The 288,358-nt window shown below is 37.2% G+C and overlaps 4 protein-coding genes and 1 long non-coding RNA gene across 13 annotated transcripts; 1 reads left to right on the top strand and 4 right to left on the bottom strand.

Annotated features, from left to right (window-relative positions):
- The first annotated feature begins 73,265 nt into the window (after positions 1-73,265).
- Positions 73,266-77,810, top strand: lrrc4.2 (leucine rich repeat containing 4.2). Its single transcript, XM_055028421.1, has 2 exons — positions 73,266-74,555; positions 74,697-77,810. The coding sequence occupies exon 2, from the start codon at positions 74,818-74,820 to the stop codon at positions 76,816-76,818; it is 2,001 nt and encodes a 666-aa protein (XP_054884396.1). The 5' UTR covers positions 73,266-74,555; positions 74,697-74,817; the 3' UTR covers positions 76,819-77,810.
- Positions 77,811-111,383: 33,573 nt separating this feature from the next.
- Positions 111,384-133,623, bottom strand: LOC129359042 (hepatocyte growth factor). The gene is made up of 18 exons (XM_055028409.1): positions 133,496-133,623; positions 132,211-132,370; positions 131,856-131,968; positions 131,168-131,282; positions 128,919-129,067; positions 126,430-126,550; positions 125,551-125,669; positions 122,213-122,378; positions 121,975-122,108; positions 120,140-120,233; positions 118,631-118,761; positions 117,858-117,887; positions 117,484-117,598; positions 116,798-116,872; positions 116,552-116,701; positions 116,348-116,454; positions 115,471-115,613; positions 111,384-114,968 (listed from the first exon to the last, which is right to left on the bottom strand). Exons 1-18 carry the CDS (start codon positions 133,542-133,544, stop codon positions 114,789-114,791), a joined length of 2,151 nt encoding a protein of 716 aa, XP_054884384.1. The 5' UTR covers positions 133,545-133,623; the 3' UTR covers positions 111,384-114,788.
- Positions 133,624-142,553: 8,930 nt separating this feature from the next.
- Positions 142,554-209,868, bottom strand: LOC129359059 (voltage-dependent calcium channel subunit alpha-2/delta-1). Of its 2 annotated transcripts, XM_055028441.1 has the most exons (42): positions 209,802-209,868; positions 209,308-209,634; positions 200,943-201,024; positions 200,609-200,725; positions 189,146-189,205; positions 188,198-188,233; positions 187,199-187,328; positions 180,616-180,747; positions 179,344-179,413; positions 178,462-178,512; positions 178,143-178,242; positions 173,295-173,453; positions 170,997-171,101; positions 166,928-167,006; positions 166,560-166,609; positions 166,371-166,460; positions 166,203-166,277; positions 166,028-166,108; positions 165,257-165,331; positions 164,084-164,143; positions 162,042-162,098; positions 161,811-161,882; positions 159,933-159,994; positions 159,698-159,774; positions 158,887-158,907; positions 155,415-155,475; positions 155,229-155,320; positions 154,112-154,193; positions 153,492-153,554; positions 152,806-152,909; positions 152,231-152,320; positions 152,077-152,144; positions 151,928-151,966; positions 151,751-151,822; positions 150,664-150,816; positions 150,516-150,568; positions 150,090-150,145; positions 148,327-148,456; positions 147,399-147,511; positions 146,803-146,885; positions 146,507-146,586; positions 142,554-144,550 (listed from the first exon to the last, which is right to left on the bottom strand). In XM_055028441.1, exons 2-42 carry the CDS (start codon positions 209,394-209,396, stop codon positions 144,514-144,516), a joined length of 3,306 nt encoding a protein of 1,101 aa, XP_054884416.1. In that variant the 5' UTR covers positions 209,397-209,634; positions 209,802-209,868; the 3' UTR covers positions 142,554-144,513. The 2 variants fall into 2 exon arrangements, with proteins under 2 accessions (XP_054884416.1, XP_054884408.1); XM_055028433.1 differs by lacking the exons at positions 142,554-144,550; positions 146,507-146,586; positions 146,803-146,885; ... (22 more) ...; positions 166,203-166,277; positions 166,371-166,460 and having other exon boundaries at positions 166,557-166,609; positions 166,928-167,001.
- Positions 209,869-212,066: 2,198 nt separating this feature from the next.
- pclob (piccolo presynaptic cytomatrix protein b) lies at positions 212,067-272,944 on the bottom strand. Of its 8 annotated transcripts, none has more exons than XM_055028335.1 (37): positions 272,825-272,944; positions 269,497-270,565; positions 268,501-269,340; positions 266,225-267,040; positions 265,187-266,038; positions 264,125-265,060; positions 262,989-263,978; positions 261,995-262,819; positions 260,950-261,774; positions 259,706-260,797; positions 257,441-259,321; positions 248,374-248,814; positions 248,103-248,255; positions 240,248-247,028; positions 238,011-239,572; positions 237,653-237,918; positions 236,474-237,296; positions 234,909-235,950; positions 231,637-231,663; positions 230,397-230,485; positions 230,211-230,286; positions 230,001-230,126; positions 228,086-228,194; positions 227,797-227,867; positions 227,472-227,707; positions 226,139-226,186; positions 225,914-226,044; positions 223,799-223,825; positions 223,261-223,354; positions 222,497-222,568; positions 221,108-221,414; positions 220,758-220,952; positions 217,777-217,918; positions 217,607-217,665; positions 216,804-216,941; positions 216,054-216,199; positions 212,067-215,777 (listed from the first exon to the last, which is right to left on the bottom strand). In XM_055028335.1, the coding sequence occupies exons 2-37, from the start codon at positions 270,325-270,327 to the stop codon at positions 215,634-215,636; spliced, it is 23,193 nt and encodes a 7,730-aa protein (XP_054884310.1). In that variant the 5' UTR covers positions 270,328-270,565; positions 272,825-272,944; the 3' UTR covers positions 212,067-215,633. The 8 variants fall into 8 exon arrangements, with proteins under 8 accessions (XP_054884310.1, XP_054884326.1, XP_054884318.1 ...); XM_055028351.1 differs by having other exon boundaries at positions 227,472-227,704; XM_055028343.1 differs by having other exon boundaries at positions 227,797-227,864.
- Positions 272,945-275,449: 2,505 nt separating this feature from the next.
- On the bottom strand, positions 275,450-277,236 carry LOC129364412 (uncharacterized). Its single transcript, XR_008606435.1, has 4 exons — positions 277,157-277,236; positions 276,529-276,578; positions 276,270-276,427; positions 275,450-275,802 (listed from the first exon to the last, which is right to left on the bottom strand). It is a non-coding gene; the product is annotated as an uncharacterized LOC129364412 (long non-coding RNA).
- Between the last annotated feature and the right edge of the window lie 11,122 nt (positions 277,237-288,358).

The raw sequence follows: 288,358 nt of genomic DNA, 5'->3' as shown, positions 1-288,358 counted from the left end.
ATTGAAAAGTAAAAGCAATCAAACTTCTGCAGTTTTTCTAACTTACTTTTTTAACTGAATTGGATCATCTGCTGTCATTCTTTTTTACTAACATCTTTGTACTTTTTCAGCTACCTTGTCTATCGCTTAAGTCCTCATCCACTTTACCTTGTTATTTTTAGGTGGCTCCATGGGTGAAGAATGTCTGCGGCTTTGAGGTTCTGAATCACCCACTTGGGAAATGAAGAGGAGATGATAGAGAAAGAGAGATGAGAGCATGAGCTAGCCCATAAAGGAAAACTGGGCAAATAGCCAGACATTTAAAGCCCTCCTTTACAGGGAAATGACTTAATCAGATAAACAGGTGTGCTGAAGTAGAAGTCCAATAAGCAGCCTATCAGAACTAAAGGATTCGTAGATGGAGGCCATTTGTTGCGAGCACTTTTTGACCTTCAGGAGCAATCTGGGACTCTGTTAAACATGACACACTTAGGTCCATTTGCACTAATTAGACTAATGGGAAACCTGGAAACTTTTCTGCCAATAGCACTCTTACTTATATTGTTGGACCATCTGCCCAATCAAGAGGGAAATTTAAACATTGTGGATTGAGGATGGGACGTGTGTTGCTGTTTGTTTGTCTGTGAGGAATGGGAAAAGTTATTTTCTCTCCTGGGCAGAGCAGTTTCCTAAACACATTTGGAGTGTTTTTCTCAAGTGGCTCAGCCGCAATCTCTGAGAGCATGTATGTTTGTGTGTGTGTGTTTGGTACAGCTACGTTTTGTTGATGATGCTGTCAGTGCTGCTGGCATCTTGGATGCGTCCCAGAGCCTCTCCAGGCAAAAGAGGGTGACGATATATCTCCTCTTGCATCAGACACACATACGCAAACTCATGCTTCTTCCATCTTCCTCCATCCTCTGCTCTCCCTTGTGTGGCCTTGGTGGGTTATCTGTGCTGGGAGGAACAAAGAGTGTGTAACTAAGCACATCCTGTCAGACAGTCATGGTATCTTCCCCTGGTCCAGACCTAACCTTCCCTTCATGCTCCGTTTGCCTGTTATCCTCAGGGAGTGGCTGCTATGAATAAGAGCCCAGCAGTCAGGAAAGAGGCAGCATTGCATTAAAATTCTTCACATAAAGAAATCCTCATCATGTCTCCCGCTGTGTTAATGACAAGATTATTTGTTCATCTACGGTAGGATAATATTAAATTTTAAGATATTAATATTTATTCAGAGGATTGGCTTCTGAATGTTGAGCATCTTGTGAGATTTATGCATTTGGAAGGTAAAATGAATTGCCAATTTCTTGTACTCATCAAAGGCAAGGGTCAGTACAAATAAAAGTATGAGCACTTCTCTGGAGTAATAATGTACTACAACAGTGTCCTGCTGACAATGTTGTGCATGGAGAGAGGCACTAGCCTTTTGTATAACTAAGCTAAGCTAAATAGTATTTTCTGCATGACAAACAAACTAAGCCTGTTTGGTGCAAACAAAAGATAAAACCATTAGAACCTTTTAGAGAAAATATGACTTATATAATCTTATCTTTGTTTTCAATTGCTTTCATGAAGTTGTAGTCAATGAGAATTTGACAACCATATTGGGAAGGCACCCCATGTTTTCTACTGAAAATAATGTGAGAATATCCCTCTGTTCATGTTCTAGTTGATCTAGTTTTCTTTTAAAAAGCAAAATGTTTAAACTGTTTTTTTTTATATAGGGTGACATTACTCTCAAAAATGTGATTTATGCTTATATGATTATTGTAATCATGACATGATGATGGGTGTTAAGATGATAACCTGGAAAAAGTGTTCTGATCAATAAGATGAATGGATGTCACAATTCAAACCCAAACAGCATTTTATCTTAATCCAATTCCTCTGGAATCCTTTTCAATAAACTAAAGTGCAATTTCTATAAAACAGAGAATCCACCCGTCAATCCTCATCTGTAAACAAACACAATGCCCACATTTCCTGAAAGGCAAGCAAGGCAACCTTGTAACAAACAAAATTATTCTGTCAACTCCTGTTTATATGTCTTCCCTAAACTGCATTTTCATGCATCAAAACAGGCTTGATGGTATGCATTCAAATCCCACATGCTGAAAGTGCCTCAAGACCTGTTACATCAGCCCTGATGAGCCACAGGAAACATTTGTCTGTCGGTTGGTTAAATCCACATGTAAAATTACCGCCTACATTATTTCTCAGTGACTGACTGTAAAGCACTCTGCAGTGTAAAACATGAAATGTTTACTAGATTACCTTCAAATATACCTTTCAAGGTTACGACCTCTTATTTAATAAAAAAATATAAAAGACTTTACGTATAGCTAATTATTCTGCTGTCACTTCATTGTAATGAAGAATAGATTCACAGTCAGTGCCAAAAAAATTAATTTGAACTCCTGAGAAAAAAACCCCAGTATTACAGTTGTTTCAGATGAATCAAGAGCATACGGGTATTTCCAGCGTGTGAAAACAAAACACTGGTAAAGAAATGTAAATATCAGTTCGATTTTTAGCATTTTTTTATTTAACAATTGCAGCCTGAAGTTATTTCTTTTTTTGGCATATTCTGTTAAACAAAAAAAAGCACTTAACATTAGAGTTTGTCCACATTATATTATTAATGGTCTAGTTGAAGAACATATCACATCTAGCAAAAGCAGTTGAAGCATCCAAAGATATCTAAGGAAAGATCATGTCAGTCAAGAAAATGAACCTGCCATATATTAGAAATGACAGTGATGCTATCCATTTCTCTTTCATATTTTCTGTTGAGTAATGGCAGATACATTATGCAGTCTTACCATCAATCTATGCCAGCGATATTAATTAGCTGTCGTTTTGAAATAACAAGTTGTACAACAAGGAAAAGCTGGATAAGCAAAGTTACAAATTCACCTTTGACTAAATAAAGACACACTACAGATTGAAAGAAATGATTGTCCTTTTTTAATTTGGTTTTTAATTACCTGTCATATTGCCTTGACATGGGTTGATCAATAAAAAAAAAAAAGTATTTTAGTACCAGTAAATAAGAAGTGTTAATATTTTAGTTGGATTTAAATCAGTTTCATGCTGTCAAATATGCAATTAAAGTGCCATGCTCTGTTCTTGTAGTTACTCATATTGGACATGGTCAAACAATCAGGATTAATGCACACCTTGATGCATGAAGTGGTCAGGTCTGCTGGGTGGCCTGAGAAATATCAAGAACTGCGATGGACTGTCATCATGGTCTCACTCAGATTAATGACCCAGAAAATTCAAGCTGCTAAAATGAATTGCCAAAACATTAATGCACAGCACCACTCTAGTATTTCTCTCACAGAAACACCTCCCAGTTAATTCCCTCAGCACAGTAAACCTTAACACATATGAATCACTATCGTTTCATCTGATTTCTTTTAAGGCCCTTTGAAATTACAATTTCAACTTCTAACTTTAGAAATAGATGCAATGGTAAGTCCAAAGAAATAAAGCATAGATGGTATTAATTTAGCATTTGCACATCTATTTGTTGTCAATGAAGCCTCTCTGCAGTTTTCTTCTTAGTTTTGATCCCGCACTTATCCTTTATCGACTTTATCCACTGTCCGTACTATCTAATAATTAAAAAATTTCCAGCAGCTGCTAGACTTTATTACCATTGTTTGATGGCTCTTTCCTAATGATTGTCTTACAATTGATGCAACACCATAGGATCCTAACACTAACCCAGTCGAAGGATTAAGGCTGTTGTTTTCTGTTTTTTTTTTTGTTATTATTTTAATTTTACACAGTTGATATGATTTCCAATATTACTGGGCAATATATTTTACTCGAACCAAACTCAAGTAAAAGTTCCTGTTTTGTAAACAACTTAAAGCACACAGTCCAAACAAATTGTACTTAATTACAATAACATGAGTAAATGTAACTAGTTACTGTCCACCCCTGTATACAGTTTGCTTTTCTGGAACGTCTGCAGCCTAACAAACCTTAACCATGACACAAAGTGAAAGTCAATATATCCATGAATGAAGTGATCCTCAAGGCCTGCAGAAATAATGGTGTGTGTAACATTATTCCGAGCATCCTAAATGGAACCTGCCTTAAGGGGAAGATATCTAGCATTAGAGAGCTGTACTCATCTATGCACAGCAGGGAATAAAGGCAAAATCAGATGCAATGTGAGCACTTAAATGTCTCAGGAGGTTTGCTACCAAATTTAGAACATTACAAAGCTTGTTTTATTAAAATTCAACTACACACTATAAGCTCCCTGTTACGGTTCTGATCTAAATGCATACTTGTACATCCATATTTGCATGTGAATTAAGAGATAGTTATTCTTCCATCCCTGCTGAGCCAATACTTTCTAGATTAGCATTCTGTGTGAAAAGTCAAACAAATGAACATGTATCTCCTAGGATAGAACAATGTGTAACTGTGTCAAAAAAAGCAAAGGAAGTTGACGAGAATGCCTTTATTTCACCTCTCTACTCATAACATTGTTATTTACACTTGAAACAAAAACAGTAAATTCAATATTATAAAAATGAACATGTTTAATTTTACTGTTAAAAAAACTCAAATATAATTCATTGTGTATTACATATTCTCTTGACATATTTTTAGCATTTTTCTTTATATGTTGTGAACATGCTATTTTTGACCAATGACTTATTTTTGCTGAGTCAGATGTGGATGAAGGACCTAAATTATGCCATCATCATCATCATCATCATCATCATCATCATCATCATCATCATCATCATCATCATCATCATCATGGTTTTCAGGCCCACATGCAGAAGGAGAACAGAAGTTTAAAAAGGTTTATTTTGCACTTACTTGAGTAATGAATGGTTGCTGATCCAACAACCACTCACCTGAATGGTTGCAGGTGCTGAGCAGGAACACTGGGGAGAAGGCGAGAAGTGAGCAGAGTAATTAAAGTGAATAAGTAGTGAAAATGGTGGAAGGAGCTTGCTGATTGATGAGTGAGTGGAAGCAGACTTTGTGGTATAAGCCAGAGGGTCGATGGAGACGCGGAGCTTTATTGACGAAGGAGCGCACAGATGGATTGCAGCTGAAAACAAGGAGATCATGATGGAGATCCCAACTGGTGGAACAGAATGACGGCTGGATGCCCAAAAGGTTAGCTTGATGGTGAGAAAAAGGAGTGAGGATGTTTTCACTACTAAAGCAGGTTCAGGGTCTTTATTGCTGAAGTGAATCTTCAATGTGGAAATTCAGGGAGAGCTTAGGAAGAGAACCCAAGAGACATCCCAGAGGTTATTTTAAAAAGGAACACAAGGAGATGATTAGATAAAGCCTTGGAGAAACAGGCAGAACACTAGGAGACTCAGAGGGTTTGGGTTACCATGAAGGTTAACACTCAGGTGGAGAGGGTCTGGCAGCTGGTTCCTCTTACCCTCCTGTTAACGACAAGATGAGTAACGTGTGGAGGAGGTCCCTGGCTGGGCTCCGCCCTCCAGTGCAGAACCTGCAGCTCCAGATCTCCACTGTTAAACACTGCCTTAAATTCATTAATTACTTTTCTTATGTACCTTGTTCTTCAATACTTGTTAGTAATTTTGGTTTATTGTTAATTTGTTGTTTTTTTTTAATGCTTGTTATTGACATGTCTTGCACACTTATATATCTTTATTGCACTGGCATTTGTAATTGCACACTTTAGTCACCAGAGGGCAATGCTTGAAGTTAACTGAAACTTTCCAAAGTATGGGCAAATATCCAACTTGGGACTTCCTGTTTGTAATGATTGGACGTTAGCTCTGATTTTTATGATGAGGTGATGTTTTTGGAAAGACATCATCTCACATGTTGGCAATTTTCTGTGTAGGGTTAAATTTTGAGATCGTCAATGTACTCCAGCGTCCAGGGTTTCTGTTGCGTGTAAGCAATGCAATAAAATAATTACTGCAATGCTTACTCACATTTTGTGTAAGTTAGCTCTTTGTATTTGTGTAATCGAAGGTCAATGTTGCATTTCTTTAATTTCACCTCTTCTGTTCCTTTTGTGCTTTTATGGTTTTATAGATTTATTTTCCTTTCCTGTAAATTTGCCACATTTCATCTTTGGTTGCCAGAGTTTAGCATAAGCCCACATTCTTGTTGATAGGACATTTTTGTTCATTCTGTCTTTGATAAAAATAAAGTAATGCACATAAGAACCCAAGTTATTGTGTCTTGTGAAGCTAAACATTTCCTAGACTACTTTACGTTTTCCCTATTCTTCCTCTTTTCCCTCTTTTTGGACTTTTACCTTCCCTACCTTCTAGGGGCTAAAACATATTGATTAGTTTGCTGGACACAGGCTCCTCTTCCGCCATTCCTTTTTTTTCTTTCTCTGTGGTTCGCTTGCCTCCCCTTTATCTGATGTCTCCTGCCATGTGTCAAATGACACCAGAGCACACTTCTTTGAAAACAACATAGCAAAGCCCACAGAGAAAGAAATAAAGGGTGCAGGAGAGGAGAAGGAAGCATATCAACCCCCCATAGAGCAGCAGTGAGGCATAGGCTCCCCCTCCGAGGCAAGCTGTGGGGGTGCCTGTCACTGCACCCTATCTGGTGCCAAGACTATCACTCCCCTCTCTCACTCTATAAGCTGCAAAACTATCTATGCCCTGCATGCCTTAGTGTGACAGGGGAAGGTTCCCACTAAGCATTTCCACTGGCAAAAATCAAACGCAATGAAGATAGAAGTATTAAATCAATCAAGAAAAACTCAGCTTCATTACATTAAAAAATAAATTATCATGTGTAAATGAAATAATTGCACTATGTAGTTTTGCGAAAGCAATTATGACAACGTAAAAATTGCATCACATTATCTTTATTTGCTTTGGGAGGCTGGCAAACTACAGTCATTAAGGCCAACAGTCCTTCCCACATGAAAACTTTGTGTTGATATGTAGAGCACCTGTCAGAAATCAATTACAAACGGAAACTGAGACCAGCAGCCACGTGGAATAATTAGGACACAAAGTACAGTATTCAGGTCTTTATCATTAAATGTTCACATCAAAAAATTTTGTCAGTTTTTGTCTGTCTCTGGAATAAAAGTGTGCTAATTACAGGTAAAAACTAAACATGAACCTTTATAAACAAATAAACAGGTGATGTAATGGAGGAAATAATGTGGTTCAGACAACGTAATCCTTGGTACGTGGGTTTACTCTTTTTGGCTGCGATAAGCTCAGTGAGATGCTCCTTGTCAGCATCTGTTTGTTTCTAACATTGCTGAAGAACGTTACCTCCGATTTTCACTTTTAGCAGTGTGATGTTTTGTCAAGTTAAGAGAGCAATTGAATAATTAGGTTTTACAAAAAAATATATTTTTTAAGTAATTGCTGCTGCAGAATAAATCTTTATTTGACAATGAATTGAAGTCTAAAAATTTAAATAGATTGTCCTCATGACTTACCATTATCATCATAAGAGTAAAATTATCTACAAGTCACTCTGTAGCCCAATGTGTCTACTTTGATCAGCTGGAGTCAGGCTCCTCTGAGCTATTGTGACAGCACTTTTTAATGTTTTTGATCAGGTTTGTTTTGAAACTTGATGCAAGCATCAGTTTTCGTCTTTAGTATTACATGATCAGAGTTCATTTTGAGACAGTTACATGAGGAAATTCATGACCGTCTCATACTTCAGAAAACCATCCCAGTTAGTTTTTTAGTTTTTACAAGATGTATCTCTTTTCAGTTGTTTGTTTGTTACTTTACAGTTGTTAGACCATTGATCTTTGCTTCAAATAGACACTACCGCAAGTGCTTTGGACTATTTCAGGAATTTGCTTGAAAATAAGAACTAAGTATCTGTGGCTACTTGTGCTGTGAGGAATTTACTTCTGAAGTTTGAAGTTTATATCTTGGAATAACTAAGCTCGGCATAGCCACATTGGAGTTGCAGGTGGACAAACAGTTGTCATGTTTCAGCCAGCTTGATAGCAGGGCTCACCAACATACTGCATCATACAAGTGGAGAAAACTCTTTGTCCATCTGGGACTTTCTCTGGCATGTCATTAAAATCACTTTAAATCAATGAAATGGCAAGGTGGACAGTTTCAAACATTTTGAAACCTTTGGCTGCATTAATGTTACTAACCAAATTGGATGGACTTAGCCCTATTCGCAACAAAGGACTGGGTTTCATTTTATGTCTCATTAGTCTCTGAACCATGATGGACTTGTGACGTGTCGAAGGTGCACCCCTCCTCTCTTGACAAAGCTGATTTCGCAATGCATCAAGTACTGCTATTGTCATCAATCATAGTCATCACCTGGATTTGTCCATTCGCCCCATTAACTTCTGGGGTGGGTTCCAGCTTCCCTTGGAGCCAGCACAAGGTAGGCAGTCATAACTGAACACAAAAAACAGAAAGTCTTGGCTTGAATGTCAATATAATAAGCTAAATCAAAGGTCCCAATTCAATAGCTATTCACACCAAATGTTGAGAAATCAGTCAGTGGTATAATTCATTCTGAATAAAATAATTTAACAGATCAGATTGAGATTATCAATATTGTAGATATGGAACAACATACATACTGTATACATTAAAGTACTAAAAGGCTTTACAAAACAATAAACATTGATCTGACTTTAAATTAATGCCAGCAGTGTTTAGAATCTAAATCTGGCAAGGCACTGTCTTGTCATTATATTTTTAAACCATGCAGCAATGCTATAATTCAGTTTTTCATTGTCTCATTCATATACATAATCAGAACACGCCAACTGCCAATTGTATTTTGTCTCTGTGTTGATTCCTTTAGTCATACAGCCATTAAATTGGAATGGAGACAAATACATATTTCAAACCTTTTGAACCTGTAAAATCCTGTATTTTTACCAAGTGATCACCATTGCTATTGTTATTGCTTCCACATTTTCCATGAACCAATATTCATAGAGCACCTCATTTTGAATCCTGCTGTTGATTTGTAATTGTTGTGACTCGATTTTACTTTCTGTTCTGTTGTACCATTCTTCTCCAGTGACAATGTAAACCACAGCAGTAATTTTTAAACATAGTTTAATTAATTTCACTTAAATGGCACAAGAAAATAAACGCTGCTTTCAAGCAACAGTTTAATAGCTGTTTTAGTATTCACATACATACGCACTGCTTCTGTTGTTGCATTTAATGTGGTGGTGATAAATAGAAAGGGATTTGTGCTATTTCCACAGAGGGTCATAATTCCTTCCTCTTTTGCCTCTTTCTAAATATTAAGTGTTGTCACTTCAGTAATACATGGCAGCCGTGAATTAGAAAACTGATTATTGTTAATAGTCCAAGTTTTTGATTAACATAATTTAGATTCATGTGGTGTCTATCATGTTCTGGTATTACAAAGTATAGATGAGCAGGTAATTGTGTTTCTGTCAAACCAACAAGCAATACTCACTACCCCACTGCATACTCACATACTAACCCTTGACCTCAACTCTGACCCCCTTTCTTACATGCACAAACATACACACATATTCCTCCTGACCCATCTAATCCCTAATTACTATGACTAATTAGGCCCTGACAGCAGGGGTCAATCAACTAATTACACAATCACAGGATGAAAGGAAGAGAGAACAGAGAGACGACCAAACCAAAGTGCTCACAACTATGTTTGAGGCCTGTCTATGTGTAAGTGCAGGGTATTGTGTGCACCAGGTACACACTCATCCATAAAGGTAATAACTAAAGTTCAAATGTAAAAAAAGAAAAATGCAGGAAAACATGACAAAATCCTCCTTCAATTCTGCATAAGCAGGATAAACATTGCTTTGCACATAAGTTATGGACAGTTACAGATATAGTTTTTGAAAGGAGCTTCCTTTTATACCATGGCTTTTCTTCAAACTTAGCGCTTGCAGGCGTAACTTTCAGCCTCCACTCCCATCGATCTCCACCTTCATACCCGTGTGGAAAACGACTTGAATCGATACCCTGGATACTTGTTTTTATGTGCCTGATGTTTTGAGATAATGCTATGTTCCCTTTTAAGCTGTGTGTGTAAAAGTCCATGCATGTATGAGCTGCTAAATCAATATTTTTTAAAGTACCTTCTGCTTTACAGCCACATCAGACGGCTCAGTTTCTTAATCAGCATCACGCATCTGGCCTGGAAACAAAGTCTCTAGAGAAAAGTCTGTTTGAAGCATCATCACAACATTGATGCAGACTATCTCCCTATTACTGATAAAGTGCACGCGAGGCAACTTCACAGATATTTTAAATATTTGTAATGAATTAATAATAATCTTCAGTTCTGTGTTTTGCTGCTATCAGTTTGTTGGGAGTTTTGTCAGATACTAAGCTTGTCATGAGGATGGGAGAAAGATGCTGAGAGAAAAGTAGCTAATTAAAATCTGCCATTTAAGGTCTAAATCTTTCCTCCTAAAGGAAGCTGCCAAATTTCTTCCGAACAAGTAAATAATACGATTTCCAGTACTTCTTATTTACTGGTTAACTAAATACACAGTATTTTCTGGGTCACATATTTTTAATACATTAACAATTACAACTGTTATTAATTTATAAGTTTTATTTGTCAGTCGGTTGCAACCATTAACAAGTAGATTTTATAATTGAATCCAGAGTACCGTTATTCTCTAATTATGGGGCTTTATACCCAGGAAAACATGTTAGAAAACATGCAAAAGTCAATGGTAACCCCTTTGTAGTAATTTAGATTTTGTTGCAACATTTTTATTTAACCTAGTTTCCTGTCTCATATACACAACCCTGAATTAAGTGGGGGAAAGGTTCTTTCAGTGTGTTATTGAAAGAGTTTAACAGCTTAACAATTACAGGGGTGTAGTTGAATCCTTGGTAACCTAAAAGTGCTGACAAAGAGATAACAAGCATTTTTAATAATGAGATGATTGATTCAAATTTCAGCATGAACCCAGGAGGTTTGCATTTATCTTTATGCACTTCAGCTGCTGTTTTTTTGGGGGGATATTCTGTTTCTTTTCAAAGACAAAAACATCCAAGGAAGATATATTAGTGTATTTGAGTCAGCGTGAATTGCTCTCCCAAGGTACAGCCGAAAAGGTGCCAAAACAGAGCAACATTCAAAGTACAGTATCAGAACTGTACAAGGGCATTCCTGGAGAAAAGATGGATGTGTTCTTATTTTGATCAATAGGTAAACCATTTGAAATTACAAATGTGACCCAAGTATATTTGCTTAGAAATCTATGAGCTCTTTACTCTTAGAATTCACATTTAATGTAACTTTGTTTGCATATTAGAACACACTATGCATGAACTCAACAAAATAGATCAAAATTATTTATTGTATTCACCAAACCCTAGAAGCTTGTTAGTAATGATTAATTTAAAGCATATGCATAAACTTAATATTCAAGGCATTTGCAAGACTGACATCAAGTCATAAAGTGGACACTTACTTTAATGTGATTATTATTCTACGCTTCCACCACCGCTTCTTTCCGCTCTAAGAAAGCGCATCAGAAAAGATTAATAGAAGGCATTAATTTAACAAAACATTTGCAGCACATTTTCCTGTTCATCCTCCAACCCCTTGCTGTATATTTCTCTCATCTCTCTCTCATCATCTTTCTCAATGCTTCTTGTACTCTCATAAACATCGGACAGGTCAAATTGCAGACATGCTTCAAAGACCAGACCGTTTATCTAGCTCTGAATACTTTAAACTTCCCACAGGTGCAGTGAAGCACAATAAGTCTTTCTCATCCAAGCACACAATTTCTCCTGGAGCAGAGGACAAAATCCATGTGTGCTAGTGAATTTGAGGTTATGATTTTGAAGCTGAGGTATTATTTGCAGATGAGATAAGGAGTAATTCTGCAGGAGCCTTCAACCTTACTCTGCAGACAGCCCTAATCCGAAACACAGCTTTTACTCCTCTGTCAAGCTGGTGTGCAGATGACTCATTTTACGTTTCTTCATTTCTTTCCTTTATGCAACTTTATTTTACTTATCTCCTATTTCATTTCAGTTCTTTAAATGCATCTGCCATTTTCGAGATTCAATATGTTGTTTATTTTGTTTTCTCAGATGCCATTAGGGTTTTTGCATTACCTGCTCACACTAAGCTCCCTAATGCATTTATAAATCACACCACTAGATGGAAAGTAGGTTTTCACTCTGATTTTTATGTTGGTGTGAAGTATGTTTGCTGATGTTATCTGTGACAGTGTGTAACTCATTTTGATTTTCATACTGGATGACTTCAGTGCATTCTCAAATGGTATACAAATATAGATCACACATAAAGCATTGCTATTTTTTTCTTTATTGTAATGTTTTATTTACATACTGTGAAAAATTGACAATTGACACAGAGGTTGTACATAGAATGTATAAAATGACAGCCTTTGTTTCTCACTTTCTAGCATTAAATCAACTAACATTTTGGTTTACACATGACAGGCATAATGATCATTGCTACATTTGAAGGAAAAAGGATAAAGCTTCTAAAACTGAGAACATTGTCCCAACTGTAAAAAAAAAAACAGGAAGCTCCTTTTCATAAAATGTACTTATTATTTTGGCTTTTAAAAATTAGAAGTAATTAAAAAATTGTTAACTGAACCTCAAAGGTCTAGACTAAGTTACAGCAAAGGGGAAAAAAGTATTTTTAACACGTAAATATTTGATTTCAAATGTGTTTGTATCTGAAGCCAACACTTCCCTTTGCAACTATATTAGTTTTTTTCTGGTTTCAAAAATTATCCTACAACTGCACAGTATTTTGGACTTTGATCCACTTGGGTTCACTCGGTAACATTAGTCTCTGAGGTCAGTCAAAGTAGCAGCACTATATCTGAAAGACTGTCTGCCTGATAAAATGATGTGATGAAACACTGTGATATATCTTCAGTTGATGAATTCATAGCTAAATTATGACTCGCCGTAACCAGTATGTTCCCAACAGACTGAATGACTGACAGGGAGGACATGTAGTCTCTTATCACTTGCACACACTGACAGTGAGGGATGCTTATGAGCCATTTCACAGGGGACATGTGTCAATGTTCTGCTGAAAGTGACATAATACGTACTTATTTTTTGTTTCTCTAAATTTACTTGAAGACATGTTCTGTTCCATGAAAAAAATGGATAAAAAGTAAAGAATAAAATAACCTGAAAACATAATATTCACACTTATATATCTGGTGTTTTAAACAAAACATCTGTAAAAATAAATAAGAACAAAAGTTTACAAAATGAAGAATGAACAATAAGAACTAATGCATCGAAGCTACTACAACATTCTGTCATCATGGTTGGTCCAATACTACAAGTATTTTTTTTACAAGTAAATAAAAGAAAAATAGCCAAAGAAGATATGACTCAGAAACAAAATGTTTAAAATAGACAGAGCACCTGAATATACAACTTGAAACCAGACTCTTGGAGCAACCTGAAAAAGTCAGTGTAAACTTTGCAAGCATCCAAAAGCCAGACACACAAGGATGCTCCTTAATAATTGGCAATTCAGAAATCTATTTTAAAACAAAGCCTGCCTAAACACTGTTTCCAAAAGCCAACAACCTGTTAAAGATATGTACAAGTCAAGGATCCAAAGTAACTGAAGAAGTTAAGTTCAGAAACTACGCTGAGGCCAAGCCTTTGGGCCAATGAAATACAAAGCATAATTGTTCAACTTGATCTTATGCAGGATCATAACTTCTGATTTTCACATCTTTTTTGTTGTTAAAAGATGAGTTTATTATTTATGACTAAGTTGTGGGAGTAAGCCACAAGGTGAAATTGAGAGTGAGCTGTCAAATTTCTTTCAGACTATAAAATGAATTGAGCACAGTTCTTTTATCTGCAAGTAGAGTTTGCCAGTTTATGAGAATCCCAGTGAAAAGATAATGTCAGTCACTGTTTTAATATAAGAAAGAGTGCTTACCGTTGAAGCTCCAAGGGTAGTGCTCCCTTTCAAAATGTGTGCCCCAGTGATGTGATTCCATCAATAATGGCTGGACCTGTAGTAGATTTATACCTGTGATTGGGATACACCTTAATATTCATTTGTAATAACAAAACATTGACCCTATGTTTCACAAAAATCTTGGTGATCTGGAAAATGTGCACTTGCATTTATGTTTTAGCAACATCACACTGAATATTTGACAGGTTTTACATTCATTAAGAAATACTCTGCTTGATTTACTTAGTAATTTAGTGTTTATTTATTGCTGATTTTCTATCAGAGAAAGATGTGGGATCTATCAGAAATCCCAAACAGAAAATAAACTGGGACCTTCTCTGGGAACACACAAGAGACTCATCTATTATAAATTATATAACATATTTCTAGAGAGGAAAAATTGTTCATCTGTTCTATCAGTTGGTTGTGTAGCAAAAACTAACAATGAGCAAACAGGCAGAAATGAGGACGAATTTTCAAAGGACCGAACTGGTCATATAAATGACGACAAATGATTATACATGTTCACAAGCTTTGGGAAATTAAATTAGCTCAAGATACCTGGATTACAACCCTGTCATTAACACCAAACAAACCCTTGCATAATGTATTTCATTTTGTTTAAGAAAAAATCATTTTGACCTATTACAACCTGGCTCAAAGGCCGAAACAGAAAGGGAGACACACCATATATAACTGTTTCTAATGTAAAAATGTGTTCAAAGCAAACTACAGTTAAAATCTAAATATCGAATATGAAGAGTGAAAGTCGATGTGATCCGTGGTGCCTGGAGTGCATGGGTGGAGGATGCATATTGAAATAATCCAGAAAACAAAGGAGGAAAGCAGACATAAGTTAGTATTGAGTCAGGGTTTAAGTAACTAAAGGCTTTAGCAGATGGTCAGGTTTCCCAAAATAGTAATCATTGATGCACAATGAATTAATATCCAAACCAACCACAAGAGTCCTGCAGGGGTTGTAACAGAAAGAAGTCAGCTTCAAAGTGGGTCTCCACATTAATTAATTTCTTAATTTAAACAGTGATGATTCACCAAAAAAAAAACTGTGTACTATGGCTCTCAAAAGTGAACTGCTAAAATTCCAGTATTTGTGTTTTGAAACATTAAGTTCAGCTGCACTCACCCGGCATGGTCTGCCCTACCACAGACACACTTTATATCAGTGTCAGTGCCATGCTAATGTTTCATTCGTCTTGAAGAGAGCAGCATGAATGAAAGTGGTTTAGCTCACTGCCAACAGGAGTACATGCTATTAGACAACTGCTGCTAACTTGAGCAGGCAAGTTCAATCGAGTGACGCTTCTGTGTGCTGTACTGTGTAATGTGAGGTCAGCATGCAAAGCTTGCAAGTTTGAAGGCAAGTGGGGAGTAGTAGAGCAGAGCAGACAGACTTGCTAAAAGGGATTTTCTTGTAGTGGTTAGGAAAACATAAACAGATGAGTTTCTGCTGCAATATTAAACAGACACAGAGTTATGTCATAACATCTTTATCCTCTTAACACACAATTGTGGCTGTGGTGCAGACACAGACATTAGAAAGTGCTTTCTTTTTATAGAACTTTTTGATGAAGAGGAAAAACAGGAGTGGGTAAGTCAGTAACTCGAAGATAAAGAAGCTGATAGTGATCATAGCTAAAATAATTGTTTACAGGGAGATTATTATGTATTCTCCAGTCAAACGATGAAACCCTGCATATATCAAAAAATAATTTTGCACTTGACATTGTCCTCTGTCTCTTTAAGAAACTCCTACCATTTCTGACAACAATGTTTATCCATAATGGGGTTTATAATTGTACTTTGTGAAGTTGGACTGACATGATATAGTAAAACTGTAAACAAATATATATTTTTTAATTTGTTTATAAAAGTAAGTCACTGGAGCTTGAAGAAGGGCCTTTTTGCAAGTGATCATTTCAAAGTATTCCTATCTGGGAGAGGATTTCTTCTTTTTTTGTTGGCAGTTCATCACGCATTTTACCAACATGTGCAGTGTATTGTAAGACATCCCTTTTCATTGGGCATGTGGTTTTCATCAAGACAACACAAGCTGTTATCATAATATAATACAAAGCTAAAAAAAAGTCTATTTTGCAACCACCCCATACTAAAATGCCAAGTTAATTATTTTGCTGTCTTGTTTTCTTGTAACATCTATGTTTAACATTGTTATCTCTTCTTTTACTTGAGCAGCTGTGGGATGAAACAGGGAGGTGGGAGTAAGTAAATCCCTTATCTGTTCACACTATGCTCTAATAACAGCAAAATAATTAATTTAGATATTCCTTGACAATGTGTTCAGAAGCAAATCTGCCTGATAATCTTAATAGCTCAACTCAGGTACTGTCAAATAAGCACACATTTTTGCAGCTTTCAATATTATACTCTAAAATATACCTGCACTGCTGCCACTTCTAGAGCTCAGATTGCCATTATCCAACTGTCTAATACTTCCAAAGTTTATCTCTAGCCACAGGCTTACACCATGCTGGGTTTGTGTTACCTTGGAAATGTTGAGTCTAAAAATTTAAATTTTTCACACCACTGCAAGCTCAAAGTTTTTAACAAAACATGGTTACTGTCAGGATTGTTCAAAGGCCAGTTTTCTATTTTAGACCCATACAAATGTAAATTCTAAAAGGTTTCAAGAAAAATAAGTTATAATGAGCAGATAAGTAGTTTAAAAGCATTTTGTTAAATGATGCTTTTTAGCAAGAAAAGCATCTTTTTTGGCTTAAGCTTGAAGCAGTTGCAGCCTTCTCTTCTTAAAAACAGGAAGTGAGCGAGAACCATACATAGCGAATGATGTGATTTTGATCTACAGTGTCAAATGGAGATCTTTATGAGATAGTAACTTGTCCTTAGTCCACCCATGAATAAGTCAATCTAACTTAATACGATTATTGTGTAAAATATTCAAAAAGAACAAACTGGAAGTGCAAGAAGCATCAAGAACAAGAAACACATCAGACTGGACAGGAAGAAAGGTGTAATGAGAGGTTAGGTTATCTTTATCTTTGCTTTTTAAAAATAGAAAAAGCATGGTGAAGCTCCAAAATTATTATGGAGATAGCTGCTTTGCCTATTGATCTGACAAACTAGACAAGAAAAGCATTAATGTATGAAGATGACAAAGGTAACTGAAGAAATTTCATAGAGAACTATGCAAATCTAACCTTCATCGAAGACTGGCAAGAAGAAAAATGTCACTGAAAAAAAGCCAAAAGAATTCCCCTTGGAAATTTCCCTTAAGTCATGTTGGGGACAGAGGAAACTTGTTAAAGAACGTGCTTTGATTAGACGAGAGCAACATCAAATATTTGGCCTACATCCAAAGTAGAGTGTGTGGCTGAAAACTGCTGCACATCACACAGAATACACCACCTAACTTTTCTTTAGCAGTTACAGGGAAGATGGTCAGAGCTGATGGAAAGATGGATGAAGTGAAATGCAAGGCAATCCTGATAAAAACCTGTCAGAAGCTGCAAAAGACTTGAGACTAGGATTGAGGTTCACCTGCAAGTACGACAATTTCCAGAGCTTCAAATGAACTGCTTAGATCAGAGCACTTTCCTGAAACCTGAGTGACCCAAAGATGCCAGTCATTGCTGAAGTTTTTCTAAGTTATCTAAGAGTGAGGTTTGCTAATATGTCTCACCTCCTCTGCCATCTAACCGAGTGGTGACAAGACAAGTATAGGCTACTGTGCAATGGCTTATTTACATACAAGTAACTAGAAACTGATCACTTTAAAAATTTCTTAATTGTCATTACCATTGTAATGGGACTTATGGGTATATTAACAACTTTGATACAACATATTTGGTAAAAAAATATATATTTCTTAGAATCAGCATTTTTTTTTTTTGCCTTCTGAATAAATTTACTGAGATAGAAGGTTGAATTTTTTTACTATATCATAAAAACAGCAATGTGAGGTGACTTTATCTTTAAGGCTTTGTCCACATCTGCCACTTGTTGAGTCAACAAATTTGTCCATGACTCTATCTGCTGCTATTAGGGAATCTAAAAAGTTTAGAAATGTCACGGTTACCAGGAATCACTATTTGCTATTAATCTTCAAGTTCATGCTGTGTTCTTTGATCTTGGCATATCTTAAGGTTTTTAGTATTAACATGCCACCATTAACAGTGCTTATTTGCTAGTGTGCCGATGGTGAAGTAGCTTTGAGTGATTGCTGTGTCGAGCAACAGTACAGGCTCACTTACCATAACAAATTAAGCCAGATTAGGCTAGAGACAGAAGTCTTCATCTGAAAACCAAGAAGATAAAAAAAGTCCTACAACTCAATCAGTATGTGGTCACACGGTTTAGCAAGAAATGAGTCAGGGTGACAGATGCAATACATCTAATTCCCACATAGGTGGAGTTTTCAGACTTAAATTTAGGAAGAAAATTTGTTACTACATTGTACATAAAACAAGCAAAATGCTGCAGAGGAAGCATCACAGACTGCCAAATATACCCACTGTTTGTCTCTCACATCTCTTGCTGCATTTTATTCTTCCCACTCAGGCTCTTCTTTGCAGACACAAATTCACACAAGCGCAAAAAACCTTGGCTGTCATTAACGCCCACAGTAGCAAGGTCAAGCCGGTGAATCAAACAGCCATCCCAATAGACACGAGTTCCCGAGAGACACGAAAGCCCTGGACAACCGGCGTGCTGCCGAGTCAATTGTGCTCCGGCGAGTGCTTTGTTGTTTCAGAGATGTAGACTCAGCAGCACAGGAGGATCAAAGCCTAAAGACAAAAATAGATCAGATTAATGAAATCAAGCTGTTTCTTCAGGTCAGACACAAGGATGTTTATCAGCATGAGTAACTCCCTTTTTTTTGCTGTTGCAAAAAGTCCTGATTTTGTTATCTAAAGCCGCTTCTCCACTAGAGTGGCATTAACTAGTTCAGCCCAAGTCCACCCTAACCAGAGTCATCTCCATTAGCAGATCCTGCACAACTCTTCCCCATTTTTCAAACTGTCTTCAGGGGCAGTGGAAGTCGTGCCAAACTGCATGCAAATCAGCTGACCAGGGACATCCTGATACTAGATTTTTCCTGACTGAGTACTTCAGTTTAGGTACTCGCCAATACCTTTCACAATACCACTACCCACTGCAACTTACTGCCTTTCTTGATTGGTCCATGATTCACATCAGTGCAAACTCCAAGCAAAATTTCAGCCGCTACTGTGGATCATTGAACATGCTGTCTGCATCAGAGAGCTGCACAGTGAAGAGGAGCACAGCGCCAGGAGCGCATGCATCAAATTTTGTAGCAGAATAACTGTAATTTTTCAGCCCAACAAGTCTCTCAATAGAAGGGGCAAACAATGCAGAAGCGTTCTGTCGGAGCTATAATTTTCTGCTGAATGGTGTGAAAATTCAAAACTATATTGGTGAGATGTGCACTTATTTCTTTGCTTTGAATTTTTCTTTAAATGTGTGGTTATGGATTTAAATCTTTTGTCTGAATTACCTCCACAGAATTGCACATTCAGGGGGAATGAGGGAATAAATGCAGCTCTAAGAAGGAGCTTTGAGAGCAAGCGTTTATGCACCATGATTGCAGATATACATGAAAGAATCAAAGCAACGTTCCAGGTATGTTTTTGATGAGAATATACCATTATAAAATCACATGAAGCTCAAAAGAAATCAAATTTAAATTTTACTTAGACAATGTGACATTGGACCTTAATGCTTGTTGGACAGTTTCAACTAAAGGCCATGTTGATTGTGAAAGAGATACTTAACACATGTGATGTGTAACAATGGAATCCATACTTTTTTCACTTTATATACTATAGAGAGATTGAATGCTTAGAACCGAACTGCAAATACCGTAGTGCCTTTTGAATCAGATATCCTGTCATCTCTTGAATAAGATGCTGTAGGTACAACATAGCAATAGAAGCTCTGCGCACAGCTTGGCAGTCAGAGGAAATGAAGTGGAACCATAGATCAGAGTAAGGATGGGACTCGCTGAAGGACAGATTTGTCAGGCGTCCCCTGACCCACATGCAGATAGATTGAGGCACTCTCATTAAGAATAATTGTCCTTGAAATGTATGGCCATCTGAACTCTGAGAAATACCTTTAGCTCTCAGGGTTGGTAATTGAAGCTCACCACAGTAAATCAACTGCAGCAGTTGTTGTGTCAACAGCCAGAGAGAAGATAAAGTGTCTCATCATCAGGTGAAATCTGGATTTACAGAACAGAAAAGTCACAGTCCAAATGAGTCAAGCCAAATGAATAATGTCTTTATTTTTGTTTCTATATTGCAACTGCATGTTCTTAAAACATTTTCACATTCATGATATCTTGCATACAGGGAAGGTAGGAAGGTCAAATGTCTCAAAAAAAGCATTGCAATTTTCTAAAACTTAAAAGCACATGTGTTTCCATTATTTGCTAAAACCAATTTACAGTCAAACCTTCTCTGTTCTCTTGTAGGCACATCAACACTGAGGACATGCTGAAATTTCCATGACATGACAATGGCATGTTTAACCATTTACCATGAAGGCCTGAGAGATGATACTTTGACTGCAACTTCTGTCGTCATTTCAGGCTCTTATTACCCTCTGTGCAGTTAACGTGAAGCTTCAGTTAATTAGCATCTGTGGTAATTAGCAGAGTCGTTAAGAGCATTATAATCAAGTTTTCGCCTTCATTCATTTGACTCCCTGGGGCTGTCAGGGTTTGTCTTTTTCACTTCCTTTTTCACAGCAGGCAGTATACATTATACATGCTGTGTCACAGAGCTTATTTTTTGCGAAATGGTGATGCTGAGTTAGTCTGAAATTAACTCGGTAGTTTCGCAGCAAAGCCATATGCATTGTTTGGCAAAGAAGATTGCTATCTGCGAAGCACTCTTCTGGTTTCCCATTAAATCCCTACATTTCAATGATCTTTCCGGCCTCATGTATGCACTAAGTTATCCGTTTACACAATTTGTGATGCCACATTGGAAAAGCACAAAAAACAGTAAATGGACAGGCATCAAAAGAACCAATTATATAAGGATGAATGTGATAATTATTGGTCTTTAATTGTCTCTAAATATATAATAACTACATATTATATGGTTTTTAAATGCATAAACAGAGAGCCATTTAGGTGTGCTTGTCATAATTTCCATTCTCTGCTTTTTTATTTATGAATTCCTCTAATTCATAAAATTTTAAATCTGTCAACAGAAAATAACACAAGGAGAAAATGTGTTTAACTTCTTTAAATAATTGAAAAATATATCTATTATCTTATACATATAAAATCATCTATTGGTTTATTAAGTTTGTCTTGTTTTCCTGTTATTTAAATAAATTACAGAAAACCTCAGCTATGACAACATATTTAGACTACCCTCCATTGATGGCCATGATGCTGTAAATGCTTTTTGCAAGACTTTGCAATGCTAAAAATAATAAAACACAACAATCTACACAATGTTTGTAATTAGATTGTGTAGGTCTGCTTTTGTTATATCATGGAAGTCTGCTTTTCTCTCAGTAAGGATCAATAATAGCTTCCAAGTGTCATCTGTCTGTAAAGGTCAAAGTGTAGTATGTTCTCTATCAACTGCTGGACTGCATATGATTCATTGCAAATGTCGTTGTGGATGGCAGACATCATGTTGACAGAAGAAAGTTCCAGAAACATCCATTTCAGAGAAATCAGATATTAATCTGCAAATTATTGCTCCCTGTGTTCAGTATTTTATTTATTTAATCGATGACTCTCTCTTATTTGTTTACCTTTCCAGTGTACTGCAAAAATTGAGTTTATCTATTCAAAGAAGAGGTAAATGTTTGTTGTTTTTAACCCATGCTTTTTCATTCTGTGTTCAAATATTTTAGAAAACCACTTCAGCTTTGGTTTGAACATTAAAAATATTTCCGCGGTCCCTGAAAATATCCATTTGGTGCCAATATTCAGAAAAAAGTCGCCTAACCCTCCCCATGCAACAGCAGCAGTTGATAACTCTTATTCAAGCAATTAGTTTTCAGGCAGTGGGTGTCAGTGAGAAGTTGCTAAGCACATTTTAGGACACTGGCAAAACTTTATGCGTCTGTGTGTTTCGGCTGCGTGACGCCCAGTGTGTTGGCATCAATTCATCACCAAGAAAGAATCAAAACACAAACGCCTACTGCTGATTCCATGCTGCGAATTGCAGAGTTTAGGCAGACTGTTGTCACACCTGTTGCTCGCGGCGTGTATGGTTCCAACTGTGTTTTAGCGCATGGATACATGCTTGGTTTGCTTCATTTGTATTTATGTGTGGGTGTCTGCTATGTGGTTTCTGAAGTGTAGTTTTAACATAACATGAAGCAGTCAAATTATGCCCTCAGAAACTGCTAGCTTGATGAAAGATTAAGAAGACTCATCTTGTAGAGACAATGCAAATACACAATCAATTTGTTCTGGCACATGTTGTGATTCTTAATGAACCGGAGTAAGTTTAGCTGTAACTTGTAATCATAAGTCATGTACAACAATTGAAAATAAGGATCTTGACCAAAACTAACTTTTTTAAAATCTGAGATTTTTGCTTAGAAGCTCTGCATTTCCTCTTTACATGGAGTGTGTATTTTATGGACCATTAAACTAAGAAAATCATTTTGAATATCTAAAATGTCTTTCAACAAATATATGATTTCTTCTACAGCAGTGTTATACAAATGCCACACCTCATTATGCGTAAATCAAATCCAGCCATCGTCTTCAACATATTTAAAATCACTTATGTAAGAGGTCCAGGATGGAAATCCTGTTTGTTTGGTTTTTTTTTTATCTCAATCCTTCTGCAATGCAGATTACAGCAACACCCACATTCTACCATGTGATAAAAGAGACACAAAATAATTTAACTCTATGCTTGAAGCAGAGACTTACCTCTGACCAAGAGTGAGTAATGCTTAATCAATAGAAAGCCTGGGCCTCAAACGTAAAGACAAGTTCCAGCTCATGCCGAAAGTGTTGGCCTCAAGATAGCAACAGAACCAAATCATATGAGATGAGATTCTGAATCTTTCAAAGAGACACCTGGTCACTTCTCCATGACTGCAACTTTTGATCCTGGCCAATGAGCTCCACAAACAAGAATGGAGACAAGAGACAGCCTTGGCTGGGTCCATAATGCATCAGGAACATGACTGACTTGCCACAAATATAAAAACAACACTTATTTTGGTTAGTATTTACTTAGAAAGCCATTACAAGTATCGCTGGTTCGCCATGCCACAGCAGAAGATTTACCCCAAAAACATGGGGTAAATGAGGAAATATTTGATCAAAGTATTACAAATAAATTTGAAACAAATCACTTAACATAACGTTTTATAATCTATTTTCATTTTAGCAGTCAATTATGGTTTTATCATTGCTGAGCTGTTGCCTAGATACAGAAGACGTGTTATTTAACTGACCTTCAAACTAAAAAAAAAGGAAATGAGTGTTCGGAGCCAAAATCAATAGAAATTTGCCATTATTATTCAATGACTTAAAGTGCAAAGCAATTAAGACAACTAATCATCAAAACACGGTCTAAATCCCAAACTGCACACAGCTGCTGCATTTTGAGCCATGTGGTGGATGGGCATCAGAAATGAAAAAGCATTTCTCCTGAATCGTCTGTGCATGCCGCTCTGCAACCTGATGCAACCAGATCCAACTGTCACCCTTCGCTGAACCTGAAAGCCGCAGCCATTTGTTTACATAAGGGACCTGCCAGTTAAGGCATGTTAATGTGGCTACTGAATTACTGAAACCACAATAGCATAATATTTTTTACAAGTCTTTGTACACATAGACAAATACACAACTTCCCCATATAAGCACCCACAGTGTGATACCTGTGGTGTCAACACGGTCTAGACAAAAAGTCACTTCACCATCGGCCAAGGTGATAATGATGATGCTCCATCAATGCCAGAGCGCAATTGCCAAAGCAATAAGAATACATATAAAAACATATGCAGACAATAAAAATGATCTCTCTCCTGTTCAAAATATGGGATTGTGTAATGACTATAATTCACCACAGAATATCACTCCTATTTATCTTCCATTAGTCATTTGTTCATACATGTTTTTTTTTTTTTTTCCAAAATCATATGATACCAGTATCCAGCAATAAAAACCTGGGCTGCTTTGAGACATTTTTTTTCATGTTGGAAGTTGATTAAGCAAAGTACAAATAAAAAAAACATTATCATGCAAAACTGAGATACATGTACGTGGAATACAGAAACATAAAAAATATTGACAATCAAAATTATATAAATGGAGAAAGACAGCAGCAAAAGGAATACAGATTGGAAATATGTGTCATTCTTCCCATTCTGGAACCTTTCCAGAAATTAGAGGAATTCATGTTGTTTCCTTTGCTAAGGGTGCAGCAGCTGAAAGGTGTGAACTTGTTTTCCAACTAGACTCTTTTCTTATTGTTTTCAGCTGACACTGGGGTGATGTTTCTTTGGAGCCACCAGATCAGGTATGTTGCCACTTAGCTGAACAAAATATGTTACACAGTGCAGCTGTATTCCATCACCATTTTAAGCACTTTTATTTTACTAGGACTTTTGTACTGCAATATGTGTAAAATATTCTTCTTGTAAGAGTTGTTTTGTTGTTTTGTAGCTACTCTTCCTGGGGTCAATATCATTATAACACAATTATTATAAAAACAATTACACACTGAATGTGACATTAGCAACACAGCAACATAGGAAATTGATTCATAATATCTTTGTTATATTTTTCAATTCAATTATTTTATGTGCAATAAACCGAAAATAAGCTATAAATTACTTGTGACGTGTTATCATTACTGTTAGTCTTTAGAAAAACAGAGTTTAAAATGTTTGGGAAAACATGTTTGACATTGCTCTCTCTTTAAACAGAATAGCTAGAATAATAAAAAAAAAACCTTCCTCAACTCTTTCATTCATTAAATGGAATGAATTATTGCTGTCAAAACATGCATTACCACCCACTTCACAAAAGATCTTACACACATACACACACATACCAAAATATATCCTTGCCAGCAGAGTCTGTTTGGAGGAAATAAATCAAATTGATGTCAAGTCTTTCAAAGGAGTATATTGTTAATGTAGAGATTTGTCCGTATACCAAGGACAGGAACAAAAAGAAGCTTTAATAAGACAGATGTTTGCTGTCCATTCACATCACCACTGTAGAGTTACAGGGTTCTGACTTGACCCAGACATCTTTTCAGACTTGCTGTACTTTAGTTGTTCAAATTCTGGGAATCTTTTTGTTATCAAGTTATATATGTATATGTATAAACTAACAAAGCACAAGAAATTTTATCAGAAAATAAACAAGGGCAAAGAGTTGTGCACACATTCAGCCACAGTACCTCACATGTTTCGCCCACAGCCCTTCTGGGCTCGTCACCATGGTAACAACACCAGGGATGGTGTCCTTGGTAGAAATGGAGAGATGGAGAGAGAAAGAGGTAGGGGAGACTAGATGTACAGACACCTGTTGAATGCTTAAATTGTTGCCTTAACAATGTTTAATTCAATTTAATGGGTGATAAAAGTTGTTTTGCTGCTTGTTGTCTAGGCACCTTTCTTTAATCCTTGTGCCTCGCAGCTTTATGGCAATGTACACGGGATGGGAGATATTTATTCAATCTTAAGAGATACCTCGACATTTTCACGGTAATTATGTTTTCCTAAAACTGGTAGCTTCATCAGAGAAGATGAATAAGAAGTGTCTATACATGCAAAGCGACTTTAAAATACACAAATTTTACTTAATTAATTGCTTTTTAGTGACATCACACACATCATTAATTATAAATATTACACCTTTCAAGCACAGTTGATTAAGTATTAAAATTGCATTGACTTTTGTGGTAGTAAACTGGCAGTTTGAGATAAAATATCAATTTTATCTCAAATTTCATGCAATGATACAAAATTCACAGTAACGCTAATTCAATAGCGGAATCAGAGAAAATACCAGAAGCGTCATGCCATACCACACTGATGCAGTAATTAATGCACTGTAGCTTAAACCAAGCACTAAATGGATATACTGACAGTATATGAATATACTTTTCAATCGTCCTTTCCATTAAATGTTGTCTTTTATTGGTTCTATGTAACATTCAAATTTCTAAGCATTTAAGTAGATGGTCTCATGAGAAATAAACCATATTATCAAATGGATAAGATAGCTATTACTATGTTTGCATTACATCTGTGAGGCTGTTTCCCATTATGAGTAGTAATTTTGTGCAAAAATTTATTCTAATGCATATCACTTAAAGAAAAATCCACACCCTGTTTAATGTAATTGAAAAACAGATCTTTCTGGGTAAAATGTAAAGCATCAAATTAAATACTTTCCTGTGACACTAACCCCAATGCTTAATGTTGAAACTTACCACTTTCTGAGAAAGTCAGTTTTTTAAAACTTGCTCTCCATTCAGCCTCCAGGCCTGTGTCGATTTCATGATCTAGACATTATATGAAGCACAACACACTTAGTGAGCATTTAAGGCTTGTCCTGGTCTAGAGGCTGGGATCGCAGCATGCGGTGTAAAAGGCCTTCCATAGTGAGAAAGGACAACGCTGACATTGTTGCTCATCATGATCTGTTACAGCTTGATGACTGTGTCAGTCTGTCTACACTGTGGCAGATGTCTTCTTAACAAGTGCTCTATATTCTGACACAGTGGTGTGTGAGCATATGTGTTGTCTGTTTCTGTGACTCTGAAAAATAGACAAGAGAGACAGAATGAGAGACACAGAAAGGAGAAAAATCTGGATTTGTTCCCAGGCATACCCCATGCCTGTCTTGATAACAGATCAGGCAGATTAGATGGAAAGGTCCTGAAGGTGTACAGTTCTTTTAGTAGGGGAACAATAGTTAACTTAGAAATGTACACATGACCACACACACACAGGTATAGCCCTCAACGTTGTGAACACATCAAGAATTGCTTACAATATTTTTAAATCAAAGATTACAATTGACGAAAGCATTTTTTTTTCACACAAAATTGACCAGCCTACATTTTTTTCTTTTCATGCCTGTCTATTTATGAGTTGGTCAAAAATTATCTAAGCTGTGAATAAGATACCAACTTTGTAGGGCTTCAGTGTAATGGACAAGCAAAAAAGCAACAGGAAAGATTACTGCATATTTCTGCAGAAGAGGACCACAGGAGCTCAGTTTTTTCCCACACGTTATCTGTCTCATATTACACTGTCACAATACATTGATAGATTTAACACACACACACACACACACCCGCACACACACATAGTGAAGTTTTAAGAGACTGTCTAATAATACTTTTTGATCTGAATTTAGCCAGCAGAACTTTCTGCACATTAAGAGCTGCTGCTGCTGAGCATAAGAAATGCAATTTATTTATTTTTTTTAGGAATTTGGCTGTTATATCTATTAATTATTTAATATCCCTTAAAGCTTATCAAGTCCTATTTTCTAAATTAAAAGTTGTCATCAGATTGTTGACTAAGGTCATGTAAAACTTAGATTTTGAACCAGTGAACAGTGAACACTTTGGTGAAGTTGCACTGTGATTTAAATATAGATGTACTCTAAAAAATTATTCATGACATTGAATAAAGTAAATGAAGATATCAAATGTGAATAAAATGTGAGAAGTTCACAATTTGTTATCTTACATTTATGTTATCAGTAATTATTGATGTAATAACAATTCACCCTCTTTCCTTCTTTCACCAACAACCGTTTTTCTTAATTGAACATCTCTGCCCACACTGTCTTATCATCACCTTTTCTTAAATTATGCAGAGGAATACATACATCCTATGCCACCAAGCATTTTTAAACATCTGTTTCAATTTCTGGCCTTGGTATTCTGTTCCCCTTTGACTCTGATAAAGATGAATTAAGTCTATTTTGAGTTTCTACAACAAAAGTCAAGCACTGGTCAGCAATCTCCAGCCTTTTGCACTACATTTTACATCTTGTCATTATGTTATTATGTTGGATCAAATGTTTGCATCAAATGATGCACATTTGATGCAAATATTCTTGCATCAAATGTGCATCAAATACTTGCACATTTGATGGATTTTCACATCAACAGGGTAAAGGTGCTGTTCTTAAAATCCTCTTTCCTGCAGACCTCCAGATGGTGTCTGGGCTAGCGGACAGCTTTGCCTGCAACTAGTAAAGAAATGTATTAATAATTGCCGTTTAAAGACATAATTAATCTTTTCCTTTGTTCTTCTCTTCTACTCCACCCTCCTCCTATCTGCTCGATATGTTGGTTTATTTCCCCCCATATGAAACAGATACTAAATTACCTTCATGCGACTGAAAGCTAATAGTAATAATTTTTGCCTTGCTGAGTGACAGAGTCTCCAGCATTGCAAAGAAATTTTTAAAAAGTAAAAAAAAAAGTAATATATGTATATTTTTTGTCTATTTAAAATGAAGACAGATTAATTGCGTCTCAATATTTATTAAAATTTTCACATACATAAATATACATTTTTGGAACATTTTGCTTTTCATTCTTGCTGTGGTCCAAATTGTTTATATTCAACCTTCCACTAAATGTTATATGTTTGGATTTCAGTTTTGAATTTTATGGGCCAAACATTTCCTTAAAAATTGAAGATCTACAACAGGATCTTCAATTCATTCACAGCTGCTCACCTCTAACAGTGTCTTCACAAACACTTACTGGTCTCTAAATATTCCCACTTGAACTTGTTCTTGTTCAAACTGCCACTAGCAGAGACACACAACATGGCTCTCACAGAAACTGCTGAGTTTGTTCGCCAGTAGAGCAGAGGAGTCGGAGATGAGAGACATTCACAGCTGCGGTCTGTGGATTGGAGGGCAAACCGAAGGTAAATGCACCTGCAGACTTCAGGCAGGTGCATCTGTCGTGTGTTCGTTAGGTGGTAGTACCATTTCTTTATACAAAATTGAAGCCGGCTGTCTGACCCAAAGCAGATGGACAGTTTAAAACAGCATATTTTCCTCTTTGCCTTTCACAAGCTGTGACAAACCAGCCTGGATTGGCACAGCCATGACTTTTGTTTGGTGGCAAGTTTTGGGTTATTTCACACTACTGAAAGTGTAATGGGGGGAAAATCTTAGATATCAGACTCATATTTTACTTTACCAACAGGCCAATTTTGCCCATATTCTTGACCATAATTTGATAGCCAGAGCTTCTATTTAAAGTAGTAAGTCCTCAACTCTCCAGGACAATTGTCCTCTCTTTGTCAGCCTTTGTGAGCTTCTCTATACAGAACATAATACCAATGTACAACAGAAATGGAAGAAGCAGTATGAAGAAAGTTTTTTTCTTACAGATACTTACATTTTAATGAACTTATTAACAATAAAAAATATTCAAAACACTATGCTATAAGTTTAAAAACAATACTCCCCCAAATCAAGTTTCAAAAATGTATTTCATTGATCTTTTAAAGCCTTTCTTCCCATCCTCGTTTTTCTGTTTGTTGTTGGCTGCCTCTTCAGATTGGTAGGAGAAACCAAAAACTTTATTAATAATTTGTAAGTGTGGAATTAAGTCAGTAAGAAGTAAAACGAAAAAGCATCCATGTACCAGGAAAAGAGGTCATCACTTTTCTCAGCTTGCATTTCTTTTGGTTTAAGCGAATTCAACATTTACAAGCCTTTGACTGTATCTTCATTGCAGACAGACAGATCTATCTATCTTCTGAAATTATCGTAAATTACAGTGATTATAATAACTGCTACCTCATTCTGACAAATAATTTCCTGAATGAAATCTATATCAATTTGTACAAGTGTCCTCTGACATAACCAATTTCTCGAGCAGGTCAGAAGACAATTTTTCACTAAATGGAAAACCAAAGGACCTTTTAATAGCTCTTTCACTCTACGCTCATTTATTATTGGTAGCAACCCTTATTCGGTAGCTGTTGGTTCATTGTAGAGTGTACAGAAAATTGTACATGAACATTTTAGCATATCTGTGAAACTTTACACAGCAGCTTGTTTTTTTTTTTGTTTGTTTTAGTTGTTAAAAGGCAATTTTAGATTCATAAGATAGAAATTCTTTACTGAGACACTAATAAAAAAGTACAGTCAAAACAAATTTAGGAATATGAACAGCATTCTGACTGAAAAAGAAAAAAAAACATATTTAGTGGTTGTTTGCTAGTCATTTTTTTTCAGGTCTCACTCCCATTTCTTCTTTGTGCATTGTGAAACATTAGTTAGAGCATTCTTAATATCCAGCAGTATAAAATGTGACTTCTCGCCATTTTTCAACTGGTATTAAAATTTTGATCAAGACTGAATTAACACGTTTTGAACTATGCTGAAAGATCACTTAAACATCCCTGTGGAGCTTTGAAGTGAGGTAAATCAAGTCAGATTACCTTTGTTAAACACTTCAGAGAGCCGTCTGAAGACATCGCCATAGGCAGCTTGCCAAATGGATAAACAGCAACAGCGCTCTGCTTTCCAAATGCAATGGAGATGTGTTGAGAAGCGGCTTTGGCATTTCCCCCACACGGTGGAGTTTCAAATTGCCTGACATTAGGATCTGTGATCCATTGTCCTGCCAGGTGTGAACTAATATATTTAACACATTTTGTATTATTTCACTTGATAAAAGAAGAGAACAATAGTGGGTATTGCAAAACTCCGTTCAGGTCAAGGTGTTGCATTTAAAATTAATACACATATATAATACATGTAATTTTGTCAGCACAAACATGAGTTGAGCTGCCTCTAATAGCTCAGAAATATGAAACCCTGCAGTTCAAAGAGCTGTCAACATAGAATAGACTTAGGGCCAAAGAAAGAGAGAGTATAACGCAGGGAGGAAGAGAATAAGCTCAAGCATCTGACAAAGAAATTGACAAGGGTTTTAAAATCTAAATAAGCAGAAAGGTTTAGGGAAAGGAGCTTAGAGAGGACGGATTGGAATAATTTAAACTGAAAAAGAGATGAGCAAATAGTAATTATGAAAAAATGTTCATGCACATGTACAGTATGCATGTACAGTGTTTTGGTGCTTTTTTACGGATGACGCTTCGTTCACCGAATCCATTGGTTTCACAGAAGCTTCTCCATTTCCCTAAGCATAGAGTTAGTAATGGTTTGAACTGATTGTAGTGGTAATTACCCACGTTGAGGAGTGTACAGTGTCCTGGCAGCAATTTGTTCCCTTTGGCTATCCTGCTTAGTGCTCAGAAAAGAATAAAGCAGCTAAGGGTTACAGTGCGCTTAGGCCTGAATAGATAAAGCTCCATTTAGAAACAGATGCTTTAGGGAAATTAAGAAACAGAGGGAGAGTTTGGCAGCTGAGATTGCATCATTGTCAGCCCCACAGCGTGATGCACGGCTTATCTTCTCAGAGCTAGGGCCAGCTCTTCTTAAGGTAATTGAAAACGTATTAAAAATTGTCCTTTCTGTTCCCACCTGGTTGGAATCAAGCCCAGCTCCAGCTTTTCTGGAAGGTAATGAGGTGTCTCCAGAATCTGGAGGTGGACTATTGGTCAAACTGTTTCCTTTTAAATGTCAGGAGAATCATCAATCAATTGTTTTTTTAAATTGTAAACTAATCCAGGATAATAGGGGAAACCAATTCCAATTTATCTTCACCTAAATATAAGACAGTTGGATGTCTCTCTGCATGATTGCATTGGAGAGAAAGCATCTAGCATTGCTTTGCATTAAAGCTCTTAGGATTTCCACTGCAAAACACAGTACACATCCCATCTCCTCAACCCAGAAATTACGGGGCCAGTAATTACAGAACTCTAATTAAAGGAGGGTTTTCAGAGAATGGGAGAGGCATGCTCCCTTGACATTTCCCCAGCAAGAAAAATGGTATTCCATATTTAGCTGGGCTTTGGAGAAATGTGCCAGAATAATGGATATGATGGTTTGAAGAGACTGAAGCCCTTGTGTTAGTATCTAACAAATATCACGTTTTATTTTGTGTGACTACTATAATGAATAAAGAAAAATATCTGCCAAATCAAAGAGCACAAAAATGTTAATTATTTACCTAAATACAGATAAATTATCATTCGCTGAAAAAAAAACATTAAAATTAAAATTGCACATGACAGCATGGCCTAAATAATAATCCTCTGACAAGTCAGTCAACATAGTCAGGAAAAAGGACAAAAATATTCACATTAGCAGGACAGACAATTTCCAGTGCCTCTTTGAAATATTTGGTACCTTTGGCTTTTTTTTAAAAAAAATTGTCAAACTGAAGCAAAACACACTATTATATTTCATTTAGATTTTATGAGATAGATTTTATATGTTTTTAATCTGTGGAAGTGTGGTGTGTATTTGCACTGAGCCAGCCTCATTCAGTTCTTTGTGGAAGCACCTTTCATAACAGGTAAAGCTTTAAGTCATCTAGGATGTGTCTCTGCTAGTGTTTAACACCTAGACAATTATTTATTTTTCTTTCTTTCTTTATGTATTTATTTACTTTTTGTTTTGTAATAGTTCAACCTGTGTTTTGTATTATTTTCTGGTAGTTGTAACAAAGTTCAATCCAGTCTGGATAGAGAACATACATGGTTTGTTTCTGAAATCTTGCTGTGGATTCGCTGTTGCATTTCAGGTCTTTGATTAGGCCATTCTAACACGAGTATGCTTTGATCACTAGCATTCCATTGTAATTCTTGCTGTGTGTTTAATGTTTTTTTCTTGCTGGAAGGGGGGCTTCTTTTGCAGTTCCTAACAAGTTGTGCTTTGTTGCGTTTAGCTAAATCCCTCTTCCCATCAACTTTCATTCTACTCTTGTTGAAGAATTAAAGTCAAAACAAATTGACTTACTTATCTCTAACTAGAAATGTCCTGTAACCAGCAGAGTTCTGATTCCATGGGATCATTTTTGCGTATCAGCATAAAGCGGCTTGAGGAAGAAGTATTTTACAGAGGACCAAAGGAATCCTATACCCTACATGTCAGCCATATTCATCCCGAAATGATAAAACATTTAATCCCCATCTGATCACCGTTCGTGACGTAGATTTCTGTGGAGGATTAGCATTCCAACATATTCAGGATTCTCTAAAACGAACATACAATTTCTGACACTTTCCTAGTTCCAGGGATCACAGAATGTCTCCAGCTGTGAACAGATTCACTGTTGTCCCTGATGATGCCCCTAAGCTTAAATTATTATCTTTCTGAACACAGGGGAACCACTGAAGTTAACTGTTTCCTGACTTCTAGTGCCAAATGTGTGGAAAGTTGAAGATTTTCAGCGTCTGAAACTATCCTTTTCTTTCTACATTTTTTTTGTTTGATAAAAGGTCATATTTCTCCAACTTAATATGTGATTACATTGGAGAATATAAATAATTCTATAAATGAATCCATCTCAGTAAAAAGTTGTTCATGGTGAAGCTACAACTCAAGAGAACGTATCAAGTCCAAATACTGAGAAAGCAAAAGGTTACCAGTTAGCCAAAACTGCTGATCTAGATTCAAGATTTTAGCTTTACAAGATTTTCAAGTTTGCATTCATCTAGTTTGCCTGTGTGTTATTAAAACATGCTGCAACAGCAATTAGACCTCAGTCCTCATGCAGAGAAAGTGAGAACTGCAAAGCTTGCAAATAGTCTGGTTGATTGTCTTATTTTGTTTGCATTATACACAACCATCAGCCTGATAAAAAATTATTAAATTATGTTATAAAAATGCATCAACAGCTTGAATAAAAAATATGCTTTTGTAAAATACTGTGAGATTGTGTGTAAGAGCCTTAATTCCACATTGACATTTAAGTCATGCAGGGATTTAGGCAAGAGTGCAAAATGTTCACTGGCAATGTTATTTATTCAGTTTCCACCTCTCCTTCAGTGTGTCCATACACTTCAAAGCATTTTATGCCATTTTATATTTCAGAAGCAATATTGTAGGCAATTAAGTTGCCTACAAGATCTATTAAGAGATTTAGATAATCTTAACCCATTTATAAATCTTAGATTTTTAACAAAACACAACTGAACCTCTGCAAACAGCTTACAGACTTAACAGAGTAGCATCACTTTTTCCAGTTTGCTGTCAAACCCCATTTTGGCTGTAGTTTTAGTTAAAGGAAGAAGCTGGTATTGCAGCAGTAAGTTGTTATTCCCACGAATGCAAGATTGCCTTCTTCATGTCCGTCTGTCCTTCACTCCAGTCCATAACTCTCCCACACAACACTCAGTGCTCCAGATGGTAAAAAGACGAGCCGTTTTGTCACGTGCTGATGCTGTTGGGGTGCTGCATGTGAGAAAACAAGTGCACAAAAATTTGCTACGCATCTCTTTCAGAGATTACACAGCCAGCCAGCAGCCTCATGATAAGTTAAGCAAATCAGTGAGCTAGCCAATACCTAATTACATATCAAAGTGTAAACATTTTACTTATTTAGTCATGATTCCACAAGGGGGGAATAAAACTGATAAAAAGTATTTGTGGTTGCTCATCTCCAATTCATAAAATTCTGAATAGTGATTACCACTTTGTTTTTCCTCTCTTTAAAACTATTTTGAAATCTTGTTTAAATGTCGCACAGAAGGCAACAACTAAAACTGGGACATTGTTGATCTGAAAAAGAAAGTACTTTTGATTTAAGCATTTAGTAAGGGTCTAAATGTAAGTAACATTAGGTCACAATCACTAAAACACTGTCTTTCTTAAAGGAGTTCAGCAGGGGGTAACTGCTAACCAACTTTTCATCACAACATGTCAGATATGTGGCCAGATTTTACATTAGAAACGCCAGAAAGAAAGATAGCAAGGTGCAATGTTTGCAAAGCCAAGGTACAGAGATGGAAGCTCTGTCACTGTTACAATATTATAAACCTAATCAAACATTTCAAACTGTATCACATAAAAGAGCATGAGGACTACTTAGCCATGCGGGAGAAAGAAAGAAGCCAGTAGGAATCATTTCTGGAGTCATTACGTTGCATTTGGACTCATTCCAAAAGCAAGATAAACTTCCAAAGGACAATGTGAAACTAAAGAGGTTACTGAAAATTACTGAACTTCATTGTACTCGATGATTAACCGTTATTAGTTACAGGAGATGAGAAATGTTGCTGGTTGATTTGATAGTTGCGTCTTATATTTTACTTTCCATGAAATATTTTTCAGACTCTGCACTACCCGACATAAACATATCTCTATCAAGCAGTCTGGACAGTTCACTTTTGATGTAGCTTTTTTTCCTATCTTGCCTTATATGACGGCAAATTAAAAAACTTATGCTATACGGGTCTAAAAAGCAAGTAATGAAGCAGATCATGAACTTCTGCCATATCTTCAGTGTTTGGCTTAATTTTGATTCATCTGTATGTGTGATTGATTTAGGGTGTGGGATAAATAATATAGAATGCATCAGGATGACCAATTGTGTTACCATCTTGTTTTCTGCTCTTCTATTTAGATTCAGAAAGCAGTTGACCATCTCTGAATTAAATTTTAATGTTTCACAAATGCAAGTGGTCAAATAATTCTTGGCCAAATTTATCATCAAGAAAATTTCACTTTCAGTTTGAAGCATACATCCCAAGATAAGTACATTTTCACTAGCACACAGTGTTATAATAATAGCATATAGTAGCAGTTACATATATGCTGGAGTTATGAACATGTAAGTTTAGATATTGTGGTAAAGGTTTGGCATTCATGCTTATTTTAAATATGTCCAAAACATATTCCATGGCTGCTTGGTTTATATGTTAATTGATTCATTTATGCTACAGTGTTAAATGTATTGTACAATAATGTAAGAGCATTACTTATTAAAGTGGTATATCTTCCCATGGCTTTTAAACATAGATAAAATATCCTGTAGTGTGACACGGGCTTATCCTATGTGGTTTTTCACTGTCGAACTTCTATTTTTACTTGCCATACTTTAATCAAAACAAACAGTATTGCACATAGTGAAATACTGAAAACATTGTCTACTTTATTCTCAACAATACAAGATCTCCATGTACTTAGCTGCAATTGAAGCATAAGTGAAGACACATTTTCCAATAGAAGTAAACTTTTCCAGCATTTGCAAGATAGTGACATGTTTGTTAATGTAATAGATGACTGTTCTATGCATATTCTACATAAATTGTGTGTCACTAAGTGTGTTCATGCGCCCGATCAGAACTGCATCTTGATCTGACACCACTGATTAATTTTCCCCTTCCTGGCAGCCAGCTGTAATCAACAGGAGCAAACTGGCAGATGAGAAAACACAGCAAGTGTCCTGGATAGTGACAATGTTCCTTAATCAGCCTTCATAGCTTTTGTTCAAATTCAGACTAAAAACTGGGGAAAAGGAAATGTTTTCAGTTCACTGCTGGATTTTATGTTTTACTTTTTTTTCTCATTACAAGTGGTTATTAACTAACTAGTAACTAACCATCAACAGACTTTTTTCCATTTTGATTAGCAGAAGTATCTACACCCTTGGACTTTCTCATAATATATCATGTTATGACCACAAATCGCAATTGAATTGCATGTGTTTGAAGTCGTAGATCACAAAGTATTGGGTTTTTAAAATATTGCATTGCTTCAAGTTTTATGAGAAAGAAAACTGAAAATTGTTGGGATCATTTGTATATAAGGCAACTGGGTGAAGACATTGGGTCACCTTTCCTGGAATTAAGTCTCTACATCTGTGGAGAATGTCCCGTTTTTCAGTCAACCTTGATGTCTTCATTCTGTCAACTCTGATTAGCTTTCCTTTCCCTCGATTAGTAGTTTATTTAACAGAAACAATTTTCAAAAATCATTTGAAAAGATTTTTTGCACCAGATTCAGCTTAAGCTATGTTCAATGTGTAGTCGCTAAGCAGTAGAGTTACTACTGGAAATAAACCATAACATCAGTGATGCAATGTCCCAGTTTGACCACAGGGATGATGTGTTTCTGTAACTGTGTGTTTACAGTGATGTCCAGTACTAATATTCCACCACAAATAGCATGCAGGCAAAAAGTTCAGGTTGGTCTCATTTGACCAAAGCACTTCCTTTCACAGGTTTCCCTGGTCAGCAGTGTGGGGTTGTTGGGTTTGTTTGGTGTTTTCTCTGTCTTTGGACCTGGGCAGGGCTATGCAGTTTGCTCTGACACACCTGGTTCTGATCAGCCATCCACAGGAGGAGAAAAGGAGCTGGCTGCGTATCACAGGTGTCCCTGTGTTGTCCTGGCTAATGCTAACCTTTCTCCCTATGCTTGCTCCCAAGGTTACTTCCCAAGTTACCAGCTAGATTAACCCATCTGTGATGTGTCCAGGACTTTATATTCAACCCTCCTTCTGTAATAACCCTCTGAACTATTGTCTTCATGATCAGCAACCTGAATGCTCTTTGATCACTTCATTTTCTTTAACCAATCCACATGAAACATTTTAAATACTTTTGTAAGGCACTGTTGTTTTTATTTGCCATAGAAATTGTCTTTAGACAATTACATTTTACAACTGCATTTTTACAAATCAAGCTTTTGAATAAATCCTTTTTCACAACCATCCTTTGTCCTGTTTAACTGTTCTTCCATTTCTCTTGTCTAAAAGTCTCCACCTCCTTTCCATCAGCAGATAATGTAAACATTAAACTTAAAAATTTTACCCGACTTTAAATGAATGTGTTTCTGTATTCTGATTTAGGCCACCTGAGGTTGGATTTTATACATGTTGATAAACATGATTTCAGACTCAATGAGTAATTTCTAGGACATTCTTAAGTCCTTAATGTGTTTTTGTGTGGTCAAGATAAAAATAAAATGGACAGAGAGAGAAATCTGTGATTGGAAACAATATCATCTGTCAGGCTAAGAGTGTTACCCGTGGTCAGAGAAGGGAGGAGGGGGAGTAGAAATAACCCTGCCTTGTAAGGGAAAATGTGCTTTTCTGTAACAATGGCATTCTTGATACACAATCTATCTCACCAGGCCCCGTGGGGATTGTGTTTGTCTCTTCCTCAAAATGACTGTGGACAAAATCAATCATGACTTACTGTTGGAGTTGCATTTACAGTGTCTTCCACATGCATGTCCTGAGTCTACCTCAGCCAAGAGGAAGGACAAACACACTGTGCCAAAAAACAAAAGCTGTGGATGATATTTGGCAAGTCATCCATCAGTCTGGTGAACACTTCAGAAGCTATTGTTTTTCTGAGCCCCCCTTTTAAGTATTTTTTGCCTTGGAGCGTAATCAGATAGACAAGAAAAAAGCCCAGTATGTCACTCGTAATTTTCTCCATCTTTCAGATCTGTTTTTCTGAGACACTAATTTATCCTTGTTCCTTGTTTTTCACTGGGTTGAAACCGCTTTCTTCTTAACATCCTAATGAAGACAAAATAATGCATGAGGTTTTTTTTTCTCTATATCACATTACGTAATATTAAAAGACAAGAGGCAGAAGATTTTTTTTCCCCCTTTGTATCTCTCCTACTTCATGGATGTCCTTGCACTTGAAAAGAAAATTTACCTGAACCAGATACAGTTTTCTTAGAAACAAAATGAGACTTTTAGAATCCAATCAGACAGAGATGTAAGGTTTGGGACAAAACATAAATAAGTTATCTTAAATTCTATTCACTTTCTGCAAACTATTTGATGTCTACACAGAATATATGTTTGATAGAATAAAGCTCTGTATACATTAAGCAACATATTTTTTTTTCTTTGAACATTGAAAAAACCAGATTGTCTTTACTCAACCTTGAAATGTCTTTCACTCTGCTCTCATCTTCATGTTCGTCTTTCTTTCTGTATTTTCTCTTTATCTCATGAATTTTGCAGACGCAGATCTGACGCTGTACAGCACAAGAAGCTGTATGTTGAATGGGTTTTGTGTCATTCCAGAAATTAAATCAAATGCTACTGCTGTAAATTATTATAACCTTTTTTCTTTTTTTGTTGTTGGTAGAACTGTTTGGCTGTTGGAGTAACATAAGAAGAACTGGAAACATCAATCACATAGATGGATAAAGGTCTAGTAAATTTCTCTGAGAGATAATTGGGCAGTTAGACAAATAAAGTAAGATGCAAAAACAGAAAGTATGATAAAAGCAGAAAGCAGTGATTAAGACTGTAAAATATATTAAGAGAAACTAAGGGAAAAAAATTTGGGAAGAAGTGAAAAATATTGTGAAAGGAGAAGCAAAGGTAGGGCAACATGAAGGCCACTTGGAAAGTTGTGAAAGAAGGAAGCAGAATCAGTGGTAAAGACTAAAATTAAATCACGAGGAGGGCAAGAAAGAAAGGACCAAAGGCAGGTTGCAAAAAGTGAAAGTGTAAGAGTGAAAAGAAAGCAAATGTGGAGATTGTGCAGCCTGAAAGTAATGAGAGGTGACAGTGTGAATTACTTCACTGCTAATTAATCCACGCTTGACCACATGCACTAACGAGAAAACAGTCACACACTCCTGACCACACTTTATGTTCTACAGGTAGACAGATACATAAATGAACAGCAAATAAAATCCTTCATACAAGCTTGCGATGTTGTTTTGAAGGCTAACAAACGCATGGTGACATAAGTATACGTGGACATGGACAATACGTCTTTAAACCATTTGTCCAATGTTCCATAAACTTCTCACTCAGAGCAGAACTCTGAAACATTTTCAGGTTAAAGGTTCAAAATGTATCTTTTTATTGCTGTTATCAAAAATGTTACACAATGACAACACCAGAACCCCGAAATTATCTTTGTCCATAACCAACTCAACAAAAAGTGAAACTTAGAGTCCCATTAAATGTTTCTCTCAGGGACATTATAAAACTTGACTCCATCCATCCATCCATCCATCCATCCATCCATCCATCCATCCATCCATCCATCCATCCATCCATCCATCCATCCATCCATCCATCCATCCATCCATCCATCCATCCATCCATCCATCCATCCATCCATCCATCCATCCATCCATCCATCCATCCATCCATCCATCCATCCATCCATTTCTTTCTTTCTTTGACTAAAGGATGTGGTCACCTCTGTGTTGGTCCAGAACCAAAGACCCATCAGACAGTGATGTAATTTCTTTACTTATATTATAACACATGCAGAGGCAGAGTTTTCAAAATATTATGTTTCATGTGTGGTGTTGTGAGATATGATTATTGGATTCTCTTTTGCTAAAACCAACAACAGAAATAAAACTGCCAAAGTAAGATAAAGAGGAACAGTAAGAAAAAGGAGAGAAAATGATGATGAGGACCTTTGATCCAGTGCAGGGTATGTGAGGAAGCTTTTTTTCCAGCTTTCTGCTTGGTCTCCAACAATCTGATGAATGTCTTACCTCTATCACAGTGCACTTAATCAAAGATCAACAAGTCCAGGCTTTGAGTGAAGAGAGCAGCCTGTACTGACATGTGCATACCCTTCTCAGAACTGGGCTCAGCTTTCTTCTTGTTCTTGACTGAATGAAGTGCAGAAGTATTGCTTTGGGTAAACACATGTAATGCACATGAGTTGGTTTCAGAGCGCAGCAAAGCTAGTTTCACTTTTGGTCCCTGTTTTCAAAAAATAGGTCCCTTCCCATTTCACCCAGTCCAAGCATCCAGCATAGTTAGGAGAATGAATCTTCTGCAAACATAATGTTTGCATATGTTGACTGGAGATTAAATAACATTTTACTGAACTACAAGAAAAGCAGTACCAGGGCATGGGCAGAATAAGAATAAACCACTTATGAGCAATAAAATCGAGGGAGCTTATATACTAAAAGAGTAGAGCAATGTAAGGACTAACTTAGCAGGGGGAACTCAGAAAAGGTGAAAAATTAACACAAATGAAACTAAGATTATTTGTGTTGGTAGATGAGAGACCCACAGCACCATTTTCTGACTTTGATTAAGTTAGTATGAATACAAACCAGCCTCAATACAAACCAACCACAGGAAATATACATCGTTTTGGACTTCACGAGTCATTGATGCTTGGAATTATTATAAAAACTGAGCCCTTCAGTGTTGCTAACTTCTGCTACTGCATGTATTGATTGTTTTGAAATTGTACCTGATTATGGTACAAGGTTTTCTGCTTAGTGATGCTGCTGCCAGCATGCCTGTAAAGGCAATGCATTTCGTCTCATCCAGCTTGCAGAGCAAATTTGCTGACCCCGTTTCAAAATTAGAAATATCACATGATGAAACCTGCATTTAATGAGCTGCTCTTGACATTCAAAATGGTATTGCAGTTTTAATAAGATCTCAAATGTAACAAGCAGGACTTGTGCTTCATTCATTCTAAGTGTGTTATCTGTCCCACTGCTTTCATTTCTGTCCAGTGGGGCAATGGTCATCACCAGTGTAGATTTATTCACAAATTATAATCGACTTCCAAAAAAACACAATGTTAAAGCAAACTGCATGAAATTAGATAAACAAAAGAACAAAGAAAGAAACACAAAGGAATGATCTCATATGGAAAGAACTTATGAACAATGATGATCATAGAGGACAGAATTGAATATATTAAGACCTTTAAAACAAAAATAAAGAACATGTTGCACAATAGTTGGCAAACAACCTGAGATTATTTTATTAAGGTTATTATGGATCTCAACCTAAATTAAAGATACAGTTTGCAGCACTTTTTGGCACAAAGATTTTTCTAAATGTCACCTAAAGAGATTTTTACCAAGGCATAAATGGAAGGCTCTTTTAAATGATCTGTTTTTGTCTCCCCTTTATCCTGCCATGCTTGCACTTATTTTAATAGGAACCATTTAAAGTCACTTTACCTTGTCTTCTGTCATCAGAAAACAGATGTGATGCCCACTGTGCCACCCACACACATCACCACCTCCCAACATAAATTGCATTTGACTGTGAGTGACATTCAAGCCTGCTGCTCTGGAGGGAAACTCATTATAGAATGCTAAACACTGCTGTCCAAAGGACCACACAGTGTTAATGAGTGTTGGCGGATGATAGGACATGTGTGTCTTGTCTGCTTACTATAGCACTAACATACAACTCTGACCTCAACTTTCAGGATGTGTCCCAAACACAGTTTGCTCCTTTATTGAAAAACTCTCAGTTGGTGTATTACAACCCCAGTAAGCAGGAGTTAATGTGTTATTTCCTTCCTTTTTATTGTCTTTTTTAATGTCACTCTTGTCACAAAACCAACAAAATGCTGAAAAGACAATCGACTCTATCCTCCGTGACTTTTTATTTTATTTTACCATGGTAAGGAAACCATTAAGGTACTTCAAACATATGCAGACTTGATCTACAAAGGGAGACAAGAAGAACATTTGAATATCAGGTATTTAGCTTTAAATCTTACACGAAAACATGTTCACTAAACATGTTCTGGGCTCCAAGAAATCTTTATTTCTGTCCCAGAAGTTGCAGGAAAGCCTCCTGTAGAGCTTCAAAGAGGACTTCAATAGGTAATGAATGGACAGTCTCAAACATTCTGCATGATTCTGAAGAAGAGGCAAAAACACATAAGATTTCAAGATATTCTACAAATAAAAATATGCTCACTGCACCTTTCTTTTATATGAACCTCTTAATTTAAAACAGAATTCATTTCAGAGGTCGGTTAATTTGCAAACAGTGTCAAAATGTATGCATTTTCATCTCAATAAAATAAATAGTTGGTTTGAAAAGGTCTCATCAAAGGACATTTTCTGGAGAACATCAGTGTAATATGGCATCGTGAGGAACAAGTGCATCTCAGGTAGGGGAGCAGTTACAACGCGGCAATGGTAAGCTGTAAGACAGCAACAGAAACTTGGCATTGGATATTCTTCAATATATCAGCCCTCCAATTTATTTTTCTGAAAATGGCAAGAGTATGGCAAAGCCTGCAGGGAATTGGCCACCCACCAGCTATTTTCTAAACACAAAAGCAACAAAGAGCCCACTGTTCCTCTACAAAAGCCACAGAGTTCCACAGCTCAAGTATTATCTATTAGTCGAGTTCTCCAAAAATCTGGTTTAATGGAAGAGAAACAAGGAAAACCACTGGTGATAAAGCAACAAAAGGCCTCTTTAGAGTCAGAAAACATGTAAAAAAAAAAATGCATCCAAAATGCAATGTGTGATAGGACTGTTTTTGCAAATCACCCTGAATATGCCATCAGCACAGTGATAAATGGCTTGGAAATGTTTTCTTCTGTATGAAAAGTGGAAGCTCATAAAAATTTATAGGAACGTGGATGGAGTTAAACACAGTGCAGTCCTTGAAAGGAATCTTCAAGAGTTAGTGAAAGATGCAAGCAGAGGTTAAAAAAAATCTAAACTTATTGCAAAAAGTGAAATAGTATGATTTTGATTGAAGCAGATTTAATTGATTAAATTTGACCCAGTGAAAGTCCAGACTCAAACCCAACTGAGAATTTGACTTCTTACTTGCCATAAAATCTGACATAGCTTGAGGTGTTTTGGGAAAAAAAAAGAAAGAAATCAGCAAAAATTTCAGGCTCTATATATACATTACTGGTAGAAAGCAATGCTACCCTCTCTAACCTTCTGTTCCTTCAGACTTGTCTGCCCAGGATTTTCTTTTTTAGCCCAACCTTTCTAACATCTTTCAATCTATGATGTGCGTCAACTGAATTTAAAGTGCCACCTGAGAAAACCCTTATCATGTCACTGACACACACGACCTGTCAGCAAAGATAACGTCTCTGCATGTCACCCTGCTCATTTACTCACTCTGCTGTAAGGGTGATGCTGCTCTGACAGACAGCTCACATAAAATGAGAAAACGTATGAATGAATTCAGATACAGGAGAATGTACTTTGATGTTTATTCTTAGGAAATAAAATAAAATAAATCTACACCAAAGACTGTCCTCTCCGTGAGTTTTAAAGCGGGTCTTTCTTATTGATCACTCACTCTGGAAGACTGTTACTCAGCTTTAGAACTTGAGACTCTGCACTTTTATAAATAAATTGTGATAAATTACTCTGTCTATTGTTTACAACAGTCACTTGTTTCCCCTCTTGTCCGCACATACACAAGCCCTTATTTCAGCGTTCTCAGACTTATACCCCCCAGCCTATTTTTAGAGTGACTGCCAGCTTACGATGACAGTCCTTCTGGCCATCCCTCTCCAGTCCTGTCTCTCAACTACTGTTGAGGGACAGGATTCTAGCTTCACCTCCTTGTCTGTTCCTTTACAGTGACAAGCAGTCAACCCCTCCCATTTGCAGCACGGTGATGCATACATTGTATGAAATATAGCAAATGCTTGGAAAGAGACACTTACTCTGCTTTGAATTCAAGAAATTTTTTTACAGGCCAATAGCTGATACTGATGGCTATTCCCAAGTGTAATGACTGATGTACTGAAAGCAGAATGTGACTCCAATGTAGGATGAAGGATTTATGGATGCGTGCATACATGAAGACAGCTCATATTTACTCGTGCTTTTGTCTCTCCCTGTAAGTCTTGGTCAGTTTTTATGAACATGGCAGCTTTACATGACCTCCTAAATCTTTGCAATGCTCACACATTATCCCAAGGTTAAAAGGAAAAAGCCTGGAATGATGATGGGAAATGACCACCCACAAGAGTAAGGGGGGAGAAAAAACCCTGTCATCAAATGACTTTCTGAGGAGCAACCAAATATTTTTACACATTCATTCTGCGTGTTTCGACCAAGGCCGGGCAAACCTTGTATACGGGTTGGCAGTCCATTACAGAGCAACAGAGAATTTCAGAGGACAAAATAACCATGCACACATACATTCACACTGGGGGCTTCAGTTCATTAGAGAGAACAATTAATTAGGAAGAGCAACCAATCTGAGACATCATTTAATCATTTTGGACTATGGGAGGAGCACTCAAAGAGAGCCCACCTATTCATGCGGATTTGAACCCTGAAACTTTTTTTTTATCAACGAGCCTCTGTTTTAAAGAGGATTAAAAAGTGTTGCCATTTAATGTGAACGCCATCCAAACCAATCAGGAGGTAGTAACTGGGTCTTTATATAGGTTGTAATTTTATTTTTATATGCCCCTTTTTGTTTTACTGTGCAATATTTTCACTCCTCAATTGACTTTATGCAGAGCTGTAAACTATCACCAAATGCATTCACAATGGTAAAGCAAAACTCATGAGTTCTAAATTGCAGCACTCATTTCAGGGTAGACCTTGAGAAGAAGTTAAAACAAAAGTAGCTTTGCTTGTGAAGGACAAACAACTTAGGGCACATAAGCAGAACAAGAAAAGGACAACACCAACAGCTGTTTCTAGATCTCAAGCAGTGGATGATGAATTAATTATTTAGCTGGCAAGCAGTCAAGCACCTTAGTGTTATTGTAACATCTATACAGGTATATGAGCCTCATTTATATCAATAAGTAATGCAGAAACACTGGTGATACATTAGACAGTTTACTGTAAGAGTAATCAATCATGATTTAATTAACATCTACTATAGTGTGTTGCCTTTTACTTTGCTGCTGGTTATATAAAGCATTATGCAAAAAATTTTAGCAAGTATTTGTAATTTTTTTTGCTTCCCTTACGCCGTACAGTCCTGTAAAACAATTTGGAGAGAGCTTTTGGGTCTCTTAAAGTCTTTGAAAGCTTTTTCTTTGTGCAGTTTATTGTATATAGACCTTACATCTGACCGTTTTAGAGTGACAATATTACTATGCTTGTTTGTTTGGTCATCCATTAACTATGTCAGCACTTTGGCTTTTCTCTTATTTCTTTCACATCTCTATGGTCTTCCACCTTGCCAGCTATTTTCTAATCCAAAGTCCACTCCCTTTTCAGATACATTATGCAAAAACAGTATATTTTTTTGTGTGTGGTATAAATCCATAGTGCTCCCTGTACAAGTGACAACTTGGGAGGTAATGGCATTTCTCTAAATGTTTACACACATATGACATACACACATAGAGACTAGGTGATGTTAGAGCACCTACCCTTGTCCCACTGTGGAAAACAGTGCCCCTTTAAAATATTTATATTTTTTTAACAATGTAGTATATCTTTTCTGAATTTAAAAGTGTTCAAAGCCCCGCATTTTTGTAATGTTTTAAATTCCAAACACACAAATGGCATGCCTCGGCTCAAGTCCCCCTCAGAGTAAACATGCTCATGAGCGCCTCTTCTCTGCTCTCCATTGTCAGACAGAACCTTGCCCGGGTGATGATCATCCAGGTAACAAGCAAGACAAATGCATTTGCCTCCTAACCTCAGATGCAAAAGTCAAAACATTAGTGGTCTGAATTTGATCCAAACAGAGCAGCTGTTCAATTCCATACTCTTCCCCTTTACGTTTTCTATGGCCGTCTCCAGCTCCCAGGAGAATTCTCAAAATGTAGCTTTTAGATTAAATGAAAAATAAATCAATTTAAATGCAGGTTAAACTTGGTTCTCATATTGAAAATGTAATCACAATCTGAGCTTCTAATGTAAAAGCTAAAGTAACTATGTATTTAATAACAGACAATATTGTTGAAGTTTGCCCTGGGCATGTGAGTTTCCTTTTAACATCTGTGGGGATGCTGAGCCTCTTCATCACATGGCTTTGATCAAGAGAGTTATTCACTGTGTATTGTGGACTGCTGGTTTCTGAAAATTGACTGGTCTTGCTTTCGACTGAAACACAAAGACACAGCAATCATCCAACTGTGGGTTGTTTGTGAACTCTTCCTTATTCTTCTGGGAACCATTTGAACACAATGAAACCTTTTTACCCTTTATTGACTCTTATTTTCAGCTTGGCAGATGATGACAGCACACTGCGAATTGCCTTCAATTGTTATGCTACAGATACCTCAGGGACGATGCTTTTTGCCTAACATAAAATATTAGGCCATTTAAAGGTGTTGATATACACCATAAGTCCTCCCAGTCCCCAAAGAAACATCATATGAACAGAGAACATGTCCTTATCCTTCAAGAAATAGTAACAATTAGTTAATCTTTTAGCACAAATTACCCAACAGATCTATTGGTATTGACCGATGTTAAACATTCTCCAACAAATCATTGTTGATTCAATAAATAATGTTTATACTTGTCTGTGTTTTGCAAAGGGAGCAGGCAAGCCATGTAGTTTTTTTGACAGTAATAGTGATGCAGTGTAGGATTTTGGATTGTTTAGCTTAAGAAGAGAAGATATTGGTACATAACAATTATAGGCCTTAACACCAACCTGCATATGGAAGTAGATAATCAGACCAAATTTTCAAAGTAGTGCATTACCTCAAAAAATAAAGCTGCAAAAACTGGCTGCATACAGTACATGCACATATCCTAAAACAATTTCTTTCTTGATGCACTTTTGATTAAATTTTGGGAAACTGGGAACCAACAAAACCTCAGTGTTGAAGTTTAATCAAAACATGTTTCAATAACGTATTAGTTTCACACTAAAGCAACCAAGATATTTATTTTTTTTTATTTTTATGTTTTATTTTTTTCATATTTTCTCACAGACCACAGGGAGTTTATGTCCCATCTGGTTCAGGAATGTTTTGGCATCCAACAAAATGAGATGGAAAAACTTGGTTGTCTGGGTTTCCACACTGGACCTGTTACCCGCATGACATGGTTTTGAAGAAACTGATGAATGAATTTTCCTCCCTCAGATGATTGCATTTTGTACAGTGAAATTGTGTTCAGGATATGTCACATTAAAGTTGGAAAAAAAAAGTCTGAAAAGTATTCATGATGGTCTGATGTTTTAAAAATCCCAATATAAAATTGAATTAGAAACGTGATGTGAGCACAAATCATTACACTCTTAGCCTTCTAAAACTCAACTTAGGATTAAGCAAGTCTAAAATATATACAGTATTTCATAGGCCTTCATTGTTGTTTAAACATTTTTGAACCTCTAAGACATGTTATACATCATAATAAGGTGGAACTCAATTTCTTGTTTCTCCTAGGTAGCCATAAAATGGATGTAGTTATCTAAATCAACTCAAAGGCAACAACATAAACAGTCATGGCATGAAAAACTTTGTTGTGCTATACTCACTCACAGTTCAGTAGACTACCCCATTTAGATCATTAAAAATGAAAAGCTCCCCTTTTTCGCTGTTGTTCTGGATGAAATATTCAGAAAAGAAAGATGTTTCTGTGGTCTTTACCTCAGTCAGGATTTGTACATATTACAGCAGTAAATCTCTGTTCAGGCTGCTTGATATGGATTAAAAAGTAGTACAAGTTTTATATTACAATTTTGAATTTGATGTATGTTGTAATTAGAAATCAATTCTATTTGTATCCTGTCACATTAGACCATGATATCTCAAAGAAAAGAAAATTTGCTTTTACATTTTTCTCTCCTCCTCCAGGCGAGGTAATCTACATTAAGCAAAATGAAAAAAATTGCTAGCATTTCTAAATGACACACAGTGTGCAGCTCATTACTTGCACGCACATGAATGATGATGAGCCTCATATGAAGTGGAATATTTTTTTCTTAAATACGTGAAAAGAAATGAGTTGAATTATTATGACTATGTAAGTATTGTAAGGATTTTAATCTATGTGAATTTAACCAAGTATTTAAATGCAATGCAATTATTGCTTCTCTAGAAAAAATGAACTACCATCACACTGATTCATATTCTTGCAAAAATGTTGCAGAGACCGGTATCACCACTGTTCATTGTGATCACTAAATCATGCAGTTATTTTTTTTTCCATTCCCACATAAATTCAGTAGGATTAACCTAAAAAACAACAGAAGAAATAATAAAATAAACTATGAAATTGAAGTTTTGATCATTTTCTCAATATAAATTACAGCAAATATTCAGCACTCTCATCTTTGGGCTGTTTTTGAAAGAAAATCCTGTGTGCAGAATGCATGACACAAAAGGATATTAGCACTATCTGCTTGTATGCTGAAAAAAATATTGAGTTGAAAGCCGTTTTTCTAAGGTTTCATTTAAAAATGCAGAATAAATGCATCTGGCAAGAACCATCATTTGTTATATGTTGCCATTTATTTGATGGAAACACATTTGCTTTAAAATACGCTCAATTTGACCACTGTGCTTACACTTGTGTCTCACTATGACACTTTGCCCCTGACTGAGGGTGTATAGTTTGAATGAAATGAGCTTAACACAGCTGCCCCTGTCATGCATCAGTCCTCTGGCTCAATCTTTCTTACTTGATCCATCTGCTCAAGGCTTGTGCACGGTGGTTAGATGTGTGTGTGGCTGCAAGAATATGTGCATGTATGAAAACATACAGACTTAATCCTCACCTTGAAACATAACACCAGGTTTTCACTGTTAGACCAAGCAACAATAACAAGAAGGAAGGTTGATGCTGCACGGGTGCTTTTGAAACAAAATAAAAAATAAAAAAAACAGGCTACCTTCAGTTTATAAAAGTGGCAGTTTAACCATCAATGAATCAAATCTCCACCAAAATAAATGAATATAAAAATAAAATATGCAAAATATATTTAAAATAGAAACTAATAAAATAGAAACTAAATCACTATATTGTTTCAAGAAAAAGCTTGTCAGAGTGGTTTATGCCTTCTTGAGCTAATTATTTAGGCTTAGGCTATTAGAGGACATAATGACCCCTGTTTTTACTGATGTCTTCATGCTCTCTTGTCATACAACTGAAACCAGAAATCTACATCCACCAAATAAAAATACATTTTCTTTGCTTGCTGCCTGCGGTTAAATTATACCAAACTTTCTGTTTTAGATCAGTTGAAATTACCATAACTGATAGTTTATAGTAAATTATCAGTTACCATAATTTACCATAAAATTATGGTAACTATATTCTATTTCAGATAGTAAGAAAACATTTTTATGTCAAGCCTAGCAGTTTCAAAGTGTGCTAGACAATATTTCCACACTAATGTACCACATCCACTTGCCTTAACTGTTGTAATGAGGTGGACTGGATCCGTGTTTTTATATTGCTTACACCAAATTCTGACTCTATTTGAACACTGTAGCTGAAATTGAGAGGAAGCGGGCATTGCATTGTGGGAGTTTAAGCAACATTACTGATGAGCCATTGTTGTGACATTTGAATAGACCAGCGACAATTCTTTATCAATGCCGCATATGTGCAATATACATCCCCTAGTAAGTGATCAAATTGAGTTTGGTATAGCGCTATATGTGTAGAACGGCACCATTGGAGTATTATTTTCCTATGGATCTTCCAATTCCACTTAACACATTCAAAGCAGATGTGCAGCTGTGTGAAAGGGTTGTTAGAAAAATATTGAATTCCATGTGTTGGATCATTTGTAGGTGACTTTGTGAAACTTCTTTATGCTCTGAAAATAGATCGCAGTCGCTCCTTACCCATTTGTAATGACATTCATACTGTGGCAGAATCAGGTTTTGTTCTGCTTGATTTACATTCCCTATTTTTTGCAGCTCCGCCTTTTTCCCCTGTGTGCTCTATCAGACAATGTCTTGACGTCACAACATTTCAGAGAAACAAATCCACACCTAACTGAACCTTTGCTATTTCACATGTTGATGCACCCACCGACTTAAACATTTCTTATTCTTGTGGACACTTGGAAGCATTTTCACTCGCTCCAACTGCTCCCTGTGGCCTGTGATTGAACGGACACAGTGTCTCATTTGATTAATGTGAAACCACTATCTGACATCTTTAGTGGATCTGGAAGCTTCAGGGTAGGTGGTTTAGGGAGACAATATATGAGCAGAAGTAAATAGAAGAAGAACAGGAGGAGGAGGAGATGAGAAATGCCAGTGACCAGAAGTGACCTAAAAGTCTTGAAGATTTCTCAATGAAGCTGAGAGGTTTACTGAAGGGGGGGAAGACTGTGAATCATAAGGCTAACCCAATGTATCCCTCCCCCAAGGTATTCGATGGTCAGCTGTGATACATGCATACACATTAACACAAACTCGGCTGCCTCACCAAGCTTTATTGTCTGATCAGTTATTTCTGCACCGGCTGTGAGGTCTCAGAAATGAAACATGACTTCAAGCTGTTACAAAAATCAACTCATATATTTAAATCTCTCAGCGTTAATAATGCCTTGCTGCAGAATATCTTTGTTCATGCATTTGTGTTGTGCAATGAGCAGTGTGTGCTTGTGTCAGCATCTGTGAGACAGGGTGTTTTTAGGAAACACTTGGCCCAATAATCTGCAATTATAAAGACTTGTCTGTAGAACTTCACCATACTGCCCAGACACCAGTCTTTTTGCAGATTTGAACTGGTTGTTCTCATGTCAATTAAAGCTGTCACTATTATTTAGATCTTTGTTATTCCGGTAAAAACCAGCCCCTTGTTCTAGCTTTGCTTCGTACAGAGGGTCTGGATTCTCAGCTACTGAGAGACGATTGCTTCCTGAAGTTACTGGTAGCATAGCTTCTGTTGAAGTTTAAAATTTTACTCAATCACCAATGTTTGATCATAACATCTGTAGTGGGATAAGAATGAAACAGAATTGTGTAGGAAAGCAATGAATGGGCAGGTAGCCACAGTTTGCATAACAAGACTATCAACTTCACTGATTACTATTAGAACTCAGCGATTTCATGACCAGCGAATTGACGTAGCGAATCTTTTGAGATTTAAATGACTTAAATGACTTTACCCCAGATCGCATACAGAGTTACCATACTGTCAAACATTGGGCAAGTTAGCAATTATGAAATTTTCACTAACACTACAATATTTCCCCATTTTCTCAAAGGTTTCTGTCATTTATCCTTCATACACAATAAAACATTAATTATAGGCCCAAATGGTTTGTCTTTCAGCTCTTGGTTCTGGGAACTTTTGTCTGGTGTTATTTCCTAAAGCCTTTGCATGCACACTGTTCATTTGTATCAGTCCCCAAAGTTTCGCTGATATTCACATGAAGGGATTGTAAGAGCCACAGCAAACTTTTGTGGAAAGGCCTCATGGGTTTTCAGGGAAAATCCAGGGACATGAATAGGTCAGGAACTTGGAGCCAGAACAAGGACAAAGAAAAGGACTGAACTTCTACTAGGACAAGGGGGTCAGTAATTTGGCAGGGAGGCAGAAACTTACAGGAGCTTAAGTACTGCAGAAACCAGATAAAGCTGGGAGACCATCAGTCAAGGTGCAGGTGGGTTCAATAAAGCTGAAGAGCAGAGGGAGAGCTTGGTAGACAGTGGAAGCATAAAAACATCATGAAGTATTGATGAAAAAAATGCTTATCATCAAAGTATTTTAATGTATTCAGTCCTCTCTCTGCGTACTCTGGCTTCCTTCCTCAGTTAAAAGTATGACTGTTAGTTTAATTGGTCTCTCTAAATTCTCCTTTGCTGTGTGAGCGTGCATGGTTGTTTGTCCTGTTTGTCTCTGGTGATCTGTCCAGGGTCCTCTTGGCAGAAATGTCTCGCTGGAGATGGGCGTAGCACCCCTCCAGAGCCCATTTGGGGACAAGGGTAAAAGACAATGAATGGATGTATTCAGTCCCCATCTCTCTGATATTCCTAAGTAAAAGAATGAAATGATTTACATTCAGAAGTCAGTAAATGGCACTCTGTGTTTAATTTAATTTCTTTAAAAATGCAGCTGAGTGAGAACCTCTGAGGTGAAAATAAACAATAACCAAGGTGATCATTGATCAAAGGAGGAGCAAAAATAAGTGAGATGAATAATAAAAAAGATCTTTTGAAGTGAGATCCAGGCTGAACATAAACTAAATGAAGAAAAAGACAGAACACAAACATGGAAGAAACACTAAAACCCAAACAACCAAATAATTATGACAGTTCCAGGTTCACCACCATCCATTAAGTCAAAAATCATGCTTCATATTGACCTTGCAAATATCTAATAATTGAGGCTGATGATCTATTTTTGAAAACCACTAAAGATTACTAACGGCAAAGTACTACTACTGGGACTTAGAAAGAGTACTCACCGAGAATCAGGGTTTGAGCTAAGTGACCAAAGTGTATCTAAACTTCTCATTTAAAATGGCATATTTCTTGGATGCTTTAAGACAGTTGCTTGCTGTAAATTGCGTTTGGTGTAAAAACAAACCTCACTCATATATGACAAAAATAACTTAAAAGCATCTCTCCAAAACTGGAGACTTTAAGTCACAGTAGATCTTACACATCTCATATCACAGCTCAAAAGCATCTATTGTTTCACCCTCAACCCTCCTCCATCTCACCAAAACCTCCTACATCTTTTTATTTCCTCTGCTACAACACAAAGCTTTTACTAACAAGCTTTCTGTCTAAACTGGCAATTGGTTATAAATTGGCATTTAAATATTGTTCATCTTGTTCCAGCTTTTGGTGTTATTGATCTTTAACAAGGCCTTGTTTTGTTTTGTTTTTTTAGAAAGACAATAAAAGCCAAGAACCTTTCCTCCAAGCCAAAAACAAAAAAGAAAAACAACAACTATTATTTAATTTTACAGCAGACATTTTGTTGTTACTCACAAAGTCTTAGCGCTCAAGGTGAGATTAGCTGTCATGGTACAGGGAGCAGGTAAATAACTCCAAGACATCATGTCACACACATTGGGGGAAAGAGAAGAAAAGGGAGATTTCTTTAATTCTGTCACTATGGGGTCGATGGTCCATCCACCCGTGTAATGAGGTCTTTTAGCCAAATGAGCAGCCCTTCAAGTGTAAGTGCATGTGTGAGTAGAAACGAGGATTCACAGAGGAAGGCGCTCGAACAAGTGCATTTAAATGAATGCTAATTTTACCAAGCCACTGCTTGTCATGTCATTTCCTTACTCAGTGTGGAGCCTGCACAGGTACTCCTCACAGCCTCTCTCAGAAATCCGACAGCCCTACCATGTGAAGAGTAACTAAACATCTGGTGTTTCTTTCTTGAATAGAAAGAGCCATCGTTAGTCACAGAGCTTCATTGACATGTTGGAAGAATGCTTACATTTAAAGCAATCACCTGTAATTCTGGTAGTATCCAGTAAGGGAAATTATATTTGGTATAATTTTAAATATGGCATCATTCTGATGCTGATATGTTTAAATTATGAAGGCAGCAGACATGTTTTTTAAATAAGAGCCAATTGCTGGAGCTGACAAAACACATCGTGTCACTTTAGAAACTTTTGAAAATGGCAACTAGATTCTCATTCTGCAAAGTAAGAAATCATCCTTAAAATTAAAATTGATGCACTGTAAAACTGAAAAACAACATGTGCACAATTATCTGGGTTAACAAAACAATAGAGCTACTAGGAAGGAAACTAAAAAGGGCATATGTTTTAAGAGAGTGGATTAACAAATTTGTTTGATGAATTACTTCAACTGTTGGGAAATGTCTCCTCTGTAACATTTCTGTTGATTTTGTCACCATCACTCATATGTGCAGCTCAAATGGCAAATCTGTGACAAGTTGGCTTATCTATACATAATGCTACATTTCCTATAATATCAGATGCATAGAAAGGTGATGCACATTAATGAAATGCACATTAATGCACATTAATGAAATGCAGCACATTAATGAAATGCAGACACACGAGGGTTCAATCGGATTAGGTGGGATCCCTAAAAAACTAACCTTCTCTAAAATTATTAATATGCACTGTTTAAATAAATTTATTTATACTTTGACAAAAATCACAATTAATTGGATGATAAGGACTAAAATGGAGACACTGTTTTGCCATAAACTTAAATTCTACCACATTTTTATCTAAAACCTTGAAACTCCTTGACTTGACTTGTGTACATTCAGTTTGCTGCAGCTTTGCTAATGACAGAGAGACACATTCCTGTTTCCGGAAAGCTGTTTATCTGCAGTCATTGGTGACCATGCTAACTCGGCTGCACATTGATGGCAGGCTCTACTCTGGGGAAGGACCTGTAGGTAAAAGATTCCTCATGGCTCTGATTGGTTGTTTCTGCTTGTGATCTGTGTTTTCTACAGGTGGCAGCAGGACCACAGAGAGGAAACGGATGGACTTGTTTTTTTCACATATTGCATATTTTTAATAAAAGTTGTTTAATGCAGGTTTAAGGAAACATGTTCCATCCAATTTTAATTTTATTATATTTTATTATTATTATTATTATTATTATTATTATTATTATTATTATTATTATTATTATTATTATTATTTTATTTTTTTTTTACAAAATATGCTCGCCAGTCATGAGTTCAGCATTAAGTCTTTGCAGTCAAACCCTTTTCTTATTGTGGTACAAATTGTGAAGGAATAAAATCTGTTTCTTCCTTCACAAACTATAAGTCAATACTACCTTCACTTTCCCACAGCCAGTAAGATAATAAAATGCAAGGGAACAAGATTGTGTATTTTGGAAAATGGCAGCCCCGCTTTTATAAATTGAGTTCAGTTCCATTTAGTTTATTTTTATAGTCCCAATTCATGGCACTACAAAAGCGAGTCAATTCAGTCCAAATTTCAATTTCATACATTTCAGTTGATCCTAGTTATTAGGCATTGCACTCAGTTTCTGTTGATTGTTCAAAATGGTTAAAAAAAAAAGATTTCCATGGAAACCCAGCAGATTGTATTGTCATTGACGTGCAGCGTTCACTCCTCTTGGGCTCTCACTTTGCAATAACATTAAAATAATCAGTTTTTTGTTTGTTTCTTTTTAAACAAAAATAGAATCATTTCATTGTGAACATTTCGATGGTTGGTATTTGATTTTATTCAGAAAGGTATCGCTGACTACTCTGCAATGTTGACTGGCATTTATAAGACAAGGACCTGTCACCACAGAACAGCACAACAATTTTATCTGTTAGTTTTGCGTCTGAGATCACGTAAAGTGTGTAGGGCCTAGTATGTCCGTTGAGAAGTGGATGCTTCCTGCCTTTTAATAATGCTTGCCTCTGTTTCTTTTTGTTCTTCGGCTGGTCAGTGCAGCTGTGTGTGTTACAGAGTATCCTGTTTAGGTAAGCATTTTGTTTTGAGGCAGCCGCAGGGATGCTCACACCTACACTATGTCCTAATGAGGATTTTACTAAACCCACAGAGTCTACTGTATAACCATACCAGCCCCCATGGAAAGCCTGACACTGCAACTACGATTATATGTGTGTGAGTGTGTTTTTTTGTGTATCTTGCAACCGAGAGTTATTGACACTTAAGAGGAAAAGAACTGAATGCAGAAAACCAAAAGGGGATGGAGTGCAAGATAGGAGGGGATTAAAAAGGAGGGAGAGGAAAAAATGGGTTCCGTAGAAGAGTAGATGCTACACAGAGCAGGGTTTATTAATATCCATTTGGGGGTAGGGAGGGAGAGTGCAGGGTCCGCTAATGCTTCTCTTGGCATTGACACAGCTTTCCCTTCTGTCTAAAAAGACTGGAAAGTGATTTCAGCAATACTGAAGCAGCTCAGAGTTTTAAATTTTCACCAAAATATCACTTGCAAGCAATCTGTGACAACCTAAATGAAAGAGGTATGCACCAGGAGATGGACATTGCAGTGTCACATCTAAATAGAAAGGGGCGCTACGGAAGATTCATGGAGCTTGAAATTTAGCATTACGTTTCTTTCTCTTGACTGAAGGGTTCAATTATATGTATTGCTGAGCAGTAATAGCACAGAGAATGCCAGTGGCACGGCAAAGTTAAAGACTATAATTTGTATGCAGTATAAGGAGCATCTGGTCATCCAATTACAATCTAATGGCTGCTCTTCACCCAGTGTTAACATGTTCTTGTCTGTCTTAGAAGTACGACCCTAAAAACCACAAGTGTCTATGCTTTTAATCTTTGTGTCTGCCCATTGCACTTATAAGAAATGGCCTCAGCTTTTCTTTTTTCTTGGATCTTTTTATAACCAACATGCCATTGCAATGTTTGCCTTATAACAAATCCTTAAGAGAATTAACCCTCCTCAGTACATAAGTGGACAATTTTATTTGCTATTACAAAACTACCTAAGTAAAGACATCACGCTGGGGATGACTAAAAGAAGTAAAAAGATGTAAATGAGAATGATGGAGATGGAGCAGATTACTTGCAAACTAATGACTTTTCCTGAAGATCAAAAAGGGGAAAAGAAAAAGCGGGAACAGATAATTCCCTATCAAAGATACTTAACATTCCATAGCTAGTCTCCCATTCCGTGGCTAATTCACAGGGGGGGTAATTAAATGAGAACCGATGGAAAAACTCTTAAATATAGGCACACTGGCACACATGCACAGGCCTGCATTGTGGGAGGCCTGCCACACGTGGCTTTGATAGTATGAGTCTTTTATCCCTTGGCAGCCTATTGCCCGGGTAAAGCACATTTACAGTGTCAATAAAAGCCATTTCTAATCATTTGCTGGCCATCTGAAAATGCACTGCCTAAGGTGCTGTGACTAATAAATTTATCTTGTCTTTCCTACGGCATCGCTGGTCTTTTTGAACTAACACAGATGTATACAGTATGTACACATGACAGCATGAACAAGAAGATATAACAGCAGTGCTGTACAATAGGGTTACAGGACTGCTCATTGTTTTGTGATGATAATTTGTCTCATGTCTTTTACAGAGACATGGACGGAGGTCTTTATTGCCGATTTAATCCATCCTAGGATGATGGGGGTGTACTGTAGGTGGGAAAGAAAAGATAACACTGGTAGGAAAAAAAAAACAATCCTGTAACATATTGATGTTTTTTCGTCTCCAAAAACACCTACACCATAAATCTCCTGCTCATAAAACTGCAGACCCAAATAAAAATGCATGCGGTAGCTTATACTTCCCAAAATGCATGTGATGACACACACACACTATAGCTTCAACTCTAATGATCTAAACACTTATTCTTTGTGTATGTGTTTGCTTGACAGAAATTCAATTAAGATCAACCTGTTCTAATCCCATCTGATGTGGTGATGTCACTCCTGTAGGGCTGGTAGAAGCTGTTTGAGTGTGTGCGCGTGCACAAGAGTGCGGTCAAGCAGGATTTTCTTTTGAACTTTGTTCCACTCACCACTACAGGCTAGGACGGGAAACAGTGGGACAGTGCCAGTCCTGCATTCATGCGGGGCTCCACTGTGCCTCAGTCTAAAAGCCAAACAGAAGCTCCACAGGGGTGCTAATGGGCCTCGGTGACAGGTGTGTGTGGGTGTGAATGTGTTCCTGAAAGGAAGAGAGTGGAAGAGGAGAACACACACACACACACTGTGATCGTGTATGTGTGTGTGTGCTAACAGTAGAAAAATTCAGAGCTCTTAGGAACAATAATGACATGGAACATTTACCTAAGCTGGTTATTTCAACAACAACAAAAAAATTCCACACAACTTATGATGAGACACTGATTTATAAATTCTGTATCAGACAATTATCTGATATGCAATGTATTCTTCTCAATCATACCAGCGGTGTTTTCACAGATTCAGTGAACTTATGACTGGGTGAGAAGGATCCATTATTTATTTTCACCCAAAACTGTTTTAACCTGTGAGGTTATCAATTGTTTAAGAGATTGTTTTCCAATAAAACGATCCAAGAGAAACGTTGGTCATGACTTGATAGTAAGGGGCCTTTAATGATGCAGGTTCATCACTTGTCAGTTTAGCAGCATAACAATAAAACCTGAAAAAATATATAATTATCAGAAAATCTCTGTGAAAATAGTGCCCTGTGTTTACACAGTCACCAGCTCCTCAGGGAGAGTTAGCCCCAAATGTTGCCAAATGACAGTTTTGGCTAATTTACTTCCCCAGGCAGCATGTGTTTGTGGACCCCATGGATTTTCTTTAGACTAAACTTGTACAAAGTGGGTCTGGATGCCCAGTGAGCTACTAGAATGGGACTCTCTAACTAAATAAACCCAAATCAAAAACACTAATGGAGACCCCAATGTAAATTTGAAAGATTACATCAATATGGTGGATATTATTTTATTCTTCTTCTTCTGTTTATCTAGGTAATTCATTTTTGTTAGTTCATATTAAGTTTAATTTGGTTTTATTTCTTAGCTGTCATTCGAACATAGCTATCCTCATGGACACGGTGGATAGCATGGAGGTGTTTTCAGGGTGACAATTAGGGGAATGTAAACTAATTGCAGAAGGAGCCTTTAAAAATTGTTCAGAAATGGTTGGAGAGGCACAAAAAGTTTAATCGCTGACTTTATGAGTGATTGAAGATAAAAGTTATGGACTACCAAATTGCAGGAAATTTAAATGCAATAAATGTAGACATACCTTCATAACTGTAATAGCTTTTATCTTGTCAATGTTGTACACTCCCAGAATTATTTCAGAAACTTACATTCATTTTAACATAACCTTCAGCATTAAATATAATTTTTTGGGAGACTTTTTCCTCAAAAGCTTTTTTTGAAGCACCACAGAGAGAACAAAAACTGACTAATTGATCAGTAGATGGGAGTTCTCACTAAAAGATCTGACCAGTCTTCATTCACTTATCGTAGAGATTGAAACTAAAAATATACAGGACCGCTTCAATACATTGAGGGTAATACACAGCAAATCTAGATGCTTGATATATACCGCACGTTTTCACCATGTTGCAACTACTTTACTATCAGCTTCTGAGATTTTTTTTTTCTCTCTGAGCTTTTCAAGTTGCAGAGAGTAGCACCTGTCACACTACATTTTACAATAGCATTCAAAGCCACACGATCAAACATTTCTCCTTTTTGTGAAAAAGGAAACAGTTCTTTTTCTGAATTGACTTGAGCTGAGCTGAATGAACTGTAACAGTCTAGTTATTAAAATCAATAGCAATAACTACAATTCCTCCGTTTCGGATTGGCTTTTGACTCAATCAATGAATATCAAATTATCCAGTCCCCAGAGCACACAATCCCCATCTCAAGGTTTTAGGTTAAGGCCTTGGATATAGATCAGAGTGGTACAAACAGAAGACATACCAAATATAGAAACACTCTTTAGAAGAACAAAAGCTTTTCTGCAGAGCTTATTGGTTAAACACTGGCATGTGTTCAGTAGGTCAGATTATTAATGAACAAAGTAAAAAAAAATTTTTTAGAAAACTATTTACAAGAGGTTTATCTTAAATTCCTAAGTGACTATAATTACAAGCTTTTTATTTTCTACATTACGTGTTTATAACCAGGGTTGGGGTTGGGGTTTTTTCCTTCACTGGTTTCATTGGCAGGCCATCTGTGTTGTTATTCATAAGGATGAACATCATGTAGAAACTGAGCCAACTGCCTCCAGGAACAAATGCATGCATAGATATATTTTTAAATGGGTATTTCACTTAAAAACAGGCAACATGTCATGATGCCATATTGCCTGTAGTACAAAAAATAAGAAATGAGTCACAAAGATTGTCAAACCCATTGCCACTAATGACAAATATAGGGAGAAGGTATTCAAATAAATATGAGATCCGTGTGTGTGAAGTGCATGTGAACGTAATTTGAACATACATTTGCATTTCGCACTAATTGTTGGTGTGGTTATAGATAAATGACCAACTGGTACTTTCTTTCTTTTAGTTTGAACTCGTGACTTCAATTGAGAAAGTGCTGCTTTACCATACCCCTGAACACTTTCTTCTGGTAAAACCCAGAGGGACCTGGAGGAAACCACAGACTGAATGTGGTAAATGAAATGTATTAATGGAAGGCAAAAAGCTCCAGGTTAGGGGGTTTTACTGGGTTTCCCCACACACCTACATACTTGTACAGCTGAGGTTCTTGTCATGACAAACCCTATGATCTGTGTTGAAAACGTTCTGTTCTTGCTGCCATTGTTGAAATACAGCAGTGACAGAGTGGTTTAGTGTGACAATGGTTGACTGAAGGCTGGCCACAGGCAAATATGTCACAGATTGTTTAGTCTTCACATCACAGTCCTGTACCTGGTTTAGCATGGCATGTATGACTCAACAAAAGATGCAGGTTGTTTATGACAAGAGTCAGACTTGAAAGAGGGCCTGGTGTAAATGGATAAAAAAGAAACAGGCTGATATTGCTGGGAATCTTTTGACTTTCTGACACATAGTGACTTGCAGAATAATACATTATTGAAAAAATGTTTTTACAACTGAAAAAAAAAAATCTAAAATTATGGCATGCATATAATTGCCCCCCTTTAATTTGGTACTCCTAAATAAAATCCAGTGTGCCATTTAGAGGTCACTTTAGTTAATCATCGATAACAAACTGATCTCAGTATAATTACTGAAGAATCAGTAGCTTTGTTGGAGAACATTAGGGAATACATTACATCATGTAGACCCATACCTTTATCATATAGTCATAGCTATGACTGATACAACCAATCAAATCCTAGAATTTTCACAAGCTTAATTGAGACATTTTGACAATTTATGACAGTTCTCTCCCTCCACTCTAATTAAGTATTTGAAAATGACAATGGGCAGATATGTTTTGCCTTTTTAATGGTAGTGAAAGGTATTTCTCAAGTACATTGACTCAGGGGAGGTGCTTACATATACACTTTAAAGATCATGTGTCATTTTGTTTTCACTCCACAGCTATGCATTGAAAGCAGACCGTCAGTGTCAAGTCTAATTAGAATACAACTTTTCAAATAAGACCTAATCATGCGCACACACAGAGTAAAAGAGAGCTCCTTGAGGAGCGTCTTTTCATAAAATTTTTATAAAATGTGCAAAATGAGAAATGGAGGATTTCTGCTTTTGCCAGACAAACGCTCTGAGTGAAGTGGAGACCACAGCTTTCAGCAAGTTTGGTTACTCTGCACAGACAGTTGAGACAGGGATTTTATCTCGGTGTTTTTATTGCTATCACATTAATAAGAAGATGGTCACTTCCCACTCAATCTGATGTCAGAGAGAAATACTGTCTCCTGCTACACAAATTTGAATCTTCTTAGAAAAGATGCACACATGCACACAAACACTTGCAAGCACGTACACGCACATACACACTGCATCACTTCATGAGACATCAAACATTGACAAAGTCCCTTTTTAGTGCTGCCTGTTGGCACTGTAACTCCAGGCAAAGGAAGTCACACGCTGGCAGAATATTAATAACAGCAAGCCAATCACAGAGCTGCATGGGGGAATGCTATTTGCATATGAGAGGAGAGGGACTCCATCCAGCACACTGCCTTCATACATCACAACTGTAGTGCTTAAGAGCACGTTTGTCCAAAAAATAAGGCGATGGAACTCTGACTTATGATTAGTGGATTGATTTATACAGATGTTTTTTTGTTTTCATTAAACACTTTTATAAAAGGTTTGAAAACAAAAGCAAAACTCTAACCTACTACTAACAAGTAAGTCAGAGTCATGTTGAGTTCAATGTCTCAGCCAAAGGTATGCAAGTAACCTTTTACTCAAAACTGCACCAGGTGATTTATTTATTTATTTTCGAGGAATATTATATGCAATAAGAAATTGAAGGACAAATTCTAGTAGAAATATTGGCACTATACTAATAGAAGTTTAATAGTTAAATTTCATGTGTTAGTTATTGTTTCTCTGGAGAACTTGATTGCATTTAGGAGGTGATTCAGCTATTGGATTCAGGTGTGCTGGATCAGGGAGACAAGCAAGAGTTGCAGGACACCGGCACTCGAGGACCAGGAGTGCCCACCCCTGCTGTAGACTGAGGTTCCAGCTATCAAATGATATGACTTCTGCCAAGATTACTGTCTTTGCACTTAAAACAATCAGTGTAGACATTTTTATTTTATGTTCACTAAAATGTGAATGGGATCCAGAAAAAAAAAGGATTTGTTATAAATAAATGCAATATGTTGAATATTAATTTCATGGAGGGTGGAAGGTGCAGGTACAATTTAACATTACAGAGGCATGCTGCCATGAATTACTAAGATTACCATCACAACCCTCAGCGTTCATAACAACCAAACATTGCCTCAAACTGAGGGTAAAGACTCATCCAGCAGCCTGCATTGTTGACAGAATTTATTAAAAGCTGTTAACGTGTTGTGCAGGGTTTTAACAGGAGTGTGATCAGAGCAAATGCTATTCTTCACAGTGACTGGTTCACTGATCTAAAAGAAAAGCTCATCATTTCATTCATCACTCTCTCTTTCTTTCTGTCTCTCCATTTTTTCACCTCATGTGCAGATTCCCTCTGAGTGGGAGACAAGGGATTAGGATATTACCCAATTTACTGGTTGTTTGTTTTCGACATCTATCAAACACCTAGTGTGTTCTCAGCACAGTGAAATCAATAAAATCCATCGAGTTGCAGTATTTCTGTTAAGAGCTGTTGGTCTGACAAGATGTGACTTTGTAAGATGGATTGCTAAAATAAAATGGTCAGCTGTGTGCAGAAGATTGGCCAAGAAAATTGGGAAAACAGTAGAAAAAGGCTTTGACTGAAAGATGCACCTTTTTTGAGGGGGACATAATTCAATCCAGTGGTCAGCAAGACTTCCAAAAATGTTTTCAATTAAATAAATAAAACCACAAATATGTACTTACATTTTTTTTTTGCTATATTTATTTTCTTCAGCTTTGTCCTATGTTAACTGTATTCACAATTAGTTGTAGCAATATAATTTATTTGAGACATTTATTTCAGATGTACAAACAATACAGTAAAATGTGATGTGCTGTTTAGTTTTCATACATTTTAATAAAACATTGTCACATAAATGTTGCAATGTTGCTTGCACTGCAATGCATCCTGGGTAGATGGAGTTTGCAAGGTGCTAACGACACTCACTTACTCCAGCTAGAACACAGGTTATTCCATAGAAGGAGGATAGAAGCAGCTTGGTCTCTTTTCTTTGTGGAATTCCCGCAGCAACTGGTGACTCAGAACAAAACTAAATCTGCCGTATATTATCCACCAAAGTGTCGCAAACTGAAAAAAGTTAACTGGATGTGTCCACTGCGAATAGTCAACTAAAGACTATTTGCAATAAATAAATTGCAAACCTTTGTTATTAATAAAAATAGCAAAGATTTTAATTGAAAATGAAAATCTAAACTCTCCAGTGATTAAACGTGTAAAACAAACAATAAAAAATAAACAGTAAATAAAACAAAATTACCATTCAGCCACTGGTGTGATGTGTGACAGCAGGAACAGCTGTCACAATGATGAACGAACATTGGAAAGACAATAATGGCAGTGTGGCTGGTGAATGACAGCTCCTGTAGAAAAAATTTACTTCTGTTGCAACAGAAAGTACAGTTTTTGCTGGATATTCTGCTGAACAGTGTCTGTGTGTGTGGGCCATCTCAGGTTCCAAGAAAGTGTATTTCCCAGGTACTCAGAGTAATCCACGAAATAAACATTTCCATGGATTATTCAGAAGTTATAAATCATTTTCAGATTAGAACAGAGGTTTAGAATTGCCTTTATTTCTTATCATCTTCAATGTAGACCCTTTAAAGCCACAAAATAAAATCTGCATCTTTTCCTAGAAAACTCTGGTGCTGAGTCTTAAGTTTGAAGATGTGATACTTCCCAAATATTCAATATCGACATATTTATAGGTTCTCAGCCATCCAGCACATGGAAAAAAAAAATAATAAAACAAGTTTAAAGCAACATAAGTTATAATTAAATAACACATAAATTATATTGAGAATCACTGCAATAAATCAATATTTATGAGGAACTTTATTAAGTTGAGTTGCTTATTAAAACTTGTTTTTAGTCAGAGCCTTACATTTGGTTAAAGGTGTAGCAGAGATTAGATCTGTGACTCTGAACCAAACTATAATATCTAAGCAACATTTGAATCTTAGTTTGACTTTTATGGGTCTCAAAAGGTTGTTTACTGAGAAAAAAACACTTTTGTTATTCATTGCAACGTACGAGTCATTTTTGGTCCTGCAGCTTTGAACTCAATAATAAACATTTTAAACCACATTGTATGTTACATTTAACTTTAACTTTGTTGACCCCCTCTCCCCCAAGATGGTTATTAAAAAATGCCCCTGTTTTTGGTCCCCCCAATGATGAGATGGGATTTAAGCCCTTGGATAAGATATCTAACCATTGTCTTATCTGTTACTGTTTTCCACCACAGCCAATAATTTTGTCGCAATAAAATTTCAGCCTGTGCATTTTATGCTCATATAATTCTAAGAGAGGTCAAATTTTTTGTACTGCACTTCGTTTTTATACTAGCAGCTTGATGAAATGCTAATGTAAGATTTAAGCTGTCACTGTACAGTAGAGGTTCCCATCAGGATGATCATAATCTACAGGTCAATTGCAAAAGTGTGATGAATTCAAATTCCCCTCATTTGAAAAGCAACACATGCCTCTGTCTGTCATACATCGTTTAATACCTAGTAGTTGAGAATCTATTCTGTTATTTTTATAGTATACAGAATTTCAGTTTCAATTTAATTTTTAAGAACTACCAAGAGCTTTTTTAGAGAGGTGCATAGTAGATAGTAGTATATGTAGTTCCCAATATGAAAACCGTGGGCATCCCTGCTGTACAGTTTTTAGCTGTTCCCTACTCACAGATCCAAAAGTCTAATAAAAATAACTCCACAGAACTGCAGGTGTCACTGAAGCAATAATACTTGTTCATATATTTTTGAGTTTCCAGGCTAAATTGGCTGCAGAGATGGCAATCAGATTCACTGCTCCTTTAAAAAATAAAGAGATTACCTTTCATCTTGTTTAGTCTTGTATTGCTTTTTTGGAGTATCCAAAAATATCAATCAACTGAAACAGACAATACAGCATTAGCTGCAGTACATAAATGTATTTAGTGAGATGTTTGTAAAAGTTCTTTCATTTTAATAATCAAGAGAAGTTTTTCATTGTAGCTTGTGGCTGTTTAACAAATCCTCTTGAAAGCTTATACAGTCAACTAACTAATGATGTCTGGTTTTATTCTGCAGAGACCTCATATTTTGCTCTTATGTAACAGTTTAAGTAAATCGAAAACAGAGTTAGTTTGAGTTCCTCCTCCTGCCTCTGACAGTTTTTAAATAGAAATACATGCTCATCCTGACTTCTTTAGGATGCATCCACTCATAGATCACTAAGTTTAGCCCACAGTGTGGGAATCGGTACATCCTGTTGTGAGTCAACCCTCTTCACATTGTTGGTCGATGTTGCTGACTGGGGCAGGACAGCTAATAAATAACCTCCTGCTGTCCTAAAATGGCGGAGTGGTGATTGGGGAGGGATAGTAGCTGTGAGTGAGGGTTAATGAATACAGGCCACATTGATCTGCTTCCACCGGTCTGCTCTCTCACACCATCCACTCTTCTGTTCTCAGGCCAAATGCTGCTCCAGCATTTTGCAGACCCCAATATACTAAGCACAGGCTGAGTTGCGAGAGATCCACAGAGACACAAGGCAGTAGCTGAGGAAATGTAATGACTAGTGTTATCAACCAATTGGATCCATCAGTTTTAACTTCTTAATGACTTGAAAGTGCAAAGGTCACATACCGTCACATACCGTCACATAATTACCAATTTTGTCAGATTTTAAATCTCAGAAAATGAGATTGTGCCTGAGACGGATTATGAGAAGTAATTCAACAAAATATATTCAACTTTCCTCCACATTGTCACAGTGATGACAAAGTTACCGTGAAAAAATAACTTGATTTCAGATTAATTCAGTTACTTGAAAAAGTAACTGTTACTTTGCTGATTACTTGATTTCAAAAGTAACCAAGTTACATAACAAGTTACTTTCAACAACACCTCTATCTGCCTCAACACAACATTATAAATCCACGTCTTTGGCTCTACCAGCTTCTTCTACATTTGGAGAACGAAGCTGCTGCTGACTCTTTTCAGCAAAATATCTTAAATTATTTCAGGTTAGATGGGGAACATCAAACCACATTTAGGATACAACATTGTTTTAGAAACTCTTCCTGATTTAAAGGTCTCTACAACTTTGTCCCTGGTCTGCTACCTGGCTAAATTCCTTAGTGTTGATGTGGTTTGTTCACTAATGTTCTCCAACTTACCTATGAGGTCTTCACAGAACAGATGTATTCAGTTATTCACGCTGCACACTGGCCAGCTCAGCTTACTACTCAGGTGGTATCCATAGGTAGCTGGTTAGATTTTATTTTGAGTGAAAGCATTAGTAACACTCTGTAATCATAGAAAAAGTCTATATTCCACTTTGTCTTGGCCTACCACTTAACAATTGCCCCCCAAAAAATCATTGAAGTTTGTGGTTATAACTTGATGCCATTTGGAATTATTCAACGAATAATAATTCTTTTGGAAAACAAAATTTACTTGTATGCAAAGTGGAAGTTGAACTACTACTTACAGCAGTACTGAGACTACATAGTGTTAATTTGACATTTGGTGGCAGCTAAAGGAGATGTAAGAAACACCATTAGTCTTGGCCTACTATGCTCTTCACTTTTATGACATATGTGTTTACGCCTGTGATTGCTCTGTCAGCACAGATTGCCAGTCTCCAGCCTTCAACAGTTGTGAAAGGAGCTATGGCTACTGGCCATGTTTCAGGACAGTTAGCATAAAAAAAGAGCAGCCCCAGAGAGAAACATGTAAGTCTCAAGTGAAACTCATTAATTGACGGTCTCACAACTGCTGACTGGTGCTGCCATCAAGACATCTAATGTCAAAACATAAAACCCTCAGAGGAGCTAAAGATTTTGCCCAAACACACACACACACACACACACACACACACACACACACACACACGCACACACACACACACACACACACACACCCACACACACACACACCCAACACCCCCCCCCCCACACACACACACACACACACACATGCGCATGCAAGAAGACATCGCTGCAGACACAAATGTTTTTCTTTTAGGGTTGTGTTGATTTCGCTTTTTAAAACTTAGAATGGCCCATTTCACCCTCTCTCAGTTTTGTAAGGTAGGATGTCAATGAGATTTGCAACATGTGACCTTAAGTCTACAAATATTTACCAGCGATATTTAACCATCTGCCACAACTGCCAACATCTCAGTGATGTATTGACTCCAACTTTCCAGATAGTGTGCTATGTGTTTAACCTCAGTGAAATACTGAGCATTCTGTTTGTCCTGAATGTTAAGTTTTACCCCTTCTAACTTATGAACAATGTTGCACTAACAATGTAGACTGCATCAGCAAGAAATACTAAATATAAAATAAAAGATGGAAAACTAAAACACAGCTTCAGAGATACTTGACTTTGACAGAACATATCAGGGAATGGTACTCTAAAACTATGGCATAGATAATTCTGCTTTCTACTGGAGGAAGGGAAGATTCTAAATAAAAATATACTGACCAAAATAAATTATTTCATTTTCACTCAACAATAATAAAATTAGTTATAATTATGTAAATTTTCAAAAATAAAAGTTTCCTTTCTTTATGCACCTCTACTTTAGCCCTTGATCTTCAGAAGACATATATCCCAATTTTTTAATGTCATACAAAGTATAAAAATAAACCACTGATCATGAATGTGCATCTTGTATCGTCTTTTCTTCTCAAAAAACAAACTTTTGGCAATAATGACCTTTGTTTGACAGTACTACAATAGGAAAGGGACAGAGAGAAGGGAGAAAAGACAACAGGACTCAAGGCCAGGACAGCCACATGGAGGTCTGTGGCCCCTGTACCTGGGGCGACAACTCAAGCTCTGCGCCACACGGCGCTCTGGTAACATAGGCTTTTAGAATGCATCTGTAGCTCCCAAGTACTTTATAGGATGAAAGGTTTCAAACAGATCACATAACAGAACACACACTAACTTATAAATAGTGCTCTTGTTCTTATTTGAGTGTTTTTGTTATTTAATATAGTTTGCTCTTTGAGACTGTTATGATGGTAGCGACAGAAACCAAAGTCTAATTCCTTGTTTGAACTTGGCAAATAAAGCCAAGTGATGCCTTGTGGTATTTTCATTTTGTGCATAAGGCTTTGCCATTTTCAAATATAGAACCTCTTAATTTTATCATGGCTTGTAAAGAGCAGTGACTGCACTCTTACCACAAACTAAGGTGGTAAGAGCAATATACATATGTAATTTATGTTACAAAAAAAATTCTGTTTTCCAAAATGCACTTTGTTATATCTTGTTTAGACTTATGTGTTGCATTGGTTTTAGAAATGCCAACATGTGTGGCTAGAAATTGAATTAATGCATCCTGCTGACTGACTTATCACCATCAGGATAAAATTTATATACAAACATAATGTAAATATTACAATGAGGGTCAGGTATGCCTAAATTTACATAAATTTACATATTTTAAAAACATGTAAATTTACATAAATTTACATATTTTAAAAACATGTTAACATTTATATTGGAATCTATTTACAAATTGTTTTTTACCTGATAGTCTTGAACAAACATGACTAACATAGATAATTAGTACGGTTTGAGAAACAATTCAAAGCAGTTAAGATTAACAGGGAAAGTGGAGTTGCTGCTCTTTTGAAATAAGCAGAACCCAGCTTAGGTAATTTGAGCTTTTGGTTGGGATGCCAGGAAACTGTCTCTGGGAAAGTGTTTTGAAAATGTCAGAATGGGAGGAGGCTTCTGGGCAAATCTTTTGGCAGGCTTAGCCATGCTTTTCTGTTTCTCAGTAAAATTTGGCGAGTGTTTCTAAGGAGAGGAAGTTACGGGGAAATCATTTTAGACACCTCAGACCCTGACAGCCAGTTTAAAATGGACAATAGTCATTTTATTATGTATCAATATTTGTCTGCACAAGATGATTTCTGATTTTTAAAGTGGGGTGGTGTGAAGTACAAGTGATAAAGTCTGTATCCTATTAGCTATTGAGGAGGGACAGCATGTTCTGACTTTTTAAAAGAAGCAGAACATTATGATCCAGAGTTGCACTAAATTAGACAGGAAGATCACATTGTTTTACATCCTAAAAAACTTATTCTGAATGTACAGTAAATGCTACATCACGGATTAACTCTAGAAGCCTACTACATTCATGGATTGTGGAGCTTCCAAAGACCCATGTGCCAGGCATATTAATATCAGATAGATATGGTAATAATAGGGAAATTACAGTTAGGCAATTCTGCATTCCCAGAAATAAAACCAAACATAGAGAAGCAGCATTCAACCTTATTGCTGAGATCCTTTATACAAATACACTGGATGATGAACGAGTCCATTAGAAACTTAATAAAACATTTTCTGTACAGGCATAAGTCAGAAAAAACACACAGAAGAGCACAACTATAATTCATCTCATTCATAATCCTCAAAATTATACTTTAAACATAGCGTTTTTTCTTGTTTTATTCCAGCTATATAATTTGCAAAAAGAAGAAAAAAAAGTGATATCCAACCATAAAACAGTGTCATAAAACTCCTCTTAATTTACAGCTCCATAAAAATACATTCTTGGACGACAATAAATCCCTGCCCTGATGCACTTTTTATAGTTCTTAAAAAAAGAAATCATTCTCACAAGCTGGGAGGGTTTTTTCTGACTCTATGGACTCTATGGGAAATCATTGATGTTGATGTTAAGGTTTTCTGTCTCACATGGAGAATCATGTGGGTCAAAAGAATTAGAAAATATATGTTTTATAAACGGCAGACACACAAAAAATGTGTCAGAATTTCGGGTGTCCAGAAAGAGAGGCAATGGCTAAAAGTTAGTTGAATCATGTGAGATGCTGGGAAGAGATCTTACAGTTCCAGGATGAAAAACAGATGCCAGGAAGGCTTGGAGATCCAGGCGGTGGGTGAAAGATGTTGGTGTCTGGAAATGGACCTTGTCAGAAGGGAATCCTTTAATTGCCATTGAAACCTCAGTGCGAAGTCCAGCAGGGACTGAGCAGAGGACACTGGGAAATAGGCAGGCAGACAGAGGTGAAAAGTGATGGAGCAGCCAAAGCATCCATGAACTGAGAAACCAAAGGAGGAGGATTGCGTTGGAAAGGTGAGTCTTTGACAAAATAAGGTCACCTGTGACAGCTTCAACTTGGAAGGCTGAAGCTGTCAAACTTCTCCCGACTATTTCTCCCGAATAGTTGGGAGAAACAAGCAAAGTAAACTTGAGAATCTAAATTACTTTCACTTGAATACACAAAATAAATCGTTACGATAGGTTTAACAATACCCAGAAAGGTCAGAGAAAGAGAAGTCCTTCAACTGCTCATGATATCACCAGCCTCCAGATGACCTGAGAGTAACCTGGTGTGTGGTAAACAGGAGAGTCGTGCCCTCCAGCAGAGACCCTCTTCTCATGATTTTGTTTCAAACAGGAACACAAAAGCCCAACACTCACCCAGATCCTGAAAATTGGAGCACATAAACAGACTAAGACAATAAGCAAAAAAAAGGAAAACTATGGCTGGCATGAAGACAGCAAAAGAAATAATTACATATTCAATATGCTAAGTGACCTTTGCATGCTCATGCATCTGTAATATTATTACCACAGCAGTTACAACCATGACCATCAATTATTTGACCAACCCTGTCTACCCACCTTAGCTAATCGTTTTATTTCCCTCCTGCTCCACTCTCTCTCTCAACAGACTCCAACTCATTTTCCATCTCTTTCTGTTTTTCAGTATGTAACCTATATCTAAAAAGTGGGACAATCAGTACAGTTAACTTGTTCCTCTCAAATTTTACCTCTAATCAAGTATTTTACCTCAAAGTTTGTCAATAACAATCATCCTCGTCTTTTCTTTTGACCCTGTCAACTTATCCTTTATTGCACAAAACAAACAAAATTAAGCTCCATTTATTCCCTTTGTTGTTTGAACTATGCTTTAGCTCCAAACAACAAAAGGTCAAAGAAGAATAGACTTGCTTATTTATGATGGAGCATCTCCAACCTCTCCTCTTAAATATTGTTGGAAAAATTTTTTTCAGTATCACGCTGTTCCATTTTGGCAGATATATTTCAGGCTGCGACACAAATGTTTTCTTGTAGCAAGAAGGTCCTGGGCCCCTGCATGGAATATGCATGTTCTCTCTGTACATGCCTGGTTTCTCTCTAGGCACTCCAAATTGCTCTCAGTAAAAAAGCATGTCTGTTAGGTTACCTGTTCACTCTGAATTGCCCTCAGGTACGAAGCATTCAAAACGTACTCACAGCGCTTCATTTTTTTCACATTTTGATATGGTACACTCTTCTTTAAAATAGTTCCAAATTAATCTCAAAATTCTACAGACAAATATGACATAATCATGTTAAAAAAGCTTGAAGTGTTTTGCAAATTTGTTAAAAGTTGAAAACCAAGAAGTTCACATTTCATTTTTTCCCTTAGTGCCATTTTACTGTGACAGAAATTCAGTATCTTTTCTCATCCCTTCTCTCTTATACTTTTTCTCTTTCACTATTTTTTGTTTTCTCCTTTTTCTCTTTTTGCGAATCCACCAAGGACGTGGATGTGTCGTCTTCTGCCCAAGCCCCCGCCCTCTCAAACCCACTTTCATTTGCTAAATCTCTTCTCTTCCGTCTTATTCTCATCTTTCCAAAAGATAACACTGTGCAAGCCATTTCATCTTTCTCCTCCCCACGGAGAAGACTGCCCAGCGGAGAAGCAGAGTCAGCATTTTCAGCATCTTCTGATGTCACACACCCTTTGACCCCCTCACTCTCATAATACATTCTAGACAGCTGAGGAATTAAGAAACAGCTGGGGGTTTTTTTGTGTGTGTTGTTTGTTTCTGTTTTCATTTTGACTCTTCTGCATCAGGCGAATTCACAGCAGACCGACTTTCAGAGCAAGCATCGCCACTGTTGAAAACTGGTTAACTGGTGAACTCAAGTTTGAGAAAAAAAAACAAACAAAAAAAAAAAACACAGGAAATGTAAAACATCCCTGGACCTGGCGTCCAAAGTCTGACTTTTTATATGTATTGGAATTGGGAGCAACAATTTAAATAATTGACTGAAGAGAGGGAGCTTCCAGACAGACCGCAAGTTAAGAGTGGCGAGGAATGATGAGCAGGGAAGAGTTTGAGTGACGAAAGAAGGCAAGGGGGCAGAACATGTGAGAAATTGCGGGGTAGAAGAGGGGTAGAGAAAGAGAGGTGGAGACACTTACAGTGAAGAGAGGGAGAAGGAGTGACGGGGAGGCTGAATGTGTTAATACACAGGAACACTGCATCAAACCAATGCACTGCTCTTAGGCTGGCTGAGCAGCTGAGAGGAGTGCGTCAGCAGTACATTCACGTTCCCACTGAAGGACAAAGGGAGGGGGCAGAGCGAGCATCTTAGCTGCCTGCAACACCGACACACATTGGAGGGGGCTGGGGGGGGGGGGTGTGTGCAGAGAAAAGAGAGAGATTGGAGAATAAACAAGAAAAAGAGATGAGGATAAGAATGCTGCTCCTGCTGTTTCTGTGACGGTGGGCTGGCTATGAGAGTGCACGCGTGGCTTTCCATCTCTCCCTCGCAAACTCTCCTTTGCCCACTCTTATCTTTCTTTTGCTCTTAATCTATCAGGGATTCTTTCTCTCCTTTTTTTTTCTTCTTTTAAGCTCCACATGCACTCGCTCTGTGTGCCACTCCGACTACTGCAGCAGTCCACCAGCCAGCGTCAAGTCTGACAGCCGCACACATGGCTAACAGCCACAACTTACTACCTCAGCCCCGGAGAACGAAATAACCACAACAAAAAAACGCCAGCAGAAGGACGCTTCAGGAGGCAGCCCATGGGGCAAAACAAAAAGCGAAGAAGAGAATTCCCAACATTTTCTCTTGTTTATGGATACAGACACGGAACCCACTTCCACTGTTGTCCTCCCAGCGTCATCTTTTCGCTTCTCTCTTGTTGCAGGAGAGGACAAGAGTGCTCTCTCTCTCTCTTTCCCTCTCTCTTCCGTCAGCCTTTTGCAAAGCTCCGACAGTGCAGCGTATCCCCCCTCCACCCCCCTCGAGCCCCTCAGCCCTCCACAACACCGCCACCATCTCTCCCACCACCCTCTACCCCCTTCTCTTCCCCCCCCCAGGAGGAATAGACGGATTACTGCTAACTGTGCACTCGGCAGCATGCAGCTGCTCTGACCGGGGCCAGCCCAACGTTGAGAGGAAGCAAGAGGAAAGCAGAGGATGAGCGAAAAGGGTGATGACTGTGCCGGGAGTTCTTTAGTCTTTTTTTGTCTCCCACTCTCTGTCACAACAGGGCTAATCAGCGACCGACAAGCCCTTGGCAAAGTCACAGTAAGGGAGGTCTCTCACCCAAACAGGCAACCAACCAACGAGCCAACACATGTACCAGGAGATGACAGAGAGGGGGATTTTTGTCTTTAATTTCAGTTAGTCCCATCTTTTCTGCTCCTCTGTGGCAATCAGCTACGTAATGGATCATTGTGATTTATCCACGGTGGAGCAGCATTTTGGAATCTGCAGCCCGGCAGGAGGGGAGTCAGTGGAGGAAGAAAGGATCTAAGCACCTGCTAAGATTTCATGGCCTTACCTTTTGCTCTCAGTGTTTTCTTAGCTGGTTTTTGTTTTTAAATTTGAGAAGACATTTTATATCCTTGGCTAAAAAAAAAAAAGAAAGAGTTGCATGACTTTTTTCAAGAGACGGGGGACAAGAGAGAATTTATCTTCTGTCGTTTGATGGAAAGGATTTCTCAGTTAATATGACTCATGGCTGTTGCTTTTAACTTTTGGGAAAATGGAGCACCTTTAAACTAATGAGGTAAGATAGTAATGTTGTTGCTCAACCTTTTTCTTTCATTGCTAATCTGCTTTTCCTCAGCTGCTTTTCTTAGAATAACCTTTCTCATTCTTTCTCTGCCTGTTTCCCCCTTCATTCCTTCACACAAAAATGTTGATGCAGCATCTTCCTGCACTGTCGATGGAACTTGGGAGCCTTGAGCTGCTCCAGCCAGGCTAGGGTGGTCTGTCCTTCGGTGTGTCCCGTCTCCCCCCACCATGCAGAATAATGAGCCCTCCACACCATGAGTCCGTTGGCGCAGGTTAATGTGCAGTCTACCTGGAACACAGCCCTGCTAGCCGTGGTTTTCCTCATGGTGCCTGCTCTTAGTATGTGCCAGTCCACAGGGCCGGAGTTGGGCTCAACAATTCCACAGAACTGTCCAGGTGTTTGCTCCTGCACTAACCAGCTCAGCAAGGTGGTGTGCACCCGCAGAGGCCTGATCAGGGTACCTCCGAACATCCCAGCCAACACCAGGTACCTGAACCTAATGGAGAACAGCATAGAGACCATACAAGCAGATACCTTCAGACATTTGCATCATCTGGAGGTGTTGCAATTGGGCAGAAATGCAATCAGGCAGATTGAAGTTGGGGCTTTCAATGGTTTGACTAGCCTCAATACCCTGGAGTTGTTTGACAACAGACTAACAGTCATACCAAGTGGAGCTTTTGAGTATCTTTCAAAATTGAGAGAGCTGTGGCTCAGAAACAATCCAATTGAGAGCATTCCCTCTTATGCCTTTAACCGAGTTCCTTCACTCATGAGACTAGACCTGGGAGAGTTGAGGAAGTTGGAGTACATCTCTGAAGGGGCTTTTGAGGGCCTTCATAACCTCAAGTACCTGAATTTAGGGATGTGCAGTTTGAGGGAGTTTCCAAATTTGTCACCTCTCTTGGGACTGGAAGAGTTGGAGATTTCTGAAAACGTTTTCCCAGAGCTAAAGCCCGGGGCCTTTCGTGGGCTGAAGAATTTGCGTAAACTTTGGATTATGAACTCTGCTATCACCATCATTGAGAGGAATGCATTTGATGACATCACTGCTTTGGTGGAGTTGAATCTAGCCCATAATAATTTATCATCCCTGCCCCATAACCTGTTCACCCCTCTACAGTACCTGGTGGAACTACATCTACACCATAACCCTTGGCGCTGTGATTGTGATGTCGTTTGGCTTTCTGGGTGGCTCAGAGAAAATATACCCACAAATTCCACCTGTTGTGGACGCTGTCACACTCCAGTCCAGATGCGAGGAAGATACTTAGTGGAAGTTGATCAAACAACGTTTCAGTGTTCAGCACCAGTCATACTCGATGCTCCAAGAGATCTGAACATTTCTGCTGCAAGGGTGGCGGAAATGAAGTGTCGTACAGCAGCAATGAGCTCGGTCCGATGGCTTCTCCCCAATGGGACTGTGTTAACCCACAGCTCAGCTCATCCAAGGATATCTGTTCTCAATGATGGGACGCTCAACTTTTCCAATGTTCTCCCTTCAGACACGGGAGTCTACACTTGCATGGTGAGCAACATGGCAGGCAATTCCAATGCTTCTGCCTATCTCAATGTCAGCAATGCTGAACTTAACACTTCTAACCTATCCTACTTTACAACTGTCACAGTGGAAGTGTTAGAGCCCACAGTGGAGGAGACCCCTAAGCCCAAGCCAACTTTACCCGCTTCACCCTCTGTTTTTCAACCTGTGTTCATCTCCACACCAACTGTGCTGTTCCAAAATACTCAAACTCCAAGGCAGGTATCAATTCCTACAGCCAGAGTCCCTAGTGGGCCACCTGCCAGCCTGGATGAGATGATGAAAACCACAAAAATCATCATCGGCTGTTTTGTAGCTGTTACATTGCTGGCAGCCGCCATGTTGATAGCTTTCTATAAACTGCGTAAGAGGCATCAGCAGAGAAGTACTGTGGCTGCAGCCAGGACAATAGAAATCATACAAATGGAGGAAGAGGTTCCACCTGTTCCACCACCTACATCCGGATCTAGTGGCTCTGACGAAACAGGTTTGGTACTGCCAACATTAGTGGAACACAACAGCAACACATTTAAACCTGGATATGTGTCTTCTTCCTCTTCATCCCGTCAAGGGAACTATGGGGCTCACTGGACCCAGAACAACTCTCTCCATCGCTCAGTCAGACAGCACCACAGCCACATCAGCATCATTGCTGATCCCTATGTCATAATGACCTCTCACGGCAAGGAGAAAGTTCAAGAGACCCAAATCTGAATTACGCTCCCTGTGGATCTATTTATGACTCGGTCCAAACCTCTGTTCTCAAATCTGCTCACCAGTCCATGCAATATAATGCACAAAGAGCAAAATGTTAACTTTCTTTTGTACAGAAGTGCAAAACAGACTTTTTTTTCTTGTACATGCCTATACATAAATATATAAATATGAAATATATATATATGACTGAAACTCCAGCCAGACATTGGTTAAAAAAAGCAGAATATATCAAGAAAGAAAGTAATTTGAAACTATTTTCTAATATCTGATGACTTCTATTTAAAAAAAAAATAATAATAATTTGCTTTTCTGACTGAAAGTAGAGAGTGGTACTGTCTAATGTAAGTAAAGAGGCATTTAGTTTTTTTCACCCCATTTAGGGAAAAGTAAAACTCTTCGTAAAGGCACCAGTTTATAATTGCAATTTAACATGCAAACTCCTGTTTTTACTGTGCCAAATATGCAATAAAACGGAATTCCTTAACTAAGGAACAGAAAAAACATTATTAAAGTAATGATAGACATAAACATTTGTCCTATAGCAGCAAAATAGCCGGGATAAATTGTGCTGTTTGGTAGCTATCAGCCAAATGCTTTTGGACTGCAGTGAATTTCTGCAGCTAAGAATTAACTCTGTGTTTGCTGGCGCAACGTTGTATTACTTTAGACAGTGCCAGTGCTTTTTTTGTTGTTTTGTAGCGCATCTGAACATGTTTATTTGATGTGTACATGATTTTCCACTGGTTCAACTGGCAAAGGTGACATGCAGTCTAATAACAACTGTTGCTAAAATTTTATTTTCTGTCATTGGTTGCATTTTGTATTCTCCCTTTAGGTTTTTGACATGCTTTTTAATGGCTTGTGTAGTGTTTAGGGCTAGTTTAGTAATGCATTACAGCAGTTGCCTGACTCGTCTCTGCAAGGGCTCATTCCAATGCTAATTTTTCAAAAAAATAGACATGTTGTGCATTAAAATGGAGCTTTGCTGATGATTCTACTTTTGGAATTACAAAACACCAAGTATTGAAGTCAAACAAATGAATGTCCGACACTGGAGCTTTTCCTTGGACTAAACTAATAAATTATTTTATTTTACTTCAGTTTTACCTTTTATTTTTAGCAACACTATTTTTATGGAGCAACAAAGGAGGCAATGGAGGTAATAAAAAACATCATTTGGTTTGTATTTCTCCAATCTGAAAGACTTTCATCTGATGTTTTTTTTCCTTCTGTCAGTGTCTTTATATTTGTGTAAGTTGTTTAGTCTTAAAGGCTGAAGGCAGTAATGTAAATGGTATCTTACCCCACACCCTTATCGTACAGTCCTATGCATTTACTTCGTGTCTGCATGAATGGGTCTTTAAGTAATTGGTGTACAATGCTGCATTATACCCCACAGTGGGGCTCTATGCAGGTCAGATAAGCTGTTGGTCTTTGATGCCTCTGCTTAGTTCTTAACATTGATTTCTTAGTTACTGTGAAGGGGGAAATACATGTCTGACAGTTATAACACAGACTGTGCATTTCTTTTCTTACATTCTCAAATTATGTTTTGAATCTGATATTGAGAAAAGAAAAAAAAAGCTTATGTTGTGTTAACATGAAAAAATGAAAATAATGCAAATTACAGCGCGAGTCAACTTAAGCAATTTGCAGTGACACCGAACAACAAGAGAGCAATTTGTTTTAAAGTCTAGCTTTTTTTTTTCATCTGATGCTGTTTGTGTCAGTGAATTTCTAAGCAATGATCTTGATGTCATGCAGCTACAAAGCCAGCTACCATAACTGTGGCTTCTTTCTGTGATCATTTAAATGCCTCTTCAGTGATGTTAAATTGTTACCATTTCTACAGTCACTCAGCAGTTTTCCATATATTGTAATGATTTGACACATGCTATTCAAAAGTGTAAGTTAATGGTCATTTGAAAGTTTTATATTTCAGTGCAATTTTTCTAATGCTGAACAAACTTGATACAAAGAGGAAATTAAAATATGACACCTGTGAAAATAATAAAGCATTGTGAATTGAAAGCACCACCAATATTTCATTTAAATTGTCAGCACATGACCTATCGTACATCATGCAGAATTGTTGGCACCCCTGACAAATATTTGTGAAAAGAATTTTTAAAACGTCTTTTTTCGGTAATGATATCAAGTTTAATAATAATAAAGAAGCAATATTAAATTTGAATACATTTATGTAATGACAAAAGCATCTTAAAAATAATTGTTTTAGACAAATTGAGTCATTTTTACCCCTTTCATGGAAAAAAGATGATTTCTGGCTTGATTTGACCAAATGTTATGGATAATTTTCCTGCCAAATGATTATAATCTGGTCAATTTTCAGTTTTCTGGTAGAATCTGCTTCATTTATATTTAACATTTAAATCTTAAAATTGTTTGAAGAGAAACAAGTCCACAGGATCACAGATCATCTGCTTAACCCTGGTCATAATGTGCTTTTTACACATTCGTATTTTGTTTCATATTTGGAGTGTAACAAGATACCATAACAGGAGACTTTGTGAAATTAAAGAAAACATAATATTTTTCCTGAAAGTGAAGTCGTTTTTGTGAAGCGCTGCCCAAGTATGTGATGTCAAACTGGAGTGTTAGCTCTTATTGTTAGCTCTGAATATGAAGGTTGGCGCCTTTCGCCTCACCACTTGTTATAGCTAAGTTTGAGATTTTTATTTTGAAATAATAAAATTGCGTTGACAGAGTCTGCTAATAAATTGCCAATCACGCTTGGAGTGTTGGGGAATTCCTAAATCTAATTAAATTATTTTTCCAGAAGCATTTTGGGAACCAGAGAATAAAAAATTAGACTAACAGCCAAGATGTGTATGATTTGTATGTACCACAGGGACACTGCAACTGCTTTACCATTATCCCAGTAACAATGAACAAATCTTTGTGGGTCAGCTCACACTTACTTTTTAAACATGTCAAATAAAGATGCAAAAACAGCATGTGGCAAACTTGTTTAGGTTTAGTTAATGGCATCATGGATGGTAAGTCGTTACATTTGCATCCTCAAATGCAAAACCCAAAATGCAAAACATACTTTGCGCTTTCTGATGATCAGAAAGCGCAATGGATGTTTTGCATATTTATGAAGGCGGACACACTAGATTAGTTGTACCTGCGATTCTCCTCATTTCGCAATCCTGTTCGCATGTTGTTTGTAGATCAGGTTTGTGCATAATACCAAGTTTGTTCATGTGTTTATTACACCCGCAAATCTTCAAAAAATCAGACTCCTAGACTAATCAAATGTAAACTTGACAATTCTATGCATAACTGACTCCTTCAAACAAATTGGTAATTACAAAACCCTCATTTTGTTTGTGAGAACACAAAAGGAAAAATAATTGTTATTTTTGCTAGTAAACTCACTTTAAAATGACACAGGCTTAAAAACTGACATGCATTTGCCAAATATGGACTTGTGGACACATCTGGACAATCTGTGATTTGATTTATGAACCTTTCCCATCTTCATAAATAGAAAAAAATAATTTTTAGATTTTCCCCTAAATATTGTTAAAAAAAATGATATAACGTCTGAAAAAGTCTTAAGAAAAAATGTGTTGGTATGCAAATTCAATCTGATGGTTGTGAAACTGATTTAGTTACCTCAAGATGTCATACTGTGCCACAGTTCCCTGAAAAAGTAATTTTGTTTTCACAGTTTTGGGTGGACAGAGAAAACTGACCTTTGTGTCATGTGTCATTTATACCTTATGGAAACAGAAGTTTAAGCTGCTACTTAAGAGTTCCTATCTCATTAACTTAAAAAACTGAAGCATAAACTTAGAAAGATGTTTACATTTTATATATTTTCAAGGCATTGCTACAGGTAACAATACCTATTGAAATTATATCTGACACTCAATTTTGGGTTTTTATAATTTCTAAGGTATATTCATTAAAACTACAAATAAATAAATAAAGTCATGAAATATCACACTGTCTGTGATGAATCCAATGAAAAGAATTTCACTTCTGATTAAAATATAACATTGAAATATTATTCTATGTTTTAGCTAGACAGATATAGATGAGCCATCGAACCCCACAATGCCAACGCTACCGCTTCATGAATGTACTTAAGTTAAAGATTGAAATGTTTAAAATTTTTCTGTTATTACTACCAATTTTTTTAAGACTTTATTTAGTTACATGGACTGGAAACAAATGTGAATGTGCCCTTCTTTATACAACTTTTTTTTTTTTTTTTTTTTTATATAATACTGCTGGTCCAGCAGAACAAACATGCCCAGTAATTTTCAGTTTTTTCCCAGCATCATTTGCAAAAACAGATGTGTTTTGCACATATTTTCAAAACAAATAATCTATTGGCCAGCGATTTTCAAGCTTTGCTTCGGTCTAAATAGAAGAAAAAAATGAGCTAGTGTTTTCATCTGGAGCAGGTAAACCACTACAAGCAGTCAGACTCAAGTGTTTTCTGATTTTCATTAATATCTCTTTGAACTCAGTCACTAGCCATGCAGCTCTTTGCTTTAGCCAAATTGGATGTTCTTGGATGTCTCAATGTGTGTGGGTTGACAAAAACAGCAGACTCATTTCTTTTTCCAGCACAACGTGGCTCTGGCTCTGTTAGGAATCCCGCAAGAAGCTTCTAGCTGTTTGTGAGGCCTTCTATGTGTTTTATTACCAGATACATGAAAACATTGATAACTATTTATTTTCTTCAAATATTGTTTTCTCCTCTTCCTCTGTTTAGCAGCTAAAAGAGAGTAAAGTCTGGAATTACCATAATACAGTCCATTGGCTGATCTGACTGTGCTGCACCACTGTCAGGCATGATATGTTGAAAAAGACATGTTTACTATGAAGACAAGCATGTAGGAAGCCCTCCCTTCACAACAGTAGGGTGCATATGATTTTTTTTTTCTCCCGAGTGGCTGCTGACAGCTGAGTTGTTTGAATTTTACTGGATCTTGGATTGTTACAAAGGAACCATCCGTACTGCCATCTTCCTCCCTCATTCACTCCGTTTCCCCTTCCTCCCTCATGCACTCCCTTATGTTAATATTATTGCCTCAACACCTCAAAGAAATAACACCCAGTTTGTTATCTGCTCTGCAAAATATATTTTTATTAAGTTTTGCAGTATGCACACAAATTCCCACTAATTTGTTTTCATGTTTTACTCCTCCTTTTTGTGATACCTGGCTAGTGGGTGTTACTGATAAGATTTGAGCAACTTGTCTTGAAAGATGAATCTTCCAAGAACCAATAGTGCATGCTATTTGTATTAAAAAAAATGGTAAAAAAGAATTACTTTGTGAGTGGCAGTCACACTTGCAGAGAAGCAAAAACAAAAAAGTGTTGAGATAAAGTTCTATTTCTGGCTTATTATGAGATAGAGCAATGCCCAGAGCTTGTGGATCTGTATCTGCTAATGAAGTTTCTGCAGAAAGAGGTACTTTTCTATGCCTAGAAGGTTACTGAAAGAAATGACCCATGGCATTCCTTATAGTGAACAGTGGCCAAGACTGCATTCTCATTACCCCAATAAAGCTTGATTGATCATCTTACACTGGGCATCACTATGCTATAACTATTGTGAGTCTGAGCTCTCTGCATAGTTTAATATCTTAAATGGCAGTTTGGATTTTCTAAATGGAGGTTCTGTAACAAAAAAAAAAGCCTGCTAGGAAAAGATGTCAAACTGAAGTTTACAGGAAAGTAAAGAAACTCTAAGAATGGTGTAAGGTGTAAATGTTTCTTCAGACACAATACTGAATTAGTTGATGTTAAATACTTTCACAACAAAGTGTATGTGTTTCAGCACTGTTATCAACACTTTCAGTCTGAATTGTTTCAAATTCAGTGCACTTTAAAATCAACTAAAACATGAGCCGAGTCTGATTACCTAATACTAATAAAACAATCACACAGTTTTGCTTTTTAAAGATCAAATGATCCCTGTAATGGAGGCTGCAACAACAAAACAAGCAAGAGAAAGTAACAAAGCAGTTTCAGCATAAAATAAATTTGAGTTCCAACTTTATAACAATATACTTGTGTTTTGTTTTTGTTAAATTATTTTTGTCATTCCTGTTAATTACAACAGAAAATATCAAAATACAATTATTCCGTCTTGAACAGACTTTAATATATACTGTTTTAGAGTAAAATATCTAGATTCATCTGCCTTAAAACAAATTCACGAATTGTGAATTTGTTTTCCATACAAATCCACAATATGACGCAAATCATGCTCCACTCTATTTTACTGATAATATAAAACATGCCACTCAACTACCTTGCAGAGCACAGACACCACTATGTTGTACTGAACAATATATGCCAGTGTCATTGTAATTTAGGCCACACTGCTTTCTTTCAAACACTGCAGCTCTAAGAGCAGACAGCCACCATAGGATGTTCCTGCAGGTTTACATCTATGTCAGTCTGTGCCTGTCTTTTCTGGAGCTTGTCTGTATTTATTGTATTTGCTCTGCAGGACTGTACCCACTGGTTTCTATTGTTTTCAACTCACCAACTCAGGACTACAGAAGCAAAAGGAAATCCCATTTATGAATAAAATTTGATTTTATTAATCACATTTTATATCATAATTGATACAGCGAGACACAATAAAGCAGACAGAAAGTAGAATTTGTTCACCTTAAACTCCAGACACCGAAAACGTAGAATTATGTAAATGTAGGTTTATATTTTTATTCATTTTTTAAAAAATGTATATTAATGTCTGTAATAGAGTTATCCTTCTTATTTTAAGGCAAAATGTATGGAGTGTTGTGAATAAATATTTGCCCCATAGACATGTTTTTTTTTTTTTAATATATTTCTGATTTCAATACCAGACAAGGATACCATGAGTATGTTTTGATAAAGATACCAGATAAATTTACAAATCAGAGAAAAAAAAACTGCACTGATCTGGTTCAATGAAACAAAGCAGTTGCCCTCTACTCTTATAGACTGTTTTTTCTACAATTAGCATCAGTGACTGCAACTGAGATTTTGCAATAACAAGGGATGAGTTGTTTTTATCACTACAATTGTGGGCCACTCTTCTTTGCAGAATTAGTTTAATTTCGCTAATCTGGATGGCATTTTGAGAATGAGCAGCCAGTTTCAGGACATATAATAGCATCTCAAATCTAGACTTTAAGCACGGCACTTCAAACCATGAATTTATAATTTTGCAAGCCCTTATGCCGGTCATGATGGTGTGCTTTGAAACATTGCAACAGTGTTTTTGCTTTTCTGATGCTGGAATCGTTTTCCACTTGCTGTAATACATTGCATGCCTTCCAAAAAATATTTAGTTGGTCTCTCTAAATTGCCCTCCTGCATGAGTGTGTGTGTGTGGTTGCTTATCCTGAATGTTCAGTGTTGCCCTGTGATGGACTAGTGACCTGTTGCCCAATGACAACTGGAGATAGATACCATCCAGCAAGATAAGTGATTATGTATGTATGTATGTATGTATGTATGGATGGATGGATGGATGGATGGATGGATGGATGGATGGATGGATGGATGGATGGATGGATGGATGGATGGATGGATGGATGGATGGATGGATGGATGGATGGATGGATGGATGGATGGATGGATAAGGCATGTCTCTTCTCTTTTTTTTGGTAAGCAGTGGTTTTAACCTTATATAAAACAGTGAAGTGTGACAAAAAAGTAAAAATTTAAACATTCTGCACAGGTGAATTTTTCCACATCACTGCACTTTCTTCACAAGAGTTTTGTTCTATAAAGTTCAAAGACACTATTATCATTTTTTTATTCTTAATTAATAATTTGAACCAAAATGCTTTCAACCTGCATTTACATTATTTTCTTACACCATTTAATTGTTTTATTTGTTTATTTTTGATTTAAGTGAGTTTGTATTGCTATCTGTGCTATGCATAATATTCTGTTGGATGATATGGCTTAAATTTATTCACATTGATATTGCAATGACACTGACATCTTCATTTCAACAAAATCTTAAATTCACACAAAAATCTATCAGCTAAGAATGAGTACAATAAATAATCCCATTGTTCAACTGTTACATATTGAGGAAGCAGATGTAATAATGTCCATTTGTGTGAACAAAAGAGATATAAAAATGTAACATCACTATGTAAATCGTGTCAAGAAAAAAGCCACTTAAACACATCTATTTTAGCTTATTAGTTTATCAACTGACTCATTCTTCAGCTATGCAACAGTTATGGCAATGGTGTGGATTTTTTATTTTTTTTCCCTAATTCACTTCCGTCTCTTTTCTCTTTTATTCCATTGGTTTTGCCAATTACATTCAAGGCCTCAAAGTTGCTATGGTTCCCCTGAATTCCAGTATCTAGATGGTGATTGGCTGTTATTATGGTTGCCATGAAGTGTGAATAGAGAGCTTACTGTGACCCTGACAGAAAGCACTGTATTCATATTTACTTTAAGGCCTCAGTGGTACTGTTCACTGACTGGTATGTGCTTGAATTCATGCTGCGGTAGCGAAAAGATGGTAATTGGAAAATGGAAAAAGTACAACGTTTATATTGTTTATAAGTCACATAACGATGATTTCTTTCAAGAATTTGCTATAGGAAACAAAATGATTATTAAGACCATAAATTTAGGTAAAACTTTATTCACATTCATAATAAATTCACTTTAACTGTCACTGTACTTTGGTGCCTTATTGTACCGCAAAAATAATAATAATGCATTGCTGGTGTTAATTTTCTTCAATATGTACAAACAAATCACGAGTCACTAAGTCAGTGTAATGTATGTACCTGAATGTTTTTCTCACCTCTGCAGCAATTTGGTATCATATCCACCTATTTTTCTTTTCCTAACAAATATTTCCGGTACCATTATGTACAAGCGTGGACCTAAGAGGAGAAGCGAGCAGCACAGAATCTGTGCCACAAAGTACGGAAACAGTTCTGAGGGCTAAAGGTGATTTAACATGGCAAATTGTACCTCATAATATTGCCAGTGAGTGCCTATCCCTGGTTATATTGAATAAAAATAGACCTGAGAGCCTTGATTGTCATCATGTCTTCTAAACTGAGGAAATGATTTCAAATTATCGAGAAGAGATAACAGAGAAAAGATGACTCCATCCTAAACTGTGGAGACAGGAAGCTTAAAAGCAAATGCAAAATAATACAAACAAAATATATTACCTTAAGTAACCTTGCGTGTTGGCAAATGAAATAGAATAAGCTATTGTTAGCTGGTGGTGTGCTAGTTGTTATTGATGCCTCACAGCAAAAAGATTCCCTGTTTGTATTTTGGCAATGGCCTTATGTTAGTGTAGTTTTTCTATTCTCCCTTTGCCTGCGTAGGTTTTTTCAGGTCCTCCAGGTTTTTCCTACAGTTCAAAACATAATGTCTAAGGTTAACTGGTATTCTTAAAATAGGTGTGAGTGTACTTGGGTTTTTTCCAGTGGGTGTATTTTAGTACCAAAAAGCAATGTTTTTTTTTTCCTCTCATGCTGCAAATTTGTCTTTTAAATACAGAGAAAATGGCACATATCTGCAGCAACTTCAAATGTGCAGTCCTGCTATTGTTGGCTGCTGATAAGAATTGTGTATCCACATAAGATGACTTGCCTATTGTTTTTACTCAGACTTTAAACTCTTTTGTAATTTACATAAGTAAACCAATCCTGTCTATATATAGTGGCAATTATCAGACAATGAAAACCCCAAATTAAGTTAACTTTATTGAGGTTCCCCTGAATATGGAGAAATTGGTATGGAATATTCATAGAAAACTCAGTGGAAAAAAAAAAAGTGTCTGGAAACTGACGGCTGAAATATCCACAGTCATCAGACAATTGTCAATTAAAATACATTCAAGAAATTGAGTCAATGCACCATGAGTCACTATGCATGGATGAATCCGACATATTGACTTTAAATGTTTCGTTCCTCGAGACATCACCTATAAACCGTAACTATAAACATAACAAGAAAAACAGGGTTTAAAATGCAGTACCTGGCCAAAAATAAGTCGACGGTCGATTTGCCACAGCTGCGGCTGACAGAGATGAGGTCAGGACTTGTGAACAAAACAACCAGTTCCTCCACAGAAGCAGCAGAGGAACTGGAACACGAGAAAATGGAAGACAGCGGCAGGAGCAGGTAAGACAAAGATAGATAGAAATTATGTATTAAAAAAACCTCAAATACTCAGGTTGCTGAGAATATGTGGGAATAAAAAGCTTATTAATGGTTGTAATAATGGAAATTGGGGTCAAACTTATGAAATAGAAGCATTTATCTCCATCCAAAGAGGATTCTTTACATCCCACTTGAAAATTTCAACTATCAATTTGGAACCCACCTGTTGATAAGCATTGACTGGGGAACAAATGTGTTTTGATTTCAGCTAATTCTGTTGTGTTTAAATTATAAAAGCCATTAGCAACAGCAAATGTTCGCTAGACTAATGTTTACATGCATGTATTAGCTTAGAAATAGCCAAGTCGGAAACAGGAGTGTTTAATGATGTGTCAGTGGTATTAATAAGGATGAGAAGATGCAGCTGTTTCAACTTCTGCGTGTGCTGCACATTCTCCACCTTATCACTTCCAAACACTCTGGCTCAGCTCTGACAACTCAAATGAGCTAATTTCTTTAGTCTTCCACTCTCACTTATTTTCATTTTGGCTCACTCTGTCTGCTTCTTTCACTCCTCTACCCACACACAACAACCACCAGCACTCTCTATTCATGTTGTCCCTTTCTTTCCATTACTCTTTTTCAAAATATGTCTCTACAATTTTACTTTTGTCTAAGAACTGCATGTACTCCTAGCTGCATGTGTGGAACCTAACTTGTGTGACTTCTAGCCTATTTCCTATTTCTTTTGCAGGTTTGCTCTAACGTTAGATAAATAAAGGACGTTTTGTGTGACTTGGTTTAATCTCACTATTTCCTCTCTCTCTCTTTGAATATCTTCCCATGCCTCTCTGCAAGTGAGGAAGGATTATTCTGTGACAAGACGACATGGTGCAGTAAAGGGGGATTTTGGGACACGGGGCTCTCTGTCATCTCAGGACTCACTCATGCCTCTGCTCTCCATTATTGTCCCGCTGCCGCATCCATCCAGCATGGAGCAGGGAAAGAAGGAGAATCATCTGGGTGAAATGATGTATGACTGTATACGGGTTTATGTGGGTGAGGTTGGATGGGCACAAGCTTTAATTGACAGAACAGTCTTGCAGGTCTTGATTTTTTTTTTTTTTTGCTCACAGCTTAGACAGCAAACCTTAAAATATTTATTTTAAACATTTTCATAGCATAATTCATGAATATTACATTTTGTCAGATTTAAATAGTCCTGGGTATGGCTGGTGCGGAGTGCTCCAACTGCTGAAGGAGATAAAAAGTCTCTGAATGGTATGTGCTGAGTAAATCAAATTAACTACACATATTACTACTGGCTTCATATATAACATACTTAGCTTTACTGATGGTATGGTGTACATAATCATAGATCAGGCTGTCTGGTGCCCAGCCATCTCTCTGAAAATTGTGAGAAACACACTGTAATAGAAATGGTAAGTGCACCGAATGTAATTTGCATTTTAAATGAAGATGCAAGCAATCCATAATAACAGTGTGTGTGATGTAGATCATAGAAGACTCACGTCGACTTGAGGAGGTCTTCAGATATACCTCTGAATACCTCTGAAGACCTTCAGAGGCCACTATGAAGTTTCTTCATAGTGGCCCTTAATAAGTTTTATTTTTTTATTAATCAAATGGCCCCTAGTCAACACAGCCATCCAGTAGAATATTTTAGAGCATATCATGATTTTTTTCTGCTGACAAGCTTTCTGGAGAAGGTGATTTCATTTCCAACAGGACCACATTGCTAAAGATACCGAAAGTTTTTAGAATAACTGTGGTTTTGCTGTCCTTAATTGGCCAGCAAAGTTGACTGACCTGAACCCCATAAAAGAACTACAGGGCACTGAAAAGAACTTCTGACATGGAAGCTGCTATCAAAGCAACATGGGTTTTCATTACACCTCAGCAGTGCCACAGGCTGATCGCTTTCAATCTATGTCACATTAAATCAGTAATTCATGTAAAAAGAAGCCCAACCAAGCATCAAGAGCTTAGAAATCGACATATCTGAAGAAACCTCACACTCTAAATGTGTTATTGATCTTATGTAACATTATAATCTTCTGAGAGACTGAATTTTGTGTTTTTCTTATCTGAAAGCTATACAATCACATAAAAAAAATGCTTAAAATCTTTCCCACTGTGAGTAATAAATTGTTATGATACTTCTGCTCCATCTCCTGAATTGTATTGCAAGAAATATTGTTTTCAGAATATTCAATTTTTTAGATAAACTTGTATCGTGCCTAGAAAGCTTTCTGGTTATGCCAGGAGGTCTCCACCCCGCTGCCATGTGCCTAGACAACCATCTAGAGGATAATTTCAGAAAGCAAATAACTTCATTCAATGCAGTTCTAAGGTGCAAAGTAGAGCAACAGTGACTCCAAAAACTATTTGACTAATAAAAAGACCTTTTCCAGAGCAGTCCACTGTTTCACTGTTATAACTTCTCACTTGGGGGACCTTTCCACAAAAATCAGTTCCAGTGCTCAACTGATGTTAGAGCTTCATAGGCACTAGTTCATTGTGTTTTCACTGCGCTTTTTCTGGCCTTAAAATCAAAACAAAAAACACTAGATATGACTATCCTCCTTGATGTAATTGAGCCGACAAATACACTTATCGAGTATAAAAAATAATTTCAACTGAGCAGTAAATATCCAGCATATTCTGCTGGAAACGTGGATGGGACCTTTGATATGAAAATGTTGCAGTGGTGTAAACTGCAAGTTAACAGCATGTGATCCACGAAAAAATGTTGTGAAATCATACTAATGAAAGCTAGCTCAGTGTCCTCAAACTAAAAATGGATACAGCTGACAGCAGGGATCTTGCAGCACCCAGACAATATTGCGCTGTGATTATCTGATCTGCACTAGGTTATCAGTGTATTAAAATAAAACTTAAGACAGTAAAATGATACTAAGTGAACAGATAAAGGAACAAGGAAAATCATTACAGCAGTATTGGATCCACATTCCCAAAAGGTTGAAACAATTTCCTAGCGATTGAACTACAAACAAAATTGAATGACTGCAAAGTTCCTTCCTTTTCCACATAGGCATGGAGATTTAGTGAATTTTTAAACATGAGTATCAAAATACATAAAAAGATCTGATGTTGGACTAACCAAGGTAGTACCTGTTCTGATCTCCAGAATCCAAACTAATCATGAAGAAACAGCATTCAGTTTAATCTGGATTAAACTTCCAGAAAACTGCAAAAATGCTGAAACACAACGCTGTCATGTGGTGGAGCCACATGGTGGACCCAAAATGCAGATGGGAGCAGGGAGCATGCATCGTGCTGAATGTGTTTAATGACAAAACTGAGAACTTACAAAAATGACAAGGAAGGCAGGGAGCCAGAGCAGAATAAAGTTATAAATCCAGGACAATACCAGCAAGGAAACTCTAGGAATGATAGAAGGGACCATCAAGGAGTGAATGAAAGAGGTGTGATTAAATGCTGGTAGAGTGAATGCTGCAACAATAGACCTGGACTGATTGGCTAACTAACTGCAGAGAAAGCAGAAGGCAGCCAGAGGAGAGAGAGAAAAAAAGTGGCACAGGGGGCGAGAGAAAGTACAATGGAGACTAAGAAAAATAACTAGACAAAGAAGCATAAATAAACTCAAGAAAGGATCAGACACAAGAAATAAACCTCACTAGAATCATTAGGAAAGAGATGAAGTGAAAATAGAAAAGAAACAGAATTAATAGAAATAAAAACTAATGAACACAACAAAACCCAAACAAACTCAAACAACCTCAAATCCTCGCAAAGTTTTCTTTAAATCAAGGTCATAGTTCATTTTTGTGTTTTCTAACTTTTACTTTCCTTTTCTATGCCACTGAAATATGTTTGTTTAGATGATGTTGTCATCACCAAAAACACTTTGAATTGTCTTGTTGCTGAAATCTGCTCTGTAAATAAACTTGACTGCTTTTTGCTTTTTATTTTTTACTAGACTTTTCTTTGCATGATAGTTAATTTTTTGTAAATCATTTTTTTAACTAAACCAAACGAAAACATAATCTTACAAATAAATTGTTGTGTAAATCATATTATAGTCAGAGAACAAAGTCACAGCTAAAATGAAAACAGAAGTATTTGCGTCACAGTCGTAGAGAAGGTGGCAGAGATTTTGTCATAGAATAAACAAAATTACTAGCATTTATTAACGTACCAAATTAGATATGCCAATACAATAAAAAAAATGTTGTAGGAAGACATAAGCCTACACAAAATCAAAGTGTGAGACATTGTCTTAATTTATTTTCTCAGCTGTGATTATCAAGCATTTTATGAGCATGTAGGCTGCAGTCACTCTTGTTAGTATTTTTCTTAGCTATGAGTCTGTGTGTTTGTCAAAGTGAGTGTGTAATTCACTCACAGTGGCGCAGGCCTCAGAGGGAGATTCAAGCAAACAATGCAGAGTGTGTTTTGTGCGTGTTTAGGGAGAAAGGGATAGAGTAGGTGTGTTGGGAAGCTTTGATATAAGCAGGTTAAAACTCCAAGTAGCATCAATCCTGCTAGAAACTGCTTTGATCAGTTTGTAGTCTCAGTTGAATTTAGGAGCTTGCTCCAAAGCAAGAGTGTGTATGTGTGTAATTTTGTTAAAATACAGTGTAGTAGTGTTGTGGCCAGTAGCAGGCATCTAGAAAGAGTCTACAGGCAAAGTTAAGTAATATGGTGACATACACAATGCTCATGCACATGTATCTGTGTATATATATATATATATATATATATATATTTATTTATTTATGCGCATACAAAGTCGCTCTCCTGGCACTTTTTGCTGTGGGGACTCAAGCATCATTGATATTCCAAGTTGCTGCTTGCCACTTTCAGGAAATAAGGACCAGCCCATGAAACACAGCCAGCCCTTTGTACCCACTCTGTCTGTTGCTCTTAAACACACTAATCTATACAGCTAATACCGAATTCCCCCAAATATTCTAAATGGCATACCGTGTTCACCATTCATCGTTACACATTTGAAACTGAGCTGGTTTACACTGTATCTCTCAAAAAAGAACGAAAGCAAGAATAAATAAAAACACACCAAACAACATTCTTGGAGTAAAATATTCAGTTTTTGAAAGTAGGGGTCATGGAAACTTTGAGGCTGTTTATTCATGCGACGCCTTGGGAAGGCAAAAAGTGAGTGAGTTTGAAAAAACTATTTACAGTGCACAGCAGAGCTCATCAGCTGAATATATTACCCAGCTCCTGAAGGCAACACCACTCACTCTGGACTCCTACAGAGTGAACACTGCTGATCAGCGGGACACACACTCATGTACACACACAGATTTTCTTCAACGTCTTACCCACCCACGCCTTTGCCTCTCTTCTCTGGAGCTGCCCTTTCTCCCATCATGTTTCTCTGCCTATAATGTGAAGGAGGAGAGGATGTTAATAGGAAAGAAAAGGTCAAGGACAGCCACCAATGTCCTGTTCAGGCCACAAGACAGCTGCTAACAGGAGCGAGGCACCTGCAAGATTTTGTAAGACACTTTTACAAAGAAACCCTGGCAGATACACGAACAGCTAGTCACCTTGAATAAAACTGGAGCTTGATTTTTTAGCCAGCGTAAACAGCGTAGCGATTTGGCTGTACACAATTTTGCTCTAAAATGTGACAGCATTTCCCAATCCATTAAACAAAGCACACACCTAGGATGTTAGAAATAGGTTTTCCTCATCATGTCCACAATTTTTTCTTCTTTAGACTGACTTTGATTTGGTTATTAGATTGTGGTAAGTGACAGAAATGAAGAGAGAGAGAGGTGGGTGGTAAACAATACCAACAAGTCTCATGTATTTCAATAATCATAAACAATATTAGCTTCCAAAAGAATATACAATTCGAATACCTCTCACATTAACACTGGGAGTCCAGTGATTATCATTTGCTGACAAATAGACCAAATCATGATGCAAAATGTTGTTTTTGTGATATTAATTTCCCCCAACTTTTCTATGCTTTTACACATGCACCAATGTCAATTTTCACATGGTTACACCACAAGCCTGTTTTTTGTAAATGAAAAATATTTGGCCATCCACGAACTGAAAACATGGTTTCCAACCATTTTAATTCCAAATCATCCCTTTTACCTTTTTGTTGTTCCCAATTTTTGGATCCAGCGTATACCCTCATTTAGCTGAAGTCTCTAATGCACAAACAACAAGAGACACGAACCATCAGGATGAGCTTATATGGAAAAGAGAAAAGAGCAAAGGAAAGAAGGTCTTTTGTTGTACATAACAGAGTCAAAGTATTGTGACAATTGGCTTGGCTGATATGACTAGGCTACGATTTTTTGAATTAGAATATGTTCCCTACAATTATCTACTAACTTCTAAATATTTGAAAACTTTCAAAAACTGATTTGCTTGTAAGTCACATTTGGAATCAATTATTTTGTATTAATGTGAATTATTTATTTGTAATGTGATTGAATTTTAAGCCTTTGTGTTTATCGCAGTTTAAGTGTATCAACCTTTCAGACCTCTCAGGTCTGTTGGTTCTGGTCTGCTTTGCATCCCCAGAACCAGAACCAAATGTGGAGAAACAGCATTTGGTTCTGGCACTGGACTAAATGTTATGTTTCAATTGTTGACTGTGTGTTCTGTGACTTTGTATTTTTGTGTTTTTATCATGTGAAGTACTTTGAAATGCCTTGTTGATAAAATGTGCTATTCAAATAAACTTGATTGATTAGTATGTTATCATCTGTATCAATTCATTTGATCGACATGTTTTCCCTAGATGAAGGATGGCAATTTATCTATTTTGTCTGCACTTTAGAACTATTTATAAGTGTTATCCTGAAGTGTCATTGTGTAAATAATGACACTTTTAATGAAAAGTGCTGGGTCCATGTTCAAGGTCCTTGAACATGGACCTTGTTTAATGGACCTTGAATGTAACTTTTAATGCAACTTTCCTCAAAAGAGTCACTATTTAATGAATAATGCCAAGTTGACACTTAATCCAACTCTTAATGAAATTTTGCATCAAAAATGTCATTATGTACAGAATAACACTTCCTGACAGCAGTCATGAATAGTCATGAAGACTCCGTCATGTTCATGACGGGTGTTATGTTATGTTTGTGTCGGTGCCATGGTAGTCTTATTCATGATGCATTAAAGTGCTACCCTACTTTTCAACCAAAAAAATACATGTTTAATATGAGTGTTTTTATGCTGTTGACTTACACACTTTCTTCCTGAAAGACATCAGGTGAACATAATTTGTGACAAACTGGTTCATGTACTGACAGAGTAATACTTGACATCAGATGCAAGAAATCAGAGGGGAAGGCTCGTAGGTGTTCTAGATATTGAAAAATAGGTCAGGAGCAGCTGTTATCATTGTACCCTACCGCAAAGTGTGTGTGACTCAAGTGTGCTCTTAGCTCAGCTCTTAGATCACGTCTCCTCAGTACTTTTCGGACAGCATTTTTTTTTTTTTTTGATGCAATGTTCTGTATGTTTTCCAATTTTGTTTGGTTTGCTCTTGTGTAATAGCACCATCTCTGTGCTACTGACTGTACACTGAGAATCATGTGTTTACTCCAGGACTTTCTCTCCCCCCAGCCCCCCAAATTTTGATATGACTTTACTTGTTGATGGCGGCAAAAAACCATAGCAGCAGTGAAACCCTCCCACATGAAAAGCAAAGCTGTTGAGTGTGTGCTTCATTAATTCATGTGCAATTGTCAGAAAAGAAAAAAAAAAAAAGAAAGTAAACCGAGGCAGTCTAGAACTGTGTGATTGTATCGTGACGACTGTTACCGGTGTGCACCATCACTCTGAGTTCAGGCTTGTGCTGCTGTTTTTCTGCTGCACTGCAGAGGCGTACGTTGCCTCTTGCTCACAACTTTAGACTGGTTTCCCCGGCAACCCGGGTGTCTGCACATGGAAAGCAACCATTTTTCCCAGATGAGCGCTTTTGTTAGTACAGTCACGATCACTAGGATGGAGAGAGAGAGAAAAAGAGGGAGAGAGGGAGAGATAGTTGGCTATAAGTTAACTCATACCAGTTTCTCACTGACAGATTGCCGTTTCAGTCAACTTGATACACATTCATCAGCCTCTAACTTTTTTAAAAAATTGATACTGCATCCATGCAGACTAGAGTCAAACTTAGGCTTCATGGAGATTTCACAACTGAATCAGTTTCCAGTTTGCTGCAAGCTACATTACCACACAATGTTCACACCAACAAACTGTTTCTTGTTTTATAAATGAAAGACTATAATCATACACTTAATCACAGTCTGCAGCATTTTCCAGGCAAACTATAGCCAACTGAGCACATCAAACTCCTAGGGAACTCTTTGGCAAGTGGCGCAGAAAGAACAAATACACCTGTAGGTGGAAATACACAAATATATTCTCAAATTTGAAACCAGCTGGGTTTTTGTCATAATTCTCCGTAAAATAAGAAAAAATGTGTTAAGTTTAACACATTGATGGTGTTGACCATACTATCTTTTCTTAGGGAACATTTAACTGAGGTTGTTAAACATTGTCAATGTTGCATATAATCTAAAAACAGACAATAATGTTATCTTTAGAAAGCATCAAATATTAAGAATTTATAATAAATTTAATTCATACATGTAAATTAATTAAAATCCCATTATTTGTATGTTGAAGACGTGGAATGTTAGATTTTAATTTTTTAAATAAAATAAATCTCCTCTCTTACTCATAGTTCCCCACAAATAGATAAAATCTTCAAATACTTCAAACTTCTAAAAATGATTTTAACAATTTTAGCTTCACAGACTGCATGCACTTAGACACTTAGGACGAGATGAAGCTGTGAATACTGAACCAGCACTGATGGAGGTCCGCTGTATTGTATTTTAGTCTTAAAAATGTAATATCCCCTTTCATTTGTGTGTTTGTTTTATGTATCACAGGCTGACTGTCACCATGCTGTTCTGTGGTTTTGCTGATAAGGATGTATAGTTACAAATAGCATTTTTAAAAAGTCAGTTCAGAGCTGTTCCCATGTCTCAACATGGCAACAGTTTTCATTCGATAAACAGGTTGCACCGACCGGCTGTATCCAGATCTGCTTTAAAAAATCTAAGCATGTTTACCTGACTGTCACTAAGGTCTGGTTGGTTTCCCTTCTGCACTTGCAGACTGCAGTCTTCACCTGATCTCACACAAACAGACTTTTTGCCAGGTTGTGCTGCTGGCTGTAATAAAACATTCAGCAATTTGTTTATTTTTCTTTGCTTTCTTTGGTTGTCATACTGTGATGCAGTTCCTCCTTTGTGGCCTAAGAGAGAAAAAAAAACATACATGATTCCTTGATGTGATAACTTTCAAATACACTTTTAAAAGTATATATTTGAATTCATTTATTAACAGAAGTAATCCCATTCTTACCTGGTCATCTATAAAACCCAATGTCCTTTTATTGTTTTGTCAGAAAGGTTTCATGGTTTTTGAAAAGCTTTGTGTGTCTCACCCATGACACTTCAAGCTCGTGGGTCAGAAAGAAATATAAAGCAATGACAATTTTTATCAAGCTGTTTGATCCTTTTGTTTATGCCACAGCTGAGCGAGTGTATTAATGCAATCTGATACAAAAAAGTAATAAAAACATTGAATAGCGCAAACAAAGCTGCCAACAATTATTTATGAAAGAATAGAACAAGTCATTCCCAGTTTTCATGTTCATTCATTGCAAAGATCAAATAAATTATGTTCTGCTCTCTGAGTAAGTGCAGATATGTGCAATAATACATGAAAGTAATGTTTTGCCATTTTTATTACATGTCATGTAAAATAGACTGTTGAATGAAAGTCATTTAATGGAACCCTAACAGATTTTTATTCACGGAGCGTAATTATGTTTTATAACGCTGAAAGTCTGTCTTTATGTCCAAACAACGCACATATCACGTTTTTCTTGCAGATTAATACCACACTGTCACTGATGTCTTCTTGTTCTACATCCATAATAATTCTCTTACAGGATTTATCAAAAAAGCTTCTCTACTTTTTATCCAGCACAGCTCTTACTATGGTTATTTTCCTCCAGTGTTTTATTTTCTCAGCTGCTCTTTTCATTTATCAATGATATTAATGTGTTTTTAACCTTTGTTGTTGGTTAGATCAATATAAAACAATAGGGACAGGAGTCAGCTGTGATATTGATTAGGAGATGATAGCTATTTGTGTCAATATAAAGCATTTTCATTTTGTAGTCTAATAGCACATCAGCTTCTTCAGGTAAGTCATTATTGTTATTCACACACTCATAACTCTTCATTACTGCTATTAAGGATTTGCGAACACAATAGAGCCGTTTGCACCCAACAAAGGAGAGACGGGTTTTATTTTGTGTTTGTGCCAGTTGGGAAATGTTGAATTTGTCTGTAATGTTTTGTTGTTGCAATGTATCGTCCAGGTGGGTAACTCTTTTTTTTCATGCTCCAGGATATGGTTATTTGTTGCCTAACTTCACAAGGTTAAATATTAGTTCATGTGCATTTCTAAATCTTGACAAATCTTGAGTGTCCTCTGTTCCTTCATCTATGAATGCGGTTTCAGCCGCATTGCCCTTCTCGGATCTGCCAGACACTATCTCCACTTGTGCAACACAGAAACAGAGACCACTGGACACCATCAGGCAGATGCACAAGTTGATAGGGATTACTGCTCTGACATGACCTCTGACAATGTCACAACATAAACACACATACTCACAAGCACAAACACACGGACCCCAGACTGCAAACACAATGGGTGTTTGTGACTGTGGTCAATGTTTGCATTGTATGAGAAAGACTCCTTGAGAAGACTTGGTAGATGGCAGGGAAGATTTACAGTATATGAACACAAATGCAGTTTCATAGCATAGCAATTTGTTTCTTTGTATGTCTGGATGAAAACTAATATTATTTTTCTTCTTGAAACGTTGCTTCCAAACATCACAAATGTTAAAAAAAATAATAATAAAATTTAGTGAATCAGTTAATCAGTTAAAAATCACAAAGAAAATTGCTTATTTTTTCAGTCACATAATTTCTTGTTGTGATTATCCTGGCAGTAGACTCAAATGCACAATCATGACTGTTTGTGTTCATTATTATAACAATGTCTTTCTTTGCTGTTGGAGAATCTTAATTACTTCATTGTGTGCTTGGGAATGTCTGCGCTCATGTTTTTTTTTTTTTTTTTTTTTTTTTTTTGTGCATTGATAAAAGCTGGATAGTTCTTGAATTATCACCAAATGGGGCTATCTTTCTCTGTGAAATCATCATGGGATGCCATAAGACCCAGACTATTAAAACCATGGAGTGGTGGAGTATATCCCACTTTTCCATATTGGAATTATAGCTAATAATTGTTGTATTTAAACTGAGCATATCTTGTTCTTTTTCTGAAGTTCCTGCAGCTGCTACTTCTTTTTCCAGACATGGTGTCTCCTCACCCTGAAATTCAAACTCAAAAAAACATACTTTTTTTTTTTTAGCTCTATATCATATTATGATGTTATTCTCTCATCAAAAACATAGCTGAAGAGTTGCTTTTACTCTTTCAAGCATGTTGGCAGACTCTCTTAGCAGGCGTTCATGGGTGTCTGCATCTTGGTTCTGGTTTATATCCACTCACCATCATGAGAACATATTTGTCTTTTTATCACATTTAAATCAATAGGTAATAGGATATAAGATTTTTTTAAAAATGTGAAGGTGTCCAGCCCCATTTTGAAATGTCTTCTCATTTGAAGGCTACTATCTAAATCATAAAGAACTGAACTAACAAGAAAATTAAATAATGAACATGTCTGAACAAGAAAACCAGTTGGACACTCTGAAATGACACTGCCACAAAGTTGAATTTCTCCTCTATATTTTCATTCGAGTAGTTTGAGTGACAGTGACCTTTAGGTTTATGAAGGTAATAAAATACAGCTACACACTGAGGGTTTTATGACTTGTATAAAACAATTAAAAATTGTGGTTTTCAGTAAAAGCACTATTTAAATCAAATTTGCTAATGTTGCTCATTACTGGAGTTATTTGACAGTTCTTTTGCATTACTGGATATTTTGCATTTACACCTTGGGCTAAAGAACATTGAGCACAGTCATCATTAATTTACCATGACTGTAGTATTGTAATCAAGACCACCTAACCCGAAACAAGAAACCAACTCAAACCAGGTCTGAGTACCGACCCGGCCAGGTGGACAACACTATATCACCCCAGTTTGTCCCAGTCACAAACTAAAAAAAAAAACCACATGTACACAGATTGACACTGTTACCAGACAACTGCATAATTCAACTCTCTTTTCATCCCAGACATGCCGTCAAAAGCTGACCTTTTTGTTTGTTTTTTTACCACACAAAATTCCACTATAAGTATACTAAATTTACTATACAGTCAGATTGTTATTTGTTTGAAAGACTTATGAGTAGCTGGAAAGGCGTAATGTATTATTTTTACAACAGTTGGTGCAATGCCTTGCTGTTAGATATTGTTAGCTGCCTGCCCCAGGGGTTTGTTCTAAACATAGTCCCTCTGTAAATCAAGGAACTGAGTTTTTTGGAGGGCATGTTGCCTCAGGTAACAGTCACTTAAGACCCAGAAAGTGCAGTTTTATATAGATTGCATATTGGGAAGAACTTTTATGTCAGTGTCTACTGGATGGATAAGGGGTATGACTGAATAAGTTCAACTTCTTTTCAGACATAGTCACAAAACAAGTGATGTATTTGTGTGTAACTGTGTATGTGTGGTATGTGATAGAGTGTTGTATTTAGACTGAAGAATATGCATGTTATTTTTTATTTATTTATTTATTTTTGTCTCTTGGTGGAATGTCTAAAAAAAAATCAAAACTTCAATTCAAGGCTCATCTTTTTTTTTTTACCTGGTATTCAAAAGAGCTTGAGTAATATATTGTTCAGTGTGTGTTGTTGTGTCATCTAATATTGTTTTATGCCTGTTTTACTTCATGTACTATTTTGTACTTAATATTTTAATGTACATCACTGCCATAAACCATTTGTAGTTTCCCAATACGTTTCTAAATTGATTTGGAGCTCAGTTCTTTCTACTGTCTCACTTATTCTTGATTTCCATTGCTTAATTTGTTCTTTCCCTTTTTCTAAGCTAGCAAGAATAAAAAAAAAAGAAAACACATTACAAAGATCCAGCAAAACAAAAGCCTGTCACAAACTGTAGAATCTGTGCTTTTATGTTTCAAGTATGTTTAAAACTTTACTGAGGAGCTAGATCCAATCTTTCACCTGGGTCAGACAAACTTCCAATATTCTTATACTCCCACACATAATGAGTGAGTGTAAAAACATGTGAGCAGAATGACTGACACAGCAGAAGTGAGAGGAAAAAGTAAAGCAGGTGTTAGATTTCTTTCGCCCTGATAAAGATGCAAAATGTTACAATTGTTACAGATGCAAGAGAAGAAAACAAGCTTTTCTGCATGCTCCTTGAACTTTAATGTTTGCACATTGATTTCAGTTTTCAAGTGACATCGATATGAATTCTTGTGATGCTTCAGGTAAAGAGATTGTATTACAATTATTTCACAAAGGATAGAAGAGGCAGACAGTCGCTCGTAAATCACCATGAAACACAGATGAGATGTTTAGATAGGAGTGTGGAGAATGATGTAGAGTTAAGAAATCAAGCACTCAAGGGCCTCTGGCTTCCTGCGGCATGACATTTTTAAAGAGGCAGTGAACTTCATATGAACCAAGCTGTAATGGGCCAGCGACGAAATGAAGGCAAACTCAGGCAGTTGGTGTATAGAAAAAAAATCAAACCTGTTAACCTTCTAACGGCAATGTGCAGCGTAAACACTCACTGTCAAGACGTCTGGATTCACTTAACACATAAAAGGGGGGGGAAAAAAAGTCTGAAGCATAAAATGTTTTAGTAAAATGTAGCAGCTCGTGTGTATCTGATTCATATGAAAACAAGAAATTTAGATAACGCTGTTACAAGCAGATCTTGGGTTGAGTTTCACTGTGGTGAGTCATGCGATTTTTCTTTCACCAGAGTGGTTAAATGTCGAATAAGGAAAAACATCGCTAAAAAAAGCAACAACTCCCAAACGCAGAAGTTATTTAACTGAGGAGAGGTTGAAGAAACTCCATGCTGAGTACCTTATGAGATTCCTACAAAAAATGTGTGAAGGGACCTTCATTCACTATTTGCTTTAAGGTTATGCGATTGTCAGCCATTTTTAGTAATACTAAAATATTTCAGTAATACAACCTATTTCCATAATTTCTGTGGTGTTGGATGAAATCTTCTTTCACTTTTTTCTAATTTCAGGACTTTAGTAATTATTTTGATCTTGTTTTCTTGAAAGAATACAGAATTCTTAAGCCTCAGTCAATTCATCCAGTCACATACTGCAGACAGAAATTGCCCACGCTCGCATACATAAGAGACAAAAAGGAAGGCCTATTTGTCAGCTGTATAAGTGCATTTAATGTATAACCAGAAGGATGTGACTATTGAAGAAACACTTAATAAATCATACAAGCACCAGCAGAGCACAGTGAAACAGTTTGATGTACTTTGCCATCAGAGTTGCAATAAATATCTTATGTCGCTGGATGTCTTCTGTTTACAGGACAAGATAATGAGCAGTAGTGGTGATCGACCTGGTTCTCCCCACGCTTTAAAGCACTTTAGCTTTAAAGGACATCCAGCCATGAGCACACATAAAACATTTTTTTTCTTTCACATCTAGAAAGAGCATGATCAGTGAGAATAGAGAAAGATGGATTCTATATGACATTAAAATGAAGGCTGAATGAGAGAAGGATTAATGGAGAGGACCCAAAAGAAGAGATGTCAGCTCACGTGAAGAGTGTGTGGGCTGACAGTTGTGTGGACTGTAATTTCAATGAGAAATTACAGTCCACACAGCAATCAACGCAACTGAAGTTGCTTTGAATTGAAACTTCACAATGGTACAGTTCATGAAAAGATATCTAAGCCATTTGGTTAACTTTTCTCAGTTTGGGCTGTGCATGTATTGTTAGGTCATGCCTTTGCCTTGTGACACACAAAGTCAGTGCATTGCCTCTGGGTCAGTCAGCAACTGTAAGCAGGAGAATTAAATTGAGATTTAAAGGATACAGACGTAGCCGCATCCTTTCTGTCTCACATGCAGGATCATTTTGTATGTTCTTTTTAATCTATGGCAACAACATTGTAGAACACATGTATGTTATATGTTTATTGTTGCATCTGAGCTAATATGCATGTAATTGAAGGCACACAGCACAGTATGCCACAGTACAACCCACAAACGTCCAATACATAAAATTGATTAACATAGACAGTATGTGTCCTATGCAGTATATAAATTGATCAACACAGAAAAAATGGACTATTGAGTGCCAGTGCAAGAATAATTCATTGTAAAATGATGTTAAATTTGACCATATATTACACGAGTCAAAGTACAATACTTCAAGGTGGCACTTTAGAAACGTCAAACCTTTATCTTGAGATATATCAAAGAATGGTCACAAAGCTATCAGAGGTAAAATATTAGAAAGTTACTTTAAAAAATTCACAGACACCATGTTTTGCTTAAGATTTTGAATCTTTAGGCGTTAAACATTGTGTGTGTTTGTGTGAATGTGTGTTTTTGATAAGATTTTACCTCAATGATCTTATTATTTGACTGACTCAAGAAATTGTTTTAGCCCCACTCTTCTCCTGACCTTTCATTGAACATTAACCTGCAAACTTTAACTCTTTCTCCCTTTAATTAGTATTTCAAGCCATCCTTCAAAAGAAGTGCAATACAGGATTTTTCATGCACTTAAAGTAGAAAGATGTTGTACAAAACTCAGGTTATTTGAAGTCAGTATAGTACATCAGCACAAAGATAAAATGATAAAAGACATAGTTTAATAATATATGATGTGACAATACAGACAAAATTTGGAGCAGATTGTTCTTTCTGAATGCATAAAAGACAAGATATCACTGAAAAATATTGCTTAACATAGAAGAATATTTGCAGGGTTCGCAATGACAAAAACGACCTACTTATCAAGGGCTCATTTGCAACACTCTGACAGAAATGCCAAAGTTGTTTTCTGCAGAAAAAGTTGTTTTCTGCAGAGCTCTGCACATTTAACATCTTTTCACCCTGTTTTTTCCCTCCGATATACATCCTCGCTCCAACTGTCTTTTACAGCACGCTCACACACATGCACACAATGTACAATCACACAGGCACGCTCACACACACATCTCCAAGGCCATTCTCACATTAGCAAGCAAAGACACAATTATGTCATTTACCAACACATGCCAGCCATCCACTTGCACATATAGACACACACAGGCAAATGCCTCTTGGCACTGAAATCGAGGTTGCTATAACCGCATGGGCCAATTTTAGCTCCTTAATAAAACTAGAATAGTTGCTACCTGAGATGAACCTGAAGAGACAAAAACAACAGAACTCTCCCACAAATCCTGGGGCTAAATCCCATCTAACAAAATAATGCTTCCTTTAATAATTTTCACAAATTTAACAAGGTGCTCCTTTTGCATTGGTTTTGACCATTAGCTGTGACACAAGAATAACTGATGATTGAACTGCAGTCATTCTACTCATTTATATCAGACTTATAGTTTTGAGCATGTCTCATCCAGAAGGTGCTTTTTTTCCATTAATTTCTTGTGTATGAAGTCCAACTGACAGAAACCTTTTGGGGGGACTTTAGTCTTTCAGCACAGAAAGAATCTTACTGAAAAAAGAAACAGGGTTTTTGAGCAACTATTTAGCATGTAAGCAGAACATAACTTACTTAGGCTGTATTCTGAAACTTCTGGCCTGCTTTAAATAGACCAGAGTTAGTTTCCCCTGTTGTCCAGGTGTGGATACGCTCAAGCGAACCCTGGTGAGGACCAAATAACCAGACAAAACCCACTTTTCAGGTGGTATTGATCTGCTTCTAGACAAACTCTGGTCCAGTTGATTTTAGTGTGAGTGAAGATCACACTAAAACTGTGCTGTCTGGTCACCATACAGATCATCGTACTGTTGGCACAAATTGACAGGTATACACCATATGCTTAGCTTTAAGACACCATGACGACAGTTTACCTGTCAGATCATCATACATGTCTCAATATCGAACAAATGACTCATCTAAACGTGGCAGACTCGTTGAAGAATATGCGTGAACACACATGTACATTAAGTGCAGGTATGCTAATCTGATGTACATGCTGCTATCACGGAACACCAGTTTCTATCCAAACCATTAAATAAGTGCATCTTTTTGTACTTCAAAACAGTGGCAGGGCGTTGTAATAAAATTGAGCCCATCAGTGCTGCCAACACTACTACTGCATGTACTGATGGTTCATGGCTAATGCAGTCATAACTAAGCTTTCTTTTGAGAGATCACCTAACCTAACAATCAGATTTTTGAACTGTGAGAGGATAGCAGAGTGCCTGGAGACAGCCCGAACATGGAAGAGAGGAAGATGCAAACTCAATGTACAAAGATCCCAGGCTAAGACAGGAACCTTCTTTCTGCAAAACAGTGGCATCACATACTGTAAATCTCTACAATTATTGAGACATCACTGTGAAGGTCATTCATCTGAATTCATTTCTATAAATTTATTCGAGCTACCAACTCTATATGAGCTCATTTATGTAGTTTTGAACAGACACAATATAAAAAGAGAGTGTGGAGAACGTATAATGTGGGGCATTTTAAAGCTCAGCATCAGCACACACAGATTTTAGCCAATAAAACAGCACTGCAGTAAAACAGCTGACATCGAGCTTGCAAAAGTTTATTTCTCCAACCTTATGCTGTGTGCAAGTGTCTGGAAATACCAGATATAGACATTTTATGCTTTGTAGAACCTTTTAACATGGTGACCACAGTGGGTTTAATATGTACCAAAAATACTAAAAAAAAAAGAAACTATATATCAAATAGAAATCCACTCACCCACACAGCAGTGTTACATCAGTCTATCAATAAATACTCCACTGGTGAGAGAACATCCAAGTAACTTGGTGGTTGAGAGGGAATCACAATTTGTCAGCAAATGTTACGGAAATGTCTTTATTAAGGAACTTTGTTTGGCTCCCCAAAAATAATCTGGAGACAAATGTCCCAGTTTTACTGGACATGGTTAAAATAAAAATGTCCTTGGTGCATCTGATGTAATATTCAAATTGTAAATGTCATGTTTTCATCTGACGTAACTGGAAAATCATCATAATCAATTGAAATAAAGGCTTTCAAACATCCATCTGTGTGTCATTTGGAAATAAAGATAAAATATGTGGGCTTTTGAATAATTTCTAAGTTTATTGTTTGGGTCTGTAAGTCATTTCCATCTAAACTATATTAATCACTGATATATCCCTTTCTCAGTGGGTGGTTGTTTACTACTGTGCTCCTTTGTCTAAAAATGAAAACAAAGACTGACTGACATAAAGGGATTGTTGGTGGCATATAGCTTTATCTGTGGGTTGCATGCCATGGTTACCATATGGTGAGCACCACTGGGAACCTGGGCTGGAGAACGCCGGGTGACGCACTGGACTCAGTTGCACGGCAGGACAACTGGCACCCAACGCAAACACAAACACATTTAGTACACTTACACCATAATTTCTCTGTGCAGGGTACAGCTCTCATGTCTTTCTCACACAGGGAGAAGTGTTTCTAATTCCATCCAGGGTTAGCGAGAACACAGAAGGCTAATATCTGCAGGATCTCCAACTGGGAGAGGTAACACACCTCTATCCCCGTGAGATCATCCTGACAGGGACAGATAGAAATAGGAGGGCAGGCAGAGAGGAGCAGAGAGATACATACATAAAGGGAAAGGCAGACATCAGAAATAGGGGGGTAAGGGAAACAAAGAAAGACAGAGTCAAAGACAGAGGACAGACAGAAAGAAAAAAAATAGAAATAGAAGAAAAAGTAACGCATTTCTCTGTGCTAAGTCCTAGGAGAAACAGCCTGTTTGTAGAGTGATGCCTATCAGCTTCCTGACTGTCTTGGGAGATGTTACTTCACTGTGATGTACTTTACGCAGATAAAGCCTTCAATAGTCTGATAGAAAAACCTGGCAGATAGTCGCAAGGTGAAAGAAGGAGACACACAAAAGGACTTCAAGACAGATAGACAAACTAATGGCTGTAAGAATAATCAACACTTTGAAACATCTTTTAAAATAATGGATAAGATGATGTTGAAAGCCTTGGGAAGCATCTATTTGCCTGTGGAGGATTTAAGGCATGTACATCATCTGTTTTACAACTTTTCTTCTTTAGCTGTTTTCAAGTTTGTATCCTAAAACTGTTATGTATGGTGGCCCCAAGGTGCAAATGCGCCTTTCCATGACAGAAAATTAAAAACATGTCTGGAAAAAAAGTGATTTAAATGAATGATATGAGAACATGGCACACCAGAGAGCAGTTGAAAGTAGCAGAAGTCATGACATGACATGAAACTTGGGCAAAATTATTTAGCAAAATTATTTTGCAAAATTATTTTAAAAACTTGGGCATCAATTTAGTGTCATCCTCACAGATGACACTAAAATTTTCAGTTTCAATTTGGGTCCAAAAAGTGAAATTATATAACAGTGACTTAAAATAAAAACCTCACACATGTCACCATATGGACAAATTTAACACATATAACACTTATTTCAAAAAAGTGGTTGTGACAAAACTGAAATTCTGACATCGTTCAGGTTAACATTGCAATTTCTGCTCTGCTTCTGATCGGGATTATTCCTCTTCTGAGCACAGACATGTCATCACAATGGACTGATATATTAACACTTACAGTCTCTCTGGGGATCTTGCTTTTGGATCCGCTCAAGCTCTCATTTGTTGCTGTTGCATAAACTGTGTTGTGTCCTCTTCATATAAGTGTGTATTGTTATATCCAGGATTTCAGTTGTTCTACAATTACATTTACAAGAGTGTTTTGTTGTTGTTGTTGTTTTCTTTTATCAAGAACATAATCCATGTCCCATCACCAAGATTCCTCCATAATAAACTACATTTCAAAACCTCACAATATTGTCATAATATTCACTTTCTGATTTTAATGGACATAAAGACATGAAGGCTTTTTTATTGTGAGGAAGAGCTTTAAAGTAACTTATCTGCTTCTAGAAAGGCCTTTTATGATTTACTAAATTTTCAAGATATTCATAAATAACTTTAAAATATGACATTTTAATCTTTAAAAATGTGATAAATATTTTTTTCCTCTGTGTATTTTTAAGGCTGAAATGTGTAAAATAAAAGATAGATAGGAATATTGCAGATTAAATAAAAATAATTTTATCCTTTTCAAAATATCAAACTCTTCCATTCTTCCAATAACTGTAATATCAGTAAAGGCATGGCAACAGGAAATGAAATATCACATACATTGATTTAACTCTCAAAATTATTTTAAAAATGCACAGCTTTTGTAAAACAATATTTTCCATGTTAGTAATCCAAATTCTATGCTCTCTTGGAAAAGTATTGTACAAAGTGAAACCTTACAAAAGCTTAATCTATCTCTATTTGTTGTGAAGAAGAATTACTGAGACATTTAAAATTTGTCTTCCTAATATATATTATTAAAAAATATAAACAACTTACTTTTTTGCTATTATGAAGTAAAACATCATTATTCAGATATTCATTAATTAGTCAACAAAAAAGGATTTCAATATGAGTGAAAAACAGAACCTTGGTAACAAAGTGTAGCCAATTTAAATTGATAAAAAGCAAGATGCACATTGTTGAAACATTTCCTTTGACACTTCAGATGAAAGCAATGAAAGCTTAATGTTTGTCAATTATGTTATTGTTGTAAATCCATTACTGCTTACCTTTCATCTTCAAAGATATAATCTCCCTTGTTATTTTCCTTTTTTCGGTCTTCCCTTTTTATCTGACCCAATATTTTATGATATTACCTTATTAATGGTGAACGCATTAGAAAGGTCATGAAAATGTACATATAAACAGCTTTATCATTCAGTTGTTTGTAACCTTTCTTTGAAAGTCCATTTGTCTTTATAAAACATATCTCTTAGATATGTGTAAATCTGTTATTACCAACTGTGATTTCAGAATTTCATAAAACAAAACAAAACAAACAAACAAACAAAAAAAAAAACAGGCCAAAACAAGGTTAGCAAAGAAATGAGGTGATAACCGATCCTCAACTCCTTCTCTCTGTGGTGTTTAGTTGAAGACATCCAGGCCCCCTGAACTCAAAAATTTGTTACAGAAAGATGCAGTTTTTTACAGATGCTGTATGCACTCTTCTGCCACAATTGATAAAAAGGTTTGGACCTCTGAGTTTAACCATGGAATCATCGATTTTCAGCTCATCTTCTTGCCACATACTACAGTCACGTCACGTTTTCCACAGGCCAATCAACAAATGCAGTCTACTGCCAATCAAATCGCTTGTGTGCAAAACCCGGTTAGGTCTAGCTTGTAGCACCCCTGAGGTGGTACCAAAAGATGGGAGAAGATGTAGGATCTGCAAATGGAGACAAATCTGACAAGAGCTCACTGGGGAAAAACCAGTAAAAGCCACGCCTGTGGAAAAGGCACTTAGTTGAGGTAAGTCACATTGCAGCTACCAGCCCCTGTGCCCAGCACCGGCTGGGAAGATGGTTCAGGTTTTGCACAAGAACATAACAGTTGAGGATTTGAACTGGCGACCCAGTCGTTACAAAATCAATTGCATCACTTTGAAAGAAAATCCTTCCCAATCTTCTGATTCACTCAAAAATAATACAAAAAAAATACATCAATAAAAATTATTTCACCACATAGGAGAAACTTGAGGAAAAGAAATACAATTGCCTACTTTGGCTCTCTTGTCAAACATTTGTACATAATGCTGTAAGTATGTCGTTCTCATTTTAAATACAACAGCATCTACACATTTTATGATGATGTTCTTTTGTTCTTTAATCGATCAAGCCATAAAAGATGAGCAAACACAGTAACCATTAAGATGAAAAGGTGTGTCTGTGGACAGTGTGAGATGGTGATGGTAAATGGATACTTTTTAAAAGCTTTGGTATTATCTTACACATTCTACTCTGACCCACTTCCTTATCCATAACTCTCAAGAATATTCACACATAAAGCACACACCCACCTGCCCAGCAGAGCCCAAAGTTGATGAGACCACAGAGAGACAAGACCGTGTCTACAAAGAGTTTAAATGACATTACAAAGATAATGCAATTCGATTATGAAAGATACTCTCAGCTGAGTCTGAAACACAGGACTCCTGTAAGAGGAGTTACAGGAGTCCTGTGGCACATAAAAGCCTTTCCCAGGATTAATCAATCTCCATAATTTTCCATCTATTTCTCCAAACAGTTCCACTTAGCTTCACTGACAACAACATCTAACACAAAGACAAGGAAGGACTGAGAGACCTGAGTTTTGTTTGTAGCTCTTTAGAAGTAGACATGGATGCAAAGCCTTCAGATTCAAACTTATCTAGGGAAACCAGCTCCCAATTTAGGTTTGGGACACACTTTTTCTACCTTCAGGCCGTGCTATGAATGTGAAAACTGTGTGTATCATAAAGAATGTCTTTTGGTCAGCTTGTTGGGTGAAGACCAAACCTTTTATTTTTTTTATTTGGTGCAGTTTGGTTTCATGCTTTTAGCAAGCGCACTATAATTTGTAAACAAAGCCACATGGGCCGCAATCATTGCGCCAATTGGACAGAAATAATAGGGGTAGGATCAAACACAGACCTGGAAAAAACAAACTTTGGAAGTCTGCCTTACTGCATTTTGGTTGTGCACATTTGTGTTGTTAACTGCAATAGCATTTTTAATGTCAAGTGCAGCTCATTCAAAACAGGTTATTTCTAATTTTGGAACTCCTTCTGGAACAAGCGCCTGCTGATTGAGCTAACATGCTCTGTGTGCCCTGGCTCACAACGAGTCAGGTATGATATCATCTTAATCAGTACATGCAGTTAGCAACACTTATTATCTCGGTTTTAATATAATGCCCAGCAACATTGGCTCACAAAGTCTTGTTGGTTCGACTCGAAGCCAGTCTGTAATCACACTGGAAACCAACTGCTCCACAGCTTGTTTAAAAGTGGAGACTTACTCAAAAACTGGGTCTTGTTGTTTTATTGTTCTGCACCAGGATTTACTTCACAACTACAGAAGAGGTCCAGACTAAGAGAGAAAACTCTGGTCCATTTAAAGAGGTCCAAGTTCTCTTCATTTGACTGCAGGAAATAAATGGGTTGGACTGTCATCACAGACACCACAACTACTATATTACTATTATATTATTTTCAGATTCTAATAGAACTGAATATTTCACTTTGTTTTTAGGAAATAATGCTGACCAAAAACCATACTTGTTGTCCAAAACAGCACATGATTTGGTTTTGTAGCAACTTTAAGATTGCATGGATGATAGCAGTTGTTGAATAAACTTTTAAGGTTGTATGGGGTGCTTGCAATATTCTACCAACATCTGACTGAGTACTAAAATTTATTGTGAATTTACGAGTTGTCTGTCCTCTTGTCTACATTTCCATCCAGTTGACCCACAGATGAAAGCAAACTTCTAACACATCGCCTCTCTTTGATGCCTTGCAGCTTCAATAACAGCATTTGTTGTTGAGAGTGCTTTTTGTGTGTATGTGTGTGTACATTATTCTGCTTGTGTGTAAACTGTGTCAACATTAGCAGTGAAGTCTCCTGTTTGTTCCACACGGTTCTTCAAGCAGCTTCAATAGATTCGGCATGTAATCTCGAGCTCACGGTTCCAACTCTTTGACCTTTATGCATGCCGCGTCTCACCTGCCCAGAAACACACAGTGATGTCTGCTGTATGCTAAATCTGCGTCTTCTTGTCTGTTAAGCTGAGCAGGTGAGAGAGAATATTCCTGCTTTGTTTTATTATTTGATCAGCGATCACTAAAAGGCGACAGCTATTGGTGTGTGTCGCAATGTGCGTCAGTGCATGTCTGTGGATGAGGGTCTGGCATATATAAGTAGGAATATGAATGTGCTTGCCTCTTCACTCTATGTGTATCTATGCAAGGGAGATGAGATTAGCAAGGAGTTCCTACACATTATAGAAGACTGTGTGCTGCTGTGGTGCCATCTTCTGGGGAAGAGGTGCAACATCTTATTAATTATACAGTGAAGAAGCAAAATGGTTAATGGTTAAGACAACACATAATTGCTAAAGGAAGAAGGTCCGGAAAGGAATATGACATTTAGAGGATGATGCAAATTAGTCTCCTGGAGTGACAAAATGAATGGGAAAAGCCATCACTAGGTAAACTGTTTATTCTTAAGCATGATGGGTAAGTGGAACCTTGCAGCATTATACAGAAAACATAAGGCAATACTGTACAACATGTAGACTGTAGCAGCTTGCAGCATATTTCAGTGCCAAAACACATGTATACAAGAAAAACCACTTTATCGCAATTGTACATACATAATATGGATGTGATGTATATCAAGCTTTGTCAATTTAAGTGTCATTCTGATAAAACTGACTCCTTGTACACAAAATTTGACTGACTTAGTGAAATTAGCATTCAGAGTGGAGGTATTAAGGATGTGTTGAGTTCTGCCTGCACTGATAAATCAGTCCTGGCTAAACATTGATCCATGCATGCAGTCACATTCAATGAATCGTAACATACGTTGCAATGAAGCTTGTTTGTCAGACTAAAAGATGTCTCTGAAAATAAGATTTAGCATGAATAAAACACACTTTTCATTGAGCCCACATTTCTGTATTAAAAAATGTTTTTTTTTTTTTTTTTTACATTTCAAATTTCCACTAAATATAAGCAGAAAATTTGGATAATTAAGAGGCAGACTTGAAAACATCTGTCTGTGTTTCACTTAATGAACTGAGTTACTAAAACTTTTCAATTAAATTCTGATTCATTAAATATGACTACATTATCTCTTTGTGCAGATGTTATTTTTCTCAATCACTACTGCAGACATGGACAAAAGAGGTATAACCAAATTGGTTCAAAATTTGAACTGCTGGAAATTGTTCAGAATGAGCCTATGAATATACATGAATGATAACTTAAAAGATAGGCACTTCTTTATTTATTTATTTTTTTTTTTACACAAAAGGGATCATATATGTACAGTCCATGGTGCTGGGATAACATTACAATGTAAGATTTTTTTTTAAATCTAACAATTATAAGACAGAAAGATGACAGAAAGTTTCCACTGTAAAAAAAAAAAAACATTTTATTTTTTCTCCTTGATACAACATTCATGTTCTCAATTTGTAGATCTATAAGACCTAAATTACACTAAGAGTGTCACAAATACACTCATTTAATAACTATTTACATAAAGGACTTGTTTTACTTAAGCCCCTCAGAAATGGATGGAGTGCCCTTAACATGTTCTACCACAGGTTGGTTTTCTAATTGGTCCAACATTTGAACCTCTGCATTTGGTATTCAATTCATTCAAGTAATACCAGGATTTGAGAATTCACATACGCACATCTACAGTGGACACATGGAAAGTCTGTCAAGGTTGACAGATCTCATATAGAATGGAAACCTGAGAAAAAGAAGTTTCAAAGAATGATAAAATAAGAATGATAAATATATTAAGGGAAAAAAGCTATACAAACTGACATGGCATTATGTGAAAGAATAATTGCCCTAAAAACCTAATTGGTTGGGCTTCGTTTGGTGGCAGCCACTGCTATTATGGACCGACAGTTAGTGACACTAACGCTGCTTTCCAGTTTGATTGGAAATCGGTACTCGAAGCTCAGTTTTACGTCAGACCCAACGTCACCCAAGGTTAGTTGGAATTTCATCATGGCGACACCCACAAACATTGTTAACAGTACCTCTAACAAACATCAAGTTTAAACGTGATTTTCCATAAGCAGACATCACTTTTAATTTGTTTAGTTTGTAGTTGCATGTGCTAAATGTGACACAGAATATAGACATGTTCTCATATGTTTGACATTTAAAATAAAAATCAGTAAAACTTTATTTGAAGGGCTGTGCATGTGATTGACATGACACTGTCATAAAGACGACATAACAACTGTCGTGAGCATGAAGGGGTCCTCAATTATGCTTATGACTGTTGTCATAAAAATACATAATGACTTTTTAAAGCAGCGTTGCATTAATAGGAGCATCAAAAATACATTAAAAGTATCAACTTTGCAATAAAAGTGTCATTATTTAACGAATGACACTTCATGACACCAGTCATTGACATTTATGAAGAAACCTTCAGGTTCATGGCAGGTGTGTGTCAGTCTTATGCAATCCCTTCAAATAAAGTGTTACCTAAACATAATTCCACAAAATCTCACTATAGCTGATGTGAGGAGGTCCATATTGAAACGTGAACTTGGTCTTGCAAGCTGTAACTGGCCAGTTTCCCAGTGGGAAATCTGACATCAGAGGGAGTTCCCATTGATTTTTCTGACTGGGAAGTCAGAATTTCCCAGTTCAAAGTAAAACATGAACACAGTCAAGTCTTTTACATCCCTTTGGATTCAAATAGCTTCTGGACTTTGAGAATGATTTTCTATTTCTGTGATTCAAACTCAGTTTTGTACCAGATTTATCCAATTACACAACTTAAATTTGTAACTCGGAAGTCCACAAAATATACCAAAAACCTTTTTAGCAATATGAGATAAGCATCTATGTTTATTTAGATTATAAATGGTTTTCACATTGAAACTTTACCATGAACGCCATTTTTCTTTCTTATTGTTGAATCAAGCTTCATCATATCTGCTGCTTAAGATATTGTTCTAAGTTCTTTGGTAACTTCCTGGATATACACTCGTAGTGATTTCGGCAGGCTGGCCACCGCTTGTCAGCTTCGGCTTTGTACAGTGTCTTGGTAATTGTAGATAATTATCATCTCTGTGGCTTATTAAAGTTTTACTTCTTCATCTGTTTCGCTGTAGGTCTGGGAATCATGTGTTACAATGTATGATATATTATTGTACTCTGTGTTGACAAGCAGGTATTGTTTAAATTATGTTTTCCTTTTTAGACATGTGGCAATAATCACATGTGGCTATGGGTAGTTAGACTTAACTTTCCAAAATATTGTGATAAATCAAAGCTAATTCATGACTTATCCAAGTGTTAACTTTCTCACAAAGGGCCAGGTTGATCTGGATGCATTTTGTCCTTTACTAAATTAATAATTTACAGATTGCTTTGTAAAATTCACTTTGGTCATCTTATCTTATATTAATAGTAGTTCCAGGAACCGAAACAGGCAAGATAAAAGGGGCAAATACTTTTTCGCAATCCTGTTTGTATTTTTTGACTGTGGTTCTGACTGACTGAAAAGCCTCTTTTTCTTATGTAATAACTGTCTTTTATCGAAACTGTTCTCCCTCTACATGGTTCAAAAATTACATGATGTTACATGTCTACGATATGAGAAGTAATACGTTTCCATCTTTGTCTTCAACCACTAGTCACTGACTCCTGCACTGAAGTCGGTATGGTATTTGCTAGTGATTTTAAAGCCATCATCACTGCAAGTACTTCTCAGACTTTCATCTTTAGCTGCAGACCCCACAGATATCTGAGTCACAGAAACCAGATGTCCTGAGTTAAAGATGTCCACTGGAGTTAAAGAAGAGAGGGTCTAGTTTTAATCTAGTCCCCTAGCAGTGATTTGTTTCTAAGCAGTTTCAGAGTTTGGGTTATATCGAAAGACTTTGTAAATCCACTGTGTGTAGAAGGGGACATTAATGAAAATGCCAGGCTGGTTGGCTCGAGCGCAGCCTCTGCCATGGACACTGATGCCAACAACAACTTTGAGATCACCATCTTGACACACAAGAGGGCCCCCATAATCTCTCTGTAAAAGAAAAAAATACATTGACTATTATTGGTTATCTGTAAGTGAGCTGTTATCACTGTTAAGCTTTCCAACAAAGGTAAATGGGAAAAAAAAGTATGCTTAAACAGTCTCAGTGACAGGCGGCACCATCATGTTCGGATCTGTTGCAAAGTCAGAAACATCAGACAGCTTTGGATAGCTGATGAAATTTGAAGCAACAGTCTCCAGCTGCTCTGTTTACAGCAGACTGAAATCTAAGCCAGTGGATTCAAAAAACATTTGTTTGAGATTTAGATCAGACTTGGCTCAGAAAGCACTGTGTTGGATCAAGACACTAAAGTTCTTGTAGATTCACATTGGGAGCAATTATTTTTTATCCAGATCTCAGTGCCTGTTCTCATTTACCAACGTGGTTGCATGACACTTTCTGACCTCAAAATAAAATGGTTAAATAACTCGCCAATAAATAATGCAATAAAAAATGATTCCAAAAACTGTTTCTCTGTTTCTGTTTATGTACCTCACACACTCCCTCGTTTCTTTTCCCCCCTGCACAGATCTTGGTGTTGGAGATATGGAAGTTCCCTCTGTGCATTTCTCTGCACCTATCATTTCCAACAATGGGCAAGTCCACTGACTTTAGGACGTCATCATGACCAGTGCCTAAAGAATGACAGAGGATCCTAATTATTGCTGGGTGATTTACAGATCAAACAGCATAATTATTTTTATGAACATTTAGGTATACCTGTCAATGGCTTATTAACTTAAGTCACAAATGTGCAAACTTCACAACAGCAACTCATTCATGCATTAGTCATGGTGTGGACAACATGCTGATGTCAGAGGAGATTGGTTAGACTGATTCAAGAGGATAGAAATACAACATGAGCTGAAATAAAAAAAAAAAACTTATACAACCAAAGTATACAAACTATCTCAATTCAATAATTTGGACAGCTCACCAAAATTATACAATAACAGATTGGTGTAACATACCTTAGTCCAATGAATCTACTTTTTTAATTTCAAAAGGTGATAGGGTAAACAAAATTACTTTTGAATCCAACAGAAAACAAAGAAATTACAAGGCTGCACCAAAAATGTATTAAAACATAAGCATATTGCCATTAACTGATGAAAAATAACATGGTGGAAGTATTAATACATTTGATAAATATGAAGATACAATTAAAATATTTGTTCTTTTTTTTAAAGGCCACTGAAAGTGGTCCCTTGACTGACTAAATGATGCAAATTAATCTTGTCTTTTTACACACAATTTATTCTCTTTTTGTGGTTGTCCTGTGCACTGTACATGCAACATCATTTGCAACAATCCCAGGAGACAGGATAAGCATGCATACAACAGCTGTGGTGTGTTAAAATAAGGATACCTTTTGTCTCTCCCCATCCATACATTTTGCATATGGTTCCCTCTGGGATGGAGCACCCAGCCACCGGCAGCTGAATTGTGTGGACATTGTCTGCAGGACGGGCGGGCCTGGACATAATTAATACGCATTATTCAGATACAACAAACAGAGATTTATGCTTAAATAAAACTGGGAATAGTTTTTTTTTTTTTCTCAAGCACCAACTTTGAGAGTCTCAGGAGGGCTAAGCTGGATCCATTGGGGCCACATATCACTTGAGCTATTCTGACTTCCTGTCTCTTGGGTCTGTCAGGAGATCCTTCTCGAAGATCAGAGACTCCCAGCCACACTCGATACTCGCTGAGGTCTGGAACACTGAAGGAGCACAAGAAAAATAACAATGTTGAGTTGAAAAACATTTCAAGTTTTAATTGGCAGTGGGTGGAAAGCAAAACAAAGCAAAGAACTTACCAGGAGGAGAAGCATTGTCTGTCAGTAAGTACCCACTCCTCTCGCACAAGGGAACCCCCACACCAATGCACCGATCTGGGAATAACACAAAAGCCAAATGTGACATTGTGGATGAAACCAAGTTATCTGGAGTCTTTTAGATTTATTATGTGATTAGCATGAACTGCATTATAAAATAAAAAACTCAAGAGCAATCCATACCTCCTCCACATATGTGTTGTCACTGGTATTCAACTAATTAAAAATAGATAAATTATGTGTTTTTTTTGTTTTGTTTTGTTTTTTTCAAAATGTTACCTTTTTTAGATACTTTTAATATCTTTTGATAGACACTTAGTTAATTTTCTTTCTGAGACAAATTCCTTGTCTTAATGAAAATAAGTTTTCAGCTTAGATGTAAAAATCACTTCAGTTAAGTGATTGTCTGGATCACTAAGTGGTGGTTTTATCTTGCCACCACTGAAGATGAGGAGGATGGTAAGGGAGATAAAACAAACTGCAAATAATTCACACACCACGCAGTAATTGTTTTAACACTTATTTTTGGAATTAGTTTAAATTGTTTGCGTGCAAAAGTTGGACTGAAAAGTGGGAAAAAAAACCCATCTAAAACAATCATTAACTAAAAAGGAAGTTTAGTTTTTCCTAATTGTGGGAGGAAAATATATAAAACTGAAATGCTTTACCCTTTCTGTATGCTGACCATCCAGCTGCCGTCTGATATGCCAACTGGAGCTCCCCCCACAATCCTGGTTCTTTTATGGACAAAACATCTCACAGGGGTTGGCTCAGCTACAAAGACTGAAAGACATGAGCACAGACATGCACACATTAAAAAAAAAAAAAAAAAAAAAAACTCATTTGTTTTTTTAACCTTTTTAGAGAATATAGACTTACAACACATGTAACTTAAATTATAAATATGAATGCAGAGTTACAGGTTAATGTTTTATTCTGACATGTTGCTTAAACAGCGACTATAAAAGGCACTTCAAAAACAACAAATGCTGAAGAAACACAGCATTATGGCTTGGCTGCTCATAGAGACACAAACACTCACCTGGTGGAATGCTGTTTTGCAAAGTATCACCTGTAGACAAGAGAGGATAGAAACATGTTGTCTTGCATTAATTACAAATACTAATAACAAGGAACAAGATGAGAACTTACAGGAATAAGTGCTGTCAGATCTGACCTGAGTATTTGTGAGCTTTACAACCCTTTTTGTGCATTTATAAAGAAAGTTGATTGGATGTTGTAAGACTTTGCCACACAGAAGAAAACTTAAGCAATTTAACAGTTTAAGGTATTTATTTGAGGGAAACAAGAGTTACACTTGTAAATTTCAGTAAATAGTTAATTCATGAAGAATAAGACAAATCTGATTTACTTGAATAGCCTGTATTCTTTCCGTTTCTTTTTTTAGTTCTACCATTTTCCTGCAGTCAAAGATTTGTTTAATACATGTCTTTGCTAGCCATTATCAGTATTTGAGTAGAGTTATATATCTTGGGTTATTTTTACTTTTTTCATCTAATGTTGTCAAATCTGACACAGCGATATTAAGGTTTCTTTCTGAGGCTTAGTGTGACAGGGAGAAAATTTGAGGTTTTAATTTGATTCCAGCATACGTAATGAGTTGTGAATATTCTCTAACATGCACTAATCTCTGAGTATTGGCAACGGGTCCACTTCAAGTTATTTTTTTACTACAATTCTTCATCTGCAAGAATGATAAACCTCAAGTTTGCCTCAGTTTTCTCATTATGTGTGAGTGCAAGAGTCATTGTTAAACTTTGATGGTATAACATGAGAACATGTTCATGCACTTACAAGGTTTTACGTTGCAGTAATCCCAGCTAATGGCAGAATTGTTGGTGAAACACCAGGGGCCATGTTTGTCCTTATCAGGATTTCTGCAGAAATTTCCTTCTAGGCCACCCATCAGCATGCCCCTCTCCCCCCTGAACAAAGAGAAAGAAAAACATTGTCTAAATTGGACATGGACAGTTTTTCTAAAGAAAACATTTTTTTTCACAGGAATATGTTGTAATTTGTGGCATCCTATTGAAAGTTTTTTTTTTTCCCAAATACAGTGAGCACTTTTATGTAACAAAGTTGCATGCCAGAAATGATTGTAAGCTCTGTGGAAGTGAACAGTGTAGGACAGATAGGTAAACAGTAGAGTAAACAGTCAGGCCACAAAAATGACCATAACTGCTCTTTGTGAGAATGTAAGGTAAAATAATGTTATTACAGTATTTTTTTATTTATTTCTTTATATGACACCTGTTGTCTTTATATCATGTTAAATCAAGAGCTGCTCTCTCCAGTTGACCCTCCCACATATTTACCTTTGATAATTAGCTTTAGTTGATGAAGTTTAAGTGACATGACTGATGATGTTGTCAATATAACATTTTGACAGCTACATTACTGTAAAGTACATAAATCCCCCAGGGTGAAATAAAGACAAACTAAATGAAAAAAAAAAGTGGAACTCACACAACCAATCTAGAAATTGCTCATACAAAGCAGGCCAATATTGTGAGATGCATGTCTGGAAGAAAGTTTTGGCACACTAAATCTTCCAATATTTATATTTTATGCTGACATATTCAACTCCTGAGTGTCCTCTTGAAAGAGTTTTTAAAACCAAAACCAAAATTCTTTCTTATTCCAAATTTAACAAAAGCATTAAAACAGCACAGCACAAGAGAATGGTTTTGAAATAAAGCAAGCATGAGTTCCAAATCTGAGTTTTATTTCTCTCACTGTGAGTTCCTGACCATGACCTTTGACCCACAGACAGGATTCCAGTCAATGGATCTGAGTAGCTTTGAAGTTCCTACATAGGGGCCCTGGGGCCAAATGTGAGGACTGAAGTGTATATCCCTCAAGTTATCCCTAGGAGTCATTCTTGTTGAGTTAGGTCATCTTTGTGGGGAAACAAAACTGGTTGCTCATAGATGCTGAAGAAGCTAGTCACGGTAGCCAATTTCTCCTCCTGGAATCAAAAACCGCACCATGGTGGGCTAACAACAGAATGACTTATGTAAAGGTCAACATAAGTTTCCTATCTCAGGTCAACATGCTTAAGGTCTGCACAGCTGGTTCTTGGAAATATTGGAAAATGTTTTTAACAAAAAGCATGTCATTTTCAAAGTTTTGATATCACAGAACTGTTAAAAATCCTATAAATGTTACAAAGCTTCTGATGGTTAATGTCCCTAAAAATTTGTGTTACGTATGTGATTTATTGGCAGAGCAGGTCTGTGTTTTACATCATAAAGTTTGGAAAAGTTATTAGGCAGGAAAGGAGCAGCAATTCAATGGACTGACCTGTTGCTGTGGTCTCTCCAGGGAGCGCAGGGTAGGTTTGATCTAGTCCTTGACTGCGCTCCTTGGTAATTCTCTCCAAAACCTAAGAAGCAGTCTGAGTTTGACCACAAAAGTGGGGAAAAATGAGAAAGGAAATTCAGATATTTATTTTATATGTAAAACATACAAAGCAAATTGTAAACAGAAACAAGAGAAACAAATTGCTAATGGGATGCCTTACTAAGTATTCATAGTTCTTTAATCGTTTTTATCTTTTTTTGAAGTTCCAGCCACTAAATGAATGTATGTTAGACTAACAAAAAGTAGCAAATCACTGTGAAGTGGAGCTAGAAATGCATGGTTTTTAAAGGTGGGACATGCAAATAATTTCTTTTAATTTGGTACCATGAGAAATTTAGTTGAAAGTGGGCAGAGCGAATAGAAAAATGAAATTTGCTGGCCTGCATATAAAACAACTACCGCCCCAGTGGGACAGGAAGTGGAAAAAGCAATTTCCTGTGCAGATTTGTTCTATAAGATAGACTTCATACAAAGTTGGATGGAGTTAAATACACAGAATGAGAAGATCTGTTGTAGGAGGCAAAAGACTTAAGAATGGGACAGAGGTTCACATTCCAACAGTAAATGAACCCAAAACATTAATCTATGGCAGGACTTGAAAGGGCAGATCTGAAAAAAATAGATTTTAGTCATGTCTGTCAAATCTCCCGTTTTGGCCAGGATAGTACTTTATTTTGCCCCTCTTTGCTCCCATGTAAGTATTTTCCCTAAAAATTCCCGTTCATAATTATTGTAGTAACTATGTCGTAACTTAAAACTTTGTAGTAACTTTCACATCCCCAATTGTATGGTAGCATAGGATAGCAGAATATTTCCCCTGTTCTCCAATCTAAATCTTGACAGGTAGGATTTTGATGGGTTGGGTGCGTTGCATGCCATATAAGTAACTAAGAATTTGAAAACTTTGTAACTGTTTTCTTACAACTTATGTGGTGACAAACCGTGGAGGGTATGAATATTTTTTCAAGGCACTTTGTTTCAGAGTTGCTACTGATGTAATGCAATGTATTTGCAGAATTATACACATTTGGTGTGAAACTTTACACTTCAACAGTAAACTATAGAAACTACAGGAAAAATATGAAAAATTGTTCCTAACAAATCCTACCCTACCAAAAATATATAGTTTTCACATTAAACTATAAAAACTCCTTTGCTTTAGCTATCATGGCTGGATCTAGAACACAGAGATGGGAACACAAAATAAGTCATCCTCTATGACTCCTTGGAGAAACATTGGACATAAATAAGTTATTAAGCTGCCTGTCATCCTACATTTCATTTCTATATGGGAATGTATTCAACCCCCGAGGGTAAACCACAAAACAACCTCAGAGTCAGTTTTTATGCAAAGCCACAGAAGCTAAAAATTATTCCTGAAAATCCCTTGAGAAATTGAAATGTGTGTAATCAACCATAGATCTACATCTTTCCCTTTCAGAATCTCTTGGTATTGCAGAAGGAATCTGAACCAAGACTAATACCCCAACTTCATCCTTTCCCTGTCCAGTGAGACCAGACCATCCCTTACTGCTGTCAGATTTTATTTATGTGAGATGTGGTGGTCAGTCCTTCCCACAGTCCTGTAAGATTACAATTTTCCACAGGGATGCAGAGGACCTTGGTCACAAACCAATATGTGTGGTAGAGGGTCTCATATGAATTCTGCAGTGTGTAAAATGTAAAAATGACCAAATATTCTTCTGTTTTAGGCTAAAGAAACATGCTTTGTCCTTGCTGCTTTCAGCATCAAATAAAGCTGTCAAGTTTCTCACCACTGACAGGACTGTTCTGGACGCCGCACTGAGGGATGTGGGTGCAGAACATTGTGCGTACTCTTGGGTCTGTAGTGAAACACCAGGGGAATTCTTGACCATCTGGATTTCGACAATAGTTCTCTTTCAAGTCCCTAGAAAATAGCGAGGAAAAAAGGCGTTGTGTTATCTTCTCAGACGTGAGTGCACACTGGTGAGTAAGTGCGTGGAAGACTTTCTCATGCAATTTTTCACTCACTTGCAAGGGTAAGCTTCAGGTAGGAATGTGTGGTTATGTGGATACTGAGAATCCCAGCGTTGGCAGGCGAGTCCGCTGGGCATCGTGTTTTCTGTGCCTCTGTAACCCTCTCCTCTGCCCTCGTAACACTCGGTTGTCTCCACCTCAGGACTTTCAGGAGGGGTTTCTGTAAAAGAGTTTAAAATATTAGGAACATCAAACTGATTTGTTGAATCGCATGCTGATAAATACACAGTAACAAGAATAAGAAGAGAATGATATTATTTGGACTGGCTGGTGGGAACTCATCGTAATCCACTTAAAACTATATCCCCCTTGATGTGTCAGTCTGTTTCTGTAACTGATACTTCTATGCTCAAAAAACATGTTCAATCTTCCTCAGTTCTTTACCATTTTTTATGCTTTAAACCCATTCTTCTGAATCTGTGGTGCAAGTTCCAGCAGTTGTTCTGTTTTATTGTGTCTTTCATGTTTTCTATTGTTTTTAGTATTGGTTGCTTGCATTTTTGTGCTGTTGTATTTGTGTGGAGCCCTTTGAAATTATATATTTTTTAAAATTGGTATTCTATAATATTTAATGCAGGCAAAGTTATCTACTTTTAAAAAGGAATGACTCAAGCTTAAGTATGCAAGTACGATTCTGGATCCTAATAATCGTTGGATCTAATAAGTGAAACAAATTGCATCGTTAAAATGCATTTTATGTTCACAAGCAGGACAACACTTGTGATTCCAAAGTTGAGCCAGAATACAAAAAGTAAAAAAGGGGTAAGAGTGGTCCAATGTTGTGCTTTACTTGTTACTGTTCGTAACAAGACGCCCACTTGTTCTATTTTCCAAGGATCAAGATGTTGACAGCTAACATACAAACCACAGCTTTCAACTGGTACTCCACAAACCAGGTTGTGACAGCACAATGTTTGGCTTGGTTTTGACATCACATCCCAAAAATCAGTCTTTATTTACATCTGCTGGCCATGCTCGTCTGTCCTGAAGCAGTTTCTGTCAATGGTCTTTGAAACACATGGAAAAAATTAAAAGGAAATCCATAAGGAGACACATGCACAATTCGTAGTAGCGCGTCTGCTTCTTGCTTTGTGAAGAGTCTACATAATAAGTGAAAGATTGGTGTAAATTTATCCAGAGCAGGAAAGTGGCTGACGACAACAGATTTCACTACCAAGAGAACAAATGCATAAATAACAAAGACGCACAGAATAAAATCATGTCCCATCACCTGCACTGGAAATCTTAATTATTTTTGAAGGATTTAATTCTACTCCATCACAAATCAATTTTCCTTATTCTTGGGCATATACAAGCAGAGTGAAACACAGTTGATAACATTGACCACTGTTCCACAATAAAAATAGAATGTGTGTGTTTACGGTCAGTATCAACGTGCATTAACATTTTAAAATCTTACATTATCAACACCAAAGAAAACCCACCAAAAAAAACCATCAAATCCCATCATAGCATTCCGATGTTTTAAAATGCTTCAAATATGTAGGCCAAAGTGTCAGCATCCTTTTTCTGAATTTCTGTAATATCTGACATTATAAAATTCTTATAAAATGATTAAAAAATAAAAATATTACACTTGAACAAGGACTACTCTTCAGTGCATGGTCCCCATTAAGTATCTTCATACAGTTATTTCTCTCAAGCAAAGACCATCTTTGCACATAATTTCACATGTAGCAGATAATGCAGACAGGTACTCTGAGTCAATAATTGTCATCACTGCAGATTGGTTGTTAACATGAAGGTTGCAAACATTTTCGTTTTGTATATGCAAATTATTATGTTTTTAAGCTGAGATCAACCAGTGTTTCTAGATTTAGAACAGGAGAAATATTTGGTTAGTGATCGTGCTTCATTAGATATTTAGCAGCAATTTCATTTCAGCAGAACAGCCCCCTCTATGGGCCTCTTTTGAGAGAAGATCTGGAAAAACAAAGCAGAAATCCCTTTTTTTTTATCTATTCACAGAAGGGTCAGAGGCAAGCCAGAAGTTCATTAGCCTGTACATGAGTACATGCAAAAACATATTATAAACACTGAATCTCAAAGTTTTTTTTTATTGTGTCTAAAATAGATATGTGCCAGTTTAACAGTAAACAAAAGAAGGGGCCTTGTGAGTGGACCACTTCTCCATTTCTGTGTCTCTCGCTTTGTCCTCACAGCCTTGTTTTGATTAAGACTAACTGGGTCGTAAACTTGGGTGGTTACCAAAAAACTCCCATATCAAAGAGCAAGCCGGAGAGATAGAGAGTGAGGGGTAGAAGACAGTTTTTAGAGGGGAGAAAACAAGGGAAACACTGAATCATTGGGTCCATATGGACCATTGCCATCAAGCAACCATGGTGCCAGGATTGTGGATGTCTCTTGCAGGCCAGCCAGTCTCTTAAAAAAATATGGAGAAACTTGAAAACATGTAATGTCTTTGGTTCTGTCCTAATCAACACTTTGTAAAACCATCTCTCATTACTTTTACAGTTGCAAGTCTTTTTGGTTTATGTTTCTATCAGCTTTGCACATCTGTAAACTTAAATTTATGCCCATTCGTCTTTGCAAAATAGCTTAAGATCAATCAGACTGGAGAGTATCTCTGAGTATAGGATTTGCAGTAGATCTGGAATTTAGAACCACTTGGTCATTCTAAGTTAAGTAGAATGACCAATTGCATATTTTAAACTAAGCAATTGGTATTTAACTCCAGTTAGAAGCTTTCTTGTTTAACTACACCTAAATGAAATGACTAATGCATTACTCGGTCTCTGCAAAACCTGGAAACAGGTGAAGGAGATTATGGTTTGTTCCCATAAGCTCGTCAGCTTCTCTGCTGAAGAGATGCCTCCACTAATGTTTAACAGCATTAGTTGTGAAGACATCAATCAAACCTTTTATATCAAGTGTATGAGGTGTAATAAAAACACAGGTATAAACCCTGTGTTTTGTCTACATGTGTTGCTGACTGTGGACCAGTAACTGAGCTCTGTGCAGCCTGCCTACCAAGAGCTGGCAGAGAAAAATAAACTGCAGGCGATGGTGCTGTGAAAAATAAACATTTTGTATACTAAAGAAGGGGGGCCAGCTCATAAGTTTTTGTGTATGTGTGTTCCCTAACATCAAGGAAGATTCATGTCAATATGAGGTAAAACAAATCTTACAGGAAGTTGAACATTGTGGAAAATTCAGTCAGGCATGACTGACAGCAACAGGCCTCCATTCAACACAAACACACCTAGTTTATATCACAGGCAAATTTTCACTTGACATGCATAACTAGGGACTCTTTAACCACACACAAACAAACATGCACTCATGCTTACCACAAACTTTGATGTTGCAGTACTCCCAATGTGTATTTGGGTCTGTGGTAAAGCACCATGGTCTATGACGTCCATCGGGGTTCCTACAGTAGTTATCATGCAGGCCTTTGTCAGGGTATCTAACATAAAAATGAGACACCTTAGAGTGTACAAAAAGCCCAAAGTTTACAATAAAAGTTCCACATTTCTCCTGCGTGCACAGTGGAATAATTTGAGAGAGTATATAGTACTACATGAAGCTGACAAATAGATGACTAGTTGTGAGCAGACACCATCTGTTTATGTGTTTAGAGCTCAGGGAAATGAGGAGGATAATAAGTTGCCACACTACAGATGTTTAGCAGTCAGTCATCCCAACTCCCACATCCCTTCAGGCCCGTTGCCTTCAGGCAAGCAGCACCATGCTACGGTTCCTCTCATTTCATTAACGGCATGAGCAGCCTGGGGCCCGGTTTGTACAAATAGTGTGATGATTAAGGACGTGTTAACGAGTCTCAGCTAATCCAGACCACCTGCCATCCAACTAGCTGGAACAGCCTTGACAAAACCTTGCAAAAGCTGACAGGGACATATGTCAAGACAAGCTGAAAAGATGTTAGGAATACTTACACAAATTGAAATATATAGCTTTCCTAATGGGGATTTCCCAGCATACCACAGTTAAAAAACACAGATCTATACTAGATTCCCATCACTTCCCTTAGGGAAAATGTTTTCATTGGCTAACTCAAAATCACTAATCTCCAGAGTGAGTCTCATGAATCAGCTACAGAAAAATTATGTCTGTTGAAAACATATTGCATGCACATCAGTGCACTAATGACAAAGCATATGGTTTGTGAGATGTACTTCATGTGATTTTAAGTGTGACAGGTTTACCTTGAGGGGTGGTATGTATGCTTGTGAGGTTCATTCAGGTCCCATCGTTGACATTCTTTCCCACTTTCTGTATAGTCCATTGGTCCTCTGTAATCTTCCCCATTACAGGTAATACACTCAACTGCACAGTAAAGAAAGATAAATATAGCATAAGGTTTGTTATATGGCAGCTTCAATAAGTTATTTTTTTGAAAAGTTTTGCTAAGACTTTGTCACATCCATTGATGAATAGAAGAAGCCAGCCTTGAGCCATCTAACTTTAATGAATATGTTCTGAAACAACAAATAGCCTCAGGTCATTTTGCCTTTTTGGCAAAATAGTGACCACTTTCCTTCCAAGATTTTGCACCATTTTTTCATATTCTTGCATGAATTTCTCACCTGTAAATCTAACCATTTTGCAACTAATTTCCATAAGAATGTATTCAATTGTATTTCTGTATTTTTATGAGTTACAAAAAGAAATGTGTGATTGTTCAAACTGTTTGAATGTATGTACAACTGAACATGTTAATTCAGTGGTACATAATTGTCGAGAAAACTCAATTACACTCGATTGCCATTGAATTTGTTTTTCATCCCTGTTTAGCCAGTTCATTCTTAGGAAATATAACAAGTTAAAACCACAGAGACGTTTTACTGTGTTTCTACTGGCAAGATCTTATTAACTGTAGTCAAATAACCATCTCCTTGCAACCGTTTACAAGCAGAATGTTAAAGAAATGCTTGAAACAGCAAGTTGCCAAAGTGTGTCCAAAATGTCCCCCATATTAGTGGTATGGTTGGTACATGACGTTAAGTTCTCAAGCACTGCATATTCGTTAAACTGTTAACAAAATGATGGATTGGCATTCAGCAAAGTGATTTGTGTGGTGTAACTGTCCACCGGATGAAGCAGTGATTACATGGCATTGAATTTGCTCTATGGTTTTAGGAAACCAGACTGGTTCAGAAGCCATGAAGAATTGGGTCAAACAACCCCACTGGTTGAGCACTGGAACCAATTCGGTGGGAAAAACCCAAAACAGTTCGTAAATTTTCCAGTATTTGCTCAACTAAATAATGCCCTTGTTGGTTCGCTCAACTATGACTCATATTTTTGCTCATCTGAAACCAAAATAACAAGCGAAAAACAGTGGAAATGAGGTTCACTGGAAGTAAGGATGATTCGAGGCAATGAGAGGAAATCTGCATCAGTCATAATGAAAAGGAAGAACCTCTGTTTGGAGCGAAGCTGAAATACGTGGCAGAAATATTTATGTAGAAAATTAGTGACAAGATACCTTTTGTGAAACATATACTCTCGACACAGAGTGTATATGTGACAACACTTTTAGAGCTTAACATGTTTTAGATGGAACAAATTTGTTTGTTTTCTGATACCTCTTGTTTTCCTTCTCAGAAATCCTTAATGATGGCCAAATAGGCGCACTGTAAGCATTATTTGGTGTCATGTAAGATGTTTACAAGTCAAATGCATTCCACACACAAAAAAAACTCTACAAAAAACAGGACCATCTCGTTAACAGGTCTCAATTATGCTGTTTTAGTTATGTTAATAGATATTAAATGCACCTTGGCACAAACTGTGTCAGATTAATGAAAACATCAAAGTTTAATGAAGAGAGGCCACCACTGGTTAAATGGTGAGTGGGACACATTGCATAGTGTAAACAACCAAAAGGATGCCTATTAAAAGCAGATGTTTATGAGCCCAGTCCTGACATGACACAGCACATTTATTGCTTCTGGATGCTGGTATTTTTCAGCTTGTGCATGCCATGTTTGTATTTGCATGTGTGCTCTCTATTAGCACACATGCTAATAGGAACCCTTCAAATCTTTACAATAACACAACAAAACCTTTTCTATCAAAATTTAGTTGGATTATATGTTTCCTGTAACTTCTTGTGTTCTTCTTCAGACTGATGTTCAAACCCTTTGACAGCATGAATCCCTTAGGATTAGATAACAGCAGTCATTATCATCCACTCCTTCAGGAAGACCCAGCAGTAACATTTTGTGATATAACATTAAGGCTGAGAGTGTTTTGCTTTCATCACAACCTCATGTTTGCCACAAGGACAGGCTTAATGGCTGGATATTTATCTAGATGAAACAACAGAGGCATTAATTTCCTCTAATATTTCATGACTTGTTCCTTTGGGGCTCAAACCGCTCATAAAATCAGAGCCTGATGAAACAAGAGAGGACATTAAAAAGTGAACCCCACACCTGGAAACAGCTGCAGCCTGCCTTGGTAAATAAACCCCGTGGACTGACATGTATTTAAGAACAGAGGTAAAATAGACCACAGTCAGAGGAAGCACAGCCTTCTCCAAATATTTGATTGCCCAATATGCTATACTTCATTTCAGATGGTCAAGCTTCAATAACAATTGTAATTGTGTAGTAATTTCCAATGCGGTATGCTTATTACTTCAACATGAATGTCCTCATGCAGAGACGTATATGTGTGCACAGTCTACCTTGTGAACACTGTGGTATGCCACACTCCTGGTGTCGGAGGTCTGGCCTGGGGTCAGTGGTGAAGCACCACGGACCAACAGTGGAGTTGTCTGGGTTGCGGCAATAATTCTCTATTAGGTCCTTTTTCCTGTACCGCTTAGACATGAATCTGTTGGAACAAGAGCAGCAGCAAAACGACATCTCACAACCAGAGCAAAGTGAAGAAACAAAAACCAGAAGTTTAATGTCAGCTTTTACTAATCATAGAATGACAAGCAAATTGTCCTTTACAAGCCAGCTGCTGCTTGTTGTAAATTGCCTGCAACAAGAATAAACATCTTTTACAGTCACTGGTTGCAAAGCTGGAGAATTGACTTATCCGTTCCATACAATTGGTAATTAGAGAAAACATGTTAATATGTAGCAGCGGTGATATTTTTCCGTCAAGGCCTGTTCTTAATGTAGAATAAACATGCTGACAAATGACTCATATCTTTGACATCAGGCGAGCACATGGCTGTGGTCACTAGTGGGGATGATGGACACGGCAAGTGTAATTTTTACGTCGAGCTGTATTTTTCCACTATGATGAAATGATAAACTATGAAATGTTCATCTTTTGGTGGCCGATAAGAACAGAGGCAGAAAGTTAAAACCTGCAGCTGATAAAAGTCCTGTTGGTTTTTCTCTCTGTGTGTGTGCGTGTGTGTGCGTGTGCGTGTTTCTGTGTGTCAGAGTTCCCTATGCCTACAAGCTGACTGATAAAAACATACAAAGTTCCTTGGTGTAATTACCTGATTTGTAGAGGCATTATACATAGTTTGACAAAGGAGGTTCACTGAAAGTACAAACATTCACTGGCAGCTTTGCTATATGTGAGTTAAACAGCTCACAACAAAGCCCATTCAGTATTCTTGACACTACTATGTAAGGATATGACACTTTACATTTCTTTAGGATATTAGAAAATACTCATATTTTTTCTCTAAATGGTATTTTTTATACCCTATTCATAAAAAAATGCAATACCTTAATTGAATTAGGTAAAAATAAGATAAGAAAGGGAGAAAAGGCAGGATAACTTGAGCAGATAAGCCCTGTATTGAGCTCACAATGATGATCTGCTGGCCAACATCAGAAACGCTGTAAACATTGCTTTACTTTATTATTGGTAATGACTGTTATCACTGTGTTATTCTAGCAAATTCCTCTGTGGGAAAAGATTACAAGAGTTACTTCAAATTGAAATCTTTGAAAGCTTTTGATGAGCTTTAATTATGTTACGTGAACGCAGACCATATACTATAGCTTAGAAGCTTATTGTATTATTTTTGTGTTTGTTTTCAAAATCTTTTAGTTCTTTTCTATCTTATGCATGTCTAAATTACTGTCAAAGGTTCACAACATTGCTAACTTAAATTTTCAGTATCCTCAGGACATTTGGGCTTTTCTTTTTCTTATCTTAAAAACAATAGTTGAATTTGAGGCATTTCTCCATCATCAATGACCATCAATGTATGTATGTATGTATGTATGTATGTATGTATGTATGTATGTATGTATGTATGTATGTATGGATGGATGGATGGATGGATGGAGGGACGGACGGACGGACGGACGGACGGACGGACGGACGGATGGACGGATGGACGGACGGATGGATGAATGGATGGGTGGAAGGAAGGAAGGAATGATGGGAGAAAGGAAGGAAGGAAGGAAGTACAGATGGATGATAAGACATTTAATGATACAAAAAACATCCTGGTAATAGAAATGTTTTACCACACACTGTTCTTTTTCCATGCTCTTCCAGACTGAATCGGGACTTACACTTTAATCTTGTTGCTCTTTGTGATCAACTCTTGCTGTCCATTTAGTTCACTTCTGTTGTTTGATGCATTCCCCAAAGAAATTGCATGCAGCAAGTGAATTTGCTGAAAATCCCTCTTATCTTAGAAGTTGCAAATTAGATAAGATCCTAATTTCCGTACGAGACACACATGCAAAATAAACACACATCTCGAAAAACAGACTGGCCATTGCAGGAAATGGTGTGTGACTCAGTGAAGTGTTACAATGAGGTCACCTCTGATGAATGACTGCTCCCTGGAGCATAATCAGCCACTAATACATCAAATCCACACATGGATACAGACTAGCCTCTAGCTACCAGCTAATTGCTGCTCTTACTGGCCAACACTAACATTAACAGCAGCTTATAACACAATGCTGTTTGACACTGAGGTGAAAAGAACGTTGCATGTCTTACTTGTGCTCATGAGGTATTGGGGAGGCCCAGGCTTGGCACAGGATCCCACTGACTGTCACTGACCTCCGCCCTCTGTAGCTCTGACCTGTCCCCACAATGCATTCCCTTATGTAGTCTGCAGTGAAGCAAAATGAGAGAAGGGGGAAATGTGATGAGTTAACAACCTGATCACAATTTTTATAGACAAAGCCTGAGTAACTAATGAAGAAAACAGAGAGAGGGAGTTGTAATGCTGGGCTTAACAAGAATGTGAAATTGCCAGAAGAAGAATCTGTTTTCCCAATCAGGGCCATGTGGGTTCACACTGGCTGCAGAGCTAGAATGTTCACTTTTGGTGGTCATCTTGACTAAATTGAAGACAGGGATTTCCAGTGTTTATAAGAACACCACTTTGTAACAGAGAGTAAAGCATGACATATAGCAGAGCTGTAAAAAAGACAATTACCCTGGACACTCCCTTGTTTCTCCCCCTGGGGAATTCTATGATTACTAAAAATAAACCACTTTGACCACTAAAAACAATAGACAAATCAATTCCAGATATAATTGATACATTAACGCAACACAAACACAGGACAGGAAAGTTATGGGGATAACTTTCCTGACCTGATCGACAGGAAGATCAGGTGAGATATGGTCTGGTCCTAATATCAGTTGGCAAAAAGGAAAAGAAAACAGAAAAGGGCACCTTTCTTTTGATAGAGGTCATAGTAGATGTTCTGATGGCTTTGAACTCCTGGTGAATTTCTGTCAAATGAAAGCCACTGACATCTTCTGTTCTGATGATCATAGAGGAAAGCTCTGGGGAAGGAAAATAGACAGAGAAAACTGAAGACAAATGACGATTTAATACAATCTGTAATTTCTTGAAGCAAAAAGCATTGACAAGTGTTTTAGTAGTTAAAATGATGCCACTCTGGTTAGGAAGTCACATCATCAATCCCTTGGTTGTTGCTTTTTTTTTTCAACTGACATCCGTTTCCATGAGTTCAATTTGCATATTTGAAAAAATAAAAAGGACAGGGGAATCGTTGTTGACAAACCTGCAGTTGAATGGGAGTCTTTTTCCACGACTGCACATTTTTGCACATTTGGTTAAGCTCAGTTTCCTGCTTTTGGTCAGATGTGAGGAATCGGGAGACACAACAGCCAGTCGGGTACCTTCGGATTTCTGATAGTCTTGGAGAGCATTTCGCCTGCCCCCTATTGCACAATCACAAAACATGATCATGTAGTTGCAGCAATACAGAGTGTGAAAGAACTTTTTAAGGCAAAACAGACACTAAGGCATAATTAACTTTAATGAGGAGCAAGAATAGGCAGGACTTGCTTTTGATTTACTAATGTGTTCTGCAATCAGTTATTCGCTGAGAAGAATTGTGTTGCTATTCGTTCATTTTAAATAAAATTAATCTCCTATTATTATTATTATTATTCAACATCATTCAGAAAGTTGGTGCAGATGACCTGTTAATACAAACACTCACACAAGAACAACCAAAAGTGAGTCAGGCTGCTCTAAGTGTGCCAATTTGCCTTGGGTCTTTTACATCTCTGTAAAAATCAGAGAACCACTTGAAAAGAAAACTCTGGTCTCAAATCCCAAAACCACATCACCCTTCCCCTCCTTCCTACACGTGCTGTTTCTGTCTGCAAGCACTTCAATTGACTTAATATTTTTTCTTCTTTTACCAATGCAGAGAAAAAAAGTTTACCAATCTTTAAACATCAAGCATGAAGAGTGTTGCTTTCAGATTCATCCTATGAATTAAGTTCATAGGATGAATGAAGAATCAGAGGCTTGATGTAAGTCACTTAAAGTTATGATTTTACTCTGCTGAATGAAACTTTGAGAATCAGTCTGCGAGAAAGAACAAAGTGGACTACAGACAGATTAAAATGGTTTTAGTTGGTTACATTGTGTGACATTACGTTATTTGGTCACTTTGTCAGAGCTTTTTGGAACAAGTTAGGAGGTCCTTTTGCAGTATGAGATGAAACGCCACAGCCGCATATGTTTCATTTATCATTTGGGTTTATGCTTAAAAGTTCTTGCAAGGTGAAATAGATACTATGGATAGCAAATGCACCTTCAGATACAGCTTTTACAACAAAATAGTGTAAACATTTCTATTTTTAATTGATTATTATTATTAGCAGATTAAATTAATACAAAGGTAGGCTATATGAATAAAACTGCTAATGGCTATTCGTGTAGCGCCAGCCAGTGCAGTGAAACACGAGTGCGGCCAGTCATTCACGTTTTCTAAAGTGTTACTAAACAGTTTACGGGGGCAAAGACAAGAAAAAAAAAAAAAAAGAACTTACCGCAGCAAGAAACGACTGCGAGTCCAACAACGAGCCTGTAAATCCACATCGCCTTCACTACACAGCAACGTGCAGAGAAAACAAATGGAAACGCTGCCTGCTGTGCGTTCTGACAGACACCAAGAGACTTTGCTTCCACCACTGCACAAATGATGCGTCTCCCCTCTCGGTACTTATTCGCCTCCCCCCTCTCCCTCCATCCTCCTCCTCTGCCCGTTTGCTTGCGCGCGAGAGTTGCGCATCTGTCTTCTTCTTGCTCTACGTGTTATTTATTTTTCATTTCGTTTTTTTTTTTTCTGGAGTTTATCTCTCTGCAACCAGTGAATATGTAATTGGCCAATAATTAAAGGGGAATGCGAATGTTCAAACCTGTGTGGTGTTGGATGTGTCTTGTTTACGGCGTGAATTTGTTCAAAAAAACAAATTAAGCAGATTACTGGAAGGCCTTTTCTTTTGTTAATGCTAAGAATAATGCCAAAACTTGAACGCGAATTCTGGACAGTCTTATTCTATAAATTAGGACGTACGTCCTGATCAGAATAAGTAACTTACTGTGTAAACAAAATGAATCCTTGTGAGTGGAAACTTTGTCTTTCTCAAAGATGTGATTCTGACTCCACAGCTGTCCCTCAGCTGGTTGGCAACTGAAGGGCAGCTGTCTCATTTGTTGACTTACACATAGCAGATGAGATATGATGTGTCTTTAATGTAGCAAATATTAAAGACCTATTGGGTCTGGTTGGGGTAGTTGGTGAGTCGATATTACTGGATTCTATAAAATGTGGCTTAAAGCTGAGATGCTGATGTTTGGATAAGTGAAAATATATATTCTCTGCATATAAATCTATAAATACTCTGGTTTCTCTCAGTTCTGTAAAGATACAAGAAATAAAGCGAATTTTTCTCTTTTAATGGGCAATAATTAAATTTTACTAATTGGTGCTGTCAGAGCCATGGTTTAAAACTTTAGCTCCTATGTTTTATAAAATATTTAATCCTGTTCTACAAAACAAAAACGGCCAACTGTATTGTATTTTTTTCTGCCTGTCGCCCATAGTTACGCCTATATGTTTTGAAATATTATACGTTTAGAAATATACTCATGGAAAAGACTAAGACAACAACTTTGTACTCCATGAAAGAGCATGTGGCGCTGTCTTGGACCACAGAGCAGAAAGGATTCAAAGCAGCATGTTTTGAAATCATATTGTTCAATAGATTGAGGTTTTAAAAAAATATGCCATTTAACAAAGTTAGTTACCAAAGTTCACACAATAAAAACATTTGTTTATGTAACTTGATATTAGCCTTTTACATGCTAATATCAAGCTATTTTTAATTGTGTTTGACATTTACTTTGACCAAACAGCTGCAGTAGTCTATCTAGAAAGTCAATATTTTATTGAGTTCAGAACTTATCAATATCTATTTGTTTTCCAATAAAAACTCTTAGATATATGACTTTTTTTTAATTTTCTATCATTCATTCTGAACTACATATTGAGGGAGTTGTTAATTGTGTATCTAGTATGAGTGTGTACATTCTTGTGTGTGTCTTGTGATTCTGTGATGGACTGACAATTTGTCCAAGGTGTCCCCTACCTGTCACTATGAAAATCCAGTCCCATCAATTAAGCAAATTGAAACTGTCACTTGGGGTCATAAGCCATTGCTTCAGTAATTGTTTTCAACTCACTTTGTGAGAGTTTTAATGTCAACCATCAGCCACGCTAACCATTATTTTTGAATAGTAAATCTTGGTGAATCCAAACCAATCACCCAACCCTGTTTTGTTATACCAACCCTGGTGTGGATGTGTTATTAAAACAACCTAAATTGGCTAGATTTTAACAACTATGTTAGACACAGATATTGTTTAAATTGCCTAGTTTCTAAAGTGAGGTACCATGGACTCAGTCTTTTTCCTCACCCATCCTGTTTTGTCAATCTTTCCTCTACCATGTTCACTTATCAACAGAGTGTTGTTAGTATAACAAATATTGGAAGCCACTTGTCAGCAATGAGAAACTCAATAGGCTGGCTAGTTGTTTGTGCTGCTCTGTCTTAGATAAGATGAACTCAGTGGTAAAGAAGAGGGGGTGGATGGATGAGTGCCATCTCTGTTTCCACTGATGACAGCATGAGATAGCATGAAACTTTATGGCAGTGCATTCAAGCCACTCTGATGTTGCACTCATCCAGCTTTTAAAGGATATTGATTAGGTATCAAGTTAGTCTAAAGATTTACAGGAACGTGGAAATACCTGGCTATTTTGTAACAATCACGTCATGTGTGCGAAACAAATCATAGCGGTAGCTGGATGAATATGTAGGAGGAAACAGACTCCATCTCTACGTTCTGTCTGGTTTGGTGAGTAATGGTCCTGTGAAGTCCTGCGGGAACTGCAGAGTTCCTTGCAATAATAAAGAATCATCGATGAGTCAGACACTTTCACTGAAGCAAAACATGTTTTCTGTTTTTAGCATGTTTTCACTTTTCTTCCTAAGGAATAAAAAGTATAAAATGTACATTAAATGCATCTATTCATACTTTCCAGTATACATAAACACATTCACAAACACATAACAAGTAGCATATGAGTGAATAACCTTCACCAGTCTGAGCCTGCGACAAAAAAAGTCCTCACTGCTACAATCTCATTACTGACTCTCCTTGCAAGAATCCAGTGGGTGTTTTCACTGCGTCTGCGAGACTTCTGCTAGGAGATGGAAATTAGAGAAACCCAGAAGCCCTCTGCCTCGCTCCACGCGAGTGCCGGCCCGTCACCATAGGAGACTCCTCACATCTGTGGCTAGTTATTGCCAGAAAACCTCATATCTGGTAATGGGGGAGAGCGAGTTCAATGGGAGATTGAGATGATATTAAGGGTGAAGAAGCAGCTTCACAGGGAGTGCAGATGAAGAACAGTCTGGAACAATGGGTTTTTTGTCTGAAAGGGAAGTGCAGAAACATAGCAGAGCAGCAGTGGTGGCTCTATTTGCATGCATACTTGGGGACTGTGTTGAGTATTAATGGACTTCCTGCAGATTTGTTTGGAATCTTTGTGTGCATTGGTGTTCGACAGTTTTACTTTTCAATACAAGTGGGTGTATGCAAATACACTTCGATGTTCTCCGTTGAAAATAGTGAAACCTGTGTGTGACCCCAGATTAAACTAACTTCCAGACATCAGAAAACAGAATAGATTTCTCCAAAAGAAGCCATTTGTTTTAGAACAAATGGCGAGAATATGGTAAAAACTGTTCCAGTTTGAGTTAGAGGACTCAGAAATGTGGGTATTGTGGGACAGGTGGGTAAGTCCAATTAGAAGAGAAGATGCCCCAGAGTGAGGCAGTTGTGAACTGTTTGGGGAAGATGCTGTAAACACAGATACTGTGTCAAATGATCCTCCTTTAAATAAACACACATTTCCTGTTGTCGGCACACGTGATTGTGGCCACTGCTCCTAATGGAGGTTTGCTGACATTTCCAGGCAATACAAATAAACTCTGTGGAGACGCAATTTTCCTCGGAAGAAAAAAAACCCTGCACAGTTTTAAACATGTTTGTCAAGTGAAATTTGTCATAATATCCCCCCCCAGAAACTGCCTTCCCACTTCATCTCTGTGGTCTGCTTTTGGGTTATTTCGAGTACATAATTGTGGCGTTTTGAGCACTGAGATAAAAAAGTTGTAAATTTTTTCATGCATAATAGCTGATTTAGAAAAAAAGAATACATCTTCTGTGTTTATGTCTTATGTACTGTACTCAGAGAATTTTGATATATTTAACCTGACAGATTATTACATCTCTCAAGCCCAATTGGATACAGGTACAAAGTATAAACTATCATTCAAAAAAACATAAAATATGAGCTGTAATTTCTTCGCATAATTTATAAACATAATCAAATTAATTATGATCAACTTACATGAATCAATCAAAAGATATCAAACTGAACAATTTTTAAATATTAAACTGGTAATGGCATCAATTTCAGTAACAGCATCAAATTTGAAACTCATATCTCAAACTCACCTAAAATGTTTTTGAAACAAATACCTTTTGACTGAGACAACATTACCGGTACCCCCTTGAGGGCTATGGTTTGGTTACATACCTACGACGCATATTTGTACTAATTCAATCTCATCTTCCTCTTTTGTTAAGCAAAAGAAAAAACTTTTTTTTGTTGTTTTTGCCTTTTTATATAGATGTTTTAAAATGTCTCCAGTAAGAGTCAAGCAGAACTGACATCAAATTCCTTGTTTGTGTGCACAAACTTTGCAAATAAAACTGATTGTGAATCCTTATTATTGGACATCTTAATGATAAACAGGAGTAAAAAAGCAAGAATAAAAAAAAAGGTTTATGCTGCAAATTTTAAGGATTTAATGTAGTCAGTGTGTTATTTATTTTACTACTAACATCTTGTGCCATTTTTACAAAATGACTAAACTTTCTTAACTACAGAAAGCAGAGAACAAAATCTTAATTTGATGACTAATTTTTCCAACTTTTTAGTCATTCTTCAAGTTGTTTTGTCTGCAGCAGGACTGTTTCAATTCGATATTTTCTTTGTTAGTGGTAAAAGCAGTTTTACTTTCATCTGAAGAAGTTTATGTAAATTAAAATGAACAATGCATATCCTGAAACACACTTATCAGTAACTTTTCAAATACAAAAACTTGATTAATTTACTTCCTGTAGTGAAACATATTAAGTTTTATTACACTAAATATTGTAATACAGCAAAACACCCTCAGTTGTGAGAACAGCATTTTTTTTTTTTTGCCTTTTGTCTCCCTTTCCTCCTGTGTTTATGGGTGTTGATGTGAACATTTGTGTCTGAACACTTGAACAATTCATGAAAAAAATGCCATGGTGAGTTTGTATATTAACACAAAGCATGACTGTTTAAATGACACATCCTCCAGCATGGTATACATAAAGCGTGTCCCAAAAACACATTGGCGTCCTACACGCACTCTATTGTGCCGGCTATTTGACAGCAGACCTGGGTCTCGCAAAACTGCACAGTGACAAAGTTGAATATATCCATCATCCTGACGTTTGTGTTTGGATGTGATTGTTTATCAGTGACACCAACTTTTTGAACACGGTGACTCTATGCATATTTTCCACTGGACCCTCTGAAGTTAAGCTTGCAACTAACAGATATATTGAAAACAAATATGCATGCCAACTGAAAAATGTAATACATCAAAATGTTCCTATTCCAAAATCTGAGCCTCAACATTCTCCGAAATGCCTAAAAGAACACAAGTGTAAAACCACTGCACAGCCATTGCATAAATAAAAGGAAACCAAACATTATACACATAACAAAAACGTGAGAGTAGATCTTAAAATAGAATCCAAACTCATGTTTCCTCATTTCTTACACATCTGCAAACAGTCAGCTTGTCTTGTCTGTTTTTCTCACTTCTAATTTGCTCTTGTGTGATTTACTCAGAAACACGGATGCTCTGGGGTAGCAAATGTCCCGGGTAAAAATCAAAGAGTCGATGCAGGAGAAAAGCTGCTGTGGGGCTGTGGGTAAACTTCATCCCATATGTGTCTGTGTCAGAACTCATACATGTAATTAACATGTTGATGGTGAACATGGCATGCAGCAGGCGGGATTGAAAACAGCTTTTTGGAGCCCACCTGAGTGATTTGCCAGACATTCATGCTGGGAAGCTCAGGCAATAACACACACAGTGAAGTGTTTGCACATGCTGTGTAGGATACAGCTAGTGAAGTTGTACCTTCAGCTCTCTGAAGACAGGATCAGGACAGGAAAGGTACCTCAAAAATCTACAACAACCACCAAGATAACATTCTCACTCCCACTGTTCCAATATGCCTTAGTATTTCTACTAAACAATAAGCTAAGCTCTTGTGATGGCATTCTTCACTCAAAAAAGCAGTAACTTACATAAGATATGTAAACTCTATCTTATGTTTACATATCTTAGAGTATGTAAACATAAGATATGTACATAGTACATATATATAGCTTACATACTATGTACATGTATATAAGCTATGCACATATATACATGTACATAGCTTCTGAAGATGGACTGTTCAAGCATTTGTAGAATGCTTACCATAATTGGTTTGTTAAATCACTCTCCTGATTTTGTCTGAAGAGGAATTCACTCTGATAAGGGCTTCCTTATTCTTTGTGTGGGTATTCATCATCTTTATGTTTTGGACATTATCATACACACCATATTGCCAGAAATATTGGCTCAACTCAAAGCCACTGAACTGACATGCTCCAATCAGAAGGTGTGTTCTGCTGTGAAAGGCTGTTTATAAGTGGAATAAATCCAGCCTGTTAACCTTTCAGGCAGCCAATCCAGAAGAGTTACAGATGTTGTCAGCACAAAAGGTGGGCCTACACTATGTTAAAACCTTTGTATTAAAAATGTGATTTTTTTTTTAGTTCAAAAGACCAAAAACTATTAGGGTCAAAATGAACATCCCCCTCAAGAGCTAACCTCTTCATCTAACCAGAGCAAAAAAAACTGTATTAAAATAATGTGTTATGTGTATTTTTACATTATAAAGTTACAAAGTCTACCTTGTAAACTTTGGAACTTTAAAAAGTTACAATGGATACAGTATCCCATCTTTGTAAGATGGGATAATGAGTGTACATTCATGAGAAATAATATGAACTTTGTTGATTTTAGCAAATTACTGCAATGAAACAAAGGGTGAAAAATTCAAAGGTGGGTGAATATTTTCTGAATGTATAGACAAATTTTCATTCATGTAGCTCGCATACATGCGAACACAAACTCTCACACACAATGTAAACTGAAAGCAGTGAAAGAAAAACAGGTAGAAAACAGAGAGGTCTGTGGTACCGTTAATGGGTTTGGAAAGCACTGTGGCATTTCCTGATGTTACATGCCAAGTATGTGTTTGTTGCTCTGTACAAAAGAACAGCGTCTTTATCTCAATAATTACATATATATTTACACACTGAAGCTGGTGACAGAGCAGGTGCTAAAGATGTGCCAATAACTAATGCCAGCTTAAGGTCTATTTTGTCATTTAGAGAAGTGCTTTAATTTACACTCCTTGTTTTTCTTAATAAGTCATACTAAATGCACCTTGACCTCAATAATGTTTTGCTAAATATTTATAGAAGGTTTGTGCATGTTACTGGAAATCATACCATACATGTACTCATGCACAAACTCTGGCAGCACACACTGATATTACTTAACATTGTTTTTGCACTTTTTTTTATCTTTTTACAGGATGTCGGTTTTAATTTTAGTCCCATTCCAGTGTCTGTATTTTATGATGACGGAAAAATTGTGACCTCTTTGTCACTCCTTACAGGAACCCCTTTTTATAGTTAAAAAAGTTCCAATTAATGGTTTTGCTGCTGGTATTACTGTGTTACGTTTACCACATTTGAAGTGCAGTTTATTTGGACTCGGGGTGAGTGTCCTCAAAACATCATGACCTAGAGGCTGAGAAGTTCGCTGCAATGTGTCCCAGGGTTGGTATACTGCTCCAAAAATAGCGTATTCTGGTAAGTAAACGTAAAAGGGTTTTAGATTATAATAACAGTCATGTTACTGAACCTCACAGAGGTTCACTAATCTCAAGCTATTTCATGCAGAGCCAGTTATGGGTCATGCTGTCAATGCAACATTGATCTTGTGTGTCACTTCCTGCAGTTGGTGGCAGAAATCCAAAAAGCCACTGCAAGGCTTCAACTTAACCGCTGCTGAGTCAGATGGCTTACAAAGCTTTTAGATCGCTGGAAAAAAGTTCCTCCAGTAAGAACCTTACACCGGACTGATGGATGAGGGGAGCAAATGGAGCAATAATTTATCAACCTAATTGTAAAACATCTCCAATGGTATTTTTGAATAAGAATTCATCCCTTAAATTTATGACAAAATTAAGGGACGATTCTGTTATAAATTTATCGATTGATGTTGGCACTTTCAGTCCCAACATTGTCTGAAATGCCTAATATCATTTATTTCTACTGTCTCAAATTATGGACTGCTGGTTGGAAATTAATCTGGATCATTTAGGTTGTATGTATAATTTTGGTATTACAAAATAAAAATAAAAAAAACATTAGAACAAACAAACTTTATGTATAAGTAGAGGTTGAGAATCTGATTAAATAATAAATATATTGAAGAAATTGCTCTCGGTAAGTGCATGATTTTTTGGATTATAAAAATCATGCACTTACTTAATAAATCTATTTGGTAAAATAGATTTACCAAAGAGAAAATGCCCGAGGGATATTGAAGAAGTTAAGAGAAGAGGAAATACATACATGTTATAAAAAGTTCAAAATTGTGCTGACATCCCTCTTTCTGCTCTAAGAGTATTTACTTGGATCAGCAGGAAAACACATGATCTCTGTCACAGCTTGATCAATAATTTTGGAGTTTATTTTTACAATTACCACATGTATTTCAACACAGTTGTTCTCTTTCAATCTCGGAGTGCACATCACTTTTATAAAATTCTTGCAGATGGCTTTCCTTCATTTGGAACAAATTTTCTACCAGTGACAAAACTTAAGAACCTGCGTCCAATCTTAGCTACGTCCTAATGATTTCAAAGTTTTCAAATCATTTACAATATTTGGGCTCGCAAAAGGTAAAGTATTGTAAAAGTCTGTCAAAGTAAATTGAAATTATGATACTGCACAAACTGTCTGTTAAAAGTGAATAAGTTTGCCACAGACATTTTACAAAAATGAAAGAGTTCTCTCCTGATACATATAAAAGAAAGACAGTTTCCATTTATTTTCAGTAGACATTTGTTTTAACTCTGTGGAGTGCAGCAACACTGATATTCTTTGGTTAGCAGTTTTACTTTCAGTGGTTATATATCATTGAAGGACAAACAGATATTATTAGACATTCAGGAAATAATGGCACTTTTACAGATGCAGCATTAATGAAACCCATGTCCAGATGTTCTTTCCTTTTGCAGCAACAATGATATTGAACAAAACAACATGTGTGTGAGGAGAAAAATGTGGAAACTTAGTCATAATAATACAACACTTTTATTGTGAATATATATTTGCACAATAATCAACACCATATTATAAACATTTTCTTTTACATGATTTTCTTTCTTTTATACAGTAAATAGTTTTAGTGTACAAATGTATACAAAACTTATTCAGGCTAGTGAAGTTCCACAAAAGAGTATTTTCATATACGGTATTAAAGCACAATCAGAAATCAGAGGGACACACACATGCCTGCACATTGACACGGGACCCCTGGGATAAAACACAAGTCAACACGCAACTTTGATAGACAGCATAACCTGATCACTCAACAGCACGATGTCACCATGAAGGCAAGGTAGAGAGAATTTAGCAGCTATCAGTAAAATAGCTCATAAATAAACAGATCCAAACCCACGTGGCCTTTGTAACTATTGACAAAGTAAGGCAATGCAAAATTACCACTGGTAGAAGTCGTGTATTCAAAACATTTCCCTCCAGCAGGCCCCAATGCTGATCACAGGCAAATACAGTGTTCAAACACGGACAAGCTCATCCCATCACAATGCAGCATTTTGACGGCAAACCTTTAGTGCCTTTCTTCACAGCACTTTAAGAGCAACACAAAAAAGGAAACAAGCATAGGGAGGTGACGGCAAGAGGAATCAAACGAACAAAACAGTCTTTGATATGCTGAGCTCATTCACAAGTCATCTTGGCTCCTGAGTCTGGTGATCCAGAAAAGGGAACAGAAACAGGGCTGTAAAGGGGAGAGACTGATGCTGGAACACATGGACAGGTCTGCATTAGGTTCGGTTTTCCCTTCCCCCAAAATCGAAACGAGTGGTTCATTGAGGTGTGGTGTCGATCTCAAGAATTAGAACAGCAGCAGTGGATTTGGCCGATTTGATTAATCATCACTGCCAGAGTTGACTTCCCTGCTATAGTGAAATAAGCGTTAGCCTAGAGGCATACATGGTAAGAATACAACTCTGGTGCACTGCTTCATTCATAAATCAGAATGTTTAGAGCTACTAAATAGGCACTGGGAATTTCAATGCATCAAACCGAAGACAACCAAACTGCTAATCCAAGCACTACCAGGTTTGAAGTTGTCATTTACCTAAAAGACTCTTCAAAGAGTGCAGGGCGACACACCTAATGCTGTAGCTAAAATACAATTATACTGCACTCGTATAAGCAAGGAATGTTGTTTACAAAGAAGAAAAAATTGCGTGCACATTCTCTGGGAAAGTTGTGGTCCTTGGTATTGTTTAGGAGCTTTGGTGTCAAAGTGATGATGTAATCTTAAAACTCTCTACTGAGCACATGCTACTACAATGAAACACCTAGCAAGTCACTGAATGCTAGTTGATTTTACAAACAAAATCAATGACTAAAGAGGAAAAAAAATTTGCAAATGAAAATGACAATTATGATATTTGCACTGGCTGAAAAACATCTTTACAGCATATTGCCCCATATGCAACAAACAATGTTAACTTCACAAATCAATGCTGTCAGTGAACGTATAGTCTTTGTTTGATTTCCAGTTGGCATAGTGGAAAGCATCTTCCATCTTTACTTAATAAATAATAATAATAATAATAAAAAACCACAAATGAGGCAGAATTAAAGGGTTTGGTTAGCTCTTACATTTGCACCATAGAGAAGATTACGTTGTAGATGATAGAAATGAATGCAGCTGATCTCAATATGTTTCCACTTTTAAAAATGATGATGAGGAAATGGATGAGCACCCTTTGGCATTGGAAAATGGAAATGCTGAGACTGTTTTTTTTATTTTTTATGTTGCACATGTTTCTGCATACATCCTGTATGGAGCAAGTGAAATGTCTTCTGGCATCCCGTGCAATGTGATGATCATCTGTGCATGAGTGAGCGTTTGAGTGTGTAGGGGTCATGACTGTAGTAAGAATTTGGTGAGCCAGAACAGCAATTGGAGGCCAAGCATCGGCCAGAGATTTGGACTTAGGTGGTTCCCTCCTCCACAATCAGAATCATCCTCCTGTCAGACAAATCAATGTGTGAGAAATAAAATACAGTATACAGCAAACAGCATATTTGACATTAATGGCATGTTGGATTTTTTTTATTTGTGTTTATTACAAATAAAGAGATTAGGAGTGGGCCATTCCAAAACAAAAAATATGCTTTGAACTAAACTTTTGAAGTATGATCTGGCTTTATGATTTGTTCTGGATCATTCTTTTATTGCTATTATGGATGCTTCTCTAATTGAAACTCTTTTTGCCTGACCTGTCAGTTTTAGTGAATGCTTGCGTCTACTTCAAAGACTCAAAATTTCACAATATCGTGAGACTTCTTGTTCACATTTCCTAGTAAAATATGTTGATGTTTGTAGTTATAACATTTCAAAATAAAGTAGCTTGAGGGATATAAATACATTTTTCAAGAAAGTGTTTGTGTAACAATTGATGAAATAATGAATTGCAGAACTACTTCAGTCATAAACTGTGTATCTACAAATTAGAAAATTGATTTCTGTTAAGAGAATTCAAACACTGAAAATGTTCAAAATGTCACATTCATTTTTCTGCTGAATTCTTTTTAATGCATTTGAGCACTACATTGTTTCAACACTTGTTTCTTTTTGGGTGGATTCTGTATTTCTAAATGTGGCAGAATTCTAGGGAAAATAGACGGCAGTCTTCTTTATTCAAAGAGCAGGAAAGCCATATGAGGCTTCCTCTGTTTACTCCAGTGACAAAATGGACTGGCCTCGACACAAACTGTCTTCCTGTGGGGTGCTGAGCCGAAATAAAAAAGACAGCTTGAAAATGGAAAAGGGCAAACCCACTTTTACTCTGTTCATCTCCTTCCTCTGTCATTCCTCCCCTCCCCTTTGCTTCCCTAGAAGGCCTCTTCATAATATAAACATGCTCTCACATGAATCAGTGGCCGGTTGGGAGTATGATTGTTGCAACACAATGAAAGGCAGGATTCACAAAGGTGTGGGAAACATTTTTTACCAAATATTTAGACATCCTATGAATTGTTGAAAGTTGTGTTTTGGTACAGTTATACTGAATGTGATTTGATCCACCTTGTTCCTTTGTTTAATTGCGTTTTTAAATGTGGCAATGCAAAATCCCACAATAGACCTTAAAAATTACTTATACATAATTTGCATTAGGTATTTGATGTGTTTTGACATCAAATACCTTGAATCTAAAAATTGGACTGTTGCTGTTATTTGTATTATGGGTAGTTTTACTATGAATCCCTTATTTATAGTCAAGAAACTACTTCTACCCCAAAAGAAAGATAAAGGACAGACTGACATTATATAAGAGGTATGAAGATTGGATTGCATAGGAGTATGGTACAGTCATTTTATCTAATGAAACTTGCTTCAGACTACATGGGACATGTAGGGAGAAAAACTGTCAGGACTGTTTACACTGGAGGGAAAATTACATAAGGGAAAGTAAAAGCAAAATAGCTTCAAGAATATTGAAATTTCAGGTCCATGTCCAGATTTTAATCTCACTGCAAACTTGTAGTAAATCCTAAATCAGCTAGTGGGAAACATTTTAAGAAAAAACATCCTCTGAGAACTGTATTTGATCTAAAACCCTGATAACCAGCAAAACAGGGCAAATCGCAGAAATCTTGAAGATATTTAAACACTGCACTTCACAGTATTTGCATGAATGTTACATATTTCTCAATAAAAGACTTTAGAAATTATTTGAAGATAATTAAGAGCAATAACAGTTATTAAACTTTAGTACCAATAGAAACATCATTCATAAACATTTGACCAAAAAACAATCCAACAATAATGATGGAGTAAAATTAGTAAGAAACTAAGTTCATGGTTTCTGAAAGTCAAAAGGGTTACAAAACAAAAACAACATTTTTAAATTAAATTTTACTATGCAATTTTTTAACCTGAGTGGCTAAACTGTCCTCAATAAAGCTTTGTGATGAAACTGACCCTGAAATCAGAAACAGAAACAACAGAAGAGGTGCAGAGGTGAGAGTGGAACCCCGACTGACTGGACACAGTGGCTCATCCTTGGTATGCAAATTGCAAAAAAAGAATGAAAGGCGATGAGATGACGTAAGGCAGACAAAAACAAAAACAACAACAAAAAAACAAACTATGAGCATTGAGGTGAAAATTAAAAAGCATATAAGTAAGAGTGACTGGACAATGTAACTAATATAGCTGTTTTTTTGAATATTTTGTTCTCCACACAAAGTTATGTATAGTATGCGTTTGTCCCTTACATTTTCATTGTTGTCAAAGCATACATCAGGCCCTTTGCGGTGTCTGGGGCTCTGAGCCAGCTCACAGGGATTGGGTCCTTCGGCTGATCAGACACTCAGGAAAAAACTATTATCTGTGAACATTATATGTTTACCACTTTTTCCCCCACATCGATAAACTGAAGTGCTATCCATCTCATCTTATCTATAGTTCAGTTCATGTTTCAACCCAACATGTATCTATAGTGACAGATTTACATAAAGTAAACAGGAGAAGACAAATAAAGCAGGAGTCAAAAACATACACTGATCATATAAACACAGACCTTGTTTACAAATGACCAACTTTCATCTCTAAGTTAACCTGAAGATAGCCTCAAAGCAATTCGCACAAAGGGCTCTGGTTCAAAAAAAAAAAGTGAGGCTACATTTTATGCTGCACATCTGGTTAACGGTCCACATCTGAAAAGCCACTGGGGAACTACTACAAACTCCTTAGGTGTGCTTCCTTAAATTGTCAGTTTAAAGCTTCACTTTCCTGTGGGTGATGGATGTTGAACTGGAAAGCAGGTAAGTGAAAATCTGGTGTGTTTTTACAAGCCAAAAGAAAAGGATACAGGGTTGCTCGGCCTGACGAAGCGGCCTGGGGTCACACGATAAACATGTTGCCTTGGCATCAGTGATCAGAAACACCAGGTTTGTGTTGGGAAGTTTCTCAGCACGATACATCCTAAAAAGCACAGAAACCACAAATTTATATATATCCCAATCACTGTCTGTGTACATTCTATTGCATACATGCATATATATTTTTTAGCTGCACAGTTTTATTTATATTTACAGTGAAACCTTGTATTCTTCTGTTTTTCTTTTTGTGTGACTAAGCATGTTCCTACTGCTGTTGTAGCCTCAGAGTTTCCCCACTTTGAAACTGACCCATCTCTACGAGCTGTAAACATCTATGCAATTCTTTTCCCTTGAAATGTAATATTTTATTGCAATCAGAAAAAACTGTCTTTGAAACTACAGGTGTTAACTTTGCAGAGTAAAGCATTAGACTCATGAGGCATATAACAGTCAATAATAGCCATATTGACTCAACCCAACATACAGTGTTGGGATGAACTCCCCAACCCAACATGGTAAGAAACAGACTGGAGTTTATGGCAAAATAGATGTGCAGTGTTGTAAAAACTAGTGAGTCTGAATCCTTGCCAAAGTGAGAATAAAGAAGAACAGACTAAAACGTCTTTGTTTTTTCCATATAAGTCACTGAAACATCAGGTGGCCTGTGTCTGATCAAAGCTCATCACAAAACAGCTGGTTGAAATCAGGCTTCAAAATGAAGGGAGGACAAGAAACTAACAACTTCAGAGTTTGCTAAACTCTGAAGCTGCTAGAGTTTATGTTGGATGAGGCATAAAATATGGACAATTCTACACAGAGCATTTCATTTTAAGGATGTGCAGAAAAAATAACTGATACATGAGCAAATTTAGATTTACACCGATGCACCCTACTCCTATAAATAAATATCAAATGTACCTGGAGCAGTTTCCACAGTCTAGGACACCCGAGTATGATCTTTCATCATTGTCAAAAAAGTACTGAGTCTGCTCCGTGATGCAGCTTTCTTTGAACATGGCGTCTGGTATGTCGTCATCTGCTGACTCCACTGGAAAAAAAACAATGTTAATGATACAAGAGGTTCCAGAGCTGGACCACTGAGCACGCAGTGAGACAACCAGTAATCTGGTGAATAAATCAGATACAAAAATGCTTAAAAATGCACTTCCTTCAATAACTTAAGTTTTTTACTTTTTAATCACTGATTATTAGTGTCACTTAAACTTCCATTGAAGAAACGTTGAATGTAAAAGTTTCAGTAGATTTTTTTTTGTTGCTGTTTTGGTGGAGGTGGTTCATTATTGTGGTGGCAACCCCTGCAGTTTTATCATCAGCAACCTTGATGTAGTATGAAATAAAAATAACTTTGACACACCTGCTATAAATATAAAGCTCTTGGAAGTGAACTGATATATGCTTACTCTATGGCTGCCAATTTGTCTTCAACACTTTTAGAACACACAAAATCTTTTAATGGATTTTGTGTCTTTTATACAGTGTCTTTAAGTACTGAGAAAGGCACCTCCAAATGAAATGTGTTCTTATTTTTAGTAATATTAACTAAAAAAAGCTCACTAAACAGCTGCAATCTCTACTCTAAAAGTAATACAGTACTTTACTGAGGTCCCTTGCACATGCAGAGTCGTAGCCCTTGTGATGTAGTACCCTGCAACTTTTATATGCATTCATGCTCCAATACACCTGAGTCAAAAGGCTTACTTCTCTCATTAGAATAACTGAGCTCTGCAGAAGCCTGCAAATGAGCCATTCATCTGATCCAGGTGTATTGAAAGAGTTGCAGCTAGTAGCTCTGGAGAACTGGTCTTGGGCACCCCTGGTATACTGCTCCCAAATAGAGATGAGTACACACACCTCTCATTAGAGACAAGACTGTTGTGCTGGTTGCTGGGAGACAGCAACTCCTGCTTGTGTTTTTCTAGCAGAAAAAATATGTCTATGAGCTTATCAAATGTGAAGCCCCACTATTGTTGGTAAGGATCAGAGGATAGGTGGAAATAGCATGTGGTCAATGGCTCACAGTGAGCATAATACAATCTTACAATTGTTGCAGAATAACTCATTAAACAAAGTAAAAAAATAACTGAGCAACCTCTGTTTTCTGGTTCCCTCTGACAGCATTTGTCTGGGTATTGTGTCAAAGTAAACTGAGGTGGGTTAAAATGACTGTACTGTATGTTGTGTGTTTCATAGTGCCCAGCATTTTCCCATAAAGTCCACCCAACTACATCTTTCCATGATGCCGATAACAGCTTAAAATTCTGGAAATGTTTGGTCCTCTCACTCAAGGCTAGGCTGGTAGGTGTGCAGGAAATTCCCACCTATGTGAGTAATTCATGTGGATCATGACAAAGTCAAGATGACAACCTCATATGTGGTGCAGCATTGTGGTACCAACAAAAGCAACAAGATAAAAACTCTTCATTGGCTGCTGAAAAAGTACTACTTTAATGATTGCCTTCACACTGAAATAAATACTTCAAAATCCAACAGACGTTTATCCACCAGCAAACCGTTGTGGAGCTCATAAAAACTGCAGTGTGATCTTAAATTCACTGTGAAGAGGGATTTAATGGATACAAGTGGTATTAATTAGATTCAATTTTGCACGTTAGTTCTCATGCCATTCAGAAAAAAAGACGTTGAAAAACAACTTGTCTTACCTGCTTCTAAAAGGTTAGGGAACAAAAAACTGAAGAACAGCTGTTGAAGCACTGACCTAAAACATAGGGAAAAAGAAAAGGAAACAACACAACATATCATTTGTTAGCATGTGTTTCAAATATCTTTCACTTGTTTATAACCAATAGCTGCTTGGAAGAAGCAACACATCTGTGTGAGGTTAGAGTCACTGGTGATGTAAATGCCATGGGAAATATTATCCAATCCATGTTATAAGGTAGTTATACTGGACTTGGACAACCATGCAGAAAACAATGCAGCGTAATGTTGTGTAACTTTGCAGTTCTCACACTGACCAAGCCAGAATAGTCTTCCAACACATTAAAATCTACTCAACAAGTATTTTCACACTCTCAAATGCCAACATAAATAAACAAACAACACAAATACAGAATCTGAGTACTCACCAAGCAGCATTGGAAGCCCACCAGCCTATACTGAGGACGTCTGCAATAGTAGGCTTTGGGGGGGGGAAAAAAAGAGTGGAATATACACTTAGAAGTACTCGGTCATCAATAAATGAAAGCATGGTTATGCATAGAACACGTAACTGACCACATATATGGAGCGAGGTCCTGCTGCTGCCTTGTTGTCCTTCTCTGGGTCACACACAGACTGATAGTCATATGTCTTGTTGAAGGAGTACAAGGATGTGTTGACTAAGTTTATCATCAGCACCGGATCAACTTCGCCAAAGAACTGACCTATCTAGAAGAGTTTAGAAACAGAAAAGTAAAATACTGTATTGCTAATCCCAGATCATAAATAAGTTCGGAGCTCAGTCTTTTTGTCTATGTCAGTTTTATAAATTTCTTTGATTTAAAATTGTGTTTGTGATTTTAAAACAATATAAGAAGCAACACCAAACATAAAATCATCAATTAAAAAGATAAATACTCAAACACCAAAATAAAAGGCCTGAAAAATATACACCGATAGGTATCAAAGATGGTCCATGTCCCAGTTTGAATGACATGAAATGCTTTAAAATCCACTAACATAAATTCTACCAGACAGGCAGGGGCACAAAGCAGACAAAAAGGACCAGAGTTTATGTTGTGGAGCAGACCTCTTAAATTCACAGACTAACTTCACTGCAGCCTCTATTACCAACTAAAACTCATCTGCTTTCACTTTGAACCTTGTCTGGTGACTTGTGCTTTACTTCAGACAAGGATGCTCTGCTGTCCTGCAAGGCTGTAGCTCTGAGCAAAGATTGTAGACCATTCTTATGACTTACTGATGCTATAAGACATTAATTTATCCAGTATATGAAACTGACAAAAGCAACTATAACCAAGTGTGCTGAGAAGTAGAACTAAATAAAAGGAACAGTAAATTGTATCTTACAAGTTCCATTAGACATTTACTAACTCTGTAAAATTACATGCAAATAATAAAACACAAATTCAATTCCAAGCTAAAACATGGTAAAAAAAAATGAGAAAGAGATAAAATAAAATAAGCTAAGAGCTCAAGATAAGCTATGACGAGCTAAAAGATCATATAAAACAATTAAAGAAAAAATTAAGTAAAATTAGAATAAGCATGGCTAAAAGCAAATTAAAGGCTTATACATGCCCAGCAAAGAAACGAGGAGCTAAGATAATCTAAGAAAACATAAGTGTTGGTGGTTATTTACCAAGGAAATGTACTCTTCTTGATTCGACATGAGCAGAAATCCGCCGTCATCCAATATTACACAATCAACATGCTGCCAAAGATGAATACATAAACTATTAAATAATTAAATAGATACCATGACACTCCAGTCAATGTATACTGGTCTATCAACAATATTCTGTGTAAATTGTTGTACCTTGTCATTCCTGAGACAGCCACAAATCTCATCTTTGCACTAGATAGAAGATGAAAAGTTTGTGACAATTAGCATTTACTTTATACGGAATCACCCAAGTGACTTTAATATAGCGTACTCCTACATTAAATTTTATTTATAGTACTTACATTAAGTTTCAGTGTTGCATTGATAAAACTGGTCATCCAGAAAGAAACATTAAGTTTTACTCCTACCACTGAGGAGCAAATCATAAAACACCAACAGTCGTGATGAGCAGGAAAAATAAAAAAATTCATTCTTTGTTTTTTTGATAAAACTGACCTGCTGGTTTGAGCATGACTTTATCGATGAGGAGATTTATTGCTTTGCTCACCAGGATACCCGATTCAGACACAGGCTCCTTGACCTCTGCTGCAGTATCAAAAGTTACACAGGGAAAGATGAACAGTTTTATTTTTCATTACCTATGTTTGACAGGATATGTTTGGGATTATTTTTCACTCAGCATAACGATTAAATAAACAAAAAATGGATTTTCTTGGTAGATAATTTCATCTGTCTTTTTCCTCCGTAATTTATGAGTAAAGTTTATGAAAACAGAACATGTGTTAATTCAGTCAAGAGAGCTGTAGCTGTAGCTCACTGACATTTGCCAGTGCTGATGTCTGTTAGAAAGATCAGTGGGGGATGACAGGATGTATACAGAGGAAAGGGGAGTGATGGTGGGGATGTGTGCTGAAAAGCCCAGGAGGAGAAGAAGAAGAATAAAGTGAGCAATATCAAACAGGCCAAAAAGTCTAATGGTTGCCAATAATGTTGGGATCACGTCCAAAGGCAGTGGAGCACATCCACAGTACACAAGACCTTATTTAAGACCTTAACACGTACACACTTACTGTTAAAAGATGAAGCTGTGAATATATATATTTCATTATCCAAAGTCCTCTTGTAGAAGCTGGAATCATAAGTCTCAGGATTCTCTGTCCATTCTTCACCAGCACTAAAAACATCATTATGTTAAAGCAATATTGGTGAATTCAATAGAAATAAACAAGAGACAAATAACAAATAGACAAGAGCATTTTATGTGGATTCTCATTTAGGTTATGATTATCACCGTTTGTTTGAATTAAGTCAAACAAACTGTTTGAGAAATGGTTAAATATATATTATAAACTTTTTGAGCTTTCTATCATGTTATGATGTTACTCCCTCGTCACAAACTTTCAAGCATGTTTGAGAAATACTTTAGCCTCCCATGGCAGTCATTCAGGTGTGCAAAACTCCTGAGCTGCACATCACAGAGGACTCCTCACCCATGACTCCCCCGCTCAGCTTCATCAGACCAGTGAGCAGCAATTAGCAAATTCTTGTAACTGCGCATTAGGTGAGAGCCTTACGAGTAATTTTTCAGTGAACCGCTGGCAAAAACAATGTGAAGGGCTAATAGAGGAGAACTGCTGTGATGACTTTCTGGAGGCAGAAAGTTTCAGAAAGAACAAGAGTGTAAAAAAAAGAGATAAAGGCTCAATTTTAGGAAGTTAAATTACAAAGTCAAATTTAAAAAACGATGGAAAAATACCTTCTCGGATAAACTCTAGTGATTCCTCCATCTGTTGCAACAAACCTTGCTACTGTTCCATCTCTGAAAAGAAAAAATAGCACCAAATTATATCTGAAAGTTAATGACATAGTCAATTGCTAAACAAGTGTGCTACCTCTTGAAGCTTTAGATATACATTTACATTTAAGCCTGGTCACTGGTCTTTGTTTTGTATGTTCTAATGATAAACATCTGAAAACCTGAGGAATGATTTCAAACATATGGAAACACAATAAAACGCAACACACTGATGTAATTACTTTGTTTTCCTCTCAAAAAAGCATGCCATGGCTCAGTTCAGTGTGCTTGGTGTAATATGCTTTTTTATATGCTTTCATCATGTTTCACTAGAAAGATTAGACCAAATCACCCATAATAGAGAAAAAAAAGCTAAAAACTTTGGCTTTGTTTGCCAACAAATGGAGCATGAAACAAGCATCAGCTCTCAAAGTTCAGAGAAAGAATGCATAAATGTAGCAAAGAATGAAATATAAGCTGATATTATTTTCATTTAATCAAGGCTGTTTGTGGCTGAGCAATGCAAAAATTCCAAATTTAGGTGACTTAAATCATTTGAAACTGTAATGTTTGGCACTCACACTGACTGCTCTTTCCAAACTTTAACCAGCTCAGCTGTCAGTCCTGCATCCAGGATGAGTCGTTTCACAAGGGACTCGTTGCCTGTGCATTATAGACAAGATAAATTTCACATATTAATAATGTTACACCACCACATTACATGAGAAAGGATTTATTTTAAAAGAAATATAGGCAGCGTTGATAGATATGGGCAGGGAGAATGGACATCCCATGTATAAGGAATCCTGGTCATATGCAACTGGTACACTAAATCCACAACCCACATCTGTTTATAACTGTATGAATACCAGTGATCCACAATGTAAAGGTAATAGCCAGGAAAAAGTAGCAGCCAACTCTTATTTCTTTTATCTTTTTAAATGTACTGAAAAAAAAAATTACTTCATAGCATTTTTCAGTAAATCATCCAGCAGGGTGACCTGACTGGCCATTATATGTTAGAGATCAGACTGTACTTTGTGAAGCACTGGCTGTTAGAAGGCAGATGATGACAAGGGATTGAGTTTCAGCCTCCATGTCAAGGGAAATTCTTTTTGAAATGATCATCCGTGCCAGTGCTTTTGAAATACCTACACACTTCCTCCACCGCTTCCTCAAGTATTGCTTTAAATACTGCCACTATCTTTTAATGAAAATTCCAAATGCCAAACATAGGAACATTAATCCCAAAGTATTTGATTTGACCTTGAGTAAAACCAGATCAATGATACTATAACCCATTAGCTGGATAATGCTAAACTATATTCATGCCGAGAAACACTGGAGGGCAACAAATAAAGAACAGTGAGTCACGTAATATGACTGCATTGTGGATCTAGGAAATCTATTAGTTGATGACTGTGAAGTCATCCTGTTTACACGAGAACAGCTCTGAGATCATAGTATCTATATAGATATGATAGCTACACCACAATAAACACTAAAGTGATCCATGCATTTGCTATTTATATGCTTAGACAAAAGTTTGTTCAGCACCATTTATGACAACAAACTACAACTTTGGGGTCAGAAACTTCAGGGGATTGTCTTTAAAATTAAAGCAAACAGTGCATGAAACTAGCAAACCTGCTACAAATGTGCCAAATGAAGTTGCAGTGAAAGAGATGCATGACTCACATGCATCTGCAGTACTTCTGTCAATGTACTGGTTGAAGTCGAGAAGAAACTGGGTGTTGTTGAGCGACACCTTCACCTCTTTGCAATATTCCCTGAAGAAACATTGTTCAGTTTAAATAACATTCCCTTGTCTTTTGCTGTCGTTCCTTTAAAATGACTTGTAATAATAATAAAAGGCCTACTCACCTTGGAGCAATGTAAGTGTAACCAAACTCGTCAAACCTATCCAGCTGAATACTTTCCATGGCTTTGAAAACAGAAAGTTCCTGTTTTAGACCAACGCTCATCTTACTACAACGCATTCCTCACTTTGAAGGAGTACTATTACCACATTGGGTTTTAATGGCTATTTAGCTGCCCCATGTCTTATCAGCACGCCTTCAAAGTAGGTGTCTATTTCCCATCTGTACTCAATAGCAATTGGCAAGTGCATCATTTTTACCTCAATCTCATTATTCACAAAATGAAAAGATCAAATGATATGTACGTGCAAACATGCTCATTGAAATGAGTAGTTAAAAAAAATAAATAAATTTTCCAGTCACAAAGGTGACACAGAAAAATATAAAAATGTTTCCTCACAGCAAACACCAAGGTCATGGCAGATAAAGCACATCACTTCAAAATCGTAAGAATCAGAGACTGAACCTGTAACTTACAAGTAACAAGTTTGGGATAGCATTTCTAAAGCATTACATTCCATAAGAAGGTGAAATGATTTGTCGCTTTAACTGATTCTCTGTAAGAGAAAAACAATTGTAACACGTTTCAACAACAAATTATGAACTGTTTACTGAAGCAAATTTTCAGGGACTTGTATTTACCCTGCCTGTCTTTGGTTTGCAAGACTTCTACTCCACAATTAGAAGGAATGTTATTTAGCAATAAAATTCCAAATAATCGTTATAAGAGAAACCACTGTAAAACTTACAGATGGCTCTAGTTCTGTGTTCAAGCCAAAAGCTTGTGACTATTTTGCAGTATTCAAACTATAAAACCTGCATTAACCAGTTGAAAGATATAGGGAGAAATTAAACAAGTTGATATGTTATTTTAGTTATGTTAATGTGAAAAAATACTTGTTGAAATATTAAAGTAGAGCTTTAACTGTCTGCAGTTTGAGTTGCACATTTTTTTTGTGAAGGCTTTGTGAATTACAGAAATGATCAAACATTGTTTGTATTCCTTCAAATAATCTAAATCAGCTCTTTCAAACTCATTAGATGTGAATCAGTTGTGATCTAACATCAATAATGGGTACAAACTCCTATCCACTTGATAAAACTGATTTCATTGAGGATACAGATTCATTTGCTGAAATCCCACAAAAATGTTGGTGATCACAATGTGACAACTGATTGGCATACATTTTCATGGTTAAACTAATAGATGACATAAAAACAGATTTTTTTTCTACAACAGATTACTGTTGTTACATTGAGACAGAAATTAACATATCACAAAAGCCTCAAAGTTAAGAAACATTCTGGACAAAGATCAGAAGATAAATTAGACAGACTCAGAGAAAGAATAAAAGGAAAGTATGTGCTTTAAGATGCCCGTTGAGGCTTTAGCAGGTTCAGAGTGTTTCTAGATGATTTTTGTTTTTCTCCAACAATGCCAACAACCACATGGAAGTAATAATCTTCATAACTTCTCCCACTGCTAATTTTGTGAGTGTGTGTGATCGAGCAAACGGAAAGTGTGAGTTGTAGTACAAGAGGTTGCATGACTTAAAAGGGATGTTACAATGTTTATACTGGCAACGATGTTTATACTGGCAACTTTTCTCTGTGGCGACTTTAATAAAAGCTTCTGTTAAAAATTTACAAATTATAAACTATAGCATCATCACCAGTATAGAAAATGTATAAATATGATTTCTCTGGTCTGTACAAATGTTCTGCAGCTGATACTTACCTTCTTCCCCTGTTGAGACCCAAGGGATGAAGAATAATGCAGTGGCAAAAGAAAAAAGACAAAGGGTGGTCAAAATGCATTTATCGTCTGACAAATTACATGTAGAAAGATGATGAATCTTGTGGATATGTTCCACACATATTGAACAACCTACTTTGCAATGAGAGAATATTGTTACTAAAAGGTAAAAAAACAAACAAACAAACAAAAAAACCAACTGTGTGATGTAGGTTATAATAAAGCAAAAACCCCAGATTATCAAATATCTTGTTCATATAAAACAAAACAAATGCAAGGTAGAATTATTCCCTGAAACTTTCCTTTCCCTGTCTCTGTATTTCATTTAAAATGCCATCTTGTTATTCTTATCTCATAAATGACATGACAGACATCAATAGTCATCAATCTCTGGTCTCTTAAACTGAAGGCTTTTGGGCAATCCCTTTAAGATATATTGACTCATGTGGTGCAGTCTGTGAAAGCAATTACTGAGCACTCACTTTCCTTGGGGTCTTGGAAATCTGGTGTAGGATAAAACAACCTCTTTCATATAAAACATAACAAGCAGATTCATTGTCACTGTGTCTCTATAGACTAGTCTGAACATCTATGTTTAATGGATTTTGCCATTCTTTTTTTCTCGATCTTTTTCCTTATCCGACATTGTCTGCCTTCCCCATGCATAAAGTAATTTATTCTACAAATACAAATGTTCCTTTCATAGTCATAAAAAAATATGCTCAATCATTACACCCTTTCAAGAGACTCTTACCGATGTATCTCTTAGGTGAGTGGTTGCAGAAACCACCTAGTCCATGAAACTGATAAGATAGACAAAGCTTGAGGTGGTCTGGCTCCAAAGTGAAACCCTATACGGCTGAACAGAGAACTTTAGAGTCCCAAATCGCCATCAGAGTAGTCTGCAGCTGTAAGGCATGGTGTGTTGCTTTCTTTAACAGGCCTGTAAATGTGCTGACAGCGTTTATGGCACAGTGACAGACTCTGCAGAGAAATAGTGAAATGGAGGCTGAAACTAACCGTCTCTCAGAAATCTCATTTGATGAAATTACTGCACCATTAGTTGTTTATACTTTGTGGCGTCATGTCAGAGTTATGAAAGTTTTATTTAAACCAGAACATGGTATGTTCAATTCAGATTGTTTTCTTATATTCTTCATCAAAGTAACCACCTTCCTATTGTTTTCAAACTACAATTAACATTTCTTCAAAATTCCCCCTCAATTTAAGTTAATCAAATATTACCAAATAATTTACAATTCTCTCTAAAATGATTAAGCAAAAATAGCACTTTGACTTCTTAACTAATAAACTGGTAGCCATGTACTCTTCGAAAAATTTGCTGAGCACTTAAACTCTCCTTTTACTAAAAGCAGGAGAGAAGAAAAGTAAATAAACGGGTGTAGTTGCGATGTTAACTAAAAAACGACGTTAACTAAAAAACAAATACATACCAAAGTATTTTTTCTAAAAGTGACTTTAAACAAGATTCAGACTCTGCTCTCATCACCAATCGGAATTATGGCCATGAAAAAATGTAAAGGTAAGAGTGAAAATGCATTTTTTCAGTAACATTACATATTTTAAGAAATTAGTTCAACCTAAACTACTTGAGAATTGAGTCAGTAACATGGAACCATACAATCATAAATAATAAAAAAGAAAAAGGCTCATGCAGTGACCATTGCATTGAAGGGAGATCGCAGAACAAAAAATAGGCAGTACTTGCCCCAAGGTGAAGCTTTCAAATTCCAGCAGATAAGAAAGATAAAGAGGAAAAGTTAAAAAAAATGCAATCCAATAAAATGTACAAGAATTAGACACACCTATATGAAACAGTATGCACATTTACATGACATTGTTATGCAGCTATCCACTATTTTATGTATATTGTCATCCTTTAGAGAAGACAGCTTGACTTCATCAGTTTGAGAAAGCCTTGGAAGTTTAGGCACAGCAGAGATAAATAAATAAAATCATGAAGAAAAGGAATACCAAATGAAGAGAGAAGGAAAACTAAGGCAAAAGAAGCAGATTTTTTTCTGGGTGAGAAAATAGAAAATTCCAATTTAAAGACAAAAAGACAAAAGCAAAAGTATAATTGGCTATAGAAACACTTCCATAACTGAAATGTGGAGAAAGAAAAATCATTTAGTAATAGAGATAATGACAAGATGAGGAAACGTTCACTATATTTCAAGCCAGATGAGAGCCAGATGAAGGGAGTAAGGAGGTATAGAAGTGTCCAAAGCAGAAAAGATCAAAAGATTTAATGCTCCAGTCAGGTACTTGAGGGGAAAGACATGTTGAGGAGTTTGCGTGGGAGTAAAGATCCACTGACCAGTGGGTTAAACTACAAAAGAACAGCACAGTGGGACTGCAGGCATTTGAGCTGAAAATACAAAGGCTTGGTTGTGGTTACAGCAAACACTACTGCAGATCCTCAAGAGTGAAACAAAAATGCAAAATAATCTTAGAGAAACCAACTACGCTGAATGTTATGGATCTGTTTATGTGAATTTTGTACTCACAAATGGCTTGTTTCATATCGTCCCCAAGTTTAGCTTGAATGAAGTTTTCACTGTATTTAGGTAAAACCAGGGCCAGGCTGCAGAACATATCAAAGCGAGATTAAACTAGTTGCTTTTTTTAATGTGTGTAAAAATAATCAAATATAAACTAACTCATTGGTGGGATAATAGAAACAGAAGATGAGTCCCTGCTTTGTTAAACAGGATTCTTCATCAACTTCATCATATGTCTCACCTGTAATCTGTTCCATTGACTGGGGCCCATGTGTAGGTTCTTACCCCTCTGTCTATATATCTCTGCCAAAAGAATACACATACCAGTTCATTATAAATAAATTATCATTTCAAACAATGGAAATAATGAATCAACGAACCATGGACAAGATTTTTCATCCAAAACATGATTATCAATAATTCCTTAAAATTGTTGATGAATGCTTTACTCATTAGAAAGTTGCAACAAAAACATCCACAAGTGCAATGAAGGCTAAATGTTTTGACAGTGAAATTAGCCTGTGGCTAGAAAATCTATGTAAAAAACTAATGCTGCTTTTTCCCCCCAACATAACATTGTCTAGCCCTTCATTAAATAAACTTGATTTGATTTGAATGGATAAATGTTGTATTATTACTAAATTAATAATAATACTCAAAATTTATTACTAAAGAAGACCCATTAGAGAAGAGAATCTGAAGCAGAAAATGTAGTTTTTGGACTTTTGTCATTTCTCCACTTGTATCGCTCATGGGATTGTCCCGACTAGATAAAATGCCATTTTTGAATGAATTCTGGACAGGTGGTAGCACATTTTCTGATTGAAAAAGTTTATTAAAGATAGATAATCACCAAATAAACTTCAGCTATGTGTTGCTGTTTGCCAGGTAATTGGCAAAGGAGCCTGTGTTACACATTTTCTAAAGCAACAGCAGTGAGCCCATTTTAGCTGCTATCAAACAGTGTCATTTGGCCAACACCCTACTTTGATTTTACTTTTTTATTGTAGTTGATTCACAACTAAGCATATTTCTGGCAAATTTATGAGTTGTTGATTGATTGCCACCGATTGATATCAACCGTTGATATTATGAGTCCGAGCCTCTTCTTATTCACCTTGTTTCAAAAACAGATTGCAGGTTTTTTCCACAGAGGAAGAAAAAAAAAGATAATCAGCAAATTGTGCAAAGGTTGTAGTTGAAGGACATTTTCATAATATATTTTTAGCAGTGTTCTTTGGAAGAATTCAAAGTCAGCTCTCTTGGCTGTTAAGTAACCCTACACATGGAATCAATCATGATATTTTACAGCTGGTATGGTACAGTACTCAGAGGTGATAACCTTTTTTCCAGACAAATGAATAACTGGATGTCTCAGAAAATACAGACAGAAATAAAAAGAAACATATCTCTGCACTAATTGTTTTCTGACCATGCTTTGAGATTCAAGGCCTTCTTTGACTGAAGTGAATTATTTTCACTTGGCTTATTTTCTTGTGTTCACCTTTTCTTGAGTGTATATGCTTTAAAATAAACTTTACCACTCACTGTGCTAATATTCTGTAGTAAATTGAGACAGAAGGATTTTTCAATCTGCCATTAAAGCTACAAGATGTATTTCCCATACTAATAAGTAGAAGCCCTGGCATTGTATTTAGAGATGATTAGGATTAGGAAGAAGATGTGTTCAGTTCGCAGTGATCAAGGATTAACACAGTATTTGGATTTTGTGTGCATGAATGGAATGCTCAACAATGTGCAACGGATTGCTAGAAATCACTCATTTCTGAGAAGCCAATCAAAGTTCTGAAGCTGCATTGGAGAAGCAGAGAACTAGTTATTGAAATTCCTCAGATTGTGGGGAAACATCTTAGTGCAGATTTGTTACCTGTGGTAGGAACACTGTGATGAAGACAATTGTTCAATACCATTGCAGATGCCTTACAATAAAATGAGGACTCCCACATGAGGAGAAATAAGCCATCTTTAAACTGCTGTTTGCAGTTGTACAGAAAATACAACTACAATGTGAAAATACAACATTTACAGATCACATAAAAAAACAACAAATATTTCATTAAGACTTTTAAAATTAAGCATTTTCACCATTACCTCTTACCTCATCTTGAGTTTTAACCAAAGTATCAATAGTACTTTCTCCTATTTCTCCATCAATCATCATTCTTCTTATCTGTGAAATAAAAATAAGAAGTGAATAACTTAAAAGTGAAAAAGAGACAGTGTAGCTGGTATATTTGAAATTATATTTGAAGACATTTTTATATTATCCAGGTATTTAACATTCTAGATTTTCCTGAGCAAGTGTGATTTATTGATCTGGAAACACTACCTCCACTTTTATGTCATTTTCCAGCTCAGCATCAAGAAAGTCCAAGGTCACAGGCTCCTGAAATTTAGGATTCTGTAGAAGAGATAATAGTTTGAATTGAAATATGATGATGTTTCCGGCAGCCGCATACAAATCAATCGAATAAACAAAACAAAGAAATCTTTAAGTTTTTCTAAAGTAACAGTGCAAGCTTTGGTCGTCAACCATTTAGCACAGCAAAGATTAAATCACAATAAAATTAAAAAGCTCAGAAAAAGCTTTAGCTAAATGTCATGTCAAAACTTAGTATCTGGCCATTTACTTGCTTTTTTCCTTAAATCAACACACTGACAAGTATACTCTTAAGAAAAACTGTGACCTAAAGTAGCTGAATATCACAGATTTCAAACATTTCAGGTAAGGTGGAATCTTTGGTTTTTACTTAAGTATTTATAACACAGATTTTAGTTATCTGCACCAGATTCTTCTGCAGAGCGAATGCCAATTATTTCCCCCCAACACCTAACCAAATCCAGAACACAAAAAACAAAGTGTATGCACCATATGGCAGTATTTTTCCATTATTTCGAACACCACACACAGACATGAATTAGACTTGATACAAAGTGACACTGAACTCTATTAATGTCCTCTCTTAAAAACCCTATATGTCTGAGTGACTTTATAGTGATATAAAATGGTAGCAGTAATCTAGTTCTTCTCTATAAAAAAGCAGTATGTGAAACCTGATACCAGCCTAAATTCCTCAGTATTTTCACTCCAAAAATTGCAAAATATGCAAAGATTGTTACATTAAACAGTTTTTGTTTAGTTTATTTTATGGTTTCAATGGTAAGAAATTGATTCTTACATTATATGGATTAATATAAAGGGTCTTTGACAGAAAAAAAGGACAAAAAAACATTTACCAATGGTTTATCTGCAAAAAATAAAGTAAGTTTCTTACATGTGATGATAAGCAAAATAATGCACCAAAAGACGATGATGAAGATGATGAATCTCAAAGAGAAAAGTAAGAAAAGACAGATGAAACACATCAAGAGAGTCAACAACTGCAAAATGATATACATCATAAATTTAGCTGGGAAAGAAAATTAAAATAAAATGAAAATATGAACAGGTAGAATGAGCAAAAATTAGGAAAAATGGCTTAAATAATAATTGATAGGAAAAAGGAAAAAAGAGAGAACTTTAGAGAAACTGTTGTATGTCAGCGAGAAATGTGGTGATGTGAGCCGGAGAGTGAGATGAAAGTAAAAACACAGCGGCAACATTGGATGACATTTTCATATTACGATGTTAAACAGGCCTCAAGGTCACAATCAGTATGCCTCGATCTGCTGTTTGACTTATTCAGTGAGACAATGTATCTGCCTTAGGGCTAATGGAAAATAAGCTTGCCTGAATGCAACATCAGAATGAGATCACTCTAATGGAGCCTTATTACAAAGTAAGGTCACATTGCTCGGTGGAGTAATATGATCAGAAACCTGAACTCATTTGCCAATACTGACAAATAATCACACTTCTGAAACAATGCCATGACTAGTTGGACATCTAAATCTGTGTTGGCCACAAGAAATGTGGCCAACACAGATTTGGCCACATTACGAAATAAATCTAATACTAAAGAATAACTACTCTTAAGAAGCACAGTTAAAGTAACAAAGAATAATAACTAGACACATAAAACAGTAGAATCATTAAGAAAGGACTGAATTAAAGTAAATCAGAAACAGGACTGATCTAATAAAAAAGAAACTAAAGAATAAACAATTATCAAACAGAATGGCATAATCAAAACACCTAAAAACCCAAGATCCTAATAAAGAATTCCTTTCACCATAACTAAAAAAAACCACATCAATCTGAATCATCTATTTAAATTGGGATTGTTCAGATAGGATTACAAAGCACATCACCAGATTAAACACGGTGGTTCACTAAAGCAACTGCTGCTCAATCTATGGGACTGCAAAACAGTCTTTCTAATTTGCCACGAAACTACTTCAGCAGTCTATAGTGCAACTACTTTCTCTCACCTCATGAAATGTTACAGCATACTTATTATTGAGTCTGAGCTTCCTGTTACGAATCCTTTTCTACAAAAAAAATTATAAAAAGATGTACAGTGATGAACTTTTATGTTTAAATGTATGAGGAGCAGAGCTATAGGGGCAATGACCGAAGTATACATACTTGTACTCATTGTGAAAGTTCCCTTATAACTTCATGTTCTTATTTTTCCTTGTTGCCATGTCACAGGTCAGTCTTGAGCAATGATTGTAAAAGTCTAAAATGACTTTTATATTTGCTATTTTCTGTTACTTCAGGTTGCAGGTATATACTAATGAAAACTGACAGCCTAAAAATTACCACACCCATGGATGTAATAAGCTAAGAAATAAAATAATTAGAACCATAGCTGCTTGGCTTGAAGTGTGTGTGGTCTGCAGTTTCAGATCTATGGAGGAGAACAGGCCAGTGTAAAGCTCTGGGCAACACATGGCCCTTATACAACCTGTCAGTGCGAGCATGCCTGAGGCTGAAGGTAGTGAGCTGCAAAGGGATTTGTTGAAAAGAAAGCTGGAAACTCTGGTGGGGTCAGGGCTAATTTTTACAGGGTCATATCTTAATGTGTGCCAGTGGCTGAAAGTCCATTTGCATTTATCTGACAAACTGTGAGAAAACTCAGGGCCTTAGGGAGACCTCAATGTTTTAATGTTGAGTAGAATTTCATTAGCTTACATCATATTATATGTTTACTTACTAGTTAAATATTAAGCATTTAAAAAAATATATACAACAATGTGAAGAAATAGAACATTTTAACATAATATGAAAATAGTAGCAAAACAAATTTAGAGATTCAGAAAAAATTACCTTCAAAGATGTACCACTTAGTTTACCATAGTTTTATCCCTTATTTCTAAACATGTTTGCCAGTTCACTGCCAGGTCTCCATATCTATACAATCCCAAATGGCAAAAATGACCTCCCAGCCATCATCATGTCCAGTTATATTCTAGCTGGGGAATAGATTCTGACTATGAAGATTGATCTGTTGCCAATAGATGAAAAAGCATTTTAAAAAAAAGAGCCTTTGCCATCTGCTGGGCTACATAATATCTTCTGACAATATGTCACAGGGAAGCTGTTTGGAAGAGCCAAAATATTTTAGAATTCAGTTGGATATGGACATGCAGATTCCATACCTTTGGCTGGAGATTGGGATGCAGCAGAACATATCCGTTGGGATCAATAGCAAAGTAGTATCCATTAGGACCAATCTGTTGTAAAGATAAACAAAGGAGAGAAATAAAACTTTTTTTTTGGGGTGAGGGGCTCAAAGACAAGAAGACATACGATTTTTCTTTTATTTGTCATTATGTTTGTGGAACATAACAAAATTGGAGTGGCATTGTCATTGATAACTACATAAATAAATAGAGTTTTAATCAGACCTTAAAAACCACATTTATGCTGTTATTCATGGCAAAAGAGGGGTGAAATTATGGTGCAATGCTACATATAGCATTGTCATTTCAGAAAAAAAAATCTGGCTACAATCAGGAGTCAGTGTTATGTTATATTTTTTCTGTATTGACTCAGTGATGGTCTGACTTCCTATTCAGAGAATACACTGCCTCAAGTCAGATTTGCTGGGATAGGCTTCAGAGTACTGACTCTAAACATGATTGATGTATGGGATAATGGCAGCTAATGGATTATTAAAAACTTGTAGGAAGGATTTACTGGTCCCAAAACACCAGTGTAAGTTGGAACAAAGAAAATGTATTATGCATTGCATACCCTGTTTTGTGAATAGTTTTGAATAGACAGCCAGCTAAATTTAGTTTCATCACATATTTCCTCCAGAGGGAAAAAAGCCCATTTTGGACATCCTATCTAGCCAGAAGACTTGGTAAGTAGTAAGTAGATTTTTTCTGAATGCATGTGATCTCATGTGGATGAATTACACTTACTGTGAAGCGGGGTGTGAGTTTCTTGATGTCGTCAAGAGATACATCAATCCCCATTACGCCCAAAATCAACTGATTTTGATGCTTAAGTGGAAAAAAAAAACAGGATTGGAAAATTGAGGAACATTGTATTTGTCAGGTTAACTGCAAACACCATAACTTTATGTATTTATATTACTTCTCTGTTCCTTTCATCAAAAGTCTTTGTTCTGTTGAAAACAGGCAGTGTTCCAGTGATGACCAGACCAAGTTCCTAATGCAGAATCAGGAGAAAACACTGTTATATATTTTAATAGTAAAATATGTTTTGCTAATTGTCACAGAACAGAAAAAAATTATGTCCTACCAGAGCATCAAGATAGACATTAGTCCACTGAACTTGTTTGGCCTGTTTGTCTGCTAGAACCATGGGCCTTCCCAAGACATCTAGATATTCCTGAATTTAACATACAACAAAACATGTTTTCCCTTCTTTTTCATAAATGGCATGCATTCCTCAAACTCTTAAAGAGCCTATAAAATGTTCCAACATCACCTGTGTGTTTATTCTGATGGCTCCAATGGAAGGAATCTCGTAAAAGTAACCTGGGTAAATGATCATACTTTCAAATTTAATGATAAAATACAAAGGGTGAATGGCAAAATATTGTCTAAATGTGTTTTTTACCAATGTGTGGTACAGTTCTTTTCTTATTCCACAATGAAACTTGAACTTACAAATGAGTTTCCTTATTTTTTATTTGATCCTGATACTCTTGCATTGCATTATGTTGTTTTAATGACATATTAATAACTTATGACATAAACATTTCTCCTTTTGATCAATGTAAATGCTATGCTCTTTCTGTAAGCACATTACAGAGTCACTGTACAGGAGAAGCATCTAAAACCAATGTATGGTACCTTTGTTGGAGCAGGCCATCCACTGGATGGGTCCTTTATCATAGTTGTGTTGTCCAACTGAAAAGGTGAAGATTCTGACCTAGAAAATAATATTAAAAAGAACAATGACACCTCATTAGATTTGACGGACAATTTTATGAAATTACACTGCATACTCAACGACAACTTTATTAAACACATTTCTTGAGACAGTGAGTAAGCCAGTCACACTACAACAACTCAATGCATTTAGGGATAAGTGAAGACCACTTACCGAAGTTCAAATTGAGCATCAGAATTGGGAATAAAAGAGGGATTTAAGAGGCTGGTTCAAGATAATTGAAAAGTAATTGAAGCTCAATATTCATTTTTTCCAACAAATGTTCAGATGGCATGAAGAATACCATCTGAACAAACACCATACTGAGCCTCAAAGAAGATGGGAAACTACATCACATAAAAAGCACTTCTGCTAGTTAAGAAGACAAAACTGAAGCAAAAGTTCACACAGGCTCACCAAAACCTGATAAAAACAAATTGGAAAGATTCTCAGTTTAATGAGAATGGTCAAATGATTTTCAGTTTAATAAAGGGCGTTGAAGTAAAAAACATAAATCCATCTTTCTTGTATCAGCTGTTCATACTGTTGCTGGTGCTATAATATTTTGGAGCACACTTTCTTGGCCTTTTGGGCCTCCTTGAACCAGTCAGACATTATTTCAATGTCACATCATGCTTGAGCATTATTGTTGACCATGTCCCTTTATAACCACATCGTACCCATCTGCTTATTACACTTTAAGTTGTTTTTTTTAAATATTTTTTTTATGGGGGATATATGTCCTTGTTCGTATACACTGCTGCTGCTCTCTTCACCTTCTTAATTATCCTTTTGGGATGAATAAAATTTTATTGAATTGAATTGAATCTTCTGATAGCTACTTCTATAGTAAATAGCTTCCTCATGATGACCAACTGCTTTGACTCTTTGTGGTCTGGTTTTCGTGCTCACCACAGCACGGAGACTGGCCTTGTAAAAGTATTCAATGATATCCATATAAATACGGACTGTGGGAGAACCACGGTGCTGGTTCTGTTGGACCTCAGTGCAGCTTTTGACACTGTCGACCATGACATATTACTGAATCGACTGGAGAGTTGGGTTGGACTCTCCGGTTCGGTGCTCGACTGGTTTGAATCCTACATAAAGAACAGGGATTTCTTTGTTTCAATTGGAAACTTCTCATCAAAGAGGTCAAAGGTCACATGTGGGGTACCCCAAGGTTCAATCCTAGGACCCTTGTTATTCAATATTTATATTCTCCGACTAGCTCAGGTTGTAACAGAAAATAATATTAGCTACCATAACTATGCAGATGACATACAGCTCTACATTACGATGTCACCAGGTGACTCTGAACCCATCCAAACACTGAATAAATGTTTAGAACAGATAAATGCGTGGATGTGCCAAAACTTTCTCCAGCTGAACAGAAACAAAACTGAAGTCATTATTTTTGGACCTAAAGAGGAACGATCTAGAGTCAATGGACAGCTTCAGTTATTACAACTAAAAACTAGCGATCAGGCCCGAAACCTGGGAGTAGTGATGGACTCGGACTTGAACCTCCAGAGCCACATAAAGACGATTCCAAAGTCGGCCTTCTATCACCTGAAGGACATCTCCAGGATTAGAGGACTAATGTCTCAGCCAGATCTAGAGAAACTCATTCATGTGTTTATCTTTAGTTGCATTGATTATTGCAACAGCATCTTCACAGGCCTGTCCAACAAATCAATCAAACAGCTGCAGTTGATCCAGAATGCTGCTGCTCGCTTTCTCACTAAAACCAGGAAGATAGAGCACATAACACCAGTTTTAGAGTCCCTACACTGGCTCCCTATAGCACAAAGAATAGATTTTAAAATACTGTTGTTAGATTACAAATCACTGAATGTTTTAGCACCACAATACATCAAAGATCTGCTGTTGTTGTATCAACCTTCCACACCTCTCAGGTCTTCTGGTTCTGGTCTGCTCTGCATCCCCAGAACCAGAACCAAGAGAGGAGAAACAGCTTTCAGCATCTATGCACAAAAAATTTGTAACAAACTTCCAGAAAACTGTAAAACAGCGGAAACCCTGACTTCCTTTAAATCTCAACTAACACCTGTTTAGAATTGTATTTGAAATGTAATATGTAACAATGCATTGTGTATTCTATGTTGCACGACTTTGTGTTTTTGTGCTGAAATGTGCTATACAAATAAAATATGATTTTCTTTTGATTTGATTCTAGTAGGATAATGTCACAAAGTGCAGATTGCCAAAACCATTTTTTATTTTACAAGAACAGTTCTATTTTGCCCTTCTGTATCGGTAGCATAACATCATATTCTGTAGCCGTCTTTTATACTTTTCAATATTTACTTGTTTTGCCAGTAAGTCTCAGTGGAAGAATACTTTTTTTCTTGTATTTATTTGTATCTAAATGAAATGATATTGAGCCTCTAAGAGAATTGCTCAAATGTTCAGTTTGTTAAAGTAATGAGGATTCATGCTTCTTTCATCACTTCTCAAAGTGAATGAAATATTAAGTATTTTGTTTCTGAAAACAAAGGACACAATGCCCCATCAGTTTTAGTAGCCAGGATTTATGTAAATAACTTTTCGATCACTAAAATAAAGATAATCACCACTACAGAATATATTTAAACATGTTTAAAATGCTCTTTATTTTTGATGGTAGACCTTTTTAAAGAATATTATATTTCACAGTGTTTCACAGAAATACAAAAAAACAAAAATAAGTATTTTGTTTCTGAAAATAAAAGACAATTCCTTATCAAAGTCTAAAAAATGCTATTTATCCTCTTACAAAATAATTCTGTTACAAAGTAATTCTGTTACAAAGTAATTCTGTTTTACCCTTTTTATTACGCCATCTACAACATCTGTTTACACAGATTCATTCTGTTGAAAAAATTATATCAGGTATGGATGGCTTGACTAAATACACAAACACTTTTTCAAGTGATGATTTCATTTCAGCTACCTAAACTAACCTGCCATTATGTGAAAAAAAATGTAAAGCATAAATTAGCTGTAACTCACCACATTTGTGGTTCAGTTTTAGGAGCCACTCCCAGGACTAATTACCTCTAGAAAGAAATTTAATACGGGTCTGTATAAAATTGAGTAGCCTAAAAGACCTCTAAAGAAACACATTATGCCTTGAAATAAAGAAATTCAAAAGCAGATTAACAACAAAGTCACTGACATTTATCAGTCTGGAAAGGGTTACAAAGCCATTTCTAAGGCACAATGAGCTACAATGAAAGCCCTTATTCACAAATGGGAAAAACATGGAAAAGTGGCAAACCTCCCCAGGAGTGGCTGACCTACCAACATTTTTCCAAGAGCAGCACAAAATAGGTCATAAAAGGATCTAGAACAACATTTAATAGCACTACCAGTTGACTTTTCACAGTTGAAGTCTCTATACATGATAAAACAATTAGAAAGAAAGGTATTTATGGCATTGTGGGAGCATTCCAAGGCGAAAGCTGCAGTTAAAAGGAACACAACGATTCATCTCATGAAATACCTTTGAGAAATGATTTAGTGACTGATGGAAGAAAAGATGCACAGTTTCTGAAAATTGTGCATCTGGTTTAAAACTAACAATTTCAGTAAAAGAAAATCATACCCACAGTCACACATGATGATCTGAGGCTGCTTAACCACTAAAGATCAGGATGTAACCAAAAAAATGTTCATGACATGATAAAGTTTCTGGAAATGTGTAAATTTTTCTGTGACTGTCCAAATCTTTGCAAATTGAATCAAATAAAAGTGTGCAATTTATTATCATGTGAAAGTGCTGTGATTGTTCTCTTCCAGCTTCTGAACTATTATTTTGTCATTCTTGGTACTTGGGCCTTTGTGCTGTGACCTTTGCAGTATATATGACTTTGTTTTAATAAATCCAAACTGTAATTTTTTTCCTCCACCTGGGAACCTCTCAAACAGCATTTGGGTCATAATGCAAATAAACCTCCCACCCCTGAAACATGAATCCACAAGTACCTTTTTGTCCGCATTATATTTTTCCAGTATGGACTGAGCTCGTTCCTCGCCTCCATCAGTAAACAGCATGATGATCTTGTTGCAATTTGCTCGACTCACATTAGTCTATTCCAAACAAAAACAGACAAGGACTATTAAGTTGATACACTTTCATTCTTCTTGAAAATAAACATACAGTTAGGGCCAGAAATATTTGGACAGTAACACAATATTTGTGAGTTGGGCTCTGCATGCCACCGCATTGGATTTGAAATGAAACCTCTACAACAGAATTCAAGTGCAGATTGTAACGTTTAATTTAAAGGGTTGAACAAAAATATCTGATAGAAAATGTAGGAATTGTACACATTTGTTTACAAACACTCCACATTTTAGGAGCTCAAAAGTAATTGGACATATAAACATAACCCAAACAAAAAAGTTTTTTCTCAATATTTTGTTGCGAATCCTTTGGAGGCAATCACTGCCTTAAGTCTGGAACCCATGGACATCACCAAACGCTGGGTTTCCTCCTTCTTAATGCTTTGCCAGGCCTTTACAGCCGCAGCCTTCAGGTCTTGCTTGTTAGTGGGTCTTTCCGTCTGAAGTCTGGATTTGAGCAAGTGAAATGCATGCTCAATTGGGTTAAGATCTGGTGATTGACTTGGCCATTGCAGAATATTCCACCTTTTTGCTCTCATGAACTCCTGGGTAGCTTTGGCTGTATGCTTGGGGTCATTATCCATCTGTACTGTGAAGCGCCGTCCGATCAACTTTGCAGCATTTGGCTGAATCTGGGCTGACAGTATATCCCGGTACACTTCAGAATTCATCCGGCTACTCTTGTCTGCTGTTATGTCATCAATAAACACAAGTGACCCAGTGCCATTGAAAGCCATGCATGCCCATGCCATCACGTTGCCTCCACCATGTTTTACAGAGGATGTGGTGTGCCTTGGATCATGTGCCGTTCCCTTTCTTCTCCAAACTTTTTTCTTCCCATCATTCTGGTACAGGTTGATCTTTGTCTCATCTGTCCATAGAATACTTTTCCAGAACTGGGCTGGCTTCTTGAGGTGTTTTTGGGCAAATTTAACTCTGGCCTGTCTATTTTTGGAATTGATGAATGGTTTGCATCTACATGTGAACCCTTTGTATTTGCTTTCATGGAGTCTTCTCTTTACTGTTGACTTAGAGACAGATACACCTACTTCCCTGAGAGTGTTCTGGACCTCAGTTGATGTTGTGAACGGGTTCTTCTTCACCAAAGAAAGTATGCGGCGATCATCCACCACCGTTGTCTTCCGTGGATGCCCAGGCCTTTTTGAGTTCCCAAGCTCACCAGTCAATTCCTTTTTCCTCAGAATGTACCAGACTGTTGATTTTGCTACTCCAAGCATGTCTGCTATCTCTCTGATGGATTTTTTCCTTTTTTTCAGCCTCAGGATGTTCTGCTTCACCTCAATTGAGAGCTCCTTTGACCGCATGTTGTCTGGTCACAGCAACAGCTTCCAAATGCAAAACCACACACCTGGAAACAACCCCAGACCTTTTAACTACTTACTTGATTACAGGTTAACGAGGGAAAGGCCTTTTGAGTTACTTGCAGCCTTTGGAGTCCATTGTCCAATTACTTTTGGTCCCTTGAAAAAGAGGAGGCTATGCATTACAGAGCTATGATTCCTAAACCCTTTCTCCGATTTGGATGTGGAAACTCTCATATTGCAGCTGGGAGTGTGCACTTTCAGCCCATATTATATATAAATTGTATTTCTGAACATATTTTTGTCAACAGCTAAAATAACAAAACCTGTGTCACTGTCCAAATATTTCTGGCCCTAACTGTATGTTCATACTGTCTCAACCTCTGGCTTGCATACTTATCAAGAGACACTTTAAATTGGCATTTCAAGCCATCTTCATAATGTTTTCATTAAAAAAAAAAAATCAACAAAAGCAGTGCTTTCTGTATCGAAGTGAGGTGATATGATATTTTTTTATTCAGTTTCATTCATTTTGAGATTTGCAGAAACATCTGGGATTGAATGTCATTAGACAATCACAAAGTTTAAGCTTGTACTCCGGACAATCATTTTAACATTTGGATAACTCCTGCAGTCCTTCCTCTGAAACACAATTTGCGTCTCCATGCCCAAACACTACAAATGAAGCACTACTTTCAACCAGCAGATGGCAGTAAAGACAACAATTTAAAGCTGCTGAACATTGAAGACAAAAGAGGGAACATTCTTTCAAAACTTAAAGGTCCTGTGTTCTCCATATGGACTGACGTCAGGCAAGAAAACATGTCTTACTCACCGAATAAAGCTGTTCAAACGCAAACTCGAAGCCTTTAGTGTAATTTGTAATTCCTTTGGCTGTGATGTTCTGAACAGCATCTTTCAGCAGCTTCTTGTTCCTTACGTTGGCCTGAACCAGATGGTCGAAGCAAGCTGTGTTCTTCACCCTAGTGTTAAACTGGGAAACAGAAGCAAGAAGTTGTGACCTGAAAATTATTCATACAATTAAAGCGTCTGTGCATGTGTAACAAATATGAAAGCACGCACAATCGTAGACACAAATGCATGGAGAACACTCCCACCTGGCCTTGGCTCTATCAGGCAGTGGTAAACAGACACATTCATCAAGCCCCACTAATTGCTTCACATCCTTGGAGCTCAACGATTCGGTACCCATGGAAACAAGATTCTGCTATGTAAAAATGAGGATAAGCCACAGCACTATACTTTTTCCAAAGGTGAGACATTCTCATATCTACCCTACAGAAAATATATACAGAAGTACTCCACTCTACAACTTCCACACATGCAGAAACTCTTTACCAATCACCTAACAAGTAGCATCGAGACTGAGCTGTGCTAAAGCTTAAATTGATTGTCCATGCTTGGAGAATACATTTTAAACCATAGACTGAACTGGAAAAAAGAAAAAAAGGAAAAAAAGAAAAGAGCAATTAAGAAGCATTAAAATGAGGCACATAAGACTACAGAATAACTAGCTCTTCTATTGTGTTGCAGAACTGTTCTAAAACAATAATGGCCCTCATTGATCCAAAGTAATCAATATTTCCCTGTTTGATGGCCAGTAGGAAAGCTGATAACTCTGATCCACACAGGCAGGCAGGCAAAAAGTTTGTGCACTGTAGTTCACAGCTCTGAATATTCTATGGGAGGAATAGTAAAATAAATACACATTTTTGGATTAAATTAAATTTCTCACGAATGGATGAGGTTGACAACACAAGCGAGGCATAAACAAAGGGAGCAATAATTTTGCTAACAACTGACAACAAGAAGTGAGCAGAGATTTTCTATCACATATTCTATTTAAAGAAGTGACGAAGGTGAGAGCAGAAGGTGAGAATCAGAGAAAAAGGACAAAAAAAGACAGCAGGAGGAGTGTGAACACAGGACTCAAAAGTGGATTCAAAGGAAGGAACTTGAAAATGTTATATAGTAAGCTCATATCACACATTCATCATCTCCTCAGAGAAAGGTACTATTTTTCTTTTCTAAGAAAAGCTCTTTATACCCAAAGAGGAGAAAAAAAAAATATGTGAATGTGAATGAAACTTGAAATTTTACAATTCTCTTGGGATCCAATTACAACCACTCTTGTATGTGTGTGCTATTGTACAGGCTTTAGAAATGGATTAGTGATGACTCAGAAAAGACGGCTAATCTCCAAATGCTAATCCTGCTGGACTCTCTGCATTTCTGACTTGGAACGATGTGACTTGTTCACCAGCCTGGCACTGGTAAACATGGCTGAACAGGCAGGATGGACATTTTAGAGGTTAAATGAGGTGAGAGGTGTGGAGATGGTTAGATGGAGCATGGTGTTGAGAGCTAGTGAGAATATGTCAAAAAATGAGAAAAAGAAAGAGTGGAGGAGATAAATGAAAAGACAGAAAACCATCCATCAGCAATCCTTGACCTGTCCAGGTGTTAAGGTATGTATTGAGGATCTTTCATTATCAAATGTCAGTTTAGTCCCTGGGCTACTAGGGACTAATAAGGATAATGATAAATGGATAATATCATAGACCAATGATTTAGTGACAGATAACAACACCCTCAGGGACAGAGACACATCACTGTGCGAACAGGTGATTGAAAAAGAAGAAAAGAAAAACAGAAAAAACTTATTTTCTTTTTTCCCCTCTTTTTTTTTACATGTTTAATTCTAATAATAGTTCCTGACAAGTTATATTTATAGTACTATTTACAGTTTTAGATTGCTTGCCTGTAGGTTTAAAGTGTAAGTAAAACTGTATTAAAATGTAACAAGTTCCTAAAAAACAGCAACACTCCTACTGCTGTAATTGTGGCCTCTTTTGTTTTGTGTTTAGCTTCATTTCAGGATTTTTAATCTTTTGTCTTTCATATTTAGTTAATTAGTTTTAAGATTCATTGTGCTCATAAAACTAATTATATTTATTTAAATAGCGCCTATTACAGCCAAAATCACAAAGTGTTTTACAAAGACACAAACATAAAACCAACAATTTAAAACTGGCATGAATGGTAGCAGTCTAATTACTGTCAGTAATTGGACTGCTACTGCTACTGTCAGTATAACAGTGTCTTTAGAGAGTTCCAGAGCCTCAACCAGAAAAGCCCGATCTTCATGAGTTTTAAAATGAGTCCGAGGTATGACCAACCACCTGTGATTAGTCGGCCCTAAAGTCCTACAGGAACAAAAAGGCTCCCATAAAATAGCACTCGGAGATCTGTATATTCCGAGTATATTCCAAGGGTGTTAACTTCTTCTACAATATCTTGCTAGTTTTTTGTGTTCCTTGGCCTATCTTAGATTCTTTCAGTGTCTCAGTTCCATGCCCCTACCAGCTGTCTCCCAATTTGCTAAAAGTGTTGTTTTTTGTCTAAATCATCTTTTGGCAGCAAAAAGAGGTGGTGACCTAAACATTCAAGCTTAAATTGACTAATGAAGAAAAGTTAAACATTTGTCTTATAATACAAGTAAGACAAACAATGTCCAAACAGATATGGACACCTGCATTGAAAGTCCTGTCCATGAATGTCACAAGATAGACCAGTAGCAGAGTTCAACTTGCATTTTGTGCCTAGAATGCTGCCAACACAGCTCTTGCTTTGGGTATACATGACCTGGTTAGCCCTTATAAGCACCCACCATGCTACAGATTACCTGGAGGGACAAAAGGTAATTTGTCTACATTCACTGCACTCAGTAATTCACCCATTCACGATTGTAAACTACATATTAACCACTTGGTGAAGTGTCTTTCTAAGGACACAAAAACTCAAGTGGACGGCTTGCATTTCAACACACCATTTACAGTACGAAGCCTTACTTCCTGAGCAAGCATTGCACCAACAAGCACACATTACCACTCCAGCACAGCAACAGCACAGTAACTGTATTCCATTCATGGATCAGGCCAAATGTAAAACAATATAATGCTTCATTTGATGCAATATGCTTATTGTGACTGAAGACTGAACACTATGTGAAAAAATTTTCAACCACATTTCAATCACATAAATAAATGGTATTTGTCCCCAATGCCATTGGTCCACTGGTGCGCCTATGATTTTCACTTTTTTGTCCCTCTCCTTCTCATTTTCATCCCTATCTGTACCCAGACCTATTGAGATAATAGGGAAGGAGTTGTGTGTGTGCTTGGTTTCATGCAGCCTGACACAACAATACCCGATATCTTGGAAAAACAAAGCGAGTATCCTGAGTCATGCAGTACCCAGACTGAGCTGGAAAAGGCGCTGTTTCATTCTGCACAAATGAAGTGTTTTGGCCAATTAACAGATCTAGTGAATGGATCACTTTAACATACTTATTCTAGAGTTTCAGTACACTCAAATGCACTTCAGTTTCCATCAATAGGTGTAGTGTTCAATGACAGTGATTGAAGAGGATTTAATTTGATTGAAATATAAAACAATTCTTACAGTAATTTATGGGCATAAACTTTTGTTGCATCAAATATATTTGATGAAATGTAGTCTTAAACTTCCCATCACTATTGTTTACTTTGTCCGTCCGTCCGTCCGTCCATCCGTCCGTCCGTCCGTCCATCCATCTCCTCTTAAGCTTGAGCTTTTTAGCAGCTTAAATCATTTGAAGCTTTTTACAAGCATGCAGTGGGAAAAAAATAAATAAAAACTCATCTCTTTTAGTCTAACTCACAAAGCTCCCCAACTGAGTTTGTTGATTGTAAGTCTTTGCAAAATCTCAGGACTGCAATGGAACAGAATGGATTGTTTCAAAGACAAAAGAGTCCCCATAGAGCAGAGACAGAGCCTAGATGTCTGTCTTTGTTCAGGGAGAAAGCAGACAGCTCCAATCTCTGTAAAGACCCATCTCAATAAAGCCCTCCACAGGTACCAATTAACTAATTTCCAGATTGTTTTTTTTTTTTTTTTTTTTTTTTTTTTTCTGAATGTAATTACAAAACGTGGTGGGTCTTGAGTACATGGAAAGATGTAGAGGAAAAAATGTTAGGGGTGACTGGTGAATGAGAAAAATAAAAATGAAGGAAAAGTAGGTGAGAACAGTGACAGGAAGGAAGATGCAGTGTTGTGTAAAGATGAGAACGTGGGGTGTAAACAAATCATGTCCTAAAACAAAACAATGGATGGAGGTATATGATAAAAACCTGAAAGGTCTTGTATGTCCTACAGATGAAAGGAACAAATTCAACAATGTAAAGGCAAAGAGAGAGATGGATGGCTGCTTCCTGGGTTCACTGCTGTCACAGCATAGCTTTAATTTCTTGAGGAGCAGCGGGATTGTTGAGCCATAGTTATGTCCACATCTGTGGATTGGGGGATGGCTGGGGGCATGAAGGGCAGAGTTCTAATCTTTAGCAACAAATAAAGCAGTAGGTATTTTATTAAATATCGGTTTCATGGTGTCCATTAATCTATACTTCATTATTTGTCTCAGTCTTTGTCCTTAGTGAATATTTAGGTCTGCATAGCCATGAGTTGAACATGTGCAGGCATAAGCAGATGAAAAAAATAATAATTTGAACATATTCTGTTAAAGTGGATAGTAATAATAATAGACAATTAACATTTAGACATTCAACATGCACATTTCACTCTTTGTTTAATCTGGACATATGACAAAAGAAATAGTACTTACATAAACAACATTGACGTAATCATCATCAGACAATGTCTCTAGCATCTCACTGACGGATGTTCTGATTAGTTTCAGAGTCAGACCTGAGACACTACCACTCCTATAAGGAAAAAAAAAACAAGAACAAATTTAACATTTGACAGTTTCTCCCTCAGTATCAGCTCATTTCTTCTGTGAGACCGCAGTCTGCATAGTAAAAAACTGAATTTGCCTCAAGAAATACAGAACATTATGAAGTAGGTAAAAAAAACACACATTAAGAGTAGAGAAGAAAATGGAAAAAAAGATAATGATCTGTGAGGATATTTCATGTACTCACGCATCCACAAGGATTAGCATATCTTTGGGTGAGGCAGCCCCTTGAATGTACCTTAATGAATGATAAAAAAAGAACATTTCTGGATTAAGACTTACAAACTCTGATTCACAGTTAATATGCCAACTGACATTATAATGATTTACCCAAAGGTAACATATTTAATTGTTCCATTTTTTATGGACTAGAGGGGAAATTATTACAAAGTTAATAAAAAGGCTTTGCAGTATTAATGTTGGAAAAGTGTTTGCAAATATCTATGTCCCTGACTAGAAACTGTGAACTTCTGCTTATAATTGCTATCAGAACTTTAAAACAGATAATTCCAATAACGTGTGTATCTCATCACTTAAACTGGAAATTAATACAAATTTTCTTTTGAAAATGCATTTTGTTTACAGAATATAAGACAACAACAACTCTTTCTGAACAGTAAGAGTAACAAAGAAGAATAGTACATGGTCAATAAGGATAGCAATGTAAGGTGGAGCTTTCTGTATGTACACACACCGGCCACTTTATCAGGTACACCTTGCTAGCACTAGGATGGCACCCTGTTTGCATTCATAGCTGCTTCAGATATTTGCATAGACATTAATATGACAGCTTAATTTTTTTGCAGATTTGTCGGTTTTATATATCAGAGTGTCAGTCTCCTGTTCCTTCACATCCTAAATGAGGTGAACTGGACCTGGTGACCAAAGGCTACTAGAATAAGGTCCCTTGAATCCTGTGTCTTTCTCATTCTAATGAACTTTTCGAGATGAGTAAATGCATTAAGTTGCTAAAATGTCATTGTCTAAACTGGTATTTGTGGTGATGGGCAATTGAACAGGTATACCTAATAAAATGGCAGATGAGCAAATTTCTTCCCAGTTTTATTACCATGGCCTCCTGCGGACATCATACAGATCAATTTTGCTGGGGGTTTTGCGAGCATCCATCCACGGAGAGGCTATAAAAGGAGATCAAACGTAGGCTTATTATAATCTTGCTTGTTATTAAATGGAATTAACACTAATTCATATTTTGGTCCAATTTCTGACACAATCAACTGCGAGACTGCTAAACTCTGGAAATATGCAGCGTTAAATATGGCTCAGCAGTGAGTCACTGTCTAACATGATAGGACACATTTTCTAATGACAGCTGGCCAGTTGAATGGATTCCTAAATTCATCACACCATGTATACTGTGGCACGTTTTATGCTGTTCAAAAGTAATACCGGGAGGAAAAAAATGGATGTGCAGGCTTTCTACTTTAGAGAGTGCCACAACAAGTCTGCAGGAACATACAGTATGTTCAGTCCTGTCATGCATGTTATGGGGTTAAGAAAACAGCTTTAAAATGACAATCATGACTACACATTTTCCCACTCATTTTAATCTCCCAATTAGTTAATCTGCTACTGTTGGTAAATATAGTGACCAGTTGCCAAATACTTTTTTGATCCCTGTTTTAATGCCGAAAGAGGTTTGACAAAGCAATGTAGAGACTCTTCTAGACCCCTGAATGTATGTAAGTGACAAACACATGGAAATTAATCTTGGATTTATTAAACTTCATTTAGCCAGGTGATTAGCAAGATTTTTTTATTCACAATAACAATATTTACATTTTTAAAAAGATTATATATTTATGCATTAATATGCACTGTTTGTGTGAATTTGGACTGTACAATGTTGTAAAACTCCACTAAATATCAGATGTCAATTTCGTAATATATCGGATAAATCTGAGATCATTTTGTAACATCTAATATTTAGATGTTATAGGTTAGACGGACTGCGTTGTTAAAATTGTTGGCTGTGGTTTTGGAGATGCTCCTACCCAGTTGTTTAGCCATCACAATTTTTAGTCCTGTCAAACTTGCCAAAATTCTTCCAGTCAATATTTGTTCCCGCTTCTAACATTAATTCAATGATGTTGGGTATTAGAAACCTGTTGCTCAAAACATAACACCTAAATAACATGAAGTATGATGAAAAGCTAACCACTGATTGATCTCATCCATTAGCAGTCATTACGTTACTTCTGATCTGTGTAGTATCAATTCTACAGTGAATCATCACACTGTAGATTACTAAGAAAAAGATAAGATGTTTTCTATAGCCACAGTCTTCATCTTGGGATAGCCCAAGTATTTATTTATTTACCTGGGTAGTAGCGAGCCAGGCCTGTAGCACTGCCAAACACCTGCCAAAGAAGTGTTGGGTCATCTTCTCTGTTCTTTTTAAAGACATCCTCCAGTGCCTCTGTCCAATTCAGCTCATTCAGCACAATGGTAGCTGTAATATACAGATGCACAAATCCAGACTTTGTGTCAAAAGACAACATGGTACAAACTAGACAAAAATGTGTCAGATGAATGAGGTACATTACTAATATATATTTTCAGAGATTATGTAATATCTTAAGATGCTAATCTACCCCTCTTCTCCAAGGTTCATTACAAACAGAAAACTCACAACACACCACTGTAATTTATACTCACAGGTGAGGTGGCCTGGTCAGGCTTTCCAAGGGAATTCCCATTGGTTAACTTTTACTTACAAGCCTCCTGGCAACCCATGTTTGTACAGCAGTTGCACTGAGAAATGTTGACTCGTATGCTTTTAACTCACACAAATTGCCTCTTTGTTCTGTCCCTGTTGGTCAGACTGAATTGGGTAAGAAGGCTTTCATGGAACTTGCTATCTGGTTTAGTGCATTTATATCCAAACTAAAGGGTCTTGAGGCCGATTCAATGACATGCACCTATTTTTTATAGCTAGACATTTTCTTTTAATTGTAATTTTTTGTTGTATTTGTTGCTGACTCTTCGGCCAAGACTTCCTTAAACAAGTTTTTAATCTCTATGGGTTTTTATTCTGGTAAAATAAAGGTTAAAATGTGTACTTACTCATTTTTCATACAATACCAGCTTGGTATTAGCTACTGCTGCAAATTTGTTGAAATTGCACAGCCTCATTAATTTAAGCTGCTCTTTTATAGGACAGTAAGACACATTATGCGTAAAACATTGTTACAATAAAGAAACATGAGTTACATCAAAAATGAAACTAACAGCCCAAATATTTAAATTATCAGTGTAGTTTATTTGTAAGATCAGATTTGATTTTTTACTTTTTTTTTTTTTCCCCCACAATTCTGTAGTTCCGCAATTGTCTGTGTTTGCATGGTCAATACAGTTTAGAGGACACAGCTGAGCCTTTCAGAATGCTGTGGAAAATAGTCAAAGACACGTGAGTATCCAAGATTAACACATTCATCAAGATTCACAGACAGACTCACTCAGCGTCGGCTCATTTGCTCAGCAGGACACATGAGCAAATATTTGTCCAGCTCAACAGCAAATGCCCATGTTTAGCCACCAATAAAAGTGGTGGTATTCAGAAAGGAACTGCTATGTTGTTAGAAAATTAATCTGTCTTATTTTAAGAGTGCATCAGAAACACCCAGCTGCCTGTGTGTGTATGTCTGTGTTTTTATCACTGCATCCGTGTGATTGATAGTGTGTGTTGTGAGAGGCAACAGGCATTATGGATGTAATGGCACAGGACCAAGGCAGCTCAGAGCCACATAACCCTGACTATGATTGATGGAGATGCAACATGTGCCATCACAACTCAATCTTTTCTTTGTCTACCTGCTACTGCTGCTCGGTGGCACAATTTACAAAACATCTTCATATTATGACAATTTTTCATTTAATCACTTAAACCTTTTTAATGCTACATCTGAAATACATTAAAAGATACAAGTAAACAAGTAAATTCCTTTTTTAATAATCAATTATTAAATTGGTTGATTATGTCAATAACGGATTAATCACAATTAATCTGATTAATTCAGGCCTAATATATGCAAGAGTATTTGCAACTGAAAGGTAATGTAAAGGAATTATGTTTTCTGTCTGTTTAGACATGTATATGTGACACATTGGGCTCCTATACTGAGTGTGAAGTGGCTCATTGATGTGCTAAGCAATCAATGTTTATCTATGTGCATGTCTCATGAGGACAGCATTAATGAAGACTAGGAGGCCAGGAGTACATGTGTCATCAGGAAAAGGAGGAAAAAAGCAGGCAGTGAGTGGGAGTGCAATTAGTCATGTATTTCCTCATTAACTATAACATTAAAAAAAAAAAAAACAAGGGAAGGGGAGAATTTAAATGTTCTATTTTATTATTTTATCTTAGGATCAGCCAACAAAAAAATTCAAGTGGATAAATAATGCATCATCACACAAGCCAGTTGAGAAACATAGTGCCTCCTATGTGTTTTGAAGCATTGCTTAATTCCACTAAATTACTCCATGACAAAGGTTCACAAGTCGATGCACCCCTATTAAAAACTAGTGAGGTGGACTCAGGCCTGAATCTTCACAGGCGCATAAAGATAACTACAACTTACACTGGTTCCCTGTCATTCAGAAACAGATACTTGTATTAAATCAATAAATGGCTCAGTACTAAAATATGTAAATGACCCATTGTCCTTGTTTCAACTTTAGGGCTACTCAGGTTTTCTGTTTCAGGTCTTATCTGCATCCCTTGTGTCAGAACCAAACATGGAAAAGCAGCATTCAGTATTTATGCACCACATGAGGTTTGGGGTAAAAGCCCTGATTAAAAACTGGAACATTGATTAATATTTGATTGTTCTTGATTATTTTGTCCATGGTATTTGACGACAAGCAATGTTTGTTGCTCGTTTCATTAGTATTTATTGTGTGACGTTTTTATCAGTCAACCAGTCAATCAATCAGTTAGTTTATTTGTATAGCACATTTCAGCAACAAGGCAGTATAAAGTGATTTGCATCATAAAAAACAGCTTTTTAAAGTGCTCTTTCACATAAAGCATTTGGTGCTGAAATGTTCAATGCAAATAAACTTTACTTGAATTTTTGAATCTGTAAATAACTCAAATGGAAACTTGTACCTTGTTTTGTTGTGGCAAGTCACATTTGTATAATCCTACATAAAGTCATCATACAGTGTACAAGGATGAAATTTAATAGGAAGTTTATTTTGTTTACATTTATATTTAAATTTTAAAGAGATCTTGGTAGGACTGTTATCTGAACCTCATGCTACTCTGTAGATGTGAGTGTGAATGTTCAGCAACTACACTGACTTGATCAGACCGTTCACATCAGATTGTTTCGCATTAGCTGCTTTAATACTTCTTCAGAAGATAATGCGTTATTGATTGTGTTAAGCATTCTGGTACAAAAATCCACTGCATGCTGCCATGAACATGTCCAAATCTTAACAGTTATGTCATCTGGACAAGCTGTCTCTCCAGTCTTGATTCACTTCATGGCTGCCTCACATTCCTCTTAAAAATTTCTTACCATTTTTATTCTTCTCTGTGTAACTGTCTGCATTCAGTGGCTGTTCCAAGTTTTTATTCCATTTTTTCAATGAACTAGTGAGTAAATTTCTTTCTCCATCCATAACAACATGTATCGCTTGCATGTCCTTTTCAGGTCAGTCTCCCTGCCTAGTCAATTGATGAACATTTTCCAAGAACCTTTTCTCAACACTTGTACTCTATCTTTCCAGTCAAATAGCAACCTTTCAATCACAGAGTCTTTCTCACCTTCTTCCTTAAGTCTCTGCAACATTCTTCCAATTAATCCTTGGTTCTGTCTTCACTTCCTTCCTCTGCTTGATTTCCAAAGTCATCCTACATCATTGTAAATTTTGTTCTGGCACCATTTTGCAACCTCCTGTCTCAGACTGCATCTTATGCATATGGGCTTCCTATATATATATTTCTCCACTCTTGCACACTCACAATACTTTCTCTTCAACAAAACTATCTCACTTTTTTGGCATAATTGACAACTCTATGTCATTTCTCATTTGTGTCCACACAATACCTACCCAACATGTTCCGACCTGTAACTCTAACCTACATTTCTAATCACCACTTTTCCTCTACTTGGGAACACTTGCCACCACATCAGTGACATGTCAACAGTTTGGCAGAATTCCAAGCTGGATACATCTCTGAAGCTCAGAGTATCTCTGCTTACTTACTACCAGAACCCAGATAACAGGACTAACAGTTTTAATGAAGTGAAAATCCCCAAATCACCTGCATCTACCCACCAACCATGACCCTTATTTGTACCTGTGGTTATCATGTCAGCAGAAGTGTTATACATGTAACCTTGGAGCCAGACGGTTCACCAGCAGGCTAAAATCCATGCTGTGGAAGTCACTCCATCCTGCTGTCTCTCTAAGTCAGTGCTGACGCACTTCACTCATCTGCGCAAGTTTTCTTTTTTTCTCCTGATCTACATACAAACACAGAAATCCAGTTTCTCTATTTGACCAGAACAAACAGAAAAAGTGAACAAGCTTGCGTTAACAAGCAGCACTACGATTCAATGGGTAACAAGACTCATGTCACTTAAACTCACAGAGAGCTTCTGCTGTGGTCATCATATGCTTAAGACAAGCACTGAACCTTTTTTTTTATCACACCAGACAAGCACTTCAAAGCATAAAATAAAAAAATGAAGACAGAACACATGTGAGTGCAGAGACAATTGTACATTGCTAAAACATTCAGTATTCTATCCTCAACTCATTGACATTCAGCTTGAGAAGTTCTAATGTCATAGAGACTCTAGAGAATCCAATTATTCTGCACTATTTAAGGTAAATGTCAGCACATGATGATGAAATGATCAGAAATGGACTTTTATTACATGCATCACACAACTGCTTTGTAACAGTTTACGCAAAAATGTACAGTTTTCACTTTGCAGTCTTTTTCATTCTTTGGTTATTCAAGTATGTATGTTTATAGGTTGAGATTACAAGAACATCTGCATTGAGGCAAGGCAGAACTACTCAAGTCAGTAATGTCATCATTAAGTCTCTATTTAATGTTTCCAAATCTTAAACCTTTGTGTTTCAAGAATTGGCACAGCAGCAGCAAGGTCAGAGCCAAATCTGAAAGTTTTAGTTAATTTCATTAAATTGTACAAACAAATGTGAACATATACTAAAACAAATATTTAAATTCCTGCTTTCTTTCTTTGATGATTTTCAGATTGATAAAATGTTGCTCGTTATCTGGAGTTTGTTCACAGTTTTAGATTTTGTGGGCATTCAAGTTCACATGAAATCAATGACTGTAATGATTTCAATGTGTGTTACCCAAGTCGATCATTTCAATGGGATCTCTGCTCATATTCATTGATTGTTGAGCCATTACGAGGAACAATACAGCAGAAAAATGGGCCAGTTTCCAAGACGGATGAAGTGTTGAAGATAAAAGTAAGAGCTGCGATTTAAGGTTTGGTCTCTCACAGTTAAACTATTGAAATATAATATTACAACACAACATAAACTGAAGATCACTCTATAAGACATTGTTCAGTCATGATTTAATAAACAGACCTCTAGGTTCTCAAGACTCAGAGTTATTTCTCATATAGGATTTGAAAAAAGTTGGTATAAAAATGTAGAAAATAAAAATGGTGTGAAATTTGGTAAAACTGCATTTTTCTTCATTTGCATCAAAATATTAAGAATGAGCTTGTTATAAGGGCCATTATTGTTACAAATACACCAACAGCATTGACCTTTGCAAGGTGATCTGACTAAACTACTGCTAAGTGACATGTTATTTTTTTTGTCCAGCAGCAAGCCAGGACTACTCTTACAGAATACTACACAAGCGCAATTTAACAGTACATATAATTTTTAAGAGACAAGAGGGCATTTTGGCATAAAACAAGCTGGTCTACAAAAGGCTGAAAGGTTATAAAAGTTGCTCTTGGTTTCTTTGTGTCAGTTACACTGGCCTACTTAGTTATTAGGGTTATGCATCTATGGACTACAGTGTCATGATTGTCATTGTGTGATAAGGTCAGAAATGCGTTGATAGAGAAAAGAAGCAAAAATGTTTTTTTAGGATTATATTTGGGCTAAGGAAATACGGTTCTGTTTAGGAGGCTGATCCAAAGCACTTGAATAAATGTCTTGCATTGATTCTGCTCCACAGTAGTCCTCTCCTTTCTGAATAATAGGGACTTTAGTTTCCAATGGAAACTTTGTGCATTTTATAAGGTCAAAGTACTTTTGATAGTGAAACAGTCCAAGCCTGCAAAAAGAATGAACATCATCATCAATCCTTTTACATTGATGCCTAAACCATTACTTTTTCTACAGTGGTTGATTAGAACTGTCACTTAACTACTATGTTTTTGATTATTAAATGTACTTACTTTTTAATTCGTTACACTACACAACAAACTGAAAATCTTTTTTTTTTATTTTGCATTAACCAAATTTATTACATAGCACATATCACAAAATTAAATTAAATTAACATTGAAATAAGGATTCTTATTTCTGAACAATATTAATAGGTTCAGTTTAAAGACATTTTCAACATAATTTTATAATTCCTTTTTATGAGAATGGGCATAAATATGTTGTACTTAATAATGCAATATCAACACATTTGAATTAAAGGATCCTCTTTTCACCAACAGCATATAACAGAGCAGAAACCTCGAGAAGACCTCATTATGCAGTTTCACTCCTTTTAAAAACATTATTTAGCCAAGGGCAAGTTTGCTGGGAGCAAAATCTGTTGACAAGATTTTATAATGGTTTGGTGTGTCAGCTGTATCTATGGTTACCAGTTGGGTTTGTGTGCATGTGTGCATATGTGTGTGCGTGTTGGTGTGTGTTTGCAGACTCACAGCCATCATAGATGTCAGTGGGAATGTGGACAGCTGTATGGTTGTGATCAGTCAACCGTTTGAATGAAGGGTCCTCTTTAAAGTCTGGTCGAATCCTGTATTTTCTCCCCTCTGTCTCATTTGCATCCAGCTGTGTGGAAAAATGAAAATCAAGATGAATGCAGTAGTTTTGATCACAGCTTTCAGTAAATTCAACACTCTTCGTTGTTAGCATTTGTCTTTGTAGCTTTATCTCTAAGCAAAGAAGCAGACAACTGTCCGGCAGTACATCCCTAACAAATTCTGTCAGATGTAATTTCATTACCACAGTTAATTTCATCCCCCAGGTAGTTGAATGAAAAATGAAGCATTATTGACTGATAAAAGATGTGTTGTCTCTTCTTTTATAGATCATTCCCCCGAAAGAGGAGCACCAGGCAGTGACACCATCTGTGTGTATTTTCAACTTCCCAATTTACATAAAAAGGGGGCTTGAGAGAAAGTACAATATTTAGTGAAAAGCAAAAACTGATGAGCTATGAAAGAATGCATAGTAGAGAGGTGGTGAGGTGTTGAGAGAGGGAGAGGGAAAGAGAGTCAGCAAGGAGGGAGTAGTGGGGGGGCGAACACTTGCTTCCTAATAAAGCAACAGCGTAGCCAGGTCATACATCTCATCTGTCAATTAAAGGAGAAGCATGGCAGAGACCTCTTCACCTGAACGAGGGTGGGAGGAAAGATGACTGAAAGGAGGCTTGCATGGAAGAAGAGCCCAAGAAGTAGGAAAGGAGGAGGATGCTGCAATAAAAAGCTGAAGAGATGATATAGAGTATGGTGAGAAAAAAATTGTGAAAGTGGTGAATAGTAGAAATATTAGAGCCAGAAGGAATGATGAGCTTTAAAAAGAGCAAAGGCAAACACACCCATCTTCTTGTCCTATGTCTTAGTTGTAACTGTGGACTTCAAGAAACCAGTGACAGTGCAAAGACAACAGAAAAGTAGCAGGAAAAAAAGCAGACTTACGTTGTCCTTCGAATTGTAATAAGCAATATCGTTATCCTGTAAAAAAAAAAAAAAAGAAGCAACATTCTGAATGCTTTTCAAAGAGTTACACAACAAGCTAATTTACTAATTGGGAAATTATTAAAACCCAAATATCATAAGATTTTAGAATCTTGAAAGAACAAAATGTGCATAACAGATGTTCTGGCATTTCATTGATTTTCAAAGCAAATCCATACTTTTTCTTACACTAAAAAGTCTTTTGAGTCATTCATGGATAAAGACCTGGACTGTAACAACAATATCCGAAAATCTGTCCCTGTAATCATAAAAAGAGTTTCCTAATGGGAATGTGTTTAGTAGATTTGTGTTGAAAAAAATTTAAAAACTAAGCAGTTTTGTTACAAAAGTGATCTTTGTCAGAAATGTGAATATGTTCCGTGTATGTAAACAAAAAGTGCATCCACATTATAGACTATAAAATAATTTGAATAATGGAATAACATATTAAACCTGCATAAATCATCTTAAATGTTTTTCATTATACATATGTTTACCTGTGTATGTTTTTCTGGTGGCAGAGCAACATAATTGTTTTTGTAACATTAACATTTAAAAAACTGTCCATGGTGACAGCAACATTTTACAGCCATGGTTAAAGATGTCTCTATCAGTCATTTGAGGTAGCAGCCACAATGTGTCACAACAAGGTGTATAATGTGCAATAAACCATCATGATGCAATAAAGATGTGATTATAGCTCCATTTAGCGTGGAGGCTGTGATCTCGTTTTATGACAGATAACTGCAGCGATAACGCTAAATATAAATCCAGGCGTAAATATAAATCCAGAATTTTTCCAGAACTATCTGTTTTTCTTGTTGTCTTGCGTGTGTGTAATGTGCATGTCTGTGTATGTGTGCATACATAATATGTGTACTGATCAGTGCATTTTTCTCTCCCTTTTACCTCAAACTCGTCTTTCCATGCATGTTCCTTCTGGAATACCTCTGCAGCTGTGGCCAGTTTCTAGGGGACAGAAATGAGAAAGGGCTTCAAATTAGAAACTGCCCAAAGGATGTTTCACAACAACAACCTAATATTAGACACTTGCACAAAAGACAGCACTTTAAAAAGCATGATAGAGACAAAGTAAAGCGTATAAACTCATTTAAATGATCCGAAACTACAGGGCTTTCACAGTCCTGTCAATTTGCGTCTGTGACCATGAATCTGCTTCTGGCAATGATTTCATTTCTGATCAACAGTGTCATCTCTATGTCCTGCAGTTCTGGGCTTTGTTCCAGACCCATCAGCTGCTAAATATACAGACTAATCCAGTCATATACAAGCATACTCAATTTGGAGTCGCCACAAGGTAGCTATGGTGAAATCCTTACGGATGACTTTATGTTCTTAGTACTTTAATTTCAAATGATCATCTTCTGTTTCCTTTAAATACTTGAAGTTGATAGGTGATACCTTCAGATGTAATACTGCTTAGACCATTGTAGTAGTTTTATCTGGTAATATAGCTACATCTGACAGAAGAGCTATATAAAAAGTTTTGAAGAATTTCATACAACCCTCAAGATTGAACAACTGTGTGCTTGATGATATATCTGTGTGTGATATGTAGCATTACATGCTTTAAGCCAGGACTTGAGCAAAATATTATGTTAAGAAATCAAAGGAAGTCCTGTGTGTGTGTGTGCATATATATATATATATATATATATATATATATATATATATATATATATATATATATATATATATATATATGTAGTAGCTAATTTATTAAATGCCAGTGTAGTCAGAAACATTACCACTCTGTTGTTTCGTTGAGTATAAATAAAAATGTTGTCTATAGCCATTTAGCACTTCATACATCATTTTTGGAGATTTTGTACGATAATAACAGATATCATTGGGAGATAATGCTTATAAAATTCCCCTTTTTCCCTCAGTGATGGTGTATGAAAAGGCTCATGCAAATCTGCAAGAATATAGACACTCCTCAAGAGGGCAGGCTGACTGGTTTGTTAAAAATTCATGACAGAGCCTTGACGAGGCTCCTTTCCCCTCCGGGATATATGTGGGAAGAAAAAAAAAAATCACTCAATTTCCCTCCATCACTCTCTATTCCTGTATCAACACCTCTAAACATGCAAACATGTAAAAATAGAGAGTAAAATCTCAAAACCTCTCAGTGTCCAGACTGGTCACCCAAATCAATCTTTCTAAACTAGGGTGAACCTTTACCTCATTACAGAGCAACTGCTAGTTGCCGCCTGGACCAACTGATTCGACATCAGCTGAAAATAAATTCAACGCTTCGTGTTTTATTTAATGGGAGTGCATAACAGCTTCTGTAGTATGTTTGATCTAATTGCTCATTAAATTTTCTTTCAATTTTTGTGAAGGTCTACGCAATAATGAGTCCACTCTTTCAAAATGTCTGCTTTTTTCAGCTTTATAAAGCTGGAACTATACATGCACACTGGCCATTTGGCTTGTGGCAGTTGAGAGACAAAGATGTTTAAAAGCGAAGTGTGAAACAAGTATCATAGAGTGGAATACATTTTAAATAATAATGGGATCAACCTAAGAATAATCTTGAACAACATCCACAGAAAACATTGCTGAGACAAATTTTCACTCAGGCTGATCATAAAAAGTATGCAAACCGTGCATGAACCAAGAACGGTGTGCAGTTGATAACATCATTGAACTGTCCACAGTTATGTATTGTGAGACCATTACACTGTAACCATAGAATGCAGAAACCAAAGTTTGTCTGAGTAGAAGTATTGGAGAGGTGAAAACCCCACTGAGAGATATTGCTGCAAGACTCTTGCAAGTCTTATTGTCATGCTGCCAGGGCAGCCCGGCAGCCCACCATGCATTTAGTGAGAAAGCAGTTCACAGCTTAAAGGATAGACAGGGAAGATGAGACAAGCTCTGCTAAACCTCACCGAGCGTCTCAAGCTCTCTGCGTTTGTGTGTGTGTGTGTGTGTGTGTGTGTGTGTGTGTGTGTGTGTGTGTGTGTGTGTGTGTGTGTGTTTGTGTGTGTGCCAAGGCTCCACACGCCTAAAATCAATGGCCAATTCGAAGCAGCCCACCCTACTCCCAGACAACAAAGTGATACTCACAAAGATCTAAAAGATCATTACACCCACACTCATAGCTTTCTGTTCCTGATTCCAGATTGTCCATCCAAATGTCATTATTCCTGAATCCTTCAGGATTCGGTTTATGGACAATTTTAAAAAGAAGGATATAAAAGAAAGGGTGAAAACTTCCCCACAAAGTCGTAATCACAGTTATCAATAAGTTAAGAAAGATAAAAATGCAAGGCATTGGTTTTCAGTTTTCAGTTTTTTCATCAAACTGAAAACTCATCTTACAAATAGTAAGATGAGCAAAGGTTTTACATCTTGCCTGAGAATGATGTATTAAAATAGCTGTCATACACATTTTATTTCTATTTTATTCTAGGAGCAGAGCGATAGGAAATATGTGAAGAGAGCATAGATTCAAAGAGAGGTGGATGATATAATTTAAAGAGAGAGGTTAAGCCACAGAGGAAGAGATGAGCTTTGAATGAGTAGAAGTATTGCAGCTGCAGCTATTGGAACCCAGGGGAATACCCTGCTGCTACACATTCTCTCTAAGGGCACCAGACTTTCTGATGGGAATAGTCCACTGCTATTTCACATCAAACTCTCAGTTTTTTTACTCGCAAGTATATGTATGCAATGGATGCATGCATGAGTTGCTTTCATGTCCAAGCCTTTTTGGAAAGTATAACACTTATCAAATAATAATAATAAAAAAATTGTTCATAGCTAAATATGAATAACTAGATCTAGCATTAGCAGAAAACAACAAATTAATGGATAAGGAAAAGGTAATGTTGATAACAACTCACTGGCAGAAACATGTGAAACAGAAAATGACCAAAGAAATAATTTGGTCATTTGATAACAATAACATGTTGATAACAATTTAAAAGCTAATGGATCCTAGGAAAAATCCATTAGCGGTTAATTTTTTTTTTCTTCTTTTTTTCAGTTAGTGCATTTTTCTGGCACACACACAACAAAGTGAATGAGGTTACATAAAGCCTTTCAAGCAAACACTAAATGTGAAAAAAATAAAAAATAAATAAAACATTTTTCAAGGAAGCTCTTCCAGATGATAATATAGATGGAAAGTCCTAGATAACAGTTTTATACCCAGGAAGTCAAAATTGTAATACAGTGATATGCTGGGGATTGCGCCACCTAAAGATACAATGATTTACTTTTTCTTTTACCATCACTGCTAAGTCCATTCTATACCACCAAACAGCTGGCTATAGTGGGCTTAGAATATACTTTATATTACATATTTGCATATTCTACTGAAATATGTAATTGTGTTATGCTGCTGCCTAAAAATATGTGATGCTTGCACTTTTAATTGTCTTGGGGGTGGAGAGGTAAGCAGGCAACATCTTACGACAGTAACTGTTAGAGCAGAACATATCAGGACAAACCCAGAAAACTATTTGAAAAGCAGTACATGTAACAAAAATAAAAGCACAATCAAAGGTCAAAAGACAGAACAGGAAAACATAATATGAGCCACTGCTATATTGTAACTTTTTCTAAAGTTTCAGTAGGTAACTTTTATAAAGAAATATATGTTTTAATATTTGTTAAAATTATTGCTATGTTCTATCAATATGTGATAGATAATCTGTGAAAAGAGATTATGTGGTCTGACTGCCATGCAAAAGCACACCGCTTCCCAATCAAAAACAACCAATCAGAGTAAGGAGAAACATGGTAGCACTGTCAATCATGCTTGTATGCGCAGCTCACTTTCTCCCTCTTGCTCTTTGCTGCACTGCACCTATAAAAATCTGATATTTACCAACCAGGAAATGCATTACAAATAAAGCCAACTGGGTTGAACTGACAACAACTGTCTGGTGTGGATTTTTTTTTTTCCCGAAAGAAGGCTTAAAGTTAAATAATTACATACATATAGGTGTTGAAGATGAAGTTAGAGGGAAAAAGAAAAGGTGCACGAAGCTTCTTGATATAAAATTATTTTGGCTTTGACCCAACACCTTAAGTTAGACTTCAGCAACTAAAAGAAAGATGACGGTATTACAGCAAAGTTCCTCTGTTCATTTTGAAGAGTTCAACTCGCTTTGGAGTAGGACATACAAAATTATTAAATTTAAGCAATCGTTTTGAAAATCAGCTCATTAGGGGTCTAAGAATTCTGCATGGAAAAAACACTGGATTTATTTGCTGACTCCACTTATCAGGCTAATCATGTTAACTTTGCAGAACACAAATTTAATATACAAGGTCAACTATAATATATATATTTTTTATTATAGAGATATTCTGTTAAGCTATGAAATTGTTCATAATAGTTAAATATGAATAACCAGATCTAGCATTAGCAAAAAACAACAAATTAATGTGAAAGGAAAATGGCATTTTGATAACAACTCACTGACAGAAACATGTGGAACATAAAATGACCATATGTTTCCTGCAGAGATTTCTAAAGATTTCTGAAGGAAATACTGCTCTTATACATCCAGAATGACAGGAAATTCAAACTTTAATTCTTCAGTATTAAGTTGAACGTTGAAGTGATTCCTGCAATAATTGAAGCAATTATTATGAAATTACCTACAAATTCTCTGATCAGTACACCTGCAGGCTGCAGTCATAACTATGGACCAACAGGATTTGGATTTCTTTGCATTGACTCCATTCCACATTGAAATTAAGCTATTTTTTTTTTTATTACAGTATATCCTTGCTATACATAAAATAACTTTTTGGATGTATACATAAGGTAGTCAGTACATAGCTAGATAAAATATTAATATATCTTCACTAATGCTTTCACAAAAAAATTACTTTGAGCAAATCGACAACTGTTGTCTTGTACATACTTTATTTAATTGTGCACACTTAAAGACTCTTTATAAAAGCAGGGTAGTCAAAAACCTTATGTTCTTAAGACTAAATTGCTCTAAGAGTAGTATAAGTTTACTGTAGGAAGAAAAGAAAACAGTCATGTTTAGGCTTCGTTTGAAGATACCCCATCCCAGTTGGATTTCATTTTTTTTTTTTGCACTGTACACATTTTTTCCTTGCCTCCCACAAGTCTAGGAAGGATTCTTCATCTCTAATGCTTCCCACTGTTCGCTCTCTCTTTTTCTCATCACACATAAGCAAGAATGGAAATGGAAAGATAGAGACATATGCCAAAATCTCTTGTCTGCTTAATATGATCAGCACAGAGCAGAGATGGGAGGTTGGGCAACATCTGCTCTTGAGACTGGCATATCTCTGATCATATCATAGCCTCTGCTCATTAGTGTGTTTCATCTGCAGACACATACACCCCCACCCCTACACATACAGACAATCGTGATTCCCATACACACACACACACACACACACCCCCACACACACACACACACACACACACACACACACACCACACACACACACACACACACACACACACACACACACACACAAAATTATCCCAATGTCATATCTTGTACAGAATAATATAAGACTGACTGTCAGTGGGGAACATTTTAATAAAACATGGTGGAACTAAAGTCTCAAAAACAAATTTAAACATAAGCACAGACGACCTGTAATTCTGTGGCGTTTTATCAAGTCCAAGGCACCCAAAAGTACTTCACACTACATTCAGTCATTCGCCTGTACACGCACATTCACACACTGATGTCAATGGTAAGCATAATAAAATATGATGGAACTAAAATCTCAAATTCAAATTGAAACATATGGATATATAACACCTGAAGCTTACCTCTAGATGAATGGAAGTACATATCTGAATGACTTAGCATTACACTGTGAATCATTAACACTGTATCGCTGAGGACACCAAAATTACATAAAATACTTCACAAAAAATTGCATTGGGAAAAATCAATCTGTTTTAGTTTACAGAATCTAAAAGACATAGACAAAAAGACATTTATAGCATGATCACCATCAGAGGTAAGGTATACTGCAGTCATAAATGGATGGAATGGTCAGCAATAACACCCAGCTGGGCTGTGGTAATTACCTCATACTAAAAGATAGGAAATGAAATGTTTGGCTGCTAACTTTTAAAGTAAGAGAAACAAAGAAATGTGACTCCAACCATTACCTCTTAAGATGTGTCCTGAATCACCCAGTTTCCTTAAATCATGGCTCAAAACCACTGAATCATAATTATAAGTGGACATAGATCAATTCTAGTATGAATTGGAACTTTAAATTACTTCTCTTCATTTTGTCACAGTAATGCAATGTTTTTATTGTTTGTTGTGCCATGTTTTTGTCATGCAAAACACTTTGAACTGCCTTGTTGCTGAAATATACTGTACAAATGAACTTACAATGATTTCTAATAAGCCAATTCAGTAGAGACCTAGAAGCAGCACAGCAGTTATCAACAATTTGTCTTTTATGATGTGTTTTTAATGTCTTTAATTAATGATAGTAAAATAACCAGCAGCTTGCTTGTAACTCTGAGCAAAAAAAAAAAAAAAGATGATAGATGGAGCTGGCAATCCTCCATTTCATACAATCAATGCATTATGAAATGCTCTAACTGTGGCCACATTTTCAAATATAACTACGTCAAGTAGGATCCGAGACAGAATTCCATGTAGCTAAATCCTTCTTTCAAAACATAAATACACTTATGCTAGTGTGATCCTATTTTTTTAATTCATACCTTATAAGTTAAATAAAATTCCAACCTATATTTGATAAATTTTTATTATGTGTAACAAATTAGACAATGTATAAAGTAGGCACCTTTTTCATGCAACAGCTTTATCACAATTTCATCAAACTATAATTAAAATACTTAATCACCAGACTTAATTAGATCCTTTAAAATAGCAAGCTATTTTTAATACAGCTGCCTCAGGGTGATTGAGTGATCAGCCTGTGCCTACTAATATGTTTCCATTTGTTACTTGTGTTGTAATTATGGCATCCTTATAATGCTGGCACAAAATTTCTAATAAAAGCTGATAAAGCTTCCCAATTTACAAATTGCTTTCCAATCTAAGCAGCCATGCTAATATTTACTTTAGCTGTAAAATCCCACTAATGAGACTTTGTTATATTCATGTGTGATCAAGCCTAGTCTACAAACAAGCACAATGATATTATGCATTTCATCACCCAGAATGGCTACCTGGGAAGATCAAAGAATTTCTCAAACATGCATGAAATAATGATGTATGGTATGTTTTTGATGAGGGAATAACAGTGTCACATGATGTAAAGATGAAAAAAAATAAATAAACTTTACATAATAGTGCTACTTTAATAAGCAAGAAAAATATTTCAAATTATCTCCTCAACTAAGAGTAAAACATAAGTATGTAAAACTAACATACTGAGTAATTTCTTGTGATGTGTTGACTGCTTTTTTACAGCTGATGTTATCAAACAAATAGAAACATAAAATGTAGTGCAAATTCTGGTATTTTCAAAAATGAATGTTTGAAAAGTGTAAATTATCATACATTGTGTGGGTGTCTGTTTGTGAATGTCTGGTTGAAATGTGCTTGTTTTCACTCAGTGAAAAGTTAGAGTAGCTATAGTTTGTGCTCAAGTAAGCATTACTTCAAAATAATATGATTCAAGTACAAGTAGAGGGTATGGTACAATATAACTACCATTAGAAATATTTTTCTTTTTCAGAAAGTTACTGTGAATAAGTAGCTATAACTCATTACTGCATAGCTCTACTTACAAAGAATGTAAATAAGTAGTAAATAACCCTTAGAGTTTTGATGCTAGAAAAAATAAGTAAATAGAAGGTTGACTAGATACTGAGGAGAGGCTGGAAAACTTAGAGATGAATTGTAACAGACATTTCCTTCTGGATTCACCCTATGTTGACCTTCAAAGCAGGTTTTCACCTTTAAACTTTGCAAACTTCTAAAAAAGATGAGTGAGCCAAATACTGTCTATAATGTATGCAGAAAATGGAACCAAACAAATGGCAAAGTAGATCTAACTTGACATTATAAGAGGGAAATGCAAAACCTCTTTACTTGCACGACAAAAACATTTTGATTGAGCTTTTTATTTTCACTAAAAAGGTGCCAGTCTTCTACTAACCCTGCTCATACATACATAATGGGGGCATTAAGCTGATTTCAGACAAAAAACTGGTCTGTCCAGATGACACTTAAACCTTATATAAATGTTCTGAATTTTCAGTATATTACATATGATTTAACTCAGTTTTTTTTCACCAGGCAATTATAATAAAGAAAAACTTATGTGTGCTACATCTTTTAAAAAGCATGTTCTTCTCGAATGCGATTAAATTCTTTAAGCTTCCATTAGCAACACTGGAATACACTATAAAACACTTCTACCTATTTAAGAAAAGTTTAACATTTAAAAAAGACAATTTAAGTACTGTTGCTCATACCATTTCAGATTAATGATTAAAAGAAGAAGCATTCCTTCTTGTCTTATAGCCTGTATGGACAGATGTTCCTGACTCACTCTAATCAGTCAGTGTTTTGATTATTGTATGTCATGTCTCACAGAAATCACCCACTCATCCCCACTGAGCAAGGGGATGAGTGTGAGTGAACAGAGCCAGGAGCAGTGACAGGGAGAGGAACACTTGTGCAGGAACGACCTCCAAACACCAAGATTATGTTTTTGACCAAAAGATAAGAAATCACCTTTACTACACAAAATTTCTGTTTAGAAGGTTGTAATCATATGAATGATGGTGGGCTGAAGAAAAAGGGAAAATCCTAACAAGCAAACGTGATTAAGTATAAAAACATAACATTTGCTAAAAATAAGTCTTTCACTGTATTTGTTTTAGCTAAAATTCTTTACTTCAGATAAGATGCAGGCAGTACTTCTGCAATAAAATGATTTATTTAAGTATTTACTTTATTGGGGAAAAAACCTGACATTTAGCTTTGTATTGCATTTGTCACAAATAAATCAATTCATCACAAAAAAAAAGGCGCAAACAGATTCAATGAATTTTGTGGGGATAAAGTTAGCCTGATAAAAATCAGACCAATGTCTTACGCCATTTGCTTCCCAGAGGGTCTGGGCTCTCAACTATACAGAAACTATGGCTTTCTGGAGACATGGACTGCGATGTTTTAAATTGTACCCAACTGCAACATATGTCATGTGCCAGTTTGACACCATAAAGGCTTATACAAAATTGCCTGTGCTTCAAACAACTATCCTCCATTGCAAAGAGAGAAGTGCTGAGCCGAACGAGGTACAGTCCGTTAATAGTAATTTATGGCCTGGTAGAAAATCTACCGGTGAGAATCCAAGTGAAGGGGAGGAAGTCCAAACTGTGATGCCAAAGAGATTTAATTCAAGCCAAATTGCACAAGACGACAATGGCCAAGATAGGATAGTCATTGTAATGAACATCTTTGTTGTGTTGTGTATTACACTTCATCTTTTTGAAAGAAACAATTTTAGAATATTAACAAAAATATCAAAATCAAACAAAATTTGTTATTTGAATGTTGCCTGTGTAGCTCAAGTCACAGTTTTCATTGAGAAACATTTGATAATGCAGCCAAGTAGGCATTAATAATGCATGTTGCATTCTGCCACATGCTTATTTATGGAAGCATGGGTAGACATGCCTTGCCAAACACTTGTTGTTACACACCTGTGCTACATAAACTGTGGCCTCTAAAAGTTCTTCACTCTGCAAATACTGGGATCAACCAAAGGCAGAAGGATTTTAGAAGAGATAAGAACAAAAAAAAGGGGAAAGAAAGTTTGAAAACACCTCAAAGCCAAGAGGAAATTGTTTGAGCGCCTTAGACGACCTTAAATTATTTTGACATTGCTTCAAATCTTCTGAACACTAAAGAAAGTCTCAGCTCTAATATAAATTATCTTCTTGTGCTTAGAAGATAAAGTTTAGAGTCTAAACCACTACATACAGATCAGTCAGCAAAAATTACTTCTAAATAAAACCAAAATCCTATGACAAAAATCACTTTAATCTTAAAGGTTAAAGTTGGCTGGTATTTATGATTTCCGTTACAATGAGAAAACTTTTGCATAAAAGAAACTGAAAACCTCCTTTAATTTATGCTGGTCTTTTTTAAACCATCCTGTGGAACCATAACCGTCTCTCTGTAGATCTCTCTTGATTACATGCCCACATTACCCTTCTCTTGTTCATCATTTATCTTCCCATCTACATGATTCTGAATAGAGAATACAAAAATTGACTCAAGATTACTTGCAAGAAAGAGTGAAACAAAAAGCTGGTACATTAACAATGTCCTGTGATCAATGTATGAGGGTTAGACTTAACGTTGGTAATCAGGCAAATGAATGCCCTACTCACCAGGAATTCCTATTTTCTCTTCATACCTAAACCGACAACAAGTTAATTCTTACAACTGTTTCCTGTCACTCATGCAAATATATGCTCTCTTTATCTTATGAATGTTATGTCGCCAGTTATAAATCCCTTAAAAAAATATTAAAAACACGAGCGTGCTTACCAAAAAGCCTGAGTCTTGGCAGGAAATCTGTATATAAGCCTTCATAAACACTTTTGTTCTATCTCTAATCAGACAGTTACCAAGAGACCTTATAAAGCCAAGGTATGCAGTCTTGTGAACTCCCTCTGGGTGCATTAAAATAGTTTTAATTCATGATAAAGATTTGCATTGCTGACCTACTTCTGAGGAAAGAAAGGGGGCAGGGAGGAAAAAAGAAGCTCCCCAGGGTCAAGATTTTCATTATTGCATCCCCTACTGCTGAAAAAATAATAAGATGAACCTCAGTTTCTGAATTCTGATATTTAATATGTCTCACCTGCCCTTCAGTCTGTATGACTGTAAATAAGCTATTGATCAGATTCATACAAAAATAGCTGGCAATTACTATATAAAATTATTCACATAAATAAAGTAAACAATCAGAAAGGTTGTATGTTTTCTAAAATGCAACTAAAACTTAAATACAGGTGTTGCATAGTTTTATTTATTTTTTTTATTGACCTCCTCCTTCCAAATTATTAACTCAACATGTTCACAAGTCACTCATTTAAAATCAAGTAGGATTAAGTGAAATATCACAGAACCAATCAATTCAGCTTAGCAAATGAGTGCATAAACCAAATTTATATCACTTTAAAGCATCATTATCACTGCTGTCACCATCTTACATGTTTAAATATATGCACAGTTTTGGTAAACAAAAGGAACAAATTGAAAAATGTTCTCCGTTTCAGCCCTTGTGGAGAAAAGTTTGTCCTGCACAGCATCAACATCTACATAAATTTGCAAACTGACAGTTGGTTCCCCTGCTTGCAGTGAGTCCTACCTCCAAGGCAGCAGACCTCTTCCTCAGCAGCTGTTCTATGTTCCTGGCCGCTCTGGCCACCAGCTCTTCTGCGTCATTTTGCTCTACAGTATAGAGATGCTGATTTTTCAGAAAAATCTAGATGAAAAGACAGCAAACAGAATAATCAGTAATATAAATTGTCTTTATGTTAGTCATTAAACCATAGTTTCAAATTATGTGTAAATGTGCTAAAAAATTAATTAAATTAAAAAAATAATGTTTGCATTTGAAGACAGAGACTATTATCATTGTCTTAATGTTAGTCACTGACAGAATATTGACTTTATAAGAATGTGGTTTTCACACATTTTACCTGAGTGAGGCTCTCCCCTGCTGTGGCTGTGTCTGCCAAGGTGACGAGCTCTTTCTGCATTTGATCAACCCATTCCTTAATCCTATGGGACAAAGCAAAGGACAGAATCAATCTTGTAACTGAAATGTTACCAGTGTAGAAGAGACATCAAAAGCTTTCAAGACACAATTAAACTGTCATTCATGCCATTCTATACCCATCAAGTGGCAGACACATCCAGCCACATCGCAAGGAAATAAACAGGAGCAACAACATTCTCTCCTGCAGGTCAAGCAGAGTGTCATTTAATCTAGCATGTCTGATCAGGAACAAATACAAAGTCATTTGATAAAACACATGTCACCTGGTGCCAGCTGTTGTTTTTTATATCAGAGTTCAAACATAAAGTCAAATAATCAGGTAATGGTCATCCATCAGGGGAATGTTGTGTGAGGCCATGCTCTCTTATAATAATGTTATTAAAATACAAAATTACCACACTTCAAGTGCAGCTCAACTAAATCAAAATACAAATTACTTTTTATCAATTCAAAAGAAGAAAAAAGGACTGGACTCTTGGTAGGTGGTGTAAAGTTCTCTTTTCAGATGAAAGCAAATTTTGCATTTCATTTGGAAGTCAAGGTCCGAGGAGCTGAAGAAAGAGATTAAAGAGAATCCAGGTAGCACAGCGCATAGTGTGAAGCTTTAACAATATTAGATGATTTAAGAAGCCAAGTCACCTGGTGTTGATCCACTGCTTTTTATTAAGCCTAAAGTCAATTCAGCCATATAGGAGTAAGTTTGAGTTCTTTTGTCTTTCCTGTGCTGACAACATTATGGATTTATGTTGCAACTGGACTTGCCATATGTTCATGCTGAAAGTATCAACACATGTTTTAGAAGATCCCAAGACTTAATCATAAAAATGACTAGAAGTAAACACTGAAAATAACAAACTCATTTAATTTAATCACTTTTGACATAAAGTGACAGATTAAATGAATCCATGCAATACTCTAGTTTCACTTTTTTAACTGAATTAGTAACATCTTATTAGCTTTTCAGTGATGTTTCAAAAGTAAAAAAATATCACAATATTCTGCACGTTCTATGACAACTGCAATGGCAAATTGGTCTATCCATGTCTGCCTAATTATTTATTGTTTGACAGTGCTTTTACAGAATAAGTTTATTTGTGAGTAAACACATGACAAAAGTTATCTGTAATATTGAGAAAGACCATCCAATACGTTTAAAGAAACCATGTTCCAACTTTCTTTCTATCCATTACATAAAAGTCGGACAGATATATTCCAATTGCAATGTATCCTGACAATATGAATGCATGATGATGGTGTAGATTCATTCTAAAATGTTCTCAAACTGCTGCTGTTGGGGTGCAATAAGAAATATGCCAGAAAGACCAAATATACCAAATATGACATTGCTCAGTTAAGAAAGGTGGTAGAAAAAGAGGGGAATGAAGTTTTAAAACCAAGAAGAAACAAGAGACAAAAAATATGCAGTGGATGTGGAAAGTTCAGACAAAGTACACTTAAGGAGAAAGATCTAGCAAAGTGATACCAGAGGGAATATCAACATGTGAAAAAGCAGAGTAGAGAAATAATAAAAGTCAAGATATTTTGATATTCGACTTCCAAACTTGGAAATCCTGTGGGGGATTTAACATCACTGAAGGATTATTACACCTAAGCTTTAAAAGTAGCAAACATGGAAAATGTGTTATTAATTTGGACTTATGGAGCAGTCAAATGTGGATTTAATTTCAGAGTGGTGTGGTTCTTGTAGGCAGAGAACGTTTCAGACTCTAAGGTGAGGGATGATGGCGTTTCCAGAGCAACTTCTGTGCAGTCCAAGATGACACGGACATTTGGAGAGAACTTCAGAAATTTCTGAGGCATACTGGCTTTTACCATCTCACGACTAATCCACAGGTTGATGGAAGAGAACACAATGAAGAGGTAGTTGGCCCAGGTGATGGTCACTCGGCTGACAGTAGCTATGCTGACTTGAAACATGTCAGCAATGAGCTGCTCCTTCATGCCCACTGCATCACTGAATGAGAACATCAGGAACTCATCAATCAGAGGCATGCAGCGGGCAGCACATGCTTCCTCCCCAAGTTTCTATGCTCTGGTCCAGGACACCAGGCGTGATGCAGAGGGTGCAATGGACTCCCAGAAGATCCGGAACACACATTCAGATGGAAATTTGGTGTAGAACCGGATCTGGTCATCAGAGGCACACTAGCGGCTAAAAAGTATGGCAGACAAATCCACTTTTTGAAGTCTGGCCTCCAACTCCTTGATATAATCCAGAGCTTCATCAAGTGCACCTGTAAAACCACAAAATAAAATAGTAAAACATACAGTTAGCAATAAATTTTAATTATATATTTGAAACATTACTTCTGTGAAAATCAATACATGTTGTGAGTCGGAACATGTATGTATACAGCCATTGACTTAATCTCTCCACAAAATACATAACCACATAATCTCATAATTTTATTATTATCTGGTAATAATAATAATATTATAGCAACAGTTATATTTTACTGAAATTCTCTACATGGAAAATATATACAATATATTATCTTTTACCTGCGGGTGGATGTGCCATATAATCATGGTCCGCAGTAGCATCTTCGGCCTGGCTAGCTTTCTGAGAGAGGACAAACTGCCGTTTCTTAGCCCTCTCAAAAGCAGACTCTCTCATTGCCGGTGCAGAGAAGTTATTCCAGGTAAACAGGGAAGGAACAGCTCCACTTTTAAGGCGGCTGTTGGTGGATCCGCTAACAAAATCCTCCGGTGTGAAGTGGCGGCTACATACGAAAGTGCTCCCCGTCTTTATGCAAAAGTCCGGACCTTCATCTCTTCGGATCGCCTGGATCCACTGCCTCCGTTGGTCCGGGTCCGTCGGGAACGCATGATATGACAGATATGGCTGTTTACTTGCCCCACATGAACAACCAGGGACTGAACAAAAACAACTGCGCCGAAACTGAGCCATTTTCCTAGCCTTTCAATGCTAACGCTATAGCCACCGGAAGTTGTCCAACCCCACATCCGCTTTCAAATCCGGAAGCGTGAAAAAGGTCTATAAGCGGCACACAGAAAAAACGAGAAAGAGAGGCGTTGGATCATCTTTTCCCTTTAGCTGCTCAGTTCTCACTCTTAGTGCAAGTGCCCTACTCACAACAGAACTTTGGCTTGAGTAGCTTGGCAGCATTTTAGCCAGTCCCGTTTAAGAGTATGGGATCATACCATTATGATTAAGACTGAACAGTCAGGTTAGTCCATCCCCTCAGTCAATAAACAGAGGTGAGGAAAGTGTGTGGTAAAAGAAAGAAATAAAAAAATAACAACACAATATAACTGGCTGAAGATTAAAGGTATCTAATCATAAATTATATTATGTAGTTTTAAGGCTTTAAGGACATAAAGATGGCAGCTGATTTTTGCAGATATTTTTTCATTGTATTTGTAGGTCATATTTTCAACAACCCTAGTCAGCAAAGTTTTAGCGATTGCCTCGACCATGATTGACCATAATGAACTTGATTAAACCTAAAGTGCATACAGGATCATTTGGGCCCATAGCTGTTCTGTAAACTCACCAGACACATTTTAGACACATTTGTTTAATGCTTTGTAACACAAAAAGTGAATCAGCCAAATATGTAACGGCAACTAAATGCATTCATGCATCCAGACACCGTGAAGACAACTTGCTGCAGTTCAAGTGGAGTGTCAAAATAGGGAATAAAGGATATTTAATTGACTTTGAACATGACAAGGTTGTTGGTGCCAGACAGGCCCGTCTGACTATTTCAGAAACCACCAATCCACTGGGATTTTCACACACAACCATCTGTTGGGTTTTACAGAGAATGATCTGAAGAAGAGAAATGCCCAATGAACATCAGTTGTGTGGACAGAACTGGCTTGATGAAAGATGTCAGAGGAGAATGGGCAGACTGCTTTGTTATACACCAGTGAGTAGCTCAGTAGCTGCCAAAAGTTACCATATCCCAGACCATCTCAAATTAATTTCTTTAACATGGCAATGGGTTCCCTGTTTTCTATTGGCCTCCACAATCATATTTCTAAAGGTCCAGCACCTTTAGGATGCTGGACCTTGGATGTTAAAACTGCAGCAATTTATGCTGCCATCTTTATGTCCTTAAAGCCTTAAAAGTACATTATATAATTTATGATTAGATACCTTTAATCTTCAGCCATTTATATTGTGTTGTTGTTTTTTTTATTTCTTTTATTTTATTTCTTTATTTAACTAAAATATTCCTTTGGAATGATTCTGACATTTTTTTTTTTTTAAATCGGTGCCATAAAGAAGAAAGCTCTGAAGGAAAAATAGGATTCAACCTGGTACTCCCAAAGTGTGCCTTGAATGCAGCTAATGATATTCAAGTACATTCCGTTAGAGCTCTGTAGTAAAGAGCTCAGTGTTTTTTCTGTGCCGTAACAACACTGAGCTCTCCAAAAGACTGTTTGTGTCTGTTAATCCTCAGATTATGCTGGAGTTTATTTTTCTCTTCTGCTGCTTAATGTGTATTTATTGTTTATAGGCATATTAAATCAGTAAATTTGGGTAAATTGCTTCTTTTATACTCTGTTTTCTTTTTTTTTTTCTAAATCAAAGTGGACCAAAGTAAATATTGCAATCCAAATGTATTATCCTAAATTTATATTTGATGTGGGAGCAAGTAATACATTTCCTTTTTTTAAAAAGCATCAATTTAATATAGGTATATGAAGGGGCACATTATATTTAAATATGATACGTGATGCACTGCTTCATGTTTTTCAGAGTAATAAAAAACATTATGCATGTAAAATTTACTATTTTGGTCAAATGCCTACAAATTTGTTGGATCATGCTTATTTAGTATCCCAACAACACTAATAGCGAAATTCCATAAATTTTGCTATTACTATAAATATTATGAGGTAATACGTACAATCATATCTTTATTGTTTAGGATGACTTGTGTTTAGTAACTTATGACTGATTGCACAATCAGTGGCTATCATAACACAGTGATACTGAGAGCTAATAAAGAGCAATGAAGTTGATGTGGCTGAGCTGAGGTAGGGAGATTTTTACGCTCCGGTTGCTGAGCTTTGATTACTGCAGCCTGTGCTGGATAATTAAACACACGCACACTCACACATAAACACATCCATATGGCAACTGGGTCAGACATTGCCCTACATTGTTTTTGCAGACACAGAAAGAGCAAATGAGTGTGAAAACAGAATGAGGGGCAGAAACACAATGCAAGACACAGAGAGACAGATGTTTGTGATCCAGTCATACTGGAGCCAGGGGGAGCAATGAGCTGTCCTGTAGTGTGGATCTCAGTGGGCGGCTGTACCAAACTATCGTCTAATTACATGTCATTAAAGAAGCAAAGACAGAGGCTGTCCAGTCCAGACAGCAAAACAGAATGTGGCATAAAAACACCAACTAATGCCTGGAAACAATGTGAGCTGCTCTGGTCCAGCTCTGAACTAACTACCCAGATTTCAGATTCATTTTTTTAAGTGACAAAACGGGGCCTAGAAAATACATATTTGGACTTAAATCCACTGACCTTCCTCTATGTCCCCATAACTTTTTTTCACAATAGTTATAAGTTTGGATTTATAGCGATTCATAAATATAGCCACCACTAGTCATTGTTGTTAACCCTAAGCTTACGTTCTCATTTAAAAATATCCTCTAAAATGTTGCTCCAGGTATGTAAGATATTGTAATCTGTTTCATATCCAGAGCCGAGCAACTGAACGTAATGGTATTTGAAATTTGCAAAATATCAGATTCTTACACTTGATAGACAAGCAGTTGCAAAGTTTCTTCCTAGTCTTTTACTGTTTAAAGAGAATAATTCAGTAGGGTGCATTTTTGAAGTTTGCTGAGTTTCTTTTTAGTTATTCTGTTTGTGTATGAACATACTTTTGAAAATTGGAACATTTCAAACTTCATTACCTTTCCTTTTTCAGCATTTTTACCCAGTTATTTTTTTTGTAGTCTTTTTTTTAAAAGGGTTAACTAGAAAACAAACACATAAAGTACTGATGCAGAATTTCATTTTTTATTTATTTATTTAGTCTTGATAATTTAGATCATCTTTATTATTAGTTGTAGTTAAGGTTACAATCTAAAATTATGGCACAAGTCTTGTTATGATAGCTGCCCCACACCTAAGCATTACTGCAGACAATGTACAACATTTCATGTAATCTCTTATGGTTTGTGATTTTATTTAGCCTAAGAACAGAATAGTGGGTCCTGTCACAAAGCAAAAGTACTTCAGGAATAGTTTGAGAAACACAACTGTGAGTTTGAGATGTTGACTAGGCCTCCACAAACGCTACATTTCTATCCATGGAATGTGCTGCACAAACTAGATCCATGAAGTCCCCTCTTCAGAAGAGGACTTAAAGGCTTTGGAGTTGCAGTAACATCTTGGTATCAGATATTAGCACACTTTCAGAGGTCAAGTGGAGTCCATATCTCAACAGGCCATAGCTGCTTTGGCAGCAAAAAGGGCTTTGAGATGATTCAGTTTTGCTATAACAAGAACAAGTAGAAGGTTTTTGAAATAGTCTTAATTATTTTAAAATCGAGGTTACTTGACCTAAATCTCAAATCAAAACAATGTGTTGGCATGCAAATAAAATGGATTTTAAGGCGTCATTAAAATATTGATAATCTTAAGTGCAAATAAAACAATGTCACTTTATTATGTCCATCTCATAGTTTATTTTTGCACACATATATTGTGCTATTTTTTTTCTTTTTCAAATGAATTTTTATATAAGGGCACAATATCATACATTTTAGTTTTTCTTCAATTTGCAAAATTCTATATAAATAACAAACTGATTCTAATTGGCTCAGTAGTCAGGCTATTTGCTCCATTTGTAGTTGACTATTTTTAGACAGTGTGTAGTCTGTAAACTGGAGCTCTTAAACAGTGTTACCTAAATATTATTTATGATATTCCTTTAGTTATTTTTTTGCTTTCACCAACTGTGATTTGTCAGTACCACAGCTGAATTTTTCTATCTTGTAAATCAGGTAAGCATTTTCAGCCAGCTTACTAGCAGTGCTCAGCAACAGGTGACAGATGTGGAGTGTGCAATTTCTCTGTTCCATATGACTTTAAATAATTCCACTCTAGCACTTTCTATGGCACCTCATTAAAGATTTAATATTTTGAAAATGGAATTTTTTGGATCCTTTGTATACATTGACATGAACTTTGTTCTGTTAAAATGATCAAATTTCCCCAGGAATTTGCAACTTTATAGTCATCATAAATCATAGTAGTAATTGGCCTATCCTCAGTGATAGACATATGAGTAAGAGTGGTAAACAAAAGTGATAGTTATTATGAACAGATGAAAATATTCCAATTTTGCTAAATATTTAATTGTAACAAATCCCTTTTAAGGACTTCTTTAATTGCTGGCTACGCTGGTTTAACTGAATACTATGCAGCCTCTCCCAAAAATATCAGGATATCAGCATGCTGTTCATAGTAAGACCTGTCTGAGATCCAAGTTAAATATTTCCTTGTAATGATAAAGCGTTATTAATCGCCTTGCTTGTGCAAAGGAAGTGTCGGTTTTCTGTCTGTGAATTATTATTGAAGCCTATGCGCTGTGACTTCTTGCTGGATCTGTAAAATCCAATGAACAATTTTCACTCCCGTTTGCATTTTTTTTTTCCTTCAACACCTGATAGGAATTTCAAGAAGCAAATATGCCAAATTGTTCTGATGGTGAAAATGAGTAAATAGGACGCATCTTCATTTCAAAGTATTTGCTGGAATTGTGAACACGTCTAAACAAACCTCCAGGAGACATAGCTCACTGGAGACATGTAAGGATTTTTCCTCTGTCAATTTTAAATGCAGCATTAGGCTGGAGGGCAGCGATTGTAACTCCTCTACAACTTCATTGAGGAGCTGTCACGGCTGAGCGTGGCCACCGGCGACAATCTGTCGATTCTGGTGAATAACATTTATCAGTGTCAGAATGCGAGCAGACGGGGCTGAGATGAAATACTTTCTGCCATCAATGTGTCTCTCTGAAGATGACCATCGGCGCATGAATGAACCGGCCAGCCGGACATCGGTCCCCGCACCCACGCGCGCGCAGTGACAGTGCCTCATCAAAAAATAAATAAATAAATAAATAAAATAAAAATCCAGAAATAAAAATCGCAGCTCTCAAACCTACTGTGATGCGAAAAGAATGAGCGCCCGCAACAAACGCTCATTCCTTAAACCTTAAAGCTCGAAACAGGATTACATGGGGGCTATACTTACATGAGCTGTGTGGGGAACTGCGATGGCAAGCAGCCCTCCTGCCACAACAGGAGCAGGAACAGCCAGGTTCGTACCCTGCAGGTATCCATTGTAAAGGGGAGAGAAAAAGAAGGGGGAAATTCCCCGACGTGCGTCAGTATCCAATCTGCCTCGCTTCCCCGCCGCCGATGAATGGAGCGACTCGCTCAAGCGGCGCAGCCTGTTCCTCCCTCACAGATTAGCAAACCCTGACACCTTTAATCTGATGACTCGACCATCCTGCGCTCTAACAGGTACCTGAGCCGGAGAGCTCAGGCTGTTTCTGTCTCACCCTCCCTTCCGCCCGCTCTGTTCGGTGAGAGGAGGAAGAAATAAAGCAAATCTTGTCATGTTTATCTAAATTCGTTTTAGCCTTTTTTCTGTTTTTGTTGTTGTTCTTTGTTTTCCAAAATATAGAATTAACTCTACAATATAAGGAAACTTGAGAAACGTATGTTTTACTTGTAATTCCTTACCTTGCCCTCCTGGTGTGTTCTACAGCATCCCATATTGTGACTAACAAATAGCCTTTTCTATCTTTTGTTTGTATGTTTTTTTTTTTTTTTGCTTCCTTATGAAGAAACACCTGACTGCCACCCACACTGGCAAACGCATTCTGAATACAGAATCAGGGCTTTGCTTTTTAAAATGCTATGCAACATTTCAGCATTTGCAACAGGCAGAGACAGATAAGACTTTACAGAGGTTGATTGCAAAGCCTTCAGTCGACAACATCAGATTGAGGAACAGCATGTATTGATTTGACAGATGTTGTGAAAACAATATGAGAAACAATAACGTCTTAGCTTGTCTCAGTCATCCATCATATATGTTTTAGGAAATTAGATTTGGACTATTTGCTGCACTTCCTTTTGTCTAGCCTTCTGAAAAAAAAAAAGTTTTTTTTTTTTTTCGTTTATTATGCAGGTAACGTTTCAAGTAATCCAAATATTTTTATCAGGAACAAGTTTACTCCATGGGTGCTGCAGTTGCGTGCTCAGGGGTTTATGTGTCTCATTCAGACCTGGAGGGAGGGCAGGGCAGCAGAAGCAAGATGCTTGGGGATTTGGTTATCAATCGTTGCTTGGCAACCACACACCATCCTCTCATGCCCTCTCACTATCCCCCACCCATTTTCTCCATATTCTTCCTTTGTCTCTCCCCTGCCACCTATCCATCGCTCCAAGTATACACTACAGAATCTTCCTCAGTTACTCCCCAGGTCTAATCCTCTCTATCCTGATCACATCACCTGCTGCACATTTCCCTGACAGCCTAGAGAGAAGGCAGCGGTTAATGGGATGAGGAAAAAAAAAAATAAAGGAACAGTGAGCACTGGAGAGGAACAAACTGAAATAGGAAAGATACAACTGAAGAGAACTGAGCAGAGTGAGCCTCTTCAGAAATCTTCTTTTATTGTATTTATTGTATTATTTACTTAAGATATTGGAAACACTACACACTACAACCTTGTCGTAATTTCAGTCAGATGGATCTCATTGAATATATTATTTTTTTACCAATTGGAATAAAACATTAAAAAAAAAAAAAACAAACTTTTTTTAAATTAATTGCTTGTTTCAAAAGATTTATCCATTTGGAATGCATATAATTTACTTTGAATGTGTGTTGGAGTGAGCAAGCTATCCAGTATACAAATTTGTTTTTATTTATTTTATAAAGCACCTTCAGAGTACTTTTTTGTGAAGTGGAACTAAATTAATATTCTGAATCTAATTGAAATTTATTGCCATTCCATTAAATTTCACCCTGGAAGACATTGTATCCATGTCTAAATATTATCCCTGTGCATTCCTAATATTCTATGATAGGAATAATATAGTACATTTCATCTAACACAAAGTTGCCTTTTGTGCAACAAAATTTTTGTATATTGACATTGTACATAGATATTTATATGTAGAGAGTTCAGAAAATTTCGTATGATTTTTGAAAAATGTAGAAATCATAATTTCATACATTACATACAAAAACGTGCACTATTTACAGTCATGTTTACCGACTGCTGTTTTGTTCCACATAAAATGCTGCCACCTGCAGGAAATCCTTGCCATTACAAGCATGAAAATTTCAGATTGGAATGTATTGCAGTGATAAGAATGCAGAAAGACTCAGGGGATTCGAAATTGGAGGCCTCTTGCTGCAAAGTAGCAGTGCTACCAGTTGCACCCAAACCCTCAAAAATAAAATAAAATAATAATAAAAAACTATTATGTAAAGTTTTTGTAATTATGTATCATTTGTATGAAACGAAAATTCTGAGTCAAGTTATGACTGATCAGTCAAAATAAAAATATTCTTATCTGGACTAATGTTATTGTTTAGATTTAATTTTACCATGACTGACAGCAACTATCATATATTTGTACGTTTTAAAGTTTTGTCCACGAGAGGCATATTCCAGTTTAAAGAATTTGGTTTTCTTTGAATGGCACTGATACACTTACCCAAGGACTTCTCCTGTATTTAAGTTTCCCTTCTTAAAGTACAATAAAAAGTTGAATCTCAACATATTGTAAGGGTGTAGCCAGTTTTAAGAAGCTGCTGCAAACTTGTCTTTTTTGTAAAAACAATAGTCACTGTGACCTGCTATTTGTAAAGAAAAAATATTTTTTCAGCATTTGGAACAGCACGCCTAAAGTCTGATTATATGAAAAGATGTTTTCCCCTTGTGATAAAAATAGATTAAAATGAAACGTAATAAAAAAAATGTCCAACAATAGATTTGCAATATAGCTCTTAATATTTATTCTTTGACTCAAGGGAAATGTTTTTTTTACAGCACAATTTGCATATCTCAACACACCCCGTGTACAACCACAAAACCATAACAGTATATGCTTTGTTTTTACACTGAGTGAAAAACAAGACAATTTTACAAGCATATCTCTTTACACTCAGCATACAGATAAATCTATACATATTTTCTCTCTTTTGAAACATAATCTGTTGTCAAAATACAGACAAACCATCAACAAAACATGCAACATCCAAAACTAAAAGTTCCAGACAACTACTTAAGTTGAACAGATTCTTTTTTTTTTCTTTTTTTTTTTTTTTTTTTTTTTACCACCTTGCAAGTTGTTTTTGCAGTTTGGAGGATATAATCTCACTAATAATCATCAGTGGACAGCACATGTTTTGATGAAGTTTCAACTCCCCTTAAAGGACTCTAGACACCCACTGCTGTACAATTACAAGTGTTCTGTGATTTAGATTTGCTTTGTATTTTTTTAACACTCACATGCTCAAACCTCAGACATATAAACATTCAGTCATTGTAGAAAATAAACACTTTATGTACACATGTCAAACAACTTGAGCACATTCACACCCCTCAAGACAACAACAAATGAATGGGTTCACAATTACAGGCAACGGTTGATCTTAAACAGGATTTAGAATGAAGTCTAATGAAACACAAGAGGTTTGACAGTCATAACTGGGCAATAAGATGAGATCTTATTTACTGCACTGTGTACACAGACTGTTCAGTACACTATGAGAATGGAGTAGTTGATTTTACTGGATTGTGCATCCCTTTTGGGAAACCTCTACATGTTTATATGTTTATCTTTTGCCACATAGATACAAAATGTACACAATAGTTCCTGCCATCACATACCACTTAAACTGTGACTCATTTAATTGTTAGTGCAGAGACACAAACCATGTAATTCGGAATGTCCCGACAATTAAAACGAGACAAAAAACAAACAAACATTGTAATAAAGTGCACAAGCTCCATGTAGATGTTAACTGTAGTTAGCATCGATATATACTAAAATAAGTACAAAATAAAGATATTTAATATTTTTCTCTCACCAAATGTACAAATCATAGTTACTTTTCTACAAGACATTTATAGACGATATGTTCACAGAATTTAACACAAATGCATTCAAATACATATGTTGCATAGAATTACCTCAAAAGAACTAATGGTTCTTGGAAAAATATAACAGAAAAAGAAAATTCAAAAATCAATAAATATAGATATATATTTAAAGGGGCGGTATTATGTATTTTTCAGGCACATGGTGCCATTTTATAGCACAATCAAGTAACTATGTTACAGTCAGTTGTGAAAATTCTGCATATATCAAAAATAACTTAAAAGAATTTTGACTTTCCAATTTGATGCCTCGGAATTGGTGGTGTCTAAAAAGCTTCTAGTACTCTTTCTAACACTCCACCAACATCCATTCCATGACACTGTTTTCATCACCACGGGAAGTCAAGCAGACTTAGGAGCATTAGATTGAGAAATAGTTTGTTTGATGAGCTCAGGATATGTGCAGTTTCACCAAGGATTTTCTAATTGTTGCTGCTGCAAGTCTGGTGGAGCAGAGTTGGAAAGGCGGGTGGGTTCAGGGGTCTGTGGAGCAGAAGCAGCTTCTAGGCAGAGCTTTGGGTAAATAAGCGGTGCTTTGTATGAGTAAGTGTATAGTTACCCCCGAATGGCTGCCACAGTACAATCAAGGATTTCTTAAACACTCGTGAAAGAATCAAATCAACACTCCAAGGATGTTTTGATGAGAGTATAACATAACATTATATAAAACAAAAAAATATTTTACATAATACCCCCCCTTAATATACATAATACATAAAAAGGAAATAAGTAGTGGATGGCACAACAAATATTTTACCATTTTGAGTATGGTATCTTCTGCACTATACCTTAATGTATGAGCGACATCTTGCTCTTTGTGTGTTTCTTGATGGAAAGTTGTATCAGCCCTGCTTTACAATTAAACAGTTCTCTTGAATTTATTTTTCTCTCTTTTCTTTGTATCTTCTTTTCTGATTTTATTGATGTGGTTGCAAAATATTAAAATATGAACAAGAATGTACATACATGGGTCCCCTGCATACACATGAGTACTGAGACTTGGCTCTATGTGTTCCTCTGACCCTGATCATGCCTGAGAAAATAATTTCATCACAGGCAGTGAAAGATGCTGGTTCACTGTTTAACAGGAGTCTCTGAGACAATATGTGTTTTTGTGATTTACAGCGAGAGACACAGAGGAGCATTTGACTTTTTTTTTTATCTACATTTTGAAATTATTTCCAGATAAAGCCAAAATAGAAGGGCTTTGCTAGCACACAGAGAGCAGAGCAGTCACACAGAGCTTTTAGATTTACATGTGGTTTTGACACAACTTCTACAATTTACATGTTCATAGCAACAGTGATAATATGACGAGACCCTACACAAATGAAAAAACTGCAGCAAACTAGGAGTAAATGTTGCACAAATGACACAGATGTGTAAACGTCTGTCATTCTGAACAGTTGTAACATTTGTTACATTCAACACAGCATGTGCAAGTTGCTATTCTTTCTTCTATTCTCCCCCCTAAATATGATGCTTGTGTTATATAATTTAGCTATTGATGTTGACTTGACCCATGATTGGAGGCCTGTTCAACACAGAGGTGCATCAGTATGACAATATGGCCAACCTTGAGCTCACGAAGGTCCATATTCACCGAAATGTTATGAGGACTGCTTTTACATTAGATTACTGGATTGTCAGTGCGCCACCCACTGCCTCAACCTAGAACTTTTGTTGATTTTAATATAATCTGACAACAAGAGAATAACTCTTACAGTCTGTGTTGCATTTAGTTATAATCTGTATATGCTAATTTTAAGGTTTTAATATATCACACTGTACAATTCTTTGATATGCTTTGTGGTCTGCGTGTGGGATAACAGAAATGTTAGAAGTGCTGTACAATTAATCTTCATCCCACAGCAAAAGTTCAACAGTCTCATATTTTTTTCCGACATAAATTAGAAGTACTGTCATTAAAAAATAATTATGCATTACACACCACTGATGTCTGTAAAGTCTCATGACGATTACATTTTCTTTTAAAATTAATTTAAATTTTCAAACTTTTTCTTGAGTTAGTTGGTGAAGTTCTCTCGTGCAATATCAAAATTAAAATCATACAACTGAATTATGTTATCAAAAACATAACTGTCTTTAAGCCATATTGCAGGGAAATATCAGTCAGTTACTGCCTTTGCATGTTTGCATCCAAACAAAGTCGAAAGAGAACTGACATTAGAAGAGGGAAACATGCGCTGGCAGTGTTGGACTGACAAAACATGCAATGTTATCGTCACACAGTTCCCTTCATTGTTGACTTGAAGGGAATATATAGATCTATAAACTCAATTCATAATTTATTTTATATTTCTGTTATCTTACTTTTTTGTCTTCTTTCTTCCCTTTTGCCTATTATTTCCTTCAAATTACTCTTTTGCGCTCAAGGGTTAGTCAAGTTAGAGCTGACGAACAGTTTGTGCCAGCTGACCACTCTCTTCCTCATGTCCACCTTGTCAAGCCAGATGTAGGCTTCTCCTATCAAAGTCTTCTTCACAAACTTCCCACCGTTGGACACCAAGAAAAGCTGAAAATACATTGAAAATGAAACAAATTTCTCATCTCTTTGGGCACAATACAGCTGCATGTGTTTTGTTGTATATTAACAAAATGGGTTAACCACACAATTAGAACTACTATTGATTAAACTACAATTTATTTCCAGTCCTATGTTAAGAGAGATTTGAAAAAGTTGTTAAACTAGACATGGTATATTGACAAAAATGTAAACTTAAATTGTGCACAAATTTTTTAAAGATTTTTTTTCAAATGTCAATTTTAGGATTTAGTTTATCCTTGCTACCTGTATTGAATGTCCTGTTGGGTTGAGGGGAAATCTGAAGGTCTCATTAAATGAAGGCTCTCGGTCATGTCGACAAACTCTGGTCTTTTTCTTGATGATCCTCTTCTGAGTGGCTACATTCACCACATACAACTTGACATACAGGTCTGGAGGGAGGTTTAAACGTTTTTAATACAACATACATAAGCATAAATTCAACTCAAGCTTAAAATAGTATCGCATAATATGGTGTACAAAATCTAAAACAATGTCACTAAATGTAGCATAATTCAACACTCAAATGTAATGCAGTGTAGCACAGTGAAATATAAAGTCACATAAAGTAATCAGTACCACATCCATCTTTAGAGTTATACTTTTAGATATACTTAAATATTTCCATAGCTACTTAATACAGTCATAGATACTTAATATGCCTTGCAAAGTCATTCCTACCTTTTCAGTTTTTCAGAATTTGTCAAGTTAGGAGACAAATTTGATTGAGATTTTATGTCATTAATCAACACAAAGCAGTGCCTAATTGTGATGCAAAGAAACACAAAGTCCATTTTTAAAGTCTTGCTCAACTGAAAATGTGAAATGCACAATGTTCTGAATACATTGTAGGGTTTTTTTTAGGCCGTTTTCTTCTTTAATACCTTCTTTTATAAGGTATTATACACACACCCCTATGTACAATCATATTAACATACAGGTACATACATGCATTATTTTAGATGGCAAAAATAAATGTAAAGTAGTTTTTCCAACCTGGCAGATGGTCCGGGCTTTTGAACTTATAAGTGATATTTCTGCACTGAAGGATTTCTAGGACCAGCTGGTCTCCCTCCGTCTTCACCTCCTTCTTAAGAGCAACCTTAATTTCCCCAATTACTTGAGTTTTACCACCTGACAATAAAATAAAAATAAATGTTTGTAATTTGCACATTTTGATATCTTCATTTACTAGGCAGGTTGATACCATTAAATTGGAATTCCAAAGACAAATTTTATTTACACATTTTAGTCTTTTAGTCTGGCTTCAGAATACAAGATAAGTGATATTTAGAGACATGAGCTTGCCAGACTCCATCGTAATGACTTGTTGACCCTCATCTGTGTAACAATAACCAGCTACAGCCTTACATGACCCTAAGCTTTTGTTACAAGAGGAAACTGGAGATGGGGGAGGGAACTTTGATATATGAGCTACATGAAGAGCAGATATGGTTATGACAATGGATAGAATAGTGTGACATCCACTCCCCTTCCACTTTTTGAAGACATGCATTTACTAATTATGCAGAATTAATGCAGTAAATTAATACTGATCACTTAACAGAGCATGTGTTATGAAAACACTGTTCAAGCAGGGTTTAGTAAGACTTTGAAAGTGCTTAAATTACCCAGCAGGGGGAGACCTACAACCAAAAATAAAAAAAATTAATATATTATATATATATATATATATATATATATATATATATATATATATATATATATATATATATATATATTATATATATATATATATATATATATATATATATATATATATATATATATAAACTTGCCTTCATTTTCTGGAGTGATTTGTTGATTTTTGTCGGTACCGTTTGGAATAGTCTTACCACTGCAGTGAAAGAACACAATTTTACCCAAAACCAGCATTTGTTAGGCTGTGAAAATTATTATTGGATGCATAGAATGCTAAAAGTACAACACAAAAAAAAAAAAATCTTACATTCGTGGGACTTGAAAAATGGCACTGTCCACTCCAATGCCCACCCCTTCATCCCCATCCAGACCACCGTAGGCATCTCCAACAAGGCTTGGGACAGACAGCACCACTGACCCTGAGACATCACCTAGTCTGTGTCCCGGTCCTGTGAGTGACAAAACACAATGTGACAATGAGATTCAACTCATCACTCTATCCAATAGTCAGTCAGTGGATTTGTCTGTCACTCTGCCTATATATCTACACAAAGCTTCACATTTGCAAGCATGCCAAAAAGATGAAACACCACAAGTAATACTGTAACCTCTAACTTAGACTCCCCATCTTTAAGCTGAAGAGCAGTTTAAATGACTGGATTGTCAAGTGAGGTCAGTTTATAGAACGCAAATACAATTGTGTTGAAAATAATAGCAATGTGTTTAAAAACGAGTATACCTCAAAAATGTATGTCTTTTTCCAAATATACAGATTAATAAGGATCACAACACAAGCCATTACAAACTAATATATGACAAAAGCTATCAAATTTGTAATCACCTTACAGAAGGAGAGCAGCATTGTATAATGGGTTGTTACAGAAGTTAAATGTGTCTCAGTCGTTACAATCTCTTAACCTTTTCTGTACAAAGTGAAAAGGTAAAAGATTTAGATTTCCTGTGACTCACTGAACTAATACATGGTCATGTGTCTACTGGTTAAGCAAGCCTGTGAATCTGGGAGCTTTTGTCTTGGGCTCTGACATTGGTAGGGTATCTATGGCAAACTGGCCGCTGGGATGTTGGATGTCATTTCACTAAGGACACTAGAAGTGGACTTTGAAGTTCACTGTTGCCAACTAGAGTTGGACACATCTCCACATTCAGTTTCAGCTCTGAAACCTGAGAAGGTCTCGAGTTTTCCCTACTCTGAAATTAAACAGGAAGAGGTGGGTTGGGGAGCTCTGTGAGGAATCCTCCTCTCTTGGAGGAGCATTAAGTCTTTACCTTAAGCAGAGAAAGTTAATTATCTTGGTGTCTTGCTCCTCATAGATGGTAAGTAGGAGCAGTGGATGGAGATAGCTCTGGTCTGTTGTGGTGTAGAAGGAGCCATAAAGTGAAGTTCTTGATTTACTCATCCATCAAGTTCAGACTTCCTCGGCTGAAATTAGCTTCCTCTGTAGAGTGGCCTGTCTTTACCTGACACATATGATGAGGAGCTCTGTCATCCAGGTGGGCGCTTAGACTAAAGGCACTGCTTCCTTACATTGAAAGGAGTCATTTGAGGTGGTTCAGGCATCTAAACAGGAAGCGTCCTTAACATCTCTGTCTAGTAGCAAGAGAAATTAATGTTCCACCTAGAGGAGACACCAGGACAGAGCCAGATTGCACTGGAGGGACTTTGCATATATATTACTTCTGACCTAAGATCACACTGTGATCCCCCAGAGTAAGGACCAGGGTAAGGGATGTCTGGCTAAGTTTGTTGCCTACACATGTTTCTTTCACTATAATTCAGTTACACAGGATGAGCAGTGTCACTGTAATGACTGCTGGGCCTGTTGTTTTTTTCAACTGTGCTACTACATCTAGTTATGAACTATTTGCAATGTAGAAACATAATTTATTTTAAAACTTACGTGGTTAATTATATATACCTGCTATTATTTTGAACACAGATGTATTTTCATCTAAAGAAAGCAGATAAATCTTAATCTGAATGCAAATTTTAATGGTAGTTAAAGTATTATTTTTAGAACTAGTTCATAAAATAATGGTTGTATTTTACAACATCGTTCCCATATTTTTTTGGGGGGGTAAATATATTTTACTTCTCTCCATTTTAGTTTTACTTTAACTGATTTACTTTATGACTTTATGATTGGTTATGTTTATCAGGGTATTTAGACAGTACATTTATTTAATGTTGCCTCACCTTCCCTTGATTGTTCAGCTGCTCTCATGGATTAGCCGAAAGCTTTACTGTCACTGTCCGGTGAGCGTAGAGTGAGACTCCAGACGGCTTTTGAAACCTCTCGGTGTTCTTGGTATGACTTGGTCAGTCTCACATTTGTGTCCCGTTTGTTTAAAGTGCGGGAATAGGATAGGACTGGATGGGGTTGGAAGATGGTGTTCCATTCGTGCGTGTGTGTGTCTTTTGTGATTTGTTTTTTTTCTGGGGTTCATTCATGTCAGACATGCACATATAGAGAGCAGTATTGTGACACAACAAAGTTTTTAGTAGCCACAAAAGGGTTGCAAGGGAGTCTGTAGCTGCATGCTTAAAAAGCTTCAAAAATAGGCAGACTTATCTTAGAAAGGAGTTGAAGTTCAGGTTGAGTTCATAAAATCCCACAGATTAAAAACACTGAGTGAATATAGATGTAGTTTTACTTACATTAAGATATTAAGAAAATAAGTAATGTGAGGGGATGCCATCCCAATTTGGTTTCTACATTCAGAATATCTCCAAACAAGTGTTGTAATGAGAAACCATAATCTTGGGATTGACACATGCACACTACTTCCAAAACCAGAGTAGTTAGGGGAGTTATTTTTTGAGATAATTTGAGGCCTGTATTACAATTAAACGTATCCTTACTGCAATTTGTTCTCTCTAATCAATTGTGATCTTGTAAGTGACTTTTTTACATTATTGTAAAAATTATTATCAAAATGTAAGCTGTCCTATTTGTCTTGTTTTCTATATGAATGCTATACTCACTTTTTGTACTTTAAAATAGCTCCTGGTTTTGTTTATTGTCATAGTATATCAGTCACTTTTAAAATAATTATTTTCTGACAGAAAATAATTTTAGACTATCATTTCCAATAAAACAATTTGTGCCCATAAAGAAAATATGACCCAAGTATAGTTCAAAGGTAAATGTTAAGGAGGTAAATGCAGAACAATTCAGGTATAATTAAACAGTCCCAACAAAACTTGCATGCATGGACAAAAAGGAAGCATGTCATGGGAGTTGTGTCAAGGGGAGAGGGAGGATTTACTTGGTTGCAGGCGGGACTGCTGCACAGCAGCCTCTGCGGCAGCAATGGCTATCCCAGCATCCTCAAGGTGGGCTTGAGTGACACTACTCTTGCTTTGACTTCGGGATGGGCCATGTGAGCGCAGTTGGCCATCAGAGGAAGACTTGGAGCTTCCTGGGCTGCTGTGGGACTTTTCCAAAGGTAACATTTGCATGTCTGGAGGAAGAAAAATTTAATTTGGCTGATCTGCTTGTACCATGCAATGGTTTTTAAACCAAATAAAGTCTAATCAAGGCAGCGATACATATTTCAGTGTTTTATGCAAATCATTTTGATATTTAAAATGCATATGTGAAATTGATGTATTTTACCTTTGGCTGGATCGGGGAAGATTCCATGGCTTCTGCTCTTGATGACAGAGTTCTTAGGTGAATCATGACTCAGATCTCCCTGTCCTGGTCCTTGACTTTGTCCCATTCCATGGCCCTGTCCAGATCCTGACATATGACCCTGACCTGTGAAATGTCCCTGACCATGACCCTGTCCTGACCCAGACCCTGGTGGAGCTTGGGAAGTCTGGTGACTTCTGCTCTGTTCGATGCTTTCACTCTGCTCTTTCAAAGGCAGCCAGCGGGGAGTGTTGTCCAGTTGAGCTGTGTTTGACAAGTCAATCAGAACCTGAAACACAGTCAAGTTCACACACAATGTTACAATTAAAAAGAACAGATAGATATGTACACTCAATGCCAAAATAGTACTGCAACACAGTTCTTGTGAAATACGGATACCTAAATCTTTTCGTATTTTCCCTTAACTAAACAAGAAACATCAATGTTTTCATTGGGGTGGTATTTGACAGATCAACACAAAATTGTGTTGATCTGTCAATGTTCCTTTAACGTCATGTGACATTAAAGGAACATGTCACATGACTTCCAAAATGTAAAGGTATTTTTCTTGCCCCCATTTTACAACATATGGATACATTAAAAAAAGAAAAAAAATCCCACACTTCTCATTTCCGGATAATGGATTCAACAGTGGTCAGTGAGATGGCCTAACTCTGGATTTTGCTTTATTACTTAACTCCTTGGCTTTACTCCTACACTCTCTGGTGCATTTTGATCTACAAGATCCTGTCTGCTCCCTAATGTTTTATGACAATTTCCTGATGAAGGAATATTTGTACCATAATCCAAGAGCATACATTTTCACTCTGAAAACAGGATTTCATGTCTTTTGTTCTCAAAATGTTCAATAATTTTGCTTACATTATAATCTTGAAAGCAGTACTTCATGTCTTTCTTCTCAAAACTTGTAATGCTTGTACTCAAAACTTCTCCTCGCACTCAGACTTAGTCTCTGCTCAGACTCTCTGCTTGCTTATGAAACATAGAACTGCCTTCTGGCACAGTCGCCTGGCAACCTCTCAGCCAATAGAATGGCTATTGGCCTGCATTTGTTTCCTTCTAGCGGGTGTGCATCTGTGGCTACTATTGGTTGTAGCAACCTGGATGTAGGTATAAACAACGAGGTCAGCTTCTGCCAGCTCTGTGCTACTGATTGCTAACAGCTACTGATATTAGGTAGGAGTTTGTTCACCCATCAAAGACTGACAATATAACTAACTAACTAACTAACTAACTAACTGGACAGATACTAACAGATATAGTAACAATATTTTGAAAGAAAGTCCATCAAGAAAGTAAATCTGGAAAAAAGAAACTTCTGTGAAACATAAAATGTGAAGCAGCACTTACTTCTCCAAGAAAGTCATTGGAGGAGGTTCTGTCATAGTCCCACACTGTTACTTCCAGTGTCTTTTTCTTTAACTAGATAGGGAGAAGGAATGAGAACAGATGGTCACAGACTGAGATGTGCTTATTATGCAATTAGGCGACATGAAAGAACATGTGTTTATAATTGTATGACTATATTTTTTTGAATTCCTAAGAAATCTTGTCAAAACTGTCTGGTATTGCAAATTCGACAGAAGTGGATTTATTCAGCAAGCAAGGAGGGAGTCACGTTGCATATCTTCCAACATGCATTATGTACAAACAAGGAAATGACATCAGACTTTGATAACATTTTCATTGTAAAGATTCTTTGAGAACCATGTGAGGGTTGAAATCAGTAATTTCCATTCACACATATTCACAAAGAGAGATTATCAAGCCACTGGATTGTAGCCACAACTCTCCTGGGCTACAATCTGACTGCCCCAGGTGACTCCAGGGAAAACATTATTCCTTGATGAACATTGCTGAGCTGTTGAAATTGTGTAGCTGACATTTCTGTACTCAACTAATCTTCTAAGGGTACTAGTAAGAGGCTTCATTGGGATAATGAAAGCATCCTCGAAGCAAAGCCGCGAGAACTGAATCATTTGATTCATATTTATTTGATTTATAATAGGCTGAGACACTGTCTTTGCTCACAGTGGACGGCAGCCTAACAGCAAAGTCCTGTGGGATGTTCATGAGTGAACACTTCATATATTATATGTACATGTGCAGAGTACCTGCTCCAAATGGATGTTCTTGTAGATGACAGTCTGGTTCCATTCTGGATTTGTTGTCTTCTGTGCATACTTGGTCCTTCTCTTGTTATCAGCACTGATGTTTCATGACATACAGCAATAAACGTAATCAGAATTCAGTTAAAATGAATAACAAGCTAATAAATTTCCCAGCTCTGTCTCTGGAAAATATTTACTAGAACCAATATACTTAGATTATGAATTAGATTTGTAAATGCTGGTACAATGGTCAATACTCAGTGTGACTTCATAAACAAACAGAGTTGTTATTTAACCGTTGTTTATTTAGACTGAGATGCTTTTATGGAAGAAAAATGTCAAAGATAAGAATTTAGGAGATTTGATAGCTAGAAGCATGAAGTTGAGGGAGAATGCAGTGATATGAGTGTTGTCAAAACACAGTGAAATAAAGAATATAACTGGACAAACAACAAAGGCTACAACAGAAGGATGGAAAACCACTAGAAAACATCCCCAAAAAAATATATCAACTGAAAAGAAAAGGTCAGCACCACACTACCTTGCATTCTGGACAACCATGACTTGGCTGAGGGAGTCCAGAAGAGGAAGAGGAGGGCAGATATCACAAACAAGAAAGGCAAAAAAATACGAATCACAGTCAGAGAAGCCCAGAGTGCACAAAGAAAAAGCAGTAAAAGACCGAGAGCTGAGGCAATCAATATTTGCTGCATTATGCATCACTTGTTTTGTGTCCAAATTATATATGTTAGAAAAGAGTCGAAAAACCCTGACAATGAATGAATATTGCTGGTGAAGTACCCTAAATGTGCTCTGTTCTGCTTATGTTAGACAAATGGATTTTAAAATGCTCTTCAACCCACAGAGGTCGAGGAGCAAAAGTATTTTAAATGAACTTTCCTTTTTAACTTATGTTGCCTCTAGGTTAAGCGAGAGCCTAAACTCATAAACAGACCTGATGGAGCCATTATCTAAGAACAGATATTGTTAGACAGCAGCTAAAAGCCTTATTGATTCTTTCTTGTTATTCACAATCTCCTGGGAAGAGAGGGGAACAGATATAAGGTAGAAACTGTGGAAACATTAGTGTAAAAAAAAAAGTAGAAGTAAATTACATGAATTAGGAGAGACAGTTTTGGACTATCTTTGAACTTTTCAACAAGCTGTGTAACAGTTATAAATTATGTATTGTATTAGGATTGTATGTGACAGATCTACACACAGTAGAAACTAATACATAGATGTTTGACTTCTTTCCAGCAAAGATAAAAATATGCCTTACTCACATCTGCAGTTCAATCGCAGCTCCTTCAACTGAACTATTAGACAAGTAAACCAGAAATTTCTATCACCTCATGACAGAGGCTAGACATTGTGGCTGAATTGTAACTGTGCACGACTTCACCTTTTCCAGTTTTTCAGCCGTCTGCATAAGCGATCACCTTTTTGGCGCTGCACTTGCAGTGCAGTGAGGCGTTGTAGGTAACCAGGAAAATCCAGAATGCCATTTTAGTGGTATATGAGTATTTTTCTATCAGTCCAGAGGAATTGATTATTTCATGAAGCACTTGAAACAATGGAAGGAGTAATATTTTATTGAAAATGTGGCAGAAAATGAATGGGTCTTTTTTTGTTTGTTTTTTTTTCTTTAAATGACATGTCCCCATCCCACATAATGGTGCTGATCTTAAATTATGTCAAAATGCAAAATTTAGAACAGGACTGAGCATGTGCTGCAGCAATATTAGTTTCGGATTAGCCTAGTAGAAACTAGCCACTTCTCCAGACTAATTTATTCATTCCGACTGAGGGTTTGCAAGTGCCAAGCTGTTAAAGTTAATTCAATATTTGGAGGAGTAGCCAACATGGACTGAATGACTTTGTTCACTTAATCTGCTGCTATTGCTAAAACTGCAGGCAGATCCAAAACCAGCAACTGCAAGTTTCTACAGCTATGTTTGTATGACTTTTCTCAACAGAATGATAACAGCATGTCAACATTCAATAACCTACATGGTATGATCCTTTGAATCTTAAACACTGCACACACTGCAGCACAGGACATTGAGACACCCATGAGTTTAAGTCAGGAGGCCAGTATCCCACCTGAGCTTTAGATTTCTACAGACTTATCCCCTTAACCATTTGTCTAATACTGTTTTGAATGAACATAGATTTATCCTGATATTAAATATTACACATTTAAACCCTATATGATAGTACAGCTTAATTTCCATCAGAATCTTTAAAGTGGCATTGTCACTTTATGTTTTTCTTTAAATCCATAATAATTTGAAACTTTACAAAGTTCTATCACATAAATTCCTAATAAAATAGATTGAGATGTTTGTGGTTGTAAAGAGACAAAATGTTAAAAAGTTTAAGGGATACAAATGCTGATGCAACAAAGATCTTCAGATTATATTTTGAGTAATTTTGGAAAAATATAAAATGCAAATGATAAATAATGCAGGGCAAAAGACTGCCTCATATCATCATGTCCTTCTCCCAGACAAACTCAAGGGGTTAGTCAGTGTTATACAGAAGACTTACAAAGTGATAAAAAACTGGGGGAGAGAAACTAAAACAGACATGAAATCAAACAGGCAAACACAAACAAGACCTCAGTCCAAACTGAAGCCCTTTTAGAGCTCACCCTCTCCCTGGTAAAAGGTAGACCTTCACAAAAGGGTCAGAGTAACCATCATTGTCTTGGGGAGCCAAGTTTCTTGCCTGCAGAACATGCACGATCAAGTTTCCCAGATTTCTGTCATAGTTAATCTGGAGCTGTTGGGTAAAGCAGAGGGAAATGAGTGGATCACCAATCAGTATTTCTTTGTTTCTTTGATCTTAGAATTAAAGAAAAATTTAAATTTACTACCTGAATTTCTCCAGTGATGGGATGAGGTGCTTTCATCATTTCTGTTGTCTTAAAAAAAAAGGAGAGAAATTGGGAATAATAAGGTTACTTGCTTGTGATGTTGTAAACAAACACACATACATGCACATTTTGACTTGGCCTATAAAGGAAAGTTATCGCCACATTATCAGAAACTGTGCCTGTGTCTGCAAGCTTCTGGATATATTTTACCATCTGAATTATATGATTTACTGGAGGAAAGTCCTGCAAAGTTACAAAAGAAAGTCACAGTGGTGTGGTGATAACCACAGTCTGCTCACAGCAAGAATCCTCTTCCAAACATTTTTTATTTACTAATTGTTATCATTCAGTGACACTTGCCATACACCTGCACTGGTAGCAGACAACAATGTAATACAGAGACAGAAGCCCAATTTCAAGTGTTAAATTGCCAAGTCAAATTTCTTTTAAGTCATCTCAGACATATGCAGTATTCTGATCATTTCAACTGATGACAGGTAACATAGGTAATTGATTGTGCTATAAAATGGTATCATGTGCCTGGGAAATAAATAAACTGCACCTTTCAAATATGGCCGAAGAGACTAATACAAATGTTTTCAAATATTGTTCAAATCATTATTTAACATGGATTAACATTTTTCAGAATGTTTAGTTCAACTTAACTTGCCATCTCCAGATCTTATTGAGGCCAGCAGAACCAGGATATGACTGTCTGATATCATGAAGGAGGCTAAATATCTCAAAAAACAACCTAAAATTACCAAAAACATAAGAACTAGTAATAACAAATTCTTGACATATGACACTCCAGAAAATGTTCTTGAGTGATTTCTAGCTATTTGGGACTACAGCAAATCAGAATATAAGATCTTCAAATAGAGAAAATATGGACAACGATAAACCTTCACAGGAGTTGCCAGCATTGCCAACTTACTAAAAAGAGTAAGTTCATCCAAGAAATCAGAAAAAACAAAACAAGTTCTGAACCACTTCTGACCTCACTAGACTCAATGTTCATCAATAAGAAATATTTAAAAACAGCTACCAATGTTAACAATACCCCAAAAATAGCTTACCTCATATTCAATCTAAAAAGCTATAAGAAAGGTATTGGAGTGAGTCTGAACTTAAATCTGATTTAGATGCTTGTGATGTGACCTTAAGCTCTCCATTCATGCTCAAAAATCTTTGAATAAGGGTTTATAAAGGAGCTCTCCAAAGAATGTGAGAGACACATTTCCAGAAATGGGAAACATCAGGCTTGCATTCATTGGCAGTCATTTCAACCAAAGGTGTTGTATTACACTTTCGGTTATACAACTGCTGCTACCTTTTGGCGTTGTTTCTTGTTGATGGCAGGGGATCCCGGTTGCCCAGGGCTTGGGACCCCACTGGAGGCTGCTGACCCAGTGCCCGAGTGGAGGAGGGCCGAACGTTCCAATGCGGACAGGACTCCGAAGCCCCCAGGCCCTGTTCCTGCTATGTCAGGAGTTTGCTGTTGGGATACCTTTTGGAGCTCTGCAGCTAACTGTTTAGGATCCACACCAGGAGATCGCTGACCTCCTGCTGAGAGAAAGTATGTACCATACTTCATGCTGTATTCATGTAGCTTAGGTGAACATATTCAGACATATCAATAAATATTTAATGCATACCAGCCTTGAGTTGGATATGGTGATCCAGGGCCTGTGGGTGCTCAGGGTCAGACAGCATATTAAGGTCACTGCTTGGATTCACAGAAAATAAATTATGGAATTATAAATTGTGTGCCTTAGAAGTAATAAGTCACACATTTAAAATCTGACAGATGAACAGGTGATGAATAAATAAGATGAACAGAGGGGTGGAGAGATTCTGATCAAAGGTGCAATGTTGCCTTATTGCAACAAAATATGTGAAAGTACCAGTGAGACTGGGAGATAAACATTGACAGATGTTACTCACAGTCTCACACAGAGCTCCGCCTCTGCACCAGCCTTGCCCATAATGCATTGCACTTCTTCATAAGTCTTCCCTGTTAGCGGAACTCCATTCCATTCCAACACCTGCATCCCTGCAACAAGATGAAGTCAGGTTAAAAACAAAAGCATGCTTTTTGCTTTCCAGATTATTTATTCAGGTAGTGTAAAGCGCTTTGAGTGGTCAAAATGATTGGAAAAGCACATGTGCATATAAATTCAGGCCATTTACCACTGTGAAATTAGTATTTAGAAACAACACACAATTACATGTTTGAACCTAAAAGAGACCAAGATAATCTGACCTTCGCCATAAAATCCATGTGAATCCCATCACTGTGACTGTGTTTGTTTATTTCAAACAAATACAATTATTCTGTCCTGTTGAGAGGAATCATGCAATTGTCATTTTATCGATATGAAAAAATTGTTAATGAAACTGGTAATTGTCACTTTTCCCACCAATACTTATAGCCAGGTTTTCTCTACAGAATTTGGCACTGGAGCTATAGGGCATTGTTATTTACTCACTTTACATGTCAATGAATTGCAGTTAATCTTCACTGTTGCCCCTGTTTGATTTGTCATCTTCAGAAAATCAATTATTGTAAGTTATAGGGATTTTAAGAACAAATAAAGTAGTAATTTACAGGTTCATTTAAAGTGCGAGTACTTTCAGTGCTGTTCTTTGTGTATTTCTGAAGCTAAATATAGTTAAATGACTAACACAGCCCACTAATGTGGGGGAGGAGTTTTCCAAGTTTTAATTAGATATGGCAGAGAAAGGGACATGACAAACCAACCAACAACAAAGCTACAGATGAGTGAAAATGGTACTATTATATCTATCAACAAGTATAGGTCCTGATTACCACTCCTTAAACTTTTTTAAAATAAGTTTATAATTTATATAATAAGTGTAGTAATTTACACAGACTACATAAAGATCATGCCAACAAATAAATAAGGACTATTAAGTTCAAAAGTCACAACTGCATAGATAACTAGCTTTTTTGACATTGCTCACTGACAAAAAAGCTAGTAACCAAATTCAATAGCAGTGATAGAGAGGCACATGATTTTCACATGTGATGGACTGCCATGTTGGTCTCTCTGGCCCTGTTTACACGTCATTTCCAATAATATTTTCTGCTGCGTATTCAAAAAAATAGCATTTACACAACAAAATTAAAATACAAATATGCAAATAGCACTGGGAACGATGTAGTGAATATGCTAGGCCTCAGGAGACGGGGAAAACTTTCTGATCCAGTGACGTGTTTTCATAATCTTTCAGTTGTACAGAGGTGCACATATGATCTAACACATATGATATGGTAGTTTAGTAAATTATGCTAATTTACTAAATATTTAATTTGTAAACTAAATATGTAGCTCATAAGCTAATGTTTAGCTTGCCAATTAAATATTTCTTTTAAAACTGTGACATTGAGATGATTATGAAAATAGAACCCCTTTTTTTGTTCCTTTCATTGCAGGCTAAATAGCCCATATTAGAGCATTTAACTTATGCATATCCAACTTTACAAAGTTAACCCCACAAAATAAGAGTAATTGTCTTTTACATATGTACAAACTCTTTTACTCTGTTTTGCCTGGTGAAAATTTCACTATTAGATTTCAGAAAAATGCATTCACAATTAAAATAAATAAATATGTACAGTTAATGAATGTTAAGACAAACTGTTAATTAAAACAGCTACGGTAAACATTATTTACACTTCCTTGGAGGGTTTAGGTAACTTCCTACAATTTGCATGCATGACTTGGGCAACGCTTGACTCCGATGACGTCATACACTGATTGGAAAGCTCTATAATTTTCTTTGCCTTAATGCTGGCCTACTCTTTCCTTAAGGTTCTTTTTCATTATCCACTTACCCTCTACAATTTTCCCTGTTTGTTCCGCCATGCCTCCAGGAATAACCTTAGCAATGTAGGTTCCAATCTCACCACGACTGCCTGGAATCTCCTTACCACCGACGACACGGACTCCAAGTCCATTTCCTGAGGTAGAAAATAGATTGTAATCATACAAATCTGAAGCATAAAACTCAATGATAACTGAGTTTTATGCTGTTTGTGCTCTACCTGATACGCTGGTGTCTGTTATGTCTCTCTTAAGCTTCACACGAGTGTGAGGGAAGGTGTAAGGAACCAATTTCATCTAAAAAATAATTTAAGAATTTTATTGCAAAAAACAAAAAAAAAGCTATTACAAGACTTCTACAACAGTTCTGGAGAGTTTTACAAAGGAAACTGATGTTGAGTCCACACCTGTCTCCTATCTGACATGTATCCACTTTGAGGCTGCCCTTCTCTTGGTTTATCAAACCAATCTGTGTCCTCTCTCCTCAAGTGGTAGGCTGAAAAAGGAGAGAAAATTGTTCAAAACATTACACAATCAAATTCACAGCTGGTAACAAATTCCCCAATGGCTGGATAAATCTTAACCCAGCAATCAATAATTGTTTTTTTCTTTTTCCAATTTTAAATAAATTGTTTGCCTCATTTGATAAAATGCACAAAGATCTTGGATATGTGTTTCCTAGATAAGTAAAAAGAAAGTAACTCTGGAAAAGCTCTCTAATTCAATATGAAATGTTCATCAAACTATAGTTTCAAACTCTATATAAGGGAAATCTATTTTCAACAGCATGTTTATTATGCTTGCAATACCTCTGATCTCAATATTCTTATTTTTGGAAGACTGATTTTTTTTAAAATCAATCAATAGATGAAGAAATATATTTTCTAAAACACAAACAGTTTCTAATGGAAGCATTTGATGATTTGATACATTTTATTCAAAGTGCTAGGCTTAGAATGTAAATCCGTATAACTATGACATTTCAGTACGATGTTGACATAATCCTGACAAACTCTGAGGGGAATTTTCTCTAAATCTCCCCAAAACCCATCTAATAGACACCTAATACATCTTAAGCTTAGGAATTATTGGGAGATTTTGCAGGTTTTACAATCAAGATTTTGCAACTCAGAAAAATCCTAACTATATGTGTAGAAAAGTAAACATAGGTTGGTTAAACAGGACACCTAAACAGCATCATGTGATCAGAGATCCAATTCTACAAAGAAGGTGCACCAATAATGATGACTGCAAATGAACTGCTGTATGTCTTGGAGAAAAAAGCAGTGGGTAGCACTTTCAACATAGTTCTTGTGGACACGTGTGCACATATATACGCATGATTTTGCCTTTTTTTTTGTGCATGAGCATGGATACTAGAAATGAGTCAGAATGGTTACAGAACCACAGAGCAGACAAAGAAAAATCTTAATTCACCATGGTTCATTCCAAAATAAAACTAACATGTCAGATACTACAGGTATGCTAAATGATATGCACTATATACTAGTGAGAGGGTGGTTCATTCCAGCATGAGTCTAGTATGTTTACAGAATCAGCCAGAGAAGTGGACAATTCAGAGTTATGATGTGCAGCATGAAGTCACAGTTCTCTACGCAACTACATAAAATCAAAATGCTGTCTCACCTTCTATATTCCAGTTTGGGCCTCCGGCTGGGGTACAAAGTTATATGTTTTTTTTCAGATTTTTTTTCAAAATATGCTTTCTTATCTTACAAATGTTTGCTAAGGTTTTATATTGAGAGTATAAGGAAGCACATGCACTGAAAGCACTTATCAGGAAGATACATGCTTGAAATTTCTCTTACTACAGTGTCTTGTCAAAGTATTGAAGCCCCTTGAAATTCTCTACATTTTGTCATGTTTCATCCACAAATTTCATTGTATTTTGTGGAGTAGGGAGTTTAAATGGTTCTTAGGTGAAAAGAAAAATTGGCAGGATTATCACTAAAAAAGTAAAAGAAAATGTTAAAAATTAGAAAGTGTGGTATGTATTACCAAAATAACTTCAGCTGAATGTCTTATGTTGTGTACATTACAAATCTTTGCTTAGGGTAGTTGTGTGGTTGGAATTTGAATTTCTGCAATTTCTCAGCTCTTCTGAGGCCTGTAATTTTAATTATTTTTCCTGGATTGCCCAGTATTGCTCCACTCATGTAATCTGACTTTACTATTGTAGTAAAAAAAAAAAAAGCATTCCCACAGCATGAGGCTATCAACATCTTTCATTCCGTGCATGGCATGTTCAGGATGATGTCCAGTATTTGTTTTCTGGCATATATAGCCAAAACTTTAAATTTTTGTCTCATCTGATTAGAGCGAGAAGAAAGTAAAGCAAAACCTCCTGAACTTCCTTTGTGCATCGAACTGTTGAAAATCTTAAGATAGATTTTTTGTGAATTTTTCTCAATAAAACCTTTTTTCTTGACACTCTTTAATAAGGACAGATTTGTGGGGTTCTTTTAGTTAACAGTTTCTCCATGCACAGAGTCTCTTTACAGTCCCTTCAAAGATGACTTCTTGTATAATTGTCATTCTTTTTTAATTATTCAGTTACAAAAATAGCGCATTTAGATACTAAGGAATGTGCAACAGGATAAAATAAAAACAAAAAAAGTGCTTTGTGTACTTGTGTGCAACAATTACAGATTACTTACGAGAATATTTTAAACTGAAAATAACAGCAAGCATGTAAAGAAGCTACTGTGTTTGTTGGGAGGGTGGTGGTTATAGACTTAGAGCTGCTGGGAGGAAGGAAGCAGCCACACTATGTTTATTTGGACATACATGTTTTGGTACGTTTGCCGTCAGTGGCAGTTCTGGCATAATTTACACTCTCCATAAGTTTTTCTGTCTCCCCTTTATATTCAAAACCACTTGGACTATCTTGCTAATGATCCACCTAAAAATGGCTTTCCTGGTGTTTTATTTTTGTGTTATTAGATTACAGGCAGATGAAAATAAATGTGTGCCACACTTTTCAGATGTTTCTTTGTAAATAAATAAATAAATAAATATTGAAAACGGTCATTTCTCCCACACTTCAATTCTTTCTCAACTTTTGTGCTACTATGTGGTGAATTCTGTGATAAAATCAATGCAAAATCTAAAAAAATACTTTTCCAAGACACTGTGTGATATTGCTGGCCTGAAAGATGATTCCAGGTAGAAAAATGTAGAAATATTTTTTGGGCATTCAAGCAAAGAGATTTTGTAATATTTGTTATTTAAAAAATATTATAACTTGTCTCTCAATTACTGTAGAATTTTATAAAAGATTCTGGCATCAACTCTGTTTAAAACCAGCATGGACTCACTCAGCACTGCAATAAAGACAGATATACACTTTAATATGATTCCATGCTCAGTACTACCTTCTTTAAAATGTGTTTATGGTGAACCACTTAGCTTTCTGTCACATTTATATGTGAATATATATACTCAAGAACTTACATAATCCAGAAAGTTATCTGAACTCATTATTATATAAAATGCTTCTTGTCAGGTGCTTTAATAAGATAAATTTGAACATTGCCAATTACACATTTATTGAAATGTATAGTCCATTTCAATATTTACTGTCAATCACTAAAGAAAATGGACATCTCACACCTCAACGAGACATCCACAACAAACAACAAGCCAAAAATATAAATTTTATTATCATGGAAATGGAAAACACGCAATACACAACATGCAAGGATGCAAAATACAGAAAAAAATAATCCAAGGTTATATACACACCAACACAAATGAGACACATGTGACTAAATCACACAAAAAATCTATATTAAAAATAGTCACTGCTTTTTCCATAAAGGCAGTTATTATTACAAATGTACAAGCCAGTCTGTATATCAGTTTCTGTCATTGAATGAGAAGGATGTTTACTAGCCAGTTATTTTACCACATTAAAATTGACAAAATTATATGAATATCAAAATAATTTTGCAACACGGAAGACTTATAGAAATGTAATAGTTACTAAGAAGTGATGACCAAGTTCACACCATTTTGTTCTGAAGACTAAGTTGTGGATGTTGCAGATATATTCCAGATTATGGTGGAAGCAGCTCCATGACAAAAGTAAACTCAGACTAGATTTTCTGTTTAAATATTATAGGCATTCATGATTGATTTATAGGTGAGAAAAATTGCATACAACACAGCAATTACATGTTAGATTGTACATGCACATGTCATGGATAATAAAATATTTGTGCTATTTATTTGCAATATCTAATATATGCTATAACATATATTACATTTATTCAGAATAATACCAGAAACTGCTAAACTAAATTTGTGTTAAAACAGTTTGAATTTCCATCTTAAATTATTGTTTAAGATTCAAAAGTACAATAAATCATGCTCTGCTCCATTTAACATTAAAGTGGTAGTGACATGACTTGTTTACCAAACATAAAAAAATATATATTTTGTGTAGTATGTATTTGCAGTACTATTCATAAGTCTTAAGCTTTCATAAAAACAAGATGGTTTTGACACAGAAAACATATATAGTTATTAAAATTTCTGTGTTTTGAGAGTTTGGGAAAAAAAAATTATCAGTGAAGAACTTAAAGCATGCAAATGAAATCACACCAAAAATGGACAGAATTGAATGGTAAGATACATAAACTCAGGTTGAGAGTTTAATGTTCTTTTGAGTTAGTTATATAAAAGAAACAAAAACAAAGAAAAGTCATGCAAACTTTAATTTAAATTTACTAAGTCAAAAAAAAATATAGGAAAGTATCACAAACAATAATCAATTGAAGCACTGGTAATTGTAGAAGAAACGGTTTATGCATAAAGTCAATAAAATTCAGCATTGGCATGCATTACAAGCAGGTCCGCATAGTTGAACTGCTGCAACAGTTTCAGACTCCATTTACCTTCACTGTCAGACATGGCACCTTGCAGATCATCCATGATGAATGCGATATCTCTATCGTAGCCACGTGTCCGAGATTCCTCCCTCATATGCTGTTGTACTTCTGGCAAGGAATGGCTAGACCCAAATTGATCCCTAGAGTCAGCAGAAATGGGAGGCAGAGGACCAGCAGAAGCTCTAGCCATACCCATAGGCTGCCCCACTGGGCTCAGAGGACTTTCTTCTTCAGAGTTCTGAGCCACAATGGGGATACGGCCCCGGCTTTGGCTGATAGGCAAACTAGTAGGTTTTGCTCTGGAGACTCCAGGAGCAAATGCTGCGTCCAGGACCTCCCCCTCTGTCTTTAGTCTGAGTGAGGAACTAGACAGATCCCTTTTGATAGACAGATCTAAGCCATATATAGAAGATGGTCGGGAAGAGGGTCGAGAAGAGGGACGGGATCGAGTGCCACTGGGATAGGTGCCATCTTCCTGAATGTTGCCTCTGATAGAGGATCCTAAGCTAAGGGATTGGCCAAGGTTGAGAGAACCTGAAAGGGTGGCTCCTAAAGAAGACCCCAAATATTTTTGCTGCTCAGACAAATTTTTCCTTAACCCAAATGTAATTTCATCTTGAAGTAACCTAGCCCTAGCTGCTAGACTGGACACAGAAGAAGTCCCAGATCCCATGTAACTACCAAATTCAGGCTCAAGGTCCCTACTCTCCTGAATTGGGGAAAATTTTGTGATGGCCTTTGAGTCAAGCAATGCCTTTTTGTTCTTCACCTGTTTCTGGTAAAGCATGGCTGCGGGAAGATTCTTTGCAGCCTGCTTTTCAAGAGTGAGTCTTCCAATGCTATATTTCTCTCCTTTAGGGAAGTGGCGAAAACTGCTATCACTCGAGAGATACTGGGAAAGGCCAAGGCCTGTTAAATGTTCTAACCCTTCAGTTCCCCGTCTAAACTCTTGCTTGATTTGCTGCTTCAGCAATTTCAGTTCATAGGGCTCCTCCATAGAGTCATCTTCTCCTTTTCCATAGCGCGACGAGCCCAAAAATTCAGCTACCTGATGTATAGAAATAAGGAAATGCATATTAGTGTGAACATATTTTAAACACTTGTTATATATATTACATATGATCTGTCAATGAATTGACAAATGCTAAATACAAATAATACATTTATCAATTAAGTTTCTTCAACTATTCCAAATGTTCTTGTAGTTTTGCCACAGTCATACGATGCCTTGCAAATCTCTGTTACCCCATGTACTTTTTCACATGTCATGTTACAGCCATAAATTTTAATGCATTTTATGCATTCAAATTTCTAGTAAAGTTAGAAGGTCAATGATATTTTACCTACATTTAAATAATAATTTGAGTTCACTTTTACAATAATAAGATGACAATAAAAAAAAAAAATAACTGAAGTTGTAATACGGGAAATCTTGTCACGCATAGTTCATTTGGAATTGTCAATGTTGAAATGCAAATCCAAATGATCCAAAAAGTTAAATAATCAAACATAAACATGAAAAAACAAAGATGGGATGTAACACAAAATGACATAAAAAAAAACCCAATTACCTCTGCTGTACGCCTGGCTTCAGCTGCCCTGAGTAGTCTGTCTGCTTTTGATAGCTCTTTATCAGGTAGGCTGAATCCAGAACCGATGGCAGAACTGCCAAGTCCTGTTGAAGCCTTGGTAAGCTCTCCTATGTCCTCTATTAGCACATAGTTCCTGGCATTGTGATGGTCAATATCAGCATAGAAGGAATCAGCAGAAATACTTGACATTGGACTAGAGGCCATGCTTCTTTCCTCTAACCTCAAATCTAAGTTGCCATATTTGCCACCCATGTGAGCAACCCCATAGCCACTTTCTGTAGAAGATGGAACAATGAGCAGAGGTTGGTTGCGTATCACCTCATAGTTGGTGGTAATTTTGGGCTCTAACTCAGACAAGGTGGTTTGACGCTGCTTTCCTTGTTGCAAAAGCAAAGCATGTTGGTAGCTGCTAGGCTGAGCTTGAGCATGGGAGAGCGATAGTGTTTGGTAAGGAGACACCTGTTGATGGTATAGGGACTGCTGCTGATACAAATTCTGCTGGGTGTAATGGCTTGTGGTTTGGGTCTGAGGAACATACTGACCATATTGAGAATAAGGACTTGTAAGGGTGTTGTATTGGGAATCAGCCTCAGTTTGGGGGGGGATGAATTGATCAAATTCTGACTGAGGAGCAGTCCGTGGTCTTTCCAGGCCTTCCCCCTGAGATTCTCTTATGTTGCCAACCTCACTGTCTGACATGTAGTCTCTTTCCTCTGCCACACCCTGGAGATATGCCCTTTCTCTCTTTTCTCTTTCCTTTAACAAGGCCTCCTTTCGACGGTTTATACCCATCTCCAGATACCTAGATCAATAGAAAAAAGTTTGAGATTCCAAACACCAGTAATTATCAGGGCACACTTTAAATAGCCAAACAATGTTCCAGTTTCTCACACATTTGTACCTGTTACTATGTGTAAGAGTGGAGAGGTCTCATTGAGTGTTGTCAAGGTAGCCTTTTAGCCCATAAGCTATTAAGGTAAAAAAGGAATCATGTACATGAACATAAGACAAATAGCTTAATACAGATTAACTAAATGGTATCTCTGTAATTGTTTATCTGCTGATTGTTGCTTTAATTATTATTTTAACAAAATCTGAAACTACTCAATCTTTAGCACTTGATTATTTGTTTCAGTGTGTACACGTGCAGCAACTCACCGCAACTTGGCATCAATCTCCTTTTCCTCTTCATCAAGCTCAGCTTGTTTCTTGCGTAGTTTAGAGGATTCCCTCTCCACCAGATCAAGTTCCTTGTCTATATCTTGCAGAATCTTTGCTCGGGCCATCGTTGTGCTGCGAGCAAGACGGCGACGAGCAGAGTTGGTGCTGTATCCAGATCTTCCCGCCAAAGTGTCATCCTCAGGAGGAGGTTCTGGGAGGGTTCGCTTTACTTTCTTACCACTGCTAGAAGAAGAGCCTCTGACCTACAACACAGAAATAGATAATATGGAGTATAAAAAATATCTATTTAGAATAGTTTTCCCCCTTATTTGCAAAATAACTTAAATAGACTTACAGAGTAGCCTTCTGTATAGTATCCTCCAATTCTGTCTTCTGTTAAAGGACTAAGAGATTTAGGATCTGACAGAGACTTTTGGCCAGCCTTTAAACTCCGAGGGCCAGAGGAAAATCTGGTTGGGTCAGCAGTTAGCATTCTTTGTCCTCCATAGGACTTTTCTGGAGATAATGGAGAGACTTGGCTGTAGAGAACTTTAGCTTTAGAGGGGACATCTGCCGTTAGTTGTGTGCTATATCCAACCTCAACAGGTGAATTCCTTCTGTCTGTGTCTGTCTGACAGCTCAGACTGCCACCTCTGTGAAAGTTTTCTGGAGAAGATATGTGCTTAATGATTTCTATCTTAGTGTCCATTTGGACATTGGGTTTCTTGATAGTTCCAGAATGATCAGTCTGCACAGAAATTTCTGCTACTGTCTGGATGGCAATGCTAGACACCTTGGAGCCATGTTTCCCATCACTGCTATGCTTTCGAGAACGACGTCGAACTTTGGTGGGGGCATCCCACTCATCTTGATCATCATCATCAGACTGAGCTGAGCTATCAATGTTTCTCTTTGTTTTCTTTTTTCTTCCCATTTGTTGCATTTCTGCAGAGTCTTCATCATCTGTTTGTACACCGCTGTCAAGGATTTTTTTCCCTAGATCCTGGTCAGCTGGAAGTTTTACTATGTTAAGCTGGTCATGGTGTTGTTCTGTTTGTGCTAATGTAGATGGAAGCGTAGACTCATCTTTTACAGGCCAGTACTGACCACTGTCCCCTACCCCTGCATATTTAGCTTCTAAAAGGTTTCCTGTCATACCAGTACTGCTGTAGTGCTCATCAAGTTGCCTCTGGAGTTGGAGTTGGAGTTGTTGGATTTGCTGCAACTGTTCTTTCTGTTGAGCATAGGTCTCCTGTTGGGCCACCATGTGTGCATGATGTTCCTCTTCTTGCTGAAGAAGAAGCTGCTGTTTCAGTGCTTGAAGTTCTTCAAGTTCTCTTTGGACCATAAATTGCTCCTGTTCTCTGTAACGCTGGATTTCTTGTCTTTCCCATTCCAGCTCCTCGGCAAGACATAGCTGCTTAAGCTTCTCTAACTCCAGAAACTCCCTCTCCATCTGATACTGGGCCATTTTGGTGTTGTCTAAGCCAGGAAATATTGGTGAAGAAGCTAGAACATCTAAAGAAGCAGCAATTGCTTCCAGGGTGGTATCTGAGTACATTTCAGGGTAGCCGGTTATTATGTCGGCCAAGGCTGTGGGAAATAACTCTTTAGATAGCTCTGCCTCATAGGGAACAAGCAGCCCTGGCTCTGTTGGAAGAAATCCATATGAATGCAGTAAGGTCTGATCCTGCACAGTCGATATAGGGGTAAAAGTAGTGCTGAAGATGGAACCTGGTTGAGTTGTAATTGCATATGTGGATGGAACTGGTGCTGCAACAGAGGAATAAACTATTCCATCTGAGGTTCTTAAAGCACTATTTACACCAAACCCAGCAGCAGGAACCTGGGAGTATGGTGAAGTAATCATCGCAGTGTAGACATCAGTTGCTTTGCTTGTGTAGTCTAGTGCCTCGCCTGTCAAATTCAAAATATATAAATTTCTTTCAGTAAATAGCATTAGTAATTTTACAAATAAGAAACAAATTCATGCAATTTGAATTAGAAAGAGATCCAAAAAGAGGACATGCATTTATGGAGATAGTTTGGTTAGCAGGATGCAAAACCAAAATATCGAGGGAGTACACGCAGGCAAACGCATGCATCTGTATGAAGAAAAGAAAAACAAACAAAAAACAAATTGTTGGGGTCATTTGAAAATATCATGCTCTTTAAAAAACAAATCAGAAAACATTGCTTAAAAACTGTAAGCATAAAGTGAGTGCAATAAGCTGTTTGTTAAAGAGAAAATAAAGACTTTAAATAAAAATGTATTGCCTATAACAGGGGTGTCAACATCCAGTTCTCGAGGGCCGGTGTCCTGCAACTTTTAGATGTGCCTCTGTTGTACCACACCTGAATAGAATAATTAGGTCATTAGCAAGGCTATGGAGAACTGATCTACACAAATGGGAGGAAATTAAGCTATTTCATTCCTGTGTTATGTAGTGTGGCACATCTAAAAACTGCAGGACAGTGGCCCTCGAGGACTGGAGTTTGACACCCCTGGCCTACAAGAAGAATAAGAGTGCAGTCTTAAATACATGCAAGCCAAACTAACGATACAAAAAATGTATAGAAAGATTTGCTTACCAGCTGAAAGCTTAGCAGCAGTTAGGTCGACAGCTGTGTCAGAAGAGCTGCTGAAGTAGTCATTTTTGAGATCATAGATGGACAGTCCTGTGCTTGTTAGATTAGTCTCAGATAATGATGCTTTTATCCCATTAGTACCTTCAATGCTATACAGTCCTGCTCGATCTTTGAAACCAGAATGGTTGTCAGGTTGAGTTGTTACAGGAGCTTGTGTTCTGCAGCTTCCGGTGAATGGTAGCTTGTAAATTACATCACAGCAGATGCTCCTTCTACCAGCAGTAAGGTCCATTGGAACCCCATCATCCTCTACAATAGAGGTCACCACTCCTTGGTCTGTATCAGACAATGTCACCATTGCTCTCATTGGTTTATAGTTTGACAAGTCCATGGCTCCCGTAGCTTCAAGAGATACAACAGGACCTACATTGCTGATAATTGTTGGTGCTGAAGTCAGTGACTGTTTTCCTCCAGAGGAGACAAGAGCTTCAATGGAAAGATTCATGGGTATGTCTTGAGTCATAGATACTACATCAGAGAATACAGGTGGGGCCTTTACAGGTCTGTAGACAATTTGTGCGAGTGGTTCAAATGGTTTGTATGTGGATGTGGTGAGTGGTAATGGCAGTGATGCAACAGGACCCTGTAAATCAAGTGGTTTCTCTGCTGGAGTGGTATTGTATGAGGAAATGGTTGCTGTGCATGTGACTATTGTGATGCTGTCAGTAACAACAGACAGTGTTGTTGCAGGGATAAGCTCAGCACTAAGATTTACAATCTCAGGCTGCACTGCAGTAATATGACGTCCACTTGAGTCGCTTGAAACAGACTGTCGGCAAGATTCAGGAGGTGTCAGATCCATGCCTTGCTCTGTCATTTTTATGCCTGACTTGATAGTGCGTAAATCAATAACATCACCAGGATAAATAATCCTGCCATTTTGTTTAGGGAGGGGTTGGACTTTTGCTATGTCTGGTTGTATAGTGATGGCTATGCTTCGTGGAGGAACTTGTTGGAGTCTTTCATGGACAACAGAAACAGTGGTCCGTTGCACTTCAGTGGTGACCACTTGAGTGACCCGACTAGACAGCCTTTCAGGAGGCTGACTTGAGGTGGAAATTGAAGAGGAATACATGTGACTCATACTGGAGACCACTTTTTCTGGTCCTCTTATCTCTTGGCTCTCAATTGACTCTTGTTGAATTTTAGTGATGGTGACTGGAGCCACAGATACACTCAGTGGAATCTCTGGTACAGACACTGCTGGGCTTATATGGGTGTGTGCATCTTGGGTTATTGTGTCCAATAAATTATCATATTCACATGGATGAGTCCAAGTTTCTGGTTCTGATAATGGAATTGATCCCTTCCTGTAAGATACTTGAGTTTCATAGTCAACCACTGGAAAGTCCTTTTCAGCTGGCATGGTAATTATTTGTGCAAACTGCTGTGGTTGTTGCATGGTTACAGATTCTTGTCCAGCATTAGCAAGTGACTCTGCTTTAACCACCTTAGCAGACATTTCAAGCACTGCAGGATAAGTAAATGAATCACTAGTGGTGTATGGTGGTTGTACTATGGATGAAATAGAAGATCTCCTTCTATAAGTAGTTTCATCGTTTGTTATAACTGGGAATTCTGCAAGTTCATGGTGTATCTCTGATGAAGGCATGTAACAAATCATTTCATCTTTATGTTTTGGAGGGAATTTTATTTGTCTTTCATGTCTAGATTGCAATGACATTTCTTCCACTGATGCCACAGGATATGTCATAATTGTGGCTGCACTTATTTCACTCTGCTGGGGAGTATAACTAATATCTCTCTGTGTTGACACTTGTTGAACTCCTTCCATATGATGTGACAGTGTTGACTCTATGCTTGTAATAGCTACAGTTTCAGCAACTGTAGGTAGTGGCATTAACTCAGACATTTTAGATGTTGGTGTCACAACAGTGGCAACAGTGATAGGATGAGGCACAGGAGATACTACAGCAACCTCAGGCAACCTAAAACCAGGGTCAGTTGTAACAACTTCTGTGGGGTATTCAAACTTTGCAGGGAGTGTACTTTCTTTAGCATCAAGATGTAGCTGGTGTGTGAATAGCTGGTCTGTCACCACAACCATATTTTCTGAAGATTGATTAGTTTGTTGAGTTGACGAGAGCTCAGATAAGGAGAATGCATCTTCAAAAACCACCGGTATGTTTTCATCTTGAGAGTGAACAACAACTTCAATTGCTGTATCTGGTTCTTCAGCTGCAAATTCATAACTCTCATCTTGTGTTGCTGAACTAATCAGAACTGCCTTTGTGACACAGTTATCTGTGTCTTGTTGCATTTGCCCTATACCTTGCAAATCTATTTGAGATAAAATGTGCTGATCATAATTTATCGAGTGTACTGTAGGTGGTGTCCCATGGAGAACTTCTTCTTCATGTGGTTTCAATGGTTCTGGCACAAAAACAACTTCCCCAAGACACCCTGGTTGCACAGTTGCAATTGGTTTGGTTGACTGAAGAATTGGCTCTTCAGATAAACTTGTTAGAAATACTGTTCCCACTTCTGTAACTGCACATGGGTGCTGAGACACAGATTGTCCAGATTGCTCATTTACTATGGATTGATCTCTTAGAATCAGATAATGTTTTGGCTCAGTGGATTTTGGAAAAAGTTCTGATGTTGGTTCAGAAGTTAAATGGGGTTGAGTCATTGAGTCTTGTTGTGACACATATGACTTCTTGATTGATGGTGCTACAGCATGTGCCATGATGCAGGATTTCTGATCTGATGACACTGTAATCACATCAGCAACAGAAAATATTGGCTGCACAGCAGGGGGCACAGGAAATTCCCCTGTTTGTACTTTGCCAGTCACTACTTCAGAGGTCTCTATTTGCTCTGCTTCCACATTGACCGCTTTAATAATCGGAGGTGACTGCTTAATAGTGGGCACAGATGCCCTCCTAATTGTAGCCGGTGCTGAAATAATTTCAGTGGGTGTCTTCTTCTCTGGTACTGTTGTTTGTATGTCTGACAATGTAGAAGATGGGATGGATCTTCGCCTCACAGGTGCTTGAACTGTTATTGTCTCAGTTGGAGAACCAGGCTCAGATGGTAGAGTGATTACCACATATGTCTGTAAACATTTCGCATGCCTAGGGGACACAGGTGACTTGGGAGATGTTGTACCCAGTTTAGACTCCGAAGGTCTTGCGAGGCTAAGAGACAGGGCTTTTGGAGGTTCCTTCATCCTAGGCAGTGTTGCTGCTTTGGGTGCCGCAGGAGGAGGTCTGATATTCTCTCCTGGCTTGTGAGTAAAAACTAGCCCGGCTGGAATTGATATAGGCTTGGGTGGTATGGGTGGGGGAGGCTTAGAGATATGACAAGGACTGGACACTGCTACAGAGACGGGGGCAACTGTTGCTATAGTGCTTGTGACTAAAGTGGGAACAGAGCTTCCAAGTGGTTTGGGTGAGAGGGGTGAAGGTGATGAGGTTGGGTCTGGTACAGGAGTTACTTCCCCACTTGATATCACTTTTGCTCCATGTGTAGGTTTAGGTTGAAGTAGTGGAGCTGAAAGCACTTTCACAGTTGAAGTTTCTGTACACAGTGTATCATTTGTACTTTGTTGACTACTATATGCACGAGAAGCAACATTTGGCTCTGCATCATCTCTATCCTGTTTGGTTTGTTCAAGTAGAGATATTTTTTCCATGCTTGGTACAATGATAACGACATGCCCTTGTCTAGTTGGAGTCACTACTTGAGGAACAGGTGCACTACCTGATTGTGCAATGTCCATTCTTGGCTGTATATCTACAACTACAGATTGCATTGGTTGGGCAGTGACTATGGGTGCAATAGGTGATGCAGATGACATGGCTGTCTTTATAAGGGGCATCTCAGAGGTGGTATCAGGTAACGAAACTGAAGTAGATCGAGGAGGTGGAGGAGGAGGGACTTTCTTTTTGACAACAGTAGTTAATGCTGGAGATGATACAGTTCCCTGCTCAGGTTGAATCTTTGCTGGGACTACCACTGTTCTCATTAATGGTACAGATGATTGTACTGGGACTGAATGTACTACTTTGGCTTGAGCTTGAGCTGGGGTAGTTATGAGGGCTGAGATTGGTTGTGGTGTTTGTAAAATAACTGGAGCATTAGTTGAAACCAAGTCTGGCATCTGCACTATCACAGGCTCAAGGCATGATACCACAGAGATTGATGATGAGAGATCACTTGTTGAAGCTGAAGTTGTGGTAGCAATAGGTGCAGGTGTGATTTGGGGGAAAGGCTGAGCTGAGACAACAATAGGTGCTGGACTTGGAGTTGAAACTTTTAAAACAGGTGAAACTTTAACTGGTACTTGTGATGGAGAGGAAACTAAATCTGGCATTTGGACCTTTGAAGTTACTACAGATGAAGTCTCAAACGAGGGTGGAGCTGGGGTCTTAGTTATAGAAGACTTTCTTTGAACGGTCTGGGTTGCTTGAATTTTGGATGGGTCAGAAACCAAATCTGGAATGGTAACTACAACAGTGGCTAAATCATAATACGGAATTAATGTTTCACTTGATTGTGCTGCTTCAAATGAGGTAGATAATGGCAATAAGGTTTCTTCAACTGGATGGTCTTTTATTGAAGTCGGAGGAGTTGGTGTGGACAGTGGAGTTGAATCAGATGAAAGTGGTGTTCGAGCCTGAAATGAAGATGATGATGACACATTTGAGGCCAAACTAGAATCTGGAGAAGCTGGTGAAGTTGAGGGTGAAACTGGTGAAACAGGAGAAGGTGTAGTTGTTAGCTCTGGGGCTGATATTGGCGTTGGAATGGGCTTTGGCTCTGGAATTTCACAAATAACACATATAGGCTCCATGTCAATGGTTTCAGACAAAGATGGACTTATGGACCGATCTTCTTTTGTATCAGAGTCATCACTGGGGGTAATGTCAGATGAAATACCTATGGCATACTCATCTGCAAGACTATCATCCTCTTCTTCACCAGATGAGCACTGAGTAATCTTAAGGTCTGGTATTGGAAACAGTGCCTTTCTGAGTGCAGGATCTTGAGGAACCATAGGCCTGAAAAAAGTTATGGATCCACTGGTAGTACTGGGAACAACTGTTACCTCAGTGCGCCTCGGGGGCTCAGATGGGCGTGGGGGTGCTGGACGTTTTTTTCTCTTTACTGGTAGTTCACTTAAAGTATCCATATCTGAGGGAGGTATATCTTTTTGTTCAGTAATCTGGACATCTTCAGTAGATATGTCATCTTCAGCAGATATAGTCACCACGCAAGTTTCAGCCTCTGCAGGAAGCTCATGGACCAAAGTCTCCAATGAGGAAGAATCCATTGCTGTCCAGGCTTGTTGAAATTCTTGTTCTATCATCATCAGTTCCCTTTTTTTTTGCATCATCTCCTCATAAACTTCTTCAGGGGACCTGAGCTTTTTAAGAGATTGAGAAGCAGTGTCAAATTCAGGTTCTTCTTGAGTTTCCCTTATTTTAATTTCTGGTTCCTCTACTAAAGATTCATAAAGATAGTCCTCTATTGCCAGTCCTCCATAAAGGGGTTCAATATCAGGGGGACTTTCTCCTGGAATAGCTTTTGTTTTCTGAATAATTTCCTCATATGCTTCTTCTGCACTCTTTAATGATTTTGCTGCTGTGTCTTTTTCTTCAAAATGATCAGAAGGGGTGTAAGGTATTACTGTTGGTGAAGGTTTACGTCCTCTTTGTACAGCTCTCTTAATCTCTGGTTCAGATTCTTTACTGGCAGAGTACTCTGAGCCTTCATTGATGACAGTGACCTGCCTTAAATCTTCTGTGGAGGAAACATCACTGGGTAAAGACAGTGGTTTGTCATGTGTCTTTGTCTTTTCTTCATCAGAGGAGTTTTCAATAGTAGGAAGAGGCTGAGTGGGGTACCTTTGTCTACTTTTGCGATGGTGTCTTTGCTCACTACCTTTCTTATGGCTTGGACTACTATCACTGTCCTCTTCCAAAGATGAAACTGATGTAGGTGAAGACCTCGGAGTCACGCTTGATGCTTGAATACTGGATGAACCCTTTGACAAGGATTCAGTGAGGCTTTCTATTTCTTCATCAGTGCTTTGCCTCTGTCTCAATGCAGGAGTAGCTTTCTTAAAGTCAGTCTTTGGAAATGATTCGGGAATATTTTGAGAAATTGCAGCATCATTTTTAATGCGTAATTCAGTCTGGATATTAATATCTGATTCACTCTCACTCAATATAGATTTGGTTTTGATAGAAGCATTGTCAAGTGTATTATTCTGGAAGGCTTCCATATTTTCTAAGTTACTTTCTTTCTCATCTTCTGATATGGACATGTCTTTCTCGTCTCCCATACCCAAAATCTGATTGCGGATAAACTCATCATCTTCTATGGAAGAATCAGCACCTTCAGTTTTGTCCTCACTGCTAGATGAAACAGTGCAAACCTTTAAGGTCTTCCTTCCAATTTTAGGGGGTGAGGAAGATGTAACTTCACTTTCACTGCTCTCCATTGCTTGGAAACTTAAATGCCTTCTCTCTGGCTTAACTTCCTCTTTTTCTGGTATAGCGTGATCTATACTTGAATCATGCTTCACTGTTTCATAAATCTTCGTCTCAGGCTGTTCTTGAATGACAGGTAAAATTTGGGGTTGATCATCATCATCATACTCTTCTTTTCCAAAACTGAGTGTATGTGCTGCTTGCTCAGTTTGAGGGAGGTCTCTTCTCTCTTTTTCCGACTCCATATTGGTTTCAATGGAGGCCTAAAATGTTGAAAGAAATGTTCAATTAATATTAATTGATGTTTAAGTCATACTTAAAAAAAAGGTCTGTTGTTGAACAAAAAGTGAATAATACTTGTTCGTACGTACATAAGCACACATGTAGGTCGGTACACACAAACACACACACACGCACAGATACACGCGCAGATACACACAAAGCATAAGAAACCTTTGGCACTGTGCAATTGCTGCAATAATAAGGTCCACATATGCCAACAACCATTTTAATTGACCATATTAATATGTCAATAATTGACTAATAATAATACAATGAGAAAGAGGTAGAGAGAGAAGTCGTTTTTCCAGCTAATCTTAATTTTGTTTCATGTCTTCCATTTTATAAAACATGTATGACTGACAAGGACTAAGTCCCGCTTGGCTCTTGTTGGTTGTGTTTAGTTAGCACTGGGAACACTGGGAGAAGGCAGAGGTGCTAATTTTTTTTTCACAATTATTGGTCTCATACCATACTGTCACAACATAATGATATTTTCTATAAATGTATAAAAAAGTTTTTTTTTTTTTTTTTTACTTACATAGTGTAGCCTTGCAGTATGTAAAGCTGCAGTATGTAAACTACCTATATGCATGTGCACTAACACACCCCATATCATCATAGATTCCACTGATATTAATTTGAACAGTCCTTTTCCTCTTTAGCCCCAAGACATGACATCCATGTTTTCCAAAAACAATTTGAAGTGTAGACTTGTCAGAACGCAGGACACTTTTTCAGCCACTTGAGGCCTCACTTGAAACTTTTAAGCGTAATTGTTTTCATGACTCACACAAACAAAATTAATATTGTAAGCACAAAAGATTTATTTCCTTAGCCCTTTTTAGAGAAAATACCACTGAAAGTAGGGAGTGTTTTGCTAGGAAATATGTATTCATCTAAAAAAATATGGTGTTCTCAAGTAGTTTCTCAATATCAAACTTTGTAAGGGTGATGTAAAAAGGAAAAAGTGCTCAAGAAGATCTCAGTTAAATTAATCTTCTTGGTATAAATAACAGAAATATTTTTAAAAATATATATTTGATTACTTTTCTTACCAATCTCGCTGTAAGGAGTGGCTGTGAAACTTGAGTTGAGATGTCAGTAATTTTTTCAATCATCTTATCATCCAGTTCCTTGCTGTCAGATGCTATTATTTGTCCAGACTCCACTGCCTTTTCCTGTTCTTGTAAATATGGCTGCAGTTTATCCTGGAAAGAAGAAGTTGTGTCCATCAGATTGATATGATCATTAGTCTGCACCTCTGTAATTATACTCCCTAATAAGGGGAGCCAGTTGTTTTTCTGGAACAACTTCAAATATTGTTACCTCTTTAACAGTTTCCATGTCAGAAGTTGTGGTGCTTGACACATCAGGATTTGCTACGACAGATTCTTGAATTGAATCTTCAAAAGACTGTTTATCTGAGGCAACAGGTGAAACATCTATCATGGTGACTAACTGTTTTCTCTCCTTTTCTTTTTCAATGGAAGGAACAGGAGCTAAGTTTTTTATCTTGGCAGATTCTTCCTTCGGTGTTGTAGCTGAAATTTTTTGTACTCCCTCAGTCGGGGCAGTTTCTGGTGCCTTGACTTCAGTTGTGAGCTCAGTTTTGATGGGTGAGGTTTTGGACGCTGCCATGTCAGAAGTTGATGTTGCTTGGATTTCTGGTTTGGTAGGCACATATATAGGTTGAAACATTTGTTCTGAATCTCCGAGTTGTCCTGACAAGGCTCTTTGAGTTTGGCAGCTCAAGCACAACCATTCCTTCTGTAAAAAAAACAGACAACACAGAACTGTTAAAACACACTTTAGGAAGATTGAGAAGTGTCTGCAATTTATTACAATTACAGAGATTAGCAACGACTGAAGAATTTGATTTAAAGATTGCATATGGCATATTTTCAAAGACAAAACAATAGCTAATTGCATCGAATAATATTTTACTTTGAGAAATACAAGAGCATTAGACACATTGTTGAATACAAGCTAAAATAGCAAACTAAACAAACTAAATGAACTAATTCCATAAAATGTACCTGTATAAAACTATTACACATGTGGATGTAAACCTATTACGCTTGTAGTACACAATGAACAACTTAGATTTAACTAATGCTTACATTCAATTTCTACCACCAAATGTTTTCAAAAATAATTTTTCCATGAAATGAAGTCTAATAAAATTAGACTGTTATGCCACACTTGTGATTTATATTTGAAAATATGTTCAGTCAGCTTAGAGGTTTGTTTCAGGTTAGAAATGGGGGAAGTATCTCTCATAAGATAACAAAACAATTGAAATGGAGTATAAATTTTGAAATGAACAAAGCAAAAATTATTAAAAATACAAATGATTCAACTGTATTTCAGAATAATATATCAAATGTTATCAAAATACTTTTAGGTAATCATTGGAAAAATCTTTACAAGTCCCTCACCTGCACCCCCACCCCAATGACCCTACATGGCTAAGAGGGTATATATAATGAATGGATGGATGAAGTAGTGATAAAAAAAAGCCCTGGGTCAGCAAGCAAAGGTTTTTTTGGAGGAGACATTTGCAACATCTTACCAGTTAAATGTAATCACAGTCACAATCAGAAAATGTAGTATTTCATTACATTTTGGAAATGGGCTGCACAAAGTTTCATCAAGCTCGAGGACTCCAAAGCACTTCACACTCCTTACAGTCATTCATTCATTCATTCATATGTACATTCACATCAAGATGTTAAGGTGAAAGAATCAATTTCAAAAGTTAAAATTGCCTCAGAAAATAAATATATATATATAAAAAAAACGACACTATGTTATGCCATAGATGGATTTTAAATCAAACTGTCTTGCTCTAGAATACAGAAAATAATTTATTCCTGTCTTATGGCATGGATTTATTTTCTGTTTTTGGAAATCTTTGAATTGAAGCATGTTACACTAATTAATTAAACTGCACTGAAGCCAATCATCAATTGTCAGCTCACACAATCATAGTTAAATATCCAATGTATTCTCATCAAAATATTTAATCAAACTATCACTTCCACTAGCAGCCTGTGGTGGTAAGATAACCACTGCTATGAGATGGGACTGCACAAAACAAGTAGCAGAGCAACAGAAATGCTTACCTTGCAGAAGAGCTAATCGCATTTTCAGATAAATTACATTTAGCATAATGACATGTTTTTGGTCCCTTTGCGTGTTATCAATCAGAAAATAATGAACATAAAAGCTGTCAACAGGCAAAGCAAAATGTCTGTACTGGCAACCTAGCAGATCAAATCACAGCAATGCGCCTCCCTCTGCAGAGCCAGCAAGAGTTACTCTGATACCAGAAGGGGAGAGACTACAATACACATATTCTGATTAACACTGTAGAGAAATGTGAATTTGAACATGTGCCTTTAGGAGGTTGAATGATGATGCTGCAGTAACGGAAATTACACTAATGTTTCATATTCTGTTTGTTGTACTCAGTACTGTCAGCTTAGATATTTTGTAACACAAGAAAAGCATGATTACATGCAAGGCTACAAATCAAATTCACCAAGAGTTATCTTCATTAACATTGAAGATAATTTTCTCTTCAGTCTTTGACAAATAAAGTCTGGACTAACCTAATGCAGAACACAGTTTGACTTGGAGGAAAGATGGCACTGATGCAGCCAGGTTGATTGAAACAAATATGCTATTGCCCAGTTGAGGTTCAGTCAGCAGAATGATAATTATGTTTACTACGGCAGGAGGGGTACATCATCAGGACAGAGTATGGTGCTTATAACTCTGTAAACTAGTAAATGATTTCAATTTGATTATGAACTCATGCATGCTAAGTCTCAAGGATGTTTGGTTGTCTTATCAGTGAAACATGATTTTTACATACATTACTTTTAAGACTGCTTTTTCATTTACATTTTTTAAACTGCTATTCATATGGTTTATACAGAGCACATGAATCAGCTTAAATGACATGAATACATTATAGAACAATTTATATCACTACACAGAAACACTGTCTTTGTAAGTCAATGACGTGTACTCCATCACGTCTATTTTCAATAAAATCTTCACACATTTCGTTGTTTCTCTTTAAAATGCTCTGTCATGCAAACATGGTGCAGTTATAGTGAACAAGTGAGAAATAGCTTTTCCCTAATTATGCAAATCAGCAAGCAAGTTGAGGTTAATTTTACTTCTCAAAACAATAACTAACAACTGTGTCAAATAAGTAGTGGCAACTTACGCTAAAATGTAAATATTGACAGGTGAAAGTGCACAGACCTCAGTCAAAGTTGTTTTTGTGATGTAATCAAATGAGATCATGACAAATAATTAAAAACGTTTTAAACATATTTGTGATTTACACAGTTTCATTTACCTGAAAAAATTAGTTTCCTTAATAAACAACCTATAAAATAAAAATCTGCACATACATAATTTCATAAGTGTGCACAAATTTAAACTGATACTTTTTTAAGTTCTTTTTGATTCAATTTCATTATTCAGTCTCCTTTGGTAGTATCAGCGTCCCAAATATTGACTTGACATTTGCTCACTCTGTCTTGAAAACATTGAATTAGTCAGACTGGAGAACATATCTTTGTCACAAACCTGATAAACTGACCCATCAAGTCTGGTATTCACGTATCTAGTCAGAACCTACAAAAAGAGTTTCCTCCCCACGGGAAGTTGACCATTTTGGATCAAAACTGTTATTTTGTCTTTTTCACGCTAGTTGTATCTGAATGAACTCCTCCTACGACCTTTGACTTGAAGACTTCACAATCACTCAGCAAAGTCTTGAGGAATTGAAGACAAAAAGTAATATTTTTTTTTTCTGCATCAAAATGTGAGATCTTCAAAATCTGATGGTTCACCTTGAAACATCAAGGTTCAAAAACTTCCTCTAGCAAAGTCCTCGCTACATCACACTTTCTCATGTCATGACAGTTCAGCACTCATCACATTCACATGGTCAATTGGTGACACCACTTTAGCCATAACCCCTCTTCACAGTGACAATCACCCAATGCTGCTTACAACTTTAAGTAGTATTATTTTTCTGATGTTATGTCATGATTATTTTGTAACATACCATTTGGAGTTATAGGCAAAATGGTCAAATTTGGTTTATTGAAGTCATAATAGAATTAAATCAAAATATTTTGAGAGATCTTTCTTGAACAGAAAGTATTTCTGTTCAATAATGCAAATGAGCCCGTATTGAATATTCACAAGATTTAACTGATAGCAGGTAAGCAGGTATAATCTTGAGAATACTGCTGAATCTGAACCATATGTATTTCGACAAAATATTAGTTTTATGGCAGGAAGGTTTTTTCAGCTTTAGTTTACTTAAAGATCCTTTGGCACTGGGTGCCATTTTTTAGACAAATCAGTGCCTGCCAATCAGCCACTTGTTTTAAGAGACATGAATCACAAATATGGTTATTGGAAACTTACCATTGCCCTTTTGTCTGATTAAATCTTTTTTATGAGGAGGGAGAGAGCAGGAGCTCCTTGCAGAGAGTCATGGGAACTGCTGCTCTCGAAAGCTGCTGTGTGATATGCCTTTTAGGTGAATTGTCTGACCATCACAAAGATCGCAGTTAGGAAATCTTCTGAAACACAATTTGTAGGCATCAGCTTCTGTTTGTATAAAAAATGTTACCAATATCATTATATGATCATATTATTTGGAACAAATCTAATAAATAGTCAATCATCAATCAGAATGTTAAGCAAAACAATGACATATCGGTCCAAGCCACCTTTAAATTGAGTATTTTTCCAAGCAAAGCAAGATTGAACGAGAATTAAAAGAAGTGGTTATTGTTATTTTCATCTAATGGCATAATTTCTTAGTCTCCATTGCTGTCATGGTTTTAATTGAGCCAGAGAGGTTCCTATTGATTTTCTGGCACATACCTTTGGGTGGAGGTAAGGCTGCAAATATGCTGGGCTTTCAGCAGCCCCGCAGGGCTTCACTCTTTATATATTAAGCCCTGGGATAACAAAGAATGTTGACCTACTAATCTGTATTAAGCAGAGTGCTTCGTTTTGCAAACAAGGAAATGCATCCACTGCATTTTTCCACTCTGACAACTGATGCATCAGCAAACTTAGCTTAAAGCCACATCTTTCAAAATAGCAACTCTGATTTTGCTTAGGTTAGTGACTACAGCTTGAGGGATGAACAATATGACAATATTATATTGTTATTATATTGAAATAGTTTTATTTCAAACTGTCTTTGAAATAAAAAAAAACACTCAAAAGGAAGTGAGAATATTGAATATGCTGTGTTAAAATTTAAATGTTTACATATTTTTGCATCAAATAGCATTGGTGTACTATTTATGGAGACTATGTTAAAACTGTAATGATATTGCAAGTAAATTTTGCTTGATAATTTTTCACACATTACTCGACATGCACTCTGGAACTGAAAAACAAAACTTAGTGTCAGGAAAACTTATTAGTGGGAATAGTTTAACCATAAATAAATTTGAAAATAAAAGTTTTGATTAAAATTAGAATATTGGGGAAAGTTATTTATATATACCTTCCCTGCTAGTCACTGAGATGAATGAATTTATTTGACATTGGGCTCAAATGCAATAAAAAAATAGCCTTTTCTCTAATATTTCCATAATTAGATGTGTTGATTTTTTAGTTTCTTTATTTATGTTTATGTGTTCTGGTGATAAAATACTGTATATAGATCTTCAATTAGTATAGTATCTTTAAAAAGTATTTTACTTTTATTTTAACACATTTATATTTTCATGTTAGTTCTTAACCATAAAAATATCTATATGTACTATTTTCCATTTTAAGGTTAAAACCAAATAACTGTCTCGTTTATTTTTTTTTCAAAGTTGATCATTAAAAACTACAAATTACCAACATGTATGGATCTTGAATTATCATCCCATCACAATCATCACATAAATCATTACATTTCAAGGTCTGTTTTAAGACTGTTTTCTTTCCTGTCTCTCTTCTTAATGCTGATCTGCTACATATAATGAAAGATATGTTCTTGTTTTTACTTGTATCTTTGTTATGGTTTTTCATTGGTGGACTACATGTAAGCAGGTCATGCCATGCTTTTTCCAGTTGTTGAAGAGATTAAAAATGTCCTTGTTATATCTGAACACAGTAGCTTGACATAAACCCAAAGCTTTTCCCACATGATCTTTGCCCAAGTAAAACTGACAGCTAAAATGGCATTTCATTTCAAGCCATTCTATAATTAAAATACACCAGGCCAAATCCTTAGCTCTAGACAGCAATGGCAAAAACTATTTGTGCTCCTTTTCTTACCCGTTACACATCAATATAAATTTTGGTATATCAGTCTTCTCAACTTATGACCATATTTTTTTTTTCTGTAACTTTGAAAATATAAGCAAATATGATATAAAAATATACTTCAGCTTTTTATTTCTTACTTCTTGACAATGATAAACCATTAAACCACCATAATATTATCTACCTTATTCCAGCCCAGCAGTATTACAGACAAAAAACAAAGAACAACAAAAAAAAAAAAATCAACAAAAAAATTCATCTAAGCTCAACATGGTTGTTGAGTTTAGATTGATTCAATTTGTTTATGCAAATTGAATCAATGACAATTATGCAAATTGTCTGACAATTTGCATAAACAAGCAACTTGTCGTTCAAACTGTCTCATCTGTCATGTAAAAAGCTTTAGTTGACAAACCATGATACACGTGTGTCCTACTTATCAGACAACAGTCACTCTAAGGCTTTTAGTGACATCAGCTGAAGCAACATGGAGAAATGGACAGACTTTCTCTTTGCACTCAAGATGCCAGAAGCAGACTCCTCCTCTTTCAAATGTTATAAGTCCTTTTCAAATTGAAGTAGCCCACAAAAAAAAATGTTGACAGAAAACTGACACGAATAAAAAAGGCCGGTGGAATAGAGTATGCGTGTTCTTTCTGTCCAGCTGTTATGGAGTTAGGCTAATTCTGCTTTGCTAAAAGAGATGCATCTGCACTGTACAAATACAAGAAAATAAACGGAGGAAATTCTTTCCTGCCTCTAGAAGACCTATTTTTAGTGTCTCCTCTGTTGAGATACACATCTGCAAGATCTATATGTTTTCTTTAGAACAACCTGTGATGAAGGTAAACCTCTGCTTGCATATTTTATCTAACCCCATAAAAAATAGGACAGCATCCTTCCATTTCTTTTTCAAGGGGGCTGTTTCTTATCACCATCAGTGATTGGATGACAGGCAGGTTACACCATGAACAAACAACCATGCCAGCATACATGCATTCTTATACAGTATCTCAGGGCAATTTAGAGGAAATGAACCACCTAATATTTATGTTTTTGGACTGAGGGTAGAAGCCGTAGTACCTGGAGAGATTCCACAAATACACAGGGAGAAAAGACAAGCTCCATACAGAAAAACCAGAGTAGCATACAAACCTTGTATTACCTAGCTTCTTGAATTTAATTTGTTAGGGGGTGAAAAATGAATTAGTGACATCTTAGGGGATTAACTATTCAAGATGGCAGTCAAAAAAAATATTGCATAAGAATAAGTAGAAGAAATTGACATTCACAAATCCATCAACCTTAACTTGCCTGTGTAAAATCCAGCACACTTGTGACATTATCACCCATAAACAATTAAGAAGAAACACCTGAATTACCAGGAGTCATTGATATCAGAGGGAGCAGACTGACTGGCAAGAAACATCAGATTCTATGACGTATTTGTTGTGATGAGCTTAATCCATTTTATACCCACTTATTGGCATATCACAGGGATTTGCTCTTTCAAATCTCTGACAGAGTTTGGAGTTTCCCTCGTCCCTGGTTTCCTATAACAGCAGATCCCATCTCACTAATCTTGTTGCGCAACCATCAATCATCACTTTAATACTTTTCAGTACTGCCAGTCTGTTGACAAGCCAGTTATGCAACAAATCTGACCTGTCCAGTCAAGAGAGAAAGCCCCAAAACAGCCTACATGCAGCATGTTGTCTTGCATGTGTTTTTTCAAAATGAGATTCATAATTCAAAGACGAGGAAAGAATATCATACATCCAACTAAGTTTCCATTAAATTCAAAACCTTATAAAAATTGTAAGTGCAGCAGCTCACAAATGTCTCATTTATCAAACATGAACAATACTGATACTAGGCCTGTCACGATAAACAATAAACCAATTAATCGCATGATAATTAAAATTATCAATCTCATTTTAATTTAGTGTCTTTATTGTTTCTTCCTGCCTTTTTCTCTTTCTTTTGTTCACACCAGATAAAAAAGTGCTCAACTTCAGAGCTCTCCACTGATTCTTCCCTTCCTCATTTCCTTAACGTAATGCCCAGTTCCACCGATTTTGGAATTGTCAGCTGATCGTCGGGCCATTTTCAAAACCTGAGACCACAAACTAGCCGACAGAAATTATAGGTACAACGGGTTCAATCATGCCATGTGGTGTATGGAAGGGAATCTGTGTTTTTTGATTGGCTACCTGTCACATTCAATGTGCTGCATTCTTGCTCCCAGTCAGAGAAAACCCCACATGCTGCAGTAATAAACTGGCCAAGACAATCTAACGTTGAATATGTGCATGCCTAATTTAGATCGGAGCAACCATGACGTTCTACCGACTAGACTCCATCAGTCAGAACACATCACACTCTACAGGATCATCGGTTGCGATTATAGCAAGTTCAAACTTAAAACGTTGGATGTTCTAAGTAAGCGGAAAAAAATTGTGTAGCGTGACCTATTGCATCAGTTTGTCAGATTTGCCCAACTTCTCTATCTATAGCTAATGATTATTGAAGGGCAATATAGTGTACAGACTTCATAATCCGTACCCTTTTGGTTGAATGTAGTTTTTATTTCTACTTTGATTTTATGTTATTTACCAGTTCCTATGTTAAATGTTCTTTTGAAAATAAAATGCATTTATTTTTGGCAGGATATCTTTTACATCACCATTACATTAGTTTAAAATGGTCTTCAAACAATATTATTGTTTATCGCAATAATTTTAATCGCAACATTTTTTATCATGACAGGCCTAACTGATACTTTATGTATCTGCAACACACTTTGGCAGCATTGACCATATAAAAAAATCACTTAATCTTGCAGTATAAAATATAGATACTTCACTCTGCTCAGTATACTGGATGCTGAATTAAATTCCGATGCCATTGCTTGCTATTAAATTAATTTAATAATGATTTGATCAAGATATAAATAACCTGGAACTCTTGTTATTCAAAAAGAAATTATTTAAGGTTATTCGAATGAAAGAAAGTGAAAATGAAAACTTTTTTTCAAGAGAAAAATTTGACATGCAAAAATAACATTATTTTGACTTACTTTTGCAGTATGAGGCATGGGATTAAATCCACAGAAATTGCAGACAGTGTTTTTGCATTCAGTGCAGGTGTTGTAATTTGGACTATCTGTTGAGCCCACATTCAGTTCAGCCTTACAGAGAGGACAGGTGGACACACTTGGTATAGGAAGGACCTTGTTCATGTCTGTGGACAGTGGTGATCCTTCTAGTTTGTCTTGTAATAATGGAGTAGGTCTGGTCTGTGGAGGCGATGGAGTAGGCTGGTCTTGCAAAGATGATGCCGTAGGCTTGTCTTGTTGTGGAGGTGGTGGAGCAGGCTTGTCTTTTGGAGGGGGTGGAGCAGGTTTGTCTTTTGGAGGTGGTGGAGCAGGCTTGTCTTTTGGAGGGGGTGGAGCAGGCTTGTCTTTTGGAGGGGGCGCAGCAGGCTTGTCCTGTTGTGGTAATGAAGCAGGCTTGGTCTGTGAAGGTGGTGGTGTAGGCTTGTCTTGTTGTGGTGGTGGAGCAGGTTTGTCTTTTGGAGGGGGTGCAGCAAGCTTTTCCTGTTGTGGTAGTGGAGCAGGCTTGGTCTGTGAAGGTGGTGGTGTAGGGCGTGGAGCAGGCTTGTCTTTTGGAGGGGGTGGAGAAGGCTTGTCCTGTTGTGGTGGTGGAGCAGGCTTGTCTTGCAAAGGTGGTGAAGTAGGCTTGGTCTGTGAAAGTGGTGGTGTTGGCTTGTCTTTTGGAGTGGGTGGAGCAGGCTTGTCTTGCAAAGGTGGTGAAGTAGGCTTGGTGTGTGAAAGTGGTGGTGTATACTTGTCTTGTTGAGGTGATGGAGCAGGCTTGTCTTTTGGAAGGGGTGGAGCAGGCTTGTCCTGTTGTAGTGATGGCGTCAGCTGGTCTTGCAAAGGTGGTGGAGTCGGCTTGTCCTGTTGTGGTTGTGGAGCAGGCTTTTCTTGCAAAGGTGGTGAAGTAGGCTTGGTCTGTGAAAGTGGTGGCGTAGGCTTGTCTTTTTGAGGTGGTGGAGCAGGCTTGTCTTGCTGAGATGATGGAGCAGGCTTGTCCTGTTTTGGTGGTGGAGCAGGTTTATCTTGCAAAGGTGGTGGAGTATGTTTCGTCTGTGGAAGTGGTGAGGTAGGCTTGTCCTGTTGAGATGGTGGAACTGGCTTGCCTTGCAAAGTAGGCTTGTCATGTTCAAGTGGTGGAGCAGGCTTGTCTTGCTGAAGTGGCTGTGATTTCTGTGTAGCAGGTATTTTTGTATCTTTGGCAGGGGATATCTTAGGAGAAACTGGAGGTGTGACTTTAGGAGAGGCATTGGCAGAAGAGGACATCTTCCTTGGAGTAGGTGGTGTGATTTTAGGTTCATCCTGAACAGCTGATTGGATTAGTGTAGATGCAGAACTAAGAAAAGATGAGCCAAAGCCAAACATCTTCCCAGTCACTGATTCAGTAGATTTTGCTGCTGCCACTGGTGCCTTTGGTGCACCAAATCCAAAGAAGCCCCCAGAATCTTGTTTCGTAGGCTGAACTGGTGGAGCCATTTTAGTTGACTGTGTGGGTAGCTTTGCAGGCTGTTGTTGTACTTTTCCAATGTCTTGTTTTCCAACATCTGGCTTTACTTCTGGTTTAGTACTTTGAGTAATCTTCATTTGTTGTAGCTTTTCATTTGGTTTTTGCTGGTCAGAACCTGAAACCACTGGCACCTTTTTGACAGAATCTTGCTGAGGTGGAGCAGCAGTTGGCAATGGAGTTGCTGCTTCCATGGCATCTTTTTGGATATGCTTAATTGGTGTAACTGTTTCCTTCTTTAGAACATGAGAAGACTGTGAAATTTCGCTTGGTGTCTGTTTTGCCACTGGAGCTACAGTTGACTCTGACACTTTCAAGGCCCTCTGCATCTGGCAATTTAGACAAAGCCATTCCTTTGTCTGAAACAAATGAAATCAAACAAAGAAATGTTGGAAACTCAACATGCAACAGAGGGTGACCATCATTTAAAGGGATAATTTCTTTACAAGAAAATAATCCATTGAGTGGAACATAGGTATTATGTGTTTGTTATTAAAATTGTTAATTCAGACAGTTCAAGTAAGGCCCTCTCATCTCCTATAGAAACAAAATATTTGAGAATCACTTTTTTGTTTTATGACTTGTTTTACCTGTAAGTATTTTCAAATCCAAATTATGACATAACTGATAATACTCAAATGCTTGATTAAGCTGATCATTTCCACTGCTGGGATACAAACGTAATATGTCTCTATGCTAAAGTAAATAATTGCAAATGTGACTTTTGTGAAGACGATGCTTACCTCTGATATATTTGAGATTGCATCAAATCCACACTGGTTGCACACTGTAGTCTTGCACTCAGTGCAAGTGTTGTAGTTTTTAAGATCTTCTGAGTCAGAATTTAGCTTGATCTTACAAAGTGGGCACACTGACAGGTCAGTCTTGGAAGCATCTTGCTCATTTAGTGGTTCTTTAGAGTTGTCTGATGGTGATTTTGTCACTTTGGGTGGTTCTGTTGGAAGAATTTTAGTCTGCTGTGGTTTCTCAGAATTCTTGTTCTCGGTCTTCTGCACAGAAGTCACCTTAGCATCCCGTGCTGGTAATGTTTTAGGAGAGCATGGTGGTGTAGGCTTTGGAGAGACTCTGTCTGTGGCGGACATCTTACGAGGCGTAGGCGGAGTAGTTTTAGGTTCATCTTGAACAGCTGATGTAATCAAATTGGATGCAGAACTTAAGAAAGATGAGCCAAAGCCAAACATCTTTGAAGTAACTGGTTTTTCTGTCAAAGGCTGTGTTTTAGGGCCTCCAAAGCCAAAGAAGCTACTTGATTCTGATTTTGTAGCCTGAACGGATGGCGATACAGACTTAGCAGGAGAGCTCTCAGGTTTTTTAGGTTGTATTGTGGGTTGGTTTGTTCCTTTCTGCTGTGGTGTAGAGGTAGGCTTCTCTGTAGGTGGACCTTGTTTTGCCTTATCTGTTGGAATAGAAGGCTTAGTAGAAGAAGGAACTTTCTGAGTTTGTTGCTGTGGTGTGTCTGGTTGTGCTTTCGGCACTTGTGAACATGGCTTTTGTGAGGCTGGCAAAACATCTACATTTGTGGCAGTTGGTGGACCACTTTCATCAGGGACTGAAGCAGATGCACAAGAGACCTTTGTTGATTCAATAACAGGAAGGAGTTCTGTTTCTCTGGCCATAATAATATTAGCAGGGTCAGTGAATGGCTCAGAAATCTCTTGCTTGGAAATATTAGCAGATGGAGTTTCTTTTTTCTGTATAGGGGCAGGAGCATCTTTGCTTGGAGAAGGCTGTGTTTTCATCATTGGGAGGCCTGGGGGTTCAGAAGCTCCAAGGGCTCTCTGCATCTGACAGTTGAGACACAACCATTCCTTTGCCTGCAAACACAAAAATACAAAAGTAGAACCAAGAGTTATCTGTCATGAAAATGTTATATGCGTTATGTTGCTTTGAACAAATAAAAACCGTTTCACATAAATAGTTGACCAGATCTTCAATAAAAAACTTGAATGAGTTGGTATTCATTTACCTTAGAGATATTTGGCATTGGACTAAAACCACATTTGTTGCAAACAGCGGTTTTGCAGTCAGTGCAGGTGTTGAAGTTGGGAGGGTTCTTGGAATCAATGTTAAGCTCCACTTTGCAGAGTGGACAAGCAACTTGAGCCTGTTTTGTTAATTCTATCTGGCCTTTACCATCTTCTTTCTGCCCTATTGGAGTAACTTTAGGCTCCTGAGGTTTGTCTGGTATCTTTTTGACATGCATTTTCTGCTCATCATCTTCTTTGACCTCTACTACTGAACCTTTTCTTTGAGGTTCTTTGGCTTGGTATTGTTTTACATCCTCTGTGGATTTGAAAAGTTGTCCAGATGATGTATTTAATGTTTCATATATCTTCTCATTTTTGAATGTGTCTTGAGGTAGTGGAGTTGTCTTCTTGTCTGTGGCAATAGGAGGACCTTGTGTAGGCATTGGTTGTTTGACATCAGAAACAACAGGTGCTACCTCTTCACTTTGAGGAACAAAAGACTTTAAAGTATCCTCAGTAGAAAGTAAATTGGTTTCCTCATCTTTTGCTGGACATGAGGCTGAAGCTGTTTCATCTTTTGATGCTAATGAAGCAGAAATTTGCAATATGTCTTTCTTTTGGGGTGCATCTTGTGCTTTGTCGATAATTTCAGCTTCTTCTTTAGAAATGCTGTGTTTCCTTTCATTGGTCACATCTTTTTTGACAGTACCAGGCGAGGAAACTTGACTCAGTGAACCCTGAAGTTTCTTCAGAGGAGGCTGTACTGCGTCAGCTGCTGCCAGAGCTCTTTGCATCTGACAAGTCAAACACAACCATTCCTTCATCTGTCAGAAAAAACAATGTTACATTATGTTAAAGAAAAAAGTGCTTGCATCTGTTAAGTGAAACATAATATCAATAAATAAATGTGCAAATGTGTCAATACAATTCAGTATTACCAGTATTTCACTAGGAAAATTATATGTTTCAGAGACATTTATTATTCAAGGTTCTTCAAAGAATCAGTATCAAGGTTTGCAACTATGGGAAAGCAAGATCTCTTACCTCTAACTGGTTTGGCATGGGGTCAAATCCACACTGATTACAAACTGTGTTCTTGCATTCGGTGCAGGTATTGTAGTTTGGTGGATCCTTGGACCCCATGTTAAGTTCAGCCTTACAGAGCACACAGCTAGTGTTTGGTTTGATAGTTCCTTTGGAAGGTTCTATAATTTTAGAAGCTTCTGGCTGAGCCTTGTCATCTTTGACTTGCACCAGAGCAGGTGCCTTAGGCTGCTGAGGTTCTGGCTGCTCCTTCTTTTGGGCAGCATGGGATTTGACTTCCTTTGCAGGAGATAACTTGGGAGATGCTGGTGGAGTGGTCTTAGGTTGATCTTGAACAGCTGAGGTTATTAATGTAGAAGCGGAGCTGAAAATGGATGAACCGAAGCCAAGCATTTTTCCAGAAACGGATTCCACTGGTTTGTCCACATTAGGCTCAGTTTTACCTTTGCCTAATCCAAAGAAGCTACCTGAATCTTTCTGTGGCACCCCCGTCACATTGCTCTGCTTCTGTTCCACTTGCCTTGTCTGGCCTGGTGATTTACTTGGGCCTGGTGTTTTTGGCTGCTGTTCTTGTAGGGCTTTATTAGAAGGATCTTGGCTAGCTTGTTTATTAGCCACTTGCTTCTCAGCTTTCTCAGGGGGCTGTGCAGGTGAAGATAATTTCCTCTGAGGTGACTGTGGTGTGGAGGAGACTTTCTTTTCAGGTTCAGCTGGGCTGGTGATGCCTGATTGGGATTTTGTCTGAGGCTTAAGAGAAGTAACTCCTGGAGGCTCTGTCACTTCCAGAGCTCGTTCCATCTGGCAGGTGAGGCATAACCACTCAACCTAAAATAAGAAGGAAATCAAGTTAATAAGAACAACTCTTAGGTTGCGAGTAGATATATTTGTTACTTTTTTAAACATCAAATCAAGAAAACTACACTTCTAAAACAGATTGGTCTTTAACAGTCTATACAGAATAACAATGTGAAATATTTTTTTTCTATTCTCTTACCACAGTTTTGCTTGGCATTGGGTGAAATCCACACTGGTTGCAGACTGTGTTTTTGCACTGTGTGCATGTATTATAATTGGGTGGATCCTTGGAGCCTATGTTGAGTTTGTTCTTACACAGTGGACAGGTGGACTCTTCTAGTTTAACACTTGAATGGGTACCTGCTTCAGATTTCAAAACCTCTGATGGGGTTTTCTCCACTTTAGCCTGTACTGATGCAAGGGTCTTTGTCTGCAAGGATGTCTCTGCTTTCTTCTGCTGCTCAAGCTTTTGGGAAGCAGAAGGCTTGATCTCACTTGATTTTGGTTCTGCAGTTGGCTGATCTCCTGACTGCTGTTGCTGTTCTGACTTTTTCTCCTGTTCTACTTTTGGAGCTGTAGGTGATTTTGCCTCTTTTGAAGGAGACATCTTGGGAGAAACTGGTGGTGTCGTGTTGAGCTGGTCCTTCACTGCTGAGGTTATTAAGGTAGAAGCAGAACTAAAGATGGATGAACTGAAGCCTAACATCTTCCCACCCATTGACTCGGCAGCCTTTGCTCCTTCTGGTTGAGGTTTAGATTCAACAAAGCCAAATAAGCCTCCGGACTCTTGCTGTTTTGCTGGAGTAGTGCTACTCCGTCTGCGTTCATGTTGGTTTGTCAGAACTGATGGTTTCTTTTCTTCAGCTTTTAGTTTTTCTTGAGGTGTTTTCTGATCTAGTGCTGGGCTAACTTGTTTTAGAGGAGCATCACTAGTTGGAAGTTTGCTTAATGGCATTGACTGTTTTCTCTGTGGTGAAACTTTCCCTGAAGGTTCTCTAGATTGCTCCACAACATCGAGACCATCCTTTTTTGGAGAAGAAGTGAGTTTGGAGGTATCTTTCAGCTGAACATCAGTGGGTGGAGGAAATTTACTGGGTGAAGTTTGGGACTTCAAAGCAGGAGGGCCTGGAGGTTCAGATGGTCCAACTGCTCTCTTCATCTGACATGTAAGACACAGCCACTCTTTTACCTAAATTAGAGCAAACACAAAATTAGGTGTTGATTTAAGAACAAACATTAAAATTCTAATAAAAGCCAGTTTGTCTACACAATAAATAAAACTGGATGAAACTGAATAACTTTATTTCTCAGTCGTAGCTTTGCTTCAGTACTTACCTCACCCATGGGCATGGGGTTAAATCCACATTGGTTACAAACTGTGGTCTTGCATTCAGTGCAGGTATTGTAATTTGGAGTCTGCTTCGAGCCGATGTTCATCTCACACTTACACAGTGGACAGATAGTACTACCTCTCTCTGAACAGCTTAGAGAGACTGTTCCTAAATGTGTCTGTGATAGAGCTTTGTCTTCTTTCTTCGCCTGAGATTCCCCTGATTTTGCAGAAAGAACCTTTGGCTCTCGAGCTGGTGACATTTTGGGAGAAACTGTAGGTGTACTTTTTGGTGAAATTTTTGGTGAAACAGACATCTTCCCAGAGAGTTGGGGTGGTGCTGACATCTTACGAGAGCCAGGTGGTGTAGTTCGTGATTCAGCAGCCGATATCAGGTTTGATGCTGAGCTGAAAATAGATGAACCAAATCCAAACATCTTTCCACCCAAGGATTCGGTTGTTTTTGAAGCCTCAGATACTTTTTTAGTATCTTTTGAGCCAGTTGTTTTCTCTGATTCCTCTTGAACATCTGTTTTCACCTTTGTGTATTTTGGGTCACACTCACTTTCCTGACCAATCTGTCTCTGGGTACTTGTTACTTTTTCGACACTTGGAGGAGATTGACCAATGCTTGGGCTAAGCTGTGTTTTCGCTTCTGGTTCTTTAGCAGCAGGTGGTACAACGGCACGCTGTGTTCTCTGAGGAGAAGCAGGTGTGGAGCTCCTCTCATTTTTAGATGAATCAGGTAGTGGGACGTCTATCTTTTTGTCAGGCAAATCCTTCTTTAGACTTTCCTCTTGTTTAGGAGGTGGGATTTTCTGACGCGTATTCAAAGTTGAATCTTTGTTTGTTTTAGTCTCTGGTTGTATGGAAGGTCCAGTGACATCAGAGGCACTGAGAGCTCTTTGCATCTGGCAGTTCAGACATAGCCATTCTTTGACCTGGAGGGAGAAAAACATAAACCAATAGGACTTAGAGTGACATTTTTATGCAAGATGTTGAATGAATCCAAGACAACATTTGTTTTTTAAGATATAAACACATTCACAAAATTTTACTTTTATTACCTCTGACACATTTGGCATTGGGTTAAATCCACACTGGTTGCACACAGTGGTCTTGCATTCTGTGCATTTTTTGTAGTTGGGAGAGTCTTTGGAAGCAATATTGAGTTCAGTCTTACATAGAGGACAGATAGAGTGGTCAGTCTTTTGACTATCTGAAGATTTTACATCTTTATTTACTTTGGTTTCCACTAATGGAGAGTGACTAGTTTGCTCTGGTTTCTTCTCTGTGTCATATTTCTGAACTGGAATTGACTTGGTTCCCTTTGCTGCTGGAAGTTTGGGAGAAACTGGTGGTGTTTTTGATTCATCTTGTACTGCAGAGGTTATAAAACTGGAAGCAGAACTCAACATTGAAGAACCAAAGCCAAACATTTTTCCTCCAAGTGACCCAGTAGGTTTTGCAGCTTCTGGTTGAGGCTTGGAACCACCAGATTTTAAGGACCTTCCATCTTCTTCTTTCATTGATGTAATAACACTCTTTTTTTGTTCATTTTGACTTGTCTGATCTGATGGCTTATTGTAACCGGTCTTTTGGTCTTGTTCCAGAATTTTTTGGCTGGCTTCTGGTATGTCCTGTTTTTTTAATTCGGGTCCTTTCTTGACTTCGGCCTTTGCTGATTGCTCAACTAATTTTTGTGATTTGTGCTGTGGGGAGCCTATTAGCATGGCCTCTTTAGAATTAGCAGGTACTGAAATTTCTTTCTCTTGTAAGGGTGTTTCTTTCCTTATAGCATCAGCAGATGCAGGTGTTTTGTTTGGAGAAGCTCGTAATTTCATCACAGGTGTTCCTGGAGGCTCCGATGCCCCAAGTGCTCTTTGCACCTGGCAGTTGAGACATAACCATTGTTTGATCTACAATAGAACAAACATAATTAGACACTCAGATAGATTTTGTCAGAAAACAGAGCAAAGCATTATGGTTTAAAATTATTTGTTTAAATAGCTTAGAATCCTCTTTTAATAAATATTTATTAAAAGACAGGTAGAGCTAAAAAGTTTTAGCAAACGTTTTCTTGCCACTTAAACTCCTCGTCTTACCTCTTTTACATTTGGTGTGGGATTAAATCCACATTGGTTACAGACAACAACTTTGCATTCTGTGCAGGTGCTGTAGTTTGGAGGGTCCTTGGTGCCCACATTCAGTTTTACTTTGCAGAGAGGACAGGTGGAATCAGATATTCTGGAAATAAGTGGTGAGGATGATTCCTTCTTTGGCAGTTCTGAGGGAGGTTTATCTGCTTCTGGCTGCACTGCTGTTGGACCCAAGGTTTGCTGTAGCTGCTGTGGCTTTTTCTCCTGTTCTTGCTTTTTGACTGTGAGCAATTTGGGATCCTTTGCAGGGGACAACTTTGGAGAAACAGGTGCTGTAGTTTTGGGATCGTCATGTACAGCTGAAGTAATTAAAGTTGAAGCAGAGCTGAAGATGGAGGTACCAAAACCAAACATTTTCCCAGTCACTGATTCGGCAGGTTTTCCTGCATCACTTTGACTTTTAGGAGTACCAAAACCAAAGAGGCCTCCAGACTCCTGCGTTGTGGCATTTCCAGTTTTTTGTGGAGGCTTGATAGTCTGGTCGGTTTGTTTCTGAGGATCTATCCTTTGGCTCTGCTGAGGTGTCTTCTGTCCAGGAGCTTGTCCAGCTGGCCTTTGGCTTACTGCTCCTTCAGTCTTGACTTGTTTTACAGCTACTGTTGACTCTTTTTTCTGAGGAGAACCAGGAGCAGAAGTCCTTTCAGATCCAGGTGATGTTGCAGTTGTCTTTTTAAAGGAATCAGCCAAGAGCGTTTCTTTCTGTGGTTCAGTTCCTGCAGCAGCTCGTTTCACCTGGCAATTCAGACAAAGCCACTCCTTTTCCTTAAAGAAAACAAAGGAAAAATGTCAGATATGAATGAACTGCATCTAGCATAAGTTCCTAAGTGAAAATATGTGCAAATTTAGGCTGTTACATTTTAAACAAAATTCCACCCACACAGAAATCCCAAATATATTTAATTATTGAATGAAAGGACTGTAATGACATACAAAATGATAAAACTGAGTTTATAATCACTTTCTCTTACAAAGATAATTAAGAAATAAACTATGTGGTAGAATTCACCCTTGGAAAGGTATTTAATTTCAGAAAAATATACTTTATTGTAAAAGTGGATTAAAACTACTTAAAAATAACACAGTAATCAATTTGTTTGATAAAGTGAAACTTCATCAGTTTTGACTATTGTTAAACGTTCTATGATTTATGATAGGTGAGACTCATCACCCTTGATAAGGATGTGTAATATCTTAGCAAATACATTGGGAACCTTGTCACTTGTAATGGAATCATGACATTTTTGTCATGCCATGGGATTTTAAATAAAAATCCAGCGATCTCTACTACAAAAATGAAAATAGATTTTCTCTTAGTCTTTCCAAATGAATACAGCAATTTTCTGTAGAAACAAAATCTGCCTTCTTTAATAGCCATCAGAACCTCTAAAACGAAACTCTACTAAAAACCTATTGGGTTTCCTAGGAGAAGGCCCAGGACTTTTGAAGATGAAGAGAGAAGTGCAAAGAACAAAATTCAAATGCACCTCTTTTTATATGTCTCAACCATGAATAAATGCACTGAAACCAATGTTTGGATTTTGCTAAATATTTTTGTGTGAGGTTTTGCTACATCAGAAAATGATTATTTATTTTAAAGTATTAAATAAAAACAATAAACCCCACTACAAGCCTACTAAAATTTTTTATAATTTTGTATATTTTTCATTTCAGTTCTCTTCTAGAACTACTATATCCATAATCTTAAATAATAAGAGCATGTAATGCTGGATTGTTCTTGGTAAGCTAGATAGTTATTGTGCATTGAGTTACAGAGTCAAGTGTCGGGTTCTATGTGCTTCAGGCAGCACCAAGGTTGTCATTCTGTTTAGACATTCTGTATTCCCAAAGTCTGTCTGAGTTTGCTTTGATATGGAAAGGTAAGCTAATTCGCAGTCAACACCGGTTGTTGGCAAGGACAATCACCTATTGTTTTAAATTATGTAAGAATATATTCTGAATTCTGCATATATTTATGTATTAGCTTTTGTTTCTCTTTCCAAAAACAAAAGCGGCGCAGACAAAATATTTATTTTTACAAGATACAGGACTGTATAAGAATAAGCAATGCTGCTTGATTGAAAAACTGCCTTATCTAAGAAAGCAATAACTTTGCACACAAAGCAATGAAATTGTTTAGAAAAGAGCCTATATTAAAAATTTTAATTAATTATTATACTATCAATTATTTTTCTTTCCAGATTTATTCAATGAATAGGTCTTACCTCTTTTACATTTGGCATGGGGTTGAATCCACACTGATTGCAGACAGTACTTTTGCATTCTGTGCAGCTGTTGTAGTTGGGAGGATCCTTTGAGCCAACATTAAGCACCATCTTACAAATCGGACAAATGGACTGGCCCTTGTCGATAGGATTGAGGGAGGTTGTTGCTGCCTTTGGAGCCTCTGCAGGGGATTTACCTGCTTTCTGCACTGCTGACTGAGTCTTTTTCTCCTGAGGTTGTTGCTGCTTTTTTTCTAGTTCTAACTTTTGGCCGGATGCTGCCTTAATGTCCTTTGTGAGCTGCATTTTGGGAGAAACTGGTGGTGTGATTTTGGGTTCATCCGGAATAGCGGAGCCAATCAAGGTAGATGCAGAACTAAAAAGAGAGGAACCAAAACCAAACATCTTCCCAGTTACTGACTCATCTGGTTTTGCAGAATCACTTTTAGCACCACTGCTAAGGCCAAATAAACCTCCAGATGCCTGCTGTGGAGCTGGAGTGACCCTGCTTTGCATGTGGCCAGGTTGACCACTCGGATGTAGTTTTGGAGATCCTGATGCTCGTTGAGTATCTGGTGTCATTCTCTGAGCTTGACCTAAACTAGCACCTTGTTTTGGATTTTCTGGTCCTTTAGGAGGTTCATCGCTAGCTGGCACTTTTATTGGTTTAGACTGTAATTTCGGTGATGAACCTGGTGCTGAAATGTCCTTTTTTGTAGGTTCACCAAGTGGTGGTTTCTGGTTTTGAGGAGCAGATGGCCTTTTTTTAGGAGGTCCTGGTGGCTCTGAAGTTCCTTGAGCTCTTTGAATTTGGCAGTTTAGGCAAAGCCACTCATGCCCCTATATAATAGTTAAAAACACAAAGATACAGCTAAATTAGTATATGAAAGTAAAGAAAATAAAAGTGCAATTCTACAATTAGATAAGATCTTTTATCAATTACTATTAATACAAATATACATGTACATATGTGTGTATAATGAAGCCACTACTTACATCAGTGTCTGGAGGACTGAAGCCACATAAACTGCACACCTCAGTTTTACACTGTGTGCAGGTTTTGTAGTTAGGTGATTCCTTGGTATGGATATTAAGTTCTGTTGTGTTACACACTGGGCAAAGAGGTTTAGAAACTGCTTTTGACTGAGGTCTCGCTTTGGTTGCTCCCAATGACGGAGATCCAACAGGTGTCACTTCAGGTGTGCCTCGGTACTTAATGTCTTGTTGGCTATTGGATGTCTGATTTTTGCCCCCTTTCTGCTGTTGTCCAACCTTAGGTGAGTGCAGTTGTTGTCTAGTTTTTGGTGATGACTGTTGTTGTTGGCTGACTGTCTCTGATCCAGTGCTTGTGGGACCCTGTACCCCAGCTTTTAAAAGTTCTTGGTTTTGTACACTACTCTTAGCAGGGTCCTGTTGTTCTTTCAACTTGGGTGGAACCTGTTTTGAAGATACCGGTTGTGCTCCATCCTTTGCTGGAACCTGATGTTGAATTCCATGCTGAGGTGGATCTTTAGTTTGTTGTCCTGCAGATTTGTTTGTTTGTGGAGCAGTCTGTCCTTTGCCACCTAGCTGTGGTGATCCCTGTTTAGGGAGAGGCTGGGATTTTTGCATAAGGGGACCCTGGTTGGATTTTTGGGGTGCCTGTTCTTGTTGCGTGTTTTTTCCAGGGCCAGGTCCGGGTTGTGGTTCTCCTGATGCTTTCCTCCCCTGTTGAGGAGGTGACTTTTTGTCCCCTTCCCCATCATCTCCGAACAAGCCAAACTTATTCACAGCAGAAGACATAGCATTCAGGGGATTCGCCCCACTGAGAAATTTGGAGGAGAACATGGCTGGGTCTCCTTCTTCTGCTTTTTCCTCCTCCTCCTCCTCCTCACTAGAACTAGAGTCTATAAGGCTATCAGAATCAGAGCAGGAGCTGTCCCCTCTTTGACCAGGCTCTCCAGCAGAGGCCTGGGCTGGAGCTGCACCTGAGGAGAGGGCATCTACAGCCCGTCTGCTGTTGCTGCTACTGCTGCTGCTGCTGCTGCCAGGGCTCTCCTCTGGCTCAGCGTCTACATCAGACTTCCTAAATGCACAACAGAAAAAGAGAAATGAAGCGTGAAATAACCACGAGCAAAGATAGTGGAAGAGATTACAAAGAGCTTCAGGACTTTTGAACCGCACACACATTTGATGGTTTTTGAGTCAATTTGCTGCTATCAACAAAACAAAAAGAGGTAAATCATTTAAATTTAATATGACAATCAATCTATTTTTTGTACAGAGCATTTCAGCAACAAGACAGTTCAAAGTGTTTCGCATCATAAAAATACAATAGTAAAAACATAAAACAGTCACCAATTGAAAAACCAATAACAAACATTGCATTTTGTCAAGTACCATCGTTAAAATTGTCAGCAGACATCAAATATGCTGATTCAGTGCTCCAGTGATTATGGGTTGATAGCAATGCTCAACAGGTGGGTTTTTAGCCCTGATTTAAAGGAACTTTGTGTTTCAGCTGTTTTGCATTTTTCTGGAAAGTTGTTCCAGATTTGTGGTGCATAAAAGCAGAATTCTGCTTCTCGATGTTTGATTCTGGTTCTGGGGTTGCAGAGAAGGTCAGAACTATTAGACCAGAGTGATTTGGAAAGTTGGGACATATAGGCAAACTATATGTGAATGCAACATATAATAAACAAATTACTTAAATATTGTGGATTTTTGTTTCATTGGGCAATCAATCACAATAAACAGTGCATTACATAATACATCATTCAGACAGAACATTATGTCTGCCCTTTAAGACAATTTTAACATTATATCTTCCAGGCCTGGTTTACCCATGTACCCTACAGGTACTTGAATTCTAACACTTTTCTGTCAGCATACTTCACTCCCTCAGCAATATCTACTGGATCAGACAACATGGGGCAACCTGCACTTCCCACATGCGTCAGTGAGCTGATTTTTAATAAGTACCAACCCCTGCAGACAAGGAAAATCCCAATAGAGGAACAGTTTTGAAGATGCTTTTCCCCAGTCATCTTATCACCACAACTGGGTTCTTATGAAGTTGGCTGAATTTTTTTTTAAGGAAAAGCCAATTTTCCTGCTTCTAGATTGTTTTTACTGATTGACTGTATTCCACCTTCTAAAAGGTGCCATAGTAATGAGAAAGTTGTGTTGTTAATGTCGCGTGTCAGTGGTCATAATGTGTTTGACGCCTTGAAAAAGAACATTTTTTCGAAATAAATCTTTTCTCTTTTTTCATATAAATGCAATTACATCAAATGTACAAAATGTGCTTTCAATGCTTCAGATAGGAATTCTTCATAAAAATAAAAATTAAAAGAAAATATATGTTCAAATAAAACCATTCCTTATAAATGTCCACTTGCATCTTGTCGATTCACTCTGTATCTACTGCTGCTTTCAGCACCACGGACAGTTTTCGAGCCGCTCCGATGATCACTCGTGATCTCTTTCCTGCAATGTAATAAAGCAGCGACGAAGGAGATCCTCAGCCCGCTACAACTGGCTCTCCTGCTGCAACCAGCACAGATTCGGATTGGGTTGTTAATCCCCTTCCGCAATCAAAGAATCCCAGTGATGTTGGTCTAAGAGAGAGAAATCTTTTGCAGAATATGTTTTATAACAACATAGGTAAATACGGGGAAATCTAAGAGTCTCTCTCTCTCTCTCTCTCTCTCTCTCTCTCTCTCTCTCTCTCTCTCTCTCTTCATGAAGAAACTGCAGGCACATCCGGGTAGGGACCCACCAAATCATGCATCTTACTAAATTCTTCTTTCTAAACTAAAAATGCAAATCTTAAAGGGGGTGCAGGTCCGCGCGGGGAAACGATCTCTAAGTGAGTGAACATATTTGCCTTTAGCCCAACGTTATGACTGCTTTGCTCTGCCCACAAGCATAGTCGGATTTATCACAGCAGATGATCTGTGTGGAGAACACAGCATTGCCTGACACAAGATCCTTCTGAACGAGAACACATCCACGACAGGTCCAAGAGTGAGAAAAACACCTTACCACGTAATGTTTATTTACGTCAACGATCAGACACCTGTTCAAATCGACAAATAATCTAAATTATCCTACTATGTGGGGGCATTTTAAACAACTAACCGAGTCCCTTGTCATCTTTTTAATTTCACAACATACCATCTGGTATCAAAGCCGTGTTGCCCCCCCTCCCCCTCCCTACCCGGTCCACCATCACCCTCTCATTCCCTCCCATCCTGCAGCCAAGCATCCTTCACCCTCCACGGTCACAATGTCAAACACTAAAACGCGGTGCCGTTCTGAGCGGAGCCCAGTGAAGGCGTACCTTCATCGGTCGCGGATCTGCTTCGCCATCCTCCTCAGTCCTCGTCGGATAACTCCCGTTCAGTGTCAGCCCGTCTAAGCAAGAGGGATGGAGGGCACAGGGCAGCAGCAGATTGAGAGCAAACAGAGCCCCACTCCGCCTTCCGCTCTAGTGCGCAGGCGCCGCATCTGACAGGTGATCACAATATATATCACGCACGGAAATCAGAATTAAAAGGGACAGGCGATTTATTCCCGCAGAGTCGCATTTGATCAATAGTGAAAAGCTGAAGGTGATGTGGTTCAAATTTATTTGCTTCTTTTTTTTTTTTTTTTTGAGGTTGTGGACACATTTTGAAAAATCACGATGTTCGTGAGTCATTGAGGGATGATGTCGAGCCACGAGAGCAACCAGAAACATTAACGTCATTTAGAAACCCGTTTTTGTTGGTTTATTAAAAGGTATATTTTGCCTAGTTTTAGTCAGGAGGTTAAAGCTAAAATATATTATACACTGTTTTCCAAAGTAGATTTCAAAGCCATTTTTTGTATTGACCCTGTACTCACTCAGTGAGGGAGTACCATACACACCACATATAGTGTTATATGTGGTGTGTATTTCTGTTTAAAATATTGTGGAGGTCAGCAGAAAAAGATAAAAATATAATTTGCGTCTTGTTTGTAACGACAGAAGAAAATTCTGTGTTATTCAATATATTCACCATTGCTAACACGGAGTGTAACAGCCCAGCCAGCACACCTAGGTGGGCCCCATATGGGATATAAGTGGGCAGGCAATATGGGTCCCAAAAGGGTTTGTCCACGGTTTCCATGGTGGCCCCACATGGGTTTGCCCAAGTAGATTTCAATGGGTGCTAACTGGGTTTTCAGTGGGTCCCACATGGTTAACTTACATGAGGCCCATCTGTGGCCCACTAGGGTGCTGTCAAGAATATTTACGTGGGTCCCAATTGGGTCTGAACTGGGCTAGAATATGGGTACCAAGTGGGTTTGTCCACGGTTTCCATGGTGGCCCCACATGGGTTTGCCCAAGTAGATTTCAATGGGGTGCTAACTGGGTTTTCAGTGGGTCCCACATGGTTAACTTACATGAGGCCCATCTGTGGCCCACTAGGGTGCTGTCAAGAATATTTACGTGGGTCCCAATTGGGTCTGAACTGGGCTAGAATATGGGTACCAAGTGGGTTTGTCCACGGTTTCCATGGTGGCCCCACATGGGTTTGCCCAAGTAAATTTTTATGGGTGCTAACTGGGTTTTCAGTGGGGCCCATGTGGTTAACTCACATGAGGCCCATCTGTGGCCCACTAGGGTGCTGTCAGGAATATTTACCTGGGTCCCAATTGGGTCTGAACTGGGCTAGAATATGGGTACCAAGTGGGTTTGTCCACGGTTTCCATGGTGGCCCCACATGGGTTTGCCCAGGTTGATTTCAATGGGTGCTGACTGGGTTTTCAGTGGGTCCCACATGGTTAACTCACATGAGGCCCATCTGTGGCCCACTAGGGTGCTGTCAAGAACATTTACGTGGGTCCCTATTGGGTCTGAACTGGGCTAGAATATGGGTACCAAGTGGGTTTGTCCACGGTTTCCATGGTGGCCCCACATGGGTTTGCCCAAGTAAATTTTTATGGGTGCTAACTGGGTTTTCAGTGGGGCCCATGTGGTTAACTTACATGAGGCTCATCTGTGGCCCACTAGGGTGCTGTCAAGAATATTTACGTGGGTCCCTATTGGTCTGAACTGGGCTAGAATATGGGTACCAAGTGGGTTTGTCCACGGTTTCCATGGTGGCCCCACATGGGTTTGCCCAAGTAAATTTTTATGGGTGCTAACTGGGTTTTCAGTGGGTCCCACATGGTTAACTTACATGAGGCTCATCTGTGGCCCACTAGGGTGCTGTCAAGAATATTTACCTGGGTCCCAATTGGGTCTGAACTGGGCTAGAATATGGGTACCAAGTGGGTTTGTCCACGGTTTCCATGGTGGCCCCACATGGGTTTGCCCAGGTTGATTTCAATGGGTGCTAACTGGGCTTTCAGTAGGGCCCATGTGGTTAACTCACATGGTGGCCCCACATGGGCCCACCCTAGTGGGCCCATCTGTGGCCCTCTAGGGTGCTGTCAGGAATATTTACCTGGGTCCCAATTGGGTCTGAACTGGGCTAGAATATGGGTAACAAGTGGGTTTGTCCACGGTTTCCATGGTGGCCCCACATGGGTTTGCCCAGGTTGATTTCAATGGGTGCTGACTGGGCTTTCAGCGGGACCCAGATGCCTTAATCCTGTAGGAACAATTTCATCTAACCTGGATGTGAATTACATTCATAGATATGCAATCTTGATCAACAATCCAAAGTCCAGCTTAAAAACGTGTTCAAATAAAAAATAAAAAAAAAAGAGATGAAAAATTTATTTTGCTCAAGGCTTTTATTTAGTAATTTAAAATATTGTCAGGAGTTATTTTTTACCTCACTACAGCAATTATTAGAACTTCATTAATACTCAGGGAATGGTGCCACAAAAAGAAATCTGCAATTGTCATTGAAAATAACAGAAGCTAGTTTACTATAAACTTATAAACAGATCTATAAATATATATCAATAGATGCACACAAATAAAGACACCTACATATTTTCCTACAGGTCTATAAATGTATACATCTAAATACTATCTATATAACTTTATACACGTATATTCACATTGATACACACAATGTGAATATACACACCTATATAGATCTTTCACAATACATTTTTGTTAAACATTTTTAAAAATAACCTACATGCCATATGCATGCTTAAATTTGAAATCTCTCATACTTTACTGAAACTGTCCATCTTGAAAGACCTCCCCAACCTGAGTTTGAACTGGCAGTCTCTCTAGTCTATTTCCACTTCCACTCGGGCTCCAGTAAACCACTTCGAGTCTTTGCTGTATGCTTGTGTGATTCTGTAGATGGATAATTTCTTTTAAGTCCCCTGAAATAACAAGCAAAGGTAGAAATTGTATTAGTGTTTCATTTTAGCACAATGTAACATTCATGAGATTTGCATCTCCCCCTTCATGGGGCAAAAATGCTTGCAGAAATATGCCATAATCAAAAGGACTCTTGAGTCATCATTATTATGTACAGAAACTATATTCTTACTGTAAATTTAAAATATATCCATCTATATAAATCAACTACTAGGTTCTATCGTGGTTTTGTGGTTATTTTAATATTGTTTGAAATGCAAACAATATTACCTTCAAATTTTTAAGTTCTTAACAACAGTGAAAGAATACTGTTCAAATAAAACCAAAAATTGAAGACTCAATTTTTAACCTAAAAACATTACTAAAAATAACAAACAAAAGCATAAAACAACCAAAATAAATTAACATATGTTTAAGAAAGAAAAGTGAAAAAAAAAAAGTTACTCTGACAATAAAAACTGATATTTACCATACAAAACATCAAAGAGACGCAGGTCCAAGAGCTTGTTTCCAATGTTGGCCAAAAAGGTTGAACTGGACTTCCAGTTCATGGGACATGAGGAATCGCACAGCTGGTTGTATTGTGTCATCTAAGGATGCTCCTCCAATTTCTGTAGCCATGGCAACCTTAAGTACAATGACAATAACAGGACAACATTTTGTTTTTGTTCATCAGTTTGTCATTATATCACTCTTATGTGCTTAATTTTACTAACATATTAATCTACCTTTTTCAAATCATTATAAAGTGATCTTCACACGCTGATCCTCTTGAAGCCTGCAAAAATATATTTTATTAGTGCAATATAACATTTAGACTTTTCAAAAAAATAAAAAAATTAAGGCAAAACAGCCTTTGTATAGATTAACTACTGAAGCCTTATATTGTAAACACTGAACAGTTTTGCAATTATCCTAATTTCTTTGTTAACGTGACAGGACTAAGACAGTAGTATTACTCTTAAGAGAAGTTTAGAAAATCACTATAAATGTAACTAATAAAGCCTAAAACATTGTACATATAAAAAAATTAGAGCTACAATTAAATATAAGTACATTCACATAACTGCTAGCTAAATATTGCAAAAATATCAAAAAGAATTTCTTCATCTTTCAATATTTGTTTCAGGCTTGGCCACTGATTGACATGATGGGTTTCAATTTACGGACCCACATGCAGTAACCACACGTTGGATAGGGATGAGTGAGTGATTTATTTACAACAGGACAAAATAAATCTATTTCCCGGACATCAGCGGAAGGGTGAGGACCACTCGACCAGGTTGGCCTGAAACGAGAACTTAGTTATGACGGGCTTAGAATGAGTGATCGGAGGGGAAACAGGAACAGGCTTACTTCGGTGCGGGTCTTTCGAGGCGTGGGTGTGAGATGCCAGGTTCCTGAGAGAGGGTGTGCAGCGGTTCCGAAGGTAAATGCGAGGGGAATGGAAGAGAGCTGGAACCTTGAAGGGTGGAGTGGAGGCAGTGGAATCGGCCGAGCGAACAGGCAGGTATTCACTGGTGAGTTCTCGAATGAGGCGACAAAACCCCTAGGATCGAACAAACACAGAGACCAGGTGACTTCTAGTAGACACAGAAACGTTCTCAGAAAAACTGTTCACAACAGGAGAGGCCAGAGTGACTACCGGTGTATGCAACCATCTAGCATACACCAGTAGAATCTTCAGTCAATCTAGCATAGACTGAAGATTCTGCTGCTCCTCCACCTGTGCCAAGCTCCACGGGCTCCTCACAAAGATCCTCGCTGAAATAAGATGCGACACTCACATACACACACAGGAACCCTGACACTGATGACTACTCTAGACCAACACAATAGCGGCAGATTGAAATAAACTCTGACATAACAAAACGCTTTAAAGTGTCACACAACAATTAAAAAAAGAATTTAAAAATATGAACTACAATGCCTTCATCCTATTTACAAAAAACCTTTTAGGCCCAATATACTGAAACCACATGGGCCCCATATAGTGTTCCCATTTCTGTCCCATGCCCAGTTAGCCCACGTTAATGCTGAATTGGGCCCATACATTTAACCCAATTGAGCCAACAATATGAGTCCCATTTCGGTTAACCTTTTGAGCCTCACGCAGTTGGCCCAGATAAAACCCATGCCCTCTTATCATTACCTATATAGCCCAAAGCTAAACGATTCAATGCAGTTTTATTGAAAAAAACGACAATAATAATCTTGCATCGGTCCCAGCCAAACCAGCCTGAATCCATACATGAGACCCACCCGTGCATGCTGATGTGACTGTGAGAAAGATTATTAAAAGCCCAAGTACATAGAATGAAAGCACAATAGTTACTCTTTTTAAATCATACAAATGGTTTTATTGTGTCCAGACACTTTGTAACAACCTCTGCTAGCAACATAGATTCTTCAGTGAACCGATTTCATTCTGCCTCGTTGGCGCTCAAATGAACCAATGGCAGCTCAACAAATAGAATGGCGGCGGTATTTGAAAATGGTTTGGCCCACAACGCTGCGTTTGAAATCGGTCTGCACTAAAATCTGCTTATTGTGTGTAGCTGTGTGTGTTAGCAATATCAGAAAAAGTATCACCCTAAAGAAAAGCAAAAATAACAATAACAATTAAGTCTCTTTTGGGATACTGTCGTCCGATTTGTTACGAGCAACAATTTTTTTAAAAAGCGATTTAAATCTCTCCCTAAAATTTGGTACTAGGTAAAACAGAAGAAATGTACTTACAGATTCTTTCGTAGATCAGCCAACAGGCAGACTCAGCGCCAACGGACTGATGAAGAGAACAGGCTTGATTTTGAAACCGCATATCCATCCGCGGGTTTTACGTTTTCCAAGAAACACAAGATTAATTTTTGAGAGTGCTACATCGGTTTAACAAATGTAAAACCGATGTAGCAAAAGTTCTCAATGTATAAATACATTTCGTTGTCCTCCTTATTCAAATATGTTTTGGAACTATTTTCTTCAGTGGATGTGTAAAGTGCCTACCGGTGCTTCAATTCACCAACCTTTATTGGCAACGGTGCATCAGAGCAAACAATGAACAAAAGGTAATTGGAACCAAATGAATCATTAACAGAAATGTTACGTTTTTTTATTATTTTTTTTTATTTATACTGATGACTTGGAAAATGTTTGCAAATATATGAAAAAACAGATGCTCAAAATTTTACTCTTGTCTCTCACTTGCTAATGAGTTTTGTTTATTTTCTAAACATTTTGTGATACTTTTCACAATGGTCTGATCTGAACTATTTGTCCAAATAAAAATTTAAATCTTGCTGCGAACAGGCTGCAGTAAACTCTATGGATGTCTAAACATCCAATTGATAAAAAATAATAATAATAAAATAAAAAGTTATTATTATTAAAAATAAAACAAGGACTAAAGCTCAACCATGACCACTCTGTGCTTAATTTTGAGTAAGCACCAGAATATGAGTTTACGTATATATTTCAAACAGATTATTTCAAAAAAATGTTTTAAGACATTCAGATTGCAATAATAAAATGAAAAAAAAGTTAGGGGTTCAAAGTGTAGCAAGAGCAATACTGAACTGGCTTTTGCTTTGACATACAGTGAAAAGTTTGAAAGTGACAGGGTAACCACATTGTCGATTAAAATGTTCTACAATTTTGTCCCATTTAGACCATGAAAAAAAGAACTAGGGGCTACATTTTCCTGCCCAGGTCCAACCCATGTATGGTTAGCCCATGCTCATGTCATGTTAGTTTTAATGTGGACAGCCCACATTGGGCTTCTCATGTGGGGCCCATGATACTGAAACCACATGGGCCCCAAATAGTGTTGCCCATTTCTGTCCCATTTCCAGTTAGCCCACATTGTTGCTGAATAGGGCCCATACATTTAGCCCAAATGGGCCAGCCCATAGGGGTCCCATTTTAGTTAACCATATGTATCCCATGAGGTTTGCCCAGATAAAACCCATGACCACTCATTACCCATATGGCCTACTACAAACCCAAGGGGGGCCCACTCATGCGTACTGGCTTGGAGACTGGACTGGACTGTTCTAGCATAAAATAATAACATGAAAAATGTTAAGGGTTCAAAGTGTGGCTAGAGCAATACTGAACTGGTTTAAAAAATAAGCATTGTAGAATTATTTTAATGTTTTAATATCCTGGTCCTCTGGAAGCCTAGTGTTTGTAAATGAGCCAGGCATAGATATCACACAGTGAACATGTTTTAGGTTCAAACATTAGGAAGACATGGATGTTCTGTTCTATCAGCAAAATATATCCTTGGGTGATCTCCAAGACGAGGTCACCTTCGTCCTGGAGACCTCGACAATGGTCAAGGTCACCAACCTTTACTATCGTCGAGGTTTCCTACAAGGAAAAAATTAAATTCTACAATTTACCTTACATCAACTCCATTAGAGGCCAGCTTGCCTTGGCAAAGACTATAAAGCTGACATCTCGGGTAATTCTTTCCAAGTTTTGAGAATCCTCTTGCAGCTTTTGCTTTGACATACAGTCAAAATTTTGAAAGTGACAGGTTAACTACAGGGGTTGGACAATGAAACTGAAACACCTGGTTTTAGACCACAATAACTTATTAGCGTGGTGTAGGGCCTCCTTTTGAGGCCAATACAGCATCAATTCGTCTTGGACAAGTATGGGGCCAAGGGAATGCCATGATATGGCAGCCCACACCATCAATGATCCACCCCCATGCTTCACTCTGGCATACAACACTCTGGCTGGAATGCATCTTTGGGGCTTCTCCACACCGTAACTCTCCCGGATGTGGGGAAAACAGTAAAGGTAGACTCATCAGAGAACAATACATGTTTCACATTGTCCACAGCACAAGATTTTCGCTCCTTGCACCATTGAAACCGACGTTTGGCATTGATACGAGTGACCAAAAGTTTGGCTATAGCAGCCCGGCTGTGTATATTGACCATGTGGAGCTCCCGACGGACAGTTTTGGTGGAAACAGGAGAGTTGAGGTGCACATTTAATTCTACCGTGATTTGGGCACCGTGGTTTTATGTTTTTGGGATACAATCCGGGTTAGCACCCCAAACATCTCTTTGAGACAGCTTCGTCTTGCATCCACAGTTAATCCTGTTAGATGTGGTTCGTCATTCTTGGTGGTATGCTGACATTACCCTGGATACTGTGGCTCTTGATAATCACAAAGACTTGCTGTCTTGGTGAACAATTTGCCCTCTTTTGAACTCCAGTATGTCCCAAATAATGTTATGTGCATTGCAATATTTTGAGCAAAACTGTGCTCTTACCCTGCTAATTGGACCTTCACACTCTGCTCTTACTGTTGCAATGTGCAATTCATGAAGATTGGCCACCAGGCTAGTCCAATTCAGGCATGAAACCTCCCACACTAAAATGAGAGGTGTTTCAGTTTCATTGTCCAACCCCTGTACATTGTTCTACAATTTTGTCTCATTTAGCCCACTTAAAAAAGGACTGGGGTCTACATATCCACACCCAGGTCCAACCAGGGCGTGGATATGTACTGACCACACTGAACCCACAGTGGGTTCAGTGTGGTCAGCCCACATGGTCTCCCCATGTTGGGCCCATGACATGAGCCCATGCTCATGTCATGTGGGTTCAGTGTGGTCAGCCCACATGGTCTCCCCATGTTGGGCCCATGATACTGAAACCACATGGGCCCCACATAGTTTTGCCCAGTTCTATCCCATTCCCAGTTAGCCCAATTAAAAAAGGACTGGGGCCTACATATCCACACCCAGGTCTAACCCATATATGGTCAGCCCATGCTGATGTCATGTGGGTTCAATGTGGTCTGCCCACATGGGCTTCCCATGTTGGGCCCATGATACTGAAACCACATGGGCCCCACATACTGTTGCCCAGTACTATCCCATTCCCAGATAGCCCACTTAAAAAAGGACTGGGGCCTACATATCCACACCCAAGTCTAACCCATATATGGTCAGCCCATGCTGATGTCATGTGGGTTCAATGTGGTCAGCCCACATGGGCTTTCCATGTTGGGCCCATGATACTAGAACCACATGGGCCCCACATACTGTTGCCCAGTACTATCCCATTCCCAGATAGCCCACTTAAAAAAGGACTGGGGCCCACATATCCACACCCAGGTCTAACCCATATATGGTCAGCCCATGCTGATGTCATGTGGGTTCAATGTGGTCTGCCCACATGGGCTTCCCATGTTGGGCCCATGATACTGAAACCACATGGGCCCCATATACTGTTGCCCAGTACTATCCCATTCCCAGATAGCCCACTTAAAAAAGGACTGGGGCCTACATATCCACACCCAGGTCTAAACCCATATATGGTCAGCCCATGCTGATGTCATGTGGGTTCAATGTGGTCAGCCCACATGGGCTTCCCATGTTGGGCCCATGATACTAGAACCACATGGGCCCCACATACTGTTGCCCAGTACTATCCCATTCCCATAAAGCCCACTTAAAAAAGGACTGGGGCCTACATATCCACACCCAGGTCTAACCCATATATGGTCATCCCATGCTGATGTCATGTGGGTTCAATGTGGTCTGCCCACATGGGCTTCCCATGTTGGGCCCATGATTCTGAAACCACATGGGCCCCACATACTGTTGCCCAGTACTATCCCATTCCCAGATAGCCCACTTAAAAAAGGACTGGGGCCTACATATCCACACCCAGGTCTAACCCATATATGGTCAGCCCATGCTGATGTCATGTGGGTTCAATGTGGTCAGCCCACATGGGCTTCCCATGTTGGGCCCATGATACTGAAACCACATGGGCCCCATATACTGTTGCCCAGTACTATCCCATTCCCATATAGCCCACTTAAAAAGGACTGGGGCCCACATATCCACACCCAGGTCTAACCCATATATGGTCAGCCCATGCTGATGTCATTTGGGTTCAATGGTCAGCCCACATGGGCTTCCCATGTTGGGCCCATGATACTAGAACCACATGGGCCCCACATACTGTTGCCCAGTACTATCCCATTCCCAGATAGCCCACTTAAAAAGGACTGGGCCTACATATCCACACCCAGGTCTAACCCATATATGGTCAGCCCATGCTGATGTCATGTGGGTTCAATGTGGTCAGCCCACATGGGCTTCCCATGTTGGGCCCATGATACTGAACCACATGGGCCCCATATACTGTTGCCCAGTACTATCCCATTCCCAGATAGCCCACTTAAAAAAGGACTGGGGCCCACATATCCACACCCAGGTCTAACCCATATATGGTCAGCCCATGCTGATGTCATGTGGGTTCAATGTGGTCAGCCCACATGGGCTTCCCATGTTGGGCCCATGATACTAGAACCACATGGGCCCCACATACTGTTGCCCAGTACTATCCCATTCCCAGATAGCCCACTTAAAAAAGGACTGGGGCCCACATATCCACAACCAGGTCTAACCCATATGGTCAGCCCATGCTGATGTCATGTGGGTTCAATGTGGTCAGCCCACATGGGCTTCCCATGTTGGGCCCATGAAACTAGAACCACATGGGCCCCACATACTGTTGCCCAGTACTATCCCATTCCCAGATAGCCCACTTAAAAAAGGACTGGGGCCCACATATCCACACCCAGGTCTAACCCATATATGGTCAGCCCATGCTGATGTCATGTGGGTTCAATGTGGTCAGCCCACATGGGCTTCCCATGTTGGGCCCATGATACTAGAACCACATGGGCCCCACATACTGTTGCCCAGTACTATCCCATTCCCAGATAGCCCACTTAAAAAAGGACTGGGGCCTACATATCCACACCCAGGTCTAACCCATATATGGTCAGCCCATGCTGATGTCATGTGGGTTCAATGTGGTCAGCCCACATGGGCTTCCCATGTTGGGCCCATGATACTGAAACCACATGGGCCCCATATACTGTTGCCCAGTACTATCCCATTCCCAGATAGCCCACTTAAAAAAGGACTGGGGCCTACATATCCACACCCAGGTCTAACCCATATATGGTCAGCCCATGCTGATGTCATGTGGGTTCAATGTGGTCAGCCCACATGGGCTTCCCATGTTGGGCCCATGATACTGAAACCACATGGGCCCCATATACTGTTGCCCAGTACTATCCCATTCCCAGATAGCCCACTTAAAAAAGGACTGGGGCCCACATATCCACACCCAGGTCTAACCCATATATGGTCAGCCCATGCTGATGTCATGTGGGTTCAATGTGGTCAGCCCACATGGGCTTCCCATGTTGGGCCCATGAAACTAGAACCACATGGGCCCCATATACTGTTGCCCAGTACTATCCCATTCCCAGATAGCCCACTTAAAAAGGACTGGGGCCCACATATCCACACCCAGGTCTAACCCATATATGGTCAGCCCATGCTGATGTCAGGTGGGTTCAATGTGGTCAGCCCATGGGCTTCCCATGTTGGGCCCATGATACTGAAACCACATGGGCCCCATATAGTGTTGCCCAGTACTATCCCATTCCCAGATAGCCCACCTAGTTGCTGAATAGGGCCCATGCATTTAGCCCATATGGGCCAGCCCATATGGGGTCTCATTTTAGGTTAACCATATGTGTCCCATGCAGTTCGCCCAGATAAAACCCATGCCCACTCATTACCCATGTAGCCCATCAAACACAAGTGGGGCCCACTCATGCGTGCTGGCTGGGAGAGAGCTGAAGACCATGTCAGTTTGTGAAAAGCATGAGTGAGATGTGTGGGTATACTACAGAGCAAGTGTTGTGTGGGTGTGTGGAAGAGTCACGTCATCAGTGATGCGTGAGCAGCAGAATTGCTACGGTCTCTCTTTGGAAAGTACCAGATTTGGCTTTACTGCAACACAAACAGGAAACATTTATCACCACAGTCTCCATCTGAATGTAGATACTATAAATTTTCTATGGGCTCAAACATGGTCTGTAAATTTACCAAACAACTAATCTTAAGTTATTTCTAACTCTCCATTCAACAAATATGGTTGATTTTTAATATACTAAGAAATAATGATCTTTTTATTTGACATGATTTGCTTGTCACAACTGAGCCAAGTTCTGGTGAAATTTTGTGCTTAGACAAACTTGTCAACAAGTATATTGTTCATAAGCTCATTCATAAGCTTTTGAAGAAGAAATTGTTCCAGTCAGCAATTTATTGGGTGGAATTTTACAGCACAAAACAGGTCACCAGGTTTCCTTGTGATCTCTTTTCAAATAAATATAGTATTTACCATCTGTCATCTTCCTTCTGATTGTGCATCCTGTTTAATAGAAAATATCTTTACTAATACTGTTGATGCACATTTTACTTTAACTATTTATGCATGACTGGACCAAAACATCAATTTGAGCTCACTTTACAATACACAAGGTAAAGCAGAAAAACCATATCATTTTAAAAATTATTGGCAAAAAGCTTTCAGATATCAGTTACTTTAAGAAACGGATACATTTAGAGACAGCAGAAACTTCCAAAGCTCAAAAATCTATTTTAATTTGCATTGATGTCGCAGCAACATAAAAATAAGCCTGTAATATAACACAACATTTGTATTTCTTCATGTGCTCCAAAATATAGTTTAAATTCTTTTTCTTACAGAAATAGATTATTTTGTAAAGACATGTATTTACTTGTACTTCTTGAAGTTTTGCAAACATGGAATGTGATGCTGAGTTTTAGATATTAAGCCCTTTCCCTGTGATACAGTTTCCCATTTTTTGTCTGTGAGAAAGATACCCTCTCTACTTTCAGGCCTCAGTTTAAAAATTGGCTTTTTGATGAAGTTTGTAGTCAGAGGAACTTGGGTAATATTCTTTTTGCTATTGTGCTTCTGTATAGCTGTAAGCTGCAAGTCTTACTGACCATTTTTGCTTATTCTGCTCTCTTTAGTATTGCTACTGTCTGTATTATTTATAATTATTTCTGCTATTAACTTAAAGATGAATTGATATAAAGTACACTTGATCAAATGCTACAGTTCTTGGCTGTTTGTCTTTTATGGACAGAGCCAATAACACAGGTATTATGGCAATAACTAACAATGTACCCTATTTGTTCTTTTTTTATATATATTGAAAGTACTTCTGGCTCAGTGATTATTCATCTTGTTAACAGAGCTATTGATAAAAACTATGGTTTCTGTCTTCCCTTTTTCTCTATTAAAAGTATTCAGATCTTCAGTTCAGTTTTATTTCATGTTTTTTCTTGCCCTCTCAGCCTTGAGCCAATTGCAACAGATTTTTCCTCACACTCAGACTGCTTTTATCCAGTTTAATTGGCACTTTTATTTTCTTGTCTTCACATCCGTATAGCATGAAGAATTACTGCAAGTCATCTGCTTAGCTTTGCTATTTTTTTTCCCAAGTGGCAGTAAATGATCATCTGAATATTGAGTGGTATAATTCAAGCTGAACTGAATTTGATGTAATGTAATCTGAATCTGACTAAAATATTGGATTGCAGTAGAATGTTGGTATGTGTTGTAGAATCCAAATTCCAAAACACTACAAACACAAGATATTTTATGTCCAAAAAGTAAACCTTATTGTGGTTTTGCAAATATTCACTCATTTGGTATTTGATACCTGCAACAGTTTGGAAAAAAAGTTGAAACAAGGTCAACCAAAGACTAGGAAAGTTGAGGAGTGCTCCAAAATACTTGTTTAGAACATTCTACAGGTGAACAGGTTAATTGGAAACAGACGAGTGTCATGATTGGATATAAAGGAATCATCCCTGAAAAGGCTCAGTCGCTCACTAGCAAGGACGAGTGAAGTTCACCACTTTATGAGCAGCCGTGTGAGCAAATAGTCCAACAGTTTAGTTTACCGCCTGAGCTCAGGAAAACCATTGTCAACGAACACAGTTCATTACTACATTAACAATGAAGTAAAAACTCTACCATACAAAGCAAAAGCCATTCTGTATATCAGCAACACCCACAAATATCACTGGATTTTTATCAATGCAAAATTCAAAAGTGAAAATCTGTGATAGTACGGGGATGTGTTAGTGCTTATGGCAGGTAACTCACAGATCTGTGAAGACATCATTAATGCAGACATTCTGCGTGTGTTACAACAGCATGGCTTTGTGGTAAAAGCATACAGGTATTAGACTGGCCTGCCTGTTATCCAAACCTGTTTTCCATTGAAAATGTGTAGAGCATTAGGAAGTGCAAAATGCAACAAGTGTAACCCCGGAAAGTAATTCCAATACAAATCTTCAATAATTATTGTCCTCAGTTACCAAATGCCTTTTAAGTGTTGTTAATAGTACATGTGATGTAACACAGTGGTAAATATGGGTCTCTCCAAAATTTTCACCATGTGTTGCAGGCATCAAAATCTAACTAACTTAATATTTCGAAAATAAAACATTAAAGTTGATCCATTTAAGCACTACATATTTTGTCCCATTAAATATAGGTTGAAAATTATTTGAGTTGTGTTTTATTTATGTTTTACACGATGTCTCAACTTAATTGGAATTTGAGTTGTAAATTGGAAGTATATAAATAAGCTGCAACCACTCTGAATTTACATTTTGTTTATAGCTGCCTTAGGTGTTAATCACAACTGTATAAGAATGTTACCAGAAGGAATTACACGCATAAAAACTCTGCACAAATTGTATTATCCCGTATTGTTTTAAAATGAAGCAAACCCCAGCTCCTCCCCAAAAAAACACAAAGTTACACAGAAGCTGATCACCAGGTAGAGAAACCTTACCAGATAAGTGATTGAAGCTTGACACTCATAGAGAGTGACAGAGGGCAGAAAGGTGATGAGCCATGCAAACACATTCACACAGAGGAGAAGTCTGAGGTGGAGTTAATCCCAAAGTCTTCTGGCTCATGTAGAACTAAACTTTCTTTTCCTATGTTGAGACAAGTAATCTACCTTATACTTCTGTAAATCACATTTTACATTTATGTTGGATGTTAATTTAATTCTAGTTAATGGAGGGAACAAAGCTCACATTTCTCCATAGCAGGAGAAATGTGAGTTTTAGTATCTTGCTAAAGAACAAATTTACATGGATATTTTGGGATCCTTCAAAAAAAGAATGTAGTGCTGACATAAGGGCCTTTGAGCTGCATACATGCCTATCAGATTAATTCAATTGTATATCATTAAAGGATGTACTATGAAACATTTTAATATTTTTTGCAAAGCTGGACTCTATATGAAACTTGCAGACCTGAACCTTTCTGCATCTCTTTTTTTTCCATTTCTCCACGTCTCTCTCTAAGCAAACTGAAATCAAGAAATTGAAGAGTAGTATTTATCTCACTCTCATTTTAATTACACAAACATGCTGGGGAATCAGCAGAGATAAAACGGCTTCAACTGTTTGATAAGATTGAATTTAAAAACAACAACAAATTACTCACAAAAGCATTAAAAACACACAGACCTCTGACGTTGACCCTTGAGGAAAGCAAAGCAGTTTTTCCCCGGCATGGTTTTGTCAGGAGAAGAGCCAGAACGATGTGGAGATACAGCCTGCATGGAGATGTTTCACTGTCCCCTCTTGGTTTTAGTAC

The sequence above is a fragment of the Poeciliopsis prolifica genome, unplaced genomic scaffold (genome assembly GCF_027474105.1).
Source record: "Poeciliopsis prolifica strain line A6 unplaced genomic scaffold, Auburn_PproV2 SCAFFOLD001, whole genome shotgun sequence".
Lineage (NCBI taxonomy): Eukaryota > Metazoa > Chordata > Actinopteri > Cyprinodontiformes > Poeciliidae > Poeciliopsis > Poeciliopsis prolifica.
Note: the sequence above shows the minus strand (reverse complement) of the source record. Positions and strands in the feature narration are given on the sequence as shown.

Excerpts from the sequence above, each read along its gene's own strand:
- lrrc4.2 (XM_055028421.1), top strand. The coding sequence starts at position 74,818 with ATGAGTCCGTTGGCGCAGGTTAATGTGCAGTCTACCTGGAACACAGCC.
- LOC129359059 (XM_055028441.1), bottom strand. The coding sequence starts at position 209,396 with ATGGATACCTGCAGGGTACGAACCTGGCTGTTCCTGCTCCTGTTGTGG. Across the intron at positions 201,025-209,307 it reads CAGTTCCCCACACAGCTCAT|GATTAAGGAATGGGTTGATC; the intron begins GTAAGTATAGCC and ends TTTGTCCCATAG. Across the intron at positions 178,243-178,461 it reads ATGCTAATCCTTGTGGATGC|GAGTGGTAGTGTCTCAGGTC; the intron begins GTGAGTACATGA and ends TTTTCCTTATAG.
- LOC129359042 (XM_055028409.1), bottom strand. The coding sequence starts at position 133,544 with ATGTGGATTTACAGGCTCGTTGTTGGACTCGCAGTCGTTTCTTGCTGC. Across the intron at positions 122,379-125,550 it reads CTGCAACATCAAAGTTTGTG|AAACCCCTCCTGAAAGTCCT; the intron begins GTAAGCATGAGT and ends ACTCTTTTACAG. Across the intron at positions 116,455-116,551 it reads GCCCTCCTGAGACTCTCAAA|GCCCGCCCGTCCTGCAGACA; the intron begins GTTGGTGCTTGA and ends AATTATGTCCAG.
- pclob (XM_055028335.1), bottom strand. The coding sequence starts at position 270,327 with ATGTTCTCCTCCAAATTTCTCAGTGGGGCGAATCCCCTGAATGCTATG. Across the intron at positions 266,039-266,224 it reads CCACACCAAATGTAAAAGAG|ATCAAACAATGGTTATGTCT; the intron begins GTAAGACGAGGA and ends GTTCTATTGTAG. Across the intron at positions 261,775-261,994 it reads CCATGCCAAACCAGTTAGAG|ATGAAGGAATGGTTGTGTTT; the intron begins GTAAGAGATCTT and ends TTTTTCTGACAG.